Source organism: Cygnus atratus, chromosome 5, assembly GCF_013377495.2.
Source record: "Cygnus atratus isolate AKBS03 ecotype Queensland, Australia chromosome 5, CAtr_DNAZoo_HiC_assembly, whole genome shotgun sequence".
Classification (NCBI taxonomy): domain Eukaryota; kingdom Metazoa; phylum Chordata; class Aves; order Anseriformes; family Anatidae; genus Cygnus; species Cygnus atratus.
In genome coordinates this window covers 42,630,246-42,878,057 of record NC_066366.1, presented here as the reverse complement: position 1 = coordinate 42,878,057, position 247,812 = coordinate 42,630,246, and the positions used below count along the sequence as shown (strand labels likewise).

At 47.3% G+C, this 247,812-nt stretch overlaps 12 protein-coding genes across 24 annotated transcripts; 8 read left to right on the top strand and 4 right to left on the bottom strand.

The window, feature by feature from the left end:
* The first annotated feature begins 5,607 nt into the window (after positions 1-5,607).
* Positions 5,608-74,947, top strand: SPTLC2 (serine palmitoyltransferase long chain base subunit 2). Of its 2 annotated transcripts, none has more exons than XM_035539697.2 (12): positions 5,608-5,748; positions 16,066-16,260; positions 24,577-24,731; positions 25,786-25,934; positions 26,260-26,384; positions 30,803-30,896; positions 33,352-33,457; positions 34,332-34,551; positions 36,288-36,414; positions 67,543-67,678; positions 69,686-69,815; positions 74,223-74,947. In XM_035539697.2, exons 1-12 carry the CDS (start codon positions 5,638-5,640, stop codon positions 74,340-74,342), a joined length of 1,668 nt encoding a protein of 555 aa, XP_035395590.1. In that variant the 5' UTR covers positions 5,608-5,637; the 3' UTR covers positions 74,343-74,947. The 2 variants fall into 2 exon arrangements, with proteins under 2 accessions (XP_035395590.1, XP_035395591.1); XM_035539698.2 differs by lacking the exon at positions 74,223-74,947 and adding an exon at positions 72,009-72,394 and having other exon boundaries at positions 5,630-5,748.
* Positions 74,948-81,854: 6,907 nt separating this feature from the next.
* Positions 81,855-97,079, top strand: ISM2 (isthmin 2). The gene is made up of 5 exons (XM_050711137.1): positions 81,855-81,992; positions 93,493-93,753; positions 94,058-94,436; positions 95,245-95,385; positions 96,562-97,079. Exons 1-5 carry the CDS (start codon positions 81,855-81,857, stop codon positions 97,077-97,079), a joined length of 1,437 nt encoding a protein of 478 aa, XP_050567094.1.
* A 10,020-nt stretch (positions 97,080-107,099) lies between these two features.
* On the bottom strand, positions 107,100-112,880 carry AHSA1 (activator of HSP90 ATPase activity 1). 2 transcript variants are annotated; one of them, XM_035539933.2, is made up of 9 exons: positions 112,684-112,880; positions 112,369-112,559; positions 112,114-112,196; positions 111,641-111,758; positions 109,938-110,026; positions 109,502-109,633; positions 108,634-108,735; positions 107,911-107,962; positions 107,100-107,516 (listed from the first exon to the last, which is right to left on the bottom strand). In XM_035539933.2, exons 1-9 carry the CDS (start codon positions 112,761-112,763, stop codon positions 107,344-107,346), a joined length of 1,020 nt encoding a protein of 339 aa, XP_035395826.1. In that variant the 5' UTR covers positions 112,764-112,880; the 3' UTR covers positions 107,100-107,343. The 2 variants fall into 2 exon arrangements, with proteins under 2 accessions (XP_035395826.1, XP_035395825.1); XM_035539932.2 differs by having other exon boundaries at positions 107,103-107,516; positions 109,502-109,636; positions 112,684-112,877.
* Positions 112,881-113,015: 135 nt separating this feature from the next.
* VIPAS39 (VPS33B interacting protein, apical-basolateral polarity regulator, spe-39 homolog) lies at positions 113,016-124,141 on the top strand. The gene is made up of 20 exons (XM_035539143.2): positions 113,016-113,091; positions 113,176-113,268; positions 113,347-113,446; positions 114,316-114,459; positions 115,451-115,489; positions 115,796-115,860; positions 116,776-116,832; positions 117,784-117,876; positions 118,536-118,569; positions 119,006-119,108; positions 119,202-119,229; positions 119,422-119,495; positions 120,046-120,121; positions 120,419-120,553; positions 121,122-121,163; positions 121,586-121,675; positions 122,095-122,181; positions 122,570-122,659; positions 122,842-122,946; positions 123,222-124,141. The coding sequence occupies exons 2-20, from the start codon at positions 113,176-113,178 to the stop codon at positions 123,240-123,242; spliced, it is 1,476 nt and encodes a 491-aa protein (XP_035395036.1). The 5' UTR covers positions 113,016-113,091; the 3' UTR covers positions 123,243-124,141.
* Positions 124,142-126,547: 2,406 nt separating this feature from the next.
* On the top strand, positions 126,548-129,967 carry NOXRED1 (NADP dependent oxidoreductase domain containing 1; the record flags this gene model as incomplete). Its single annotated transcript, XM_050711136.1, has 6 exons — positions 126,548-126,681; positions 127,121-127,293; positions 127,689-127,869; positions 128,502-128,656; positions 128,851-129,073; positions 129,806-129,967. Coding segments are annotated over 6 exons (906 nt in total), but the record flags the coding sequence as incomplete, so codon positions are not given.
* A 343-nt stretch (positions 129,968-130,310) lies between these two features.
* Positions 130,311-136,583, bottom strand: SAMD15 (sterile alpha motif domain containing 15). Its single transcript, XM_050711135.1, has 2 exons — positions 136,353-136,583; positions 130,311-132,106 (listed from the first exon to the last, which is right to left on the bottom strand). Exons 1-2 carry the CDS (start codon positions 136,581-136,583, stop codon positions 131,840-131,842), a joined length of 498 nt encoding a protein of 165 aa, XP_050567092.1. The 3' UTR covers positions 130,311-131,839.
* Positions 136,581-148,416, top strand: TMED8 (transmembrane p24 trafficking protein family member 8). The gene is made up of 6 exons (XM_035539141.2): positions 136,581-136,702; positions 137,164-137,242; positions 139,372-139,501; positions 140,443-140,584; positions 140,867-141,166; positions 142,172-148,416. The coding sequence occupies exons 1-6, from the start codon at positions 136,582-136,584 to the stop codon at positions 142,387-142,389; spliced, it is 990 nt and encodes a 329-aa protein (XP_035395034.2). The 5' UTR covers position 136,581; the 3' UTR covers positions 142,390-148,416.
* On the top strand, positions 143,905-159,076 carry LOC118244350 (RING finger protein B-like). The gene is made up of 11 exons (XM_035539259.2): positions 143,905-144,093; positions 152,475-152,597; positions 153,124-153,343; positions 154,359-154,382; positions 155,156-155,278; positions 155,986-156,173; positions 156,911-157,110; positions 157,427-157,518; positions 157,852-157,906; positions 158,606-158,703; positions 158,862-159,076. Exons 1-11 carry the CDS (start codon positions 143,905-143,907, stop codon positions 159,074-159,076), a joined length of 1,527 nt encoding a protein of 508 aa, XP_035395152.1.
* A 1,037-nt stretch (positions 159,077-160,113) lies between these two features.
* Positions 160,114-167,419, bottom strand: GSTZ1 (glutathione S-transferase zeta 1). 5 transcript variants are annotated; one of them, XM_035539473.2, is made up of 10 exons: positions 167,310-167,419; positions 166,226-166,277; positions 165,241-165,308; positions 164,350-164,430; positions 163,750-163,875; positions 163,183-163,258; positions 162,320-162,372; positions 161,037-161,086; positions 160,369-160,518; positions 160,114-160,270 (listed from the first exon to the last, which is right to left on the bottom strand). In XM_035539473.2, the coding sequence occupies exons 1-9, from the start codon at positions 167,391-167,393 to the stop codon at positions 160,392-160,394; spliced, it is 717 nt and encodes a 238-aa protein (XP_035395366.2). In that variant the 5' UTR covers positions 167,394-167,419; the 3' UTR covers positions 160,114-160,270; positions 160,369-160,391. The 5 variants fall into 5 exon arrangements, 4 of the variants coding, with proteins under 4 accessions (XP_035395366.2, XP_035395369.1, XP_035395367.1 ...); XR_004777541.2 differs by lacking the exon at positions 163,183-163,258; XM_035539476.2 differs by lacking the exon at positions 167,310-167,419 and adding an exon at positions 167,051-167,197 and having other exon boundaries at positions 160,114-160,518.
* Positions 167,420-167,446: 27 nt separating this feature from the next.
* POMT2 (protein O-mannosyltransferase 2) lies at positions 167,447-196,658 on the top strand. 2 transcript variants are annotated; one of them, XM_050711249.1, is made up of 21 exons: positions 167,447-167,673; positions 167,962-168,046; positions 168,869-168,973; positions 170,120-170,228; positions 170,416-170,524; positions 172,215-172,374; positions 175,092-175,198; positions 176,176-176,258; positions 177,389-177,498; positions 179,596-179,662; positions 180,558-180,627; positions 182,228-182,306; positions 183,048-183,199; positions 184,756-184,847; positions 186,169-186,245; positions 187,839-187,910; positions 188,097-188,156; positions 188,368-188,473; positions 189,962-190,102; positions 190,726-190,840; positions 191,412-196,658. In XM_050711249.1, exons 1-21 carry the CDS (start codon positions 167,447-167,449, stop codon positions 191,515-191,517), a joined length of 2,232 nt encoding a protein of 743 aa, XP_050567206.1. In that variant the 3' UTR covers positions 191,518-196,658. The 2 variants fall into 2 exon arrangements, with proteins under 2 accessions (XP_050567206.1, XP_050567207.1); XM_050711250.1 differs by lacking the exon at positions 167,447-167,673 and having other exon boundaries at positions 167,982-168,128; positions 180,555-180,627; positions 195,505-196,658.
* Positions 196,659-204,200: 7,542 nt separating this feature from the next.
* On the top strand, positions 204,201-207,339 carry NGB (neuroglobin). Its single transcript, XM_035539716.1, has 4 exons — positions 204,201-204,304; positions 205,044-205,155; positions 206,299-206,418; positions 207,193-207,339. The coding sequence occupies exons 1-4, from the start codon at positions 204,201-204,203 to the stop codon at positions 207,337-207,339; spliced, it is 483 nt and encodes a 160-aa protein (XP_035395609.1).
* A 3,412-nt stretch (positions 207,340-210,751) lies between these two features.
* TMEM63C (transmembrane protein 63C) lies at positions 210,752-237,457 on the bottom strand. 6 transcript variants are annotated; one of them, XM_050711244.1, is made up of 24 exons: positions 237,383-237,457; positions 236,472-236,534; positions 223,542-223,762; positions 223,085-223,164; positions 221,693-221,780; positions 220,153-220,190; positions 219,598-219,740; positions 219,285-219,336; positions 218,926-219,034; positions 218,284-218,357; positions 218,066-218,146; positions 217,846-217,966; positions 217,608-217,741; positions 217,237-217,359; positions 216,641-216,794; positions 215,967-216,073; positions 215,195-215,281; positions 214,713-214,778; positions 214,455-214,617; positions 214,131-214,236; positions 213,844-214,011; positions 213,440-213,555; positions 213,010-213,081; positions 210,752-212,898 (listed from the first exon to the last, which is right to left on the bottom strand). In XM_050711244.1, the coding sequence occupies exons 3-24, from the start codon at positions 223,737-223,739 to the stop codon at positions 212,686-212,688; spliced, it is 2,493 nt and encodes an 830-aa protein (XP_050567201.1). In that variant the 5' UTR covers positions 223,740-223,762; positions 236,472-236,534; positions 237,383-237,457; the 3' UTR covers positions 210,752-212,685. The 6 variants fall into 6 exon arrangements, with proteins under 6 accessions (XP_050567201.1, XP_050567202.1, XP_050567203.1 ...); XM_050711245.1 differs by having other exon boundaries at positions 236,472-236,567; positions 237,383-237,456; XM_050711246.1 differs by lacking the exon at positions 236,472-236,534 and adding an exon at positions 223,971-224,723 and having other exon boundaries at positions 237,383-237,453.
* Between the last annotated feature and the right edge of the window lie 10,355 nt (positions 237,458-247,812).

The window sequence follows — 247,812 nt, the reverse complement described above, 5'->3', positions numbered from 1 at the left end:
TCACTGCTGGAGCTGGGGAGACAAGTGTCATTAAATAAGAGCCCCCAACACACCAAGTACGCAGGGTCAAACCCCTGATGTGTTGGAGCTGGGGGAGGCAATAGTGAACTCTCCAGAGAGCCCTGAACCCGACGGGAGACTGAGGCCTGTTTAGATGCAGGAAGCACTGTCGACAAGGAAATGAATCTGAGACCTAAGGAAAGTTTCTGCTACAGCTCTTCACCACTCACCAAACTGAGCAGCAACAGGCGCGAGTGGCAATGAAAGTCCACGGAGGAGGAACATGAAAGCTGAAGCAGTACAAGTGGTTAACAGCATGTCACAGGAACCACATATGAGACCAGAAGCTGCTGAAATTACCTTGCTTCCAACCGCTATTTCCCAAGTGTATGTGCACTTAAATCACCTCCATTCTGCCACTGCTCCCGTATCTTGGCCACAGACTCTCTCAGGCTACATTTCCTTTAACAAAAGCCAACAAAAGCCAAGAATGATGATAAAGTAGTAGATTCCATCTCAGCCATTCATTCCCAAAGCTGCCTCTCCTGCTCAGTTAAACCACAGAACTCACCAATTTTGCTAGGATAGTTTTAACCCATAGCAACTTCTCTCGGTGGTGAATCCAGGGGCTCCTGGAGCTGCAGCCTTAGTCGGCCCTACAATGCCAGTAAGCGACCTGAGAGAAGACACGTCACCACACATCTCCACTGTGTTGGCATAAGAAAAGATTCAGAGCTAAGCCTCCAGAAAAAGCAGGTGTTGCCAAGGGTTGGGTGAAATGTAGTGAAAGTGGGTGGATGCTGCTGCTGGCCTCAAGTTAGCTGTGACAAACAGCCCGGCTCTGTTATGGAGAAACGTCAGTCTCCACTCCAAAACACTACCCAAGTCACTGCCCAAAGGAAAGGTAAACGTTCAGAAAGTTGAACTGTGTAGATGGAGGAATTTTCTGTATACTATTTTTTACAGAGTCTTGAGGATAGGGACACAAGGAAAAACAGATAAAGCATAGACAAGAAGGCTGCAAAAATGGCTAGGACAATCTTGGCAGTCAGCCTCGATTGAAGCCTAGAAGCTAAACAAGTTTGGTACAGTTATCTACTTCTTTCTTAACTGAAGGATTAAAGCTGTACGTATCAGAAGGAATAATAACTGCAGGTGGTTAAGTTAGTCTGTCACTAATCCCTGCTAACTCACTGGATTCCCTCCCATGCCCTGTTTTGCTGGCCAACACCCTGATCCTCCATCCCACCCCCTCCTACATCTCTGTTTTCCTCTGGCTCATCAGACCAGCCTTTATACACATCTTTCAGTACCTACATCCTCTCAGGCCTCTTGCACCTCCGATCACCAATCTCCCACTCCGACACCTTTCCCGTTTCACCACAAGAACATTGTACAAGCCTGGCTGGTTTCTCCAGGCAAAGACACTGAGCAGCAAACACTTCACCATGTTTACAAACTCTGGTCCAAATCAGTGTGCCCAAATCACCCGAATCAGAGAACCCTTGAACGGGTTCAATCAAGGCTTCAATACAAAAATAAATAAATAAATAAAAAAGAGAGAGAGAGAAAAGAATAGCCTGGGCAGGGTCTTTTTTTAGCACTACATAGATTTAGAGCTTACTTTATTTCCAGATAATATTATTTATTTTAATAATATTATTCTCTCAGAGCCAGTGAGGTAAAACACAAGCTGTGGTGGGCCTGGAACTGCGTCATTCTCTGCAGAAGGCATTAAGGACCGGGAGGGTCTCTCCTAGAACGGAATCATAACTCTCAGCTTAGCTAAATTTAAACCAATCCCCTACATTGTTCAAAAAGAGCTGTACCTCTCTGCCCTTGCCTCCAACCACAGGAAGCAATCTGCCGTGGGTATTCAACGTTTACTTAAGCTGAGGACAGAAGATGGTTACTCGAACACCAGACCAGCCAACCTTCCAAACGAGCATCATTTCCTCCTATGAGCTGCTCCAAGGCCTCTCCAGCTTTCCCTGAAGTTTAGCTAAGGGCTGGACAAATTCTCCTGGGACACCGTTAGAGCTTTGTGTTTTCTTCAAGGGCTATTTAATTAGCTAGGAGCTCCTCAAACAGCTTTCTGCATTTCTGCTACGTCTTCGGTGGGTCAGGCAGGCATTCTGCCATTCAGACCCAAGCTAAAATTCAGAGCTCTCCTAGAGTTATTTCCCTGCGCAGTCCCTGAAGTTTCGGTGCTACGTTACTGTAACTGTGGGGGAAAAAAAAAAGGAAACAATACTCACCTCACAGCACTGCGTAGGTCTGCCCAAACTGTAGCTTTTTCAATTATACCTTCAACAATCAGTTGGTGCTCACTTGAGCCTGTACCTGGAGACTGAAGATGAAGAAGAGGAGAGGCACCTGGAGACTGCAGACTGGTCCCTCTCAGAGCAGCCCACCTGCTATTAACTGCCTCAAATGCAAGGGCTGAGTCACTGCTTATTCTGTCTGTGTGGCAACTGTAAAAGTCAAAGATTTAGGCTTATTTCTGACTACAGCCACCTTGAGATGTTCCATCGAGATTCCCTGCGCAGCTAGCATTGTTCACATGCCCAGCTTTTTCTCAGTTGTCAACTCTCTCCATTCTCAGAAGAAATTATTCCCCTCGGTCACAAGCTCTGATTGTCTCTAATCGCTGTAGAAGGCCCATGCTCTGTCTGTTTCAGACACTGGCACAGAAAATTTCCCTGCCACCCCTCTCTGTCCCACTGGTCACTCAACTGCTCCTTCCTGAGTTTGCCTTCTGCTGTCTCCAAAGTTCACGACTCTACTCAGTGATCCCCAAACCTGCAGTCGGTTAGCAACGGTACGCATTGACTCATGTCAGTGATGCAAGCTCTCTGTCGGTATGAGCCTGATGTGCAGCAATCCCTGCCTGTCTGACTTGTTACTTACGTTCTGCTCTTCCCTTCGACTCATTTCATTTTTTGATACAATTCCTTGCTTCATTCAGTTGGCTGAGTAAAGCTGTTTGCTCTGCCAGCTCAGGGAAATAGTATTGTTGAGACCTAGAAGGAAAATTAGACCTTGAATTTGTTGCTCTGAGTTTATTTGGACCCTCCGTTGTGTAGCCACGTAGTTCGAGAGAGACAAGCTGCAGCCACCTGCGTACACAGGTATCTTGTGTGTCCTGCTGAGCCACGTCAGAGCTGCCCAGGTGACACCAGGAGCTCTGTGGGATGTGCTTGGTGCTGCTTGTGGCAGCCCCAGGCTGGGACCTGTCTCCATGGGTATCCGGCCTCTCCTCTCACTACAACCCCAGGGTGAGAGCAACCTTCCTCTGTGCCGGGGGGGCAGGTGTCCCTCAAGCACCTACATGTGGAAGGGGTCTGGGCTCTAACTGAACAAACAACGGGGCGGTGAGATCCAGTGCCGGGCAGGTGAAGCAGTTTATCCACTCTAGAAACAGGACGTAAGTAGATGAAGCTCCTGCACATACAGGTGGGCAGGGGCACCCTGAGAGCCTCGGCCTGCGGGCCATCTGCCCCCCGTAGAGCAAGCTGCTCAGTACAATTCAATCTGCTCCAAAAGGAGAGGTGCCATGAAGAAAATACCAGCAGCCGACTATGGCATCAGGGGAAAAATCCTTCAAAAAAGTTCTGTAGTATGTAGTTCTCCTGTACACTTGTCTCTCATATGCTCACTTATTTTCGTTTTTCATTCACTATCTTCTTTTAATTTTCTCAGAAGCCATTTTGACTCCGCAGAAACTCTCCCCTCCTTGTCCAGAAAAAGCTCAGCAGCAAGAGCAGTCCATGCGCACCTTCTCCACCAGCACTAGTAACTGCACCTGCACTGAAGCAAGTCCACTTGCACAAGCACCCAAACGCTGAGCACAGGCAATTGCTCCTTTGATCCCCAGGTCCTCCCTAGCAGCTCCAGTCTTCCCCATGTTCCTGCCTTGTAACACAAGAGGGGACACGGCCCATCCCATCTCAGCCGACAGCTCTGGCTGGCTGCACACCGAAACCAGGTGAAGAAAGAATGTTTCTCAGGCAAGTCCAAACCTGCTTTCGTGGCAGTCAAGATATGGGAGTGGCCGCAGACAGCACGACAAGGAGTGGGGCCTCACACAGCTCTAACCCTACCTGGTCCCACACCCCGCCTGGACTTGTTACTCCGAGCCTGCATTTGTACCCTCATTACAAAAAGATCTCTTCTCCACAGGTGACTTGGAGATATGAAGCGTATTGGACACGTGCTGCTGAAGCCAGCCATAAAGCTCGCCCAAGTCTTCTAAGGGAAGGAAAAATGACTGGCTCCTTCATGGAAGTTACTTCACTTGTCCTAGTAGCCCTACATTCATTTTGAATTTGCAGTGAGATTCATGAGAGAGGCCCCAAGATGTGACTACATCATGCAGAAATATAACTATCAATAAAAGCAAGTTAGAAAGGATGAGAATATTCTCTCGAATTCACCTGGCTGTCATTGTGTTAACCGAGATTTGTTCCAAGCGACATTCTAGGAAGCACCACGGCCCTTCCCAGTCAATTACACCCCAGGAACCAAAGGTCGAACCGCCACCTCTTCAGTGGGTGGGTACATGCCTTGTGCTCGCTTCCTCTTCCTCAGTGTTGGGGGAAAAGAAGGGTAAAGATCTCCCCCTCGCCTCTCCCTGCGCTGCACAGAGCCTGTTCGGGCTGTACAAATGGCAGGGCACACAGACGCTTTGGGGTTTCCTCCCTGTGGTGTGCTCTGCAGGGCGTTGCTAACCCAGACTTTACTAAAAAGGGCATTATTTACCCCAAACTAAACGTGGCATTTAGGATACCCAGCGCTGGCCTCCCCAGCCACACGGGGGCCGTCTCCAAGCTCCCGGGGGTGCCGGCGGAGCAGGGCCGGCCCTCAAGCCCAGGGCCAACCCCGCTGCCTGCAGCCGTGCCCGCAGCTCGGCCGCTGGGGCCGCTAACGGCCGACAGCCGGACCTCAACGGGCCCGGACCCTGGGCCTGGGCCTCAGCCCGAACCCTGAGGGCCCAGAGCGGCCCCGGCCCCTTGACGGCAGGCAGCGGGCGGGCGGGCGGCCGGCCTGACGGACACCCGGCCTGACTGACAGACACACGGACCGACAGACGCCCCTCCGGCCGCGCCCGGCCCCGCGGCCGTTGTGGCACCTCACGCGCCGCCGCCACCGCCCAACGCCCAGCCCCGCCCCGCCCTGCCGCCCGCCCATTGGCTGCCGCCCCGCTCCTCCCTCCTCCCATTGGACGGAGCCCTCTGCCCGCTCCCGCCCCCTTCCCTCCGCCGCCGTGCCGCGATTGGCTAGCTCGTCCCCTTCCCTCCGTTCCCGGTTCCGTCTCCGCCAGCTGATTGGGCAGCGCTCTCCCTCCGGCTCCGCCTCCCCTCCGAGGCGGGGCGAGCCCCTTCCCCCCTCCCCACCTGAAGGGCGCACGGCTCCTCATTGGCCCGCTCCCCGCCGGCCCCGCCCCCCCCCGCGGCGAGCCCCGCCTCCCTCTCCCCGCTCGCTCCCCCGCCTCCCCGCGAGGCCCCGCCCCTCACGTGACGCCCCCGCCGCTGATTGGCCGAGGCGGCGGGCGCTCGCGCTTCCGGTGCGGCGCGGCGCGGCGGGGCCGGCCGGGGCGCGGCGGCTGCGGGAGCTCCGCGGGAGGCGGCGGCGGGCATGGAGCGGCCCGGGCGGGCGGCAGCGGGCGCCCAGCCCCGCGCTAACGGCTGCGGCGCGGGGCACGGGGCGCTCCGCAACGGCTTCGTGCGAGGCCTGCCCGGCACGCAGGTGGGTGCGGCACCGGGCACCGGAGGAGGGAGCGGGTTTGGGAGGCACCGGGGGGGGAAGGGAGCGGGCGGGGGAAGGCGGCCCCGCCACGGCGAGGGAGCCCCGCCGGGGGCTTCCGTGGTGGTGGGGGGCGTCCTGCGAGGGCACGGCGCTTCTGCGGCGCTGTCGCACAGCGCTGGGAGCGGGGGGCTGCCGAGCGGACGGTCGTTAAGTGCCTCGGGGGCAGCTCGCGCGTGTGGGCGCCGTCCCGAATGGGTGGGGAAAAGAGAGAAAAGTAAGGACCGAGGGGGACGTGATGCTTGTGCAAGAACGCCTGTGCCTGGGCTCCTGAGAGAGGCGAGAAGAGATGGGAGATGGAGATAACGCGAGCGGGTTGGTGGGAAGGGGAAGGGAAGGCACTGGTACAAGGAAGTGTTGCAAACGCGGGTGATGTGTCCCGAAAAGCCTGGAGCCTGTGAGAGTGTAGCTGAGATAGGGGACAGTACCTCACTGTGTCCGCCTGGAGGGCTTCGTGGGGCGGGGAGGCTTTGCCTGTTTTAAACAATGTGAAAAAATGTGCTTAACCCTACCTAGGGCATCTCTGCTGTAAGTCACTAGAGTAAGTCTTACTAGATTTTTTTTCTCTATATATAAAAGTTTAGGTGCCAGTGAATTATTCTTACGCCACAGGTTTCAGGTTGTCCTCACAGTTCCCGCTGTGGTGAGAGACTCCACTGGCCCTTTACCGCTATTCTGGCGTGAACGGAAGAGGGTGAAAATGTTCACCTTAATGTAGGCTGCGTTACTTTGTCCCCTGCTGGGGTCTGAAGTGCTGCTCATTTCCCTTGGTAAGAGGAGAGGGGAACCTGCCGCCTACCAAAACCGCGCAGGAGCTGACTTTGGCTGCCTTGGAGATTAATGAAATACCAGCAGTGGCTGGGAGAGGAACAATTTGAAGTTAGGGTTTCAGCATATAGAAACCCTTCTGTTGAAATGCTGAGCTAAACAACAGCTCTTTCTCCTCCTTTCCTGGGAAGTCCTGCGTTCCGATTACTTTGATTCTGCAAACAGTTCATCTCTGTAGAAATTCAAATGCAGCGAGCGCAACAACCTCACTGTAGGCACCTTTGTTAGAGCAGGTCAAAGAACTACCTAGCGGTTAAAAATTGTGGGACGCTCAAAAAAAGTGAGTAACTTGTTTCTGACTCTGTGTACAGTTAAGGAAGTGCATAATTAGGAAAAGTAGTAACTTATGAGTGGGTTCAAAACTGTTGTAGTGCCATGTGACACCTACCACACCGTGTGAGATGGGGGCCTGACATCCCAAAGGGCATTGTCCTGACAGGAGGAAATGAACTCAGCCAAGAGAAGGAAAGTCAAGTAGAAGAACAATGAAGTTACCTCTCCAAGCTGCGCGTGATTCTGCTTCTTCTGTCCTTTGGTCTGTTGGAGAAATGCTATTTGGGATCTATTGAGGCACTTGTGGGAATAATAGAGTGAAGGCAAAATTGCTGTTTCTTCCTGCAATACAATTTGGGACTGGAATGTGTTTCTCCAATGCAGTGTTTTGCTCTGAAGCAAACAGATAATATTTTTTTAAGACTTCGTTGAATAAATAAGTTCCTGTTGGAATAGGGAGATTGGGGCATGTTGAACAGGACAAGGTGCCCTTATTTTCCATGATAACTTACAGCAATCTGCCTGTTACTGTGAACAGAATTTCAGTAATATGTTTTTTTAGGCGTCTTAATTGAGCTTCTCTTGTTAGAATGGCTTCTATTATACTTGTAGAACTTGGAGAAGAAATAATCTTAAACTAAACAAATAGTTGGAACGTAGGGTTTAGTTCTCAAGTTCTTATTTTCTGTTGTGCACGCTATCTTCAAGTCAGTCACATAGGAGCTGGAGTGATACAAACAACTTGTAAATTCCTTGATGATTCTGGAAGGTCTTCGAGTGCTCTGCTGGAGCAATCTCCAGATACTTATTGTACACGTCCTTTAGTAAACAGAGTTTCATACTACTTCCTCAGGAAGGGAAGGAATAGTTTGGTTTAAAGAGAGGAGGAGGACGGAGTTGCTTTCCTTTAAAGCTGTTACACATCCTGAATTTTCACAGCTATTAAAAACAGCAGCATGGATTTTTTTCTGAAAATGTTGTTGTGTACGTGCTGAAAATAGCTTTCGCTGTCCTGCGATCTGTGTGTGTGCTTTTTAAGAGAACAGGCTGATTACTTGTAGGCTCGTCTCCTGAGATGATTCAGGGGGCAGTGGGATGCTGGCTTCGTCCTGGTTTTATAGACACTTTTGGCTGGTGTCAGACTGAGCGTGACTTCTTTGGGAGAACGTGCTTATGAAGCTGCGTGCAACAAATACAGGAAGTTTTTCTCATTACAGGGAGTTAATGACGGCAGCGATGTGAATAAACCTTACTTCAGATGAAGGCTATGATAAGATAACGATTTTGATTAACTGCCCTGTGCACTAATATAGAAAGGAATTGGAGTACAGAATTCTGTTTTTTTTCCAAGTGTCTGTGCAAGTATAAATTGCAAGTACTTATGACAGACAGGAAAAAAAAAAGCCTTGTATCTTAACTAAATTTCATAAACTTATTCACAAGGAAGTGAAACCGCATTGAGTACTGTGACCAGTTTTAAGCTCCCTAGAAAGGCAGTGACATATCTGCATGAACCTCTGAATCCACTGGGGGACTGCCAAGAAGCTGAGGAGGCTGGAGCACATGAATAGAGGCTGAGAGAGGCAGGCTTTGCTCGGCCTCAAGGTTCCCTGCTGCCCATTTAGGCCTATTTAGGTCAAGGATGTAGAGAAGATGGTGCTAGACTTCCTTGGAATTGCGTGGCAATGGGATGAGAACCAACGGATGTCTTTTGGAAGAATGGGAAACTTTTACTAGACAGGAGAACAAATATTATTTCCATGAAAGCAGGAAAATAGGAGGAGGAGTGTAGCAGAGAGGTGGTAGACTGTCCATCCTTGGAGGAGTTCAAGTCTAGGTTGGACATGGCTCTCAGCAACCTGCTTGGAGCTGGGGGTTGGACGAGGTGGCCCCTGGAGGCTCTTTCCAACCTGGGTTATTCCGTGACAGCACAGATAGATGGATTGCAGGAGAGTATGCCGAAGTTTAGACATAGCATTTAATCCTTGAACCCCTGTAAAAATGTATGCCTTAGGGATTTTAGCCTAAGGCTAAAGGCTGAGGCTTGCGTCAGGCCCGAAGAAAGAAATTACTACTTTCTGCCTCCTGCTTGGCTTTTTGATTGACTGCGAGTAGTGCATCAGTAACAGAAAACTGAACTGAGTGGAAAATTGGCTGACCTAGAAAAAACTGGGATCTCCTTCACATGGTTTTAATTGATAAAACTGTGTTTCTGAAAAAGCCTATCTGTACATGAGGATACTTCTCTAATACCAAATTTAATTATAAAAGGCTGAGCCTTTGTGAAAGGAATAGCTGCACAATATTTAGCTGGTTAAATGAAAATTAGAAGCCATCATATTAAATTAGTAGATGTAGTGTCATTGTCAAATGTGTTTGAAAATTTGTGTATCTGTCCTGGTATAGGAACCAACACTTGTGGTAGCTGCTGGTGTGGCTGGTTTCTCCTACATTTGAGTGTGTGTTACTGGAAAACCAGTTTGGATAAAATGTTAAGATCGTTCAATTATATTGGGACTGTCATTTCAAATTAGGCTAGTGATAAGTCTTAAATGCTAAAATAAATTGTAAATATATGCAAGTTCACTTTTTGTTAGTGTACCTACTTTAGTGATGTCATCATGTAATACATTGTATTTTCCTAATTGTACAGCAAAAGCTATTTATGTGTTCCTAAATGTCATGCTTTCCAATTGTTGACAAAAAAAAAAAAAAACAAAGCTTTATCTCAATTATCTACTGACTTTTCTCTAGTAGGGGCATGAAACATTGAAGGCCTTGTTGAAGCTGGGGATGTAACTACTGACCTTCATTAAGAAATCACTTCTAGGAAAAACAAAACAAAACTATGTTTAGTTGAAAAGTGCAACCTTGAAGTCGTCTTATAGTTGAAGAAGCAGGAGTTTAAAACCCACCACTTCCTGAACTTCTCATGTTTGGAGAAAGGAAAAAAAGAAAAACAAAAACGAAAAACCCACCACCAACAAAAAAACGAGAGTATGTTTTAATGAACTTTAAGAACGCTTTCAGAGGTACCTGAGAGCCTATGGCTTGGTCTGTTAGTGAACCACTGGACTTCTGTCTTTGAAAGTCTTCATTGTAAACTGCACTCTTAAAAAAAAAAAAATATATATATATATATACATTCAGTCATTATCAACATGCTGTACACCTCAAATCAATTGAACATACCAGCTGAGGTAATGTTCCAGATTTAAGGTAATTAAGGTACCTGTATCATATGCTCAGTTACGAAGATTGTTCCTGTTTGTGTGGATGTGGCAAGTACATCTTAGTTATCAAAGGAGTGAGGAATTCATTGGGAATCAATACTTGCAAGCCAAAATACTTGATAATACCTACTAACAAGAACAAATATTTAATTAGGAATACGTTAGAGTGCTAAAGTCTGTTCTGTAAAACAAGTTTCCCTCCTGGGACTTTTTTTGAAGGGTTAAATGTGTTTCAGAGCAGTGCCTTCTAATTTTGGTAGCGAACACATTTTAGTGTTTTTACCCTTGCAGCAGTTTGAGATCTGAAATCAAAGAACAAAGCAGCACAAGAAAAGGGACTGGAGGTGACAGGAAGAAGTTACCACGGAATACAGTAATACCTTAGATGTAGCTGCCTATGGGGAGCGATCGCTTAATGCTGTAGTTCCTTTAGTGATTGATTCTCGTAATTCTTTTTAATCAACGTGACTGCTTGTGACAGCAGAGATGCATCCTAGAGGAGAGGTGCATTCAGTGTTTTTCCGTGTGTTCCCTGTAGTTGGCAGGAATCTTTGACAAAAAAGCAATCAACACTTGGAAGCAGTATTCCAGATCATGCACCTAAAAACAGAAGGTGTAAGCCTGCTAGTAAAATTCCTGCAGTATGTGTTGTGTGTGTTAATGAGAAGCTACTAAATTTTAATTAGAGCTGTGCTAAGTTGTGTTCCAGCATAAATATACCTTCTAAGGTATTTACATCAAGTCTACCAGGTTCATCAGACTGTTTTTCCTTGCAGCGAGAAATAGAAGAGTCTCCTTAACACAGCACATTGTGGTTTGCCCAGGTTAGCAGCATAACCATCACTCTTCCTGCGTGTTGCACTGGTGACATCTGCTCTCCCTGAAGTACGTGCCTGCTCTACGAGATATTTAGCTTGGCAGATGCTTTTAATAAGCAACTTCATGTAAAAGATTCCTAGATCAAATCCTGTTTCTGTTGTCTGCCGTAGTGTCCACATGTGTTGCCGTGTTTACGCAAGGCTTTTGTCTTCTGACAAAGCTGCTGCAATGCTGCTGGAGGTTCAGCACGGTGACCTGCCCTCGGTCTGAGTGCTTGCCTTCTGGGCGCTCCCGTGCATCTGCCCACTGGTACTGTGCGGGCTTTGTTTAGAGTTAGCTCTCAGCCGAGCTGGCTGCTGACGCAGGTATAACAAATACACTGAAACCCCTTTTTCCTATCGGCTTTCAGAAAGGCGCTTTTAACAAGCAGAAAGTCAGGCTCAGAATAACGCCAGCTTTGTGTGGGACCTGTCGTGGCTGCTGGCAGTGGGAGTATAATGCTGAAGTCTGTATCTGTTCGCTGGATTCCTTATACCCACTTCGTAAATCCATGACATGTGGTACGGTGCTCCTTCTCTGAAGATCTAACTGAATCTGGGCGAAGGAAACTAGTGCAAGGCACAAGTAAAAACAAGCTTTCTGTTAACTGCTTTTTATTGTTTGCATTTTTCTCATAACCCCGATAACAGTTAGAGTTGTCTGCACATCTGGTAAGATAGCAGAGGTTGTAATTGGTTAAGCTTGTGATTAGCTACATATCTAGTTGTGAATTTATGCTTGGTGGGGTGGCTAAATGGGAACTGTTTTGTGTAGGTGACACCGTTCTGTCCCTGATGTCAGATGGCCTGTAATCATGCTAAGGTAACTGTAAGAGATAGCGCAGTAAGATTATTACACGTGATATTTTTATACTTGTCATAAAATAATTTGAATAACTTGAGACAGGCAGAAAATGCTTTTCTGTCTGTGTGGAGCTGGAATCTGATTCCCAGCTTGATCCCCTGGCTGAAGGCACTGCAAGATCTGATGCTGTCTGGAGGCTGTTTAACGTACAGCTTTGTGCAGTAGTTGGGCAAGAACGTGAGTTTAGGTGTACTTGCGCCGCGTGTGCACAGCCACAATCCCACCCTTTGTACCAGAGATACTATCCCGCTACTTGTAGGGATTCTCATTTATAGGATGAACCAGATCTGAAGTGAGTTTTGTAGTGCCTTGTGAGTTGGAGCTGTTTGTCAGCAGGCTGGGGAGATGATTATTATTAGGTGCACTGATGTGTTCAGCTTAGACCACAAACGCAATTCTTTCTGGCTGTAGCTATGTGATGCTGCTCCTCAGTAATTGTTGGCAATAATATTGTTTCCTGGGGTTTGTTTTCCCCCAAAGCTTGGAGCAGCACAGGCATTACCTGCAGCTGATTTGGGATGCCCTTTCTTTGCTGCGTTCCGTGACCAGCTGCCTGGTGCTCTGATTTTTCTCTTGCAGCTGAGTTACTTAATGGGATGGTGCTCTTTGGTGTACGTATGTCTGGGCAGTGTTACCCCAGGAAACATACATTTATGTGAGCATATACCTGCTTTTTTGAACCACACGCATAGATGAACACTGACTTTGTCGTCTCCACTTAAATGTGCAGTAAATTCTTGCTCAAAGGTCGTGGTTTGCTTTGCTATGATAAGGTTTATTTGCTGAAGCCATAAAAGTCTTAATCTTGCAACTCTTTTTTTTCTGAAACTAATCTGTACCTGTCTTTTTTCTTGGTCTCTGAAACTGAATGTGCTTCATCTTTGCAGCACACTTGGAGCTCGTAGCATGTAAGCTTTTGAAGGCTAACATGGACTTCTAAAGCATTCTTGAACAAATAGGCTTGTACCTAAAAGGTGGCTATGAACATCTCTTCTACAGGCAGTTCCACAGTGTATGTACAGTCATTATATGCTTCATGAAGAGTCCACATAATTGTATTCAGAGTATTTCTTTAACATTTAATTCAGATATGATAGCACAGATGTTTCCCAGCTTATCTTGTAGCTGATACAAGAGTATAAGGATGTACAAGCACACTGGTGGAAGAATACCAAGAGGTGAAATAGATTTGAGTATGTGTTGAATCAACAGAGATATTCCCAAAAGGATATTTCTCAGTGAAATGTTACTTTTGGCAATGTAAAGCTTGTTTAGTTTTAGCATTTTCCACAAGCAGAGGCACCTCTAAAGAACTGGAAAAAATAATATTTACGTACTTTTTTCTGATTAAAACTGCGTTTTATATACGTTATTTTTATAGTAGCTAATTTTTGGTAGTAATTAACCTCAGGTGCATACCCTTAGGTTATAACCTTTCATCTCTTCCAGGTGAACTTCCACTTACCTGTGAAAGACATTAAAAGCCTTGATGTGATCTCTATTAGATGCTAAGTAATTTGAGAAGTAGTCACTACCATTTGTCTGTCTGCACATCCAGAAATCAGCTCCTCGTAGACATGTCATATGTCTCCTCCAAGTAGCTGCTGTTCGCAGGCTAGTCTGGCAATGCGAGGAATCAAAATTCGTCTGTAATTCATCAAGCTGTGAGACTGTAGTAACGTGGAGCTTTGCTGCATGATCTTTCTCAGGTCTGGATGTGGTAAAATTCTACAGCTTCATGAATTGGAGCTGTAGCGATACAGTTGAGGGATCTCGAGAGTAATAGTGAAGAGAGAGCTTTCATCAGTTTTCCTTTGCAGTGTTGCGTCACCAAGTCTGTTGGTTGTCATGCTGCTTCTGCCCTTCCTGTTCCCTTAACAGCTGTTGATTCTTGTATGTTGAGAGCTGTTGAATGAGTTTGTGGCCTGAAGGTTGCTTGGATCTAATAAATAGCCCTCTGCAAATCATTGTATATCCAGCCTGGATCAGTTCAGTACTGAAGGGATGCTACGCTGAAAATCAGATTAGCCTTAGTTGTGCAAGATGAGCAATGCAGATGGCTCAAGGTGGAAGCGAGTGGGACAGGGGAGATCCTTTTGGTTGGCACTGTTCCCGAGGAAGGCATATTATGAAGCTGTGGCCTTGATTAAAGACCTTTAAACTGCCTTCGTCTTAGCTGAAATGTGGTAAGCTTGGTGGTTCCTACACCTGTTCGAAAGTTTTGAACTTAAGCCACCACTGTAGGCAGTATGGTTTTAAAGATACTTCAGTATTAAACCCTGCCTCAAAGCACATCAGTTATTTTTAGTTTAGCTATTTACATCTGGCACGAGTGCTGCTGCTAAAAGATGCTCCCGTGGTGTCTTTGCTGTATTGTTTCCGTGCATGCCCCAATTCCAAACCTGCACAACCCCAGTGACTGAACTGGGACTGAAACTTGATTTTGCTCTGCTGCTATCTCGATGTGTATTGGCAAAGGGGAAGAGGCAGAAATGACTACTGGGGGAAAGGTGGCATTGCAGTTTGTTGCTCAATTCTTGACTGCATAGCTATAGCATAATTGTGTCTTAAGAGCAGACCCTGGCTTCTGGAAAACTATGTTCGAGATAGTAATACCAGGCTTGAAATGCAGACTTGCTTCAGCATCTGGGATGAACAGTTGCTGGTTTTCAAATAATGTGGTGTGTGGTTAGGCAAACAAGTGTGTGCACTTTCATTGGTTCCTAGCTGTTAGAGAGGCTAGTACAACTCTGGCTTCCTTTCCCATGTGATAATAGTGTGGATGCGGTGGGAGAGTAACTTAGGTTGTTCTGCTGGCCCCCACCCCTCACTCTGCTGTTGTCCTTTCCTGATGTATTTAAGACTATCCTCTTCCATAGGTGTTGATGTTTCTTTGGCTGGAATATTTAAAAAATACATTTCTTCTTACATTTGGCTATAAACTGCATTTTGAGTACAGTCCAGAGAAATTCAAGTGGCGTCCGATGTAAATCCTTGTCCCAGCCATCTTCTCAGCATGCTGTTAATATAGGCATTTATTGAAGCTGATCTTGGCTTCCAGCTATTCCTATCCACATCTGGCAACACCCTTCATAATGTATTTGGACACCGTAAAGTTACAGAATTATATGCCAGTAAGTAGTCTTAATCTGTCTAGATTCCTAGGCTTAGGGAAATGGCTATGACTTCTGCCAGGTAGTACTGGCAAAAATAAATAAATCTGTTCTGCAAGGAGTAAGACTTCCCAGCTTTGCTGGAAGTAGGGGATTTATATCTTGGACTGTGTTGTTTCACACACAGCTGTTCTATGATAGGGTGGTTGTTCTGTAACTTCGAAATACACGTAGCAATGTGCATCTAGGGCAAGGTTTCTTGGTTTTGATCCACTTAGTAGATCTGGATTTTTAATTTGTTTCTTTGAATGAGTTAACACTATGACATTTTTTCCCACCCCAACGTTATGTCGAGTGAGCCTTGTAGCTGCAGAGATTTTTCTGGAATAGTCTCAAATAAGATACATTGCAGTGATCGTACTTGAGATGCCCATGTATTATACAACAGGTCAAGTTCTTATTTTCAGGAGGTAGTATTGAAGTAACAAGATGACTTGTGGTCATACACACTTGTAGTGTGTACTTGGCACAGAAAGCCTTTCTTTGTTCTGGGTGCTGACATATATGCAATGTGGAGCCTGTACACAATGACATTTTGTCTGACATGTCCGCCACATGGATGAGGGCAGCATTTACGTCAGCATCTTTAGGCTAAGGCTATGGAGACACACAGATGATACTTGTTTTCTTGCAGTAATGTAGGTTTCTCAAGTAGAGTCTCGTTTGATACTGTCCAGTTAGTTTTTCAGTTTTCATAATCCTGAGAATGCATTGTTTAGCTTAATAAAACTGTTCATTACTATTTCTGGATTTTTTGATTGTGTTTTCTCTGCAGTATGTCTGGGAAGTCTCACCCTTCTGTGACTTTGGTTATATCAAAACTTGGTGGACGAGGAGGCTTTGTCACAGCAACCTTGTGTATGGGGGCTGATAGTGTTTGTTAATAACAACTGGACCTAGCTGGAAGGGCTTTGAGACGGGCAGGGGGAATGCACAACTTGGAACCCATCAGAGTGACTACTCAGAAATGCCTGCCGGATGTTTCGTTAATGAGTATCTCACAAGTACCTCTCTTTGCATTCTTGCTTTAGGTAAATCATGTTGTGCACAATGGAGGATTATACAAAAGGCCTTTCAATGAAGCTTTTGAAGAAACACCGATGTTGGTTGCTGTGCTGACCTACGTAGGCTATGGTGTTCTCACTCTCTTTGGGTATCTGCGAGACTTCATGCGGCAATGGAAGATCGAGAAGTGTCAAAACGCAATAGAAAGAGAAGAACAAAAGGTAACCACTGGGAAATATCAATGTTTAGTGGGACATTGTGTGGCTGAGGCTACAGTTCAAGTATTTCTTTGTAGAGCAGTATTGCTCTGTTTTCTGCTGTTTTCCTTATCTTCTAAATACCCAATATGTTATGCTACTAGTGGTGTGTTGTTATACAAAAATGTGTTTGAGTTGGGTTATTTTTTGGTGGACCAGTTACGTTGTCTGCTTCACTGCAAAGCTGTATCAACAGTTACATCAGCATACTGAGAGCAGCAGAAACAAGGGTTTGAGGAAGAGAGAGACTTGATCTGCCAGCACCAGCAGCTACAGAAGTGCTATTTGAAGGATCTTCCAACCTAGACGATTCTGTGATCTGGTTTGAGTTTCACAGCAGTGGGAGGCTTTCTAATGCTGCTCTGGTAGCCATCTGTTTTGATTTGGAAACATGCTATTAATTCTCTTTAGCTTGAGTAGTTGCAAAGAAAATCTTGTGTGTAAGAACCTGAGCACAAGCTGGGTGATCTTAAACTCACATGAGGTCCAAGACACTACTAGTGGGTTAGCTAATAAGTAATTAGAGGTACTGACTCTTGGTTTAATGATAGCATTTAAAAAAAAAAAAAACTATTAATGAGAGCTGCTGTTACCAGGTAAAAGGTCTTGCCAGCTCCAGCAGTTAGTCTGAGATAAATAATTTTATGTTGTTTAAAATCATTTTTAGAGTCCCCACTCTAGTCCCCACTGAGGTTACAGTTAAAAAGCTGCCATTTAAACTTGCAGTTCACAAGGCATTTCCTGCTAACTCTGTGTGAGCCCTCTTAGCATAGTGTGAATACCAGTGAGCTTTGTTCCTGAAGTGGAGTGGATAGGCTTACTCTAGCTCATTGGGGTTCTGGTTTTCTCAGCCTCTTTGGGGAACTGATCTGGCTTATAAACTTTAAGGCAGTCCGATTTTCGCTTGCTGGTTTCTGGTTCTCTGGGTGGCCACGCGAGCAGTTGGCTATCAGAAAATAAGGGTGGGGGGAGGCAGGTCAGGAATGCAAACAAATAACTATGGATGGGAGGGTGGAGGAGAAAAGACAAGACTCCTTTTGGAGGCAGCACTGGGGTGAAGTTGACATTATATTATGGTAGATCAGCTAAGATACAGTAAAGCAACCAATGCCTAAAATCGTTTCACAGCTTCTTTGTGTAAGTACTGTGAGGTGGAATTAAGCTGACTCATAGTAAGGCACTTAATTCCAAAACAGAAACATCCTTATAGGAATTTAATGAAGAATAGATACTACATGTTCATTAACAGTACAGGAAGTTAAATTGACACTATTTCCAAAACTGACTTCTGGAATCAGGAAGTAAAATCTTGATCTGTTATAGCAGTTACAGTATCTGAATAAGCATTGCTAGCTAAATCTCTGTAACTTGATGTGTTCTTTAAATTCGTTTCAGCTACTTTGTTTTATATCACCTGAGACACTGTATTTTTGTATGTGTAAGCTAGAAATAGAAACAGAAAAGAGTAAACAGCTGTAGAAATATACCAAGGCTAGATATCAGAATAAAAGTTGAAATGTTGGCTCATACTCATGGTACCTGAGGATTTGAAAGGGCCAGCTGAGGGTGTTGGTGCAAATTAGATCAGTTACTCTATACGGTAGTTATTGTATTTTGGTTAAATGCTTGTTGTGTTACAAACACGTATGGTGCAATCCTGCTTACAGTAGCCCTTTTCTGTGAGAGCAGTCATGAGGAGGAGACCTCGGGCAGCAGTTGTAATTTGGGGGTATATTATTGATGTGAGGCTCTCCATAAAGACTGTCACACATGACACAAGCAAAGAGTTTGTTAGCAACTGATTTTCCTAGTTCTAAAAGAAATATAGTCTTAACCTTTTTTTCCTTTGTAAAGAAATCTTAGTATTGCTTCCTCACCTGAAAGATTTGTTTAACAAGCATACCTCCTGGACAGATGAATTGAAACCCTTTGTCTGTGGATCATGGCTTGCAGGGAAGAGCTACGTGTGTTCTGTTCTTGTTTTGTCCGTAGGATCTCCATGGACGGATCTAGTGAGAAGAGCTTTTTATCTGAAGAATCTGTTTGCTGTGTGGTATGTCATGAGTAGCTCAGTGAATACTGCAGCAGAGTGAAAAATGGGAAATCCTGTACAGAAGAGTTTTGGTGTTGAAGAAATCCCAGTGTAGTGTACTTCCCTAACTCAAGCTTCTAGTGCTTAGGTAGGAACAGCTGTTTCCAATATTGGACAAACAGCAAATTGATCATGTGAGATCCAGAACCTGCAGCACTTAACCTCACACTTCGGTGCTTTGAGCTTTGTTTGCCTGCATATGAATTGTTGCAGTGTATCTAGTGTGGGAGCCAGGTTTTATTTTGGTATAGGAGGGTGCTCAATGACTTCTTTTGAAACAGTTTGTCCTGATTTTCAAATATTTGAATCTATCAAGCTGCTGGCTGACAGCCCAATCATCTTTTAGTAAGGAAATAGATACCAATGTGCATAAAATTACTTAAAAAACTTTTTTTTAAATACATGTAGTTCAGAGGAGCCCTGCAGTTGTTCTGAAGTAGTGTCTGGCAGATTTGTAACCTCTGTGTGGAAAGCAACATTTTTCGTACATAAATTTTAAAGAGCTAGCTAATTGTTTTTCCTAAGTATCAGGCAAAAGGGTTAGCTTTAGCTTTCTGAAATAATTCTTAAATTACTTTGTAGTTGAAGAGTTCAAAGCAAAGCCATTGAGAGTAACTGTAAATGAACAGTGTGCAAAGATGTTTTGTGTGAGCAGAACTAAATTACGTAGTGTGAGGATGGATTTCATACGGGGCTGAATGAACTGGTCCTGAAAGTTATGGAACTGAAGTATGTCGGTGTTCTGTGGTGTATTCCTGAAAGTGATTGCAGTGTACAGCATAGAGTAAGCTTAGGTGTAAAATGTGGTGTTAAAAAAAAAAACACAAACATTTAAAAAAAAAACACCCTTCAGTTTTTGTATGTTTTGGAGGGTGCTTCGTTTCAGTAGAGCAAATCCTTCCTTAAACAGTCACTTAACAGCATGTGTACCAGAACTAAAAAATGAAAGTGGATGGGACTAACTTAAAGAATAGGCTTTCTAACAGGTTTATATTGGGACTGTCTCTGACAGTGGGTAAATTCCTTGTTATTTATTAGACAGCAGTGCATTGCAATGAGTGATTCTAGAAAAACTAATATTCACTCACCAACGATACACAAAAATGTAGAAAGGAACAGGCTTTGCTAGTACGGATTTCCAGGAATTAGTCTTTGATGGGTTTTGGCTTCATTTAAAACCTATCCAGCTGGGCTTTTCCTGGAACCCCCTGTTATGTAGCACATCCTGTCAGAAACATTATCAGCCTCTTTTAGGCACGGGTGAGTGGAAAGATTAACAGTTCTCAATTACCCTGGAGTCTGTTTATGCATATCCAGTTTAACCTAATGCTTAGTCATAACCTTCTCACTTGCTGTGCTCGTAGTGTTTACAGGTAGGATGAAAGCCGCTTTTACATTTATCCCAGTCTGATTTCCTTACTGATTACATTGTATATGTTGTATATGGGAGCAAATATCTAAATGAGAGTGCTAACTCTGAGCGTGGAGAGGTTTCTTGCCAATGTAGAACGTACTTCTAGCATTCTGTGATTCATTTGGGGTCTTCAGCGGGATTCCTGTGAACAAGTATCTTAGGGGCAGTAAGCTGGAGTCCTTTGCCTCAGTGTTGTCTTAGCATCTGTACAGCTCGTTGTAGGCCCACTGAGGATACAAAGGCTACCCACAGTTGTTGCTCCACGTTTTCCTGACTCACGTAGCAGGAGATAGAACTAGTATTTCTGCTTCCTTTCAGAAGTCTGAAGTTTGTTGTAAGTGTTGACTTGACTTCCATTCAGAGCTCGTTTTGTATTATCAGGGAATGCTTTATGTGAATTGCAGATAAGCCTTGCTGGTGCTCATAGCACCATTTGTTAGCTTAGGTGCAATGCCGAGAGAACTTGGCTATAAAAGCAACATAATCGCTGCATTTGCATGTTGCCATGCCCCAAGCTAATGGTTACAAAGCCCTCATTATGACCTTCATTTGTAGTATTAATTTACAATATGATGAAATCTTGGGTTTACAAATCACCTGTGCTAAGGTGCTACATCCTCAAGGGAGAACTTTTGTATTTCCCTTGTTTCACTCTTTTTTTTTTTTTTTTTGAAATTGCTGTATCTTTCAGGCTTCTGGGAGATTGCTAATACTTAGGTTTCTGCATCTGGCGTCACTTTACTAAGTGGGATGTGTTCTAGGCTTCAACTGACAGGAACAGAACTGTTTAGGATTTCTTAGCTCCGTGTTAGTATCATTTCAGATGGAAGAACATGTTCCTTTTGCTCCCTAATTTGGGAACAGTATATCCTTTGCAGTTGTTTGAGTGGATGGTTACTCGGAAGATTACTCAAAGAATCAGCTTACTCCTAGAACGTTTTTCCTCCAAATAAAGCAGTTCCACCTAAGGTCGATATCTCTTTTTGGCTACAAAGACTGGTGGATTGGGAATAGGATGAGAACTTGATGGAATAAATAACAATAAGCTCCGAAGATCATTTAAATGGAGCAGTGATTGCTTCCAGCAGAGCAGCTAGCACCTAGTTGCAATAAAGCACTGTGGTTACAAATGCCAAACATTTGAAACAGTATGGATTGAGAGATTTTTGCCTTCCCAAAATGTTTTTTTTCGTAGTTGAAAGATTTGAAAATATTTGATTTCCATGAGGAACTCAGCTGGCCTTTTTTCTATTCTCCTTGCTGCTCTCTCTCAGGAATGCCCCACCAAAACAAACAAACAGCAGGCAAACCATCTGACCCTGTGTGCCAGCTCTGAAAGAGGGTTCTCAAACTCCAAACTTGTTTCTGAAAAGTAGTTGTAGAAGCATACAGACAGTTAGTCGCTGCTTGTTTGCTGTAGTTGAAAGCCTGTAGTGGTTTACAAAGGTACAGTATCCCTACCATCTCCCGTTTTTGTGTTCTCAACTGCGTGGGTCAAGAAAACCTCTCGGTGGGATTAGGATTATTGAGGGAACAGGTAGTTCAGTTTTTCTTCATGCCAAGATGGCACTACCTGTTTATCCTATTTCAAGGAACCCTCTTATAAGAGCTAGCTGGGAGTGGCTTATTGCTGGGGGTGAAGGGGAGGATGTACGGAGGGGCAGACATTAAGCTGATGCGTCACGTAAAGCACATTGCTATAATCTTGGTGCTTCCCTGGTACCCCCAGAAAGTAAGGCTAGTATCCTGTATTAGACATTGGTTCCCTTACCCATAACTTGCTCCTTGAATTTCTGTTGAGTTTTAAGACACTTTTTTCCTTAGGATAATCTGAGATTTAGAGAACTCTTACTTCACAGTTAAATCAGTTTCAAGTTATGCTGTTGGCTTGTAAGATCCTACTTGCATTATATCTCTCGGTGGTGTCAACCTGTTGTGGGTGATCATCTTTATCTCACCAGCTGAGCTTGTTACTCTTCCTGCTTTGTCAGCCTGGCTTTCAAAATAAAGCATACTTTATCTGATCAGAAATCTGAGGTGAGATTGGACTGTATCAGCCCAGGCGTACCTGCTGGAGTTAGTACAATGACTCACTTCCAGCCTCCACTCCTAGCCAAGAACCTGGGATGAAGTTTCAGTTGATTTCCTGGGTCACATAGTGTGCTTGAATAACTGCTGCAAAGCTGAATTGTCAAGCAAGGGTGGTTAAGAAAAGCTGAAAATGGTTTAAAATGTTTCAGTAGCTTATAAGTAGATGTAATACGTTCAAATCCCTCAAGTATTGTTCTTCTAATGTGCCAATTTTTATTTAACCTCTTTGCTTCCCCTAGCCCTATAAAATGCTCTAACGGAGTTGGATGCTTTTGGATAACTATTTGGATTCTGTGTCACGAGTCAGGATTTCACTCTATTGCCTCAAATACTGTCATGCATATCAGGACTGTGTATCAGAGTACAGTAGCAATGTAACTTTTCATATATGCAGATTTCGAATGTGTTTTTCGATACCCAGGTGTTTTTCTCCATTGTAGCAGTGGCCAAGTTTTTTAGTGGTTCAGGCTTGAAACTAACCTTCTACCTGAGACAGTGAGATGCTGAAGGTGAGGAAGGATAGAACTGTGTAGCTACTTCAGGAAATTAATGGCTTTCTGTAGGATTACAACTTTATCACCTGACTAGCTACCCCTGTTAAGCTCATTTGACAGAGGACTTTCAGAGAAGACATGACATGCGTGAAATGATGCCAAACTGTAAAGTAAAGGAATATGGAAGAAATAATTGCCCTTTGGTGTATCTTAGCTCATAGAAATGCTGCCTGCCTTTGAGGAAGAATATACTTGTGATTCCCTGGAGGAGACAACACTGGCTAAATTTGGTTTGTTTTTCCATAATTGAAATGATGGAAACGAGTATCTTTGTGCCTTTTGGGCATGTCATTATGCACAGGCAAAGCAGAGGGGGAGTTAGGTGCAGCTATGTCTACTTGGGAGTTAGTTCTTTGGGGCTTTGTCTTTCCTGTGCAGCTTCTGGTAGGAGGATGCTAAGAGGTGGACCTAAATGCTGCTTTTACTCTAAGCTGAAAGTTGTGAAATCATGAAATGTGGAAGGTAAAGGGAAAAAAAGTCCTCTTCCTTCAGTTGAGCATTGCACATAAAAGCTTGTCAGTGCTCATTTGTTTGAGATTATTTAAAAAACTGGCGTAAATACTCCCGGTTTTGCTTCAGTAGTATAAATGTCAGGCTAGTACTAGCATTTGGTCAGACAGATATTCTATCTTGCCTATCCTGTCACCTAAAATAAAACGCCTCTCTCCATGTTTTCATTCCTATTGTGAAAAACAGGAAGAAATGTGATGCTGGCTCTTACCCTTGTCATGAAGTCTACTTTTTCCTTTTGTAGATTTTTACAAAGGCATGTTTTTGTGACAGTAGGAAATTAATTATGCATTCTTACTGTCACTGGATGTCAAACTTCCCTTTAATTGAAAAGTAATAATGGAATCTTATGACTTTGGTGCGTTTTAAGTAGGCCAGAAAAACATGTTCTTGAATGCTCAGATGTCCTTGCACTTGTCACACTTAGTTTGACGTTTTTGTGTGTTATCCATTCAAGACAGCCACTTAGTTTTCCTGAAAAATGTTGGAAGGGAAGCTAGAATTCAGGAAATGCTCATGCAAAGAAATCCTGTTGGACTTGCTTGATGGATGATAAGCTGTGATGAACAGAGGTGCCATAATGTAGCTTAAGAGTTTGGATTCTGTGCTAAAAAAAAAATGTGGTAAGCTCTAAGAATGAACTCTCTGATAATAGTAATGCTGCTATATTAAATGCATTTCTTACGTATGAAATAAAATATAGCAGAGTACCTCAGTTTTAAGTCTTTGTATATTCAGGAAAGCAATGCATACTGTCTGGTGCAAAAAAAAACGATTGCATATTCCCTTGCTCTGCATAATTCTGAAGACTGAATCCAAGTCTGTTGTAAAGATTATACACCCATGCATCCCACAAAGTGGGTTTTTGCTAGTTTCCAGGTAGATTGTCTCCTTGACTAGCCAATGAAGTCGGCCATCAGGTTGATAATGGAGCTGGAACAAGAGCCAAGGGATTTCAAGTCGCAGTCAAGTTCAGAGAACAAGACCTCGTTGCATCATTAGGACTTTCCAAGTCAGTTTCTGTATTGCTTTTAGCACACTCTCACCCATACATCAGAATTTTTGAGGCTTTACAACTTGAAGCATGACCTAATGCTGTGACTGTTTTTTTTCTAGTTGTGATTGATGGCTTCTAGATGATATGAGCTACTTAAGGTTTGATGAAAAGTAACTAGAAAAAGCATGCCTGTTCTTTACTAAGCTTTTTATTTGTTATACACAAATAGGCACCGACTGTTGAGGAAACCTTTGGGGCAGAATCCTTGGGGAATCTTTGGGGATTTGCAGATTGAAAAAATTTGAAAATCACATTTAGCAGGTAGACTTTGCACCACTACTTGAACCTCTTCAGTTGCTGTCTTTGTTTTGCTGCTGTTATCACCTTCAAGTAATTTTGTGCTGGTATGTACTTGCAGAAGTAATAATACTGTATTTAAAATGCTTTGGGTGGAATTGGTTTCAGGAGTTGAGTGAAGAGCTCTTACCTTTCTCCTGTGTTTTCTTGACCTTTCATTTTACAAATTGCACTTGTTGTTTCAGAAAACAATTTATTCCTCTTATTTCCGATTTGCTGTGATACATTCTTTCCTCTTACTTGGAGTGCTTTTGATGTGTTTCAGGACTTTGTCCCATTGTACCAAGACTTTGAAAATTTCTACACCAGAAACCTCTACATGCGCATTCGAGACAGCTGGAACCGTCCAATCTGCAGTGTGCCAGCGGCCAAAGTGGACATGATGGAGAGAGTTTCCCATGACTATAACTGGACATTCACGTGAGTCAAAATTGAAGGAAAGGCTTCCAACCATTATTTTTAGTTAGGGAGTCTATGAGAGCAAGTTAGAGGCTGTGAGGTTAAAGGAGCGACGAATTATGTTTGAGTTGTCCACTGGCTTGAATTAAATAATTTTGTTGTTTTGAACCACATCTGGCCACCAACATTATTTTTATATAATCTTTTGGTATTAACACCTACTGATGCCTCTGACTATGCTAAGATTTAATTGGCCTGCTCCTATAGTAAAATTAATGTCTTTGTGTGTGATGATCAGAAGCTGGGGTAGGTAGTTACTTCAGATTGCATTACTACTTGTGACTTTTTGTGCTGGTTTAGAATTAGTCCAGATACTTGATTTAAATGTTGATGCTGAAACTGAATTTAGCATGATTGATTTGAGTCAGAACTGAAATAGACTGAGGAAACAAAACGAGAAGTTTAAGGAGAGGGTTTTTTACAAATTGGAAATGACATACCACAAGTTTGTGTGAAGAGGTTTGCAGCATAGCATTTGGTGAAACTAGTCGTGTCTCTCCTTAGCTTTCAGGAGGAAAATAATTAAAACTTTTTTCCAGTAAACTTCTTCCTTAATCTCCTTGTCACGTAGCATTAGCACAGCAGTGCCAGATGTGTTTCCTTTCTGCAGTTAAAGGATATCCTGCTTGAGGGGCTGCCAAGTTAATTGATCTAGAGTCCGTATTTTGTAATCGGGAAGAAAGTTGTATGTTCCTGGGATGGTGAAGGGGGACATGTCACAGAAACAACAAATAGATTGAGAAGCCTCAAGCAATGCTAGATACAATAGCATAAATGCTTCTTAATGTGTAAACTGTTGTGGGAACTTCCACTTTTAGTTTGAGACCACAAGAGAGGGAGAACATCTTTTTTACTGATAATTTCAGTTTCATAATGAGGGTCGACACTGGAAAAAAATGCTGTTGGTTCTATTGACTTTTTAATGTTTAATTCTAGGAAACAGAAATAAGAATCTTCTGGTGTAGTTAGTTTTACAATTGTATATGTGCTAACTTGTGATGTTTTTAAAACACAGGTATACAGGGAAAGTGATAAAGGGCATTATTAATATGGGTTCCTACAACTACCTTGGATTTGCACAGAACAATGGGACTTGCCAACAAGCAGCAGCTAAAGTTCTGTCCCAGTATGGAGCTGGGGTGTGCAGCACTAGGCAGGAGATGGGTAAGTTGGAGTAAGATAGGATGCTTCCTGACTGTATGTTTCAAAGTCTTTAAATTTGATCTCAGGTCTTTTAAGCATTACTTGTTCCAGCTCTTGAACTTCAGACTAAGCAATAAAAGAGTCATTACTTTAGTGGAGACGACTTGCTGGGTGTAGTTTATACAGGACTGCTGTTTATTTGCTTTTTTTTCTGGTGTGTGTGTGTGTAGTTTTTTTAGTGTTGCTTACAGTCTTTATTCGAAACCACATACTGGTTGATGGAAATACTTCTTGCAGAATACAGCAGTAGTGAAAGCTTCTCACTCTGAATTTGTTTTATGTGCAGGAAACTTGGACAAACATGAGGAGCTGGAAAAGCTAGTTGCCAGATTTCTAGGTGTGGAATCTGCAATGGCATATGGAATGGGCTTTGCAACCAACTCTATGAACATTCCTGCTTTAGTTGGCAAGGTATGGCTCACGTTACTAGTAAAAGCATGGCTAACAAAGACCATGATGGTCCAGTTTTCTAAAAGCTATTTATTTTTTCTTCAGTGACAGCCCTTGCAGATATTTTCTGTGGAAACTATAGGTTGCAGTATGCATCACTGACCTTTGCCAAAATCTTTTGGGCAACAGCATTCTAGGAAATGATAGCACTCGATCTCGTCCTCTTTCTGGGAGAAAGCATAGCATGTTATGGCTTGCTTCCTCAGGCTAGTCATTAGTATATGAAGTGGTGGCTGATTGACTGAAGGTATTTTGATGCTCTTCAGACACTTCAGAAGTGACTGTTGTGAGGCACACAGATGAGCTGAACTGCATGTTGGTACATAAAGGATTTATTGTTCGAGTGACATCTGGAAAATCCTTACTTTGAAGGAGCTAAGTTCTCCTAGAAAAGCTATTCAAGAGAAGTAAGGTGAAATGGAAACACTGATTATATCTACTGCATGCCCCTTAAAACAGTACGCAATGCAGCCTGCGTGTATTGCATCTCAAACTAGTTTCAAAGTTATTGGAAAATGAAATGGAACAGAGTTCTTTGTATCTTCTGGTGCAAAATATATGTTCCCTTAGCTGCTATCTTGAGCAAAATAATACAAGTACTGGAACTATTTATTCTTTTTGAAGATGGTTCACTGTTAGCCTAGCATTACAAACCTATTTGTCCCTGTGTAGTGAATTATTTCTTCCTTTATTCCACTTATTTTTCTCTTTTCTGAAATCACTTTCAGATTATGAATTTGCTGCACTTGTTCTTCACAGCAACTTTTCCTCCTGGTGATTCTGTTTTTGACTAGCTTTAGTGTCTTCCTACTCTTCATGTTATCTGTAACTCTGAAGCAACAGTGTCTACTTAACACACCAAGAGAGAAGAGGCATTATGTTTGAAATACCAGATTTCCACTTTTTTTTTAATTTATTTTGAATATGATGCCTGAGAAATGCAGTGTTTCACATCTAGTCTTTTCTGGAGTCAAATGTCTCTACAAAAGCTATGTTTTTAATGATGTATCCTTATGTCTTTTACTCGGTTTTCGCTGCTTCTTGTCTTCCCACATCTCCCTGATTTCTCTTGGATAGAAAAATGATACATAATTTCTGAGAGAACTTTTGGATTTAGAAGTCTACTTAAACATACCTTTGACTGTCTGTGTGTTCTGTTGTAAGTCAGAAATTGCCTATTATCACAGTCAACCTTTCTTTTTGTGTATGCGGATCCCACTATATCTTTAATAGCTTATCAGAACATCCTTGAGACACCTCACGCAGCTCCTTAGCTGTCACATTTGAACTTTAACTGTTTTTTACAATCACTGAAAGAATCTGAACAGTAAATACCAAGGTATGTATTGTAGCTGTTTTCATGCAGGACTTGCACGTTTAATAGTCCAGCTCTTTTCATGTTCAGATGGATACAACAATCTGCACTGTGTTAGTAATAAGCCTACTTAGTTTTTGCGCACTTTATTTGAAGTAGTAAGAAGTTTTTGCCTCATAACCTTAGAAATGCCCTAATACTCAAGTGAATACTCCAAACAGAAAATGTTCTCTTCAGAAGAAAAGAGTTCCTGTCAAATGAACCATTTAATGGTTTGGAACATTCACTAAATGCGTTTTCATTTGGCTGCCCAACATTGCTCCTTGCTGCAATTTTGATTTCTTCATTGTCTGCAAATAAAAACTCACATAAATCAAATCTTGAGTTCTGGCACCACCCAGTACATGATTGGCTGGGTGTGCATAGCCTGTTTTTTCAATGCTTTGTTAGTCTTCAGTGAAGCCGAGGGACTCCTGTGCTTGATTAAACTTTTGGGCTCTCATCTCACGACTGTTTGTGTTTTTCTGCATGTCCTAGATAGATTTTTGGGGTACAGAATTTCTTGGAACATGAGTTCTTGGAGGTTTATTACATATTACTTATTACAAACATAATCAGTAATGACAATATCATTTGGCCAGGAGTTGTTTCTTTGGCAGTCACTAATACAACTTGAAACTAATTATTTACATTATATCTGGGCAATTATATTACAACTTACTAATTAGCTTAAAACACAAGCCATTGCAATAAAGTTATTTGTGTATGTATTACTGGACTACCAGTTCTGTTTTTGCTCTGCAGAATCCTTATATACGTGACTTACACTGCTATGTAATCCACTCTTAATAGCAACAAATATGACCCGACAATTCTAGGATTTTACTCTACCCCTGTAATGTGGTCAACCAAAAGAATCCAAAAGCTTCAGCATCACCCAGGCTTTGTGCACTGTGCCTTGTCAACAGTAACTTCTACTAAGCAAATGTTGAAAAGAGGTACAGCTAGGTATACGTTGGAAGTTGTATTTTAGCACTGTTAAAGCATCACTAAAACCAGGTCTTTCTGCACCTGGTGGTCTTCAACAGGAGACCCACTGTTAAACAGACAAGTGGTCAGCTGCTTCGTACAGTCACTGCCAAGTATGGTGACCGTGGACAACAGGTAATGTGGGACTTAAGGATTATATAGTCAGAAGTCATTGGACTGAGAGAATGCTAGGCTACAAAACTTGCCTAATTTGAAGTAAGTGTCATTAATCTTGTTACAGTAACTAGCTAATAATAGCATACTGTACTGCCTTTAGCACAGAGCTTTGCATCATAGCTTTGGACTGACAGAGGCTAGATAGTGGAGTTAAAGCAATGGTGCTCGAAGGATCTTACTTTGGTTGTTAGGAAACCAACCAAATTAACTTCCGTGTATAGTCAGTTTGAAATTAAGTGCTCAGGTCTGAATTCCACAAGTCATTTATATAGCACTTTGTGGTAAAATGTGGCTTTCACTTAAGTTTTCATTTCTGCTTTGTAGGACACAAATTGTGGGATCTTTACTGGCATATATTGCTCTTGATACCTGTAGTGTGATCCCCAATTAGTGTTAGTCACCTAGCTACTCTCTCAAATGTAAGTTGGCTGATAAATGCAACCAAAGCCTTATTGTGGTAGCATCACTCCTCCGTTTTAAATACATTACTGTACCTACATTACTATTGCTGTACCGAACCAGTGATTTCTTTGATACTTTGTCCTTTCTTGAGAAGCATGAATTATTAGATTCTTTACTTCTGCTTCAGTTTTATTTATTTATTTTTGGTCTAATTGAATGTCCTTCTGCTACAGAGGGCCAAATAAAGGGCTACTCAACAATTTGTTGTATCTTCTTTCTCTACCAACCACTCATATGGGTACTTATGGAGAAGCCTGTTCTAGACTATTAATCTCATCATCTTTTTTTAATCTATCATTTTTTTTTCCTACTTCTTACCATTTAAGAAGGATGCTAGTACTGGTTTATTCAGCTGTTATAGTTGTGTTTAACAGCAATACCCTGTGACATAGTATACATGCTCATGTCCTGTTCCAAATAGCAAATACTAGTTGGAGACTTCCATGCTGCTTATGTTAGTCTCCAAAATATGCAGGGTGAACCTTTCTTGTAACAGTAGTTGGAACACTTAAGATTTAGTGCCGTTCATGGGGAAGACCAGTCTCAGGTTTTCCAAGAATGTAGAATGCTTCTAGATACATTGCAATTCAAGTGCAAAATTTCCCTTATTGTGGAGAAAATACTCCTATTGTCTGTGCTACCACATTTCGTAACTGTAGGCATTGATCAGCTGTAATTGTAGGCACTATCAGCTATTGATGTGTAATTGTTGCTGCTTTCAAAACAGTCATGTCCAATTAAGGTATCTTTTCAAGAATATATATATTTCCTTTTTTGGAAAAATAATAAATGTAATGGTTAAGGGCTTCAGAAAACTTTGGAATTTCTCTTTACTTCTGCTTTCCTGTTACTGTCTCTTGCACGTTACCTCAATCTACAAAGCACTTGATGATAATTCTGGTCGTTAAAGAAAATTAGGCTTTTTGTAACCACTCTGAACACAGGTTTAGTCAGTGATTACCTTTGAATGTAAGAAACAATGCAGCTTAGTGATAAAGTCATTAATCTAGGAACTCAGTGCCCTGGATTTTATTTCTTAGCACCGCTGTTGGCTTGCCAAGTGAACTGTGGCAAGCTGCTATGCTCTGTTTTACCTGGCTGTATAGGAAGATGAGTGCTGATAGTCATCATGAAGCATTCAGGCATGCTCAGCTGCAGGTTTTCTAGATAGTGAAATTTAAGAAATTCTTTAATAACAACAGTGTATTTTCATTTGCCATACTAAGGCTGCAAATTGTTTCTTTGCCAGTCTTGCCTGAACCAGCTACATTTATGTTGGAGTTCTTTTTTTTTTGTTCTTAAATGATTTATGTGCAGTTCAGATCTGAATGGTGTTGTATGTTTGACTACAAAACATAACCTTTCCAATATCTTCCTTTTTCTTCTTCTAATTCAGGGCTGTCTAATTTTGAGTGATGAACTGAATCATGCATCACTAGTGCTTGGAGCAAGACTGTCAGGAGCAACTATTAGAATCTTTAAGCACAACAGTAAGTATAAAATGGTGGACTCTGCCTTTCTGCAGGGGCTATGGGTCAGATCCGTCTTATCTTCTAATAGTTGGAAATCAAATTTCATGCAAGGAAATCAATTGCTGGTTACCTGAAAGGTCAGAAGACTGCTGCTACTTACTGTTTAATCATGGTGGATTGGAAATCCCTCATGTATTCAGTCTCAACTAGTATCACTTTTATCATGAAGCTGTGCTGGCTTACATCTCTGCATGTGAAAAGGAACATTTTGCTCTTTGGCAGTCAGGGGCAGTAGAGTTCTAACATGGCTTCTTGTTACTTTGATAGCTCAGCACAGTTAGACTCATCTAACAGTCAAAGTCATATAGTAATGTGGTCTTGTAGTGGTCTAAATTACAATTTGGGAAACAAGTAAAGTTTTTAGCCAAAGGGTAAAACGTTAAGAATACAAATGCTAAGCTTGAGAGCTATGTGTTCGTACAATGTAATTACAAAGGGTGTTTCAGGACGTGAGGCATAGATTAATTTAACTGGATTACTTGTTTTGTGTGTTTTGGAAACAAATACTTAGTTATCGTTTTGCTACTTTCAGCCTCCTCCAAAGGAGAGATTTAGAATAATTCTCAGATTTAAAAATAATTTTCTTTCTATTCTCAGTGAAAGAAGTACTGGCTTCTCCTTAATTCATAAAGCCACTACCTTCATTCTTTAGCTTCTCTTTTAATATTATCATTCTCTGAGATCATGATGACTTGCTTTGAAACCTCTGGTGGAGATAGCAAAGCTTGGGTTTCTGTAATTCTTTTTTTCTTTGTCCTACCTGATAGTGAATCTTCTACTGTTTTTCTTGTTTCTCTTGTTCTCTGTTGTTTGAAGAGTTTTCCTTAAAGTGTAGAGTGTACTGGTAATGCTTGATATTTTTTTTGGTTTATCATTAGCCTTGATTGCAGCATTGCTTAATTGCTGGGCAAGATCATAAAAACTTTGCGTTCAGCTTCTGCATTTGTGTAGGCATACTTCTGAATGTCGTGTCCAGTTCCAGCAATTTAGAGAACACCTGTGACAAATGCATTCTGTGAGGGATTTAGAGGCTCCGTTATTATATGGAGGGATAGATAATCTGTGGGCGTGGGGTACAAACTAGTAATGGTGAGGTTATGGGATATTTTAGAAGCTTTATAGATGGTGTGGATCTTTGGAAGAGAATGGAGTAACACATCAGAATCAGAAGGCAAAATGCAAGCAATAAACTGCATGTGTTCTCAGTACTACTCCTGTTATATTCTATCCTGCTTTAATTCATTTCATTTTGCTGAGATGTTATTGGCTTCATTCATACAGTTTTTAGAAATTTTCATTTTTTTTCTTACCTCGTTCTGCAGTTTGTCCTGTTTATTAAGGTCAGACCTAGTTCTCAGACCTCCCTTCTTTGAGAGATTAGAGCAGAAGTATTTTATTCTAGTGTGCTCCGTAACTGCACTAAACTCATCCTTTCTTTCATCCTTTCTTCTTTGAGAGATATGTTGGAGACAGTTGACTTCATCTTTTCCTGAACACTATCTTCCAACAGTAACTTGAACTATTTTTCGAATTTCTAGTCTAGTTCTAGTTCATAAGCTGCTCTTGCTGCTACACCTGCTCTAGTTTACCAATCATCTTTTCATGATTGCTTGTGCTCTTTTTCATGTCCTAGTGTTTCTATCTATTACTCAACATTTTAACTACTGTAGTTGGATTACTCCCATCTCCATTTCTTCCTCAGTGCTTCCCCTGCCCCTCTCCTTTCCAGGATTGATTTCAGGTGTATGTGTTTGCTCACATTACTCTGTCAGATCTCCTTGGATTATATGAAGTTTTTAGCTGAGGTTAATAAGGTTTCAGATTACATGGCAACTAACAGTACCTTCTGTCTAGCTTCTGATATGCTGAGCATTGTCATCATCCCCACCCTGGCTCTTCCTTTTTTCTCCCTTTCCGTTTGTTTTTAGTAGCTTCCTGTTCCACATGTGTAGTCTCTTCAGCTTCTAAACAGAAGTGACGTAGAAGTACACTTGCTTTCCTTGTTCTGCACTTTGGTCTGTCTTCTATTTATCTTCTTTGATTATCCTTGAACTTGTTGTTCTTTGACTTATTTCTATCTGCAAGGACACTCTTGCTCCATAAATTGCTTTCTCTCTTCCTAACAACTAAATGCCTTTTTTTCCTTTTTTCCCCTCACCCCTCCCCTCACTTGCTGCTTTGTACTTTTAACTTGGGATGGTCAAATTCTTCTTTGCAGTTCATAGTCACCCATTCCCTTTAATCTCACCTATAGGCCCGCAGCTAGATGAAGTTCATGCTTATTGACTTATGTATGGTCCGTCCTCCCCACTGGACCGATTTATGTGTTTCTGTGGTATTGCTGTCTTTAGTCATTGTCAAAGTTCAAGCCAGTAGCTGTTTTGGTACCATTTAACAGTAATTTCTGGTGCAGATATGCAAAGCCTGGAGAAGCTGCTCAAAGATGCTATTGTGCATGGGCAACCTCGTACACGGAGGCCCTGGAAAAAAATCCTTATCTTGGTGGAAGGAATATACAGGTACAAACTATTCTTTATATTCCTGAGACCCTGCACGTGAGATCTAGCTGCTTAGTATTTGAGTTCCGTTGTCAAATTTGTCAAAACAATGTTAACCACTTATATAGTTATTTCATGAATCTCATGTGTGAGATTTAAGCTGAGGTATGTATATTTCACATCCTGGACATTGTGTTGCTAGTATTGTAGCTGCACATGGTGTTGTCACAGTGTTGCCCACATCTTGATCAGACTGTAGAAGCTGATCTAAGTTGATTATTTATATCAGTGATCTAAATTGATTATTTATATCAGAGCTGAGGTCTTAATTCGCTTGTCTATTCCATTATTTCTGTGCTCACTAGATGATGCTAGTGCATGGAATTACGCAAATAGAATATTTTTTTTTTTTCTGAGTGAGTAGGAGTATGTAGTAGGCTTAGTCGTGTTAAGTGTTTAAATCACGGTGAGTTTCAGCACAAAATGGGGTGTTTTGGAGTGTTGTTTCTGAAAACCTAGTCAGCTCTTAAATCTAAAAACAATAGGTAAATAAGATGGCAGATCAGAATACTGACATGAGGGTGGAAGTAAAAAGGTTATCTTTGTAAAATAATCACTGAACACATTCCTTTGCCTCTAACTTACTGTTGCTGCTACTATTTATTCAGTATGTCAACATCCCAGAGAGGTTAAACAAGTAGAATATAGTTACCTGGACATTAGGTGCAAAGAGGATGTATTTTTCATTTCTCTGCAGAATATAAACGTGTATAGCTATTCTTATGTGATCACAGTTAATGAGAGTGGGGGGAAAATGCAAGTTTAGTGATCTGGGGCTCTAGAAAGAGGTCCCAACCATTAAATCAACTTAAAATAAATTTCTGTTTCTCAACAGTATGGAGGGATCCATTGTCCGTTTACCTGAAGTGATTGCCCTTAAGAAGAAGTACAAATCCTATCTGTACCTTGATGAGGCTCACAGTATAGGTGCCCTGGGTCCCAGTGGCCGGGGTGTAGTGGAGTATTTTGGACTTAATCCTGAAGATGTGGATGTTATGATGGGAACATTCACCAAAAGCTTTGGAGCTGCTGGAGGATACATTGGGGGCAAGAAGGTAAAACGCTGGAAACGTCATGGCTGTTTCAGGCTGATGGTGGATTGCTTCACTAAGCATTTCAATATTGATTCGTTTCTCAAGTTGCCCTGATCGTCCATTTGCTTCATAATTTTACATGCTGTCTAGTACGGTGAAAGACTGCAATGCGGAAGAGCCTAGTCTAATAAAATACCTCAATTTTATAGATCCCACGTGGTCAGTGATGAGCTCAGTTTGCAGAATGTACAGTCAGGGTGTAAAATCTTTTTAGGAAGTGTTAGGAACCAGGAAGCAGGAATTTTTCAATGTTACTTCTAATGAGAGTAGCAGGAAGAATGCCAAAAACTAAAGTTCTTTAGCTCATCTGGTGGAAAATCCCCTTCTTAGCTTAGCCTGGTGGATTTGATTCCCTCTGGACTTGAACAGTTTTCCTTTGAAAAAGACACTTTTTTTTTTGAGCCTTCTCTGTAGTAATGTTCTGCTAGAAAGTGTTGCCAGTTGTCAAACTCCTCCTTTTGAGAGGGGTGGTGTAGACAGTTACATGTGTCCCCTTCCTTATATCCTTGCCATTTCTTATCCTCTACCATTTCCCTTTCAGGACAATAATTCCTTAGATGCTAATAGTGACAATTACTTCATCCAAATAGATATGGGACTTGCAGATGCTCCTCTTTAATAGTTTACTCCAGTTGGACAAAAATGACTCTGACATCTTCCCCAGAACAAAGCACCATATTATTCTTTTTCCAAGGCAGTGAGCCAGTGGGATTAACTCCCTTGGCATAAGGTGGAGCAGCCAGGAGTCCTTCATGGCTGTATTTTAGCAACTGTGTTTAAGAGAGAGCTTCAGAAATAAGAGGCCTTAAATCTTCCTACCTGGTTTATTTCAAAATCCCTTTACAACTTACTTTTATTTAACTCTGATTCCATGCAGACAGCAATATAAAATTGAGCACTTCCACATTTTTATAATACGTTCAGAGTTTATGCTATCAACAGGGTGATCTTATTAATTTTATGACAGCAGAATCTGTCCTGGCATTTGTACTGTTTTTTATGGTATTTTACTGGAGTGGTCTAGCTATTATAGAGGGTTTTGTTACAGTTAAACCACAAGCAGCCTAGATCTGTGGTATGTTTGTACTTTGTTCCCATACGACCTGTGTTTATCCTCCAACAAATCTAGAAGGTACATTTATCTGGGAAGTGCAGGACTGGTAGTCTGAGGTTCTTGCACTCTTAAATAAAGCAGCAGATGTAATTTATATTGTGCTGGTAAATAGGAGAAAGTATTTTGTGACCTGTGCCCTGTTTGGTGACTTTTGTGGGGAAACAATTATATTGAGCATGATACATAAGTACTCATAGATCCTGCTCCCTACTATTTCACTTGTTTTATATTCCCACTGTTACAATAAACACTCTTGAAACATGGCCTTGCGCACAGCTTGAGTAATGCAAACACCTTCTTGCAATCTAATGCCGGTATTGTTAGCTAAACAAGTCTGTCATAGTCATTTGTCCTTGATCAATGGATATTCTTGCCCTGTGACATAATTATGGATTGTCATGTCCCTGTCTGCACTTCAGCTGCTTATTACTTATAATATAAAATAAATCCTTGAGCTACCTGTTCTCTTCTAAGATGTTCTGGGAGAGGTTCGTTGTAGTAGTGGCCCACTTTACTGTGTGGTTAAAGCATTTCTCTTGCATGCTGGGAAAGCAATGTCTTATGGCGTCTTTTGTTTTACTAGGAGCTGATTGATTACCTCAGGACGTACTCTCACAGTGCTGTGTATGCAACATCATTGTCACCTCCTGTTGTGGAGCAAATCATCACCTCCATGAAGTGCATTATGGGTGAAGATGGTACAACTTTTGGTGAGTCTTTCGAACACTAAGCATGTGGAAGGGGGACACCAAACAGAACCCCTACCTCGCTTTGACAGATAACTCATTCAGTGTACACATTCATAATTATCTGTTAGTTCACGTAGACTTTGAGTCTTCGGAGCGACAAAACAATTTAAGATCTTGCTTGGCAGATCAACTTAATAAAGGTATAAAGAACTAACATTTAAAGGTAAGTCATCTTAGTGTTACACGAGACAGTATTGTCTCCAATTGATTTTTTGTTCTGTCTAGCTTTTCTAGGTCTCCCTCTTGCTCTTCCTATTCTTCTGTCCTTTGTTATTTGCCTATCCTTTTAGATTGCTTTCAGAGTATTTTGTTGTGTATTTCACAGTCGTAGTTACTGTAGGGGGCGATGGTTTTGATTTTCATTTCTAGTATAACTTGATGCTTGCACATTGGTTAAAGTAAATATGAGGATGTTTTTGAAACTGCTTTTCACTTGAGCTATAGGCAGTTTTCAAGATCGGTAGACAATACACTGGAGAAGGCACATTCAGATTTCTTGATTCAGTTTTACTTTCTCAGGATGGAAATAAGAAAGGGGAGATCTGTGTAAGTCTTGAGTTTCAAAGTCGGTAGTTTGCCGAGGATTTCTCCATGGCTTTTTGTTTCAGATGCTTTTAGAATTCAAGTGCCTTAATATATTCAATTATAGGAGTTTCAGGCATCTGGCCACGAGGTGGTGGTGTACACTGAAGAACTGTATTTGCTTTTGAACATGGGTCACCTGACCAACTAACCTGACAGATAACTCCAACAGTGAAAAAGTTTGCTGCACAAGTAATTACGAACTCTTCTGTTATAACAGGTTTCATTTCATTTGCTTGCATTATCTGAGAAGAGGCTTAGTGCCAGCAATAGGTGTTGGTTGCTCAATAGAGAAGTCATTCATGAGGCAAGTACAACCAGGCAGCAGCTTGTATCTGTGTTACAATTTAGTTGATGTGGGTTACCTGTACCTGCCAAGGGTTGTCCCCAGTAGTGCCTTCAGAACAGATATTAACCAAGCTTCAAACTACATGAAAAATTATGCCAAAGAGCTGGGACTTGCCATCTTCTTACAAATGACAGAGCTCTTTCTAGCTAAAGATTTGCCAAGAGTTTGTGGTCTACTCAAGCATTGCTTGTTTTGGGTTTCTTCCAATATCTGTTTTGCTTAATGAAGTGGGAAGCAAGGAATGTGAATATTCCAAACAGAAACCAGTTACAAACTAAGGCATTTTTGCCCCTTTCTGAGGCTACAATGTAATGCTCATTCAAGCTGTGAGAATGGAAGCAACTTCTGCTCTAGGCTTTTCTCCTGCTGTTCTGCCATCAAAATCCATCTGAGCTGAAAACAGAACTAGATCCGGAACCAATCTGGCAAAAAACGCCTTAAACTCAAAAGGCCTTTTTCTTGTTGTCATGTTCTCAATATGCATGTCAACCTATATACTAGCTTGGTGCTAAGGAGTACCAGAAGTCCTAGCCACTTTCTATTGGAAAAAAAAAAAAGTGGTTTTAGCGTTTGAAAGCTGTGTCATTTCAAGGAAGCCTCTGTGTTTCACATTTGTGTGAGTTTTATTGTTTTTTGTTGTTTTTTCCACAAGAAAGCGAAAATGGGAAGCCAAAGTCCCATCTACTCATACTCAGGGTTTCTCAGCTACAGCTATCATCAAAGTCTTATGGTCTGTCTTAATTATCTAACAGCCTTCAGGTAATCTAGGCACCTCCTAGGATGATCCCTGCCTGAAAGTGTTTTTCTGTTCCTTTTTTGTGCTGTTCTGTTTCCCAGTGATGTTTTTTTTAATTTCTTAGAGACTTTAAAGATAGTAATACTTCATAAGCGTTTTCTTCAGATGAAGTTGGCTGAGGTGTAATTGTGTGAATTGAACAGCTGCTTAGTGACAGCGTGACGAAATCTTTTCCTTGTTTAAGAGCTTTGGCTGAAAAAAATCTCTTGATTCTGTGGAATTATGGGGTGGGGCTTTGAAGGACTGCTGTCTGCAATCTGTTTGACCACAAGTAAGTCTAAAGTAGAGTAGTGCTGATGAGAGGTGTTAAATGTGGAAGGCAAACAAGCAGAGAAATAGTGTTAAGCTGGGTCACTGGTAAGCAGCTCTGAATCAACCAAGTATTACAAAAAATTTACTGCTTTCGAATTAGTCAAGCTGAACTAATGGATCCACGTAAACTAAGAAAGGACAATTATTTTCCAATGGCACAGGAGTTGGAGCTGGAATCAGAACAGTAGACTGTTAGCTAGCTCCCAACCCTGTGTTGATTCACAGCTAACTCTTTTAATGACCTCAGGAATGCCTGCTTGAAAACAGTCTTTGTTGCTACTTTGTCTACCTGTTTCTTTTCACCACATACTACTCATAAAAGTAACCTTTCTCCATGACATCAAGCCTTTGGAAATTGTGGTATCAGATTGAGATGGTCTGTAGATGAGGAATAAGTAACAGGAAGTAATTAGTTTGAGGACAAAAGATTTTTTTATTTATTAATTTGCAATAATAAAGTAATTTTCTTCTTTATTTTACACTATTTCTGAATCTAGTAAAATATGTGGAGGCTCTGAGCTTACAGTGTAAAGCACTGTAGTTACTAAAACTTTACATAACTATAAAAGAAAAATATCTACTTTCAGATCTTTCTAGCAAGCTGCCAGTGACTAAGTAAGGCATTTGTAAGAGGCAGCACAGACAAAATACAGATGCTATGAAAAGCTAAGTGGCTGTTCTCAGAGAACATAGGACTGATAGCATGCCAGAGTGCCACCTGGATTAGGACAGTGGCCTCTTGTGTCTTGATTTCTGTTCAAACTGCTCTGGTAATTCTAGGTACTGTTGATGAATGTAAGTGACTAGCAAACCTCAGTCTCTCTGAAGACAGATATGGGAACGTTTTTATACATGAATACAAGTATATTGCTTGCCCCTTCATCCAGACTACAAAAAACACTTCAACAGCTGACGTGATGGCAGAGCCATGTCATGGGTTCTTGGTAATGATACTTCCAGTACTGCTTCTGAAAGTCCTTTACACTATTAGATCAATGTCGTATGTTTCTCCTGTTCTGCTTGGCATTAGTTCTCTTACACTTACTTGGCTTGAAGACCATTGTACGGTCTTGAACAAAGCATACTTGATTTGTGATCGCTTTGAGAACTTCTTCAGCAGAACCATCCTTGAGTGTGTTGAATGTCTTGGGCACACAGCATGTCTTCAGGGAACTCTCCAGTGATAATATACATGGATATTTCACATATCATCGCGTTTGACTTTGATATATAGTAGACTAGAGTGAAGAGAAGAGATGGAGAAAACTTCTTTGAGGGCACTTCTTTACTGTGAGGGTGACAGAGCACTGGAACAGGTTGCCCAAAGAGGTTGTGGAGTCTCCTTCTCTAGAGATACTCAAAACCTGCCCTGGATGTCATCCTGAGTAATGTACTCTGGGTGATCCTGCTCAGCAGGGGGGTTGGACTGGATGATCTTCAGAGGTCCCTGCCAACCTCAGCTGTTCTGCTATTCATTCTTTCAACAAGAGTGAATTTTTTGAGCTGGTTCTCCACTTCAAAGTCAATATAGCTGAACTATAGACAGGCAAGTGTTGCAGAAGCTTGTCAGCAGTTCTGTGAATGCTTCTCTTTCTCTGTTTTCAGTCACAAACTGTAGATGGTTTTATAGATGAATGAGCTTTCTTAACAATAATAGCAATTAAAAAAAGACTTAATAAGCAGCTTTTTGGGGGTCACAGTCAGTATACACAAGGATGACAAAATTGATTGCTGGAATGGGGCTCTGGAAATGCATAGCGGAGGGCTGCTTGATTGTTACCATTCATGTGCTGTTTGGGTTATTTAAATTGACTGTGGGGAAAATGACCCAGCTCGATGCTTGTCCTGATAAATTAGACATTGTTAGGTTTTATGATATTAAGTACTTAATTTGCCTTGATGAATTTTTCAGCCTCAGTTGTTTGATTTGAGTTGAAAGCTGGATTTTTCACTGTTACAAACGCAGTAGGACAGGCAGTCTGGTCGGCTCCTTTCTGCCACTTGTGTAAGAGCTAGCAATATCTCCTGTGCAACTGGGGTTCTGCTTCTATTGTTGGTGTTCAGGACCCAGCCTGTTTGTTGCCCTGATAACATTGCTGGGGGCAAATAGGAAAAAATCATAAAGTAACCAGACTGAGACATGGGCAAATCAAAACATGCAAGATGAAACCGGTCTAGGGACTGGTTAACCTCCTTCAGAGATGAAACTTAGTTTACTTTCCTGTGTATTGAAAAATGAAGGTAAGCATTAAATCTAGGAGTGCTTTAAGTTTGAACTAAAGCTGTCTCTGTTAATAGCTTGTAAAAAAGGTGATCTACTTCCTTGCATGTCCATGGGCATTAACTTAGTAATAGTAAATATGTACATTGATGCTTATAACAAGCTTACTGTCGACTGTCTCATTTTCAGGAGGCAAATATCCCGCACTCAATCCATGCAATACTAAAATAGCATGTATAGAATTAGTAGTGGAGAGACTTTGCACAAGGTGACACTTCAAATTTGTTTGAACGTTGGCTGCAGCACTGTATAGAATGTAAGGTTTATTATCCTGCATAGCTCTAATGTTGCAGGCAATGGAGGTGGAAGTTGCATATTCATCCCAGCTGCTAAACTGTCAGAAACAATTGATTTTTGAAGGCTAGGCGGTTAACTGCACATAGCTGGACAGGGATTTGACATCTTAGCACCTCAGATATGAAAAGCTTGTAGTACATCTGCTCAGTTATAAGTTTAAAAAAAAAAGTTGGTTTCTAATCTTGCCATTGCTGCATGGAACAAACTTGAGTGAGTTAAATCAGAAGAGGTAGTTAAATTATAGCCAACAGGAATAAGGATGCATAGCTGTGTTTGCAGAGAACTGAGCATAACTCACCAGTTCAGAGGTCTGGGTCATTGTTACACTGTTAATATGCACTGGGAGAAGCATCTTGGAAACAGAACTAAGCCTGGTCTGTGTAAGTTCTAGGGGAGAAGAGACTGCAATTAGTGTTTTAACCTCTGTGTGGTTAATCAGGCCCTCAAGTGAACATATGACCTCTATAGTTAACTCAGCTGCCTCATCAGTAGGTTTCCTCAAGCCAGGTGTTCTGTGAAAATAAATAAATAAATAATCTTCTTTTCCTTCTGAAGATCAGCCATAAGTATATGCAAATATAAAATGTAAACAGTAATGAAGGAATAGCTGACACTATACTACTTGGTATAGAATTTTACATGGTTTACAGGATATTTGTAAATGAAGTTTGTCCTTTGTCGTTGTTAGCAGTAGATGTGCAAATAGAAGCAGTGGCTGCTGTTCTACTTGAAAGGGGAATAGAAAGGGAAATAAATACTCCTTGTGCAGGCTGAGGTTGAAAACATTCAATTAGCATTAAAGTCGGTTCATTTGAATTTCCTCCAATAATGCACTTGTTAATGAGGTGTTAAATTATCACCTTGGGAACCCGGGGACCAGTCAAAACTAATTTGAGCAAAGTGAAAACTTTTTTTGTTGCTGCCCTTGAGAATCTCAAGCTGAGCTGGGAAACTGTTGGAAAAACAAATACTCTGGGGGTCATAAAGAGAGTTTCCTGCTTCTCTCCAGGGGACTGACAGTTTTAAACATCACTCTCTGTATTTGTGCTTCCAGCTGGGGATCTTTTAAATCCAGCTTGTTGCTGCATCCCTTGCTCCCTCCCACAATGCATGGCAAGCCTCCAGAAAAATTGCTGTAACCTGGGCTAGGAAGGAGAAATCCTTCAGCCTTGGTGCTTTGAAGACTGTTTACAGACATTAACAGAGCTGTACCCTTTGTGTTTTGCATTGGAATGTGAGAATTCTTCAGTGCCTCTTCTTCTGGACTTCAATCAACATTGTGGGTGGTGTTTGTACAAGAGCTCATAAAGCTTTATAACTGTACACCTGCTTTGTTCTAATAATGTTCCAGTTCATGCTATTTCTGTTCAGGTGCAAGCTGTCATTCTCTATCTGCGTAGCCTAAACACTGATCTGTCACAGCAGAAATACAACTAGGAAAGTGGTTTTGCTGAAGTAATTCCACTTTGCTTTATTTTGTACACTACATTCGACATGAAATGGATGGGTATCTTTTTCCTCTCTAACACTTGAGGTGCCACACTTCTACAGTATGTTTCTAGTATACTGCTCATACTGGGAAAGGAGAAAATACTGGGCAGCAGCTCACTAGCATATATTGTCAACAGCAGTGTGACTAAAATGTATCTTAGCATGAATGTCAAAATAAAGCATTTGAACAGAAGTAAGCATGTATGAGGTGATGTGCACTCTTAGGGCTAGTGCAAAATTGAGTTTGTGGTTCACAGTATGACACATAATTTAGTGTTTTTTAGAAGTTTTTTGTTTTTAAATACCTGAATGACCTGCATAAGCACCACTTTCTATCAACAGTCCTTGCAACTGCAGCGGTTTTCTACATAGAAAAGTGTGTATGTATATATAAATAAATAAAATACTACTCTTACAGTGTCTGTAATGTATAGACATGTGGAAAAACTTGGATCTGTGAAGTGCATGTGATGTAAATGTTACTATCTTCTTTGGAAACATACCTGGAACTGAAAGCCTTTCCGTGAGCAGGTATATTAGGCTATGGTGGGTCTCGTAGACCAGTTGAAATGCCGTCTTCACCTATTTTCTTATGGTGCCAGTCGCATTTTACATCAAAACCTGTCAACTCATGCCATTTCACTTCATTGTAGTTGATCTACTGCAGATTGCCAAACATGAACAATCTGGACAATCTAAGATGTGTACTTAAACTCCTACTGGTGTGCAGATGTTTGCTCATGTCCCAGAATTAATAAATTTTATTAGATAGTACAGATTTAATCTTTGAAGGGAGGAGCTGGCTGGAAAACATTTATGCCAATTAATGTGTTTTAAGAGCCAATGAAGTGATTTGAGACCATGTGAAGATCATTCAGGTTCTGTTGTAGTATAACTTCAACAGTAGGGTTCAGGTAAGGATGAATTGGCTTGTGAAGAACAAGATAAACCTGTAGAGTTTCTTGCTGCCATGGATAAGCTTGTATTAATGAGCAGGTTGTTACCCAACTGTTGCTTAGTGAAAAAGTTGCAGGTGCAAGGCTGTTTGCGTGGGGGAAATACATTACAGAACATGAGCACTTCTCATGCTCATGTTGGCTAGCAGTTCCTGAGGGTTCTTAGCTGTTCATTTATGGCTACTATTTGGGATTTAAAAACAACAACGATAGTAAAATTGTTGTGAAGCTTTTTCAGACTTCCAAGTTTGCCTTCCTACTAGTCAACTTTGTATTGTATAAACGTGTTACACAAATCAGGCCCTGAACGGGTAGTGGAGAACTCATTTGCCCTGTTACTAACATCTGGTAGTGGAGAACTCATTTGCCCTGTTACTAACATCTTCAGAACTAAGGTAATCTGTGCAAACAGATTTGATACATTCGCAGAGTAACTGTACTAAAAGCTGGAAGCAGAATACTGAGTACCTTCGATCTTTACTGAGTAAATTGTCTTTTCTAGGGTCGTTGCTATATTACTGACAAGTTTTTTTTGTTCAGGACCTGGCATTGCAGAGACAGTTGTGGGTTTTATATACAGAGCTTTGATCTCTCTAGGATCCTTGGAAAATATAGCAGCACAGGAAAAGCAAGTCTATAAAAGTCACAGCAGAGACGAGGCCTCCAGGGTTTGGGCCTTTTCAGGCACAAAGCCTACTCTTCCACCACTGTGCAGTTCCCGGTGGCAGGCTACCAGGAGCTGCTTGCCAAATACAACTTTCTAACATGGGAATGCTCACCACTGTTCCTGTTGAAAGTGTTGCAGACTTTTAGAGTAAATCTGAGTGCCCTGGAGTAGGACAATTATGGCTGCTGTAACAGGCACATAAGCAGACATGGCTCTGGCGTGGTGGCAGATTTGCAGGCCATAGCTTTGATTATGAGATGAACTTCTCAGCTATATGCATCTACTGTGCTCCATTGCATGGTGTCCCATCTAGTACCACTGAGAAAAAGTGTGTATTTAGGATGGTATTTAGGACTCTTCTGTTCACTCTCCTTATACCTTGATGGATCCTTCTACCAAGAGATTATCAGTAGAAGTGATCCATCCACCAGTTTTTCCTGGATTTTCAGCGTAAGTGCTAACACAAAATGTTCTTCTTGTAGTATTTTACGTTATCAGTTACTGGTAAGAGCTTACTTTGTGTAGGGCGGAACAACTTCATGTTGTTATTATCTCAAGCACATGGAACCTGTTTCATAGTGCTCCTGATATCATTTCTTTGTGGAGCTGACTTCTGTTCAGCTTGGCCAGAAGACAGTATTCCAGTGTTTATGGTTGCCTTAGATCTGCCTTAATGACCGGATAAGTATATTTTCAGACTAAATGTTAATACTGTTGATAAATAATGCACTCTCCCTAAAACTCTACAAACTGTATTCCACTGGGAGTCTTTTCCCTGAAGACTGTTCTTGTACTTTATAATTCAAGATGAGAAGAATTGCTTTGCTGTTTATCTGGACACAGTAAAGCTTGATTCTTCTTTTACAAGTACAGTTTTGTGAAAGTCAAAACCACGTTCGAGATTGTCTACTCTGCTAAATCTCGGCAAAGAAAATAGCCCTTGGCAGCCACATGGTACAGAGTATGCTTACTGTGCAACTTCACTGCTAGAACTGTTAAACAAAACAAAGTCTTTGATTCATTTGTTCATTTTACATTGTCATTGTATCTCTTGTTTTTTCATTTTTCTCAAACTTTACAAAATCTTAGTTCAACAGGCCCATTTGAGATGCCCTCAGTATTAGCAGTGGTCTTACTGCTTACAGAAGGAAAAAGTACATTTGAAAGATGAGAGGTACTGAAATTATTTGCAAAAGGAGCAGTTCGGGTTAAGTTTGTAAAAGGATAGATGAGCCACTTCAGTTATCTGTATAAATTCTTCCTAGTGTAAAGTTTTATTACCTCCTAGAAGTGTCACACAGGTGTACTTTGAATAGCAAAATTTATGTATTGAATGGTGGCCAGCTCTTTCAGATGAAGCAGTGTTTTAAAGTTGTGTCCTGCAGGTCTGAAAAAGGTCAGAAGCTGACGAACTGAGTTCTGCTGAAGCAGTAACAGAGACGCTGAGGGGAAGCAGGTAGAACAGCATCTGTACAAAGAGGTGGGAGACAACAGGGAAAACACGTAGATTATCAAAGTTCTTGATGTACTCAGTGAGATTAAAAGGTTGTTCAAAGGCTGGTATAGGTGAATTTGGGGAGATCCTATCACAGAAAGATTTTTTTCTAAATTAGGTTGTAAATGACTCAATGACTTCCCTTTAGGTTCGAGTGTAGGTTAACGTGTGGCAATGAGGCCTGTACAATGCGTGCACGTTTGTGTTTTTCCTATAATGATATCTGATGTGGAGTGTTTCTAGTGCCTTTTTCTTTACATCATTGTCCGTGTAGATCAGACCTGTTAAACTTCAGTACTGCGCCTTTACTTGGAAAAGGTGGTGTGCAGTACAGCTTTTTTCTATACTTTTGGGTGAAAAATAATGTAGTTTACACTATTTCTAGTGCTGTAATATAAGTAGAGAACATCTATGCTACACGATGTAGAATAAGCTCCAGCATGACAGTAGCAAGGCAGCAATACCACTAACAATATACAGCAGTACAGTAGCTTTTGTTCTCTCTGAGGTGTACAGTTCAGAAGAAATTTTATACTGCCCCACTGTAAGTGAGCTTTGGAGATAAAAGGATTTCTTAGAATGCTCTTTTGTTCTTCTAACACTTAAGCTAAAATTGAATACATGTTCCTTACTGAATGTATCTTTCATTTTGATTATAGATGTCATGCAATGTGGAAGTGGGTTGACTGGCTGTTCTTATGGCAGATATTCAGCCAGAGGTGATAGTCCATCTGGTTCTGTATGGTATTTCATGTCTTTGTGATATTTTACAATGAGTAAAGGCAGTTAGTGATGTTAGTTTAACCTAGGTGACTACCAATTTATTTGCAACGCATCCTCCTGGTTGAAAAGCATGAAGAGGCCATACCCTTGATCATCTTCTCTTGTACTATAAAGGCAAAGAGCATTTCTCATCCTGCTTGTGTTGCTGTTTAAAATCCCAAAGAAAAATTAGTTTTGATACTGGCTTCCATTGTACAAAACAGTCTGCACAAAACAGATGGTAAATATAGTTAGCACTCGTTGTTGCTACGTTGTAAAGCTACTGAACTGTCTCCATGGATGTCAATTATAAACATCCTTTATATAACATGCTTTGTCAAAGCTTGCACATTCTTTAGCTTGTAAAGAAATGTGGTGTTTGTATGTGTTCCTGATGTTCTTTCTCTTGGCGACTTCAGCCATAAAGGCCTGCCAACCTATTTGTGTTCTACAAAGGTTTGATTCTGTTTCCTTCTGCCTCTTCCTCACTGATGCTTTGTCTTATTCATGAGGTTTTAAGAGCAGAGATGTGCGTTTTAAGTTCTGGTGTCCAAGGTACCAAAAGAAAGTTTTAAAATGCTTTCTTTTCTCTAGAATCCCATTAGTCTGGCAAGTTAATTTTTACTGAAACTGTAGGTTTCTTCTGTGTTTTTCTCCTCTTTACCATAGAGGCTTCATGACTAGTTTAGAAGAACAGTCTGATCAGCAAACATTTCTCTTCCCTTTTGTCTCAGCAAGGCACGAGAATAGGTGTCAAGCAGGATATTTACAGCTGTCTTTGTGATGACCGAATGTTATTTTCATGACTATGCATTTCATATGCAACTTGTTTGTAAGTAGTGTTAATACTAGTCCCACAAATCCTTGCAGCAGTTAATATACAGAGTTAGATAATTACATGTACCCAGGCAACACAAACTTAATTTCTTTGCTCTGGAGTGATAGCCCTATCTGCATTCTTTACAGTTATGGATCCATCTGAACCAATGCTTTTTGTATTCAAAATAAAGATGTCTGTAAATCATAACTATTAGGATGCAGTGAATTGCAGCTGTGTAACGAGTTGGTTAACAAAGTGTAATTAAATGTGAATGAACAGCTAAACATAACACAATCATGGAAAAATGCTACTCTTGTGAATTATTTCACTGAGATTCACAAATTGCTTTTTAGATTCACCTGTGCAAATAAATTTACTTGCTTCAGGCAATACTGCTGTTCCTTAGTTTCATTCTGACACTAGCTGAAGGATCTGCTGAGCTAGTAGTGTGATTTTTTTTGTTGTTGTTCTCAATTTCTCTTATAGGACAGTTACTTGATGCTGTCTGCATAGCTACTCTATTTAGTTATAATATTCTAGAAATAAGCTGTTTTCAGTAGAAATTAAGCTCCTGGAAAAGTTCTTTGTGAAAAAACATGTGATGACTTACAGAGATGGAATTAGGGTGACCCTTGACTGCCACTGGTTCCCTTCAGGAGCCCAGTCTGTCACTACAGCATGTTATGTACAGGACTTAAAAAAAACATCAGCAAAGGAGATGTGGCCGTGCAACCGAGTTGTTCTTCCCATGCAGTCCTTTGTATGTGAAATAGCTTTGTGTTTGGTCTTATTTATTTAGACACCCAGACACATGCTGTCACTTTCTTGCTCTTTTTTATGCTACAATACAGTTGATGGATAACTTTTGATCAGTTCTATCAGACCAGGCATTATCTTGAATTTTCCTTTATGTGGAATGAGGCTTGTGTGTTTCTGACAGACATTCACAGCAGGTGATAGGATTTTTATCTTTTGTTTTTCTTTGCCTTGGACAAGATCTATCCTTCACCAAAGACATTCTCCTGCTTCAATCTAGATGGATTTCCTGTGAGGAGTTCACACTGAACATAAGCGAAAAACATAGGGTATTTTTCTCCATTGTGTGAACTTAAAAAGAAAAAGTTGAAAAACACTATGCAAAAGTAGACATCTTCTATTTCTAGAGTGATTTTTGACCTGATATAACATTGTAGTTACTACTGAAAAATAAAAAATAAAAAATTAAGCATATACAGGCTAAACTTGGTTTTTGTATTCTTGCAATCTTTAAGGAACCTGGTGGCACCAGCAACCTTGTCAGCAGAAAGTACTTTCACAAGTCTTTAAAAAACATTTGTTTAATATGCATAGAAATGTCAAGATTATATTATACTCTCCCATCTCTTGAGACTGAGTTCTTGGAATAAATACAAGTTTGTTGGCATTATGTTTGAGGATGTTTCTCTTACATGGTTAACTCAGATTACTTATGGCAATATGTATCTAGTATTTGGTAATTTATGTACCTTTAAAATTTGTGTGCTGCTGATAATAAGCAATGTGAGCAATTCATTTTAGTTTGCATCCTATTTTACGTAAAATAAAAGTTAGTGTAAATGTGAATGGGATCATGCTGAGTTTTTTAAACAGATCTATAGGGTTTTTTAGTGTTAATTCAGGCTTCTGCAAAGCAATTAGGATAAGATAAAACACTGATATGTAAACTCTTCTTCTCTGCAGTCCTTGAACACTGCCTATAACTTCACATTTTTTGGCAGCCCAGGTATTTCTAGGTTTTGACAGAAGAATCTGTGCAGCAGAGCTTTTTGCAGAGGCAGACCTAAGGGATGGTATATTGTGCTGAATAATCCTTCCCTTTTCTTTGGCTACTCCTTTGGCAGACTTCAAAGACTGCTTGAGGTCAGCAAATCATTTCCTCTAATTATCACACAGGGAGTCTGAGATGCTAATGGCTCCGCATCCCTGGTGTGTGTCTCTATCTATATAGAAGTAAAGGGCAGCTTTTCAAATCAAGAAAAAAAGCAGCACTGTAGCCCAAGTATAAAACCTTGTGAAGGTTACTGCTCCAAACCCAATGGTTCTTACTATCTTTTTTTTAAAGGCTTACAAATGTAAACATATATTTTTTCTGAATTGTTCACAGCCAGAATAGGCTGTTGGAGTCCCTTTAGCTGTGAACTCCAGAGGACTGTATGGTGCCTTGTGGAAAGAAATGGTCTGACTTACAAGCTCTAGATTCAGAGGGCCAGTAATCTCTTTGGTAATGTGAGAGCAAATGCGTGGGAGGGGGGTACTGTTCTGGGCAGCATATCATCCAATGGTCCACATATAAGGGCAAAAAAAATGCACTTGCTTCAGTGACAAATATATGGCATGTCTTGAATGCCAGGCTTACGTAGGAATTATCCTGGTATTATGACAGCTGAAATGTTTCCATATTAAATTACAAATAATCCTGTCTTTTGGCTGTACCAAAGAATTGTGGTGTTCCTATTTTGGAATAATATTTTGAATGAGAGAGATTTGAAAGAATACATTGACAAATTTTGAGAATGAGTTATCGGCTGTTCGTTGTCACAATGCTGAAAATCTCTTTTTTTTGAAAATTTATTTTTATACCCATGATTTCATAAACCAGTGTGGAGCCTTTAGAAGTCTGAACTCCCCAGAGCTCTAGTAAAGTTCACTGGACTTAGCTCAGCAAAATTGCATTGTGTTATGTTTTCCTTGTTTAATTTAGTGACATCTCAATACAAATATCATTCCAACTGTGTGGCAAGAAGGACCGGGGAGTTTCAATTAATAAAATTGATTAATTCAGTTGCTGGCTTTAGAAGATTCAGATTAATTAGGAAATATACAGTGCAAACTGAAAGGAAGTCATAGCAAAACCTACAGCAAGATTGTTCAGACACATTTGTTGTTAATTATTTAATATAGTGTTAATTAGAAACTGGTATCACTTCTTTAATCACTTATAGTCTTATATATAGTCATATATTTATGCAGTTCTGCCCTGGTGTAAGTGATGGCATAATTAGCAGCTGATCATCTGCATAGCCTGTGCTTCTTTGCGTCTTTTTGTAACTAACATGCACTAATTAATATTGATAGTTCTGAAAATGTTTTCTTTGTATAACAATACACTGCTTCACTTACCTTTAGCTTGATTGACTGGATTGCTTTGTTTCTGACAATGCAGTATGTACTTAACTTTTCATTACTTTCTCATTAAAATAGCTTTAATAGCAGTGGCACCACCAATGCTTTATAGCTGGCAGGGATCTCAGAAGATTTTTTTTAGTAGACTGTGTGTAATACAGCAGAGCTTGAGAGAACACTATAGTACAAAACAAGAACAGTATAAATGATTCATTATCAAGGTAAGACTACTTAGCTGGCATGTGTTGGAAAATGAACAGTGGCCCTTACCTTGTGAGCATCTGTGCATTCCCAGTATGGGTTGGCACACAACGTTGAGTGGTCTTTGGGATAGCCTGCAAAATTATCGTTGAAAGCTAATGCACAGATACAAGTAATGCTCAAACTCCGAGAAGAGTTAGTCTTCATAGAAATAGTTCTATCTCTCTGTCTCTATGGAAGCTTATTACTGGTTGCCTCTGTATTATGCCCCCACTGAACGTATTCATTGATAAAGACCACTGAAGACCCTACTATCCTAGGGTAAAATCACCCCTTGCCTATTCATATAGAGAAGGATACAACTTTTTTCCTTGTAGAGCTTTTTGTTCATGCACATAACTGCTTCTTAGAGGAGTGAGAAATCTTGTGTTATTATCTTTTTCCCCCCTTTTTTGAGGAGTTATAGTCTTCTGGGTGGTAAGCCATCAGCCACAGACTACAGTTACTGAAGTAAGTTACATCACGTACAGAAATGCGAGTCAGTTGAGATGTGCGGAAAGTCATCAGTGTTTTTCAGTTTTGGTATTCTTTTTCTTCTTTTTCCTCTCTTTTTTGTCTTTTTCTTCTAAGGCTGTAATTCATATGTAAAGTAAAACAGAATCTGAGTAGCATCCTTTAGCCAACTGCTGTAAGAAGATAAAAATACGTTGATTTGATTTTGGTTAGAGGATTGCTCAAGAGTGAGTTGGGCTAAGGCATCTTTCAATAACACTTTCAAGATATTTTGTTTGCCATCCTAGAATTAAAACTACGTGAACATATCCATTCTGTTCTGTTACATGCAGTTCCTAGAAATGGTCAAACTTGGGCTTGCAGTTCACCTTTCATTTCCCAGGCCTGATACTTACTCTAGCTTTCCAAGATGAACAAAATGTTCTGCTCTTGTGAAAAGAGGATGTGTTTCTTAACCACTTCATTAAATATGTACCGTTGAAAGAAGGGGAAGCCAAAAGTCAAAATTTGGCTTGGAAGCAGACTGCTTTGAGTGTTCAGATAATTGCTGCTTTTCATTTGGCAGAGTTTGACGCTCTAGGGGCAATTTAGTACGTAATGAAATTCATCCAGTCTCTTGCATTGCTCAAAGTCAAGGTACTGTTTGGTTGTACTATAACTTGCTTAATTACACTGCAAGGTCCAGATCTCTGAGTTACTCAAGTAGAGTTGGGGTGTGTTTCCAGATGTGTCCAGTGGTGTGTTGGTCTAGAAGAGAGGGAAAGCTGTTGGTCCTTCTAGCTTTTACTAGCTGGCCTTTAGTTTTGTGTTTCAGGACCCTTACTAGTCTTCCTCAAAGAATAAATGTTGCTATTCCTGCTTTAGAGATGTAATAATGCAGGGTCAGAAGGGACTGCACACCAGAGCAGTGATGATCTACTACGGTTTACTTAAATTGCTGTCTAAGTCATTGACCGCTTAATGCAGAACAGCTAACTTCCTTGTAAAACTTGTGATGGATGAAGTCTTTGTGAACAGCTTTTAAAGATTACTCAAAATGCCTCTTTAGTTAAAAATAAAAAAGTTTATTTTTAATTGTATGCCATCAATGTCTTCCACGAGAGAATTGTGCTATGTTTTTAGCAAGTGTTCTCCTTCACTTCTGTGAGTCTAATGAATCCTGGAGCTGCACAGTAGGAGTCTGACAGACTGGAAGTTGCATTAAACAGCTTTGGGTTTTTATTGAAAACATTGTCCTTGGTTCAAAGGGAAGGTAATTATTCTGCCCTGGAATGATAGCAGCCCCTCCTTTATTGACAGCACACCATCTGGTTGTGATAAATCACATGGCCCTGGCAGGCAGCAGCTTTTTGGTAGCGATGGTGACTTAAATGTTTCATGTCCAGATTCTTAGAAAATAAGAGATATATATTGTTTATGAAAATGACGTATTTCCCTGTCATTGGTCAAAAAGCCTTTGCTTCTTTTTAAGTCTCTTAAATGTACCTCTAAGGGAAAACTTCAGAAAGCAAGATAGTGCATGGGATTTTTCAGCAGCTAATTCTTGCTGCAGGTTCAATTCCTTTAATCTCTTGAGGGAGAGCTGGAATAACTGGTGATGAAAATCTTGTGTACTTCAAGTGTAATTGGCACCATTTACTGTACTTTACCACCCAAGGACTGTTACTGTAGTTCTCACCCAGCAGTAAGGAAAGTGCAGATTATTAAAGGGTTTTTCCTCAAGGAGTGGTAGTACTTAAGCTTGTTGGTTGCTGTAGCTTCAGGGAGGTAGGTTCCTTTCCTGATAACTTGCCAAGTAGTCAGTTTGCATCTATAAGTAAAAGTTCAGAGTGATATTAGGCAGCTTGCTAGCTAATTGGTCCTCCTGGCAGCTATTTCTGTTTCTTGCTGTCCCAGCCAAAGTGTTATTTCTTCTAACCTGCCTAATTATGTGATACATTCAGGCTCAGTTCTGTGCTCTGGCCAAAAAATATGTCTGAGCCAATGATGATTGTTAAACAGGAATGTCTGCAAGGGTCTTGGAGAGGAGAGGCAGTTTTGGTTCTCATAATATCTAAATTATAGCCCTACTCTAAGATGGGGTTAAACACTTACGAGTGGAACATATTGAATGTGAGACTTACTGTAGTGTCTGATGTGTTGAGAATGTTGGCTGCTCTCCACTTCCATGTTTCTTTTACTTCAGAATGTGATGCTCAATTCTTTTGCCACAAATTCTCTCCATTTGCTGTATGTGCTTTAAGTAATAATCACAGCAACACCACGTTGAAGTTTTTTTCTTGCTGGGTTCTGTTGATACCTTTTATGAGGCTAATTGCTGCAGAGGAAAGTGTCATCATCTAGCTTTGCAAAGCATTTTAGTATTTTTTTTTTTTGCTTGGGCAAAGGTAACAGTAATAACACTCATTACTAGTTCTTACTTTCCTACCACTTCTATTTTTAGAGCTGAAGTCCTTGCAGATATATTTGCACAGTGTGGCATGAATAACATTTATCTTAGATTTAGATGTGAAGAGAAAACACTCTGAACCTGACTTTGCTATGCTTGTTATTTCTGTGGCTAAGCAGTTTGGACATTCATGTGGGGATTGGCCACAGGTTAAAATAACTGAAGCCATGTTGAGCAGTAACTAAAACTCAGTCAAGCATTTTATGCATAATGAGGAAAGTGCCCTGGCAAATTTGACTCACTCTTTGGCTGCCAGGATATATAAGAAGCGGATGTGTATTATTTTGGGGTTTGGCAGCTTGGGCCTTCACCTTTTGCAGGCAAAATACCTCAGCAGCTTCAAGCCATTTGGGCTTGATGCCTCATCTCTTATGTGCAGCACGTTGACGAGCAAAAGCTCTGCGGAGTGCTCATTATTACTAGTCTGTCAAAATCATAGGCTTGAAATTTTAACACCTATTGTGGGAGGTGACTTAAAGTACAAGCCACAAGTACATGGAAATGAATTAACATGGGTGATTTTAGCTGTTTTCTGTGTCTAATAAATGATAACTTTCAGATAATTTTAGGTTTTATTAAAGAGAATGAGGCAGAGTTTCTGAAAACTGAAATTTGAGGGTGGTCAAACACTGGAACTAGACTGGTTGTAGAGGTTTTAGAGTCTCCATCCAGGAACGTAGTCAAAACACAACTGGGTATTGTCCTGGGCAACCTGATATAGCTGACCCTCCTTGAGCAGGGGAGGATTGGACTAGATAAGTTCAAGACATCTCTTCCAAATCAAGGAATTCTGTGAAAAGTGAAAGTGATACCTCGCACAACGATAACACCCGTTTTTCAGCACCTTGGGGCACTTATTCTTTTATATAGGATATGATAGACCTGTAGTGCTCTTTTTATATTCTACAAATACCTTTTCCAGTGCTGTTGGTCCATGAAGGAAAACTGCAGCGCGGATGGTTCCAGAGTAATTGTCCTTGCAATTTGCAATGACGCTTCTTAATGATATCAATTCCTGCTGCTTCATGGCTGTTTTATGTCTGTGTTTGCTTGCACATGCTTCCAAACTGTGGTGAGGGAAGATGACTTGTCCTTTGACCAGATTTCTTCTGATGGTTTTTGAGAAGTCAATACTATGTGGCAGTAGCCATCTTACTAGACATAGGCTGGCAAGAATAATTCTGCATTTCATTTCTTGCATAGGCTGTAGATATATTAGATGTATCTACATATAGCTATATAGATATATTAGATACTCACAGATCTGATTGCAAATAACTCAGTTTTTGCTCATCAAAATACAAGGAACGTCTGTTTGGAGTTGGGTGATATTCCTGTCTAGTACACTTCTGTTATGCTTACGAAGGATGTGTTAATTAGCAGGCAGGATTCAGTGGGACAACCTTATTCTGCCAAGTCTGTTTTGTGCCTGGACTAGGCCAGGTTATTACATGTCCCTAGATCAGCACATCTGGAGAAGCTGTTTGGTTACTGTCTTCCAAATCTACCCATTGTCTAGACAGGTTTCTTGCATCTGCCTTAGCCACTTATGTCTTCAAGATGCTCTCCTTTGTGTTCTGTCACCCTGTAACTCTGAAGTACCAAAAGCAATCCACTGAAAATATTTCCTTTAGTGGGAAAAAAAATATCTAAGGCAAGTTCTAATTCTCATTCCTACTGTGCTTAGATAGGTGTCTCTTCAGTGTAAGTTTGTTTTTATGCACTTCTATGAGGATTTCAATGCAAAGCATTCTGTGATTCATTTTCTGGTCAACTTCCTGTAGCTGAACAACTCACAGCTTTTGGTAATAGTTTCTTTCTTCCTGATGATTACAGAGTCATAGAATGGGTTGGGTTGGGTTGTGTTGGAAGGGACCTTAGAGACCATCTAGTTCCAACCTCCCTGCCATGGGCAGGGATACCTCCCACTAGGCCCAAAGCCCCATCCAGCCTGGCACTGAACACCTCCAGGGATGGGGCATCCACAGCTTCTCTGGGCAGCCTGTGCCAGTGCCTCACCACCCTCAGAGTGAAGAATTTCTTCCTAATGTCTAATCTCAATCTACCCTCTTTAACTTTAAAGCCATTACCCCTTGTCCTATCAATGCATGCCCTTGTAAAAAGTCTCTCTCCATCTACCTTACAAGCCTGCTTTATTAAAGTTTTGTCCAAGACAGTTTATCAGTGGCTCTGGTCTATCCACAGACTGTTGGGATTAGCTACAGAAGATTCTCTTCTAGTAGCAGAAGCATAATTGGGTAAAATATTCTGACATATCCTGAGCTAACTAAAACTGTCTTTCTAATGCCTGTAGGTCAGTCACCTCATGTTTGTTGCAACTTCATCAAAATCACTGCCACTGATGCAGCATCTGGTAACGATGCTACACTTGATAAAGCAGCCCTATGTTCACATCTTAATGACTCAGACCCACTGCTGGCTAATTGTAATGGCAGGGAGTGCTTAGTCTTCTACATTGTAGATTTGTAGACATACTGTTTTTGAGGAATGTAAATGCTTGAGGATGTGTTGTTCTCATGCATAACTTCCCTTTGAGTCCTTAACTGTAGAATTTGATAAGATATTAAAAGATTATAGAGAACATGTGTTAGACTGAACATTAACTTCCTTTCAGTTACACTGGGAAGATGCAGGTTGCTATATAGCTGTGCTTACTGCAAAGACAAAGTATAACAGTTGATTACCAATAATGTTGGTGTACCCAGAAGATTAAATATACATGCAGACTGAATAAAGAACTTGGTTATTAGTAAAACATTTTCCTTCTTCTAACTTAACAAATTTCAGCATGCAAAACCTTTTCAGCCTCTTGCTTCAGGTAGAGCCTTGGTATATGAGATGCCTTCCACTGCCATGGAAAGGAGCTATGAAGTAGATGGGATATACTTTTAAACACTGGCGTATCTAGTTCATCTTATGTGCAGAAATGATATGTACTGTGGGGGCTGGTAGACAGCCCATAAGTGGTTAATAAGTGTGAATCCTGATCTGCCACATGGTAGTGGTAGAAATTCACAGCTGGAGTTCATGCCCATGTTACTTTTCTAGCCCAAAAGCCCTATTAGTCATTGCTGCTTTTTGTTGGCTGTTCATTTGTATAAAAATGGTACTGAGTTGAGTCTAGGCAAAAAGATTTTTAATCTCACTTTAATGACTAAAGGTTAATAATTTTCAAGTTTTGTGTTTCTAATGGAACTTATTCCTTTTGTGTCTATTACTGAATGTTTTGTTTATGCTGTTCTTAAGCTGGTGGTTTGAGGAGCCAGCTCTGGCCAGGTTTGAGGCAGGATGGTCTGTTAACCCATCTTGTTTTTGTGGGTCTGACATCAGTCATGTTGTACTGACTTACTCTCCGTTGCTTAAAGCCTGAATTTTCAGGCTCTTACAAAAGGGATTTTCTTGTAGAAAAGTGCTCCCCTCTAGTTTGGCAAACGTTGCCTAATTAAATCAATTGCTTTTTAATACTGCTGTTACTTAACTCCTTAAAGTGTTTATTCATGCTGGCCTCTTTTAAGTGTATATCTTGCTTCAAAGTGTCTCTGCTCAGATAAAAAAGCCTGCTGTTTGAGGCAAAAGATGAAAAATAATCGTCAAAATAGACATAATATTGTCATGGCTGTACATGGACGAGTGGCCACTTTAGCTGATTTTATTGGCATGTTGTTTTGTAGCATCTTTTTTGTCATATCTCTGAAAACCTTGCACATGAGCTAAGACCACGTAGTTGCTGCTGTACAGAGATAGACTGTTCTAAAGAACTTACAGTTTAAGTGATACACAGATCAGGGAAGTATGAAGAAATCAGACTTAAGAAAATGAATAGAAACACTATCTGATTGGCTAAAAAAAATAACCAAACAGACAATACTTCCTTATGATGTTTTGAGTGCATGTGCAACCTGCTCAGTCAGGCTCCTTTGTGATAACCATTGTAGAGTTTCTGGCAAACTGGGGAAGTGCCTCCATTACACATCACCAAAGTTCTTTTAAAATGTGTTTGTCTGTGTATTTTAAATTGAAGTTCTTTAGCGGATCAAATTTTTCCATTCTCATTAACAGACATGATCTGTTCATGGTGAGAACTGCATCTCTTTATGATGAAGTTTGTGGTGTGAACAGGCTGCCTTGGAGTTCTCTGAATGCAGCCGGGAGCTACAGGCGAAATTGGAAAGTGCAAATATAAAAATATTCCTCTGGGCTTTGGAATATGCCAAAGGCTTCAATCTCACCAGTATATGTAAACTCAATGAGTACACAATACATGCACCCAGCTGTTTTTTGTCATGCATTTAAACTCCACTGGAACTGTTTAGCTTAATAGCAAATGCAGTGACAGATACTTAGCATTAGCATAAATTTTGTTTTTCAGAGACCTTTCAATGCCAAGAACATCAACCATCATTTTTTTCTCCTTTTTCCATTTCTTAATCTCTTTGTCTTCACCAATGTGTTTTTTTTCTTTTAAATCTGATTTAACTGTTTTCTCCTCTCCTTTAAAGGACAGAGCGTTTCGCTCACCTCTGCATTGGCTCCATACTCGGCGCACTCATGTAATCCAGGCAAATCCCCTGCATACAATCTTGTTACAAAACCATAGGCATGGGGTTAACTTGGAATGGTCACGAGCCAAGCCCTTCGCTGCTTCTCCTAAAATAAATTGCTGCTAATGCTGCTGCCATGTGGCCAACAAACATGAGCTCACAGCAGTCTTTTGATTTCCTATTTCATGCTTTCAAGTGTGTTGGCTCTTAAACAAGGCTTCTCCTCCCACATTATTTGTAGTTTATCTCCTGAGTGGTGAACTTGGGAAGCATGTAAATGTGTCAGAAGAATAAATAACTTGACTCAGCTGTCCACCCCAGTTAGCGGTTCCCTAGTGCTCGCATCGTCTCCTGGCTGCATTAAGCGTGGCTCTACCGTGATGTGCTGGAGATGTGGTGGAGGTTTGGGGGAGTGCTTCCTGACAGGCTGCTCAGGACACAGCTGCAGGACCTGAGCGTGGCTCCAGGCTCCCTTTGTGTAGCAGTGGCCCCTAGTGGAGGCTGCTCAGGCTCTTCCCGTAAAGCACAGTTCCCATTTCCAAGTTGCTTTTAAACCTGGATCACCCAGCAGAGCTGTGGAAAAATCCAGTGAGTTGCTTCTCTCTTCTGGCTTTGTTCGCTAAAAACTAGAGTTTGAGCTATTAAACAGTAATGCACATTGTAGCACTGGATTAAAGGATGATGCTAATTATTTCCTTTTCAAAGTTCCTCGTAGTTTTCCCAGGTTCTCTTGGCATTTGCCTGTGCGAACCGATGCTTTATAAAGCAAATCTGTGGGAATATAGCATTGTGACTACCCCGTTTTAATGCGTCTCTGTGCGATCTCAGATTGCATAGTATAATTGTGTATAATACTTCCTGTAGATCTGTAATGAAAATCTTCAGACATCGTCTGAAGCGAAGGATGTGGACTTCTTATTGCAAATATTGGCAGCATGCAGTGTTTGAGTGCGAATTCAGAGGAAACAGGTTGATACGTGTGGAGCCACCATGTCCCTAGAACTTAAACAGCGAGATAGGAAAAGTATGTTGAAAGATATGAAACCTGTGTGTATGTATAATGAAGTTTTCACTCTAACTCCTTTTCATTAGCTTTTATAGTATAATCTCTCAGTAGAAACCAGCGAAAATGTTGGTTTCAGGAGGCTGAAAAACAGACTAGATTGCTGTAGGGGGGCGACCTTTCTGGCTCTGTGTAGGTGAGGGTCTCTGGCGGGATTGTCCATGTGAATCGGTCTTGGTTTCCCACTTTCTGCCCTGGGATGTGAGTGCATGTTACAAGTCATCTTCCTGACAGGTTATGTTACAAGTCTTTTAAAATCAATTCTAGCAGATACTGTGATCACAGGTCCTTAAACATCTATTACAGCATTTTAACAACATCACATTTCGTGCAACTTTTGCTTGGAAGATAAAAGTGGCATTTAATCAGTATTGAACTGGATTTTTGCTCAGTGTTCCAGTGTTCTTTACTTTAAAATCTCACTCTCCTTCCTCTAGTTTTCACCTTACTGGCTGTAGCACTCCAGTAGGTACTACCTTGTTTTGCATCTAACCCACATTCCCAGTCAGATGTTCTTAACTCACGCTTGTCTGTTCTACCATTTGGCAAATCTAAAAACATTTTGCTCTTTGTTTCATTTTGCAAATGTTACCTCAAGTCATGCTTGACTTGCATTTTTCAGAAGCATTAAAGAGGGAGTTTTCTATACCTTCCATGAAAAATATGTTCATTGCAGGGAAAAAAAAATGCTCTTATGCCTACTTAAAAAGTTGTCTGTTGTGTGTTATAATGATGAGGTATTTACAACTACAGTGTCCAGAAAACAGCTTGAATTATTATGTTGACGTTGCAAAAGATCTTCATAAGCCCTTGGGAAGCAACTTAGCTTCTGAAAGCTTAGTGGAGAATCTGTTAAATCAGCAGAGGAATATTGAATTCCTGGTTGAGATTTGAAAAATGCTTGTTTCCAAAACAGAGTATACTGAATTATGTCTTCCACTGCAACAGCCAACCAAAAGACAGAAATGTAGGAATAATAAACAGAATGGAAGTATAAGCCTTTGTAAAAACACGGGGATTTTAATGTGGAAAAATTTACAGGCTTGAATATATTATAGCATCACTCTGATTTGAAGAAACAAACTTCTGGAGAATGATATATGTAACCAAGTTTTCATCACCAGCTTACTTTGGTTTAAATAGTTCCAAATGTCAGAAGCCACAGGCTTTCTGAATTAGAAATTATCATTTTTTCTTCTCTCTGGCCCGTTGATAGAAGCATATAAGGAGAAGAGCCTCTGTGCTAATGAAATAATGCTCAATCTTCAGTCATTGATGCTGACGCTCCCAGGAAAACAAACCAGGAACGTTGCAACCTGATCCATGTTGTTTCCACGTAGCATGTTTGGCCACCTTATCTCTTGTTTGGGGAGCAGGACATGATGGCATCGCTTTGTTCTGTCTTTATAGGGGATTGTGGCTTTTTTCTGTTTTCAGCAGTAGCTGGACATCCTACTATTTTTTGTGATCTTTAAATGTACAGGTCTGGTAAAAATGTTAGTAAGCTGCGTAGTCAAAGATTTCCATAAAACTGGGCTGTAGGTTAGCCATGTCATTTTGGAGTGATGGTGGGTGCTGCAGAACGTACCCTTTCTGCTAGTTCTTTTTATTCCATGCAAGGACATGGAGGCTCTGTTGTAACTAACAACAGTCAGTAAACATTACTGCTCGGGTTATAAAATGCTTTCCAGTGGTGTTTCTTGAAGGAGGTTGAGATCTGCTTCTTTGATGTTTTTTGACACGTGTACACACACGTTTCCCCTCCCCAGCTACCATAATCTGCACAAGCACTGTTATTGGACTGAGTGCTTCCTTTTAGTTAGCTTATTTTATTTTTGTTAAGAGATCCCAAAATTAAATTGTTTAATCTTGGGAAAACATTTATACATGGGAGCAAAGTTTTATTAAATTCCCTAGCTTGTGGCCACCAGGAGAAGAGGAGGATAAGAAGCCAGCCCAGGTAGAGTCCTGCAGAATCAGTAGACCTCCTAGCAAAGTTCTCCTGCTGAGGTCATCCTTACATAAGTAAAGCTGTGGTATTTTTGTCAGGGTAAACTTACCCTGGGGTAAACCCCTTCCTTGACTGAAATAAGCTATATGAAGAGAAGTGATTGGGCTGCAAATCAGGGATGGAAAATCTGTCAGGGATGCAAATCTGTCAGTATGTGGCTTAGTGCTTCTCACCTCCAACACCTCTGCACTAGCAAGAGTTTATAAGGTGGGACGAGCTTGAAAAATATGAAACAAATTACAGTAGAGATTGAAAGTAACTCCTGTGCTAAGAATTAATGGAGTATTTCCATCTCAGAGACCTTATGGATTTGATATCAAGATTAATGTGCCCTAACCTTTACTTCTAGCTGGTAACTTAAAAGTTGTCCTTAATATGCTGCAGCCAATCTTCTTAATAAAACATATTTCTTGTTAGACACATACTGATTCTTATTAGAGGCAGTGTGCTATTATCAGAGTTGTATCATCACAGGTTTTCACAGAAATCTTAGAAATATCTGCTAGTAAATGTTTGAATTTTGTTGCTCACATAATAGAAACTGGAACTGAGAACGTTCCGTTATATTACAGCTTGAGTAGTTACAGCAAAACTGAGTACTTGGGGCAATAAATATCACAAGTGGGATGATTATGCGTGTAATGAATAGCAGTCTGTTCATATCAAGAGTTTTCTTTTATTCCAAGTTTTCCATTAAATCATTAAAACTGAAGATGTTAGCTGTCACCGGTATGTAAGATAAAGGCATGAAACTGCTCATCTTAACCTCGACAGTGTCGGCAACAAAAAAAATGGGTCAAATTAAAACTGCAAGATGAAGACTGCGTTGAAGAGCTATAAAATTAGTTAATGAACAAGTGTATAGTAATTTTGTGATAGCTATCTAATGTGACACTTTCCATTGAACAGGTATCTGTTCACTAACTAGCACTGTACTGCAGCTTGAGCATACAAATGCATTTCACTGCTCAGGAACCATTTTTAAAGATGACCTACTATGTTGCTTTGAAGCCTCTGTAAATAGAGTTGATTCAAGATTTAAACATTTAGCTTCTCATGTATTCCTCCAAGTATCTGTGTTTTAGATCCAGGTGACAGCGATCCCTAGTGTGTCAAGAGAATAAAATCCCACTTGTGGGTTTTTTGTTTATTTTTCCCCAATTGAAGTTGGTTTGCCCCTCTAAGAGTTCCGTGTCAGTTGGTAGGCAGTTTGTGTACAATGCAACATGCCTTTTTATTTCTCAAGAAGCCTTGCTGATGAAGTGTTGCATTGTCTAGAAGGACAGATTTGTGATTGCTTTCCCATTACTGCTTTGAGATCACGAGAAGGGGGAAAAACAAATACATCCTAATTGAACTAAATTTTCTCTCAAGTCCAATACCATCTATGATAGCTGATTCGTCAGCCTTAATAGATGACAGGAACAATACAAATAGTAGATCTTTGTTAGCAGAGTCTTTTCCACAAACGCTAGGGCAGCTTTGTTCTTTGTAGAGACGATTTTTAGTGTGAAATACAGAAGTTGCTCCGATCTAAGAGATCCCCGCCAAGAATATATTCATCCTGGCCATGCAAAAAAAAAAAAATAGTTTCTGGGCAATTTTCATTGAACTGAATTTTGCTAAATAAGAGCTGTCTTGTATACTTGTACAAATCTTTGCAGTATTTGGCTGTCTAGTGTAAGCATGAATTTCTATGTGAAGAGCATTGTGGCTGAATGAATATTTAGCCATCTCTGTTCATCTGTCTCACTGGTAAAGCACCCATTGCAAGAACAGTTTAGGTTTGGTGTGGGGGAATGTGCAACCATCTTTTTTTATTCTGCAGATAACTAAGGTAAGTATCAATTTAATTTCTGCTTTAAAATTCTTGAAAAAATCCTTTCTTAAATCTCTCCTAGATTCTGTTTCCACTGTAACTTATGTTTGAGTGATATGACCTTTAAAGCAGAGGCAGTCACAAGTGATGATGTATCATTCTTCTCACCTGTAGGACTCTGTCCTGGCAAAGGTCCTGATTTACTTCCCATGTGCCTTTAGATTCATAATTGAGTGCTTTCTCTAGAGTGGATTTTTTCCCCTGGAAGACACTAGCTGTATTGTTTTAATATTATTGCTTGTCTCCTTATGTATTTGTAAGATGTAATATGCTGCTCTTCATTTATTGTAAAATACCCGAAAAGAGTAGATAAACTGTCCTTCAGCACAAATCCAGAAACACCGTCATTTGAAGCTTGCTTAGAAGTGGGCAAAAATTGCTATTCATATTGGAGGTATGTGCTAAATATTTGAAGAATGATGAAAATGCTACAGTCATTAAGCCATTACCCACTGTATTGGTCCAGCTTGGAGTATTGAACGCTTCTGCTGCAGAAACTCTAAAAGCCTGAGGTAACTGCGCTTGACAGAATGGGCAAGTAATTTGCTTAGAGTTTATAAATGCAAAAGCATCTATCTGGCATTCTTGGCCACGCAGAGTTGATAACCATGGTGTTATGGGCAGTGCAAAGGTCTGAGAGGAGTTCTTGGTAGCTTTCTCCGCAAAGCTGCTGCTGATACCGGAGTTGATGCTTGGTTACTAGCACTTGGGATAGGAGGGCTGCAACTCTACACCGTGTCTTCTGTGCTTCTGCACTTATGTGTGGGGCAAAATGTTGGTATGGAGGTGAGCCAAATCAGTTTAAAGTGACTGTTGTCATAGTGGACTGGTATAAGGCTGTGTCAAGTAAAAACACATTCTTCTTCTGTCAGCTATAAATACTGAGCTCATCTTAGCTACCCAAGCAGAGGCAATTACTGCATTTCTTTTCTCTGTTCTTGCTTCGTTCTCTGCTGAATCCGCACAACTACAGCTCTGAGCTGAGGGCTGTAAAGGGAGAGTTTCTCCCCGTTAGCTGGCGTGTGACCGTTACTTCTGATACCACGGCAGCACGTGCTTTAGGGGATAAATGTGGGCTTTAGATTAAATGATGTCCCGACTGCTACAAGCAAGAAAGTGTTTTACTCGATTGTAAGAGCAATCTTGTTATGACTGCAGTAAACTTGTAAAAGGGTACAGAAGCAGAGGATAAGTTATTAGTTAATACTCCAATTCCAGCAAAGGTCTGTCAGTAGCTGGTTTAAGCTATTTACGGGGCCTATAAGGGACTTCAGATCAGTTGCTGTGATAAGGGGTTCTAGTTTTCTAGCCTTTTGAAGAATTCAGTTCCAGTAATCCTCCCTGAAGGTCATCACATTCCTGGATTAAAGGATGTTACCGGAATTGTTGCACAACTCCTATTTGAGAACAATTGGCAGGGTGGTGTCTGAGCAAGCCTTCTTTGAGTGGTCTTAAAATGAAGCTGCGTGCTGCCAAGAAAGCCAGATGCTGGAAGAGTGTTGCAGTCCTGGCAGTCTCTCTAGGCCTTCAGTTGAGCAGACGTGGACAGAGCTCTGAGCTTCAGAAAATACTTGGGCTGGGAAGGGATTTTGAAGTCCTGTTTGAATGCTTGAACATGGTTTGGGTAGGAGGGGGATTAGTGGTACTGGTTACCTGGTCACTGCTGTCTCAGAGCACTGCTTGCTTCAACTTTGTGGTCACAGACCCACAGCTAAAATTGTAGTAGCACTGAACAGCTTGCTCCACCTTTGTGCATCAGTGAGGCTGAACCAGCACATCTTAACAGATCTTAAGACTGGGTGCATGCTTTTTGCCTAATATTGTAAATCCTACTTGAATAGCATGTGGCATCACTCTTCAAGTGCAGGATTTTATATTGGATTAGGAGACGAAATACACTGGCATGCAGAGGAGAGAGGAGCTGAATGCAGTACAGGGAGAAAGGAAAGTGCAGGGGAAGGAACCTTTGCCAGGTTCTTGTTCGATACCTGGGTGCTGTGCTTACCTACAGCTCTTTTTCAGAAGGTGGTAGTGAGAAGACACCACTAAATACACTTTCAAGTTCTCAGTAATACTGCTGTAGCCGTGGTGGCAAGTTTTTAGAGAGGTAATTATTTCATTAAACTGACAGATGATTCTGGAGCAGAGTAAACGCTGACAAGCTTTTGAGACCACAAACCTGAAGTTTGTAAGCATCTTCCACATCTATTGGTTGCTGTAATAGGTGCTTGTGTGTGTAGGGAACTGAGAGATTTGCACATGAAACTTGTTTACATCTCAAAGCACCCTTCAATCTGTAAGGACAAATCTAGAATCATAAACTCTTTTTATGGGAAAAAGTTTACGGAAGACTGTGAAGCAGTTGCCAACTACAAATTAAGGTTGCTCTTTAATCTTTAGCCTGGAAGGCTCCCAGCAATTTGGAAAATGGTGTGAGTATATAGAGGGGAAAACTATAAAGGTGCAGAAGTTTCTTCTCCTGCTTGATACACTGTAAACTTCCTGCTGTGTGGTATGGGAGGATCTGCATCCCTAGCTGTGGGAGAGGGGCAGATCACAGCAGTGATACCCAGCCGTGTTCATTACCTTACCACTCCTGCAGCGGTGAAATTTCATGTTTATTTTGATGGGATTATAAATCACTGACCTGAAATGTTGTCAAAAGTTGTGCATTTTTGTGTAGGAACAAGTGGATGCAGCTTTCTCAGAAGGTACCATGGTACCTTTTTATTCCCCCTGATTGTAGATAGCTCTTTCCAGCTGTTCTTGGACATCTGTGTTTTTATTGATTGCCTGAATGTTAGAAATGCAAGAAGTGACATTTGGTCTACTATCTCTGGTTTCCTGGAGTAGGTTGAAGATTTTTGTTTGTTTTTTCACCTCGTTTTGCAGGTTGGCGTATTTAAATAACCAAGTAATTGGTTTGAAAACATAGAGAAAAAGCTGGGTCTCAGCTAGAGGATCTGATCTAATGTGAGCCAGATACAAAATAAGTTTTGTAAGCACAAAATGCATTTGTGTTTTACTGAAATCTTGCTGTTTTGGGGGGAAGAGGAATTAAGATTCTGCAGAAACTCTGGGGGATAAAAGATTAAGAAATAAAGCTGTTAATGGAGGAGAAGAGATGTTTCAAATGGCAGTGAGTACAATTAAAAATACCAGTTCCTGCCCACTAATGACGGGCCAAGTTTTGCAAACAGGTTTCATTCTTTTTTTTCTTATGCTTTGCCTTTGATGGGATTTTGCCTTTGATTGCATGGTTGTGGGTGGAATGTCTGATACTTTTGGCTACAAAAACCGTATAGGTTCTTAAAACTACATTTGTTCTGGCCTGGAGCATAGCTATGTGGGTGTGGATGTCTCTTTGAGGCCTGGCGTTCCTTTTGGGTAATCACCTTATGTTAGCTATGACTTTAAAGGGAGACTATTAATATCTAGCAGCCAACTTCACTATGTGGCATATATCAGCACTGGAAGACTTAGTGCTTTGGTATATGAATTACTCATTTAGTGAAGGCTGTGTCTGGATGATCAGTTATCCAAAAATATACTCTGTGGACCAGAGACAAGCAATTATAAATGTTACCTACCTATCATAGTCTTATGGCAGTGTTTTATCTCTTAAACACATTAGAATATTAGTTAATCAGAAATGCATCATTGCATTCATCTACTTAGGTGAGAATATGTGGATCTTTTAAAATTTAACTGATAGATAGGTTGCCCAATGCGTATCTGGGTAGCTGGAGTATTTAAAGTATACCAGCAATCCAATGTTCTGTGTACTAATTTTGCCAAATGTCAAAAAAAAGAAAAATAGGCTGAACACATGATAAATTGACTGCTGTTGCTTGTGCAAAGTGATCTGGATTATCAGAGGTAATCTGTTTAAATTAAACCCAGCTCACTTTCAGTGAGAAAGGGTAGAGAGCAGCCACATGATCAGTTCAAGCAGATTCAGGAGGAAAATGGTAAATTCCATCAGTACAGGCAGGCAGGATAATATGTAGTGAAGAGCTTGAGCTGATACTTGTTCAGTAACTATTCCAAGTGTAAGCAAACTCTTCTTCAACATGCAGTTATCAGTGAATTTTGAGCAAACTTTGCAGCTTGCTTAAAAGCAGGCTTCTATATCATTTTGTCAGATTTGTATCTCTTGATACAATTCTGATGCAAACAAACTAGGGAGTTCTTGGATTTGACAGTTATGCTTGTCCATTACGCATGTCTTAGTCCATTCAGCTACAGCATTATCTGAAAATGAGTAATTAATCTTGATTACATGAGAAAAATACAGATTAGAATTCAGTTTGTTCTAACTTTAACACTTCCATAAGCACAAATGATACATTCATAGTCTGTACTGTAGCTAGAGGTCTTGTGCTGCAATTACACATGTGATTTAGGACTGTTGTGTTCATGGTCTTAATTTCTTTTCTAGGGAAAGAGTGTGTGCAGCAGCTAGCAGAGAACACAAGGTATTTCAGGAGACGACTGAAAGAGATGGGCTTTATCATCTACGGAAATGAAGATTCCCCTGTTGTGCCTCTGATGCTGTACATGCCAGCAAAAATTGGGTAGGTTTAACAAGGTAACTTCTCATCTATCTACTTTAAATCTAGGATGCTAAAAGAATATTAAGACTTGTGTAAATGTAAGGAAAGACTGTTCTGTTTTTTACTTCTGTGACCATTACTAAGTTTTGTAAAACGTAGGAACTTCCTATAAGTGATCTGGATAAAACTGGGGCTTGTAGCTTGGGGCTGCAGGAGAGCACTTCAGAGAAGCAATTTTTAAAACGTGACATGCAGTAGTAAAGCTTTCGTCTTATTTATGTATGAAGTGCATATATGCACTAAAGAGAAGTCAGAATTGATTGGAAATTCATATAAGAATGTTACTGGAAGAACTTCTCAACAGTTCATGGATCAGAAGCAGCGAACATTTCCATAGCTGAACTTTGGAAAATTAAAAAATAATAACAGTGATAAAATAAAAAAGAGAAGGGGGAACACACTACTACTGTAGTGATAAATCCTCAGTATTTTAAGTAGTCTGGATTTAATAGCTAAGGCATAATTATTGTAAGTGCAAATAGAATGCTAATACATGTTTTTTTAGAAATGCTTGTGGGCTGCTGTGTGGATACTTAAGTCTAAAATTCTGCAAACAGGATATAACTTGTATATTAAAATATTTTGCAATGTAAACATCCTGATTTCAATGACAACTTGGCTTTGACAGCTGCTTTTTAGTCTCCATGTATAATGCAGTGCTCAACCAACACTTTCAGATTTGGAAAAGCATAGCCTCGTTTTAAGCAGTACAGAATACCTTTAGTGCTCTTCTAGCTCAGCTAGTCTTTGGTCTGGCTAAGCTGTGATTCCATGAGGGAACAAACATCTAGCTCTCTTCATGAAGCTAGATATGGTAGTCTTCCACCCTCCTCAGTGCAACCAAATTTAAAAGGCCCCATAATCTTTATGGGTGCTGTGGAGCCTGCGATATGTGCTGTCCAGCACATAGTACGTACTGTGTCTACCTTCCAGCTGTTCTACTAATCAGTGCAATCTTTTCCCTGGAAATGTTCATGGCAATGTCTGCTAGCTGAGCATTTGGGCCAGTAGCTTGGTTAAAAATAGGCAAGAGCACAGAGCTCTGACAGTTGGCCATTGGGGTCTACATTGGATCTACCTCATCCTTTCTCTCTTGAAGTCTGTTTTAAATTTGAGAGTACTAACTGGATACAAAATAAAGTATACCAGAATATACTTATAAATAAGAAAAATTGTTGCAGCAGAAGGCAGAAAACATTAAAAAAAATAAAAGTGCATTATTGTTGTAGATACTCATAAATCTTAGCTCGTTGCTACTTCTAAAGACAAGAAGGTCAGTTTAAAAGGGCTGAACCATTTCCTGTGGCCTCTAGAAACACCCACAATTGCACTGCCATTACGGAAAGAATCTAGATACTCATTCCTCTCATCGCATACGTCACAGCCACTAACTTCTTTAATCATTGTAATCATTAGTTTTGTGAATGTATTCTGTGACTGTTGGTTGAGATTTTTGCACCTTCCTTAAAAACGTTTGGTATTACATTAGATGACCTTGACTTATGGTGGCAATTTGAATGTTCCCATGATAAGCACTTAAAAAGTCATACATTCTGTGACTCCGTAATGTACCTGAATTTAATTTAATTGGTAGAAACAAACCATTTAGAAATAGCAGTATCATCTGCAGCAGGGGTGAATTCCTTGTGTAGTCAAACTTCGGAGCCTAAGTCTCGGTTTCCTATCAGAAATATTTTCAAGTTTAGGTTACAAATCCATTTGGAAACAGCCTGCTAAAAGACCAGCCTCTGCCACATATGGTCATCCCTGGCTTACCACCTGGGGATTGAAGTAGAGGGCCTTGTGACTGGACATTCTACCTCCACAAGAAAGCACCAGAAGCTCTGAGTTTCAGTGTTCCTGGCTTGTTTAATAAAGGCCAGTATGGGTTAACATACTGAGACCTTTATGCTGACGTTCTATCTCCTCCGGTATCATTCTGACAATTTTCCTTGTTCTTTCTGGTAGTGCATTTGGGCGTGAGATGCTAAAGCGGAACATCGGTGTTGTGGTTGTAGGCTTCCCTGCAACCCCAATCATCGAGTCCAGAGCCAGATTCTGTTTGTCTGCAGCTCATACCAAAGAGATGCTCGATACGGTAAGTGTCTCATCTTGTCTTCCTCTTGCTTATGCCTTCTATAAACAGAGATAACAATTGTTGTGTTGTTTTTTTTGTAGACTGGTTTGATGTTTGGTATGCAAATTAGTTGAACCTAATGTTCAAAGCCTTGTGTAGTAGAGCTGGCAATAACACAACACCATCTCTTTCCTTTCCCCAACAAAGCAGAATGGCTGCCTTCAGTAAATTTCAGAAACTTTTTTCCCATTTCAAATATGCAAGAGGGACAGTCTTGTTCCCTTGAGGCACTGCTTTTTTCCCTTCTCTAGAGGCTCTGCCCTCAGTTCTTGGGCTTGTGAAACTGAATCTTTTAAAAGGAAGGAAATCTGCTGCTTCTGATACTAGACACAAGTTGATTTAAAAAAAAAAAAAGTCTAAGGTCCCACAGAACATCCGCGTTCTTTTCAAGAGCAACTGCAAACCCCTTCATGTGGCTTACCATTGAGCACATTTATTCCAAACATTACTATTCCAGTTCTTGTTTATGGCTTCAGAGCATTGTATCATGCATGATCCCCTCCTGAATGAGGCTGTGCCATGTGCAATGCCTTGCTGGCTCCTGCCCACACTAGGCATGTTCCAGCAGGAGCAGCAACTCTCTTAAAGGAGGTCTGTATTTCAGTTAGGAGATGCTACTTTAAAAATTAAGGATGGGAGTTACTCTCTGACTAATATAATTGACAGGGGATTTATGAATAAACCTGACTATCCTCTATACATTTCGAATATGGTAACTACATTCATTTTTGAGTCTTCTAAATAAGATAGACATATACATAGTCTGTCCTAGGCTCAGTCAAAGTTCTCCATTGTGATTTTTCCAGTTCTGCTGTTCTCTGACTCAGAGCCTAAGTTAGTCTGAGTCACAACCTTGAATTTAAGGAGGGTAGACTTTGCCCTTTACAGAGGTTGCATGGAATAATCACGTAGGATACAGTCCTGAAAAGAGGAGAGGGTGAGGAGAACTGGTTGATTTTCCTCCCCCACCACTCCTCCAAGTGATTATCTCCAGGCTGTAGAATGGTCTATCCTGACATGCACAAAAGCAAAAGCAGTGGGAGTTCTGTATGGATGAACAAAACGACAAAACTGAAACATGAAATGAAAGCATATAAGAGGTGCAAGCAGGACCCGAAAGGAATACAGAGGCATTGTCCTGAGCATGCAAAGATGAGGTCAGGAAAGCCAAAGCCCACTTGGAGCTGAATGTGTTGAAGTACATGAAATACAGCAAGAAGGGCTTTTTTAGGGATATTTGTAGCAAAAGGGAGACTAAGGGAAATGTGGGGCTGCTGATGAATGGCATAGGAACCTAGTGACAAAGTACATGGAAAAAGTCAAGTTACGTGCTACCTTTATTGCCTTAGTCCTTACTGATAAGACTTGCATTGAAGAATCTGAAGGCCCATGAGGTCAGTGAGAAATCTTTGAAAGTATTTCCAAATATATTATGGACAAGAAGGTGGCTGGGAATAGTCATCATGGAATTATCAAGGGGAAATCATGGCCAGTGTCCAAGTATGATCAGGCAGTAACATTTTGTAGCATGAACAGCGAGTAGGAGCTGTAATATAAACAGACTTTTACCAGCAAGTCAAAAAAAGGTTTCAAACTTTTCATCCTTTGCTGCCAGAGAACTTCTTGCTGTCAGCTAGTCTTTGTCTTCTCTGTTAGCGACTAGCTGGAGTCTTAACCTTAACAAGCTGTTTTCACAGAATGTTTACAAGTACTACACTTGCTCTTTTCCAAAAACAATCTGCAACTTTTATTAGCCTGCTTAGGAAAAGAGTTTTTTGTTTTTAATCTATCTACTTACAAGTCTTTCAACTTTCCAGAAAATATTTCAAGTTTTGTGCATTTAGCTCTGAAGACTCATTTCTGCAGTACCCATGTAGGTGCTAAATGCAGTAAACTAAAAGAAATACTTGTTTAATATATTAGGGCTTGTGTGTCTAAGAAAATTAATCAAGGAGAAAATGAGGTGTGAATTTTGAAGTGAATGAAGAAATCTTGATTTAATTCAGTATGTGGAGGCTTTGTTCCAAGTTGGCGTAAACCACTTCAAAGTTCAAAACAACTGAATGCTCTGAACCCAGAACACTGGCAAGGGGAGTTAATAAGGAGCAAGTCTTTGTGTCGGTGACTTTGTGTTGTGTTTTTCTTGTGTTGTAGTGAAAGGGAGTTGATTTCAGGCAGCTTGTAATTAAGGCAGCATCAGATCTGATTCCTCTGCTGAACTGTGGCAACAATATCCAAGAGGAAAAAAACTGAAATGAGTACAAGTGGAAAGAGCTGGCAGAGAGCTTCTACAAGTCTGAGACAGGAGAACTGGGTAGCCCATCCACGTGTGCATGGATGCTAACTAGTGCTGTTACCGTGGCATTTTTTCTAAACAAAATTAATCCAGGTTTGGACTATGGGGAAGAGAAGCTTGTCTTGTAAATGCTGGTATTTGTAACGCTTCCTTGTTCTTATTAAATAAACCCACGTGATGGGGAACAGTTCTCAGTTACAATTTTAACTGTTTTATGTAAATAAAACTTCCTTGCCTGAAAATATTTGGCTCAGGATCAGAGTGAAGTCCTTCATAACCTGCATCCCTGTGGGCTGGTGCTTTCTTTTCAGTGATGAAAAATATATTACACTCTCCTGAAGTCAGAGTTCACCAATGCCATTTCCTTTGTACTTTTTGCTAGTCACATGGACCTTTTTGTTTTAAATTAATAAAATCCTAAATCTGTGTTCAAGAATAACAGTTAACAGACTCTTTCAACAGAAATTCAACCTTAAATGGTTTCCATATGGGGTCTTTACTTTAAGCTCTGGCAAACTATGCCCATGCCCTTGGTGTTTTGTTGTGCTTTTTTTTTTTTTTAACTGAGGTCCAACTTCTGGGCTTGTCATTCCCCCAGATTTTAGAGTGGAGAAGTTCTTGCTGCCAGATATAACAAGCATGAGGGGCCATTGTTTAAAGAAACAAAAACTTGGACTGTTCATCCAGGAAGGAAAAGTATGTAGGGATATTAACCCCCGTCTGCCAACTATTCTCAGGAGACAGGCATCTGACCCAAAACATGTTAAAATTAGAGCGTTACTGTTGAATCAATAACATTCTAAAGGAATGTTGAATGTACCGATCTGAACACATTTAAAATTCAAGGGAGTGCAGAATACCAACATTTGAGTTCAAAATTCACACTGAACTTGAAAGTCATCTTCTGCGCACATCTTTGCCACTTGCCAGGTATTAGATAATTAGCATCACATACTGTTAGAAATTCGTCTGCAGCACTTGACTTATTTTTGGACGTTGTTCCAGGAATGATCTGTAGAGAAATAAATCGAAGCTTAGACTTTTAACAAATCCTGTTGTGAGACTCTCTTATCAAAGAGATTGCACGATTAAATGAGTATTGACTTTCCTTATTATGCTTGCAGATGCTTGATCTCTGGTAAACTTCATATGATTTGCATGCGTATCATATGGTAAAAGGTTTTGTTAGCTCACTAGCAGTGTTCTGGGCCATCAGTTGCTGAGGTGGTGTCTTTGTGGCAACAGTCAGGGAGGGTTGCTTTCCAGGGAGTTAAAAACAATAAAAAAAAATACTTGGGGTCCTACCTTGAATGACTTCTCCTTGGAAAAAAAATCTCCCATACAATATTATTTATGATGTAGAGCTTGCATCTCTAGTTGCATATGAGCAACTCAAATTAGTCAAATGCAGATATAGCAAATACATCAACAGAAGCTGTTAGCATAATATCACAAGCTGCTTTTCACTGCCTTGTAGTTTAAAAACAATAGTATTTCAGGCACAGTATATTAGCATGCACAATGATTTCATACTGAATGGTACAAAAAGAGGAGTCAAACTTCCAGGTACGTTTTTTTCTGATTCAGCTTTATTAACCCCTTAGGAAGGGAGTGTTATTTGTAGGTTTGTGCCTGGTGCATCCCACCAATAAGCACACAGTTGGAATCCACACAAAGGTCTTTTAATAAATAATTGATTGCTGGGACTTGGGACTACAGGAGGAACACTGTTCCCAGTTGACCTGTCTATGAATAGACATGGCTTTATTTTGGCTGACAGTGAAGTTTGGGGTAATATTGATGGGTTTTATGTTCTTGCCTTGGAGTTGGAGTAGTCAGGTAGGTAGGTGTAAGGTCACTCTCAGTTAAATGACTAGTGCTGCTCACTTGGTCTAGAGGCTTCCAAATACAAAAATAAAAAACAAATCCTGCACACCTCCAAACCTACAGACTTACAGCCTGGTGAAATCCTACTTTGCTGTCAGTGGTCTGTTGGCATGCAAAAATGAAGATGTGCTGATAGCTTTCTTGCATCTGTTTCCTCTGCTGATATACTGTGGTCTCTTTCTCAGGCTTTAAAAGAAATCAGTGAAGTTGGGGACCTTTTGCAACTGAAATATTCCCGTCACCGTTTGGTACCTCTCTTGGACCGGCCATTTGATGAGACTACATATGAAGAAACAGAAGACTGAACTCCCTCCATGTGCCTTGGTGGGAGGGACACACCCTGTGGGACACTGCCACGCAGCCTGCAGAGTCTGTGAACAACACACTTATGACTGCTTAGCATAAAAGACATTTCCTCACAGTACTGAAGTGGCCACATCAGCTCTAAATGGCATTTTGTAAATAGGGAGAGGAGAGGAAAAAAAAGAAAGCTTTGATTCCTGTGTCTTCAGGGTCTGGCCCTAGAGGTGCTTGGCTTTATTTTTTCATGTTGCTTTTTTTATTTATTTGTCTCAATAAGTTCACAGCAACCCGAGTTGGCTGTGGCTGATCAGCTCAGACTTTGTATGCACCATTAGCCTCCCAAATGCTGGCTGAGATGTTGTGAGCATGTGTGATGCTGGCATGGCAGCATTTCCAGTGTCACTGCTAGATGTCTGACCTTCCCAGTAAGGAGTGAGCCAACCTGTCTGTTCATTGGAAACTTCCTAGAGAAACTGTTGATTGCTAACTTTGGCGTATTTGACAAGATGGATAATCAACCAAAGCTTTTTCCTTTTGCAGTTACTTGTGTTTAAAACTTGAATTTAGCTTTTTTTAAAATAAATGTGTTGCTGACATGTCACTGACAGGACCATTGTTCCAAATATTATTTAGTTCTGTAAGCCGCAGGCAGAAAGACTTCGGGGACTCTAGCCTCTTTTCCTTCCCAGTATGGATATCAGATTGTCTCCTGGTTTTGACAGTAATTGTCCTCTTGATATAGGGTAAGTGATGGAGAGATTTTTGTGTTAGTTATTTTTAAAATGGGATGATTTGTCTTCCTTCTGACATACTTCTGTTTTTTTAAAAAATGTTTTTTGTGTGTATTCATTGTGTATTCTCATCTTCAGATTATTTTTTCTTTTGCTTTAGAACTATTATAAAACCATGAACAAGTATATCTGGTAGCGGATAGGTTCTAGAAGGGTGCTTTTGGACTTAAGTAAACCATAGCAAGCCTTGTGCTTCCTGTTAAGACCAGAACCTCTGAATAAGCAGGCCTGTACAATGAATGGCTATTAGAGAACCACTTATTTCATGCAGACCTGTGAAAGAATGATTGCTGCCCTTTGCCACGCTGATCTTTTCTTGTCACGTATGAGATGTTCTTCTTTGTCCTTGTTGTCCAAGGCTCTTATGCAATGAGTATAGACAGCTTGTATCTTGTATGTTATGTTTCAGTTAGCCAACAAATTCTCCTAACTGGCAGCTGTATGTCTATATAGGCCTTCCCCAAACAGAAGCTGTCCTCACAACTGCATTTGGTTTGAGGCCTTTGTTTTTCCATTTCTGTTACTGTGAGATCAAATTAATATTCACTGAGCCAGTTGCTGTTTGGAATCTTTATTTTTCAAGTTCCACGCTGTCTTACTCTGATCAAAGTTTAAAATAGACACCTTTCCTTTAGTGCACCTTAGAGGTGGTCTGCTCCGCATCTTGAATTCTCTCAGTGAACAGAACAGATCATTGAAGAGATACCAAAAAAGTTACAACAGGAGTCAGTTGCAGTATAGTTCTTGGTGTGTTTTTGTTTCCCTGGACTTGTAGGTTATTTGCAAAAATAGTAATGCTTTAACATTGTGTCAGTTGGGTTTGGGCCAGCTCTTGAGTTTGGGTTAGCATGATGCCCTTTGCAGGTGACAGTGGAGTTTCTTAAACAGATTCTTCATCTTAAAGCTAGAGCAGAATGCAGCTTAAAGCAATTTGGTGCTGCTATATATATACACACACATATATTTACTTATATATTTATAAATTATAAATAAATATATGTTACTTTATGTTCACTCTTTGGCTAATGGGGAAGGAGCTTTTCAGTCACTGGAACCAAGCAGTTCTGCAAATACATCTAGTGAATTAAAGCAGAATTGGTTTCTATTTTATATAATATCTATCTTCACATCTTTATAGATCTTACTACGTTTTAATGTAACGGCACTACAAAACATGGTTTCAGTTTTTCACTATTGCATTTCAGAAACTTAATTACTTTAGAAGAACTATAAAACTGACTGTTTTCAAACTAGGCCTGGGTAAGTGTTTCTGTTTTAGTCCCCCTAATGTTGTTTGCTAGCCTTCTGGAGCGCAGTGTGTACACAGTCCAAGAAGTTTGTAACCTGCATGTGCAGCCTTGATGGCTATGGTGTAATCTCATTTGTTCAGCCACAGAGTGAGTAAACTGCACTTACATAAGCTTACTTTATCAGTTCGACCTTTCTCACCTGCATTCTGCCCAGGACTAGCTCTAACATTCCAGCAGGTGACCTGCTTTCTGACTTGAGAAGTCTTACCTCAAAGAACTATTCTTTTTTTCTTTCTTGATTGTGGCAGGGAACCAGAGGAAGTTGGTTGACTCGATCATGAAACAGTTTAAGAGCTGACAAAACCAACCAACTCCAAGGCATAGGCATGGGTCAGCGGAGAGCTCTTTTGAGCCTTCCCAGATGTACAGCGTGCTGGTACCCACTGCATAGTCAGTCAGTTTGAAACTTGTGATGTGTTAAGTCAGAGATGGGTTGTCACAGATTCTACAAGTCTCTAGTCTTAGTCTTGTCTCTGGGATTCAGTTTTAGGGCAGATTATTTTTAGAAGGGAGGAGAAAAGGCTGGATAAATATCAATAAATCAGATAACTCCTGTGTAATGCTTCTGGAACTGTCAGTGTTCTAAAATTATCTGTCTCCATACTGGGATTCCATTTGTACTTGTTTAAAGGAGATAGTGCTCATGCTAAACTTTGGCCCTTTAGTATCTTATTGCTGTGTTATGCTGTCTGCGTGACTTTGAATTCTGGGTTGCAAAGACATTTCAGAAATCGTTCAGGCAGTTAGTAGCATTTGCAAACTGCTTGGTTACATTTCAGCACTCCTAAATCCTTTCTGAGAAGCAACATTTCCCCATACACACCCAAGGAGGTCTCTTATTTGGGGGAACCTGTTCTGCCATGGTCTGGTACCTGTTGAAACTACTTCTGAAAATTAAGCAGTCTAACATTTAGCACTTTCATGTTCAGTGAATTGTTAACTTAAAAGCCAGGAAAATCTTTTCACACCTACTGAAAAACTCCGCTCCCACAACCTAAGAAGCAAACCACTACTGGTTTGGTGCTAGGTAAGCCTACAGCATGTATGCTGTCACAGTTATGTGTAGGGTGGATTGCTGATTTTGATATTATGTACTGACCCAAAATCTGTCTCCTTTTTGTCCTGGCAGTAGAAGTGAATGAAAGAACCAATCTTGAGACATCACAAAGGAAGAAAAGCTGCTTAAGAAATAGACTTCAGTCCCTGCCAACTTCTCTGAGACATTGTAATTGAAAGTGACTCCTGGTATTTCTTAAGAGATGCAAAATTCAAAAGAAAATGAAGGCTGCTTTTGAACAAAGGATTTTTGCCCTGTACTGTACATTGGCTAAACTTGCCTGTAAATATACAATAGTTATCTTCCCAGTACCGCTCTGAAGACCTTAGCAAGCAAGATTTTCACTCTGCTGAGCTGAGTGAAGAGTTCAGAAACATCATAGTTTTCAAGGCTGATGGCCATATTCTTTTAAGAAAGTAGAGAATCTCCTGTTACCCAGCGAAGAGTAAGAGATCTGCTTCTTGTTAGAATCTGGCCTTGCCAAGTAGGAGACCTTTGTCTTAAGGAGCCTGATTCATAATTTCTCTTTAGTTCTTTGGAAGAGAGGAAAACCAAGTTTTTTTAATTGTTTGTTGTTTGTTTATTTGTTTGCTTGTTTTGTAATGAAGTGTTTGTTTTTGTTTCTACAGAAAACACAAACTCTTGTATAGCATCTGTGTATATGGTGTATTTAATTCTGTTCAGTTTCTATATTTTTTTTTCCTTCTAAGTAGCATCCTTAGAGAGCTGTTCTGGTTCTTGGATTATTGGTGTAGCATGCTTCTGCTTTAGGCAAAGAGTCAGGAGTGAACCAACCAAACATCTTACCATGATGAAGTCATTCAGTGAAGGAATTGCTTCATCATTCCTCTCTTGGTGTTTCCTCTGAGAGTGCAGAAGTGGTACCCAGTGTCAGAGCTGCACCTTCGCACAGAGCAGGAAAGGGGAGTGTTCCAGTGAAATCAGTGATCTGGCCCTGTGCTATGTGGATGAAGGAAATCTGACTTCCTGATACAGCAGAGATGGAGGAATGGGGCAGTCAGTCACCAGTTACTCTCAGCTGTACAGGGATCTTCCATGTGTACTGGAACAAGGATCCTTAAGATAGGAATGCAACTTTCAGTGGCCAGAGGGACACTTCTCTAAAACTTCTCCACACCAAGTAAATGTTTCCTTCTGTGCAAATTGTCATTTCTTTACCTCTGAAAAATACTCAGCTTATGGCAGTGTTCTCATGCAGAAGCCATATTATCTATTCAGACAGATGATAGGAAAGGTTGGAGGAAAGCTGTGAGCATGAGATGCCCATTTCATCTAAGAGTCATCTAAGAGAAATCTAGCACCATTGTATCTGGAGTGCTATGCATAAGCTCCCTCAATTCATCACGGAATGAAACTTGTGGAGATTTACCCCAGTGTAAAATGCTCTGTCTGAAACCCTACGGCTTGTGCTCGCTCTGTGAAAGAGCCAAGCATGCTGGGATCTGTGTGGGTTGCACCTTCTGTACGGAGAGCTGAGGTGCCTGCGGTCTGTTCTGTTCTAACCCTAGTGAAGCACAGAACTGTCTGTGAATGCCCGGGATTGACCCCTCATCAGGTGAATTGTTGGCTTCAGCTCTGGAGCTGGCACCCAAGTGGTATCGGACCACCATTTGGGAAGAAACACCGGTCATATGACCTGTGTAACTTGAACGTGGTTTCAAAAAGAAAACAAAACAACAAAAAACAACTCAGATGTCATTGTGATGGCTTGTATTCCTGTAAACATTCCCGGTCTTGCAAGTTGTTTACCTGTGAAAGACTTGGATGTGAATTTAAAGCACAGACAAAGTGTTTGTGTGACGAGGTACTGTGCATTATCTTTGAAGAGAAGTGTTTAGTGCAGGCATTGGAGCTGTTGTGTTTACATCCCCGAAAGGGGCTGGGTGAAGGAGATGAGTGTGGTGTGTGTCGAAGGCCTTAAACTGTGACTTTTGGTATGAAGAATTGAAATTAAAACTGACCTTGAAGAATGCAGTGGATTTTAGCCCACGGAAGAATACTCTGTGCTCTTAGTTAAGCAATACGTACTGCTGTTTTCTTGGGGAGGGAGGGAGAGGTTCGACTCTATTTGTGTTTGAGCCTGGCGAGCAGCTGTTTAAGGAGCAGGAGAGGTGTTTGTATGTGAAGGCCAAAAATAGTGCAGTTCTGCACTGATGTTCCTGTGTAGCAAACATTGGTAACTGGTCCCTGGGCTGCTGAAAGCAGAATTACTGAGAGGGTCAGGGACTTCAAAAGCAGTGGCAGCTAGCAAATTAATTTTCTCAACGTTAGGTGAACAGGTCTCACTTGAATACGCCAGGGGTTGGTGCAGTTCCAGAAATACCCTTGGCTAAGTGAAATGTGCACCAAAGCATCTGGACATTGTAAAGCATTAACTTTTTTTGCCAAATCTCATGCTGTCCAGACAGTATTTCTGCTACCCCCTAACGGTATATTAAGCTAAATGCATCTCCAGCCTTCTGCTGCTAACTTCAGGACAGTTTGAGAGAGATGAGAGTAACGTTGGAGCCTGAGGCTTTAGGTTTGCAGTCCCAAAGCCAATGGTGGCCCACATTTCCACAAGCCCTGGGCAGAATTACCAAGTCACAGCACTTAGTCTTGAATTGCACTGTATTCCTATGCCTCTGTGTTGCTATAATGTACATAATATATTGGATTTTTTTGTAGATAAGACATTTTAGATAAAATTTTTAAATGGGCTCCCCCCAAAATATTTTATGCCAGATGTCTAATTTTTTTTACACTTGGGATTAACATGAAGTCGGATGCTCTATGGGCAGGGAAAAGATAAAACAGATGGTACATTGGCTTTAAAAAGGTAACAATGCATGTAAAGAAAAAAAAACACTGGAGAAAAAAAAACTGCTTGGGGAAAAAAAATCCATTCAAATATATTCTATGTTCTGCATAATAAAGAATTTAAAAATAAAAGTTCTGTTGTGATTTTTCTTAAAGCTGTACCAATGGGGCTGAGAAAAGCTATAGCCTGTTTGAGAGCTCAGATAGATCAGTGTCCCTCTCTGTCCTGGGACTCCCAAGTCAGGAACCCTTGTAGGTGAGATGCATGCTTGGCTATTTCTTATTGTATTTCTTATCACTCTCTGGTACAGCATGGCCTGGGATGCTGCTGTGGAGAGGTGGGTCTGCAGAGATGACTGATCTGGGCATACAGCACCCAGGGGAGCTCTGCAAGCTGCCTGCTGCCCTTGGGTGCCGTTGGAGGGGATTCCCTCTGCCAGTGCGTACAGTGGCTGTCAGACTTATCAGCTGTCATGCTGCTAATGAAATGTTTGAAAGGGCTCCTTGATCCATCTCGCATGGGACGCTTGACCTCACATCTGTCTTGCGGTCTGGGGCTTGTTTTAAACACTTCCTTCCATTTGCCTCGGCCCCAAGTTTGCACGAACCAGATGTCAGCGCTGGAGAAGTTTGGGGTCCTGCTTTGGGCTGTGGGTGCGGGCAGGGCCCCGGGTGCTGTGTGGGGCTGTGCTCGCGTCCCCTCCCCACGGCCCTTTTTCCCTCCTCGCGGTGCCTTTCCCCGGAGGGCTGCTGCCAGCCTGGGCCCCCAGAACGCAGCCCCCCACCCTTCCGCGGGGCCGGGACCGACGCTGGGAGCTCCGGGCAGCGCCCGAAGCCTCCTTTCGCGAGCCCCGGGGCACGCAGAGCCGCGGTGCCGCCAGGCCGGGCCCTGCCCGGGGGAGGCTGCGGGAGGCCCGGGCCTGCCCCGGCCGCTTCCCGCCCCTCCGGGCGCCGCTCCCGTCCCGCCTCAGGGGGCCGGACCGGGATCCCCCCGGTGCCGCGGGGGGGCCGAGCCGGGGGGAGCGGAACAAAGAGCCCCGGGCCCGGCCCGGCCCGGCGGGGGGGCAGAGGCTGGCGGCGGCCCCGGCCACGCAGCCCCCGGGAGGAGCGGAGCGGAGGGGAGCGAGGGGGCGGTCTGGCACCGCCGGCAGCCCCTCGAGCGGGGCCGGGGTCGGCGGCGGCCCCGGGGAGTGACTCCGGTGGGGGAGGAGGAAAGGCAATGAGATTGCCGGCGGGATTAGCACGGGGGGTGGGGAGGCGAAGCCCTCTCCTCCCCCCGGCCCCCCCGCCCGCACACGCTCGCGGGGCGCTGCAGTTATCCCGCAGCATCAGTGGCACCGGCAGGCGAGCCCGAAACGTGCTCGGCCAGCGGCGGGAGGGAGCGGGCCCCAGCCCCTGCCCCACCGGCGGGACCTCGTGCTCTTTTGGGGGTTATTTTCTGCCTTTTGCCCCCTTCCCGCGAAGGGACGGCCTCGGCGGCGGCCGGCCGTGCCCGGCGGGGTGCGTGCCGAGCCGAGCCGTGCCGAGCCGGGCGGGATGCCGCTGGTCAGGGGGAAAGTGGTGCTGCTCCTCGGCTTTGTCTTCCTGACAACCCTCCTGGCCGCCGTCAGGGGGCTGCCCGTGAGGAGGCAGCGCGGCAGCAGCCCGAGGGAGAGAAGCTCCAAGCTGGCCGAGGTGAGGCGGCGGCGCCGGGGGGGGCGGGGGGGTCCCTCCGGGCTCTCACCTGGGCTCGCCGCGGGGCACAGCCCGCTCCCGGCCGCACGGGGCCGCGGGAGGGGAGCCCGGGGCTGACGGGGCTTGCGGCTTGCCGGGGCTCGGAGCCGCTCCGCGGGAGTAAGAGGCGGCGGAGCTCAGCCTGGCCGGGCCCGGAGCAGGTCCCGCCGCCATCCCGCTGCCCCCTCGGTCCCCCCGGGCCGGCCGCCCCGCCAGAGCCCGGGGTGGTTGGGGCGAGCCGCACCGTCCTGGCGCCCTTCTCTGGAAAGCTCGGGAGGCAGGGCTGTGCTCGAAATGCCCCCTTAGGAATGCAACCGCTGGAAGGGGTGAAAGGGCTGGCTCGGAAAAGTGGCACTCGCTATATGGCTAAGTGAGAGCGGCTCGGCTCTTGCCGGTGATGCGCAGAGGTGCGCGGAGCTGCAGGTTTGGTCTGCAGCGCAGAGCGCTGGGGACGTACCCTACTGCATTGAACCACGGTGCTGATCCCCAGGGAGCGATGCAGGCAGCTCCCGCCGGGCGCACTGCGGTCCTGACAGCATGGCACGAAAGCAACAAGTGTGAAAACGCATCTGCGGCACGGGGAGCCTGAGAGCGAGCAGGAGGGGGCACGGGCTGCATCCTGCCGAGTGCCGCCAGCTGAGCCTGCTGTGGTCCCGACTGGTGTGGGGACCGAGCGGATGCATGCAGGACCGCTGGGGATGTTGCATGCCATAGCACTGGTAAGGACACGTCGGTGCTTCTTGTGAAACTTCAAGCTTAAGTGTAGTCACCACCAGGGAAATGCCAGGCTGAACGTGCTCAGGCTGTTTGGCTGCAGAGAGTAGGGATGTACGTGTGAAATCTACAAAATGATCGTGGCCACGTTGCAGAAGGGGCCATGAGCAAAGGGCAGGGACAACCAGCACGTTACGGAGTTGTGCAGGTCCCCGGGGCAGGGCTGCCTCAGGCTGGTGTTTATCTGACATCTGCAGCAGCGTGGAAAGAAGGGAGAGCTGCTCTCAGTACCAGTTTGTAAATGGTTCTGAATGGGGAGCGTTGTGCGGCGGGCCAAAGATCACATCGGTACGTACACAGCAGAGCCTCTGTCCCCAGGACCTGCGCTTCCTGCAGAAATACAAACATCAAACGAGTTTGTAGGCACAGGCTGGAGGGCGGCGGTTCAGCCGAGGAACAAGGAGGACGGGGAGAGGGAGGACTCCTCCCAGGGTCTGTCACTGCTCCGTTCCTCCTCATGCCATGCACCCCTTGCACCCCTCCGTGCTCGGGGCATTTGGCTCACACAGTGGGCAGAAAGCAGTAGGCATCATCGCATGCATTGGCCACGTTTTGGGAGGAAATCCTCTGTTTCTGGTGCATGTGGGGACGAATTTGGAGTAGCCAAGCGGGCAGCACAAGCGCAGCAGTATGGTGGTTAGAAAAAAAGCCGGAGTGATTTTGGGTCATATGCACAGATGGTTCATGTTGCAAAGCTGATAGGTCCTGTCTCTATGGCAGCAGGGCAACCACATCTGGAGTATTGGTTACATTATGGGTAATGCCCTGCAGATGTGGGCAGAGTGAAGGGGGCCTGGGGAAGCAAAGAAGTGATGGCGCAGAGCAGATAGACGATCAAAACTATTAAACAATTACCTAACATTGACTTACTCTAATTTAGCATCTTTATTTAAAGCAAAAAATTTTCCCGTTTAAACTTTAATGGGATTTTTTTATAAGCTGTACTGAGCCTCGCAGTTGCCCTTCCATACTAAAACAATTGAGAAAAATTAAAAACATTAAGGTTATCAACTTTTTGAGTTAGAAAGTCTTCTAATTGCTGGAAGGATGGAGGGAAGCATGCTTTGTCTGTGGGTGATGGCCTTGTGGCTATGTCCCAAAGTGCTGTACTTCGGTAAGGATCTGCCACTTCCAGCCTTTACAAAAGGACCAAGCACTTGCATTTGCATTTCCTCTGCTGTGATACTGTGCAGAAAAGCTTTGCCCTAATTACCCGAGTCCAGCACAAGCAGCAGATGTAGAAAAGTATTTTTTATTTCTTCAGTCTCTTTGGCGGTTGAAAAGACAGCTGAAAGTTGAATACTTTCTCCCCAAACTATGACTGAAATTCTAACGAGAGAAGACATCTATTAATTGTGAGGCTTCTTGACTGCATTTCAGAAGGTTACAGGGGCTCCAAAGAAGCAGATGAGTGTACAGCAGGGCTTTCAGAAGTACTTTTGCAGGCCAGATGCATCCCTCACTGACTTGGACAGAAGTGCAGCAGGTCCAGGCGGTGACACAGGCCAGCGGCTCTTCAGAGCAGGATAGCAGTGCTTGGAAAAGCTTGTGTCCCCTGTGTGACAAGGGACAGCTCTTCACATTGCTTAATGCTTTTTTTATTTATGAAGTCAGGGGGTTTAAATACAAAATATGTTTCGATAAACTCCCTGGATTTCAAAATATTGGCTTTCAGCATTGCTAATAGATGTTTGGCTTCTTTCTGATGATACAAACCAGTTTTCATGCTCTTCCGGTAAATACAAAATAAGTGATGCTCTAGCACACCAGAAAGGCAAGCACTGGAAGGGATTAAAACTGCATTCAGATACACCCACTTAAATAGCTGTGCACAGAAATACCAGTAACAGTGACAGCAGCGGTGCTGGTCCTGGTAGCGAGCGTCCCAGCAGTGACACCGTGCCGCAGTGCCAAACCTGGCTCTGCTGGGCTCGCCGGGGGCTGCCAGCTGTCCCCCATGCTGCTGAGGGGCTGCAAGGTGGAAATCCAGGCCAGGGCTTGCTGTTGGGGTTCCCCTGGTCTGAGGCTGCAAGCCGGCTGCCGGGATAGGAGGTAAGGGACGGCAACAAAAGAAACGCCAGGCTTTGCGTGAGGGCTGCGTTTGGCCGCAGCACCTGGCGGGACTGGCGCCTGGCCCGTGAGAATTAAGGAAGGGAGAACAGCACTTACCATTCACCGGTCGCACGGGCAGTGAGAGTGGCAAAGGGAATAAAGTTTAAAAAACCAAGTGCCGGGGAGGCCACGGGGGGCTGCTGGGCCGGGGAGCCCCCGGGCCGTGCGGTGCGGCTGGGTCAGTAGCAGAGTCGCTCTGCCTGCGGATGTGCTTTTTACCTTTTCATTTCTTCAGCAATTAAGCGTTCTTGTCCCTGGCTTTGTCCTTGGCGGAGGTCGGATTTGCGGGTATAAAACGTGCACTGAAGCATCCTTCCGCTCTGAAAGGGCCTCTTTGTGCGCGGGGAGGTACTTTACCCTTTGTAGCAAATTTCCTTTTGAGAAGTGCCAAATTATCTTAGTCAACACAGTTGAAAACCCTCCCGCCCTGGGGCTGAGTCAGGAGCACAAACAATGGGGAGCGGGTGTAGGGAAGCTACTCAACGAGGGGGCTCCTTCCCCCTTCACCGCACACATGGGTCTGCTGCGGTCCCATTGTGGGAATCAAAGGGGCTCCTGTAAAAGGCACATGTAAGGGAAGGGATTAGGCAGAAATCGCTCCACAGGGCATTGCCCGGCCCTCTGGCTTCCCAGCTGGAGCAGCCGTTCCCAGTCAGCCAGGCACCCCTTGGGCAGCACTCCCCTTTCTTTTGCTCCCAGTCAGCAGTGGCCAAAAGCTCCCCAGCAGCTGAAACCGGGGCTGAGCACCAGCCAGGATAGGGGAAGGGTGTCGGGCTCTTGCAGACCTTCTCCTTAAAGACAGATAAGGTGGGAGATTGTGCCTCAGCCACGGTCCCTTCAAGCCCAGCTGCAAACAGAAGCGAGGCAGCGTGGTGCGTGCGCCAGGGAGTAACAGCTCCTGTGCTCGTGTCAGTGTCTTGGGCAGGGAGTGGGAAACAGAGCCTTCTGCTTCCCATGGTATTGATAAATATTCTTCCACTGAGGATAATTCCCAGGCCAGACACCCGGACACTTCCCATAGGGAAGCCTGCAGGCATGACAGCAAGGTGCATCATGCCACTCGGTCCTCCTGAGCACGCATCAGACACAGCCTCAGTTCTCATTGAAAATGCTGGAGCTCATGGCCAAGAAGCAGGGAAGAGATGGCAGCAGTGATTCTGTGTAAAACTGTTTCCGTTTCAGACAGAAGCTTGTAAAAATGCAAGGACTTTTTTATTAATAGAACATTTTTTGCAGGGAACCTTCATTAGGCTATCGGATGCTTTGACATGGCCAGCCGTAACCATCAGGCTGCACGGTGTTTCAGAGCTGCTCAGTTTTTGTGCCTTCCTTGTGCATTGGGACTCCTGGGGCTCATTTGGGAAGCTGTTTGGGGCTTATCTGAGAAGCTGTTCGGTATTTAAGAGATGAAGATGCCAAGAGGACAGTGACCCACCTGCCTGGGAGTCCCAGGTGGCTTTGGTGTGAAGGGCACTGGCTGTGGATTGCTTTAGTCTCCAGGGGAAGGACACAGCTTCAAAGGGAACAAAATGCAGTAAATTCCTCCCGGTTATTGCCACCTTCCGCTGGTCTCCGCTGGATGGACACGAGGCCGGGACCCAGCTGCACGCAGCCTGGCCACTGTGGTAGGGTTGTCTCACTGGGGACTAGAAGCTGCTGGCTGGCCCGGTCTGGGCTGCAAACACGTCCCAAGCTGGGCAGCCTTCATTGCATGACGAAGGGCGTAATGGGATCCTGGCAGGGGGATGCTGCCCTACAGGTGCTCCTCCATCCTGCCCCGTGGTGGTGCGCACTTTGGGACAAGCGCCAGTGGGTTTGGGGATGAAGCAGGGTGATGGCTGGGGTCTCCCCTTGCAGCGGGTGGCTGGCTTTGAGCTGGTTCCTCCAATTTCTCTCTTTGGGGAAAAGAAACCCAGGCAGCTTGGCAGGAACCATGGCGCATTGGCTGGGGGGAGGGAGGCACCGGGGGCACTGGCTTCGCTGCGTTTGGGGGGTTTTGGTTTCACGGCTTTGCCCAGGCTGCGGTGGTGGCGGAGGCAGCAGCTGGAGCAGTTGGAGGGCTGCGGTGTGCAGGCTGACAAATGTATATCATTAGCTGGAACAAGTTAATGGTTACTGGAGCACATGGGTTTTAGAGCTGGAACAAGTTAACGGCAACTCAGTCAGATGCATTAAGAGCTTACGCATATTACAGCTCAACTATGTTAACAGAAAACATGTGCCTGAGCAAGGGGCTTTGCCTGAGAGCACCAGAGGCTGTGTGTCTGTCCCCCCCTCTGCCTGGTCTCCATGGGGGCCCTGGTCCCACACCCACCGCCGCACTGTGTCGCAGCAGCTCCAGCCCTTGGGCACCGTGTCCCGGAGCGAGGAAAGCCAGGTGCCGTGCTGGGACACCTCAGCAGTGCCGACTAGACGTCCTGCAATGTGGTGTGGTTTGTTTGCATCCCTCCTGAGATTCCCTCAGGAGAAGCTGAGCTGTGGTAGCTTTTACGGGGACCTTCCTCAGGGGCATCCCTGAGTATGCCACAGGAGCTGAAAAGCCACCAGGCTCCTACTTGTCTTCTTCATGTCACAAGAGGCCTGGGAAATTGGCTGAGGCCACTGTGGGCACGTTTCAGGTCCAGGTGCCCGCAGAAGAGCCTGCTGCAAGGGTCCGGGCCGTGCGGCTGTGGACGTGTGGTGAGGAGCGCTGAGGGCACCCTGCCCGCCCTGATCTGGGCCTTGCACACAACCACGCTGTGTCCCTGCTCCTCGCAGTGCTGCGTGCTGTTGGTTCTCCATGCTGTGGTGTCTTCCACGCCGGGGCTGGCTGTGCCTCCGAGACAGCACGGTCCCAGAGCTTGGAAAGAGTTTTGAGATTGCAGCTGTCACAATCGTGAAAATAACTGAGAGACACGAGGAAGCCTTTGATGCTGCCTCCTGCAGCTCCCTGCTGGGGACGATTGGGTTGCGGCCATTTAGATGAGAGTGTTTCCTCATGATCTGAAGTATTTTGATAACTGCGTGAAAACTATAAACGTGGGGGCGTAACAATGATCCGCACAGCCCACAGTTTGCTGCCAGCTCCTACTGTCATAAACAGGATCTGCCCACAGCAGAACGGTAACCAAGTGGCTTATCTATTCCACAAGCACTTGCAGAGCTCTCCCAAAACGTGACCGGAGCTGCTCGTGTCTTTATTTAAAAAATACAAACAAAACAAAAACAAACAAAAAAGAAAGAACTTGTGTGAGTTGGTGGATGAGTGAGGGGAGCAGCAGGGAGATGCCGGTCCTGTGCTTTACCTGCACCACAGCCCTTTGCTGGCAGCGGTGTCTGTCACCTGGGGCAGAAGAAGAGGAGGAGCTGGAGGTGTCCACTGCCTTACATTGCAGGGACGGAGTGGCACACTGAATTTGTTCCTGTTGATGACCCCACTGTTAAATGTTAGACTTTTCCTTTATTTTAAGGAGACCTAACAGCGTTAGGTCTCCAGTCAGCATGGGTTTATGAAAGGCAGGTCCTGCTTGACGAACCTGATCTCCTTCTATGACAAAGTGACGCGCTTGGTGGATGAGGGAAGGGCTGTGGATGTGGTTTACCTTGACCTCAGTAAGGCTTTTGACACCGTTCCCCACAACATTCTCCTCAAGAAACTGGCTGCTCGGGGCTTGGACTGGCGTACGCTTCGCTGGGTTAGAAACTGGCTGGATAGCCGGGCCCAGAGAGTTGTGGTGAATGGAGTCAAATCTGGTTGGAGGCTGGTCACAAGTGGTGTCCCCCAGGGCTCGGTACTGGGGCTGGTCCTCTTTAATATCTTTATCGATGATCTGGATGAGGGCGTCCAGTGCACCCTCAGTAAGTTTGCAGATGACACCAAGTTAGGTGCGTGTGTCGATCTGCTCGAGGGAACGAAGGCTCTGCAGGAGGATCTGGATAGGCTGGAGCGATGGGCTGAGGTCAACTGGATGAAGTTCAACAAGGCCAAGTGCCGGGTCCTGCACCTGGGGCGCAACAACCCCAAGCAGAGCTACAGGCTGGGAGATGAGTGGTTGGAAAACTGCCTGGCCGAGAAGGACCTGGGAGTATTGGTTGATAGTCGGCTGAATATGAGCCAGCAGTGTGCTCAGGTGGCCAAGAAGGCCAACAGCATCCTGGCCTGTATAAGAAGCAGTGTGGCCAGCAGGTCTAGGGAAGTGATTGTCCCCCTGTACTCGGCTCTGGTGAGGCTGCACCTCGAGTACTGTGTTCAGTTTTGGGCCCCTCGCTACAGGAAGGACATGGACGTGCTCGAGCGAGTCCAGAGAAGGGCGACCAAGCTGGTGAGGGGTCTGGAGAACAAGTCTTACGAGGAGCGGCTGAGGGAGCTGGGCTTGTTCAGCCTGGAGAAGAGGAGGCTCAGGGGCGACCTTATCGCTCTCTACAGTTACCTTAAAGGAGGCTGTAGCGAGGTGGGGGTTGGTCTGTTCTCCCACGTGCCTGGTGACAGGACGAGGGGGAATGGGCGAAAGTTGCGACAGGGGAGTTTTAGGTTGGATGTTAGGAAGTACTTCTTTACCGAAAGGGTTATTAAGCATTGGAACGGGCTGCCCAGGGAGGTGGTGGAGTCGCCATCCCTGGAGGTCTTTAAAAGACGTTTAGATGTAGAGCTTAGCGATATGGTTTAGTGGAGTACTTAGTGTTAGGTCGGAGGTTGGACTCGATGATCTTGAGGTCTCTTCCAACCTAGAAATCTGTGTCTGTGTCTGTGTCTGTGTCAAATCTGTGTCTGTGTTACTAGTTAGTACTGTAATAACATCCCCTTTCACCCACTCCGGCCGGCAAAAGCTGTTCTGAGCCTTTCTACAGATGCCCTGACTGAAGCCTGGGAGCTGCTGCAGCCAGGATGGGCTTCCCTCTGAATCCATCAGCCTGCACCCCTGTGCACACAAGGAAGACACTTGTGTAGACTCAGCTCTGTTCAGGAAATGATAAATACTTCTGGTCGGGTTCTTGTTTCAGTAAAGCCATTCAAAAGAAACAATACAAGCAGTAATGATTAAGCAAGAAAAAACCACATTCCTTATAATTATAGCCCACAGTGCAACACCAGCCTTTAGCAAATATGTCATTTTCTTCACTGCAGTGTTAACGAGCCCAAAGCACAACCTGGACATTGCCTCCGATTTGACTCCCATGTGCACAGGTTTCAAGGTAAACGAGTTTATGTTCCTGCTAATTGGCTCAGGATAGATGTGGGTGGAAGCGATGCACAGTCTGCGGCGATGCTTTGCTCCCCAGAGAGCTGATTCACGCGTGCTTGGCTTGGGCTTAGCCCTGTAACGAAGAGCAGCTCTGCTCGGCGATGTGTGGAGCTGCAAAGAGCGCTGCCAGTGGGTTAACGTGCTGAGCGCTGGCAGCTTTCAGTGCCTACAGAGATGCTGAAGAACACGTGGGGAGAACAAGTATCGGCGATTATTGGTGGCAGCAAAGTTGTGTCCCTGGTTGTCATAGGACAGCCCAGCACAGGGACTGATCTGTTGACGCTTTCAGGTTTTAAAGTGCTGTAGGGTCTGAGATCTCACATCTCTAATCATTTTTATGTCAGAGCTGCGGTGTGTGAATGTCATTCTTGTGGTTTCTTAACACAGGCTTAGTTCAGAGTCTCAGAGAAGTTTATAGCCAAGTTGCATATTTTAAGACCAGAGGAAATAATCAGATCTCCAAGTTTCTTCCACAGCACAGATGCTGTACATATGTGTTGAGATCATACCTTGTGTTGGACTGTCTCCACAAGAGATATTGCCACTTTCCTTGTTAGCTTGTTCCTGTGGTTAGTCACCTACAGTGCTAAAAGCATGGTCCTTATTTTTCAGTTGAATTTGTCTGGCTTTGACTCACAAATGTTGGTTCCTATTATGCGTTTCTGTTCTAGATTAAAGAGTCCCTGGTGCCTGATGGATTATTTCCTTAAAGAACCAGGAAATCAAGTCATCGCTTTATCTTTTTAACCTGACAAACAAATTGAATTGGACAAGTCTTTCACTGGAAAAATCTCTCCATCCCTTGGAATGGTTTTGCAGCTATTCTCTTTGTCATCTTCAGATTTCCAAGCAACTTTAATAGAGGTGTTCAGACTAGAAATGGGAAAATATCAGCCTTTAGTCTCTGTAGAAAAGATGCGTGGCCTTGCCCTATACCTTTTCCATACACCTCTTTACCCCTTTCATGTACAAAACAGGCCTGGCACCGGGTAAATTGCTGATGAGTTCCTTCCACTTCCTAACATCTTTGCTGAGTTTGTGCCCTGAAGTGTTTAGGTGGCCCTACATGCGGGAGAGCCTGGACTATTCGGGAAGGGCTCCAGGCAACGTGCTCTCTGCTTCTGGTGTAAGGTGGCAAATGTGCTTTCCTGGTGGTGGAAGGAGAGGGGAGCTGCTGAACGTGCAGTGGTTTACTGATGGCCAGGTTTGGCCCAGAGGGGAGAAGCTGTGTGTGACCTCATGCACACAAACCCCATGCAAAGCCTCAACAGAGCCTTAAGATCACTTTCACTCCAGACAGGCAAGCTCTTATTTTTTGTGAGCTAATGCACCATAATAGCTCAGCTCCAGACCTGACAGCCTTATCCAGCTGTTGCTTGGGCAGGGCTGAGGAGAGGGTGGGTGTCGTGGGGGGCTGCAACCCTCGAGGACAGCTGCCCGTGGCCCTGATAGGAGCCCCGCAGTGGCACGGGGAAGATGCACCCACGCAGCAGGATGGAGGCGCACTGGGCTGCGCAAGACCTGGCTAAAATCCACAGCTTGATCAGCTAGGGCAGAGACCTTGGTCAGGAGGGACATCTTCTGATGTAGGGCCAACTTTTAACCCAGCAAAGCCTCAGAGCGATGCACGTGTTGGGATGAGGGAAAGGTTGGATACATGGTGCAGTGACTGTCACCGAAGGAGTTACTCCCGTGACACCCTGCACAGCAGAGCCCGCGCGGGTGGTGGCAGCCCTTCAGCAGCTGTGGGGCCAGGAAGCTCTTTGTGGAGGAGCTGGAGGCAGGCTTGGGGGCTGCTGGAAGCAAAATGGAGAACAAATTGCTCCTTGCCAGGGGTGCAGCTCAGTGGGGGTCACCCATGGGGGCCAGAGGATCTGGGAGCAAAGGGAGCTCTGCCCGCTCGGTAACGCTCTCACAGCCAGTTCCCCTGTGGCAGTTTTACATTTTCCCTGTGGGAACAGCACTCTGAATTTCTTGAGCTTGTTTGGGCGTAAAATCTGAATTAGGCACTGAGGGTAAGTTTGGAGACTTGGAGTCTGTTCCTGGCTCGGTCACTGTGACGTCCTTGGGTGAGCTCAGATCTCATTGCTAGAGGAGACCGCAGTTTCCATGTGTATTAAATTTGGGTCATCTGTGAAATGAACTTACCCAGCCCCATTAAGCTCGTTGCAAACTACGCACCGGTGTCTGTTGGCTGAGTGTGCTGTTGGCCGTGCTTGCACAGGGGCTGCGTTAGGCACACGCAGCTGGGAGCAAACCCAGTGCCAGCGAGCAGTGCCCTGTGGCCAGTGCTCACCGAGCACACCCAGGACATGGCCAGCTGTCCCCCTGTGTCCCTGGAAGGGCCTGCATCGGGATGCTTCTCTCCCTGAGGAGGCGCAGCTCTGTGCTGTGGCCAGGAGCAGCACGGGGAAGGTTTGGGGTGTCCTACCGCAGCATGCCCCACTGTAGGGTGACGGAGGGCCTGACACAAGAGGAGAGATGGCAAGGAGCTGGGGCAGAGCCAAGTATCCTTCCCATGAGTTGTTCCCCAAAAACACATGGACAGGAGGGCAGAGGGCTCTGTCTCTGCCCCATTTGCCTTGCACCCTGCGGTGCTGGATGAGAGGAGGGAGCCCCGAAGGCTCCTCCCGGGCGGGTGGCACAACCTCCCTGCTTCCCGCAGCCCTCTCTCCTCAGGGCCCATCTGGTGAAGTCTGTCACAGGCTCTGCCCTGCATCCAGCCTGCTCTGGTCAGCAGCCAAGGGACCAGCAGTGTCCCTGCTGCTCTTTTCCCTCCCCCAGGGACAGGGGGGCGCAGGCTTTGATGTGCGGGCACAAGGCTGGGGACAGGCTGTGTGTGCTCATGAGAGCCTGGCCGGGCTCCAGCTGCCTTTGAAGTGCTCCAGTGATCAGGATGAAAGGGAGGAGAGTCCTTCCCCAAACCATCTGGCTCTAATTGCAGGTAGAAATGCCTCCCCACATCCCCCGTGGGGAGGGGCATGCCGCTCTCTTCGTTAATCTCGCCGCTCTCGTCTTGGCTGGTGCAGAGGGCGAGAGCTTGGGAACAAAAGGGGGTTTCAGCTGGGCAGCCAGAAATAGACGCTGCTGGCGGAGATGCCGGGGCTTCAGGCACCTCTGTGCCCCGTGTGGAGCCACAGGGCCCCAGGGGCCTTCCTAGAGACACCCGTGCCACGGGGGGCTTTGCCAGTTGTTCCCATCTCCGGTTTCCATCCCTCTGACTCACGCCCTTCTGTGCCAGCATGGAGGTGAGGGACGTAGGGACATGAGGCCAGCCCAGCCGTTCGTAGCCAAGGGTCCCTGCCAGATCCCCCTTCGCTCGGCAGCCGCCTCACAGCCTCTTCCCTCTGCAGGTCTCTGCCTCGTCCGACCCCCATGCCGCCAGGGATGAGGAGCTGCCACCGTTGGGCAAGGCGCGGGGCCTGCGGCGGAGCGGGCAGGCAGGACCACGGCGGCACCGGCGCCGTGGGGCGGCTCAGCAGGCAGCGAGGAGCCCGGCGGTGCCCCAGCCCAGCGGTGCTGGCCAGGAGGAGAGCCTGCCCTTCGTGCTGGACCTGCAGAGCTTGCCCGGGCTGGCCAACGTCGACCTGAGTGCCCAGAACCCCAACATCCAGGTGGGGAGCGGGGCTGGGCGGGATGGGTTGGGCTCTCCAGCCTGATTTGATTCCCTGACAGGAAAACTTTTGAAAGCAGGGTCTGTTTCTGTGGCTCTGCTGTTTGGGTGACCACCAGACCCCCAGGTCAGCATGCTGAGCTGCCACAAACAGCGCCTCCCACTTTGCCCCTGCTCAGCCCCTCCAGATGAGATGACCTCTTGTGCTTGTGTTCGTGGAGTCAGAGCACAGGCGGTCCCTGTGCCAGGGGACATCCTGTGGCCAGGCCGTTGTCTCACTGCTCTGCCTTGTGTCTGGCTTCCAGGTGACCATTGAAGTAGTGGACGATCCTCAGGCTGAGATGGAGATGGACTTGTTGAAGGAGACGAGCAATGACTGGTCCTTGACATCCTCTGAGTGGCTGTCCCACAAGGACCTCTTCTGGCCTCTTTTCTGGGAATACACTGACCCCACTGAGGAAGAAGAGGAGGAGGAGGAGGAGGAAGAGGATGACAATCTGGATGTAGGGGACAGGGAGGAGGAGGAAGAGGAGGATGAGGAAGAAGAGGAGGAAGAGGAGGAGGAAGATTACACAACAGCAGACTATGAGGAGGAGGAGTCCATGCTCAGTGGAGTAGGAGGTGACTGGGATCAGCGGTGGCCTGGGCAGAAGAACTGGATCTTTAAGGAAAAATATAATTACGGTGAGTCCTCTCAAGCATGAGCAGCAGCACCTGGCCTGCAAACCACCACTGTCCTCCCCTGCCTGGCCTGACTGCAGCCCTATCTCACTGTAGGATGAGCACCCTTGCACCAAGGACCAATGTGTACTTGTGCTCAGCTCCTGTTAGAAAATAAGCAGGGACACCAGGGAGCATGGGCAGCACCTGGCTGGGGTTGCCAGCAGCCTGGCACACCAGCTTCACAGCAGGAGTTTCCCTTGTGTGTCATCAGACAAAGCGTGGGCTCCAGCATACAGGTTCAGACTAGAAATATGGTGCAAATGTTTAGCTGCAAGTGCTGCTGCCCTTGTAACAGTTCTCTGAGGTGACACCAGAGCCAGAAACCTCTGCTGCAGGCCTGAGCATCTCCCAGGAGAGGTACTGCAGAGGTTAGATGTGGGTACCAGCAGGGTGGCAGGCCAGGGGAGCACAGCACAACTCCTCCTGGAGCTTCCCATCCATGAGTGTGTAACCAGACAGCGTTTTTCGGCAGTTTTGTGGCTGGTGTGTCGGGCAGGTCTGGTGAGGACGGGAATGGGCAGTGGTGCCCAGCTGGGTCACTACGGCCATGCGCAAGGCTGTAAGAATGCGAGCCTTTGCCTGGGGGCTGCCAGCAAGGGAAGGGTTGGCCCTTGGCACCATGTGGCCAGACACCTCCGGGTAGCCCTGTGTAAATGGCATCTTGGGGGCAGGACAGAGCTGGGGGATGTCTGGGGTGGCTGCTGGCTCCCTTCCTGTCGAGGCTTTCTGCAAGGTTCATCCCTCTCTGCCTGTCCCATGCCATGTGCAGACTATGAAGATGAGGAGGAGTGGAGCCCATGGTCCCCTTGCAGCGTCACCTGTGGCAGCGGCAACCAGAAGAGGACCCGGTCCTGTGGCTATGCCTGCACAGCAACAGAGTCAAGAACCTGTGACCTGCTGCGCTGCCCTGGTGAGCCCCCGGCCACCCCGGTGCTTGAGCACCCTTGGGGCATTGTCCCACCCCAGCACGGGTTTGTTCCCCTGCTGCTGCAGCTGGGCTTGGGGCACCATGGGGAGGGAGAGGGGCACGGGGAGTGGGCTGTGCCCAGGGCAGGGACATTCATGGCAAACAGGTCAGCCAGAGGACCCTTGTTCCCAAAAATGTTGTGCACAGGCCCAGGTTTCAAGTACCAAGTCCTTCTTCTCCAGGGTGTTGCTCATGGTTCAAGAGCTAGTTGAGCTGGATATGCTCTGGGTTAATGTGGGTGCTTGTTTCTAGGAAGAAGCTCTGGTGGGGCCTCATCACTCCACAGGCAGTTGTGTGAAGCCCAGGGATAGTGGAGCTGGAGCCCAGCTCCACATGCAGCTCCTTGCACCTCTCTCACAGGGAGTTTGAAATCTAGTCCCGAGGCTTACAGAAAGCCAGCTCCATCCGCTGGGATTTGCATAAGCCCTGGGCCTGGGCCCTCTTGGCCCAGTCTGTCCTGCGTGTCTTCCTCATGGACCCTCCTTGCAGGCACAGGGCCGTGTCACCAAAGCAGTGGAGGGAGAGGTGCCCTTTGGAAGGAAACATGATATTCAGTCCATCTCTTTGCTTTCCTTTTTTTTTTTTTTTTTTCCTTTTTTTTCCCTCTCAAGGAGCAGAGGGGGAAATGGTCTTCCCCACAGAGGAGACTCCTTTCAGAAGTGACAACACCACGGAGCTGTTCAACTCAGGTCAGCCTCTGCCTCATCCTCACACCAGGGCCTGGGTGCTTTCACGCAAAACCCTGTGGGGACATGCAGCTGGTAGGCAGGGCAGTGCCAAGGGCTTCTGCATCCGGTGTCCAAACCTCAGTCCTGTCACTGCCGTGTGCAGGCTGGTGCTAGAAGGCAGCAATGCTGGGACACCCAGTGACTCCCACAGCCTGCTAGGATGTGGTGGACACAGTCCTACTCCATGGCACACTGGTTGAAGCCAGCCTGTGGCCCACACTCCTGCAGCTGCCTCATGGTGGGATGCTGCTGTCCTTCCCCTCCAAGGGAGCTTGGTGGCTCTGCCAAGGGTTTGAGGGCTCTCCTGGTGGGACTGGCAAGGCTGTGGGCAAGCGGTGGTGGGGCAAAGAGGCGTGCTCATGCCCTCACCCTCTCACTGCCTCTCCCCCAGACGTGGACAGCTGCGAGAAGTGGTTGAACTGCAAGAGCGATTTCCTCACCAAGTACCTCAGCAAGGTGCTGACGGACCTGCCCAGCTGCCCCTGCTCCTACCCGCTGGAGGCCGTTTACAGCGCCGTCAACCTGCGGGACGAGCGGCAGGGCAAGAGCTTCCGCTGGCGGGATGCCAGCGGCCCCAAGGAGCGCCTGGACATCTACAAGCCGACGGCGCGCTTCTGCCTGCGCTCCATGCTGTCGCTGGACAGCACGACGCTGGCGGCCCAGCACTGCTGCTATGACGAGCACACCCGCCTCATCACCCGGGGCAAGGGCGCTGGCGTCCCCAACCTCATCAGCACTGAGTTCTCCCCAGAGCTGCACTACAAGGTGGACATGCTGCCCTGGATCCTCTGCAAGGGCGACTGGAGCCGGTACCACGCCGTGCGGCCGCCCAACAACGGGCAGCGGTGTGCTGACAACCCGGCCGAGGAAGAGTACCTCTCTCAGCTGCAGGAGGCCAAGGAGTACTAGCCACAGCCATGCTGGGAGGAGACACGAGGCCACGGGGCCACCGTGCACCCGGCTGCCGACAGGTCCTGCCCTGGCCCATGCTGCGAGGGCTGGAGCCATCCCTCGTGCATCCTTTCCGAGCCCCAGCCCTGCTGGCGGGCTCCTTGTGGGGCTGCATGGAGCAGGGTCTCGTCTCAATTTGTGAGGGTGCAGGAGTGTCACTGTGTCACCCCTGCCGTGCCACCTGGGGCAGGTTCCCCCACCACTACTCACTTGTGGGCAGCGCAGAGATGGGGGCAGGAGGTGGTGGCCAGTGTCAGGGGAAAAGGGAAAGGGCCTGCTCACGAGTAGGGCTTGGGAGTATGCAGGGCAAAAGGATGGCTGCGCGGGCTTCCATGGCAAGATCACCTTGCCTCTGTGGTTTTAGCTGTGAAAGAGAGCACTCATTGCCAAAGCTTGAAAGATGTGGACCTCAGAAGGAGATCGTCATGGGGAAACACCACAGGTCCACATTGTAGCCCCTCTGCCTCAGTGCTCAGGCAGGCAGGGTGGCAGGACTTGTACAAGTCCCATCGCCAGCTCTGCTCTGCACCTCAGCTCCCCAGCAGGTTTCAGTGCTTGGGAGCAACTGTAATATGGCTCAGCAGAAAGTCCTACATTTTCCTCCCACAGCAGCCAAGCCACCGCTCATGCCATTGCTGGAGAGGAGCAAAAATCACTGAGCCAAGTTCCCCATGGCAAATGGGGACAAGTCACCACTGGGAGCACCCAGCATTGCCCCCTTTCTAGTCTGCTGCTCACCTTTCATCCTTCTCCATGCTGTTTGCCCAAACCCTCCACAAGAGGCAGCCCAGAGAAAGCAAGTCCTGGTCACATCCTGCTGCTCTCCAGGCTTGCCAGGCAAGCAAACGTGGCTCCAAATGAGGAAGAAACACAATGGTTAATATCAATACACGGTGTCTACAGACTGTGACACTCTCCGTTGCCACTTTGGTGTTGCCTGTTTTTTTTCCAGCTTTTCATAGGTCCTTGGCAGTTTCTCCTATCCTATTTTGGGGAGCTCTCAAGCTCCCAAACTTCCCACAGAGAAATGGGGCTGAGCACCTTTATCTCTGGACATTCGGTAGTTGAACATGGCTGAAGCTGTTCACTACTTTCATTTAGCAAGTTTTATGAATCAGGAAATAAAAGAGTAAGTCAAGCAAATGAATGGAGTCATTTCTAGACTAGAGATTTCAACAAAGGCAGTTGTTTATTCCACGCCTTTTGTGCAGAACACTGTTAGACCAAAAAGTGTCTGTGTAGGTTCAGATGGCCTTGGGTTTACTGTCCTGTGCTAATTCTGTTCTTATTTCAGGAGCCTTCTCCAGCACGAGTGAGCATTCATAGGGAGCTCCTTGGGCAATCTTTCTAGGACTATCTTATATACATTGAGTATCCGTTGATCCTTTTGCTTTGGTTACTAATAGAATATTGCATCTATGGTCATCAGTATGTAGGACTTCATTACTAGTACAACAAAAGTATTAATGAAGTTATTGCTGAACTACTCTTGTTTAGCTATTATTCCATACTTGTATCCACCGAACTCAGTTATGGATACTATCAAAACATAAGCAGGTACAGCCCCTTTTCCAAAACGCATGCAATCAAAAATGACAAGTATTATGTAAAAAAACAAGAAGGAAGATAGAACCAAACAGGCATGGATGGTGACCCAGACCCTGGTAAATATTCACTACCATTACTTACATGCTCCCTAGACGAAGTGGTCTTTTGCTTCCTAGCTTCTTATAAAGAGTTCACAAGGAGGTGGATAAGAAGGGTTGGCAGTGATATGGTGGGTTGGTTCTGGGAGCCTGGGACTTGTGCAAGGAGGCTCACCAGAAGACACAGAGGTGTTTGTACTGGAAGTGAACAAATCAGGTGGCTGAGGCTGTGGAAGGATGAGCTTGTTGCCTTCTGTCATCCAGCAGAGCATCTCCATATCTCCTCCCATACCATACATCATCAGTACCAACAGAGGACTCTCAAAAGTGTTTATTTACCATCAGACCTTTTTGGTAAAACAACCAACTGTATGTTCTTAGTGACCAGTACTAGACCCACACATGGAAGCAGGCCCTCTGCAAATAGTCTTTCTTCAAAGAGGTTTTCAATAGCTCAGCCAATTCGTTAGACTGGCTGGTTGCTGAGGAAGTGCTCTTATAATAAGGACTGTTACCCAGGAATTGCATCCTCCCCCTTTTAATACTGGGGACGTCAACCAGTCTAACCCCCCAAAAATTAACCTATAATTTCTGTAATAAATGTAGTTCCTGTCCAAGGGCAAGTAGAAACATATCTTGCATTAAGTCCCCACTAAAATCTGTTTGAAAGCCAAATGGCTACTCTGCCTGGCTGCCCTCATGGTCTGGAAGATACACGCATGAACTGGAGCATGAGAAACAAGAAGCAGTGTTGTTCCTCACACAAGCACCTTACACACCAGGAGGCTTTGCGGAGCACCATAAGAAAAGTAGACATTAAGTAAGCCTTTATTTTTATATGCCATCAAAGATTCTGTCCAGCTCACTGCTATTTAAATGATGAATCTCTTAGCTTCCCTTCCCTAAATTTATTGTGTTTTTAATATAATATATATATATAATTTTTAAATTTCTACAAAATTTGATAGAGAATTCTTTATTCTGACTGCAATAAAGCACTTTATATATAAACGTGTTGCTGATGTCATTCAGTTAGGACAGAAGTTTATGTTGCCAGAACATTTGTTTTGTTTGAGCAGGATGACACTTCACTGAGTGCTGCATGCTGTGGGTCCCTGGCCACAGCTCTATTGCAAGGAACCTGGTGACTTTGCTTCCTTGACTTGAATTTGATGGTGTCAGGCACACTTGGAAGAGCAGAGATGCATGCAGCCTCTTCGGAATGTTGCAGACAGCGATTTCCAGTTGGTCACAAATGCTCAAAGGAATCTGATTTTCCTGACCTGATGGCATTCTGATGCTCCCATTTCCAATAAGAAGGCATGGCAGCAGAGGGATGCAAAGCAGGACACCTTCACATACTTTCATAACTGTGATTCAAATCCCAACTCTTGAACTGTGAGGTGGTGCAGAAAGTTCAGAGCTCCTGTTTTTCACGAGCTTTGTCCATCCCCAGGGTGTTATATTATGTGGTTCCTTTATATGCAGTATTTATTGTCTGTGACAATTGTGGCAGCTGAAGAACAGGGGTGAGTGATGCTGGTGGACAGGGACCATGTGTTTGTGCATGCATATGTGCGTAACTGAATGTAGAGGCTTTGTCCATCCATCTCTTCCCCTATCCCCCCCCCAAAAATAACAACCAACCAAACAAAAAACAACCCAATGTATTATAGACATCTTTTGCAAATAAAGATTGCTGTTGCCAGTTTGGTCTATGATGCTTGGAAACAACAGGGCTCCCAACTTGGCAGCCGCAGGCAGCACTACATACATGAGTGTGCGGGTCTGGTGCAAAACATCCATGTTTCATTCAAACAGATTTAAGCATTTTGCCTTAGGGCTGTGCTTCTGCAGCCTCTGGTTTCCCTGTGTTCCTGGGTCATCCCAAGGCTTCGTACCCTGGAAGTGGCAGTGGAGAGATGCAGATGTAGCTCATGTACTAGCCAGAGGCCTGGGGTCAGTATAGCCCATCCTGTAGATGAAGCCACAGCATAAGAAGCAGGAGGAATATTTTCTTTGCCTTGCCAGTACCTTACTGCGTGACTCACCAAGTCACATCACTTTTCCACATGTCTATTAACTTACCTCTCTTTCCCCATTTCCTGGCTTGGTTGGTGTCAAAGGTTGGTGGGACACGGCCTTTGTCTACTGTGCCATGAGCACGGAAGAGCTGTAAGGTGCTGATGAAGTTCAACTAATAGCAACGACAGGAACTGCCATCCTGGGAATGGGAGGCAGAGGGGTGCAGAAGAGGGCTGCCAGAACTGCAGCCAACAGACACTGTCCTGAGCCTGCCACTGCAGCGACTGGGTGTGTGAAGCCCTGCTCAGAGGGATGGAAACCCACCATGAGATTATCAGGGTCTGCTGAGAAGGAAGTGCACTACTTGTGCCTCAGCCCTGATGTCAGGTTTTATTCCACGCTCAGACCTTACACAAACACACTGCTGAAAACAGGTGTTGAGCATGAGAGCAGATTTAAAAAAAAAAAAAAAAAGCATCACCCCAGCTGGAAAACTGATTTGGCAAACAACCTCCACAGTCTGAAGCTAATGATAGCAGAGGGATTAGCAAAGCTTCCCAGGGATCACAGCTTTTTGTGGCTGTTAATTTGCTGCATAAATTGTGACCACTTCCAAGCTCTCGCTATTTCCAGCTGTTTCCCCTCCTTTGCTCTTGCTTCCTTTGCTGTGTGCTGGCTGCACATCTGACAAGGTTTATCTGGGACTCCGGCACATGGCTCTGCTCCACAGCTGCCTGGCACCTTCACTGGCCCCTGCTTGGGAGCAGCAGATGTCTCCTCTAGAAGAAGGCTCCTCCGTCACGGTGAGTTCCCCTCTGGTTTTCTGAAGCACCAAAACTTGCTTGGAGCCCAAGCCGGGGGCAGTGGGCTGAGCTCAGCTCTGCAGGAGAAGCAGCACAAAGTCACTCTTCCCCTGGTGTGGTGGTCAGTAGTTACTGCTGCCTGTAACATGGCTGTTGCTTTATCCCTCAAGACAAGGTCCCTGCAGTGCTGGATGCTGAGCCCTGTTCCAAAACCCCTGTGCTATAGAAATCCCACGGGGAAAGGATGTGAAAACAAGAAAGGCCACCACAGTTCTGCAGGTGAGGGAAAGAGGCACCAGAGCTGCAGGTGCCACCCAAGATCAGAGCAAGTCTGTGGCAAAGTCTCAAGCTGCATCTTTGCTCGCTGCTTTACACACGAGACTTCTTGACGGGTTGAGTTGTCTTGTTCTGGTTTGCCAGCCTGGTGCAGAGCTTCAGGTGGCTCAGCTGTGCCACCTCCCTGGTATCTGACTTGAACCTGAGAGGAGCAGACCTGGTGCACAAGGCCTGGCCTTGGGCTGGAAAACAGCAACACGTGTTTGTGACAGTCCTTGGGTCCTAACTTAAAACTGAAGAGTTTTTTTTTTTTTTTTTTAAAAAAAAAAAAATTCCATTGGCTGCATTTTTTCAGCAGTTGCCTTGCTGCCCATGGCACAAACAGTGGATAAGCAGCTTGCAGCATGACCTGGTGCCTTGGGCTTTGCTCTGCCCCTGAGCCCAGAGGTGGGCCCTGCTCGGTGCCCAGCCTGGTGCTGCCTCTGCTCCGCCTGCACCAACACCATGCCGAGAGATGCTGAGCTGCAGCCCCAGGGATGCGAAGCCAGGCCACGGAGACCCTGCCAAACGTGTCCATGGGCTGGGATGTGCTCCTTCTCTTCCTGCAGAGGATAGGCCCACACGTTCGCAATCATGAAAGGAATTTCTCACCCTCCTTCCCCTGCCCCGCAGTGGCCAGCTGCCCCTTGGAAATGCTGGAGAGGAGCCCAGCTGGTGAGGCCCATCCCCTGCTTTGTTCCAGGTCCCTGAAAGCACATCAGCTACTCCTCTCACCCCGCAAGGGGGCTTGGCCATAGGGACCACAGCCCTGCTTTGCCAGGCCCCACGCAGGCCTTCGGCCTGCATCCCCCTGCCACAGTGGGCCCCACAGGCTTGTCCTGCAGGGGCTTGCTCTGGGAGGGCCGCCTCAGGGCTTCAGAAGTGCCAGGAGAAAGTCCTCCCCCTGCCATCACGATCTTTGCACCTTGGGTGGAGGACCACAGAAAAAGGAATTAGATGGGCCCACCAGAAATCACATAGTCCCACCATGGGGACATGAGCAAATCATGCCTCACCAACAGGTCTCACTCACTCCTGGTCTTAAAGTGCTGCACTGACAGAGGTGCCACCGTATCCCTCAGCTTTACTGGTCTTGCAGGGAGACATAAATTTCCTAGCAGCCAACCGCAGTCTTTCCTGCTTTATTTTAAGCCTACTGCATCTTATCTGCAGTGGTCAAGGAGAGCATATTATTTCCTTATTTGCTCCTACCTCTCACATATTTGCAGATTTTTATCACTGCACTCCTTATTTCCCCACGTTCCTCCCTCCCTACCCCCCCCCCACCCCATCTTCTCATCTTTAGACTAAACAAATGCAAGTCTGTCAGGCTTTCCCTAGAAGCTGTGCCTCTGGACCTCAGATCATTCTCATTGCCCAGCAGTGGACTTTCTCCAGGTAAGTCACAGCTTTCTTGAAGTGCTGAGCTCCAAACCAAAGCCACAGGGTCTCATTTGGAGCTTTCTTAATGCTATGTGAAAAGATTTATTCACAATACCTACAGAGACCAGCCTGTTCAGGCAGCTTTTGTTCTCTCCCATCGCAATTTAAATTTATGCTCATTCGAAAGGTCTCCATAATCCACTCAGCCTAAACATCTTTTACAGATGTGCTTCCAAGCCTGTCATTGCCCCCTTGTACACATACACATATTACTGGTTGTTTCTGCACCAGTGTAAAACTTTGCAGTTCAGTAAGGCCAAGTACGTTTTTTCTTTTTTTTCTTCTTTTTTTCCTTTTCTGTTGGATCGCTTTTCCATTTGCTCAAGAACATTTTCAATTCTACACTTGTCTTGTAAGGGTTTTACAGCACTGGTGGTGGTGTAAATTGTTTTAAACTTTTGTCAATCATATTATCTTCTATACTGAAACATACTGGCTTCATTAAAACTCTATTAGGCCTTCCCTTATTTACTAACAAAAATATCATATAAAGCAGTGCCCCAGGTCTTAATAAAGACCAGATACTCTACCTAAGACAGGAATTAGATACAAGCTGTGCTTCATTTAGAAGATACAGGTGTGCTGGTTGTTACTTTTTACCCCAAGTCTTCTAGGGTAAACCGCATCAGACCTTGTCATGCTGGAAACATCCAACTACTTTTAACTTTTTGCCGTTGTTTTGTTTTTGTTTGGTTTTTAACTTATGTTCTTATAGTACTGGTATTGAAGTAGGTTTGGGATGATGTTTCAAAGCAGTTTCAGTAGCAACCTAAACTAGGGGATTTCACCCTCTTTGATTTGTGGCTTGACTTTCCTTTAGAAGTTTCACAAAAACAAATGATTAAAACACACCAGCAAGGGACAAATGGGTCATAACATAGATCCACCTAAATCAGCAGATGCTTACAGTAGTCAACAGTTGATGACTAGAAAGAAGGAGTAAAGAGAAGGACAAGCATATTGCTACTTTCCTGAAATGTTTTCCTCGTTGCAAGCAGCTGGTGGCCAGGAGATGTCCTGAGTCAAATGTGGTGGTCGTTTTGCTTAATAGCTCTTGGTTGTTTTTTTCTTCCATGGATTTGTCCACTCCTGTTCGGAATCCCCATAAACTTTTAGTGGCACCCTATCACCAGCTGTTAGAAATTCAGAGACCAACTCCCCTTGGTTGGGACCCCACATTCTTTTGCTTGATTTGTAAGGCTATGCCTTACTCATCATCTCCATGTGCCTCATAACTGTGTAGCCATTTAGCATTCACCTCTGACCTCTTATCACTGAAAAATTCACTGTTTACTTCTGATGTCTTTTTTCTTTTTTTAAACAAAAAGAAACCAACAACTTTTTCTCAAATTCTCATGACTTTCCCTCTTAGCCCATGTCATGTTAGATTCTTGAAGAGCCTCTGAGCACGGGAATGTGAACTTGCTTTTCTTCCTCATCTTACATAGTCATCCCTCCCCCAGATAGTTGAGAGACTGCAAACTGTGTCCGGATCTCCTTACACTTCCAAGTAAAGCAGAGGTCTAGGGCATCTCATTAGCATCTGTATAGCCACAGCAGATGTCAGCTTTAGGTGAACAAGCAGGGTGCTTGGCTGAGAACACGCAGGCTTTCAGCAGCATGCAGTAAAGTGAGGCTCAGATCACCTTCACCAAGTGAACAGCAGGAGTACTGTGAGGCATTACAGCTGCTGTGCTCCGTTATAGCGTTAGCGTATCCTAATTCACTGTGCCTCAGGCTAAGTGCTAGCTCATAACCTGATGTTTGAGCGCATGCTTTCCTTCAGCCGTGGTTTAATCCCATACATTGTGTTGAGAACAGCAGCCAAGGCATGGCTACACATCCTGCGGGGACGGCAGTTGCCAGCCGGAGGGGCAGGGAGCCAGCTGGTGCAGCACCAGCACAACCTACGGCTGTCGGTTTTGCTGGAAGAGCCCTCAGGCAGCCTCTGAGCAAACCCCGAGCCCGTGAGCCCCATGCCTGTGAGCTGCTGGCTGAGGCCAAAGCGTCTCCTATTAGAGTAGCAGCAGGACACCCGAAGTAAACCCTGTTTGTGATGAAAGGAAGGCAATTAAAATTCCACTTCGGCTGCCTTCCTGTCCCACTTCCTAACCTTCCAGCAGCAGGTGATTAGCGCAGCCTGCCTTCTGCCGCCCTGCCTCAGCTGCGCCAGCGGGGCCCTGCAGCACGGGAACGCTGCTGCCACAGCGTGGCCGGCCGACCGAGCACCGCAAGGACAAGGGGATTCAGGCAGGCTTGCCTCGAGCTAACTCCGAGTGCGCTCGTCTTCTCAATTTTAAATGATTTTGCTCTTAGCAAAGCTCTTGTCTTGTCGGTGAGCAGACTTGCGGGCCCTGCTGTTTAGTTTCCCATAATTCTGCCCAGGAATTTCCAAACACAGCACATAGGCATGCTGGGCAGTGACAGCGGGTGTGCGCGTCATGTCAGACTCCTGCAGCCCACCAGACGCATACCAATAGCTCACCTGTGCACAAGAACCCCAGGAAAATATCTCCATCCCCTTTCCCAGCCAGACAGTGCTTTAAGGAAGATAGCCCTGCAGGACATGTCCAGGAAAACATGACACAGGGAAGCCCTCCCGTAAGTACAGGTTCCTGTGCTTTCTACAATTTCCTTTTCTGTCGTATAGAACTGTTTCATACCACTTTCTTGATGTTCATAAGCACTATATCACAAATAATCACTCCAGAATAGTGGGAGGAAAAAGGCTAGAAATGCTCTCCATGTTCTAAAAGGCAACTCAAACCGTGTCTGTTTACAAAAACAGATAGATATATTTTTCCTGCCTTCTGTTTCCCACATTCCTCCTGCTATGTTTTTTCCTGTCTTCTACAGATGAGGATGGCTACGTGTTAGTGATTTAAAAGACAAAAAAACAACCCAACAAAAAAGCACAGTAATTCTCATGCAGCAACACTACTTCTGGTTTGCTGGTGCTGCTCTGCAGATCACCACTAGCAATAACCATAATACGCAAGAGAAGCTGATGCCTAAAATGTAAAATCTAGCAGCACTTCAGTCACCCTAGTCAGGTTAGGCAGAGTGACACTTCCAAGTGGAACTCACCTCTCCCCTCCCTCCCCCCAAATAACCAGTTTATGTTATATTGTGTGTTGTGTTATATTGGAAGATACCTCAGAGAACAGGCTGTACTAGCAGAAGAGAACAAGCTAATGGCTCTTCCTCACCCACAGAGGCGACACCTGAAGTGGGGTCAGCCAGAAGTACTGCACCTTGTTTATCTTAGAGGACTAAATCCCACCCCCATTGAGTCTAGTTTGTTTTGGCCTGAAGCTCTTAGCGGTAGCTGACCCTTGCTAGAACCATCTTGTAGGTGAGTTTGCCCAGCAGTGGTTTGCTGATTTCCTTGGACACTGAGTGACAAAATAATCATCATTCTTGCAGAGCAGGCTAGTATGAGTGCATGAAAGGATTGGGTTAGAGAGCGATATGCAAGGGAGGAGAGGGATAGCTTTAACATGATCTTAGATCCCTTCAAAAATGGGAAGGGTTTGAAACATTTACTAGCAGATCAAAAGCAGAGAGAAAGCAAGCAGCTGCTCAAACTAAAAACTGCATCAGGCTCATGCTCTCCACTCACCCAGAAGTGAGGAGTAAATCACATTGGGATCAACACTCCTCACTGATCAGTGTTTTTCCAGACAGATCCCTCCCTCAGCCTGGCCACCGAACCTTTGAACTTAAGCCGATCTGAACACGCAAGTACCGTGGTGTTTTTTTAAGTTAGGTTTATTTAGCAATAGAAGTATGTACATGTAAGAGAATCCCCTGCAGCACGAGACATGCACAAAGCAGTGAGGGACTGAAAGTGGTGCTGCTCAATGGCCTTCCTCATCACCTGTCATCCCACTCTACCCAGCAGCAGGGCCAAGATTAGAAAGGGAGAGGTGAGAAATGTATCAGTCCACGTGGCAGAGTCTTCAGGGAGAGCCTTTCCAACAACCATTATTAAAACAAGCGGGCGCCATAGCCAAATGTCTGTTTAATGCCCTCGAAGTAGTAGCGCTGCCAGCCTTGCTTTGTTCTTTCCTCCTCGCTGGCAGGAATGCCCTTGCCTTCCAAGCACACCTCCGTCTCACCACCTTTGTCGGTGAAGTTCAAGGTAATTGTTGCAAAGTGCCCTAGGAGGAACCAAAACAAATCTGTCAGCAGCATGCAGTACGCTCTACTCCTCTCAGACAGCACTGCTTGAAGACTCCCCCAGGATCCTCCCCAGTAGGATCTATTTATGACAGCTGCAGGCCTTCCTTAGAAAGAGAGGGAGGAGAGAGCTCTATTTTCATAGGGTTCAAAGCAGTTGCAGCCACAGCCAAGCAAGCTGAAGCTGCTGCTTCCTTGTTCCCGATCCCCGGCTGGTGCTAACCAGTGGATCACGACTCTGACCCCGCTGTGCGGGATACGAACCTGGGCTAAGGCACCCTGGTCGCTAGCCGGAGCGCTGTGTGGGAAGTGGGGCCAGAATCCTTCCAACACTGGCTCGAGTTGTAATACCAGAGTCCATTTTGGACTACTTACCAGCTGGCCAAGATTTAAATCTCCATTTCATAACAAGTTGCTTCTCAGGGACCTTGGAAAGAGACAGAGAGAGACACTGAGGCGTAGTAGTTTTTGCACATCCCACAGTCTAACTGAAAGCAACAACTGTGCTGGATCTTAAGAAGTCCCTCAGGAACACCACGAACTGATTTTAAGTGGCACTTTCTTTCCACCCCTCTTCTAGGAAGGCAGACCAGGCTAAACCTGAAGCAGGCATGGGCAAGAACATGGGAAAAAGTAATTCTGGAAGCCTTAGAGATTCAGACTCCAACAGCAGCCCACAGAACATGGGTGCACGTTCTGAACACTGTACGTCACGTTCAGGTACTATGTATCACTGGAAGAAAGTCACTAAGACAGATTCCCTGTCCACAAGACTTTAATGGCACAAGGGCTGAAGAGGAAAAGGGTCAGCTGCTATCTTTAATACCTCTCCCACCCTCAATAACTAATTAAAATCACACAAAGACAGGGCAGACGAAGGACTAGATGCCAGATTTTCTCCCCAGGCTACAGTCCCATGCATTTACTTATCCTATAGGGAACCCTTCAATACCCACAGCAATTATACGTAACTACCAGACGCAAGCTAGGGATTCCTGACTAGTGAATTACAACTCAATTGCAGTATTACAAAACTGCTGCTTCAAAAACAAAAGGGCTGCCCCAAAGCAAGATGCACCTGCACTAGTTAGTACTTACTAGGTCAACAAACTCTCCTGTGACGCTGCCATCCAGCAACTGGAACTTGCCTCCTTTATCAGCCTCCAGGGCTGCTTGTGCGTGGGTGAAAGCTTGGACCATCTGAAAAGAATTCAGGAGACCAGGATTACTTGACATTACCCACTTGCAAAATTATTGCCTAATAGCTCCCACCTAGCTACAAAACTTCTGGAAGAGGAGGTGAGTTAACAGTATAAGGTCCTCAACAAGACAAGACAAAAACCCTGCCCTGGCCAGAAAAGCACAGCTATAGCCACTACAGCAGCATCTTGCTTACCAAGGGAAAAGAACCCCCAGCTTTCACTGTGTGCTCTGCGCACTTGTTCTCTAAACCATGCTTTGATTTACCCTGAGGAATTCCTTAACGAAACCTGGTCCGATGAAAAGATGGTATTTTGATGTTTTTATTTATTTATTTTTTATTTAAGCAAAAGCTAAGGCCATGTTTAGATAATGATACAATGCTGCTGTCTGTACCAACACTATGTGAAAGTATGCAGGGAGAGGATCTATTCCCTAAGAAGGCTAACAGCACCGAAACTTAAAAGGAAAAAACAAAATCCAAAAGCACGCAACTGTAAACCCCAAGAGATGCGATCACATGCAGTAAGGGACACACCTACAGCCAGGTGCTGACAGCAGTCTGGAGCTGGCTGCTGGCTGGCATTAACAGTCTCTTGTCAGCTGCAGGAAAAATGCACGCACGAGCTTTAGGCAACTGTTCTGCAGACCAGCTTTCTTGTTGCATCCTCACGTATTGTGAGTGTCCTACAGAATGCCTTAAAAAGCTTCTTACAAACAACCTCCTATGTGCAACAAACAGCTCCCAGAACGAGCCCGGAATTACCTCTTGAGTAACGAATACCCGGTAGAGCTCCTCAGGAGATGTTAAGAACGTGTCCTTCAAGCTGATCTTACACGTAGGGATCTTGACTCCTATGGACTTGGACTGCGACGTGGCAGAACCGCTGCTGGCAGCCTTCTAACAAAACAACAAACACAACTGAAACACACACCTACCTTTTCTCAATCATCTCAGTAAACAGTCATGTATCCAAGGGAAAAACAAAGGCCTTGGGGAAACATGCAACACCGTGTTTGAGTATAAAAGATGGATTTATTGGTCTGCTTGAATTAAGAAATAATTTCTGCCACAAATGGAAACAGGCCTGAACCACGGATTGACAGTTACTGCACACACATCCTACAACATTGTTCCTGTAAGCCCCAGAATCTAATACACTTCTTCAGAGATCCAAAAGCACGTTTGCAGTTTTATTTACCTTGCGGTCTTCTGCTTTAGGTGCCACCTGAGGTGTTGTTTCCATGTGTTCACCATTCACTGTGGGCAGTATCATGCCCTGGGTGAATTCTGGAAAGACAGGAACGTGCCCATGAAACCAACAATAGATCCAATAGACCTTTAATCTCTTCTTTGAAACGTACAATCAAAAGGGTCTTCCTGGTTTCTCCCCTGCTCTTGCTGGCAGCCCCATCTTGAAACCAGTTAAACAAACAAAAAAAGGTCAACAGGTCTCATTTTGCACTCACTGCTCCCCACCGAAGGCCATACGAAAACCTGTCTACAGCAAGAGTTAGGAACTTCCTTCCTGTTCTTAGCCTAAACACACACCATGGTACACATCACTTTTCTACCAACTTCAGCCTTGCACTTACGCTGCTTATTTCCCCTCTCAATCCCCAATACAAACAGCAGTCAGGTTTCAGATACTTTTATCTTGATGATCTAAACAGATCAAACTTTAAGTTGCTTTTCAGACTGGCTCCCCATTTCTCAGATGGCTGTAGTACAGAATAAAGTTACTTCTAACTCCATCTTCAATTTATCCTTTTGGGCAGCAGATGCCAGGGCAACACACAGAAACCCGGAGGAGGTCTCTCTGGTGCCCTGCCCAGCAGCACCGGTACTTCTGTAACTCCACTAGAAGCTTCAGCCCGTTTCGTCATCGCGTTTGCTTTTCCTAAAGCTCTGTCACTTCTGCCTTTACCTCTCACAGAACGGTTTCATCTCACCTTCCTCTTTGTCTGTTCCAACTGGCAAAATTCCATCGTATAACAGAACTTTATGAAAAATTCTGTAATCCCAAATGCTGCAATACTCATTTCCCACCAGCTACTCTTTATTCCACCCCACAAGATCATATGGCTCTTTCCGAACATCATTCTCATCTTCCTCTGGGTGACGGCACCTCCCTCCCGGTTTGAACAGTGAAATTTAAAAACCCAAGGGCGCAGAAACTTGATCCAGCGACCTGTGGTGGTTTATACCGAAAGAAACTTGAACGTCGAGCGTTTGTGGTGGCATGTAGTAAAATAGATACAAAAAGCAACTTCAGTGTTTCCAGCCTGTACTAGAGAGCAGAGCTGAACTCTACCAAAGCACACTGCTGGAATCCGAGATTTATTTTTCTAAAAAAGTGTTTTTGTTCCAGACGCCGAGACCGCTCACTCAGGGACACCAGCAAAACCTGCGGAGTAACTTCAAGTTGTCAGCTATTCTCAAATCCAAATAGCCCCAGACGCCTTTTCAGTGCGCTGCTTTTCTCTTTTGCCACACTAGTAGAGAAAAAAACCACCTTTGAATGGAGCGAGCTCGTTAAAGGCCAGATCGTGCCACACGCAGCGGCTGACACTCTGCATCACCATGGTAGCAAACACACGTTACCAGGTTCGTTTTCCCTATAGCTGACCTTCAGCAGGTGAAGAACAGTCCCAGTTTTAAAAAACACCCATCAGAAAATACTCTTTATTAATGGATTCCCACCAAAGTCAACCTGGGCTGCGCTACAGTGTCTACAGACAAAAGTGCTTCTTGCCAGACACTAACCATTTCCTAAAGAGCTAAAAAGATAACGGTTGTTTCTTAAACACCTTCCTGAGGAGGGGAACATCCCCTCTCCTCTACCCCTAACCCTTATTTAGCACTACCCATAAGGGTCCCACAACACCTCTCCTTCTCACGTACCTGTTTTGAGAGTGCTGATGTAAGTTTTTATTGCATCTCTGATCTTTTCTGCACCCTCTTGCTTCATCAGGGTCTTCAAGTTAGTGTCAGGCTCATCTTTAGCAAGGCTGACAAGGATCTAAACAAGAAGAACAAGTGCTGGTTAACAAACCCGTGCTTCCACGGTCCTTTTGTTACTTGATCCAACATCACAGCTGGACTTCAGCTACGTTTTCACAAGCAGCAGTGCAGTTTTACAAAGCCTTTCACTTCATCTACTGCCGGCCTACAGCAACATACACATCTACCTAACACCCTCCACGTGCTCCAGACGGATCCCATATATATGAAAGGCAAAAATTAATTTGACAAAGGACACAACAAGAACTTAGCAGTCTCTAACACAGGAAATTTCTACGCAAAGGAAACATGCCCTGAGGACTCTCCCTAGAACAGCAGGGCATCCAGCAGCACCAGCCTCTAGCCGGGCTTACCTCCACTTCATCGACGTCGTTCTCATCCGAGAGATTGGGAATCTCCACGTAGCCTTTGTACTTCACTCCCGTCTTCGAGGTGCCTGCAATGACAGCGATTTTGTCCAGGCCAACGTTTCTTACTGTGCTTGTTCTGCGAGCAACGTGACGGCGCATCACAACGCGGCGCTTCTCGTTACTGCTATTCCCAGCGAGGCGGGCACCCTTAATCTCCCCCTTAAACCCGGCCTGGAAGCAGGAGAAGCCGTCACTCACCGGTCCACGCCAGCTTGATCGCCCACTCGTAGAAGAAGATGAGCTTCCCCTTGCGGTTGTTGATGGAGGCCTCCCCGTCGAGCTTGCTCACTTCGGTCACCTCGCAGGCCCCCTCCTCGCCCTCCACCCGCACGGGCAGCAGCAGGGCTTTCAGCCGCTCCGTGGACCAGTTGGAGGCATCCCGCTCCGTCCTGGGGGGAAGCGGGGCGCTCCGTGACAGGCCCTCACGGGCCGGGGGGGGCCCCTCACGGGCCGCCCCGTCCCCCCCCAGCCCCGGGGGCGCCTCCCGCGGCCCGGCCGGGCCCCGCCGCTCACCAGTGCCAGTTGTTGACGTTGGTGGCGTCCGCCCGCTGCTCCACGATCCACCGCGGGTCGCCCTCGCCCCACTTGGCCATCGGGACCGCCGCCGCCGCCGCCGCCTCCTCCTCCCTCCCGTGGAAGCTGCTAGAACCGCCGGCCGCCCGCCTTCCGCCGCCGGCACGCTCCCTTCCGCCGCCCTCCCCCCGCCGCGCCCCGCCCCGGCTCCGGGGTTCCGCCGCGAGTTTTCGTTCCGCCCGGCTCTCCTCAGGCGCCTCCCGCGCGGGGCACGCCGGGACTCGTAGTCCGCGTGCGGGGGAGGGGAAGGGCGGGAGGGCGGCGGGCGGACTACGAGTCCCGGCGTGCCCCGCGCGGGAGGCGGCTGTACCTCAGCGGCCGGTGCCGGTGCCTGGGGCGTGAGGGGAGGTGAGCGGGGACCGGGCGGGGGCCGGGGCCGGGACCGGGACCCGGGGGCTGGGGTCCTGAGGCCGCCGCCCGTTGCCGTTGCAGATGAGCCGGTCGCGGGCGGACGAGGAGGAGTACTGGCACAGCTCCAAGTGCCGGGCCTTCACCTTCGACGACGAGGACGACGAGCTGTGCCAGGTAGGGGCCGGCTGCCCCGCGGGGCCCCCCGGGGCTCCCCGGCAGGCGGCCTGAGGCGAGCCCCGTGTCTGTCCGCAGCTGAAGGAGTCCAAACGGGCGGTGAACAGCCTGCGGGACATCGTTGACGACGATGAGGATGAGCTGGAGAAGGTCAGCTGGAGCGGGGAGCCCGTGGGAAGTGAGTGCAGGCCCCGTGGTCTCCCGAGGCCCCTTCCCACCCCTGCGGTTCTGTGATTTTGTCAAATGTACTTCTGGTGGTGGTGGGCGTAACCTCAGGACCCACGCACGATGCTATCTGCTTTTTTTTGGAGCTCATTACCCACAGAAAATGTGGCGCTTGCTAGCCAGTGAGCGTCATCCAAGCGGTGACATTTTAAATACAGATCACCCAGGGGGCCTTCAAAGAGCCCGTTCTTGGCCTGTGCTGCAGCTCCTCCCACCAGTGCAGACTTTTTCTTTTCCCATCCAACGTCTCTACCCATCAGCTATTCTGTTGTACCGCCTTGTCCTAAAACATGTGAAAAATGCATGAAAAAAAGGGAAAACTGTCTTGAACAAACAAACAAAAAAAAAAGGGATGAATGCATATGAACATTGACAGCTGTTTTGTCTGTGTGAGGAGGAAAACTATCTTAGTTTTCCAGTGTCCAGGGAGGTATGCTCTTATTTGTCTGTAATCTGAGGTAAGACAGGGATTCTCTGTCTTGCTTTGTACCTCTGGAGTGCGGATGATGCTTTACCCCATAAAAGACACACAAATGTTGGGTGGCGTATGCTTTTTTAAGATAATCCATAACAAGTTGTACAGCATTGCTGAAATGCAACCGTTTCTGGAGGGCAACGAGCAGCTGTTTGACAAGCACTGTTACATGAGATTGGGATTCTGCACAGTGCATCCGGTCAGCGCTGGGCTGTCAAACTTAGCAGGACATGTTAGTGCAGAACTGACCGGGACACGCTTGGTAATATTCCTGCCCTGCCGTAAGAGCTTTGTTTACAGAGCGGTTTTCTCTTTCTCTGTTCTGAATAACCTCTGTCTGTGCACAGGCATCTCCTGGTCAATCAAAGAGACCGCCTCCAGCAGCACTAGCTCCCTGGAAGGCCGAGACTCCAGCCTACAGAAGGGCTCTTCCTCCAATGCCGCTTTACCCAAGCAAGTTTCCTCCTACTCCCTAAGCAGCCTATTCAAAGGTGAGGTTCCTCGTACACAATGTGAGCAAATGGCTTTTCCCTCAACAATATCAAGGGGGAAATCAAGTTACCTTATGTAAATAGGTTGTATTAAGTGTATTACAAAACAGGGGAGCTCCGGTCCCTCTTCACTGTGAGAGTGTCTCTGTCACTGGTCAGAAATTGGTGGCTGTGCCTGCCTTGTGCAGAAGATAGGCGGCTCTCCCATTGTGGGAGGTGGCTTTGGGGATTTGGCTTCTTGTAAGCTAGGTTCCACAGAATAGCAAGGTAGAGCACAGCACTTTACCACAATCTGTTTGCACGGTGGAAAAGAGCAGGCTACAAAAGGACTGGTTTGATCCACGTGGGCCTCATCTGACCCTCACTACTGTCGGGAGAACAAGTTGGGTGCTCTTCAGTTGGAGCTCAGCTGACTGCTGTTGATGGGTTCAGTGCTGCTGGTAGCAGCAGTGGTAGCGTAGCTGGCTGGTGGGGGAATTGTGCAGCAGGGCATGGGGGGACATAAACGGCTCGTACGAGTTCAGCTCTGTTGTCTCTCAGTTGGACAACACGCCAGCTTTTGCTTCGTCGCTTTCTCTGGGGTGTTTTTCTACTAACAACTTTGATAATAGAGTGATAAAAAGGCATCAGAGTTGCAGCCCTGGTGAGCAGAGCTGTGTTGTGGTGGCCTAAGCAGTGCTGCATGCTGGAGCCTCCGCTCTGCAGGTAGATGAGCAAACTCAGCCTCTCTAACCTCTCCCAGCTTTGGCAAAGAGAAGGCAGGTGGGGCTAGGGTGCAGCATGGTTTGTGATGGCACAGGCCATTTCAAAGCCTTAGATCACAAACAGGTGATCCCCGGCTGTGCCAATGTGGCATGTATCTGTGTGGAGTGGCCTGTTCTGCACTGGCATGGCTGCAGCTCACCGGGTTGCAGTCTAGACCCGTGTTCCCTCTGCAAGAGATGTTACCAGAGAAGAGACAAGTCTTTCATGAGTTTTGTTTTGATTGCAGGACGAAACAAACTTCCCAGTTTACAGTCCCTTTCAGATGGTAAGTTCTGAACCCCTGCCTCATTTTGGGATGGGTGCAGGTTTACATGAACCACAGCATTTCCAAAAAAGGGCAGTGTCGTCTTCCTAGTATCGCAGAAATGGGTTGCCTGGAAGTTCTTCAGCAAACCGGCAAAAGGGTTGGCGTGATGATTTGAGGGAATCTATTTATGTACAACTGATGACTGGTGGGTTTAAAGCAACTTTGGATTGCCGTTTGATGCCTGAAACCAAGGAAAGGGCAGTTTTGGAAGTAGATATGAGCCAGGATTTTGATGTGCTCCTCAGTTTTGTCCTTCCTTTTCAGCCCTCTCAGACACAGGAGTTAAAAACTATGCCCCAGAGCTGCGCAGACCGAAAGCTGAGTACAAGGTGAGCAGCCCACGTTTGTAGTGCTGAGATGAGAGCTTTTTGTGCTCTGAAGGTTTTATGGGAATTGATTAATTGCTATTTCAAACAGCAGAGGGCAATGCAGGGATTAGGACAGGGAGCTGCCAACTGCAGACCCAGCCTCACAGCTGATTTAGGCGTTCCCTGTTTTAACGCAGAAGTAGGGAGCTTTGCTGAGGATATTAGTTATTCCTGCTCCTGCTGAAGGCCCAGCGGTCTCTGTGAAAAGGATTTCTAAATAGTGCTTTGCCAATAAACCGCTTTCCTGTTTGGTCGGATGAACTGTGTGCTCCTTAAAAGAAACCTTAAGGTTTCTAAACTTCTTGTTCGTGAATCACTGGCACAGGGAGGGCACAGACGTGGGGTACCAGCTGGCAGGAGTGTTCTCCTCCCATAGAGGCAGCGCTAGGTGTTGCAGAATCCAGGGGTTTTGGGGACTGGGTGAAGTCCTCTTGTCCCAGCCTAGCAGGTGTGAGGCTGTGGTTCCATGTCCACAGGTCCAGACTGTAACAAGGCTGAGCACACGTTCCCAACAGATGCAGACAGGCACAGTGCTAGCACAGCTGGCCACACAGATTAACACAGACAGAAGCCAGTGCCTTTACCAGCAGACATAAACACACAGCGTTCAAACCAGACCCTGAGCCTCCTTTCTCTCTGACCAGTATTGAATTCTGCTAGTGGAATATAAAAGCACTCTGTGAGCCTTTCCAGCAGCTGTTCTGTGCCCTTGTGCTCAGAACATCTGACCTCCACTTATATATTGACTTGAGACACTCGTGTGCAGCGGTTCCCTGGTAGGGAGGAACTGGATCAGCTGGTTTTTTTTCCCTCTTGTATTTGGGTTTTCAGTAATTCATTGTTCTCTTGAGTTGCTCTTTGTTTCTCTTGTGGCAGGATTACAGCAGTGACTGGAGCCCCAAAGATACAGTCAGGCGAATGCAGAGGGGCAAGGTAAGAATATTCCTCTTTCGTCTGCTTGTGAGAGAAGGAGGGGGTCTGCTCCCAAAATGCTTTACGTTTCTCCATGCTTCTGGCTGTTCCAGGAGCAGGAAGGGGATCCATGCTGCTTGCAGCATCTGGCAGGGATGGTGCTGTGCCTGTCTGTTGCTTTGCCAGGTGGCAGTGCAGAGATCGCTGTGGAGATCACTGTAGCTCAGGAGCAGCAGAAGACCTGCAGGGTTTTGTTGGGTTGTTAACTGAGTCATCTGCTCAGCTAGTCTTTGGCAGGAGGTACCTGAACTGCTACACCCCCCTCTACCCTTTCCACTCCCTGGTTTTTGGAAAAGATCCAAGGGTTTGGGGCTTTGTTTCACTTCTTAGTTGGTGGCAAACAGAGGGATGAAGATGGAATCTTAGTGTCAGCTGCCTCAGTTTGCAGAGAGTGCACAGGAGCTGTGTGCAGCCCTTAAGAACTGCCTTCGAAGCTACCTGTCCTTAATAGTTGCTGTGCTGAGGCGTGCTGGACAGAGGGCAGGTGGACCAAAGGCTGAGAGAGGCCACAATTACAGGATAAGAAGAAGGGGGCAGTCGTGCAGTTCTAATTTTCCGTTCTCCTCCATGGGAAGAACGCTACGGAGTTCCCTCCTCCTGTCAGGACTGGTGGTTTGTGGCATGCAGGGAAGTTTGGCCCTGTTGCGAGAGTGTTTGTGCTAAATGTATGGTGTCTGCTGTCCTAACCCAGGCAGTAACGAGGGCTAACTCTACAACCTCAGCTGACAGACTCCCAGGGATCGCACAGCACGTGGCTTCAGCTGAATGGAAAGTTCTCCAGCGGTTGGTGGGGCAGTTATTTGTGTTACTGAAGGGCTCATGTGGAAAGACTGGGTAACACCTTAGGGCTTGGTTCAGCGTGGGGACTTGCCTGATGTCGTGTATGCCTACTTGTACCTCTTCTCTCTCCAGGTCTGCTCTCTAGAGAGATTTCGCTCCCTGCAGGACAAGCTGGTGCTCTTGGATGAAGCTGTGGCAGGGCACGATGGGAATGTCATTACAGCTGTGAGTCCTGCTGGGGCCACGCAGGGCTGGGACCTCCTGGGTGACCCCGCAGAGGGTGCTTGTGTGAACAGTCAGTTGGCCACCTCATCTTGCAAGATGGGGTTTCTTTAGTTCAGGTGAAGAAGTTACTGAAAATTGGCAAAGCTTTAGGCTGGAAAGTTCCATATTCCTGCTGGCTTTCCTGCCAGTCTGCAGAATTTGTATCAGGTAATAACAAGGAACCCGATCCTTCAGCCCTCTCAAAGGGCTCTTTGCAGCAACTTCTCAAAGGCCAAGGTTTAATCTGCTCACTGCAGCAGAGAAGATTTGAGGGACTTCTCCAGTTTTTCTGGTTTCCACAGCATCAGGCAGCAAGTGGAGCTGTGTCAAAGCTGTCCCCATCCAGGTATTTTAAGTCCTCGGATGCTTCAGGGAAAGGTTTTTCTTGGTCTTGCTAAGCTAAGCTCCAGAGAAGCCGGGCAGCTGTGGCCCTGGCTCACTGCTTGCCCTGTGTCCAGTGGGTTGCAGAATTCAGCTGAGCACTGTAAGAGCTGTGCCTTCAGACACCCTTGCAAAAGTTTCCCCAGACCTTGGCCAAACTTGACAGTTTGCTGTCTCTCTGTCTTAATTCTGGTGAAGACTGGTATGTTCAGCTGAGAGCTGCCTCTCTGTGCTCACAGGTCCTGATATTCCTGAAACGGACGCTCAGGAGAGGTAAGTGTGACTGGGACGAGGGTTTCAGTTAAGGACAGAGAGGCTAGTTCTTTCACCAGCTGCACGTCACAGAGAGGCAGCAGCTGAGGTATTGCCGCTTTACTGAGCGTGAAATATTCTTGCAGTGAGTGTAACGTGGGAGGGGGGTGGTGGTGCCCGTCAAGGTCCCAGAGGGGAGCTTTAAACGCTGGGAGGTGGTGGTGGTGATGGGGTAAATGAGAATGAATCTGTAGGAGTAGCACTCCGCTGGGAATTCACCCAACAGGCTAGTGAGTGTGCCTCTTCTGCGCCATAGCCCTGCAGACCAGGCTTTGAGGTGGGGGGAGGTTGCTGAATCCTGCTGACTGCTTGCAGCTCCACGCGCCGTGTGTAACCCCCTCTGGCTTGGTCATGCTAACTTCTTTTACCCACATGTGCACATCCCTCTCTCCTGTAGAAATCTTGTTTCGGGAGCTGGAAGTGCGGCAGGTGGCCTTGTGTCATCTGATCCATTTCCTCAAGGAGACTGGTGAGCAGAAGATGCTTCTGGATCTGCTCAGGTGAGGCTTTGCCCAGCCCCGTGGCAGATCTGAGCACAGGTACTGCTAGGTATCTGCCTCCATTTAATGCTTGCTTTTGCAACCCTTTTGCAGGTTCCTAGACAGGACTGAGGAAGTTGCTGTGAGTATTCCCAGGAGCAGAAGCTCCTTTTACGTGGTGAAGAGGGCGCACTGAGCATGAAAAGGGCAGGGAGAGGTGGCCGCAGGGTGTCTCGTCGTCAGGCGAGAGCTTTGCATCCCTGTTTGACCCCCTGGAGTCCTGGACGTCCTAAATTCACGAGACAGACTGTGCTTCTTTTCCCTCTCCCTCCAGCTCTCTCAGTATCGGGAGCATTTGAACATCCAGGATGTAGAAAAGAGGAGGGAATTTCTGAAAGGATGCATTGGGTAAGGAAAAACGAAAAAGGGTGGGACGGATATGGGTGCTCCACAGAAGCTGGTAATAAAGAAAATCAGACCCCTGTCCAAGTACTGCAGCTTAAGTAGTTCCAAAACTGATGCTGGCTTTGCCTTGGTGGCAGCGAGGTATTGTGGACATAATGCAGACAGAGGAATTTGTGTTGATCACTAGTCCAGCATCTTTTGCTGCTTAATTGGGGACAGAAATGCTTTGTGGACCTTCTGATCGGGTTGTGAAGGGTAAAAGCTTGGGTGCCTGAGCGCTTAAGGAAATTGGTAACATCAGCTTTAGGTTTTTCTATAAGGGACGCCACATAATTTTTCCTTCTGTGGAGCTTGTCGAGGAGGAAGCCAGCTGGAGAGGGCAATGAGGCAGGGTTGATGGGGCAAGAGCTTGAGTTACCTACTCTCAGGCTGGGAAGAGCAGGGGGTGTTCCCCACATCCCTGTATGTGGAGAGCGTGGTCAGCAGAGAAAAGCTTCCCTCCAAGTGTGCTGCATTAAGAGCTGCTGACTTTTCTTCCCACGTGTCTGGCCAGGCTGCCATTTTCACCTGAGGATATCTCCCACATCCAAGACCATTATACGCTGCTGGAGAGACAGATCATAATTGAGGTATGAAATCTTTCTTTTGCTGGTCAGGAGGTGACTGCGACTATCTGTGAGATCCCCATCTGTCCCTAACTCATACCACACTGCATCTAAACAGCCTGCCTGGCTAGCGTAGTTTAACTGCTCTGCAAGCTGCTGTGCCAGACCCACGTGTGAAATAGCAGACGTCAGACTGCGTGGCGTGTTGAGGCTGTGCTTGGGCTTTGCTATCACAACACTCTGCCCAGGTCTATACCCCATAACTAGGTCAGGCAGCTGCCCTGAGTCATGCTCACCCTCTCTGTCTGTTTGTTTCCTCAGGCCAATGATCGACACTTGGAGACGGCTGGGCAGTCGGAGATATTTCGGAAATACCCTCGCAAGGCCTCAATTCTCAACATGCCACTAGTGACCACTCTCTTCTATTCCTGTTTCTACCACTACACAGAGGCTGAGGTGAGGATGATGCGGTAGAGGACCAAGGTTACATCTCATCCCTGTAGCCCTCAACATGAGAGGTGGTTAAGCTGGGCATGTTCAGGAAAGAAGGGGGGGTTCATATTTCATCCGTAAGAGAGACCAGAGAAATGAAGCTACCTCAGCCATCCGGGACCAGGTTGGAGATTTCTTATGTGCTCTAAGAAAGGACATTCAACCTGGGGTGGCCTATCACTGAGTTGCACCCTAAAAGAAATCACTGTCTTATGCTGCCTCCAAGCAGACAGAATTAGTCCTTAAAATTAGTCCTTAATACCATGAGGCTGAGGTGTATGATTCTGGTCTCTGAAGTGCTGGAGGTGCAACAGCTTGAGAATGTAGGGAAACCAAACCAGAGACCTAACGGAGTAGGTTAGTTGCTCTTTTCTGTCAGTTTTTCCTTTGTCACTGTAATGAGCAAAAAGCTCATGAAGACTATGATAGCAGGGAGATTCGTCATGTGCAGGGCAAATGCCTTACAACGAAAGGTGTTTGAACCTCTGTCTTGGCCTCTGGTGAGTTTGCACTGACTGTCTGCTCTCTCTAGGGAACATTCAGCAGCCCGACCAATCTGAAGAAAACATTTAAGGTACGTGAGCTTCCTGCTGGTGTTGCAGCACCGGCTGAAAATGTGGGCAACCGAATTGTGTTTAGTGAGGAGGCAGGGCAGGAGTTTGAGAGGCTCAGCACGGAGGCGGGGGTTCAGGGGAGGCACTGTATTCTCCTTCAGCAGGCCTATTCTGGAAGCTCAGAAATGCAAGTGGGAGTCATGCGGAGGCTTTCGCTGTCCCGCTGAGCAGAGGCCAATGCATACTGACTGCAACAGCACTTGCAAATCCCTGCCTCCTGCCCTCTGCAGTGCTGACAGTGGTCTCAGGCAGTATCTCACTTCCTTGCCTGGGTTTTGGTGTGATTTCTGACAAGGCTCTGGGGGCAGGTGCCATTCCTCTGCATCCCACACAGGCCTTCTGAGCAGTGCCAGTGCTCTGAGTGCAGCTCTCTGCCTTGCAGATTCCTGATAAGCAGTATGTGCTGACTGCCCTGGCTGCCCGTGCCAAGCTGCGAGCCTGGGAGGATGTGGATGCCCTCTTTACCACCAAGGTGATTTGGGGAAAGCCTTGCTAGGAATTCAGTTCCAAGTGCTGATATCTGCTGCTGATAGCTGGCTTGTTCCGGAGTTACCAGACAGACTGGTTTCATTTCAGCAGGGCCCAGCAGGGTGTTATAATATATTCCTCCTCTCCCTGAGCTCTGCTGGGCCTGGACTGGCTGCAGCGACTGGGCCAGAGACAGAGGCTGCCCTTATGCCCTTTCCCCAAATGGTTCGCAGCCAGCCTGAGCCCAGCCACTGGTGAAGGGCTCTGCCAGTGGTGCATGTGGTGGCTGATGGGGTACGTTGCTGGCAGCTGGAGAGAGGTTATTTCTTCCTTCACCAGCGGAGAACCAGTTTCTTGCTTCCTCTTGCAGTGGCTGGAGGGGTTGCCCGTTAGGATTAACAAAAAGTTTGGCTGTCATTTCAGAACTGGCTGGGCTACACCAAGAAGAAGGCACCTATTGGCTTCCACCGGGTGGTGGAGATCTTGCAGAGGAACAATGCACCTGTCCAGGTGAGCAAGGAACCACTGCCTGTGTCCTCTTGGTCTTCACTGGGATTTGAGACGTGACTGATTTCCCCAGGTGAGCTGCCCACAGAGCAAGCTCTCCACAGTGCATTGCCAGCTTTGTTTGCTACGGTTACTTTCCATATGCTTCATCTATCTGGCAATGGCTAACCTGATCCATAGAAATGAGGTAGCACAGGACTTGGAGCTTTGTGAGCAAAGTTTTACTGCCCTTGGAGTCCTTAGCAGGCTTGTCCCAGCCACTTGTTGCCTTAGGATGGACGGAGTCAAGTCTGTGTGACCAGTGACCTTGAAAGAATTTGTGACTGGAGTGAAAGAATGAGGCAGGAGGTACCTGCAGAAGGGAGCTGACACACTCTTCCTTCCCTTGCAGGTGCTGCAGGAATACGTGCGCTTGGTAGAGGATGTGGAGACACGGTTGAACCTCGCCACAAAATACAAGTGCCACGATGTTGTCATAGATGTGAGTCCTTGCTGTGTGTCTGAAGAGAGGGGACAAAAGCCTGCTTTTTCTCCCCAGCTTTCCCATGCCAATTTGCTGCCGTGTGCCTGGTGGGGTTTGCTTATTCCTGAGTCTTGGGAAAACTTCCAGCTGTGGAAGCGTCCCCTTTGCTCAGATGTGTGCTGGTTTTGCTGTTTATCTAGACGTACAGGGATCTAAAGGATCGCATCCAGCTGATGGCATATAAATGCAAGGTGGAGAGAGGCTCTGCAGAAGAAGAGAAGATAAACAGCGTACTCAACAACGCAGTAAGAAACACCTACCTTTTATTATAGAAACTCTCATCATAGATGGCTCTTGGTTAGGTGTGCAGAAAGGGCATGGCTCTCCTACATTCTTTTCTCCCTTCTGGGAAGCTACTATTATGTTTGGGGTTGCATTCAGTGTAGGAATGAAGGGTGAAGCTGATAGAAGTAGCACCTTACGGCTATAGTTCCCCTTTTCAGGGACTGGGCCTCAGCAGCTTGGCCTGAGGGATCTGCGGTCAGCACTGATGTTAGTCATGCCGCCTTCTCTCTTTTAGCAAATCCGATGGAAGAACTGAGCACCTGCGAGCAGCCTGCTTGGACGTTGCCTTGCCAGCGAGAGAGGAAACTGCAAAACCTGGTCCAGCGCCAACAGAGCAACTCTGTTACTACTCATTGCATGATCAGTGTTCGTCAGTGACAGCGGGTGCCCGCGGCTCGTGGGACAGAAGCGTTCAGGCTGGTTGAAGGCAGCGGCTCTGATGCAGCCAGTGAAACCATGGAACTGATCCACCAGGGTTGATTCCTTTTGGAATCTGATTCTCTTTGACCTGGCTGTAAGCCGGGCATGGCTTTTGTTTACAGAGGGAAGTTGCTGGGCAAGGCAAGGTTACATTTGCTCTGTGTGGTGTCTGAGTTTATAACTAGCAAGAGGAAGAGGTCAGCCACGCTCGTGGGTCTCCAACAGAATGCTGACCAGTCCCTGTAACATTCAAGCTGGCTTCGGCATCACCAGTCATGGCTGTGGAGAGAGTAAAGCCAACTGGGCTGTGTTCTCCCCGCATCAGAGCGGGATGGGGGAAAGGGCCAGCTGCACCTTAAAGTCCATTTCTTTGTTTTGTTGTGGCTCACCCTAGGAAAAGAGGTGTTTTATGAACTCCTGCAGAGCCAGGGCAGCAGCCTCTGCCTGTATCCCCATGCTGGCACTCTGCAGCTCTCGGCAGATACCTTCATCAGGGAAGAGTGGGCACGTCGTGTGGAGCTGGTCAGAACCCTGCTGGGTTGGATGGAGAGCAAGGAGCGACCCTTCTCAGTCAGCGCAAACCTGCTGGCCCCAGCAACTCTTTTTTTTTTTCTCAGAGTGTTATGCCAGAAAGGATTGAATTGCACTTTCTCAGAAAAACAACTCCTCAGGCAACTGCTGGCTTCATCCTTCCAGACTTCACTTCCACTCCTTAAATAAAGCTGTCTCTTTCTCCTTGGGCTTTTTATTTCCTTCCCACATTGAGCACTTTGCCACTCTGTGTAGATCCTGAGCACTTTCTCACACCTTCTGCAAAGTGAGTGTGCGGGGTGTTTTCTCATGTCCTGAAAAGCACGCTGAGTGTCACTATGAAGAGGCTTTGCTTGCAGCAGTACCTTATTTCACACCTTCCATGCCATCAGCACAAATAAATTCATTTGAATGTTGCAGGAGCATCTGCTGCCCTGGGGATGATCACAGAGAGGTGAAGGTTATGTACAGCAACGTACCGACTGGTTTGAGGGCAAGTTTGGGCTCCAGGACCCCTGCTGCACTGTGCACTAAGTGCAATCTCAGTTTCTGTGGTCACTGTTGTTTTGTTTTACTTTATTTTTCCCACAGAATCGTAGGACTGATTAGGGTTGGAAGGGACTGCATGATCATCTCATCCAATCCCCCTGCTCAACCAGGGTTACCTACAGCAGGTGGACCAGGACCGTCTCCAGTTGGGTTTTCAGTTAACTCCACAGCTGAAGCCTTCCCAGCCTGTCTGGGCAACTGTTCCTGTATTTGACCACCCCCGTTTAACAAACAGACGAACAAAAAAGTGTTCAAAAAGTGTTTTCTTGTGTTCAGATGGCATCTCCCCTGTTCCAATTTGTACCCGCTGCCCCTCATCCTGTCCCTGGGCACCGGTACCACAAATAGTCTGGTTATTTTCATTCCCTCCCATCAGATATTTATACACATTGATAAGACTTTCCCTCAGCCTTCTCTTCAGAGTGAGCAGTCCCAGCTCTCGGCCTGTCATGAAAAATGCTCTAGTCCCGTAGCCTTCTTAGCTCTTTGCTGGACTCTCCAGTATGTCCACGTCTCCTGTACTGAAGAGCCCAGAATGAGGCAGCACCCTGGATGTAGAGGCAGGATTGCCTCTGACCCGCTTCCTAATGCAGCCCAGGGTGCTGCTGGCTAGGGTAAGGTTTGCTGCCGGGCTTACCCATGTATCCCAGGCCAGGACGTTGCTTGGTTGTAGGATTTCTGAATGGAGCTGCTGGGCTCTGGAAGAGGCGATGCTCCCGGCTCCTTGTAGGAAGGGCGAGAGTCCCCTGAGGCAGCCGGTAACCAGGCACTCGTCATGGCAGCAGGGACACAAACCGGGACAGACCCTGAGCGGGTGGAACCTTGGCAGGCTGCAGGTGAGGGACGGTGCAGGTCAGGACCCCAACCACATGTGGTGTGGCAGGCATGGGCCATCTTTGTCCCTGGCTCAGGCTTGGCTGAGGGTGTTTCCGTCCTGGTGGTGCCTCTTACCCCGTGGGAGCCGTGCTGCTGAAAGCCCTCAGTGTCTCTCCATCTCTGGTGTGGTTTGTGGTACACAGAGCGGTGCTGCAGCCTCCCTGGGCAGGAGGCAATCGGCACAAATTGGTTTTCAGAGCTTTTTGGGCTGCTCCTAGCCACTCCTGTGACAAGTGCCTCATGCCCCCAAAAGCATCCATGTGGCTCTCTTCAAGAAATACTGCAGGTACCCAGCAGGGCTCCCACACCTGCATACTGCTGCTGAGCTGCATCCATTTGGGACTTAAGAGAACTGTAGCCTCAGGGAAAGCACAGGTTCATTTTTTGTTCCCAGCACCTGCATTGCACATGGGGACCAGCCACTTCTGCAAGTCCCGTGTCTGCAAGGAGAAGCCCTGAGAAGAGCCGGGGTCCGTATGTTGCCTCCACCTCCTCTCTAGCAGGTGCTGGGACGGGCTGCAGCGCTGTGTGGATGGAGGCCATGCCCCTCTTCTGAATCCTCGCTGCTGATGCTTGTCCTGGGCTAAGATGTGCGACATTGCAGAGCCTTTCACGTCTATCCTGGTTTTAGGTAGGACAGAGTTAATTTCCCTCCTAGTAGCTGGCAGGGTGCTATGTTTTGGATTAGAATGAGAAGAGCGCTGATAACATGCTGATGTTTTAATTGTTGTAGAGCAGTGCTTACACCAAGCCAAGGACTTTTCAGCTTCTCGCTCTGTCCTGCTAGCGAGCAGGCTGGGGGTGCAGCAGGAGCTGGGAGGGGACAGACCCAGGACAGCTGACCCAAACTGGCCAAAGGGGTATTCCATACCATCTGACGTCATGCTGAACAATATATAGGGGTGGCTAGCCGGGGTGGGGGGGCGGCTGCTCGGGGATAGGCTGGGCATCGGTCAACGGGTGGTGAGCAATTGCATTGTGCATCACATATTTCGTACACATTATTACTATTAATACTATTATTATTATTATTATTATTGTTATTATTTTCCCTGTCTTAATAAACTGTCCTTATCTCAACTCACAGACTTCACTTTCCCGTTTCTCTCCCCCATCCCAGAGAGGGATGGAGGAGGGTGAGCGAACGGCTGTGTGGTGTTCGGCTGCCAGCCGGGCTAAACCACAACAACGTCCTTCCAGGCTGATGAAACCATAGAAGGCGAGGAGGGGTTGCTGTACCTGACAAGGCGCCACAAGGGGCTGGCAGTGAACGCTTGTGCCTATGCCATCTTCTTCTGCAGACTTCTCCAGGCCCTCAGGTACGGTGAAGTGAGCTCCCACTGTTGGTAAAGCATGCTGCTTTGGTGGTGTAGTCATGTCAGGGGGGACCTCAAAGCACCGAGCTCTTCCCAAACTACTGCATTGTTACTGAGCTAAAGCATGACACAGGCACATCACTAGTCGGTCTGGTGTAGGTCCAGATAGCACCAATGTGTCCCTGGGAGAACCAGGGAAAGTACAGAGCTGGGGAAAGTAATGTCAGCCCTGAGCCCCATGGGTGCTGCACACACCAGGCTGTAGCCAGCAGCCTCTGCCTCTCTTGTAACCCTGCTGAGCACCAGGGCTGGATGTGAGGAGCAGGGCTGGGACGAGCTGTCTGGACTCGTGGCATGGGACCCTTCCTGGAGGGCAGGACTGCAGGTGGTCTGGGCAAACATGGCTCCCGCTGGGCTGACACCAGGTCCTCTGCTTCCCCAGACCAAGCGGGACCGAGGAGGCCTTGCCGACTTCCCTGGTGGGCAGCCACCGCCTGAAGGTTGGCATTATCGGCGGGGGCCACCTCGGGAAGCAGCTGGCCCGAGTGCTGCTGGCGCTGGGCCGGGCTCCGCGCCCTTCTATCCGCATTTCCACCTGGCGCCCCGAGAGCCTGGGTAAGTGCTCCCCAGCCAGGGCCCGGCAGTGGGACTCAATGAAAAAATTCCTCCTCCTAATCATATCAGGGCAGAGAGGAAGCAGGGGTTATTAAGTGGCTTTTTATAGATGCTGAAAACTAGCCAGATCCCAGGGCTCGGCTCTATGGCTTTAGATCAGCCTGCATGAACTGGGCTGAGCTCTCTGCATGTTAATTCCTGGCCGGGAGGCTGCCTGCTCCGTCACGCAGGTGCCCTTTGCCATGCAGGAGCAGTGATGGCAGCCAACGACCCCCTGCACCATTTTGGGTGGGCAGCCAGCCTGGGAGGGGTGGTCGTGCATCACCCGCACGTGGGTGCTTCTTCCCTGCGCTGGGTCCGTGGGCTCTGAGCCCCGTGCACCTCGCTTGCTGCAGCAGACCCGCAGGAGCAGGGCCTCGCCTGCCTCTACGACAACGCGCAGCTGGCGGCCTGGGCAGACGTCCTGTTCCTCTGCTGCCTGCCGTCACACGTGGCGTCCGTCTGCTCCGCTGTGCGGACGGCCATCCGGAAACCCTGCGTGGTGTACAGCCTCGTCACTGCGGTCCCTCTGCCCAGGTAAAACGGCCCACGCCATTTTTGCATCCCGAAGCTCGAGGGGTGAGGACAGTGTGTGTGCTCTGGCCCAGCCAGAGCTGCATGGGAGCACAGCTTTTACCGTGCCTCACGATTTTCCTGCAAAGCGTTGCTGCGAACCTGGTCATGGTCAGTCACTCCCCTAGGCCCCCAGCTGCTGGGTTCATGGGACCACTTCAGAATTTCAGCTCTCTGTTTTTCTAAAGGAAGCCCTAGGCTTTGTGGCTATGAACTCAGACACAGTCAGGAGGTGTCAAAGCAGGTCCAGCTCAAACACAGCACCGGTACTGAAACCCCGCTCCTGCCAGGGCCTCTGGTTACTGCTGTAAGATAACTGTGAGGTAACGCAGCGAAAAACTTGCAAGGCAGCAGTCTGCTTTTTCCTCAGGCAAAAAAGCAAACCCAGTGCACCGCATTTCCTTTCAGTTTGCAGATCCCACACAGGACAGCTGCTTCCTCCTCCCCACCCTGCTTCTCCCCCATCAGCCAAAGCAGGGCAATGCTGATGCTGATTGCAAGGCCGACGGAAGGGGCCAGGGGCTCTGGGACGAGGTGGGCTCTGAGATATCCTGCTCTTCTGGCACACTCGGTTCTTCGTGTGCATTTGTTTTCAGGTTGAAGCAACTCCTTTGCTACAATGCCATCGTGAGGCCACAGTACCAATGCTCTGGCAAGGAGCCTACGAAGGAGTGGGGGATGAAGGGGACAGTCACAGCAGCGCTGCAAGACCTTGCTGTTGTGCAGGCAACATGCCCCCTCAGCTCCCAGGGTAAAACCTCTCGCTTTGTTTAAACTCAATAGCAAAGATTAATTTTAATATCCTCACCTGAAATGATCCTAAATCAGAGGTTTCAAATAAACCAGCTCTGATTGCTAACGCAATTCTTTGCAGGCCTGTGAGTCGAGAATCTCTCTTCACACCTGTGTGCATATTGGTTGTTGACATTTGATTTTGTTTTGCAGGGAAAATTAGAGTCAATGGCAAATGGCTGGTGGGCATTTTCTATGCAGCCCTGAACAGCAGCATGTGGCAGAGCCTGCCTCACCAGAAGGCATTGAAATTGCTCAATGACCTCTGTTTTCCTGCACACTGCCCCATCTGTGCCGAGCAGAAAGCTTCCTGCCCACGGTTTGAGTGCGAGAGTTTTGTCAGCAAAAAATTTGCCTCTTCAATGACTCAAGAGGAGTAAGTAAAAGGTTGAATGCTGAGATGCTGCTTGTCCAGGTTTTCTCTTTGCTCTGAAACTTGCCACATCCCACAGCTGAAGCACGGGGCTGTCTTGTTGGGTTGGAAGGTGCTGAAATGTGTGCTGCTCTTAGGACCACACACCTGCCAGGAAAAGATTGCTTTAGGTATGTTAGCAATAAAAGACCAGGACTATCATCCCTGAGTTATTTTGTCCTGGTCCGTGGTTTCTGTTTGGCTAGTAGTTGGGATTGTCTGAAGCCGCTGGTCAGGACTGGGACACTGGATGCCAAAGAAAAGAAAAAAGAAAAGAAAAGAAAAGAAAAGAAAAGAAAAGAAAAGAAAAGAAAAGAAAAGAAAAGAAAAGAAAAGAAAAGAAGTCCTATTGGAATACCTGGAGAGGATGGTTTTTATGAGTAATGAACTTACATTAGTTCAAGACTGGGTTACTGAGGATGCAAAGTCAGGGGAACACTATTTGAGGGAAAAGGCTCCTACTGGTACAGGATCTCCACAGAGTCGTTATGTTTAGTTCTGCTATGCCTGGCACAGTAATGCCTGGAACACTTCAGCTTCACATCTCAGAGTCTGATTGTTTCTCAAAGACCAAAAAAAAAAAAAAAAGACAAAAGACTAGTAGACACTGAAGAAAGACGTTATTTGTTAAGTTATTAGCAAGCTGCAACAGACTGGTGTTGCCCATAAAAGATTCTGCTTGGTCTCTCTTCCCAGAACCTTCCCCTGGTTTGACCTGACAGATGCACAGCTGTGAGAGTCTCCCTTTAGCCAGCTGCTAGAAAAGAGTGAGTTTCTTCAGCAGCATCTTGCTCTGCTATACCAGGCATCTTTTGGAGACTGGCCTACAAAGCAGTGTGGGCTGATCAGCACCAAGACATCTCTTATATCAGCTGTGGCGGAGCCTGGCGTGGTGCTGGATCACAAAACCTCACTGTCCACAACTGCTTCCAATATTTTCTCAGAAATCCCAGAGGAAACTGCTGACTATGATTCTAAATCCTTGTAAGCTATAATGAAGCCCATGGCAGAATGATTTGCTGAGATCTCATCCCAAAGGGATAAAAGACCAGAGATACTGATAAACCTCTTCCATCATTTCCCCTTCCTGGACTCATGCAGTTTTATGTGGTAGAGGAAGAGACTGTAAGGACTTTGTATTGCTGGGAAAAAAATAATGCCAAAAAGCTAATAAACATTTATTTATCCGTTGCTCAGTTGTAATACAAACTATTGATGGAGATTTTCTCTTATAAATGATTATACACTAGAATTACATTCTTTTCCTTCTTTTTCCTCTGTTCTGAAACACCATTTTGCATCAATCTGCAGCTTTGCCAAGCATAAAAACAGCATTTTTACTAATGTGTCAGCACTGAGATCTCTTGATTTTCACCTTTTGAGAGAAGAACCACCTCTCCATGTGCTTGAAGCCTAAGCCTGTTTGCGAATAAATTGCTAAGGACGGCTTTGCTCATGAACAAAGGTCTTGTTGGACAGCTGTGGAATACGACAATGACTGCTGCCTCAGACAGGACTGAGGATTGAGAGAAGCAGCACTATTTGTTCTTGAACTCCTTAAAAGATGTTCCAGCCAACAACGTTATCTATGCATTTGCTTTTACAAGTTTTATACACCAGACTGCTTGGTAAACTTGTTTTTTTCCTGACTGCCCAAATCTTGCCTTATTTTAGTCTTAACTTACTTATCACACAGTCATCTCGGACTATGACCTGATACAGCTTCACTGGTTTCTGTTGCAGTTCCAGCGGAAAACTGAATTACAGTTGCTTTGTACTGGCTACAGCTTTGGTCTAAGTAACTAATCAGGATTGGGCCCTGTCCTTTTCTTTTTTCTTCCCCATGGGGGATCTCAAGCAAGGCTTTGACACCAAACAAAATAGTGATGATTTAGTCAGAAGCACTCTTTCTGCTGAGCCAGGCTTTAATCGACACTTACTCGTACTTCCTTGCTGGTGACAGTACATGTTCTAGATATGTTGTAAAATTAAAGCCCCCCCACCATTACAGACTCTGTGGTACTTCAGGGAAAAAACATTTAACTAGGTATTCTGTCTAGATCCACCCAGGACAAATCATTTTTCATTCCCTAACTTCTCTAGTTTAGCTTTCAGTACTCTCTCATACTTCCTGCCTCGTGTGGCAGTACTGTTCACTACGACAAACCACTGCTGGGTTCTGTCTCACAGGAAATCACTTCTGTGGTGAGGACAGGGATTGGTTGTTTATGTTCTAACTAAGCCCCTTCAGATCACTGACAGCAGCAGGCACCACAAATGTATACCAGTTATTGTATAGGCTATTTGTCTTACATCTGGGTCTAACAGCGAGCTCAGTCTGCAGACCCTAAAGCCTGCGAGAGATCTATTCACTTGCGCTTTAGTGAAATTGTTATCGATCACTGATAATTAAAATACATCTATGATTGAGTTTTTTGTGTTTTATTTAATCAACTATAAAACAGAAATGAAAGACAGTGGTAAAGTCATGCCTGATTTATGGGTTCTGCTTCTCTTAGTTCCTGGAAGCAAATGAAGGGCTGCAGAAAATCCTTGTGGAAAAGAGGCGATGTAGGGATGCGTTTGTTGTAATCAAACAGCTAAGAGCTACACTGGCCTTTTGCTTTATGGGGAGAATGTGGAACTGTACCTCCCTACTGCAAGGTAATAAAGGTATATACTGCTGTCCCAGCTGGGCTTCTTACAAAGGTGGAACTGCTGTGTGACTCTCTAATCCTGCCTCTGGGTGTCCTGCGATAAAGGGACAGCATCTGCCTCTAACCCAGTCTGGGCTTGTTGCAAAGGAGGAACTGTGCAGTAGGGCTCCAGGCCTGCTTCTTGGACAAACTGTGAGAAAGTGAGGGCATCTGCTTTCTCTCCTGATCGGGACTTTTGCTGCAGGAAGAGGCCCATGTTGTCTCTGTATGGGAGGGCAATGGATCTGCTGAAGACAGGCTCTTCGATCCCCAGCAACTCCCTCACATGTCGTGAAATCACCTGAAATACAAGACAAAAACATCAGAAATTCTCACTTCATAGGGCAATATCTCGTATTATACACTGAGCAGAAAAATGAACCGAGTTTCTTAATTTTGGAACATTTTCACTCTTGAATTTGCAACTCAGAAGGGCCATGATCTTGGCGTGACATTGTAAAAGGAAAGCAGACCACTCATTCTCCAGATTTGCTGTGGGTGATAGCATCAGAGCTGCTCTCTTTAGTGGCACAAACAGCTTGGCCTTCCTGTTTGCGCTCGCAGAACAAACAAGTTATGGGTGACTGAGCTGGAGCCTATACTGCTTAATGCAAAAACATTGCTGTTTGCTAAGTTATATTGTCAACAACAGTCTATACACAGAAGAAGAGGTGGAAAAACTAATTAAACCAATAAACCGTATTGCTCAAATCATGGGTGAGTGGCTGTAAGAGCCAGCTGGACCTGGCACTGTCAGTGAAGAGACTTGCCGTTATTTTTGAGTCACCTCTCAGAACGTAACCTTCCGATCTGCCTGAGGCTTTGAAATGCAGTTCTCAAGGTTTTACTCATCTTTCACAGCGTTTCCTCAACACCTTCCCCCAACCTTGGCTTGACTCTCAAGAACCTTGTCTGAAATCAAAAGAACGCCGGAGTGATATTTTCAGTGGTTTTGATATCATTCAAAATACCAATACAGTGGAATTAAAACCAGCAGTAACTTCACCTGTCCATGCTGAGTAGCCTTCACAAAACGTAATGTGGAGTTCTGTATCAAACTGCCATTTCCCCTAAATTGCAAAATGTTTCTGTGTCACTGAACCGACGCTATCACGCTAATTTCTATGGTAACTATCTGGGTTTTGACTATTTACAGCCTTTTGTTGATATTTCTTACTGGGAAGCTGGTGTGCCCCTGCGCACAGGTTTATGGCCTCACCTTTGCACCTGCTCCAGTCCACCCTTACTGACAGACCCAGGTGGGCCACGGTTTGCTCGGAGCTCTGCAAACCTGGATTCCAGCCAAGCAGGGCAGAGGTAGAAAACACAAACAGCGGGGTAGAGCATGGTCTTCAAGAACATCTAGGTTCCACTGAAGTCTGTCAGATGTGCCCAATTCACTTACAAGCTTCAGAAAACATTACTGAAAGAGACTCATTTCCCAGCTTGCTAAATTATGCCAGCTATCGCTTATTCTAGCTCTGATTAATTTCTTCTTAAGTTTCTGCAGGAGAAATAACAGGTTTTGCAGTTGATTTCTCTAGCCTGTGGCTTAGTGTTTCTCAGCTGTTAAACAACCACCATACAAAATCCCTGTATCCCAATGTGAGGGTGAGGATTAAAAAGCATATAAAATACTTGCCACCTTTGGCAAGTGCAAATGACTGACTACAAAGGTTGTGTCTGCTTGTACTAGAAATACTCTTTAAGGTGGCTGTCCGGAAAAAATCACCACTGCGATTTGATGCCTTCAACTCTGACCAACAGGCAAACTTGTGGTGCTGATCAATGTTTTTGGTGGCATATTCTATTTCAAACAAAGACTGAAGATTGTTCAGCGTAGTGGTGAAACTGCTTTTTGGTGCTCTAGAATAAAAAAGCAGCGCTCATACTCTATTCATTGGAGCATAAAGATTTTCTCTCTCCCTGGTTATTTGAATTTCTACCTTGTGTCCTCTGGGGAAAGCAACTGTAAATCACAATGCGAAACAAATGACTTGGCTCAGTAAATGCAGCCTCCAGTCCCTCTGTGGTTTCCATTACGGAGGAGGAGAAGGAAGAAAACGAAATTTAAGTCAACTTGCACTGATAAAGAATGGCATTAATGAATCAATTCTAGCAGAATCAAACCGCTTTGTCAAAGTACTACAACTTGGTAAATTATCCCTTCTAACCCCTGAAAAAAATGCAGTTGGATACTGCCTTTCTTTTAAAACCAGATAACTTTTCCCATCTGTGACCCAGAGTCTTGTCCTTATTCTGTGAAGAGCTTTGCTCTTCCAGGAAACATCTGTAAGGATTTTGGACCTGTTTTATCTGTTGAACTTTCCATTACATTTTCCCTTTTAGGATTACTTGTGTGGTCAGTTTCAATTTCTCAGCCGATATTGAAAACAGGAACAAAAGACAGGCCTGCAACTAAAGCAAAGTTAGTTTGCAGCTGAAGCAAAACCTCAGTTTTATTCCTGGGCTTGTCTTAGTTCCATTACATGATTTTGAGTTGCTATTTTTCTCTTTGCTCCTATTTTCATAGAGCTCTGAGGACCTCACAGGGATGCTGATGCTCACTGCAGTCACACTGTTGCAGTCTGAGCTCACACCTCACGCCAGGTCTCTGTGTTTATGCTCTGTAGGCTCGGAAGGCTCTGACCACCAGGTGTATGCATACCTGCTTTGAACTGAGACTCCTGCTCAAACCTAGTACCTTTTGATCCCATATCAGATTTCCTGCTGATCCTTCTGTATTAGCTGCATCTCTGCTAATATCAACAACATAAATCAGCCTAAAGTGGTTTTATCTAGGTTTCCTTCTACATTTCTTATTTTAAAGTGCTTTTTGGTATATAAATAGATTTCTTCAGTGACAAAGGCCTATGTTACCCTCTGTTTGGATTCAAGGTAGAGCTGTTTGACTTTGCAAGAGACCAGATTACAGCTTGATGTCAAAGGGAAGAACGCATTTAAAGAGAAGCATGAGATCAGCACAACCAAAACCACAGCCAACAGCAGATGACTGTGATTCTGACACTGGATCCATCCCTGCACGACTGAAGACTCTGAAACATCTCTCAGAACCGTTCAAACAAACCTAAACTCGCACTTCTCTGTTGATGATTACTGCTTTGTAGGGCACATGCTAATTGTTAGATACCTCTTTGCTAGTATTTATCTTCAGCTGTTGTGTTTACTGACTTTAAGGGTGTGGTAACTGCAAGCCACAGCAGTCAAACCACAGATCCCAGGAAAGAGAAAGACAAATTGTTATTAATTTCTCCATTTTACACTCTAAAACATAGGCAACACCTGTGCTGCTTCCACAGTTTAGTCACGTGCACGCCCTCTTTCAAAAATCCACATCTCCTTTGGCTAAAGCCTGCTTTGGCTGAAGTTTGGAGCTTTAATGGGAAGTAGACCAAAACATAATAATCACAAAAGCTAGAAGTTTTAGTGGGTCCTTTACCGTTTTGGTGTTAACCCAAACTTCATAACCAGCATCTCCAATATCTTATACCACTACACTTCTGCTGATTTTAATATAATTACACGATTCTGTAGAAAAGCAGTGTGATTTAATGAAGAGTAAACTTCAGCGTGTTTCAAATACTGAGCTGTAATACTTAGGCAATGAGCTGTTTAGGTAAGGTGTCTTGCTTCCTATTATCACCCCTAAATGAGGCAATAAAAGATCCAAGAATACGCTCCTCCATCATGGTTCTAGTGAAAACTCAATGAATTTAAAAGGATAGAAAAATGTCATACATATATTTTAGATGTGAAATGATTCTTTTCTAAACCTTCGGGAATCTGGAAGGCCAAACTATAGCTAAGAGCTTAACCATTGTTGTTTGTTAAAGAAAAGATGGCTTGAAAGGAAAATTACATGTTTATAAAACAGGGAAGAGGCAGAGATGTTGTTTGTGTTCAGCAGGGCATAAAACAAGGAAGCAATAATGAATTGACCCGCTGCTGCTTGAGAGCTGTGCTTCAATCGCTGCATGTTAAAGCTGACCAGATTTACAGATGCTCCACAAATCAAGTCAGATCAGCAAGTGGAAAGTTACTGAAAAGAAATTCTGAGGGAGTTTCTAGGAAAGCCATGTGCACCTCGCTAGGGATTTTTGTGGGGTCAGAGGACGAATGCAGGCTAACAGCAAGGCCAAGCACTCCTGAGGTACTTGTGGCATGCTGGAGAGGCAGCACGCCGTCTCCACGGATTTACACCCGAGGACTCGTCAAGCCCCCGCTTGCCCGAGGGATTTGTTTGCCCAGTTTCGGGCCCGCTCTCTGAGCACCCCGCCGAGGCGGCCGGGAAGGCGGCGAGCGTAGGCCGGGGCACCCGCACGTGGCCGAAGGCGGTGAGGCCCATGGCGGGCAGGCTGCTGCAGTTCACCAGGGCGAGGCGGCAGCCGGTGATGCCGTTGGCTCTGAAGCACTCCTGGGGGGAAGCGGAGCGGGTCAGCCGCGGAGCGGGTCAGCCGCGGAGCGGGTCAGCCGCGGGCTCACCCCCCCCACCCCCCCGCCGCGCGGCAGGCCCCGCGGCCCCGCACCTCGTACGGGGGGAAGCGGAGCCGCGCCACCCACTCGGCCACCTCCACGGCGCTCCGGGCCGGGCCGGGCAGGGCGGGCCCCGCCGCGGGCTCCAGGGCTCCACGTTCCCGTGACAACCCGCACTTCCTGCGGCCGCCCCGCGCCGTCCCTGCCCCGGCGCCGCTCGGGTGTTTCCGGCAGGGCGCTTCGGCTCCGCTCGGCCGTTTCCGCGCCGGGCCGCCCGCGCCCATGTCGGCCGTGCCGCCCGCCGCCGCCTCAGGACCCCGGTTCGAGCCCCCGGCCGCCGGGGCGCCGGGCGGCATCAGCGGCCCCCACGGCGGGGAGCGGCGGCGGCCCCGGGGCCCCTCAGGTACGGGGCGGGGGCGGCGAGCTGGGGCCGGGGGCCGCCCGCCTCCCGCAGGAGGGGCTGGGGGCGCGCAGGGGGCCCTCCGGGAGGGTGCTGGGCGGGGGGTTGGGGCTCGGGGCAGCGCAGGAGGCGCCAGGGAGGCTTCGGCTTCGTGGCGGCGGCCCGGGGGCTCCCAGCTGCGCGGCCAACTCCCGCCCTGGCTCCTTCTGCGTTACCCCGGCTTCGGAGAGCGGTTCTGCGCCGGGACCGCCTCAGTCCTGGTGCTCCCTTTTTCACGGTCGAGGCGCTTAAAAGCGTTCGTGCTGCAGGATGCCGGGTGCAGCCTGCAGCGCGGCAGGCTGGTGCAGCTTTCCGTCCCGCAGCCACGCCACCTCGCCAGCGTTTGGGTGTCGTTTCCCTCCTGCCTGAGCGTCTGTAAGTACCGCGAGTTATCTCACCTTCCCGCGTGTTCTGTTTGTCGTTAGAAAACGAAGATGCAGCCCGAGAGACAGAGCTTGCGGATCAGCCGGCGGAGTCCTCGGAGTCCAGCGCCTCGCAGCGCGGGTAGGAAACGTTCCTGTGCGGTGTGGCCCACGTGCGTGACAGCCCCTTTCACCCCCGCCGCCTCCTCTGTCCGAGAGCTGGCTCCGTGAAGGTGGAGAGAGGAGATGGGAGACAGTTGTCGGCTGTCGGACAGTATATACTGGAATCAGTGTAGGAGGAGTTGTTCCCGTAGGCTTAAGGTTGTTTTAAAGCCCATGAAATAGCGAAGTGCAGTTCATGGCTCACCTTTTTGGATCACAGAATCAGTCAGGCTGGGGAGAACGCTGGTAGGTTTTGTAGTCAACAAGAACTAATGAGCATTCGGCAGGAAGTTTTCTCTGTTCTCTCTGAAGGACGGCTTAATAATTAAGCATTTCCACCATGTATAGTTCTGGTGAAAGCTGAGCTAGAAAATGCATTTTACTGTTTTTTGGCAGCGTTGTTTGTTTTTTATTCTTCACCCATTGTCTTTCACATCACGCTTCCCTTAATGCTGCTGATCAACCGCCTTATCAGATGTGGCTTGTTATTACCTGTTGGGCAGATGGTGCTTGTGGTCAATCTGCTGGCTGCAAGCACAAACGCTGCATGCAGTGGAGTTTTCATTTACTAGCACGCATGTGTTGCATGCGACACAATTTTAGAAATTTGCAAGTTAAATTTGTCAGATGGAAGATCGCACTATTCATTAAATAACGACCTCATTAAGAAAATTAAAAAAAAAATCAACCAATGACCCTAGTTACTAGAATAGCAGTTTGATGTCATCTTGGCTTGATGCAAATGACATTGATATTAACTTTCTTGACCCCAAATGTGTTTTTATATCACTCTTTACTATGTCCTCTAATTTTCTTTAAAGAATGAATGTAGGCTGTGAGCAGAATGGCCAAAGTAGATGCTGGATGCTCATGTATGTTACCTGATAAATTGTATAAGTTGAATCTCCTTTGAAAGGAAGGGGGACAGTCCAAAAGGGTTACTTGAAGAGGAATTGGCTGAACATTTTATTTGTAGATCTGCTTACAGAGCTTGTACATTCTTCCAGTCGGAGTACAGATCTGGAAACAAAAGCCACATTTGCCCTGTTCTGGTCACCTGTATAGATGCAGCACGGAACGTCTCTGAGTTGAGCTGCGATTAAAAAATAAATCAATTAACTGTTCCAGGCTACACTGATAGTCTGATCTCTTGTTAATGAGAATATTTGTCCTTTGTGAAAGGAGAAATTTGAGGAAATATGTATGTAGTTTTCATTACTTCTGTGTTCTCACACTTAACGATCCTTCAGACCGAGGCAGTTTACATTAGTCTTGTAGTGCTGAGAGAAGGCTTCACTTTTCAAAAAAGATACTGTTACTAAAGACTAGGTTGCTTCTCATGGAGGTTTCGCATAGTGTCTAACAGTATGTCAGAGAAGACTTGTTCGGGCATCCATTTGAGTTCATTTGGGATGACAACTCTTTCCAGTTATATACAACATGCAGGAGGTTGTTTTTTAAACAGTAATTTAGAAAAATCTTCACGAGAGAAAGAATGTCAAGGTTATTGTTTCCTTTCCTGCTTATTCTTTTACTTCTTTGTACATTTCTTTTTGTTCTGACATGTCCATCTCCTCTTGTCACAGTGCAGATCTTGGACCTCTTTACTCTTGTGCTGCCACTGTATGTCTTACAGCTTGCTTGTCTGTGTAGCATATTTGGACACAGCAGAGAGGGATCTGTGTGTTCTCTGTATTTCTTGGGATTGCTAACGGGAAAGCTGTGATGGACCACTTAAACTGAGGGCGTTTTCAGGATGGCTGTCCAAACTGTTTCGAATCCTTTCATTGATCCAGCTGGCCTGTGATGGAATATACGGGTGTCATGTACTAGCTGGCATAGCAGAAGTTGTCCTTTCTTGAGCAGAAAAAGTTACTGCTGATTTCTGTGCTTCGTACGGTGTTATGAGTTCCTCCTGGGGAAATGAGGGCAGAAGTGGGGTGTTGGAGGGCTCTTTGCACAGGTGGTGGGTGCTGACCGCAGGAAGCTGGTTGCCTCCTGTCCCCTTGAATTCCAGTTGCAGAGCGGAGTGAGCCCTGTCATGGCTGAGCTCTGCCACTTGTACCCTGGGTGTAAGTGCTAAATTGTAGTGCTCTCTTCCTCCGAGAGGTCGCAGATTAGGTCGCCTGTGAGTGTCGGAGTGACAGAGGATTCGAAGGAAGAAGGTTGCACTTTGAAGGACCAGGAAGCGGCTGAACTAGAAGAGAAGCTGCCTGACCAAACCCAGCCCACCAAAGAGGTAAGTGGGTGTTTCTTAACTTTAAAAGAAAGGAAAAGAGGTGCAGCGACATTTCTTCCACCCTGCTGCTGTGCTTAATGACTGTGAGACTGAGGCTTTAAGGACTGTGTTAATATGAAAATAATATTAACGTAGATTCAGTTATATTTCTTCTATATGTTAGTGGGAAGTAAAAGTTATCAATCAGCCGTGTGAAATCCCTTGTGTCTTTGGCTAGTCCTTACTTCCCTGCAGTTTTTGGCTTGTTAAGGCTTCAAGGTTATTTTCACCTTCTGCGTCTTGTCTGGGTCTTTTGGGGATTCCCTTCTTGCGGATTTACGGGAGAGGGAGCTGAAGGGAATCTGCCATCTTTCGTTTCTTTTGGTGAGCAGCCAATTTGGTTGCACTACAAATACATTTGGGAAATGCTTTGCAAGTAGCATGCAGCTCAGGAGCTGTGCATTTTTATACATTAGGAGAGAGGGCTGGCCCTAATAAACCAGATGGACCCTTACCCAGGATGCAGTGAATGTCGGTGTGATCGTGGTGCAGTCTAAATGCAGACAGAGCTGAAAAGCTCACCCTAGAGAGACAGTGCCTTGGGAGTGCTTTCCAAGAGTAGTCCTCTAAATCTGCAAGGCTGTTTGTTGCTTTGCTGAAGGATGACAGTTAGCTCCGAGGCAGATGCAAACATGTGCCTGCCCAGCCTCCTGGGGAGGCTGAGGGGTCTGTAATTTGTGACATTAATGCAGCATTTTTCTCCAGAGTTTATGAATTTGGTGCTGTGGCGGGGAATAATGCAGAGGTGCCTCAGAACCAGCTGTTTCTTTTCAGCTGTAACAGAAGCTTCTGCAGGATCCGACTTGACTTCAGAAAGATTCTTAGATTATTACTGATTTGTTTTAAGTCCAGCTGAGGACTTTCTTATTTTGATAGTCTGTGTGACTCTGTGCTTTGTGCAGGAAGCTGTTGTTCGAATGACCAACTACCACATACATCAAGGAGGAGGGGATATAGTCATGATTCAGTCGGATCACACTGGTGCTGTGGATATCCTTTCTGCTGAGCTGGAGACTGCAGACCTCCTTGGGGAGCAGAGGAAAGGTGAGGCCTGAAAGGGCAACACTTATCAATGACTCTGTGGGCACTTTTAAAGTGCCAGTGCCTGCCTTGGCCAGAGAAGAGCAGAGGCTGTGTCAGGGGCACTGCTGACTCCTGCTGGAAGTGTGGGTTCTTGGCTAGTGTTGTGCGAAAACTTCACATCTGCTTCTGGGAGCAGGCTCCAGGATAAGAGAGTCTTATCAGAAATAGCTTCGCTGTTTTCATGTAACAGTTTGTCGGTAGTGAAAAGTAAGATGAGCTGCTGATCTTTCTCCCTTGTCTCAGCTCAGCCTCCCCCTCTGGCTCCACCCACTACGTGGACCATGGGGAAGATGAAGGAATTCAAAACCAAGGTGGGAAAGGAGAAGAATGCTAGGATGGTGGTGAAGCGAGGTGAGGTGGTGACGGTCCGTGTGCCAACCCATCCTGATGGGAAACGTCTTTGCTGGGAGTTCGCTACAGATGACTACGACATTGGATTTGGAGTCTATTTTGACTGGACCACTGTTACTAGCACTGCCATTACTGTTCAGGTCAGCGAATCCAGTGATGAGGAGGATGAAGAGGAGGAAGAAGAAATTGAAGGTTGGTGCAAAGCTCATGAAGGTTAATTTGTGGTGCTTCTTGCCATGCTGCTGCATGTCTGTCAGATGCTGTAATTTCCATCTACTTTGCTTACCCAGACTGCTTATCTCTGCAGCCTTTTGAGTTTTGGTTAGGCTGTAATGAGAAAGCATTTAACCCTTCCTGCTCTAGCATATGTCAGTGGCTGTTATTCTCCAAGAACATTCCTGAAATTCAGCACACCGAAAAATAAATCAGAAATCACTTGTTCAGCTTCCAGCCGATAATGAGATTAGGGTCTGAAACTTTAACTTGAGTGTTTTGCTCAGCCTCTGAGGCTGAGAAATATCTGGTGGCAGGTGGGAGCAAAAAGGTTCTTTTTTTGTGTGTGTGTGTTTTGTTGTTTGTTTGTGTCTTTTTTCCTAGTATATCAGGCGCTCCTGTTGACTGCATTTGGGAGGACTGCGGCCTGTGTCCTTGTAGCTGTGAGAAGCATGTTACCTGTTCTTTGTCTTAAGTGTATTTGTGACTAGTGCAGCTGGGGGATTGTTGTCTGAAATTATTCTTGCAAGTTCTCCAAAGTATATAAGTTCCTATGTGAGGAGTTTATTCTTGGAGAAGTGAATCTAAGCTGTACAAAAACAGTGAGGTTATAGCTAAGACCTTTCCTGCCTTTCCTTTGCTCCACATCCATATCAGTGGAGCGCTTTATGGAGTCCCTGTTGTGGCGCGTATAAAAGGAGTGAGCTGGCTAGAAGGTAAGTCCAGGGAGAGGAGACCAGTCTGGCAGGCCGGTGTACACTGTCTTCCCAAGAGAACTGTTTCTCAGCACGCCCTTTGCCATGGTAAGGGAAGTGGGTCTTTGTTAGTAGTATTGGCAGAGAGCTCAGGGCAGACACTATGAGTAATGCTATTGTAGTTAGCCCTCCATGTATTCGTGGGTCTCTGTAATCTGGTCTTATCTTTTTCTGGACTGTCTAGCAGATTAACAGGCTCTGTCCTACTTCTCTGCTCTCTCCCATTCAGGACTCGCCCCTGTGGGTGATGTGGAAAGGGGCTCCAAAAGCTACCTGCGGAACCGCTACGGAGAGATCATGCCTGTGTATCGAAGGGACAGCCATCGGGAGGTGCAGGCAGGCAGCCACGACTACCCAGGCGAGGGCATCTACCTGCTGAAATTTGATAACTCCTACTCTCTCCTCCGCAATAAGACTCTCTTCTTTCATGTCTATTACACTAGCTGAAGGGATGGGAAGGGGCAGGGATGGCAGGCAGGCAGTACTGAGCGTGGCAGGCTGCCGCCCTGCCCTGGTACTCCCCGATGGGCACTGCTGTGTGACAGAACCAAGGCACAACTCTGCCACCTCCTCTTCAGACACAACCTGGTTTCTCCTCGCATCCTCCTTCCCAGCTGTCCCAGTGGAGAAAGGTGGCTGTGACTCTCTGGTTGTCCATGGGCAGCTGTTCTTTCTGTAAAACTTCACAAGTCCTGCTCTGTGCGGGCATCCGGCTGGGCCTTTGTTGTAGCCAGTAAATGCCCGGAGGCCAGGTTCAGGTGGTCACGGTTTCGTTCTGTTGCACTGGTACGAAATGAAGTCAAAATATTCTTGATATGTTACTGTTTTGTAAATAGGTCTTTAGACTCTTCTGCTGCATCTGGATCACTAGAGGGCAGCTGTCAGCTGCAGTGAGCCAAAAGCATGGCTGGCTTGTCTCCTAACCACTGATAATGTTATCACCTACCGCCGCTAATGTCACCAGCAGCCAGCGCTTCCTTCATTCTCATGGGAGGGGATGCAGCATGGCCAGTGGCAGCCAGGTCATGCTAACAACAGCCAGCCCCAACCTACGGTAGGGTTAGGATAGGGTGTGGGAGCTGTGGAGGAAGGCGCACACCTAGAAGTTCATAGGAGGATTTTCCTATGGATTAAGATTTGGATGTTGCATCTGTTGATTATAGGGATATAAAAGTTATGATTAAAGCTCTGGTGACCACCAAAAGATTTTTATTTTTTTTCCCCTTCTGTCATCCAGATGTAAAACAGAAGAAATGATTTACTGCTGTGTTGAATAAGTACAAAACGGCTAGGATACAACCAATAAATATACAGGAAATGTTTCTCAGTAGCAGCATGTTTGTTCACTGGTATTGCTGCCAGCTGGATAATAGCATATGTAGCAAGGAAAATGCTCCCCAGGGAAGTGTAGTTTGTCAGCTGCTATTTCTATTACAAAGGTATTGTTGCAAAAGAGTATCTCTGCTCAGAAAATCAAAAGGGATGGAATTTAACCAATCCTTTCTGTAAACCAGAATCAGCTAGGCCATTGCAAACCCTGGCCACGTGGCAAAGGATGGAGTTCCTTGCCTGTTTTGGTGGCTAGCGATGGCATTAGTAATCACTTTCTGCTCGAGTATTGGCAGAGTTGAACAAGGATTAAGTTAATCCTTTGGAGATTAATTTTAAATCACATTTATCTGTAAGTGGTGTTTATTTTACTACTTTTAACTTAAAATCGTGCTCTTTTTAAGAATACTGCTGTATTTACATTTTGATACCTCTTTGCAGGGACACAAAATGGCTGTTTGCATGGTGATTCTAGTAGAGTTCTGAGTTTTATTTTTAAATCCTCCAGGTAAAGCACCTCTACTTGGTCCATTCCTTCTATTGAGAGGGAACGATGGACAAAATGATTTTTGGGTAGTTAAAGCCAAAGATTTAACTCTCCTAGGAGGGCTGCATATTTCCTATTGAGGCTATATGGTAATGCTGTGCAATTTGCTCTATATTCAAGCTCTTCTTTTTACTATCTCTGCGTACTTTTTCACTACCCCAGAGCACTTAGGAGGTCAAGAAGGTGTGAGAGAGAAGTTTACAGTGGAGCAGCCGGAGCTGGGAGCACAGGAGAATGGAAACCAGAAGACTGGTTGGATCACGATTACTTTCAGGGTGAGCAGGCAGGGAGCAGAGCTGATCAGGGTAAGCAGCAGAGCTGCTGCCACTCTGGGCCCTGTGATGGAGGGAAAAGCAGTCACCTTTCTCAAAGGAGAGAGAACCTGGCACGAGGGGAACTGCAAAGCTGCATTATTCAAGTAGAGGGAAGCATAGGACAATCTTACAGGGAGGTAGAACAGTAGGATTCGGTATGTGCCAGAGTAAGGTGATCTTTCATTTAGCAGCCTGGGGAGGACTATTCCTTCCTTTAGCCCCTCTTGGGGAGACAAAGGACCATGCTACAGCCTTTGTACAGCACTTGAATCAGGCCTGAGCAACTTGCATAAGGTTCTCCCCTTTTTTCTTCTGTTGCCTATCAAGTTCTTAGACACTAAGCAGAAGATGACAGAAAAGGCCTTTTGGTCTGTCTGACCAAAAATGTCAGTGTCACCCCGCTTGATGACTGCCTTTGGTCCTTTCTGATATGATCTGCAGGGTGCTGTGTGCACTTGCTGCTTAATGTATGAGGCACAGTCTGGCACCTGGTCCACTTTCTAATTAGGATTTTTTTTTATCACAAAGGGAATTTTGACCTGTACACACATTAGATTTTCTAGAATTATCGACCCTCAGTTATACAACTTACTCTGTACTAGTGTGTTATTACCACTAAAGAACTGTTGCCCCTATAATGTGGCCTCCATATTGCTAATTCACAGCCACTTTCCCCCCCCACCCCCATCTATATTTTGCTTATATCACGATTCAAAATACATTTTGTCATGTTGTAAGAGGTTAATAAGGCCTGCCTCGCTACCAGTTCTGGCTCCTTCCCGAACCAAATACTATGTGCAAGTTACCAAGGTATTAGTGGTTTTAGTGAAGATATAAGTTGCCTTGTAGATGGTGATCCGATTGCTCAGTTCTAGCTTTCTGAAGCATGGGACAACCTTTTAATGAGGCTCAGGTCACTCGTTTGGAACTGTCCCCATCTCCTAGTCCCACTGACCTAAGCTTAACAGTAGCATTGAATATGGTACGTCATCCCAATCCGTATGTGCCTGTCCTGCAAACACACTGTGCCCATAAATAGGCCTGCTGCAGTGGAACTGAAAGTGTTTGCTGTGTGTTATTTTGATACTTCGGTTTCCCAGATGTATCTGGTATCTCTTAAGAACACAAAATAGTTTTAGACATGGAATATTTCATCTGCAGGAAACAGAAGCTTCACAGTTGTACAGGATAATTGTTCTTTGTTTATTCTTTAATTTCCACATTACGTGAATATGTTGTTTCTCAGGTATTCAAATACCATTCATTATCCAAGTGACAACTTCTCTTTGGAAGGATATGTAGTCTTTATTCATTTTCTGATAAATTCACTAGCTTGGCTGCATGGCTAGTGATTAACAGCAGCCATTCTTATTCAAAATTGAACCCACAGTTGGTTCAAAGAAGTAATCTTATTTCTCATGTGTCTTTTTTTCTGCCTTCTGTGTCTCCTGGACTTGTATCTAATCCTGCTATCTGCTGAGGCAGCGATGGAAGCCCTTCTTATTTTAATTGGAGGCCTATGGAACTAGACCTTGGGTCTAGAAAGAAAAATGAATTTAAAAGGCAGTTGCACTTCAGAGAGGGAAATTAATCTTCAAGAAAGGAAAATTTCTTATTTTTCTCCTGAAGGAAGATTTCAGATCAGTTTTAAAAAATGTGTTTCTTCTTCCAGTAGATTGTGTCTAGAAATTCAAAAAGCTCAATTAAGGGATAAGCTTCTTTTGCATTTTGCAAACAGTCTTTTTTTTTTTTTTTTAAATTGGGTTTGCTTTTGTAAAAGCACGAAATTGTTTTCCATTTTGTTTCGAATATAATTTAGATCTAAAAATAAGATATCAGTGTTCAGCCAGAGACATTAGACAGTCCTGTAGCATAGGACTTGCATAAAAATTAGGTTGTATAATTGTTTATTTATAATAATTGTTACAATCTGTTGGACATTTTTTGATGTCAAAGAAGGTCATAAGCTACCCATTGTTTTCTCTTATTTTCCCCCTTAGCAGTAGTGTAGCAGCAGGAGTTTAAAATGTATGCACTTCACTGAGGAGTTAAAATTGCTTAATCAAGGACCACGTTACTGATTGAATTTACTCACAAACTCTTTGGAGGCCTGCAATATGGATTCATGTGAAAGATTATTGGTGGCAGGCATAGGCTAGTTGCAAATTAAGGTTTGGGACCCATTTAATAGTTATGTAAATTAATATTGCTAACGAGCCGTTTACACAAACAGATAAGATGAAAATGTGTGTTTAAATCTAAGGAGAGAAAGAGCTTAGTTGACTGACTTAAGGTGCTAAGATGAAAGTTGAGTTACTATGCAACTCGGTCTAAAAGGTAGCCACGCTCTTTTCTTTTTGGCTCCCTCCTGTGCGCTTGTCTCCTTGTAACTGTGTGCACGTAACCGCGTACGGCCTGCAGTGGGGCCAGTTGTGCTGCTGGACCTGGTAGGGTGGGCTACAGGTGACCCTTGTCACACGTCCAGTTGCTGAAAGTAGTACTCATTCTTGTGAGCTGAGAATTGGGGTAGAGAATGAATCCCTAAATGAATTCACTTTTTTTTTTTTAACCCCACTGCTTATACCCTTCTTCCTTGTCTCACTACCCCAACTAAAACAGCTCTATAGAGGAGGATTTATCACAAGGTGCCTTAGGAGCAGGGAGCATGTCTGAAATAAGAGCCATAGATGTCATTAAGCGAAGGGGTTTCTTCTCCCTGTTTCTCTGCCCGTTCAAGTACACGGGAAGCACTAACTAAGGTCAAGCAAGGAGAGCCCCAGTAGGCTGTTCCTGGAGATTTAAGCTGTTTGTTAGACTGCCTTGTTGCTGTAAGATGAGTAGTAAAATTGTGTTTGAGTTTTCTGGCACCATAGGATCTTTGCCTTTGGAAATCATATGCTGCTGTCAGATATTGGGGAACACCAGAGGACAACTCCTTTTGATATGCTGATGCTAAGCCTGAGGACCAGAAAAACACTAGATAGATAGACATAGATAGCATTCCTTGTGGCCATTCACCATTTTCCCTAAGAAGCATCTGAATCCAGTGCTGAGGGGTGTGTGCTTATGTGTATTGAGACCAGGTGAGAGACCAAAGCAACAAAGTTTTTATGATCTCCAAATGGGAGAGAAATTTCTCCAATTCTCATATCTGGGAAAAATATTGGATGTGATGATTAATGTCATGTAGATGTAGCAGAACATCTGAATTGGTAGAATGGAAAACTGTTAACCGATCTTGTTAAATATGTTAGCTAATTGGACTGTGAAAGAAGCCAGGAGTTGAGCTGGAGTCAAAGTGCTAAGTCATCTAAATAAGTGCATTTGCAGTAAATACAAACTAACTATAAGGTTTTAGAGCATACATCAAACTGCAGAGTTCAAACACATCTTGCTAGGAGGAGAATTTTCTGTGGGACTATTCCATATTTGCCTCCAAAGAGTCTCTGGCATCTTATTCTGAAACACTTGTGCTGTTGCAGCTGAAGACAGATCATCGAGCTGAGTGAACCTGACTCCACTTGACATTTCTGTATTCTGTTCTGAATTTTACATGTTGCTTTCTCAGAAGCACCATCACAAGAAATACGTACCCTTTATCAGGCAGGGCGAGGAAGACTTCTGTGATTTGTTGGTTAGGGTTATCTAGTTTAAGCCCATCTGGACTGGTGAGTCAAGTCCCTTACACAAGAAGCTGGATGCCAAACCACTAAGTTCAGAGCTAAAGAGACTTTGCCAAGCAAAATCCTTGAAGTTTAGGAACTGTTCTCAGAAACTAAATAGTTGGTGATGATCTCTGTGCAACCTCCAGGATGCCCAAGTGACTAACTGCTCACCTCAGGGTGAAACGATCTGCTCTCAACTCGCTGCTCCAGGCTGATAGCATAGTCTTGCAATGGAGAGTGTCTTGTAGCTGGTCATGCTTTTTTTTTGCCTTTTTTTTTCCCCCAGATGTATATTCTTGTGAACTGTAATGGTTGTCTGTAAGTCCTTATTTATGTGATATATTTATGATGTCCTGTAATCTCAAAACTGAGTTCTCTGCAGCAACCTGTTGCTTTTCATCTCCTCCCAAGAGATGATTTTTAAGTGGAGAACAGGATATTTTAACGAGAGGTGGCACTGACTCTCTCTTGCTGAAGGGCACATGTGAAGATATATTTATAGCGTGCTTGCATTCCTTCTGGGCTTGGTTTGTATTGTTTATATTTAATGTGTTGTGGCTGATTTGTAATAGTATATTGGAACTTATTCCCTTTAAATAAACTTTTCACTATGCAATCACTCCCTTTGTCTTCTGTTTAAAGCAAGTGAATGTCTTCATATGAGAAACCAAACTACAGACTTTCCAACAAAACATGAATGCAATAAAGCTTCTATGAGCAAAGAAGCAGTAGCTATTAAAGATGTACTTTGGAGTGTACCAAACATTCTAGTTGCAAATGGATAGGAAAATGCTCTGTTGTCAGCTAGTGATTATGGCTTTAGCCAGGAATTTTTCTGTCTGTTAAAATGAGTGTCAGGGATTTTTTATTCTTCATATTCTCTGCAGCACTTGAGATTATACTGAATATTTGAAGAACTCAAGGGGAACAAGCTAGTAGCCAAGCTCATATAATTTTAACCAAGTAGAATTTGAATGGTCTTCTTCCCAGTGCTTAATACTGGTACTTTTCACCTCCATTTGCAGAGATCCTCTATGGCTAACTAATCTGTTACTAAAGCTTTCAATTTGAAGGTTTAAAAACATCCTTTCAGTTATCACATACTGATGAAATTATCTAAAGAAAAGTGCCCTTCACAATTTCCTCATAGCTGCTTGACCGTCAGCTTCATCTTGCTATGAAGACTGTATTTACACAGCCTGAAGGAAATATCTTCAGAGAACACCTCCTGGTCAAAACGGGAACTGAGCTTTAGCCATCCCTTCTCTTTTGTCTTGTTTCAAAACCCCATGGGACAAGTACTGCAGAAGTTCACAGGTCTTTGTTCTCATCCTGTGTTTGCCTGGAACTTTTCTACAAAATAATTGATGGGCAGGAGCAATCATACAGAAAGACGATCAAAGGGATAGATGACTGCCAAGTTACACATTTCATCTGTTTTATTTATTTATTTAAGAGCACATAAAAGAAACAGTGCTACAGCTATTTGATAACCATTAGCTCACTATGAATCTCTGTCCTCTGTCATGGCTCAGGCATTTGGCCAAGAGGACAATAAAGCAAGTTGGTAGGGATGCAGAGAAGTGATGTGAAATTTCACAAGGTTAGTCATTTCCTACCCTTTCCATATTTTTTGTGGTTGGACTGCAGCAGGAATGGTCTGATCTCATGCAGCTCAGCAAAGGTCTCACTTGAGTGGGCTGGGTTGGCCCTGCATGGGAGGCCACTCTTCTTTCCAGTTGTGTGTGGGCAACGTTGTTCCTTTGGCCACTGAAGCCCTGTCACTGATTTCAGTGTTGTCTGGTTATCGACAGCAGTTTTAAACTTAGTGGTATTCACTGTTGTAGTAGTAGGGTTGGATACGCAATGGAATACACGCTCTGTAGTAAAGAATATGCTTTTTTATTATTTACTCCCGTCTTGTCTTCTTTTGGTGGTAGTCCCGATTGCTGAATACAAGCTCCTCTTTTTGCAAGCTACAAGAAATATTCACTGATAACATTACTGAGGAATCAGAAAACTATTCCTCCCCAGAAGGGGATGCGTGGCTCGGGTTCTAGAAATGTGTATAATTCGCTACAGAGACAAGGACGGGGCCTGGTTTAGGATGTGAGAGCACTTTGCTGTCCCTCCTCCTTGCCATCAGGTCACAGCCACAGAAGCACGAGCAGGGAAACGCAGGCACGGCGGTGCTTGGCGCCCTTCTTCCTGCTCGCAGGAGCGGAGCCTGAGGGCAGCGGGGCCGGTTCCCCGTCCCCCAGTTCTGTCTCCGGGCCTTCTCCCCGCAGTGCCGGAGGCGGGGGGGCGGCTGATGGCCGGCTGCCGCCCGCAGCTGCGCCGCCGTTCAGCGCCTTAATGGCGGCACCCCACAGCCCCTCACTCCTCTCCCCCCACCCCGCCGCCATGCTGCCCGCCTGCCGCCGCCCCGCCGCCTGGGGCGGGTTGGGGCTGGGTCCGGGCCCGGGCCCGGGCCCGTCAGCGGGCGGCGGTGCCCGTCAGGGCGGCCTCGCCTTCTACGCGCTGTGGGGGCTGCGGGAGCCGCCGCGGCGGCTGGGCAGGTGCGGCCGGGCTGGGCTCCCCTCGGGCCCGGGGGCTCTCTGCGGCCATGCTCCCTTCTCGGGCCATCTGTTTGCTTTGTCATGACCCTGTGCAACCTCCTCTTAAACCAAAGCAAACCCTCTCCTTCTCTTCTCCCCCGGTATAAAGATGTTTCCACACCTTTTCATGCATTTCTGAGCCTTCTGTGTACTTCTCTATGATTTTCTCCCTTGTTTTTTTCTCCCAGCCAATCCAGCAAGATGGGCTACCAGGCTTGGCTGCCCCTGCCGCTGCCCAAGCAGCTGGTAGTGTTTGGGCTGGGGGACTGGAGTTCATACTCCCTGGACACGAGCATCGCCGTGGATGTGCTGGTGGCGCCGGGTGTCGGAGCGCAGCGGCTCGGCACGCTGGGGCCCACCCGCAGGTAGTGGCAGGACTGGGTGCTGTTGGGTGTCACTGGGGTGCCCTAAAAACATGGGGTGCTGCTGGCACCTTCCCCGGGCCGCTCAGCCCTGCCAGTCCTCCCAGCCTGCTGTGAGTCTTCTCTGCAGCTCAGAGGGAAAGTGGCCAGAGGGGCTTTGGTAAGGGCTGAGGGTGGGTATGGGTCAGGAAGCAGCTGTCCTGTCCCACCAGGGGGTGGTGAGACCTTGACTTTGGTGCCGTCAAGATGCTTTTCTGGATGGAGACGTAAATTACTAGTCTTTCAGCAGTGAAGTTGTGATGGGTGTCTTCTGAGCAGTATCAGCATCTAGGGGTAAGAGATGACAAGGACAGGAGGTGAGGTGCCAAATCATGCTCCTCAGCATTCCCCTTGTCCCCAGAGACAGCTGATGGGGCTACAGGGAGCTCCTTGCTGTAAACAATGCTGTGCTAATGAAAGTAGGTGCAGCCTTGTGGTCAGCAGTATACAGCCTCTGTCTTTGGGAACCACTTGGATGATGGCAGGATTTGTGCAAGCAGAGCTGGTCCTAGACGAGGTGGACCTGAGGAACATGATTTCTGCCTTCCTTATTTTCCTTTCCCTTGGCTTTATACAGACGAGACCAGAGACTCTTGGGGTGATTTGGGGGAGGGTAAATGCAGCAGGACTGTGGGACGCAACCAAATGTCACAGGTGCATTGTTTATATTAAAGGTATCATGGATCCTGTGAAACAATCTGTTTAGGATAGGAAGTCTTTTTTTAACTGTCTACTGTGAAGACTAGTTGGATAGGAGAGAGTACAGAACATTTCCCCTTTGCCTCTTATAGGCTGTATGAGTTCCCAGACCAGCTTGCGTCTTGGTAATGGAGTGAAATAAAATCAGAGACAGCTCCTACTTTGTTCTGTTTCGTGAGGTTATATTTGTACATCTAAACGTAAGCTAGTCTCTATAGCTTCTTGTGATGTTTTCAATTTCTTTTCAGCTGCTTTGAGGGCTGGGTCTTTTTTCACTTTGGGGTGTTATTTGTGAGTACAGGAGCAAGAATTCTTCACTGGTTGGTGTCGGTTGTGGGCTGAAAACCCATGGTCCCCTGTGCAGGTCTCTGGTGTGGGAAGGTGACTGGAGGACGGATATTTTTATGGCCTCCTTGAAAGAGATGGACAAAGGCAACTCTGTGAAACTTGTCCTGACTGTTGATGGACAGGTAAAAGAAACAAGAACCTCTTCTCTTCCTGTACTGGGTCACAAACTACTTCAGCTTTGCCAGCTTGGAACTACAGACTTCCTTTTCTATCCACTTATTTTTCTTCTCTTTACTACTTCAAGGCAGAGGCATGTCACACAGATCTATTAATACATGTCTGTACTGAACCTCAACTCTCTTGATATTCTAGTACTTTTCCCTAAACACAACTTTACTAAAATGCCCCATGTATTGCAGCAGGTATGCCACAGAGTATGGGTTCAGTTCCAATTCTCCTCTCTCTTGGATTTGTGGTACATAAACCATTGCTTTACCATGCTAAAGTTCTTGGATTTAGTATCTTTTAGTGTCTGGCTTTGATTTTCTTTTTTCCCCAAAAAAACATGGGCTATTCCATTGCAGGGAGCCTGTCCCTTGCAGTACTTATTTTTGCTCACCCTTTGTGGCTGACAGCTAGTAAACTAACTTGTTCTTTTATTTTTACACTGCCCATCACTGGTCCTGTTGCAGCTGCTCCGAGGAATCTCCAGCAGCACGCCTGCCCGCCCGTTTCTGGTCCCGGAGATGACCCCGTCCCCCGTGCTCCCAGCTGATGATGTGCCCTTCAGTCAGGACCTGGAGGATCCTTGTGCTGTATGTGTTCTCTGGATACTTCCTCTCATTATTTCACCCCTCCTTAGTATATGCTCCCTCCCTTGAAGCTGCTCAGTTCACATCTAGCAGCAGCACTTGCTGCCATTCTCTTACTGAAGGCCTGGTTAAGCAGGTTTTGGAGTTAAAGATTCACTTAGGCTACAGAAATTGGTTAATTGCACTCTCAGGTGAAATGCCTTTGGATGGGTTGAATTTAACAGCCTTTGATGGGATCAGTTCACTTGGCTACTCCTAGCACAGATGGCCTTCCTGCCTTTCCAATTGCCTCTGTGCGAGCTGTGCCCATGGCAGCCAGCAGTCTGAAAGCAGACCGCTGGCTGGGCACCTAGCAGCAGGAGGCTGTGTGGTTTGGCATATGTTTGGCAGCTGAAGGCTGTTGGCCCTTAACAGGAAAGCAAGCCTGAAAATGTGAAACTAATCTCTGGCCCAGTAACAGACAAATGTGAAGTAGCCTCAGATCTTTCTCTTTGGAGCTGCTTTGACTAGCTAGGACTTTTTTTCACAGGTCAAGAGTCAGAGCTCAGAGATGGCTGCTAGAGCTCCCAGGCCTGGGAAGAAGGATTTCCGCCCACTGCTGAGGACCCTGGTGGTACCCTGTGCCCTGGAGTCACCATCTGGCAAGATGGAACCCAGTGAGGCCTGGAGGAAGAGCCCTGTCTGCCCTAAGAAGCCCAGGAAAGTTTTATTTGAACCCAGAGCATCTGAGAAAGATCTGGATGCAGAAGGTAACTCTGGCACCTTCCAGGTGTATTTTACAGGTCTTGTCTGCACTCTCTCCCAGTACTGCTGGCAATAACTTCCCAGTGCATTTCTCAGTGTACTACCAAGGCAAGGTGGGCTTGTCCGTGCCTTGTGAAGTACTGAGAACTGCTTCTTAGTCCTGATTAAACTGCCTAATAATTTTTTACCTGTTGGGAAGAAGACAAATAGAACGTGGGGTACTCTTAGTGCCAATGCTCTGTACAATAACTTAATATCTTTTATCTCTTCATATGAGTAAAAGCTTTATAAATGAGGGCAAGTATTGTTAGCCTTGTTTTACAAAAGAGTAAACTGAGGCACAAGAAAGTAACCTACCACAGTGTTCTGGGACCTATCCATTAGTCTTTTTGTTCCCCTGCTAACAGCATACCACTACTTGTTCTGTAGAAAACATTGGTTATTATTCATGTTATAACAACTACAAGAAGCAATATATATATTCATATATATAAATAGTATAATTGTACTGACTTTTCAGTAGTGGGAAGGTAGCTGCCAAGGGGTTTGGAAATGAAACCTTTAGGTTCTGGAGTGTGGATTTCGAGTCAGCTCCAAGGTGTGACCAAGTTTGTGCGTAACTGTTTGACAATAGTTTAGTGCTTCCCATGTGAAATCACTTACTGGGACTTGATTCTTACAAAGACAAACGTAACTTCATCATAAAGATGCTTCTGCTGTAGGTGGTGTGGGAAGAGGGGGGTGGAATGAGCCTTTATCAGAGGAGTAAAATGCAACACTGACAGCATGACGGCAGTCAAAGGAAATGTGCCTTGCTCTTATCAGAAGAAATGCAGAAGACAGGTGAGACTTTCTTCAGGACTCTTGGTCTTGCACCTTCTTTGTTGCTATGAGGTAGCTTTGCTGGGGGATGGAGGAAGGAAGGCAGGCCAAAGGGCTTTTAGACCAGAGAGCTGAGCACTTGTGGTCTATGTCTGCTGGCTGCTTTCCTTATGGGACATCTCTGTGTTTCCTTTGCAGATCTGGCAGTGGAGGAGTTGCAAGGTGAGAATCTGTCTCCTAGACCCTGGTTTGTCTTTCCAGCTTTGGTGATGGCATTCCCTTTAATGTCACAGGCCTCTCATGCTTGATTCTTTATCTCCCCAGTGATTTGGAACAGCAAACAGGTTGTGTGTATATGTTGTGTCCTCGATACCGTTGTGTAGGTGCTTCCAATACTGTCAGGCGCTCCAATGTGTGTCTGTAGCCCCTTTGAACCTCAGGCACACCTCTGGGTGCATAAGGCCTTTGAGACAGAGGGTAAGCTCAGCAAACTACAGGGGTTGGGATGGGAAAAGAGGAGAAACAGGGCGATAGGAGGAATATCTCTGGAAGCAGATCTAGGCTTCTGGTTGCTGTGTCTCAGGCACTGACAAGCTGTTCCTCAGTAGCCCTACTACATGCTCTCGTGAACAGTAATGCAAGGGCACAGCACAAACGAGATATCCTTCTGGGGACAGGTTCTCAGTGGGATCTAAGTCTGCCTGTGCCTGCCTGTCTCTGAAGTGGCAGCCTGTTTGTGTCCTGTATCCAGCCAGACTCCTCTCTGCAGGCTCCCTCTGCTACAGATGACTCTCCTAGTAGAGCAGATTTTCCCCAAAGCCAACAGAAAATCTTCCACAGGGAGCTGTGCCTCTTGCCACCCCAACGAGAAGGGAACTGAAGCCTTTCCCTTTTCATTTCCCCCTCTGAGCCCTCAGCTGCCTTGTTCTCCCCAGTGAAGGGAGCTGGAGGCGCCTCTTCAGCCTGCTCCCAGCACGGTGCTCTCCCCTCCCCAGGCAGCCCCAGCCCGCGGTGGCGCCATGCCATGTGCCTCAGTGACCCAGCAATGGCTGTTCTGGTTGGTGGAGAAGGCGTCGATCAGCGGTCCTGCAAGGATGCGCTCTGGAAACTGGAAACTGGTAAGGAGCTTAGGGCTATCGGAGGCAATGGGATGTTAATGGGTGGATGGGAATCCAGGACGACTTGGGTGGGAGGGTGTCCTCTGGGATCTTTGCTAAGGCAGGTGCTGGGTGGATTTGTCTTGACTGCGAGTCACTCGGCTGGAGCATGCATTCCTTACCACCTCTCAGGTACTGTTTCTCTTTGCCACACCCACCCTCTGTTACTTTTCCATATTTCTTTTTTTTTTAAATCCCATTCTTCACTAATGTCCCTTGTCCTTGGGCATCCACTGGTGCTGCACCAGGCTAAGCTGACAACTCAGTGCCCTCGGAGGCAGTGGGGCTATATGTGAGAGCTCTCCAGGAGCTTACATTTGAATTCTGAATGCAGCTGGGTGATTTTTAAAGGGCAAAAGCAATAGCACTGTTTGCAGTGTGTGTGATGACAGGTGGAGAAGCGTGAGAGACAATTGCAGTACCTTATAGCTTTCTGCACTTCATCGATCCTCTCGGCCACCTTTCTACTTCCCACCTAGTTAGTATTCCCCTGCACTCCTTACACAGAAACATTGCTGTGTAAATATTCTCTAGCCCTGCGTGAAAGGAGAGGAGGAGATAAAAGGAACAAGACCTTGAGTAAAGATTTTACGACATACTCTTTAAATGTAGAAAAACTGAGAGCATGTTCAAACTCTCATACCACCTGCCTGGTGTTGCTTCCACAGACAGTAATTTCTGGTTTCCAGTGGGTCTCCAGCGAGAAAATGCTATGCCATCATGCTTGCGTGGTCACACTGCTACGTATGACCCAGACACCAAGCGTATCTACGTCTTTGGGGGTATAAAGGAGGACAAAGACTACAGCAGCATCTACATTTTGGACACAGTCACCTGGAAATGGCTTCCTGTGGCTGTAAGTACTGCAGCTCTTCTAAGATAAAAGCAGAGGAAGGGTGTCAGGTCCTGCCTGAATGTGGCAATTGGTGTGCCCGTATCTGTACTCCAGCAGACTTGGTCCACTGTTGCTGCAGGCTGTCTGAGCTGCTTAGTCTTCTTGTATCTGTCAATCCCAACCGTGCTGAAAGGCCACAGGCTTGGCAGAAACCAGAGGCTGTGCCTACAGTGAATAAAGCAAGGTGAAAAAACGGTTGCTGCGGAGTGCTGTGTCTGACGAAGGTGGTGTGTGGGAGGTACTGTGCAAGTAGCGGAGGGAAATGGCCTCTCGTTTTATATGGTGCTATTCAGAGCTGCGTTGGATACTGAGGAACTGGTCTTTCCAAATCAGAGAGCTGCTGTGAGCACAGCAGATCTCTGAGCAATTTAGATTCTGTCATGTCCTTGCAGAGCACCATGTCAGCTAAGGACTGTCTCTTTCCTGGCACAAGATGGCTTTTTACAGAATAATCCTGGGATGAGGTCTTTCTGTTCCCTGTCTTGTTCTGAGGCAGCTGGGGTAGGAGGCCGATTTCCTGCTCTCATCAGAGCATTCTGGTGATGCAGAGTATGCCTGTGTGGCAAAGATCTGATTGGGAGCCAATAAAGTGAAAATCGAGACTTGCAGAACTCATGGCATGTTGTGGGCCCCTTTCCTATGGGCCATGCAGCAAATAATGCACTTCTCCTAACAAACATGTGCTGAACTTTTCCCAGGCTAAAGGGCGGATGCCAATGCTGACTTACCACAGTGCAACTATCTACCGCAAGGAGCTCTTTGTTTTTGGAGGGACTTTCCATCAAACGGCATCACAGGCAGTTGGACCCTGCAGCAATGTGCTCTACGTCTTCAATCCAGAGCATGAAATTTGGTACCAGCCCATCTCAGAAGGGGAGAAGCCTCTGCCTAGGTTTGGGTGAGAGTGCTCTTCTTCCAGCCCTCCAGAACAGAGCAGGAAGCCTCTTCCCACCTTCCGTCCCATCCCAGTGTAGTTTCCTAAAAATTAGGTGATCTTCACTGTTTGCTCCCTTAAAATGGCCCTGTGTTTTGAGTAATGTGCTGTCATGAATCCTGATGGGGTTCTGTGGGTTGCAATAGCTGGGGGTAGGGGCAGGTGCAGATGGAGGGAGCTATTGCAGCTCATTAGGAGAAGCCAAGGCAGTGTGAACTAAGACTAACACTTCTGGGAACTTGCTGAAGACACTTTGCTCGCTTGTTTCTCCTTTGTTCAGGCATTCTGCTACTCTGCTGAAGAACAAGCTGCTGATTTTTGGCGGTCAGAGGACTTCTCTCTACCTCAGTGACATGCACATCCTGGATCTGGGTAAGAAAGTCTGTTCCAGGTAGCCACATTTGGAGGGTCTGTTCTAAGGCAAGGACTGGGAAATGAGGCAAGCAGGATGGGAAGGCAGCATTAGCACTGTAAAAATCCTTACTTATCAGTGGAGATGGAGAATTACAGGCTAAAGAAACCCTTTGTGGGATAAGAGGGGAGGGAACAGGGAAAAATAAGAAACTCCTTTTTTGGAAGACAGGTAACAGAAAAGGTAGGCTGCTGATGTGACAGACTTTGGAAGCTATTGTCTAGTTGTGAGGCTGAGAAATGCTACTAGGAGTGATTTTTAGACATTTTGTCTGCCTTTTCCCTGGCTTTCAGGTTTCATGGAGTACACACCAGTCCCTCTCCTTGCAGGACAGCCTTCTGCACGTTGGTAAGATCCTGTTGCAGACCCAGGAGCTCTGTTCTTCCTCTGTCCTTTCTCTGTGATGCCAGGCTTAAAAGGTGTTTGTGATCAGACCCAGTTACGTATCTGTGCCCCACTAGTCAAAATACAGTGGGTGGTTCCTCTATGGTGGGACCAGAAATTCCTGTGCTGTACTACTTGGTGCTTGTAAGGTGTTGGGGTGCAGATCACTTAGGGTCCCTGGGAGTCTGCCTTTCAGGCTAAGGGAAGTTTTCTTCTGTGTTTTAATGGGACTGTATTGCCTGCTGTTTGGTCTCCATGGTACCTGGAGTATAAGAGATCCCCAGAAAGGAAGAAACGCTTATAAAGGAATGTGCTGTTCCTTAAGAGACTCTATCACCCACTAAAATACTGACTTAAATCAGACCAAAGCCCATCTAGCCTCTCATCTCGTTTTGTACAGCAAAACACAGAAGTTTTGATGGATTCTTCTGGGGTAATGAGGTGCTTTTCAGGCCTGATAGATTCCTTGACTGGTAGAGGGAAACAAACAGCTTTTTCAGGGTTATTCAGCAAATCAGGGCAGAAGAGGACAAGAAGAAAACTTCATTCTTCTGTTTAAGCCCCCAGCCTGATGTTCAAGTCTGCCCACCTCTGCCCATTCCTGATTGAGGCAACCCCAGCAGGTTTTGTGATAGTCACCTTTAGGTTTCGCTCTGGTCCCAGTTTTCATGCAGCTCTGGCTGTGTCGGACTGGAAGGTTCTGATCAGCGGAGGCTGCAATGCCAGGGGAGCCCTGCAGGACGCCTTTGTTTTTCACTTAGGTAAGTGAATCTCCCTCCCTATTTCCATAGTTGACAGTGACTGTTGGACTGCAGTGCCATCTCTGAACACCTAGTCTGATCTGTTTGTTTCGCCCTGTGCATTAGGAATATTTTTGTTTGTTTGTTTTTCCTGTATTGATAGACCCTTTCTACTTCAGATACTCTTTCATGGAGTACAGTGAGCCACCATGGCCTCTGCTCTGTGCCCCGAGCTGGCCACACATTGCTTCATCTGACTTCCCCCCACGTGATGGCTGTAGGCAAGGAGAACAAAGATGAGCATAACCTGCACACAGTGTTGGTCTTTGGGGGCTCCAACTGCGCCGGGACCTTTTACAACAGCACAATCAAGATCCAGCTGGACCTAGAATAATGCAGGATAATCAGAATGAGTCTGGAACTGCAAGGACTCTTCACCAGCATAAAGACAAGGGTGGCAATAAATGAGTCCAAGCACCGTGGCAGTCCAAGTTTCTATATGCAGGTGAATGCTGCCTTGGCACATATCACTGATTCCTGAAGTCTTTCTGAATGCTGTGGGTATTGCCCTCTTAGGGCAGCTGATACACAGCATTAGATTGGCAGAAATGCCCTCCCGTATCACTGGCTTGGTAGCTGAAATTTCAGTGGGATCTGAGCGAAGCCTGCACAGAAACACAGTCACAGGCTTCTGGTTTTCCTTCTTGACCTACAGGTTTCTGGGCTGGAATTTCTGGGGTGCTCTGAAGATCACTCAGCTGTGTGGTTTCATTTGGGATGGGTGGGATGGGACTTAATGCTGCAGGCTGGAAGTTCCTCAGTGTCAAAGTACCAGCAAGTTTCTGGCTTGGTGGGAAAGAATAAAGTTTGGATTCCCTTGGGAAACAGTTTGCAGCTGAGAACTAGGAGAAAGCCTAGAGCAGTGTCTAAGGATAGGAAAAGGAAAAGAATGCCATCCTTTTCAACACATGGGAGTGAGCTGTAGTCTTGCTGACTACAGCACAACTGCTTTGCTTTGCTCTAGACAGACCTTTATTAATTCTGCAAGATTTCTTGTGGATATGTGGAAGAGGTACAAATCAGTTGTGCCAGGTAGTACTTTTCTTGCAGGGAGTGACAGAGTTGCTGACTGTTGGCTCTCAAGACTAGAGGGACCCATCGTGGGTTAGGAATAAGCTCTCTGCTCTCAGGTATTAGCCCTTACTGTTCATATCCATGGCATTGAGGATTGTGCCATAGCTCTGAGGCAGCTGCAAGGACAAGAGGCCTGCTGCATTAGTAGTGCACTATGTATGCTGGTTCCTTTATGTCCTTTCTGTAGACAGTGGAAAGGAGAAGCCCCTGTGTGGAGTCTGGAATTGGCTTAATGCCCCTTAGATGTCTACGGCTACATAGCACAGTACAAAGTTATACAAAGAGGGCTTCTGATAATTACATTCTGATATTTCTGCTTTAATCTGTTTCATGGACATACAGAAGTTAGAAAAACATATTCAGAAGTAGCTGCAAGCTTTCCAGCACAGGCACAGCTTCTGTAATTCCTCGAGGCTACTTCTGCAGCAGTAAGGCTTTCCCTCTCTCCTCCTTCCTATCAAAGTGACAGTGAGACATTAGTACAGGGCTTCTGGCTGGCACCAAAGTCCTACTTGAGCTGTGGCTGTTGTTCCCTTAGCCATTCCAGCTTACGTGATTTAAAGGGTAGAAGGGCTTCAAGCTCGCAACTCTGCAGGAGTGTCTGGTTGCCGGGATGGGTGGCTTACTTTGAATGCCTCTAACTCCAGGAGCGCTTTGTTTATTCTAGTTATTGTGGGATATGGACCCAGATCCACATTGAATCTGCAAAAGGAAGAGGATTTGTGAGGCACAGTCAGCCAGCCAGTGCAGCATTGAGCAGAAGGATAGAGCAGTGTGCTGTGCCTGCCCAGTGTGGGTGAATCTCATGGGCTGCGGTGCATTTACCTTAAGAGAAAAGATTAATTCCTGTAGGTTTAAAAATAAATGCTAGAGGAAAGTTAGGCTACTTATTTCTTCCAAGTTCAGTATGTTTTTACATAGTGTTCAGCTTATGGTAAGAAGGCACTATGGCTTGCCAGGGAATCACGCAGCCACTACTTGCATAGGTTTAGGCTTTTCAACAAATATAGCCAGATTACTCTCCCCCACCCCCTACCTCACATGCAGAGTAAACATAGGGCAAAGAGGGAGAGAGGATGTGGGGTGCAAGCAGCCTTAGCTTTTCTAAGGACCTAGATCAGGTTTCCTTCAGGGGCCTCTGAGAAGACAGCCCAGCTCCTTACTTCCAAGATTAGGTGTCCTTAAAGAGTACCTAAGGCTAACAGCTTAGCATTAATTACCTTTCAGCATTGGCAACTTGAGGCACCAAGCACAGATCAGCCATGGAAACCTGCAAATGGAGCACAGAGAAAAGGGGTCAGAGTAATTACGCTATCAGCCAGTAGCATCTGATAAGATTTCATAAATTGTTGTGTAGAGAGGAGTTGTTGCAATAATCCCATTATTTAAATGAGCATTAATACTACAACAGTACAAGGACGGGAAACTTACAGAAATCACTAATACAAGAAGTTACCAGCCTTTAGGGATCTTTGTATTTACCAGCTGATCATGACGACCTCAAGCACACACTGCTTCTATAGCAACCACCAGTGAGCAAACAAGTCTGCTGGCAAGCTGCAGAGGGAGGAGGCTGGGTTGTGTGTGTTGCATGGCTGGGAAAAGATGTGTAAATTTCGCTTGCTTGCATTGCAGGAGCATCAAAAAACTCCCAACAAGATCAAGACCAGCTGAATGATAGGACTTTTGCACACAAGCTCAGGGATTCATTCTGAAAAGATGACTCGAGGATAATACATCTAGCTGCCTATCTGCACAAAAGATGCCCACACCATTCCCCAGGTCATGAAACTCCGGGCATCTTTTTGGGAACACATTTTTCAGCCTAAGATCTCATTAACTAGTCTTTGCCCATCAAGAGCTCCATAATGCTCCTGCTATACAATCCTCTGCATCACAGCATATTGCAGGAGCCTTCCTTTTCTGTCAGACTTTTATAGGAATGATCTGATTGCCCACTAAACAGGACTGCTAAATTGAAAAGACCTAAGTGTCTCTTGCTTGGGAAGGGTCAGAACAGCTTGTATGCAATTTCTTTCTGAAATCTGTCCATGATAAAATTGAAGAAAGAGCAGGAAAATTATACAACTTGGTTAAAGCTCACACAGGACAAAGTTAAAAAAATGAATCTGTTTCTTAAGCCAAGCTTTGTCCCTACCACAGGATACTTTGAACTCCAAATCTACTAAGGATGAAAGATATTTAAACTGTTCCCACATCATCTAGTGGCAGCCAGTTCCCAGATCCTAGATAGAGCTGCAAATCTGGCTATGAGTATGTTATAGGCAGGAACAAATAAACGTCTTTATAACTATTTGCAAGTCAGTAATGGCCAAAGTAGGATCCATGCAGCTGTTTTGCCTGTGGTGTAGGCACAGTATGTAACTTCAGACATAGGATGTGGTTGTGCTGTCTCTCCACAACTAATTCCCTTTCCTAGTTTATGCAATATGCTGGGGCTTCCAGTTCTCCAGTGATACATAACACTTTCTCAGGTACTTACCTCATCTCCCACACAGTAGCGTCCAGCAGTCTGCTGCAGAACCTGTTCCAGTGCTGTCAAGAGAGGGTACATTGGAGTAAGGCATTGAAAACTCATTTGGAAGGAACCCCAAAGACCTTTTAGACTGGGAGTTATGAACAAGAGCATTTCAACTCTGAGCTGAGGATGAAAAAAGGAGCAATTTGGGGCAGAATCTAGAAAGAACGGAAATCCTACAACAGTATAGTTATGAGAGTCTTTAGTGTCCTTCAGTATTTTAGTATCCAGGGTGGTTTCAGCTGTTTCAGGCAATGCAGCTGAGATACTAAGAGCACAATGTGGAGATATGTGAGAGTGGGAAGGAGAAAAATTACAAAGACTCTAGCTAGAAGTGAAGATAGGCCTGTCATTCTAGCGTATGGGCGAAAGGGTTCTGAGGAAACAAAAAACTCCGTATTTCTCATTGGGAAGTAAAGAAATACTCTTCTACTTGCTAAATTCTGTGGGAGTTTGCCGTCAGATGTCTTTTATATACAGAAAAAATCATACCAATATTGGTTGATAGAATTTCAAAGCAAAAGCCACTAGTTTGGGAGCAGCTGGGTGAAAAGAAGTGCTGTCAGCCCTCGTGCTTCAGGGTGAATCAACTGCTGCAGTGTAGAGAATGGTCCCGAGCTTTTTCTCCAAGACCCTGGAGAGCTAGCAGTCCTCGACATGGGACTCCGGGTAGGAAGAGCGTTTTGCCTCCCAGCAGGGCAGCACCCAGCACAAGAGCCTAAGGCAATCTGTTGCTCTGGTTGAGGAAAAAGTAGGGCCCCTGTATGCTGACCCACAGAGTTTTGAAAGGTACTCAAAGTGTGGATCATTTTGGAGACAGGATGCACCTTGGAAGCCAGACGCGATGCACTTCTGAGCCCATTCCGTTTTTCTCTCCCCCATTTGTTTCAGGACTCTCAAGTTCTGTGAAGGTAAGCAATCTCCAGGTTAGATTGACTGCAGTTGGCAGGGAGGAGGGATGAGGAGGTGCCAAACCTGAGTGCCCTGCCTGAGCTCAGCCTGCTGAGTCAGCCCTGACCTCACCCTCAGTGAACAATGCACCCTGCTCGCTCTCTCTCCTGGGTCTGTTCTGTAACAGCAGCTGCCAGGGTATCCTTTTGCCTGTGCCTCTGGGGTCACTCCTTCTTCCTAAAACATTGTAGACCCTGCAGTGAAACCATATGGGTTCAGTTCTTTCTGGAAAGAACCCTGGGGTGCTGTGGGATTTTCTTTGTATGAAATTCTGTTGCTATTCACAGATTAGGCAGAGGCTAAGTACAGATTTCATCTGCTAACACACAGCCTTCAGGTCTGTCACTCTACTGGCCAGTAGCAGAGACTGAGCTTTGAAGAGGTACAGACTCCTGGAAATCCATCCTGTTTTTCTCATTTGTATGGATATGAAAAGGCAATACCTGGAGCGGCTGAATGCCAGAGGCAATGTGATCCGAGATCATTCTGACTTGGGCTCTCTTCTTTGGATCTTGGGGCAGGAGTCTGGGGTTAGGACGAGTGTCTTCTAAATAATGAATTATAGCTAGCTGCAATGAACAAAGAGATAAGGGGAGGTTATTGGGGAGCGGAGGAAAAGTATGCATCCTCAACACCTAGGAAAGGGGAATTTCTAGCTGGTCCAACATAATAAAACAGCTTTTGAAGTTTGTTACTAATCCAAGCAACTGCATATCCCCTTGGATGTTTTGTTGAGACCTTCTGATTTAGTCTTGCTGTAATTTCATGCAAACCCTAGCACAGCCTTCTAAATCAGACTACAAACTGTTCACTAAAAGGTGGGATTTTGAACCAAAGCCAAGTTGAGTTTAAATAGGAGTTTCCTAGTAGGGACTACATGCTATTTCTACCCCCAAGTGGTATTCTTTTATTTATCACAAATGCTGTGTGTTTTGTAATGCACAAATGAAAGCTCTGGGGTAAGATACAAAGAAAAGCCTTCCTCTCTAGTCTGGGTAGCAGGCTAGGGTGAATGATTAGCAAGAAAGTGGCTGTTAACTCACCGACTGAGAAAGGGTGATGCCATCAATTTTCAAGGCTGGGACTTGCTGCATTGGATTCACTGCTTTAAATTCATCAGAAAGCTGTGGAAATGAACCTGAGATTACTGCAACCAGAAATTATCATTCTTTTCTTCCCCTAGAACCCAGTTAGCACTTTTTTTTCCTTGTTTTAACCTGGCTTTTCCTTCTACCTCAGTACTAATATTCACAGTACATTACGCTATACTGTTAGCCTACAGCAAGTTCTTGCTGGGGCTCAGGGATCACTGCATCCACAGCCAGACTGCCTTACCTCTTTATAAACCATCAATACGAAGCTCAGGATGGGTGGTACTACAGCAGCTTTACTATTACCGTTCTAGTTCTCCAACTCCATCTCAGCTTATACTGGCACATCAAGCTGCTGGTACTGCTAGGCACATGACTCCCAGTTGCATCCCCCTTGAGTAAGTTTTCTGTGGACATCTCTTCCGGCAACCCACCCCTTCCTTTGGCAGCTCCTTTGCAGCACCGTGCTATATTATTTAGCATCTTTTGGACACCCCTTCTGGTAGCGAGTGAGGTGAAGCCTGTGCTTATGTTACAGTGCAGCTTCTCTCAAGTCTGCGTGCTAGATATGTTTGGTTATATCATGCTAAGCAGGAACAAAAGATCCTCAGCCTTATGAAATTCAGTCACCAATGTTTAAGACAGAGAAGAAAACCTTTGGTCTCCTGCAGTCACCTTCTTCTGTCTTGCATGCCAGGGAACGCTGTTTGAAAGCAACTATTGCAGAGAAGCAGTGTGGAATGCAGTGACTTTCCCTGTGAACTTTCTAGTGCTGATCCCAATTCTCCTAATGATCCCCAAGTTCAGTACCCCTGGAGGGACCAATAGTAGCTGTATCCTTACCTGCTGCCCCTCATCCTTCAGGAGGTTCACTGGCACCTGGTCATAGGCAATCCCTTTCAGGGCCAGTGCTAGGGAAAACAGAGTATACAGCTTCAGAAGACACACTGAGGCAAGTTTCATTGGTAATGGCCTCAAGGGAATGTTACCATCTCCATTTGGGAAAAAAGAGGGCTTTAAAACTAGAAAAGACCCTATCTCTCCAGAACGGCAGCCTGAATCCCATGAGAAGATAGTGATCTGTGAAAGGCCAAATGCAAATGAAGGACCAAAGCACTAAAGATCAGTCCTGGCAAGAACACTGCATTATTCAAAACAAGCTCTGTCACTCCTTGCAGCATAGCCTTTCCTGATGGGGGCTTAGGCAGGGCAGGGGATCCTGTATTCACCTCCCAAACCCTTTTCCAGGCTGCCTCAGTCTAAACGGCGTCAATTCCCAGCCCTGCTTAGCTCTCAGGATCAAGGCAGATCACAGTCTGATGTGTCCACACAGAGTGTAGGATCCCACTAAATAATGTGACAGAAACAGCCATCTGCATCACGTTAGCTTTACAAAAAGAGTAATTCTCTCTAACTAGCTGCACAGACAAATCTCCAAAAAATACCAAGTGAAGGGAAAGATCTTCCAAAGCCCGTCAAGCAGGGCTTGTCCACAGGCAAGGAACTGCTGCTGCTTCTGCCCTCTGGTTCGGAAAGCTGGGGAGAAGTTTGCACAAACCATGTACTCCCATCCCACTTCCCACTGCCTCTTGAATGTCAGATGGCTACAGGAGATATTCTCAATTCTCTGCTAAGTGGAAATCCTCCTGTCTGCTCCTATCCCTTCCCCCAGCTCCAGGTACGCTGTGGTGTCCCCTCCCACTCTAGAGAAGGTGGAGAAAATGCAATGTCACTGTCCCAGGTTCATGTTTGCTGATCTCTTTCTTAATAAGTGACCGATTAATTCAGTTAGTGAAGGGGAGGATGCTGCAGTAAAACTGGAACTTACCAATTCTCACTCTCCATGAACAGGAACTTCGGAAATAACCATAAAGTATCGGCTGATAAGAGAAAGATAAAGTAGTTATATGGTGGGAATAAAATAGTATTTTAAGAAGGACAGTGCATTTCAGGAAGTTTAAGATACAGCAGAGCAAGTTTTGCTGGAGGAGAGGGTGCCTTTCTAGAAGCGAGTGTTCCTGTTCTGGGTGTACAGGTAGTGCCACTGTTTTTCACGCTGGCTCTCTAATTAGTTTTATCTGTTTTCAAGAACGCACAAGCAATCTTAAAATTATCCTCTACAAAGTTTCCCTCTTTGCACCTACCAGATGCTGCTGACTTCTATGCTGTCATGGATTCTTGAAGCAAATTCCCCACTGATTTTGCCAAGCACCTGCACTGGGTATTTGAGTGGCATAAAACAGCTTTTCCAGCCAAGGAGGGCAGGGCCAGACCAATTTCCAAACGAGAGGAGCTCCTGCTGTTCGAGATGAACGCTAAGAGGGCAGACAACTCATCTTCACCTGAATTCCAGCACCAAGGCAGCCCTCCCTGATGCTTTCACCCCACCCAAGCTCTTACCTTTTCTGATGCCATGGTCACTGCGTGCAATCTACTCCAGGAAATAAAAATCACCTCTTGCCTTTCCCTTTTAACTCAGCTGGGGTGGGGGAAGGCTTATCTCCTAAAGCCAATGAGAAAAGGACCATGCCCCCAAATCTGTGCCCCGGACACAGAAACACAGCCAGGCAGGTTCAAGCCTTTGAATTGTAGCCAGCTGTATGTGCGTCCCCATGGGCCCTGCTGCAGCTCCAGCCCTGGTGTCAGAACTTACCAACGCGCTTTGAGGTCAGGAAGACATTTAGGAACCTGGCTTCTGTCTCTAGCTTTTTGTTCGGAATAAATAAGATAGCTAGAGAGACCGTCAGGCCCTCAGCAGTTACCAACGCGAAAATGCAGCCCTGGGAATCAGACTTGAGGAAACTGAAGCCACGTGCAGAATTTCTGCAGAAAAGACGAGAAAGAGAAGAGAACCGCCCGCCCCCCGCCTCCCATCGCGCCGGGGCCGGTCCCCGCGCCCTGAGGCCCGGTACCTTGGCTGCTGCCGCCGAGCTCATCGCTGCGGGCCCGAGGACTACAACTCCCGGCGTGCCCCGCGCCGCCCCGCCCGCCTCCATTTGCCGTGCCGCCGTGGGGCCGCCCCGCCGCTGCGTCCCGCCGAGCCCCCGCCATGCCGCCGGCGGGGGGCGGCCGGGCCGGGCCGGGCCCGCTGCGCTCCCGGGGCTCCCGCCGGCCGCCGGGGCCCTCCCCGCGGGCCGCCTCCCCCCCTCCCGCTCCGCCCGCGGCTCGGGCTCGGCCGCCGGCCGCCCCGGCGGGGTCGCGGGCAGCGCTGGCCCTCGTCACCCTCCTCAGCTTCGCCTCCCGCTTCCACCGCCTGCCGGAGCCGCCGCACGTCTGGTACGGGCGCGGCCGGTGCGGAGCGGTGCCCGGGCTGGCGGCGGGGTCTGGCGGCCACAGAGCGCCCTGCACGGCTCCACGGGCCCCTGCGGGGGCGGGGAGGGGACAGAGTGCCGGGGCGCGGCGGGTTGGGGGTCCCCGAGGTACGGGGACCTCGAATGAATTGTCCCACATAGACTGCATGGCAATAACCCCTTGTAAGATAAAAAATATGAGGAAAAACACCTTCCTGGATTTTTACCATCCTCAGCGTTGTAGTAGGTTGTGCTTTGTGTTTATCTTTTCCAGTTGGGATGAAACCCATTTTGGGAAGATGGGAAGTTACTACATTAATCGGACCTTCTTCTTTGATGTCCATCCTCCTCTGGGGAAGGTAAACTGCTCTGCTGTTGTGTTTCAGAAGTCACGGGAATGGGCCAACAGAAGTCTTCCCTTCCTTCTGGTCAAATGATGTGGTAAACATCAATACCTCTCCTAGCTGTTGTTGGCATCATGGTAGTTGCATTTTGTATTCAGAGTTTCAGCTTGCAGCTTTTCTTCTCTGTGAAAATGCTTTGAGCATGGGAAAGCAAAACAGCGTTGCCCGTTGGGTATTTGAAAGGCTTGAGCAGATGGAAGTTAAAAAATGAATGTGAGACCTATGTGGTCTAGAGGGTGTGTCTAATCAGAGCTTACAGATCAGAGGAACCAACCAGTTTCTGACAGCTTGTGTGCAAATCAGATGCCTGCCACAAAGGACTTCGAGAGCCTTGAGTTGCTATTTGGCAATGGAAGAACTTGTTCTAGCAGTAAAGGAAGTTTTGTGTAGTGATGTTGATGTATCACTTCTACCTCAGGTTGTCTTTCTTTCAGTCTGAGCCCCCTTAAACTGTGGGAATAGGGAGCTAGGGGAGAATCTACAGAGACAGAATTCTCTCTGATAAATCCCATGCTTGGTTACTTCTCTTGAGCCTGCAGTTGTACTTACAGTCAGCTAAAGTTCTTATGATCCCTTCTGATGTTGCTTTTAGATAAGGGCAATATGGATGCATATGAATTCTGTACAGAAGCTGTTGTTCAGAGGTGTGTCAGAATTAAGTTGTTATCCTGTGAATCAGACTGGCCTTGTATCAAAATCTTACCAGCTGCTGGCTTGGATTCTCCCTCCAGTGTGATTTCCCTGACCATTTTTTCCACTTTTTTCTTTTCTCTTCAGATGCTGATTGGACTTGCTGGCTACCTTAGTGGATATGATGGCACATTTCCATTCCAAAAGCCAGGGGACAGATACGAGCAGCACAACTACATGGGAATGAGAGGGGTAAGGCGTTACAGGCTAGTATCAAGCTTTTTAGCTCTCCTGTGCTTTTCAGTAAGAGCATTATGTCTTAAGAGCAGCTTTAGTGGATTAGGTCAGAGGTCTCTTTAGCCTTGTGCCTTGTTTCTAAGCTCCTTAGAGAAGTGTTGGTGGTTGTATTGTGAATAAGTCCTGATGTCTGGCTGTGAGAGGCCAGGTAAAAAAGAGAGGTGATTCTTGAGGGAATCTCTTGCTTCTAATTAGAGGGACTAGACTCCTGAGTGGGAGGGATATGTTGCCTGTCCTACAGGCTGAGCTTGTTGCTGAGCTTGGGCTTCTGCTCACCCTGTCGTGGCTGGCTGTTCTGCTGGAGTCCCTGCTGGCTGAGAGCCAAGGACTTCAAGAAAGCCAGGATCATTTGCTGCCGCCGCCACTGACGATGAGCTGAATGAGCTGATGGGAGGAATTACTATTAAGTGATATTCTACCTGAAACCATGGCTGTGCTGTTATCTGGGAAGACCTAGAGCCATAAACCTGGCAGCAGATAACACAAGTCAAAAGAAGAAAGTTACCAGTTGCTGGTGCCTAGAAAGAAGGATGAAAACGGGAAGGTGTATTTTCTTGGTTTACTTTCCAAGTCTCCAGCAATTCGTAGTTCTATGTTTCCCTGAGTCTAAAGTGGGAGAAGTGCTAAAGAGGGAGAATTTTATTGCGATGCTACTTTCTTTTGGGTTGCTTTGTTCTTCCTCCTCCAACTACCCTCGCTCTCATTTGAGAAGAGGAGGTGATGTTGGTCTGCTATAGATATAAGAAACAATATATTCTATTCTTAGATTTCGTATGGTAATATCTTGTTAAAATGAGTTGAGTATGATGGATGCGTAATGGGTCTACTTGACATGTTTTTATGGATACCTGGTGCAGTCTGGAAAGAGGATGGCTATTGTTACTGACACCTCTAGAGACAGAGCAGAGTAAGCAGCTGTTGTTCTCTGAATGATATATCTTTGATCATTCGGCTTTTTCTGATGATCTCAGTCGATTCAGTAACTGCAGCACCCCCTGTAATTGGTAGGTATATAGCATGAAGGAAGGGAAAGGGTTTGTGTGTGTTTGTGTTCACCTTGGAGAGGGGTATAACTTCTCCCATCATCTTCTTCTCTTGCAGTTCTGTGCGTTCCTTGGCTCCTGCCTGGTTCCCTTCGCCTACCTCACAGTGCTGGAACTGTCCAAGTCGCTGCCAGCAGCCTTACTCACAGCTTGCATCCTTATTTTTGGTAGGTGTTCCTGCTACAGCAAAATTGAACTGGTTAATTGTTCAGAGGGTTTCATTTCCGGATTATCATGAGGTACCTTGCAGGGTACTGTGCTTAATGAGGGAGGCTTCCAAAAGCCAAGTTACTCTGTTTTATATGACGATTTTTAATGGGCAGTCCCATTTCTGACATCTGCGTCTGTCTGCAGATACGGGCTGTATTACTTTGTCCCAGTATATTCTGCTGGACCCCATTCTGATGTTCTTCCTGATGGGAGCTGTTCTGAGTATGGTGAAATGTAATGCCTGTGCAGATAGGTAAGATAAAGAAGTGTTTTTTTGTTTTTAAACTATTGGTACTCAGCTTTCGCATGAATAAAGTCTTAGAGCCTGTCTGACACTTGATAGTCTGGGTGAATGGCTGAGATCAGATTGTTTCAGGAAACTTGGAGGTGAAAATGGCTTATGGTAGGGGAGATAAACTGTGAAACAAAGGTTTGTGAAACAAGGGAGAAGGTATCATGGCTAGGGTAGACCAGGAGGGAAGCTTAAATAGATTTTTACATGGGAAGGAAATTTCAGCAGAAATGGTTTATGGAACTGCAAATCTTGAAAATGAATGCCAAAGCTTTTTAAAACTTCTTGACAGGAAAGAATGTGGTATAGGGCGTTGTAGGTTGGAAGCATAGGAATGAAAGATGTTTATAGCCTGTTTAAAGCTTTGCTCCTTAATGGCAAAAATATTAATACACCATTTTGACATAGTCACTTTGTCTGCAGAACAGAGAAACGCAGCTTAACAGTGACTGTAATCCTGTGAGCATTTATAAAATCCTGCTAGTCAAGGTAAAGAGTGTCATTTGTTGGGTTTAAAGAAATTGGTACCAAAAATTTAAGGGAAATACAGCCAGGATGTTTCTGAATAAAGCAGTTGAATTGCTCAGGATATTTGCTATAGACTTACTGAGAGGGGAATGTTTGTTTATAGGTGTTTGGATATGTCAGAGGGCTTCTTTGTGTTTGGGCTGTACAGAGTAGTTACTGCACAATACATCCAGAATTTGAAGGCATAAAAGCTTAGAATATTGTGTTATATATGAGCATTTTTTGCTTCATGCAATATTCAAGTACTGCTCATATAAGTCTTAGCATGATTGCAGCACACATGGCTGAAGCACAGCCTGCAGCGTCATGTAAGGCCATCTAAGGCTGTTCCCATCTACAACACATCCCCCAGGGAGCGCAGGCACTGAGGTATAGGGCAGGCTTTGATCAGCTCGTGATGTAGCTCTGTGTGCCTTGACCTGAACTTGTCTCTCATGTCTTAGAAAACAGGATTAGCTCTAACTAGTTCATCTTATGTAAATTAAAAGCCAGCTCTCTCTCGTATTGTTTAGCAGGGCACAAGGATTTTTAGTTAAAATGCAACTCTGAAGTTGATACTTGCCTGTGCAGTGAAAGCTTTTAAATTTCCGGTCGTCTTTTCTCATCGTTTCTCTACGGTTCGGTTTTAGTTTAGTTTGTAATTTTATTGCTTTTTGCTGCAACTTTTGTTTGTTCTTTGGATAGATGTTCTCCACTGTGGCCTTTCTGCTTTACCAAAAGTGGTTGCTCTATTTGTTCCGTCCTCCGCTGTGTCCTTAACTTTCTGAGTGATGTAAGCTTGCATCTTTATGTAGCAAAAGTCCTAATCTTCAGACTTTCCACGTGTGGGATTTTCTTTGTACTAGTAGTTCAGTTTATGCCTGTATCTGTGTTCCCTTCCTTAAAGGGGAGATACAGGGCTGCCTAGGCTTAAGTGATGGGCTTGTCTGAGCTGTGTATCGAGTGTATCCTTGCATCGTTCTGAAATTAAAGAAAAAACATTTCTTTCTATTCCTCATGGGCTCCTGAGAAGAAGATGGAATGTAACTTTGCAGGATAGTGATTTGGTGTTTGTTTTCCTGATCACAGCTTCCCATTCCTGTAGCCACCATTTGTTCTCTGACCTGCTCTGTCTGTCCCGCAGGCCATTTTCTGCCTCCTGGTGGTTCTGGCTGAGCCTGACTGGGGTGAACCTTGCTGGAGCAATGGGGGTAAAGTTCGTTGGCCTTTTTGTAGTCCTCTTGGTTGGTCTGAACACAATCTATGATCTGTGGGACTTGCTGGGGAACCTCAGCCTGTCACTGGTGAGTGTCAAAAACTTTTCTTTTATGCTAAGGGTTTCTTTGTTTTGCTTTCTTTTGCCTTTATAAGTCTCCTAGTTTTTGACAACCACGGAAGCAAACAGCGATGCTCTGTCTGCAGCAAACAGGCACCTGAGGTAGATGGCAAAGATTAAAGGTGAAAGTTACAATGGGAAAATTATTGCCATATGTTTTTAAGAAACACATACTACAACAGGATATATCTCTGTATCCTGTATCTCATAGGAGCACAAAAAGAGGTTGTGGCTTTTTCCTGAGAGAAACTATTACCTTTCCAGTTGGATGAGTTTTATTTCAGGCTAGGCTGAAAATGCTCATCGGCAATGGCTGTACAACGGCCCAGAGCAAGATGTCCAACACTGTTCTGTGACCTTCTGAGGAGTACGTGCTACCTGGCAGACAGGCATGTCGTGCAGCGCCTGGTTTACATGAGCAGAGCAAGCTCAGGCTGTGCTTGATGGGAGTGCGGTGGCCTAGGCTGCATGGCAGTGGTGTGCTGTAGGTGGGTCGTAGGCAAGCTCTGTAACACGCAGTCTCTGTAGCTCGTCCTGAGGATGGAGGGAGCTGTAGACTGCTTGATTTCACACACATCTAGTTCTTGTAAGCTCTAAGAAATTCACTAGTGTATTTGGGTGCCCTGTTCTAATCTATTGCATTTTGTGTTTGTGGGCAATGAAATCTGATATTTGGAGAAATATCCTGATATCCCATCTGCTATCTGGCAACCAGCAGGAAAAAAAATGTAATTCTTCAAGCACACCTTTTAAGAGGTGTTCAGTTCGCCTCTTGTCTCAGCCTCTTCTGAAACTTAAAAATCCTGTTTCTTTCACTTACTACTTCTGTCCTGTCTCATAAACAGTGGGGGATTTGGGGGACTTTTTCTATTCCTGCTGTGTGATCTGTTTTCTCTGATTAATGTGAATCAACATGGGCTGCAAAGATGCAGTGTTCCGGCTCCGGAGAAGCACTTCTTGAGCAGAGTCAGTTAATTGCATTTGAAATGGAACAAATCCATCATGTCTAAGCTTTCTGCCAGCAGACGGCTGCACAGTGATTTCATTTGTGCTGCTGGCAGCAAAGGCAGCAAGCTCCTGAGTGTTAGAATATGTAAAGAAATTTACTCCAGAAGGTAGATGCTTTCTGAATAACAAAATATTTGGCAATTGTAGCGCTTGAGAAGGGGGGGGGGGAAGCAAGGATCAAACCCACAAAGCCTGAATAATTTCTCTCTGCATATGTTAGGAAACTTCATGATTATTTACATGCAGGGTTTTGGGGATTAATTTGATTTCTAGAATTCTCAGCTTAACTTGGACCGCTCTTCTGTTTTGCTTGATGTTGTCCTTCATGTGCATTTTCTTTTTGGACTTTGCATTGAAGTCTGTAGTTAGAGAAATCTTTTTCACGCAGATTAAAGCATGTTTCAGTCATTTTGACTAGGGAACTGGAGGTTAGCTCATATGGTGCTGTGCTACAGAAATGTGGTTATGTGCCATCAGTCAGCGTTTTTTCCAAGTGTCCAGTGGTTATCAAATGTTCTGCTCAAGCACCTGGGCTGAGCAACTGCTTCTTTTGTTGGCTTCAGTAGGTTCTTTGTTTTGTAAAATACTCAGCTCTTAGAATCATAGAATATCCCGAGTTGGAAGGGACCCATAAGGATCATCAGGTCCAACTCCTGGCACCGCACAGGTCTGCCCAAAATTTTAGACCATTTCTCTTTCCCCATTACTTCTGAAATCTTTGGATCTGGTATTAATGGATGGAAAATGATTAGCTTAATGATTGTGTGATAGGTATCACAAAAAAAAAAGATAGTAAGTGCGTTTGCCTTTATCAGCTTTGTAGTTAGATGTGGACATTTAGCAAACAATTTTTGCTGTTCAAGGTATTTTCTTCTCCCACAGCTATTTATTACCCATTGTGTACTTTAGATTATGAGCTCTGTTACCTGCAGTGTCAGTAGGATGTGATGTGCAATCACATATTGGCCACCTGTGTACAAGCGACCTCTCCCAGTGATTTAAATCAAGTGCTCTGCTTTTGTGTTGAGGCAGCTGAAATGCTTGTAGGATTTGCTACTGACTTTTCTATAACTTCTGGCTGAGGAGCAGCAAAACATGTTGCAGTATGAAAGTATCCTTGCTAAATGAGCTGGTTTCTGTGAACGAAGCATATTTAGCCCGTGTTATATTCACATCTTTGTTTGGTGGGAGTAGTGCATGTAGCAGCTTGTGTGCTCATGTTTTCATTTTCCCTTTTGCTTACCTTTAAGAATTGCTATTCTAGAAGTCCTCTCCTTGCTGTGATTTTATGTCAAGATGTGTACCACTGGTGAACAGGTTTTTCCTTTTCAAAGGAATCAAGGACCAAACAGGTCCTTGTTTTCAAAGTTTTGTCAATGGGAGCTGCCCAACCTCCTTCCCTAAAGTTAGGGATATTCAGTATTTTGGGAAATTAAAATATCCCATTGTCTTTTTTGTCGTCCCTCCAAGAGCCTGAAATTTCAAGGTTACCACAGCTCCGCGTTTTTGAGATGCACAGCAAACTGCCCAAACTTTTACCTTTCTCTAGGCCTCTTTGAGGTAATTCTCTAGCCTGCTGTGCATGTGTGCGTGGCAGACTGCTACTCAGAGTCCTGCAAAGTATGGAGTGGAGTTGTCTGTAGCTACACTGTTTGATCCTGGTTGTGTTTATTACAGGTCATGTTTGGGAAGCATTTACTGGCTCGTGTACTCTGCCTCATCCTGCTCCCGCTTGCCCTCTACACGGCCATGTTTGCTGTTCATTTTACAGTGTTAAATAAAAGGTATTTTATAATTCTTTTTTTTTTCCAGTAGAAAAATCATCTGTCTATGCTTTGAATTAAAGACCATTGATTATGGATTTCTCCATTTTCAGCATCAGAAGCACAGCCACAAGCTGTGTCTTTGTTTAGTTCCCTTCCCAGACTCCCGCATTGCTCTTAAAGAGAGGCTCTGGTCAAGCTGGCAGTGAAACAGAGTTTGAGCTTGAGACTTTGATGTGCCAAGGAAGTATCCTAACCAAACTCTCTGTATTCTTTTTTTCTTCCTTCCCTTTCTTTCCTGGACCTGAAAATGTCTCAACTCCATTCCTTTTTGTAACTATTAAAAAAAAAAAAAAAAAAAAAGGCATTGCATTCCTGAAAAAAGCTTTGACTGTGATTAAAAACGTCTAGTAAGTGTGCCCAAAGACTCTATTCTGAATGTCTGCCACTAAGGAATGCTTTTTACGTGGAAGGGGCACAACAGCAGTAAAATCATCAAGTAATGTTTTCCCACATGCTAATGTTAAGAGATGAGATTAATAAAGCATTAAAAAGAATATAAACTTAAATCTCTTATTTTTCAGTGTAAGTCAGCTGGTTTTACCTCTAACCTATTAGTGGATACGAGACTTCTGGAGCCACAGGGACAGGCTGTGTTATATCTGACCTGACAATGGGTCAATTTATTTGTTAGAAGAACACCTCGAAAGATGGTTGATGGTGCCAGAAGGCATACATCGTTGTCTTCTCAAGTCCTTCCAACTCTGGGCAATTTCGTGCAAGAGTGTGTGTATCATGTATCTGTTGTGATTCACAGCATTAGAGGTGCATCTAAGGCAAATCCAGGCAGTCTTCTCCTGAGGCCATCTGGTTTTGTCTTTTTTTGTCTTTTTTTCTTTTTCATTTTCCTTTGTAAAAACAAATTGGTAGTGCAGGATAGTTTTGTATGCTTGTTTTGCCAGATTTCAAATTGTCATATTCTTTGCTCTATTTTGTAGTGGTCCTGGCGACGGTTTCTTCAGTTCTGCCTTTCAGTCCCAGCTGATCGGGAACAATCTTCATAATGTCTCCATTCCAGAGCGTGAGTGTCCCAGGGAGTAAACTGCTCTGAGTATTGTCGATGTACTTGGGAGTTTAAGTAAAAACAACATCTTCTGTGAGTCAGTGCAGGACAGTGCAGATCATGCCTTTGTGGTCATGGTCAGGTCCATGCTGTTCCTCTGTATGGTTTTATTAACAGATTTATCAGCAGAAAAGAAAAAGGCTGAAAATTAGATTGCGCTTAACGCGCGGTCACTAGCTGCCTCTTCATATTACTTCTTGAGGGAAAGGCACCATTTTGAGGGGTTTGACAGTGTTGTGTGCATGCAGCTGCTCTTCTTTTGTTGGCCTTCAGTGTTGCTTGAGACAACAAAAAGATTTGTCCTGTTCAGCTTAGATTTGTAGGTGTTCGGATATGAGATTTCTTGCCAAAAGAAGAGTGTAAATTCAAACTACCTACTCCTTTGTGTCACAGCATGCCCCTGGTCCTGCTGTTTTGTAGTCAGCATGCATATGGACTTAAGAGAGTGGTGGCTCTGTGGTTGCTCCCTAATCCTCTGGTTCACTAGGGACTATTGAGTCTTTGCTATGCATTTGCTGTCTGATTACTATAGCTTTTCTCTGTCTGCTCCTTGCTCCAGAGCTGCTACTGGAAGAGCATCAGGTCCTTTCTCCCAGATGATCCACTTGTGTTGGGAGGTTGTGAAGGAAGAAGGTGTCTTAAGGCAGAGTACCAGCTGATAGCTGCCTGAGCTTGCCTCCCTTCCCTCTTGTGTTGCTGTAGGGGTTGGAGGATGGAGTGCTTCAAACTAGTCATGTGCTTTTCAAAATTGATTGTGTTTTAATTTGACCAGCTACGCTTATGGAAAGGTATCTCAAGCCTCTCTCTATGGAAATTGCATACAATTAACCTATCGCTTCTGTTTATGGGAGAATAGATGGAGAATTTTAAAAGGTTCATATATTATGTAACAGTTTTACTGAATAGTGGATGGTGTTGGAAGGTAAGCTTGCAATGAGCTGTTTGGAGTAATATGTCAAACAGGAAGCGAGCTTTCATCAAAACAAAGCAGGAACATACATGCCTAATCAGAGCACAGCAGGCTGGCTGCGGGAGATATTTATAGGAGAGCTGCCTTATGCTTTTTTCTCTTGTTCCTTCCCGTTTAGATTTGGCATACGGATCTGTGATCACGATGAAGAACCTTCGGATGGCAGGGGGATACCTTCACTCCCACTGGCACCTCTACCCAGAGGGCGTAGGGGCTCGCCAGCAGCAGGTTAGTGCCCTGCCTCTGACTGCAACCATCTTACTCCCATTGCACTTAACATTATTTGCCATTGTGACAGGAGCTGTGTATTTACTCAGCACCTGTTATCCTCTCGGTGCCACGGCTGTGCACTTGGCTTGGAATCCTGAGTAAAAAGGATGCTTGAGAGCCCACCAGCTTGTACCAAAGAGGTGACTTACAGTAACAAAACTTTATTGCAGTAGCAAGACCACTCTCTGTAGACGGTGGCCTTGAGGACTTAAAAATAATGTTCTGTAATGAAAGTGCTGTTGTTACCTCAACGAAGGCAGTAAAACTTAGGTTTAAAACAAATATATTACTTTCCCTTATAGGTTTTGTTGCTGTATGTTAAAGTCAACAGAATAGGAGTGCTGGGTGTTGTTTTCATTCCTGCCACGGGCTCTGTGGCCTTATGTGAATTACTTCCTCTTGTGCCTTGCTTTCCTCATCTGTCAGCAGGGAATTTGTAAGGCTTTGTTCATTAAATTGGTTATCTGTATACTTGTAAGCCATTCATTAACCATAAAGAAAAGTGCTTAGCTGAGCTCTTTAGGGGCTTACGTTTAAGTGACAAACCAGTAAATCAAAGTGTAAATCAGAAACCATATTACTATTGCTAATTAAGTCTTAGAGAAATTAAGTGCATTTCTTATTTTTGTCTGTCTTCATCGGGCTTCACAAATCTTTGCAGCTTCTGTGGCTTTCCCAAGATACACTCTGCAGTTTGCATGTTAGTGTCTAAAAATTGTTCTGAACTCTTTGAAAGAAAGTTTCCAGAGAAAAACAGGTGTTTGTTTTTAACTCCATGAAGCCTCTGTTATGAGGAGGAGGTTTTGAAAAACATTTTTTTATTAAGCATGTTTTCCTGCTGTTCTTGCCAACCAAAAATTCTAATACTGTCATGCAACATTGATGTTTATTACTGTAGATGGAGATATAATACCAAAACTTGCTCAAGGATAGGCCAAATTAAAGTGCAGAGCATGCTTCCTGACAGTAAAAGCAAGCGAGGGGGATTTGGAGGATGCTGATGAGAGTTTCTTTGAGAGTGAGTAAATGGGACAAGGTAGAGACTTCCCCGCCACCGCCACCCTGTGATCCCTACCCTGACAGTGGGATCAGTTAGGGGACTCGGAGAGTTTTTGGGGTATGGAGAGGGGAAAGGAGTTCAGAGCTTGGAGGAGATTTGGGGGAGGAAAAGATGGAGACTGTGATCTCTCTTTGCTTCCTCCATCACCTCCTCTGATGATGATACGACCTCAAAGTAAGAGATTTTGTCTCCAACTCCCCCTTTTTCCCACACGAAGATACTCCTGTATGCTCTGCCTCAGTCACCCACCTGCTGGGCTGTCTGCTTGCATCTGAGTGGGAGGCACAGGTGTGGGATTGGGACTGGGTCCTGGAGAGTAGGGCTTGCTGCTTCTGTGGCTGGAAGGGGAGAGTGAGTGAAGAGGGCACAGTTCCTCCTGCTGGGAAGGTAGCCTCCCATAGCAGCACCCTGGGGCCGAAAGGTCTCCCCTGCTCTTGGTAGCAATAAGAGCAGTTACTCTATGTGAGGCTGAGCAGGCTGGTGAAGATAGCTGGGTTATAATACTGCTTTAACAGCTGATCCCTGAATTCTTCTGACTTTGGATCTTTTGGCAGAAGTATTATGATTGTCATAAGCAGTCTGTTGTCATAAATATCTACCAACGATGCCTGTCTGTAAAGCCAGTGCTGTTTCCATCTACTCATACTGGTCAGTGATTATTCACAAACTTCAGATTTCGATATCCTGTTGTTGTAGAAGGAACCTCTAAAGGCAAGCTGTATGGTTGGAAGATGTTAACTCATGATGCATGTGAACCGCCTTTAAGTGTAGTGCTCTAGTGCTCCGGAGTGGATGTGCTGAACCCTGAGTAACGGGTGGGATCTTGGTTAACTTGGGTCAGTAACCAGCTTTCTGAAGTGAAATACTGTAGAAGTCTTCCTAGGTTTTCTCTGTTAGTAGTGCATTTGTTTGGGACTTTGATTTGCTGGCAGATGCATCTTTGCTATCACCGACTTTATTCTTGTTTGGTAAAATAATTTATCCTGTGCTTTTAGGTCACTGCCTACTTACATAAAGATTTGAATAACCTGTGGATTATAAAGAAACATGATTCAGATGCAGGTAACAAATACCAGTAAAGAGCCTTTCATAACTGCTGCTTCAGTTTTTAACATAAATATGCTATGCCCCTCCAGGGCAAAGTATCCTTCATAGATAAGAGGAGGGGAGGAGGAAGAACAAAGGGAATCTGACTCCATCTTCGTCAACCCTATTTGTGTCTACCATTTTTTTATTTTATTTTTTCTCCAGGATGTACAGTAAAAGTAAATTAAGCTTTTTTTGGCTGAAGGTTGCATTGACAACTTTTCAGTCAGGTAGGGTTGCCAATAACGGAGAGGAAATTAATCTGAGCTCAGTTAATATTTTGTGGAGTCTGTTATTATGGCTATGAGTCCTGGAGAAGTTGGTTCCTGGTATGTTCTGATACATGGTGTTCAAGTGATTTGCATGGATGCTTGCTTGGGATAACATAGATTATTGAAGGTGATATTCTCTTGATTTAGAATATCAGTTAGTGTAGCTGAGGCATGTTTGGTCTAGGATAGTTTCCTTTCTACACCTGCAGCACACATATATAAAAATTGACAAGGAACACTCTAAACAACAAAGAAATGCAAGTACCCTATCTATTACAAAATTATAAACAGTCCTACAAGTGTCATTTTATAGTCCATGAAATTGAAATGTAGATATCTAGTTTTGATGTTCAGTTAGCCTAGCCAGGCATCCTCTTTATTTAAGGGCACTACGTGCTGCTTCGGGTCATATTACTCTATAGAGTAACCCTCAGGGTTGTTCTTTAAACTCGAGTAGACTAGAGTAGTGATTTACAATAAGCTTACACAAACTAGTTTGCCTTGTATTGTCTGCTTGAGGCATGAATGTTCCCAAAAAACCTTGAGATCCTGATTTGTTTGTCAGTGCTTTGGTATGATTAGTTTTCTTCCTCCAGCAGATCCGTCAGACCCCTCCAGCCCTGTGGAGTTTGTGAGGCATGGAGATATTATTCGCCTGGAACATAAAGAGTAAGGACGATTTCTGGGGTGTGAAGAGACTGAGTGATTGAATAGAACTGGAGGGAGATTTGGCCTGCCAAAGACTACATGGTTAGGCCAGCACAAGCTGGTTCTGGGGCAGAGGTGTCTGTATGTCTGCATTGGCAATGTGGGCTTTGTGGAGGTTTTCTTCTTTGGTTTATGTTTTGGTGTGTGTCTGTAAAATGGGAAACCTTTAACAGAAGCACACAACTTCATTAGCAGTACCTACCTAAGCGGCACAGGGATGTGTTCAGCTACGCGAGGTGCAATAGTAAAGGTAACTCTTCTGCAAAGAAGCAATTCAAAACCCACGTTCTGTCATTTTTGTCCACTCTCTGAGTTTGTTAGGCAAATTGAGTGTGGTGTTCTGCCAGTGTATTGCAAGTGGCTTGTTCTTGTGTGTATAGGCAGTATCCACTGCAAAAGCAGCACTGAGATCACGGCGCTGAGACATTTTGAACGAAAATGTTGGCTTTTGCCTTCGTGATGAATAAATGAGGGGGAAGTAGGGGAGCCCTAGCGACTTGATATTTAATCTTCATCTCATCTAATGTCGCAGTGCCGTAATGCTCTGTGCTCTCATGGCTTTTATTTCTTAACAGAAGTTCTATATTTGTGAGCCTGGAAATCATGTCTTACTGCGTGCAGTATTGCACATTGACAAATCATTGCGTAAGTCTTCCAAAAAGATTTCAAGACTAAAAAAAAAAAAAGGTACATTGAACTTTGGGTTTTACTGCTAAGTATACGATAATGAAAGTGGTAAAATCTTGGTTTGGCAATACTGGGCTCGCTTAACTTACATGCTGGAGGGGAATTCTGCAGAACGGGAGGTAAAACTGCAGCGTTAGGGAGAAGATCCAGCAGGTGGCTCTCCTCTCTTTGCAGACAGATCTCATCAAGTGTGGGCAGAGGCTTTGTGTGCAGATAAGGCAGAGCTAGATGCTGCTTTATTGTTGGTGAGGGAGGCTCATAATGAGTAGATTTAGTAAGAACTGACCAGGATATGGCCAGGCTTTTCTGGTTGCCTCATCTAGCAGTCCCTGCTGGAGTGAGAGGCTGGTCTAATGGGGGCCATGATCCCCCACCTCATTAAATCTGACCAAAAGGTACAGTCTTTCCCCTCAACAGTAAAACTGATAATCTAGAGAGGTCAGGATCTTGTTCTGCTTCTCGCAAGAGCAGGACTGGCAGTTCCACCTTTCTCCTTTCATAAGAAGAAAAAAAGCACGTGTGTATGTGGGTGGACGTCAGTGCAGTTTCACCTAAATGTTTTTGATTTACGAGCTGTGGTAAATTACCACTTGGAGGTGGTGGTTTGTAGCCTGAGGGCTGGATTTATTCATGGTGTCCTTCTTTGCCAGCACTGCCCAGTGTGGCATAAACTCAGAGTTACATGGTGGGGAGTGGCTGTTTCACTCTGTGGCCCCATTGCTATTGAAGCTGCATCTTGCTCTGCCCTTCGATGGAATTTGGTGGTCAAAGTGCTGGTGGCTGTCTCTGAATGCCTCAAACCAAAGATCTTATCGCAAATCTATTGAGACATTTTAAACAAACAAACAAGTTTTAACTTTTAATTTCATTCCAGAACTTCTAGAAATCTTCACAGTCACCAGCACGAGGCTCCCCTGACGAGGAAGCATTTTCAGGTCACTGGCTATGGAATAGTAAGTGAATGGCAAGAGGAAGCAAAAGCTGTTTGTTGGGGGGAGGAGGGGGAGTTCATACCGTGCCAGGGGGATTTATTTCTGCTCTTAGTTTGTTTGCCAGGGTGGTATGTGTAGATGTAGATCTACCGGCTTGGAGGAGAAGTTGGTCTAGTATAAAATAGCTTTTCTTATTTAAGGTCTGTTTAATATGAACACAGACAAGAAAATAACTTAAGCTTTAATGTCAGTCTAGCTTTGGCAGCGTTCAACTCCATAAATGCCAAACTGAGCAACCTTGAAGTTGCTCTGACAAGTATTATTTTATGTATTTGGCCTTGTCACGTAGACAACTGGCTTCTGTTGACAGAATGATGACAGAATTTTGAATCATGAAAATGAAATCTGCTTTGAGGGCTGAATTTCCAAAGGCTGTTGCCTAAACCCTTTCTATGAAGCAGCCAAGTTGCCCCCTTTTTGAAACATAACTCTGAGCCACAGTCAAGTATGAATTTGAAGAAAAAAAAAAAAAAAAGGTTGGCAAGATAAAAATGTGTCTGTGGTGGTTGCTCATGTCTAGAATCCTCCGTTTCTTATGGGGAATCTCTTCTGTGAAGTCTGAGTGATGGTAGTGTGGGCTCTTTTGTTTAGCTTTGTCATCACTGGAATTTCAGAAGTTCGTATTTGCAGTACTTCAATTGCGTGTGTCTTTTGGTTAGGTTTGTTTGTTTGTTTCTCTCCTATGGTGTTTTTCCATGATAGAATGGAACAGGAGACTCCAATGATTTCTGGCGGATTGAAGTGGTGGGCAGAAAGCCCGGGAAGCTTATCAAAGTCCTGCGGAGTCAGGTCCGGCTAACCCATGTGGCCACAGGTTGTATACTGGGCTCTTCTGGAAAGACTCTGCCGAAATGGTAAGTAGCTTGCATTCCTTGCCTGCCCCGCCCCACACGGCCTGGAGCTACCATGTTCATTTGCTTATTGGTACTTCTAAATTTAAACTAAGCAGTAACCATGTTTCCTCCATTTCTTTATCTTTAAAAGAATAATAATAATAAAAAAAACCTTTAAAATAACTTAAAAGGTACTTAAAATACAACCAGATGATCAGGGTTAGGGTTATGCAGCTTGTTATGGTGAAGGTGCGTGCTGGGCAGCGGCTCTGAAAAATCATATCCCCTACCAAGAGATCCAAGATTGGCATGGGCATAATTTTGTCATGCGTTAAGATCAGGAGGGGATGACAGCCGTGTTCTTCAAGGCCTGTTTTAGCCTTAACGTTCACCAAAATTGCTAGAAGCTGGGGCAGTTCATGCTGCTCCATACCATAATCCTCCAAACCTATTGTTATCGGTGTTAACTTCTTTTGTTGCTGGAAGTTCTTCTGCCATTTTTATGTGAGGCATTTGAAGTGTGAGGGCAGTGGTAACAATCTGATGTTAACAGGGCATGGGTTTTAATATGTTCACGGGTTATATATCTTCATCACAAAATGAGGTGCATGCAGAGACATCCAGACTAATGCCAAACAAGCTGCTGTATCTGCACAGCTCTGCTGTGTGGGATGCTAACACAGATCCTGAAGCAGCAGGCTTCTGCTTCGAGCTGCCTCTGTTACTGATAGCTTAGGTTTCCCTTCACTGTTTTATGGTTTAAAAAAAAAAAAAAAAAGCTACTAAGAAATCCAGTGGATGCTGAATCATGGTGAGTGCAGGCAGATACCTCTGCTGGTGACTGCCTGGTCAGGAATGCAAATGGCATTTATATCTTTTCAGCAAGACTGGGTTCATGGGTAAATAATGTGTTTGGTTTAAAAAAAATAAATCACTGTCTCTGACAACAGCATTCAGGAAGGGAGCTATTTTTTTTTTTTTGTACTAACACAAACTTACCCCGTGAGTGAAAGTCACTGCTGCAAAATATTTATGACATTAAGAGCTGAGGGGGAAGAAAACCCAGGTAACTGCAAATAAAGATTTTTTTTTAAGAGTTTGAAGGGGAATAATCACTGTCCTTCAGAGAGTTAAGTGATGGTTAATTAATGTAATTAATTAATTAGTGGAAGTAAGCTTGCTGTGTGGCAGTAGGGAGAAACTTCCTTATTAATCTGTCAGATTACTGCAGGGTCTGATGCACTTTTAACCAAAGTATTTGGTGTGACTTGTTAGAGATAGGGCGACAGAGCAAGTGAACTGTTGGTGGGATCCTCTAAAGTTGATCCTTTGTTTCTGTAAAAGTTTCCGTACGCATGGATTGACTTAATGATGGTGATTTCTTTTTTTTCTGGAGAGACTGTAAGGGTTGACTTGAAGTTGTCAACACGCAGCTTCTTTGTGCTTAGTGTTTTGATGTTAGGCACCCAAATTTAGAAATGTGGCCCATATATTTTGTGGAATTTTTATGTAGGCTTCCTTTCAAATCCGTTTTGGTTTCTACATGGTGGGATAGTGTCTGACCTGTTGTTCCTCAGGGGCTGGGAACAAGTGGAAGTCACCTGCACACCATACCTGAAGGACACTCCCAATTCCCTCTGGAACTTCGAAGATCATATCAACCCAAAGTGTGAGTCATTTATTTTCCTTTACTTTGAGGGTCCATTTTGGCTTGCTGTTAAGGGAAAGGATGAGCTATCAGATGGCAAGAACTGGCAGTCAGCGTTTTGGATTTGTCTGTTCTTCCACAGCTCAGGAGCAAACTTGCTAAACTTGGGCCAGTTGTTCAGAGATGCGTAGCCAAGGGGAGGTTCACATCGGATAGCAGGAAAAGGTTCTTCACTGAGGGGGTGGTCAGGCACTGGAACAGGCTTCCTAGGGAAGTGGTCGCAGCACCAAGCCTGCTGGAGTTCCAGAAGCATTTGGGCAAATGCTCTCAGACACGTGGTTTAATTTTTAGGTAGTGCTGTGTGGAGCTTGGACTTGGATGGGACAGTCCCTTCCAGCTCATATTATTTTATGATTATGTGACTTCACTGTTTGGACATTAAGCCGGTGATAATGTTTCAAGCGTAGTGGAAAATAAAAACACATTTTAAGGATTTTGAGATTGTCCTGGATAACAAAAGTATGAAGCCTTATAGGCACTGTGGTGCAAGCTGTTATTTTTAACATCGTTGGTTCAATTGGGAATCATTGCTCTTAATATGAGTATGTTGTGTATATTTTAAAGATTTTTTTTTAAGATCTACCCTGCTCTGGTATATTTTCTTCCTTCTCTTATGGGGTATGTAAATAATGACTTTGCAGTGCCATCAAGTAATAGATAGTAGAAGTATGACAAAGACTGGGAAGAGAACTGTGTGCCAGTAACGACAGATGGGCCTTGCAGCCTCATCCAGGAGTTAGATATGTGTCACAGCCTCATTTGGCCTGGATTGTTTGGTATCATTTTCCTCCCATGAATTGCAGATGACTTGGGCTGAGTTCCGAGTTACCAAAGAAGTAGTGCTCCTCACCTTTTCAGAGCAACTGTGCAAATTGGAGGAAAGGAATCCTGGGCTTGTTGACTTGGTAGAGTTTCCTCTTCTGTTGTACTGCATTTTGTATTCCCACACTCATGGCTCATTTACAGATAAACAGCAGCATATGAGCAATATGTCTCTAATTTCATCTAGAAATAGAGATCTGTTTATTTCAGGGACACTTACATATTTCTCTTGCTCCTGGAAGTAAAGGAGGAAATCTAGGAGTGCATCAGATGTGAAATTCACTGGGGGATACTTTGACTTCAAGCCTCTGCATTTAGAATATGAATGAATTGCATAGGGAATTAAAAGAGGTGCTAGAAGCAGATTTGTCACAGGAGGAGAGAGTTTAGTTTTATTATGCAACAGGCAAATAAAAATAAAACATACAGATTTCTAATCTATTTTTCTCTCTTTCTGTAGTGCCCAATATCAGCCTGGATGTTTTGAAGCCTTCTTTTGCAGAAATTCTGCTAGAATCCCACATGGTTATGATCCGGGTAAGATACCATTAATTCCAGATGATCATTTTCTCTTCCTTTATCTCTCATTTTAAAAAAGAAAGAAAGAAAAAAAGCATTTTCTGAGATATCTGGGTGATGGCTGTAAGCTAGGGCAGAATTTATGTGCCCCAGCAACCTACTTGCCTTTTTGCTTAGAAAAAGAGGTGGTCTTGAGGCTAATTTTTCCAAAAGTTTGCAGGCCTTGGGCTTGATGCCTAGCTCTGCTGTTAAGGTGATTTAGCTACAGCCTAGTTCTGTAATCTCTTTGCTGCTGAAATTCTGTTCTGTAAAGGAGAGCTTAGGATATTTTCCTAACTTACCAGAAGGTTTTGAAGTTAAATTAGTATTTGTGGGGCAGGAGGGTACTACTATGGTCAGCTACTGTGGTCACACTCAGGAAAATTAGGTAAACAGACACTTAAAAGCACAATAAATGTTTGAATTGAAAATGGAAAACTCCTGTTACTTTTTTAAAGCTCATTGAGATGTTGCATTTTCAGCTTTCCTCTTTATGCCTAAAGATATGTGCAAAAGAGAGAGATGGATTTAATATTTTCAGGGTGGATTGGTCGTGTGGTCTTTCCCTGTGTTTGTTCTTTGATCTTAGCCACAGCCCTTCTGCTTCTAGCTTCTCACTCCATCTGAAAATAATAGAATAGTTCAGTTGGAAGGGACCTCCCAAGATCATCTAGTCCAACTGCCTGACCTCTGCAGGGCTAACCAAAAGTTAAGCATATTAATGAGGGCATTATCCAAATGCCTCTTAAAGACTGACAGGCATGGGGCATAAACCACTTCTCTAGGAAGTCTGTTACAGTGTTTAACCACACTCACAGTAAAGAATTTTTTCCTAATGTCCAGTCTGAATCTTCCCTAGCACAGCTTTGTGCTGTTCCCACGTGTCCTGACATCAGTTACCAGGGAAAAGAGACCAGCACCTCCCTCTCCACTTCCCCTTCTCAGGAAACTGTAGAGAACAATGAGCCTTCTCTTCTCCTGTCTAGACAACACAAGTACCCTCAGCCTCTCATAGGACATGCCTTCCTAACCCTTTTACCAGCTCTGTTGCCCTGAAGAATGGGAATGTACCACTTTGATTTGGGAGTCTAAGGTTTAATTTGTTTGTTTGTAAAGGTGATCTCAAATCTGCAAAAGAAAGAAGGTAGTCAAACAACTTATTACTAATGTTAAGTATTTCCATGGCAACCAGTGATAATGTTGTCTCAGGTAAGAAAGCACCTGCATGAGTTTCTATGGAAATAATCTTTCTGAGGTTTTCCTTTGAGTGAAAGGAAGCCTGTTGAAGCAGTCTCTTACTGAACAGACATCTTACTTATGCAACATGTATCCTTAGTGATAGAAAATACTGCCTTTAATCATACCCAAAGAATGTTTTCACTTGCTCAATAGTATTAAGACGTTCTTTGTCCTCATTGTAACTATCTTCAGAAGATGATGTGTGCATGTGGTCAGAAAACAGTCTTTACTCAGGAAGAGTATTCTTGTATATTTGTAAACTCAGGTGTTTCTGAGCAGTCTCTGCAGCACAGCTGCCCACTCATTTCATTTTTTTTCTTGATTTATTTGTAGGGGAACAGCGGCCTGAAACCAAAGGACAATGAAGTTACATCCAAACCCTGGCACTGGCCTATCAACTACCAGGTGTGTTGATCAGTCCACCTTCCTTTCTGTTCTCAGGTACTTTACAATGCTTCTCAAAGCACAGGACCTCTTAATCACATTGAAGCTGCATTGAAGGGAAGTTGTCTCACCTTTGACACTGTAGAAAATAAGAATAAGCTGCATTGATTCAAACCCATTTTGCTTACTTCTGGTTTGTTTCTTCAGGGTCTACGTTTTTCTGGTGTCAACGAGACAGATTATCGGGTTTATTTGCTGGGAAACCCGGTAAGTTGGAACAGGAGATTCCAAGACAGCGTCCTTAGCAAATTTTAGCTTACTCGTGCTTTTTCCAGTGACAATGATTCTCTTACTCTTCTTTCTTTTGGACTGTCTCTCTCATTTTATTCTTATGCTTGCATGTAGCTTTTCATTTCCTTTCACGTGTTCATTCCTGTTTCCAGCCTTAAGTCCTAAATCTTTCTCTTTTCCTACATAGGTGGTTTGGTGGCTAAATCTGTTCACTATTGGGTTGTATCTTCTGACAGCGATTTCCACTGCAGTGGCACTGAAGAGAGGTGTCCAGCTGTCATCTGAACTCAAAGGTGAGGTCAGTTCTCCTATGCATCCTACGTTATAGAATCTCTATTGTAACACCCTGGTTTCCTGGCATAGAAAAGCTGACGTTAGGATTTCTGTGTTAAAAACTTTCTCATAAGTCATATTAAAGCCTCTGGAAGTTGAACATAATACTGGGGTAGAGCATCAGAAAGGTTAAAGTGTGAAAATTCACGGGCTGAGATAAAGACAGGTGAAGCAAAAGCTGCATGTGCAAGCAAAGCTAGTCAAGGAATTCGTTTGCTGCTTCTCATTGGCAGGCAATTTCAAGACAGCAGGGCTCATCACACACAGTGGTTTCTTGGGAAGACAAATACCATCACTCTGAATGTCCCCTTCTCCTTCTTTTCCCCCAGCTTTTATTACTGAGCGTGACATCATATGGCATGGGATGTCCCTTTGGTCAATCTGGGCCAGCCGTCCTTGCTGTGTCCTTTCCTAGATCCTTGTGCACCCCCGGCCTCCCCACTTGCAGGGGAGCACGGGAAGCAGAAAAGTCCTTGACTCTGTGAGCACTGCTCAGCACCGCTGGTGTGTTATCACCACTATTTTCATCAAAAATATGAAACGCAGCATTGTACAAGCCTCTATAAAGAAAATTAACTCTATCCCAGCCAAAACCATGACATTACTGCCTTTTGGAAACGACCAGATGCATATCTGTTGGAAAGGCTGTTTTTGATCTGGCATACCAGTATGAAAAGGTGATAAAATCTGATGTTTTTTCTAACAGAGCTACTGACCGCAGCCAGGGTAATACAGCTTTTTGCAAATCCTAAGAAGTCATACATTGCAGTTTACATCGATGGCTACTTATTTTTGTAGATCTCTGTGTTGGTAGGGAAATCTCAAAGGTGATGTGACACTATTAAGTCAAATAATAAGTTGTTAGCTAATCTGCATGCAGACATCAGAGCTCTCAGTCCTTTCCCCATGCTGTGAAAGCTAAGCAGCATTTCTTTCCAGGAAAGGCTGGCAAAGTGATCATCTAGATGGCTTGTAGTCTCATTGCAGAGAACATAAAACATCGGAAACTGGAATGACCTCATTAGTCTAATGTGCATCCTGAGAAACTGCAAATCTGTTCTTAACGTAGAGCCTCTAGGGCAACCTCCTGCCAGTCCACTGAGACTTGTGTCTTAATATATCTTTTTTGATAATTCTTATGTAAAATGTAATACAACATACAAAATGCTATATAATAATAAAATGCAATAATAGAAACATAGATGTAGTATATAATATCTAATGCTCATTTTTCTCCTGGAAAATGTTTGTGTATATATATAAAGAACGTAGTAGCTAGGATAGTGCAGAGGCTTGGACCAGTTTCAGACCAATGCATGACTTACTCCAAAGATCATTCCTGTTTGTTTTGCTGTGATTCACATGCTACTTACTGTGACAAGGCTTGTAAACAGGATCTGTTGTTGTGGTTTTTTTTTTCTGCTGAAGCGTGTTTGTTTGTGTTCCAGAACTGTCCCGAGTTGTGCTTCGTGGTGGAGGGCAGATTGCTCTGGGCTGGCTCCTTCATTACCTCCCCTTCTTTACGATGGGCCGAGTTCTCTACTTTCACCACTACTTTCCTGCCATGCTTTTTTCCAGCATGTTGACAGGTAAATACAGAAGATTGAAAGAAGATGAGGCAGGGAAACAGGTGAAATTCTGTTAAATGGAAATTTTTCAGACTAAACAGTATATTTTCATATTTTTTTTTCTGCTTGTGTAAAGTGCTTGAAAGCACTGACTAGCTGAAAATGTTTTTCACAAAGCAGCTTGCAGTGCCAAACTCTCTCTCTTTCACTGCCACACTGAAGAGGCAGTCATGCCTAGTGGTTAGGGCATTTGAACTGAGATGTGATTCCTATTCTCTGTTGTCTCATTGTTATTTTATGTGCTTTTATACGTGTTACTTCCTTTTTTTTTTGCTGTCCTTAGATTTCTGTCATGTCCATTTGTAATTCAATCTTGGTAGTTTTTACTGTGATTTTTGTGCCACCTTAGTTAGCAGGCTGGGGCCCAGATCTCTTTTGCATTTATTCAAGTGGGAAGGAAGGAAAAATAACTTCCTGCTGATAGAAAACCATTTCTGTATTTCTGAAGGTTAACAAGGTAAATGAATTTAAAAACTGACAAGGTTTTTTGGTGTTAATAGAGCTTGGTCAGCTCAGTCTGACTGAATGTAGCAACTTGTTTGGCCTCTGCATTGCTCCTGATTTTTGCCTCATTCTTCTCCTAGGAATCACCTGGGACACACTACTGAAGTTCTTTGCTGGGTTCTTGTCCCCCAGCACTGCAGCTAGAAGAGTATATGGAGGTGGGATCCTGGCACTGGTTCTGCTCATCATGTACAGGTGAGTGCTGAAAGCTCAACTTTTGCTGAATGTGTAACAACCACAGTCTCAGTGGAACCTTTGTGCCTGTTAACTGCCCTTAGCATTTGTCTCTGCCTCTCATCTCTGCTGAACATCAAGCCCAAACCTAAACTCTCAAATTTGATTAGATTCAGCATCTGTGTCCCAGCGACATGTTTTAAAACATCTTTCCATTGCAGGGAATCTTTTCTTTTATTCTACCACTCAGTACGAATGCTCCATTCTCTTCTGAACTCCAAGTTCAGTGATCTCTGATTCTAATCCCCATGCTAGATGGTGGCAGATCCCTCAAACACAGGCAAATTCTTCATTGCTGTAGGCTTTCTCAGCTGGCTGTTCTTCAAAGCTACTGTTTTCTGAAAGAAAATAATACCTGTGAAGAAACTGGGTATTATGTGTATATTGTGCTCAGCAGAGATTAGGATGTCACCAGTGAAGTTCAGAGCATCCAAAAAACAAAGGTCCCATAGGACATCTGTATGGACTAACACGCTGCATTGTTCTTGAGACAGAACACTGTGCTGTTTCTGATTTTGGATTCTTTCCACAGCTTCTACCTCTTTCATCCTCTGTCCTACGGGATGATAGGACCCATGGCCTCCGACCCCAGCAGCCCCATGGCAGGGCTCCGATGGATGGACTCCTGGGAGTTCTAGAGCCAGCAAAGGGAGCCTGGAACAGAGAATAAGAAGCACGAGGACTGCTGGGTGTCGAACTGATTCTGGCACTTTGGAGATGTGACTGTAAAATGCCCTCTCTTTGGCGTACTCTGGGTCTAGTAGCCCTGTTATTTTGGCATTTGTTTGCACTGCCTGCATTGGGGGATGCAAAAGCTGACCATGAGAAGGTTCTCTTAGAAAGACTTGTGTCATGAATCCTTAAGTTATATTCCTGGCCAGTGGGCTGCTTAACTCTCAGTTCTTCTGAGCAGCGTATCAGAACTCTTGACAGGCAAACAGCAGTGGCATTCCAGCAGTCAGAGCAGGACAAGTTGGAGTGTGTGCAGTTGCATGTTCACGTGTGTATGTCTGTCTTCCTCCTTGCAATGTAAGTACCATTGCAGTGTGAGAGCCAGGTAGTGTCCAAGGCATTGGGATTTAAACTGTATTTAATGACCTTTCTTACGGCAAGGTTTTTCTTCCTAAAGCTTCAAATAAGCATGCGGGGATCTCCATGCTGCTCAGCCCTGGCTGTTGGAATTTTTTGTTCTGACCCTGAATTTTTATAATGTGACTGAAAGGGGTCTGCTTGAAATCTCCTGAGCCACTGTGCCTTGTCTGTCTCCCAGGCCCTCTGCTGACAGAGGAGATGGAGATTGTTTATCCTTTTATACTGCCTTGCTTTCTGGTCACCTTTAATCATTTAGAGCAATCACCTAGTAGGCCTGCGCTCAGAGCCAGACTGTTCCAGCTCAGCACTTTGTAGCTGCTTTGCAGTTCTTTCTGAAACTGCTAAGGAAATTACAGTGGAAACAGCAGGTGATTTATTTTCTGCCCCAGTACACTGTGAAGATGAGCCTTTTGGGTGTGTGATTGTGACTGAAATGATAGCTTGAAGATTTTAGACAGCTGTCATTTGTCTTCTGATCCAAGCTATTCCAGTGCCAGTACCTATGGCATTTAGGAAAAAAGCTTCATCTTAATGAATGTGGCAGCTACAGAACTGGCCATTGGTATCTGCACTCCATATTCCAATACTGAGCAAGTTCCCTCTCATAGATGGCTGTCCAGCTAATTAATCACTGCACTGAAGGAAATGTGAGGCCAGGCAAAACTTCTTTAAGTGTCAACAGCTCTTGAATGTTGAATCCACCCCTTCCAAGAAAGTGGAAGATTGAGGTGCCTTTCTCCTCTATTAGGTCTACTTGTGTGAATTGTTCCTTTTAGTCCATCTGTGCTCTGCCCAGTTTCAATTTCCTGTCACAGTTCATGGTCACTACTTAGACCCCAGCTGTGTTCCTGTCTCAAGAACTAATATTTGCAAAACTCTTTTGTGTATGCTTCAAGGAACTCAAGCCTATCATTTCAGATTTCTTGCTCTGCTTTTCAGCCGTGCATCAAAACTGTGGGTACTGAAAGAGCAGCGTGTGTGTCTGTGTTTAGATGTACATTCATTTCTCTTATCAAACCTTGAATTCTGATGTAACTCCTACAGCACAGAAGGGCTGCATTAACATCCCCAGGATAGTTGTTCTCTGTGGGGGACTGAGACTCCATCACACTGGCTTTCATTCCTTTTTAATAGAGGAGTCATAGGATTGTTCAGTAAGGCAGCTGCTCGCTATTGTAAGGTTCTGGTGTGAAGTGCCACGTCTCTCCCCAGAATTTGGCTCTTATAGAAACTAACTCAGATGGTAGAGGTCTATGCTTTTGATTCTAAAGGTTTTGAGTTAATTACCTGCTGATAATTCTTAGTGGGAAGTCATTGCACTAATTAGCTACTGGGTTTGATGATTCTCTTCCACTTGGCTGTTGCAGGAAGTGCCCCCACCTGCATGAGCCAGGGGTTCACAAAGGTGGTATCTACGAAAGAAAGATGGGGGAGAAGGCTGCAAAGTTCTTCAGATCCAGCTCTGTGTTAGGAGCTGTGAATCGTTAACTGCTGGCAGCATGGCAGACAGACTGTGCAGTGCTGCCTCTGTGGCAATGTGATTCAGCATCTGTTTTTGGTGAGATTATCAGCCCAATGCTTTGCTATCCTGATCCGGAGTTTTTCTTACAGTAGTTCCATTGCCATGGGGAGGAATTTCCACAAGAACTGATAAAAGCTGTGATTTGAAGTGAAGTTTTTTTTCCAGCCTTTAACTTGTCTTTAACACTAATGGCAAAAAAAATAAAAAATAAAAATAAAAAACAAGAAACTTGTGTTACGCAATAGCACAATGCATCTGAGTCTGGGGCTTAGCTGGCTGAAGGGTGGTAGTTGTCCTACTCCCATCCCCCCGGCTTCTGTTTCAGTATAGACACAGGATTTTTTTTTCTTTAGGATTGCCAGTTCAGAAATTCTCTGAGAACACTTGATTGGCATTGAGACTACCCTATTTCTTAGGTCTTGTGTGCTGGTAATGGGATGGAGGCATACAGTGGAAAAAATCCAGATATTCCACCAGAGGGAGCAATGTCCAGCTGAATCTCTTTTGTCTGTACTTAATAGTATTGAAAGGTCTACATTTGAAGACTAGAGGGTAGACATTAAAAAAGCACACATTTCACCTGCAACCACTGGACTCCAAGGCTTGGGTTTTCAAGTAAGTGTAAGTGGATGTTGCTGCTTTCTTACAGTAGAACAACACTGGAAAAATAGTGTTTGATCCTCAATATTTGCTTCTCAAAAACAAACATACAGACAAAAAAACAACTTGTCAGGCCATAGCTAGAACAGAATAGTAACCATTATCTTGCTAGATCATTAAAATATAACAGGATTCCATTAACTGACTCTGATACAAAAGGTCTCAGAGTGGTGCAGGAATGAGGTAAGGGGTACAGGGCACTCTTTGCATTCTGAATGGAATTTGGGCTGCCTTAGTTCAGCTTTTCCATAAATGTTTGTGGAATGAGTTCAGGTTCATCCTTAGGGTTGCTTATTAGTCCTCTTCCCAAGTCATGTGGAAAATAGCTAGCGGTGCTTTTCAGGGCCAGAAGGTGCTGCTCTCTGGAGCAGCTGCTTGCTTTGAAGTTTGTTTGACAGGGCTCCTTTTATCACTAGTGAAGTGTTCCATCAAACTGCGTGTGTAGATTCAGAACACACAAAGCTGCAAGCCTCCAGGTTCCCTGTTTCAAATTTTTTTGTGCGTGTGTGTAAAAAATATTTTCACCTCTTCAGTCTTTGGAGGATAGATAGATGGTCTCTAGGCTCACCTGGCTTATCCTAGACAAGCCATTCATCTTAAAAAGGTTGTGTTAACAGCTGCGTCAGGATACCTCTGCGCGCACACGTATTCTGGCAGCAGGGACTGGCCTGTGTCCAGGAGGTGGACTATACATGCTCAGAGTTGTGACTGTGAGGAAGATTTGACTGGAGATTCCTTTGTCAGTATTACCCTTAGTCCAGGTGGAGGATTGCATGTCATGCATTGCTTGCCAGCCTCATTCACAGTCCTGTGAACAGGACAACCAGCACCACTCTCCTCTGTGGAGAGTTTTCTTTTTGTATTGATTGGGTGGCCTTGGTGGTGCACAGAGAGCATTGATATGTTCTACCTCTTTATATCTCTCTCCTCCCTTCTTCTTTTTCAAGTGCTTCCCACAGTACAGGACATGTAATTGGTTTTCCTCCAAGTTTTTAGGTTGTGCATCTGTTTCTTAGGGGAGTCAGAACAAGGGGTGGGACAGGACACCACATAGTATCCTGAGTGAACCTATCACTTGCAGTGAGAGTAAAACCAGAACCAAATTATGGAAAGGTAAAGAAATGTTTAATAGGGTAGGATTTTTCTGCCAACTGTCCCTCTGTATACCTCTGAGAATCTTTATCAAGGGACTTGAGAGTGAACCAGCTGTTAATGTGGAAACACAGGCATTTACCTGAAATTCTCCATTGTTGCACTTAGATGTTTCCCTTCCAGAGGCCATGCCTGTGTGATTTAGTCTGAGTTGGCACTCTGCATAAGTACCATTGTAACACCGTTTCCTCCTCTCAAGATACTGCAGCAATGTGAAAATCTCCTTGGCTGTGGTCCTGCATCTCCAGCAGCTGAGGAATGTAGGTAAGATTTTTTTTTTCCCCTTTACAGCAAGTGACCACTCCTTGGGTGGTGGAGTGACCTTCGACCCCACTTAACTGGTCAAGTAACTGCTATGAAGGTGGAAACCTGTGGACAGTTAGAATATCATAAGGCTCTTTCCAGCTGGAAAAGGGAAGATGAGGAGAAGACCACCTCCATCGCGTATTTGCTGTCTTCATGGTGCTGTGGGCTGCAAGCAGTCAGGACTGAAAATTGTCTGTTTTAAGGCACTAAGACCTGAGTTGCATGGTTGGTTGTGAGTTGCTTAACTTCTTTAATTCACTTGCGCTCTTCTCTTTGAATGTCAAGGGCTATGATTGTCACTGGTAACAGCTGTGGTAGGGGAGGTACTAGCTCTGAAACCACTCCTGCTGAATTTGTGTTTGGTCCTAAAACCTCAGCAAATGAGTTTGTGTTTTACAAGAGGAACTGTTTAGAACCATCCTGGAGAACTTGCCCCCCTCGGACCAAGAGTTTGGAGCAGCAGTGAGAGGGGCTCATTTGTAGTTGTCTTACAATCCGAGCCTTTCTTACTAATGCTGCTGGTGTGTGTGTGTGTGTGCATGTGTCCATCTGTCCATGTTCTAAAAGTGGGATTACTGCACCGTATGATGTGAAAGGGAAAATGGTCCCTTGAGCTATAGATGTATTTTGTACAGGGAATCATGGAAAATGTGGTAGAATTTTGAATTCAACTTTGTAATAAATACCTCTCAATACCTATTCTTTCTAGCATTCTCTTTTGGGCTATATCTTGTTTCAGCTCCCCCACCCCAGTCCCTTCTCTTCCTCACATGCACAACTGAAGTTCTCCAATGGCGAATCTGACTTAGGACAGCAGTGATCTACAAACCAGAAGTCGTTGCCAGCATCAGCTTTTAGCATGCAAATGTTGCTGGACTGCAATTCCCGGAGGTCGGGTCTTGCTGCAGTCCAAGCGATGCGCTGATGAGCACAGCAGGAAGCGAAACTGGTACATTTGGCTGAAGATGAAGTACTGTCTGTTGACATGGATTTATTTCTCTATGGTAAAACTGTGTTAAATTGTAAGTACGTGTAATACGTCCTGTTTAATGGGTGTATTCATCAGACTTCTGGTAGGTTGCCTTTAGACATTTAACTTGACAGATCGAGTAATTTTTTCAAGGAACCAACATTTTTCTATGAGTCATTCTTAGAGTGTGTAGTGTCCGTAACATCAGACTGATGACAGTTTTGTACAAATGAGGCCCTTGCTGTGAACTAAATGCAAAAATCTAATAAAACAGTGCAAGAACGTAATAAAACTGGAATGTTGTAAATCTGAGTCAGGCTGTACGCCAGGCTGTAGTAACAGGGAAGTGTTTACTTTTGAGTACAGGATAGCAAGGGGTTTCCATTACTAACGTAAAACTAGAAGGGGAAAAAAAATACAGCCACCTTATTTGTGGCTACACACTGATGCCTAAACCATTGCTGGAGGAGAGCCAACCGGTCTGTTTAGACATGGTCCAAGGGCTGTTGAAGTAAAGTCAGGACAGCTGGAAACTGGACTATGACCTGCACAAGGTGATAAAATAGGTTGACAGATGGCTACTGGAAAGCCCATGGATACTTTTGTACTGTTTCAGAAAGTGCAAGTTGGTCTCTGGGTATTGCCTGATTCGGGCTATTATTCTGGAAGGAAGGACTCCTGGTACAGAAGCTGTTCTAGGGTGTAGGGAGATGACTGTAAGGAAGAGGAATGAAATACTGTTCAGCGTATGCTGATTACAGCTGAAATAAAACTTCACACTGCCCTCTAAAAGAATAGCTTCTTTCTTCAGGTGACTGAGCTCACAGAGGTGATGACTGATGCCATTTGCATAATGCCCCGTACGTGGTTTTCATTATATCTTGTTCTGAATCTGCCAGGTTTCTGTGTCTCTAAATTACAGCCATTTTCCTTTTCATGTTACTCAACAAGAATGAGGTTTTTATATAACTTGATATTTTCTCTTCGCATAGATTTTGTGCTCTGTCTTCAAGCTGCTGCTTAATCTTTTTGCTAACCAAATGTAGAAACATTTACTGCAAATTTCTAACTTGCGTTCTCTGTCCCTCTGATCTCTGTGCCTCTTTTCTCATTTTCTTCAGTTTACCTCTGTGGTTTCCCAAACTGTTCTGTCTTCCAACATCAGTCTCCCCAGTTCCATATGCTGAAATAAATTTTCATCACTCCTACCACTACTTCCTGGTTTACATGTGATTGTCTTAGACTTCGGAGTCGTTTTCTCTAAACTGTAGTTCTGTCCCATGTAATGCATGATTTGGAAATACAAAGGTTGTGCTTTTACCTGAATGGGCATAGCCTACCAAGCATTATAGTTACTGGAAAATGCTTTTTCCATATCTATCATTCCTGCAGTCATTCTTTTATCTCCAGATTTCATCCAAAGCTTGTTATCCTGCTGTCTTGCAGCTGACACCCTTGCAGTTGATAAAGGGTAGTTCCTGAGCTTCATTCATCCAACTTTTATTCACCATTTAGTTTCGGATGAGGTAGTTCTGGAGCGCCCATGTTTCTCCATTGACCAGAAAGGGAGTTTATGTTCCTCGCCCAGATGAATGTGTCTGTGCTGGGCCAGCTGAGTCCCACCCTGGCTGTGTGCTGATCCCTTAAAATACTTTAGAGACAATAATTGTTTGGTTACAAGGTGGAGAAGGAAACTGGCTGACAAATGGGGAGGAGATGGTTGAGATGAGATTGTGAAGGTACATGAAATGGTACGTCCCTTAGTAAAATTTATGAACTATGTGGTAACAACCCAAAAAAAGCCAGTGCAGCTGAAGAAAGTGAATTTAAGCAATATGATAACTTCCAGGCAAAATCCCATGGGAAGCAAGTCTGATGAGAGAGATTTAAATAAAGGATAACAAGAGCACAAACAGCGACTGTCCAAGTGCAAAGCAAGGTCAGGAAGAGCTAAAGATCAGAAGTTAAGTAGCACATTCTTAACTGATTTCAAACGCAAAAGAGAGAAGCATATAAAGTGAAAACTGTTGAGTTACTAAGGGCTGCTGTGAAAGAGCCATGTGGAGGGGGAAAGCAAAATAGGCTGCTTCACAAAAGGAGGATGCAGTGAGGAATATCAAAGATAGCAAAGAACCATCAGGACATCCATGGTATGAGATGGATCAAGAATTAGACCACTACTTGGCAGAGAGGGAAAGGTACGGATTAACAGATCACTGAGAAGTTGCACACCCATCATCAAACGCTTTTATTATAAATGCCCTCCTGGGTTTCTTATTATTTTGTCTACACTGTTTTTTGTCAGGCTCGTTGGTTTCTTCCTTACTTAATCATCCTGTTTGGCCTTTTTGTGCATTAGTGCATTTTTACACTCAGTAAGTCTCCTGAAGGTTCTGTTTATTCCAAGGATTATTTAAAAAAAAAAAAAAAAACAAAAAAAAACACAACAACAATGTAAGTAGGCTGGAGATATCCTCAGGCAGCTCTTGTAGGACTCATGGGTGCAAGCTATCTGTGCCTGCTGATTTCAAGTCTTTGTTGCTAATGATTGCTGTTTAATATCCTATTTAGTTACTAATGGATTGGAAAGTGCTTTATGATGTAGCATAAGTATGTCGATCTCTTCAAGACAGAGCCAAAATATTATTCAACACAACACATTTTGACCGGGGATCAGCAAAATTGTTCAGCAAAATTTCTTGCTGAACTGGAGGAATATTTTTGACAGGGACAAAAAACTGTGATGGCTTAGGTGAAGAGAAGGCCTGAAGCCTCAAGAAAAGGATCGTACATGTAGAAGGAATAACACGGGGTTTGCTTTGAAAGCAGATGGCGGAGTGCAAAGCCGAAAGGTGGTGATGCTAGCACAGCCTTGCTGTGAAGAAAGGGATGCAATTAAAGGCAGAATGTCTGCTTTAATAAATCATGGCAAAGGCACTGCTCTCAGAGAAAACTGCTGTAGGACAAATGATTGTAGGAGAGGCGCTGGTCAATAGTATCCATTTGGATTGCAAGGAAGAAGGAAAGAACAGAGTTGAGATCAGAGGAAAGGCGATCAATGAGCATTTCAGAGACTGGCATCAACTGCTTCTGATACAAGGCAAGACCAGTGGGGGAACTTCAGAGGAAGCTTCTCGGGGGGATAAAGCATTCTTCCACCAAGCTTTTGCTGTGACGTGTCAGGAGCTGAAGATGATCCAGGCCAGTGTAAGGACAGCTGGGGGAAGATCCAAGCCTGCGGGAGCCAGGTAACCATGCTGACACTGTGCTTGCTGAGGGGCCAGGCGTGCTGGCAGAGGTTGCTTCTTGCAAGATCACGGCCTGGTGGTCGGGTAGCAACTGGTGGGTTACCAACAGTGCTAAAGAGGGCACGAGGTGAATGACAACCAAGGTAAGGGCCATGCATCTGTAGCTGCCAGACCTGGTCTGGCATCCTCTCTCTAAAGGCAGGAATACTCAGGCTGGCAGCAATGTGTGGCCTCCTTTGGATTCTCTCCCAGCTTCGTGCCTTGTCAGCCCTTGGTTTGTTTTCACCTATCTGCAAAAAATTTTCCCCATCTGAGCCCTGGGAGGCCTAGGATGAACCTGTGGATGCCTAGTACCAAAAGGACATCAAAAAACACATTTTCATTTTGTTCTGCTTTCGAATTCTCTCTCATATGCTGTGCCTCCTCCCCCCTTACCCCAAATCTTCAAGGTCGGTGGTGCTGCCCTGCTCTCCCTGCAGGCACCATGGCAGTCAGCGAGCTCTGCGGCTGTTGCCTTAATTATTTTATGGGTAAGATTATTCCCTCCTGCATCTCTTTTGCTTCTTGTTATGCAACAGCATTTTGTGATTTGCTTTGCCACTGAGCTGTGCCGCATTGTGGCCTGAGGGGGTAGCTTCAGAAGACTGCTGCAAACGTGGCAGGGCTCCTGCTCCCACCTGAGGATGGGGACGGGGGGCTGGGGCAAGGAAGAGACGACATGGCCTGTGCTTTTGAGGTGGGGGAGAAGGGTGGAAAAGGGGCATTAGTCAAGCCCAGGAATCTGGCTCCAAGGTGAGCAGGGAGCCTGAAGCAACTAGATCAGAGGGGCATTATTCGTGAGGACTCGCGGATGTAGAATTGGAAATGAGCAGGAGTCCAAAGGGGGATTTGGTTTTGTTCGAACAGCAGCTGGAACAAAACCTGACAGCGTCACGGCAGCACACGCACAGCCGTCACCCCTTGGCTAGGCCTAAGTGGCCTCCCTGGGGAGGGAGGTTTGTTCTCCAAGTGCCCTGGGCCTTGAGGGCAGGGCTGGGGGTTGGTGGTTGGAGCTTATTCCCTGTCCTGTTGTACTGTTTTATGAGATTTGGAAGTTTCTTTCCACATGGGTAAACTGAGGCACCGAACAAGTAAAGCAGGCACTTGGCAAGGGAAGTTGTGAATGTCAGTACTGTAATTTGGAGGGGCTGTAGATTAGATTAATGAGACACACCACGAATTTAAAACGTAGTCATGTGGTTTCTGAAGCACAGTAGGGCTTTATTGGAGACTGGTATGTTTCACTGGAAATCTACCTCCCCTTTCTTCAGGTGGCCTAGAGATGATTTTGGAGCAGTCTGTGCTGCTGACCTGGTGGCTCTTCACTCATGACAGCTTCAGGGAACGTCTTGCAGAAATCCAAGGACATTTCAGAAAGCAGCTGAGCTGCCCTGGTGAGGTGCATGGAGCCAAAGGAGCTGGGGATCAGCCATGGCAGGAAACCCACAGGCTGTGGAAATGTTTGCAGTGCTCAACCTCTTGATGCGTCCTGGGGCTTCCGTATGCCTGAAGGCTCACTAAATACTTGAACCAGGGGGATGTTTGTTTGTTCTTCCTTGTACCTCAGATCCTCCCTGGACTTCACTCTTGCTGTCAGCAGCTCAGCGCTGTGGTAGCAGGAGGAGCTCCCCTGACAGCCACGCAGCTGTGAGGGAGAAGCTCCCCTGCACACAAGGAGAAGCACCGTGCCTCTCCAGTCCTGAGCCCTCGCTCTTTTAAGCCATGCAAATGGCTTCTGGGTGTTTCTTACCCTTGAGTTCTTCCAGTCTCCCACCTCAGATCCCTCCTTCAGCTCCCTCCTCCTGTGCTGGAAGACATAGGCTGTCATAGGGGAAAAAATGCTCTTGAGAGCCCCCTTAGCAGTGGGAGAAGGCAGCAGGGGAACGGCTTCTCTGTGGTGTTTCCCTGCCCCTGGATGTGCCCACATCCTGCCCAGAAGGAGCTGGTGCTGTGGGGGGAAGGAAGGAATTCCTTTTGGTTCTTAGCCTCTGCTGGGTTTAGTACTGGAGTGGGCTTTGGGTGCCCGCAGGTGGGCAGGGTATTGCCACCTCACTGCCCCTGCTCCACATCTTCTACAGGAGAAGGCTCAGCGGGTGTCACTGCCGGTGTGGTCCTGTCTGCACCCACAGTGAGCGCTCGGCCTGCAGCCACCATCTGTGGCACGGAGGGGAAGCTGGATGCAAGCCACCATTTCCTATTGCCATCGTGGCTTCAGTGCTGCTGCCCGAGATGTCCTTTCCACCAGGAAGAGCAGCTCGGCCTGCGTTTCCTTGTCACCCTGGGCACGGCAGCTGGTGTGGTGCCCGCACAGAGCTGAGGAAAGGTGTCCCGTATCGCAGCCAAACTGCAGGAAGCCTCGCTGCGCTGTCTCCCTGTTCCAGCCATCTTCCCCTCCTGCCTGTGCACCCTCTGTATCCATGCCGCTCGCATTCAGGAGCTGATCACTCTTAACTTCAATAGCCTGTTTTTTGGGTGCTTCTCTTCCTCTCTTGTCACCCAGCTCTGACTGTATCCAAAATGGTGCTAGGCAAATACTCAGCCCAGGCTGTGCTCTGACTGCACACACATCCTTCCAGATGGGATGACATTTCATGCTTCTTGCTGGTGTGCTCGATCAGCAGCAAGATAGCTAAAGGTTAACGTTTGTGTTGCCACTGCTGGGTTCATGTTCGCAGCTCTGCTCAGATTAACCTGGTATTCCTGCTTCTGTCCTAGCCCCTCTTTCTGACTCCTTGCAGCTCCAGCAGTTGCAGTGATTTATCACTGGTCCCCAGCATGTGTTCCCTTTGCAACCAGATGGCCAAGACGTGGCTTTTAGCATTAGCTTGGAGACCAGAAGATGGTGCCAGCAGTGGGAAGCACTGAGGGTTGTATGTTCCAGAAGCCCAGCCATGATAAGTTGTGGCTTTTCCTCAGTATTGTATGGTTCTTATTTAGCCTCCCTTCTACAAGAATTTAGAGGTGCAGAGATTGTGTTTTTCAGGCATTTCTTAATGATCATGAAAGATAAAATGATGTATTTTCAACAGAGAAAACTATTCTTGCATGTGTGTCTTGCTGGGACCTGAGACCTTTGACATCAATGAAGGCTTTTCTAGCAATGACATTCAAAGCACAGAGAACCTGGAACCACATTTTCCTCTGGCTCAGTAGCCAGAGATCTGGAAGTATTTGTGGGGCTCTATAGTTCCATCTAATGGCTCAATTTCTTTGTGAGTTTGTGGGACTCTTCAAGAGCCTGAATTTAGGTAGAGATCTCTAGCTTCCTCTAACATACACGGAGCTTTTCCCATACAGCATCTTGCCTGGTCTACAGTGAGAACGTGGGGTCTCAGAAGTCTGAGAAAACAGGTAATTTGTGCTGGAATATATTATAAATAAATTTCCAGAGATGTCTCCTGTGGCTTCTTGCTGCTGCTGCAGTCCGTGCTGTCAGGCTGGGTCTTTTGGAGAAAGACCCCTGGGAGGGGAGATGTGGCTGGGGCTGAGGATGTTGCATTGTGCCACTGAACCTGCCTCCTTCCGGGGCTGGATTTCAGTACTCTCAGGCAAAGAGCCTCCTTTCTGTATCCATTGAGTCAACATGCTCCTGTTTTGGTCCCAGGCTGCCGTCTTCTCTCCTAATGACAAGAAATAAGCCTGACGGGTAGTAGCAGAACTTGTAATAAGATCAGCACAATTGTTATTCCAGAGCAGACTGCTGGTTTCAGTACCATTTGCGCTTTGTCTTGCTTGCATCCTTCTGATACCCTCAGTTTGCGTGACTGCTGTGGCTGTCTGCTTTCTGGTGTGCTGCTCTGCTTTCCCTCGTGCTGCTTCAGCCCTCGACTGCTCGCTCTAAGTTTCCTTTGTGCTGCCTCCATCCCTGGGCCAAATTAAACGCCGCCTTTCCCTCTGAGCAACAGAGGGAAGAAGTTGGGTGTCCTGGAGGCAGAGGGAAGAAGTTGGGTGTCCGGGAGGTGTGTGACAGAGCTGCTTTCTCTCGGTTAGCAGCGTTGCCTGTCCGGCTGCCTCAGTCACCCCTCTCCCAGCGGAGGCAGGGGGCGAGGGGGGGTCCCCGAGTGTGGGAGCAGCGCCCCCAGCCCCAATTCTCCTCTGGGGGGGGCCGGGGTCGCCCCCTTTGTCCCCCCCTTGCCCTACCCGTGAGGTGCGAGCCGGGGGGTTCCTGGGGGGCTCTAAGGGGGACGGTGTCGGGGCCTGTCCCCCGGGGGGGCTCCGGGGCGGGGGGACCCGAGGTGAAGGGGGCCGGGGGGGCGGTGGGGAGGTGGCGGCGGAGCGAGGGGCGGGCGGAAAGGGGCAGCTCCCCCCGGCGGGCCCTTCCCCGCCCCCGCCATGGCGAGCGGGATGCTGTCAGGCGCGCAGCGGGCGCTGATCCGGGAGAGCTGGCGGCGGGTGAGCGGCAGCCCGGTGCAGCACGGCCTCGTCCTCTTCTCCAGGTGAGTGCCCAAGGGCGGGGGGCAACCAAGCGACGGGTCGTGGCCTCCCCGTGCAGGTGGTGGTGGTGGTGGTCGTGGTGGTCCTGGTGGTGGTCGCCCGAGTGGCCCCCCCCGGTCCCGGAGCAGAGGACGCGCCATGTGGGGGTCCCCGGTGAGCCCCTCGCCTGAGGAGATCAACGCCTCGGCTGTGGGGAAAGAAAAGGGAAAAAACCTGTGAGAAGTCGCCCCGAAAGCCCGGCGGAGAGTTGGTGACCGCCAGGAAAGGGCAGCGGGGGGCCAGGGTCAAGCCTTGTGGATGGGGGACCCTGCAGTTCAGCGTGCGGGGTGGGGAGAAGGGAGGCTGGTGGTGCACCTGAGCTCCCCTCAGCACCGAGGCTTCCCCCGGTTTTGGCAGCTTTGAAGCTCAAGGGGATCGTGGGGTGGGAAGGGGAAGGCACTGAGCAGCATTTGGGGGAGCGGGGCCGGGCTGGGAGGAACCGCAGCAGGCTGGGACGGATCCACAGGTGCCAAAGCCACAGGTCTGAGAGCTGGGACCTTGGGCTAGGGAAAGGAGGGCTGCTTTTGCCAGTAGATAATCTGGATTTCCCCAGACTAAGACTCTGGGACTTCCACGTCCTTCGCAGGTGGGGAACGAGCAGCAGGAGGAAAGGGGGCGGCGGGGTGCTGCTGGTGGGGTGAGCGGGACTCTGCACCACGTTAAGGACGTGAGGAGATGGGGGCTTCTCTCTCGCTGTTGCAGGTTGTTTGATCTGGACCCTGACCTGTTGCCCCTTTTCCAGTACAACTGCAAGCAGTTTGCCAGCCCCCAGGAGTGCCTGTCCGCCCCCGAGTTCCTGGATCACGTTAGGAAGGTGAGAGCGGGGCAGGAGGAAGCCTCCGGGCAGTGTTTTGGGTTTTGGGACTGGCTGGGAGCACACGGCAGTCTCCTCTCCCCCCAGAACTGGGAGAGGAGCGATGCCGATGTCGCCTGGCGGGAGCTCATGCACAGAGGGAGCCAGACCCAGCACAGCAGGAGCCCTTTGAGCCCTGAGGAGCAGCCAGGCAGAGGAAGAGCGCAGCCGTGGCTTGCAGATGCCTTCGTAACCCCGTAACCTCCATCTTCAGAGCGGTTTTCATAGCCTCCATCTTTAAACCAGCGCAGTGCCTCGCGTGCCTGTCTTGCTCCTTGTGAGAGGCTGCTTCAGGACTGCTCTCCTCTGATAGCAGCAAGCTTTTTGCTATTTTCCAGCCTCTGCTTATTGGGCAAGTTATGTCCGTTTTTACTTCTGCTATTACTGCCTTAAGCTGAAATAGCTCTTTGCTCTTGTTGGAGATAATTTCCCTGTTGAAATTGTACAGCGCAATTCTATCACCTCTTGGTTTTGCCAAGCCAACCATGCCCCGGCTTTAATCTCTTCTTCTAATTTGGTCTGTCTGTTCCCTTCATCCCTTATTAACCCTTCTCTGTTCTGTCTCCATTTGGCTCTTCCTGCCCCTGGCAGATCACTGTGGTACGTGCTCTGCCAGACCAGGTCTCTTGGCTGTGCTAGCCATCCCCTTGTCTCAAAATACCTTGGCTGACCTTAGATTTGCAGTTGACTTCTACACAGTTGCACCATCTTAGTAACTTCTAGCTGGCAGCTCTAGTCCTGGCAACTTCCAGGGCTCCTCTGCAGTTATCCTGGGCTCCTAAGACCACATCAGCATTAGATCTTGGCCCATAAATACTCTGCTACAGGGCTCTCCTCCCTCCTCTGGGGCAGGGAGGCCAGCAGTGCTGCTTGCTGTAGCACCTCTGGCAGCATCCTGCGGAAGGATGTGGGGTGTGCTACAGCCAGTGTGCCCTGCAAATGTGACAGGTCACAGTAGAGCAAAGGAAAGCTCAGAGGGCACCTGCTGTGCTGGGAGGTGGTGGTGGCCATCAGGCTGAGAAGGGTGAAGCAGAGGGGTCAGCCCCTTCCTCCAGAAGGGCAGCAGAGCCTTATTAGTGCTGTTCTACCTGTGTGCTCCTGTAGGTGATGCTGGTGATTGATGCGGCCGTGAGCCACCTGGAGAACTTGCCCTGCCTGGAAGAATATCTCTGCAACCTTGGCAAGAAGCATCAGGCAATCGGTGTGAAGGTTGAGTCTTTCTCGGTGAGGCATCCTCTTTCAGCCCACTGTGGCTGTGTTTGTGCAGCGCTGCCTGCAGCTCTCAGCTGTCCCTATTCTCCTGTGCCCACCTGCTGGGTTCAGCTGGCTGGAGAGAAAGCTGGAGGCTCAGTGCAGCTCCCGAGCTGTGTGGTGGTGTTGGCTTGGTCAGGGAAACCCTTGAGCTCCCCTCGTTTCCTGCCCATGGAGTGAGGACAGAGGGCAGCAAGGCATTTCCCCAGGGAAATGCTCAGGGGATGCTGAACCTCAGCCCCCTCCGTGTTTCCAGACATAAACCCACCTTGCTCGGGGTGGTGACACCGGCCAGCCCAGGCAAGGCATGACACCATGCAGCCCAGGATGGGGAGCGCCCTGCAGGGAGGGTGGTGCACAGGCAAGGCCCTAAGCCCCCATCTGCTGCTCCCAACCTGTCTCCTGGCACGTTGGCATGGCTCAGCTCTGCTGGTCCACTGCTGTGCCAGGGGACAGCTCTCCACTGGTGATACCCACACCGTGTCAGCCCTTTCTCCCTGCCTGCACTTCCTAATGAGCTGGTGGGGAGGTGAGACCCAGTGCAGGGCAAGGCAGGGGGATGGTGTGGGTCAGCACCCGAGCAGGATCCAGGCTGCCTCTGGGGCTCCTCTGAACAGCCAGGGATGGGGCTGGCTGCCTCCGCAAGTGCCCTGCAATGGGAGAAGCCCTAAGCGGTGGTGGAGCAAGAGGAGGGGCTGCCTGTTGCACCCTGCTGCTGAGCTTGTTGCCTCTCTGTTTGGTCTGCAGACCGTCGGCGAGTCCTTGCTGTACATGCTGGAGAAATGCCTCGGCGCTGCCTTCAGCCCGGATGTGCGGGAGGCTTGGACCAAACTCTATGGTGCTGTGGTGAAAGCCATGCGGCGCGGCTGGGAGCCCCTCCCGGAGGGGGACTAGCCCAGCCAGCCTTCCCCGCCGCTGCCCTCGCAGCAGCCCTGTGTGGGGCAGGCGCTCACCTTTTCTCTGCCTCTTTCCGTCTTTCTCTGTGCACCAGCCCATCTCCATCTCCTCCAGCCACGTGTGCTTCAGGTCTCTCTCGGTAATCCTGCCTTGCTTTGACACGACCACATCTCTGCCTTTGCTGATGGCCAGTAGGGTATTTCTCCACAGGGAAGCATGGGAGTGACGCGGCACAGGTCCTCTGCCCTGCCCCAGGTTCCTCGGGGCCAGCTGGAGCACCAGCGCTGGTGTCTGTGCCCTGGTCTTCAGCTGGCTCCCCTCCCCTCCTCTCGCTGCCCACCCTAGTTAGATGACAGCTGGAGGTGTCCTCAGAGGCTCATTTGCCTGAGATCCTCTTTGCTGTGCTCGAGACCTGCCGAGGCTGTCACCGCTCGCTTCTTGTGCACGGCTGTGCCCGCTTCAGCTGTGCAGGCGGCGGCTGGCTCGGCTCGCTGCAGGGACAGGGGTGGGTGCGGCCGTGTTGGGCAGCAGAGGCAGGAGCTGGCCGTGCAGTGCTGCCATCCTTCCCCGTCCCTGCGGCGAGCTTTTACCTGCTCTCCTCACCCAGGTGTTGCTCCTGGTCCATCCTGGTGCTCTCCCCGCTGGGTGGCACCCAGGGTCTTTCCCTGTGTAAGGTTGGTCACAGCTTACTGTGTCTCCTAGGGATGTTTCAAGCAGTGGGGTCACGTTAATGCCAAGGTAGGGCTGCTCTTAGCAGGTGTGGGCTGCTGTCTGGAAAGATTTCTGTCTGCTTGGCTGGTTGGTTTTAACCCGAGAGCCCGCTGAAATGCAGCAGCAGTGGTGGCTATTTAATGCTTTGTATTGAGGAGAATAAAGTAAATACAAGAAACAATGTCTTAGAATAAAAATGAAGGTTGCAATCATGTCATGGCAACGGCTTCCAGAAATGATTCTGGCTCTCGGCCAGAGGAAGCATAGCTGGAATTTCTCTGCTGATGCTGTCGGGACCTGGAGTGCTTCCCAGCTGCACACAATGCCCATCTGCAGAGCTTCCTCACCCTTCGGAAATAACTCCCGCCGTACTTGAGACACAGCCACTTCAGGGTGGAGAAGGTGCCCCGTTAGCCGTGTGCAGCAGAGCTGCGTTAGGGCAGGAGCAAGAATAAAGCACCTGCTGGAAGAAATCCAAGGAAACGGCTGAGAGGCAGCGCCTGATGGCTCTGCTGGGAGCTGAACTTGAGTGCTTTGGAGAAGAGGCCACCTTTATGGGCAAGCTGCTGTGGAACTGGCAGAGCTGTGTTTCCAGCTGTCACTAGCCCCCAGGATATGGAGCAAGTCTTCATCTACAGGCAGCTCCCTTTGCTGCTCCTTCAGGGCCGGAGGAGCTTGGCATTCAGGGCTGCGCCGTCCTGCTCTAGTGACATGTTTTGTCTGCACTGAAGTGTCTCTCCCGGGGGCAAGATGGGGGAGCAGAGAGGTGTCTCAGCACAGCCACCCGTGCCATCTTTGCTGTCCTCCCCCTGGTAGCAGGCTGTGCTCCTGCAGGCCCATGGCATGGTGTTGCGCATCCTCCCCCATGGCCCTCTGTCACCTGGCCCCGGTGGGGCCTGCAGCTACCTCCCCGCTCTGGTCCGGGAACCAGGGATGGAGGAGCTGGGGGGGAAGCGCTGGTACGGGGCAGCAGGGACTGGGGATGGGGACGTCCCCTCTGCAGCCCTCAGCATCACAGGGAGGATCCTTCTGGCTCCACGTGGCACGTAGGCAGGTGGGTGATGGATGGGGTGCGTGCCACTGCACTAAGCGATCCCCTCTTCCTCTAGCTTTCCCAGCTCCTTGACTTCTCTTCTGTACCACGTTTTGTGTAACGCCTAGGAGAAATAAACTAGTCCGTGTGCCTCTTATACCCAGCTGTACTGTTTAATAAAGAACAACAGTGAGCCTCTGCCCTTTTGGCTGCCTGATGTTTATTTTAATATAAGGGCCTGAGCAAGCTAAAAAAAAGGATGACGGGGGGAGCTTGCTGATTTCTTGTCAGCAATAGCCTTGGAGATGTTGGATGCTGGAAGTGCTCACATAGTCCAGCTGGGCTGTGCCATGAGCAGGCATCCGGCATTGAAAGGCTTTTGGTGATTTTGTGCACTGTGGTCGAAGGGGTGGGCTGCAGGACGGGCAGCTGAGGCTGCTGACCACTCTCTCTGCCTGCCAGATCTAACAGTCTCAGCCAGGATTACACGTTTAAGCAACCAACCAGCCTCAGACCCCCTTCTGCGCTGTCTGGCTGCTGCTTTTGTTCTGGGAGGCGGCAGCAGCTGTGCTCTGCCACAGCCCCGTGGCCGAGGGCGATGGGCGGCCTGCAGGGCGACGGGCTGCGCGGGCCCAGCGGAGCGGCAGCAGCCTGGGCACAAAGTCCTGTCCTATCCCCCTCCTGCCATGGCTGGCCGCTCAAATCAAGTCTGCAGGGCCCGAGCTGTGAAGGCGCAGGATAACGGGGCTTGTGGGGCCTCGTTCGGCTGGGATGAGCTTCCCCAGCACCAGGGCCGAGGGAGCGGTGACAGGCCTCACTCGCAGCAAGGGCTCCTCCTGCCAGGTGCCAGCCCTGTTTTCAGCCCAGTCTGCCGCTAATTACAGACTGACTGCCCTCTGGGTGGGGGTGTGGTGTGGGGGGGTCGACTTGTTGTTTTCCAGTTTTCACACAAATGGACGCCTCCTGCCCCATGCTGTAAGCCAGGCTGGCCAGGGCAGTGCTCTTCCCTGTGCTGATGAAACCAGAGGGCATGGTTCCAGAGGGAATTTGGGTATGAAGAATGTTTTGGGAGGGAGGAGTGGAGCAGAAGAGCACTGCCTGCTGAAACCAAGAGAAAGGTGCCCAAAATGGCTTTTGTCACCTCCCCAGGGCTCCCTGGCAGACAGGGCATAGGATCGTAGAAGCACAGAGTGGTTTGGGCTGGGAGGGACCTTAAAGCCCATCCAGTTCCAACCCCCTGCCATGGGCAGGGACACCTCCCACCAGAGCAGGTTGCCCAAGGCCCCATCCAGCCTGGCCTTGAGCACCTCCAGGGATGGGGCAGCCACAGCTTCTCTGGGCAGCCTGTGCCAGGTCAGCTTTGGGACTGTCTGCTGGTGGTGCCCTGGGCTGCCCCTCACTCGGGGAGTGACCAGCAAAGATGGGCAGGGGACGGGTGCTAAGGGCTGTGCCCTTCTGAGGTGACGCTGTGGGGTGCTCCTCTGCCCCTGGGCCTTTACTGCTTCTGTGCCTTCCCCTTTACCTCCAAAAATCCTTCCCAGCCCAGACAGCTCCTCTGGGCACCTACTATTCACCACAGTCCCAGCCCCTCCCTGGCTGAGCCGAGGGTGCCAACGCATCTGTCACCAGGTGGGATGCACGGGGTGATGACACCAGGCAGCGGCTGGGTGAAGTCATTTTATTCAAGGCACGGTCATAGCAATAAATAACGAGAAGGTACAGACCTCTGGCACATTCCTACAGCGTGGCAGCCAAGGGCAGCCGGAGCCCGAGCTCCCCAGGACACGGTGCTGCTCACAGGTACCTGCTGACCCTCGGAGAGAGGCCACCGAGTCGCCAGACGGGGCCACCAGCATCTTGCCATCCAGGGCAGCCCTGGGACGAGCAGTGGTGAGGATGTCTGGGCAGGGAGCCAGGAGCCCCGCCGGGTGGTTTTTGGGTGCCACAGCCACTGCCTGGGCATGCAGGGGCAAGGGGTCAGTGGGGCTGCCAGTCCAGGGAGCTCAGGCCCACGGCTCACTGCTGGGCTGCCTGTACCCTCCCCAGGGATTTGTGCACTTTGCCCCCGTACCTGACAGCTTCTGTAATGCTGGGCAGGGGAAGTGGCACAGGATGTCCCCGCAGTGCTGTCCCCTGCACGTGTCCCCTGTGCCACCCCTGGGGATGGGCAGGGGTGGGGGACAGGGCACACCCCCCCCCCAGCAGTGCGATGCAAACATGAGTCTCCCTTGCAGGAGGAAGACCCAAATCACTCTCCCACATCCCAGGCGAGCTCCTGGGCATCACCCACAGACAGACGCCAGCTTGTTCCCCCCCCCCCCCCACCATCACAGCAGCAGAGTGGGGAGAAACTGCCCCGGCACTGCCCCACTCCTGGGCAGACGGCAACACAGGAGGTGGCTGACTCATGGCAAGGGATGGGATTTCAAGGGCTCCTCTCTGCGTTTCCAGGAGGCAGTGGTGGGAGCTCCCGGGCACTGGCACCGCTCTGCTCATTGCCTACCTGCTGGGGCTCTGCCCCGAGCAGGGAACCACCTGGGGCTAAGTGGGGCTGAGCACACCCACCCTGAGGGCCAGCACCTGCCCCTGCTCCCTGGGGCCTCTGTGGCTGCTGAGCAAGACCCCAGAAGGCCCAGGGATGCTGCTGGGGCAGGAGCAGGCGTGCATACATCCAGCAGAGCAGGATTCGTGCTCCAGGGGCTCCTGGGCAAGCTGGGGGTGCTGCCAGCACCCCTGTCTCTGTTGCAATGGGATGGAGCCGTGCAGATCCCCATAGCCTGTCCCAGGGGGAGCACGGGCAGCAGGAGTAGGAAGATGGGAGCTACCGTCAAAAGGCAGCTGCTGTCATGGCCACGAAACACACTCATCCCTGAAGACCCGAGGGCACAAGCACGTTGCAGCAGCAGAGGGAGGGCATAGGGCAGGGTGAACCCTGCCAGGATGGGGGTCTTGGCGCCACGGGAGAGCGGGGTGTGCGTTTTGATGCTGCCCCCAGGAAGGGCGGCCAGTGCTCAGGCAGGCGTGGGAGCAGGAGGAGCTGCTCCAGCCCCGTGCACTCACGCAGGCCAAAGCACGAGCATCTCAGCAGCCCCCGCTTTAATCAATGAAGCCCTGGGGGTGGTGTTGGGGGCTGGAGCCAGCACCCAGGGCCACGGGAAGGAGCAAAACAGCCGTCATGGGTAGCAGCAGCAGCGGGTGGGCAAGCAAAGGTTTGGCGTGGCCGAGAGGACATGCAGCTGCAGGCAGGGCCTCCCTCCTTTCCTTGCAGTAAGGTCTTTCAGGAGACCTCACCCCACGGGGCTGCACCTCCTCTTCCCCACCCTGGGCTGGAAGAGGCAGACAGGGACAGAGGGGTACAGGGTGGCCGAGCTGCTCCAGAACAGCAGGGCCACGCCGCCTTGCAATGGGCTGGGGACCCCCCTCGCATCAGTCCTGCTGTCCCCCTGTCCGGCATCACCCGTGCGTGGGTCCGTCAGCGAAGTGGACACCCGTCGGTGCTGGCAGCAGGGGCGGTGCGAGGCGCTGGGGGCCGCAGGTGGGCTCCTTCCTGCCCCCTGCACATCCTCTGCTCTCGGCTCTCACCCTGGCAGCGGGGCTGCTCACTGGTAGCGGGGCTGGCTCTCCAGCACGGGGCCCGTCCTGTACTCGCCCTCCACCGTCTCCAGCTCCGTCTCGAAGCTCTGCAGGCCCCCGTCCTCCCCATCCTCTGCCGGCTCCAGGTGGTTGCCCATGGTGCCGTAGGACTGGTGTGCTGGGGAGGCCGCCGGCGTCAGGCTCAGCTCAGGCTCCTGCAGGACCGTGGCCACGAAGAGCTGCCCCGGGGGACAGGGAGGGGTCAGGGACCAGGGGCTGCGCCCAAGGGAACGCATGCCCCGGGCTGGGAGTGAGCTGGGGGCTGCATCGGGCTGGGGAGAGGTACTCACGTTGGAGTTGGGGGTGGAGGAGACGCTGCTCCGCTCGGCATCGTTGAAGGCGCCCTCGGACTGATCGGACATCTGGGGAAGGGAGGCTGGGAGGAAGCCGCCGCACGGGGGCAAGGGGAAAAGCCTGGGGCAGCTCCGGCTGCGGGCCACCACGCGGGGTGCCCTCCACAGCAGGACCAGGCCCAATCTCAACCAAACCAGGATTTAACCAAGCGGGCCAGGAATGCTGCCTGCGTCCCTAATCACAGCACCACCCAGTGCTGGCGTGTCCAGGGATGGGGAGCTACCATGTGGATGGCCCAGAAATGCGGGTACCTGAGCCCTTGCTCTGATCCGGGTGCAGCCAAACCCTCAGCCCCCTCACTGCAAACACACCCCAGGGCAGTGAGGGGGCACAGGGCAGGAGGAGGGAAGGGCTGCCCATGCTCACCTGGTAGCTGGATGGTTTCCGTGGCTGCAGCTTTTTCAGGCAGAGCCCAAAGAAGGAGAAGATGATGCAGGAGAGGAGGCCCACAAAGGTGAAGAGGGTGACAGGGCGGGTGGGACCTAGGGCAGAGAGACACAGGGTCAGGATGTGAGCCTCCAAGGACATGTTGAGCCCCAGGCTGGAGCATGCTGGGGGTGTTGTGAGCTCTGACAGCCCCCTCTCCCCAAACAGTAGCTGATACCCCTGCATCTCCTGCACCTCCCTCACCTTCCCACCCCCCTTCCTGTCCTTCAGCTGTGCCCAACTCAGGCGTGACACCATCACCCTTCAGGAGTGAAGCTCGTCCCCCAGAGCTTCAGACTGGTGACCCTGAGAAGCGGCAGGGGGCAGCCCCGAGCTCTCCCTACCGAGGCGCAGGACGGAGAAGAAGAGCAGCCAGAACATGCAGAGGATGGGGGCCACCACGACCTGGCTGATGGCAGCGATGTGGAGGCGCTGGTTCAGCTTGGTGGGGATGTATACGTAGTAGATGTTGTACCGGTCAACCATGTGCTTGAGCAGCATGTAGAGCAAACCTAGCAGGAGGACAGGGGACGTTGGTTGGCTGTGCCTCCCATTGGAAGCCCCCACATCGCTCCTGAAGGCTGGGACAAGCCATTCTCAGCACGGATGGGGACAGCAGGGCTGTACTCACCAAAGGGGACAATGATGGGGCAGGTGATGCTGTAGGTCATGACGACGGAGAAGATGCAGCAGGTCCAGGCATACTCCAGCCCAAACTGGAACTGGTAGGCTTGGCTCTGAGGCACAACCAGCAGCGCTGTTACTGCCTTTGCCTCCCCAGGAGCACAGGATTGCCTCACCCTGGTTAGCCCCATACGGCCAGGGCCAGCAGCACACCTTGCGTGGTGGCTCGCCACACAAACCTCCCACAGGACCGGGACAACCTGAGCTTCCCCAAAGCGTCCCTGCCATGCCCAGGAGCTGTGTGCGCCTGGAGGTGCCCGGGGCCACGCACCCGCTTGATGTGGAGCCGCTCGGGCTCGGACTTGGCGAGGCAGAGGCGGGCGGTGTAGACGAGGAGTCCGGGGATGCGCAGCAGCTCCATGGCCGTCCCGATCAGGCTGGAGGTGACGACGTAGTTGACAAAGAAAGCGCCGTTGTCTGGGAGGAAAACGCACCTGCCCCGGGGACAAGGAGGGTGAGAGGACAGTGGGGATGGTGCCAGGCTCTGCCCTGCAGCTCCCCGTGTTTCAGGGAGCAGCCCGGTACTCACTGGAACTTGATGTCGGCCTCGTCCAGGAAGTGGGTGTCGAAGAGCCAGCGGAAGAAGAGGTCCAAGCTGGGGGGAGCAGAGGGGAAGCTCAGAAAGAAGGGACACAGAGCAATGTGGGGAGCATCCAGCCTCCATGTGCACTGCCCTGCCCCGGGATCAGCTCACACTCGCTGGAGCTGGGGCTGTGCCGGTACCTGACCTGGTCCTTCTGGGGTCTGCTGAAGGATTCACCCCAAGCCAGGCACCAACACCACCTCAGGCTATGTTGTGACCCAGCACAGCTCCCCACCTCCTCTGTAGGGTATTTTATGTCTGCGTCCATCTGGGAGCAGCTCAGCACCACTAAAGCATGAGCATTTTCCTCCCCAGAGACAGCCATGTGTCATCGGTGGCTGAAGCAGCTCCTGTCCCTCAACCACTTGGGCTGACTTGCAGAGAGGAGAGGAGCCCAGTGTGACTCCAGGCTGCCCATTGGCCCCTACCTGGTCAGCCCCAGCGAGGGCAGGATGATGACCATGAACACCAGGAAGAAGAAACACTTGTGCATGGTGAGCTGATTCTCACTTGACCTGGGGAAAGGGGGGAAAAGAGAACTTTGCACTCCTCAGCGGCAAGGCAGCAAGCAGGGTGAGAGAGGGCTGGGCTTGATCTAGGTCTTCATCAGGGAGCTACAACCAGCTCAAGGATGCCACGTGCCCTTGAGCTGTGCACCTACTGGGGTGCTGCAAAACTTCTCCCAGACTGTGTGGGAGTCAGGGATGGACCTCCTGTCCCTCAGAGAAGGATGGCAGGTGGTGGTGATGCTCCTGCAAGGACTCAGCAGAGCAGGCACAGGGGTTTGGGCTGGCAGAGGGTCAAGACAGAGAGCAAATTGTAGAAACTGGGCAATGCTTCCTCTGCTATGAGACCCTGAGCATCCTAAATCTGCATGTCCACCATGGAGAGCTGGGATGTGCCTCCCAAGTCAGGGCGAGGGCCCTGCTGCAGCCAGTCTACCATCACGCCATCCCTTCTGCAAACTTCTTCAGACCCATGTTAAAACCAGCTCCACCTGTACTTGTTTGAAGGTGTTCAGCAAGGAAATGGCTCCTTTGGGTACAAACTGGATTTTCGCCAGGGCAATGTCCATGGGGCTCTGTGTGGTCTGCCACACCACAGCCTGCCTCCCTGCAGGTTGGGCCTGGCGGGTCCCACTGAGGTTCCTCCCATCCAACGCAGCCCTGGGCAGCCCTGGGCAGCGAGGGGACCCGTTACCTTGTCCAGTGCGACTCGAAGAAGGCCGAGTAGTAGACAAGGAACGGCAGGAAGACAGAGAAGGCCCAGAGCAGCAGCGTGGGGAAGAACTGGGTGATGATGGGGTTCTGCAGTAGGAAAGATGGGGGACAACCTCTTAGGACCCTGACAGCTCCAGGGAGCACAAGCTGAGCACACCCACGCTGCCACTGCTCCACCGTGCTGGAGGCAGCTCCCTGGGCAGTTGCACGTGGAGCATCCCCTCCCCAAGCAGGGACATTGGTTCCAGGAGACAAGAGCTCAAGAACAACCAAGTGCACCATGGGCACGCACCAAGACCCAGAGCCCCCCCACCAGCTCACAGGTCAATGAGCAGGAAGGCAATGTGCTGCTGGCAGCATCTGACAGCTCCTGAGCTCTCCCTGACCCTCTCCTGCATGAACACCAACCTGCCCTTCCCCACGGACACAGGCACCAAAGCTCAGGTATGCCCAGGGGGGCAGGACTCTGCCACTAGAACCACACACAAGAACAGGACAGCCAGGGGTATGAGCTCTCCTTGCCCCTCATCAACGCCCATCTCACTGATGGCTCATAACCAAGGGCCCACACCGAGCTGGGGCTCTGTCCCGGCCATGGACAAGTGTTGAAATGCAGACCCTTTAGGAAAGCTGGCACGGGGCCCCAGGAACTACCTTGAGGCTCTCCACAGGCCGTGTGACATTGAACATGTCCATGGTATTGACGATGATGGCCGGTGTGGTGAGGAAGAAAAGGAGGATGAAGAGGCAGATATTAAGGAAGATGAATCGCAGCCACCAGGATGTTCCACGGACCGACAAGTTCTCCCTGTGAGAAGAAAAGATGACTTGGATGTGGTGTGGAGGAAAAAACATGTGTCTAGGCTCTCCCAGCCCAGCCCTCCAGCGCTGTGTCCTGCTCCCCATGCTGATCACCCCACAGCCCTTGCTCTGAGCCCTCCCTCTCCCTTCTCCCCGCACTGCTGCATCACCACTGCAGAGCCCCCAGGGCTGTGTATGACCACAGTCGGGTCTGTGCCACCCTCTGAGGAGGCTTTGGAGTCAGGCCAGAAAAATCAAAGCCTGGCACTCACCCCGAACCGTGTCTGGCTGAGCCCTGCCACCCTTGGGGTGATCACCCCGGTCACAACTGGTGACTTCTGCTACAGCTCTGGGCATGGGTGGCTTTCCTATAGCTACTGGCATGGGTTCCCCTTCCTGGCTGCTTGCCCTCCTTTCCTCCCTCCGTCCCTCCCACCACGGGGGTTCACCAGATGATATCGTTGGGTGCAGGGGCGTAGCGCACGCCCCAGTGGTGCGACTTGACCACGGTGGTCACAGAGGACTGCTGGGGGTGCTTGCGGCAGTGGATGTGGCTGTAGTCCTTCAAAATCCTGCAGGAGGGAGCCCGGGGTCAGGTCTGAACCGACAGCTCAGGACCCCCCTGCTTCTCATGAGCCTCCCCCTGCAGCCCCTGGCAGGCAGCAGAGGCACAGCGGAGACAGACCCGTCACCTGGATTTGGCTGGGGGAGCCAACAATGTGTCCCGGCTCCCCTGCATTCCCCAGCAGTGGTGGCCCCATCCCACACCACCGCCATGCTGGGGACCGTGCTCATGCCAGCAGGCCCGACGGGCACTCACACAGCCGTCATCCGCTCGTCCTGGAAGGTGACGAAGGCCATGTCGAGCCGCTTCAGCGTGATGCGGTTGCGCTCGGCGTTGAACTCATCCGTGAGCTTCTCCTCCAGCTCCCCGTAGTACTGCTCGGCGTCCACCTGCAGGAGCAGCCAGGGCTGGGGCACGGGCAAGCCACCACGCTGCCCGCAGCCCTGCCCGCACTGGGGACACGCTGCCCGCAGCCCTGCCTGCACCATCCTACCTGCTCAAAGCCACAGAAGCGGCAGCAGAAGATGCGGGCACAAGGGTGGGTTTTGATCATGATCTTCCCCTCTTTCTGTGCCTTGGTGGTGAAGTAAAGCCTCCCCTTCATTGCCTTGCGCCTGCCGGGAAGCAGATAGAGAGGAGGGTTGTTCAGGGAGCTGCCTGCATCACACAGGCAGACAGACTGACAGAGAGCTGCAGGGTCCCCACGCACTCACCTCTCCACATCCAGCTTCATCAGCTTACGTACGTCGAAGCAGAACTGGACGTTGGTGACAGTACAGCTGGGATAGGCCTCGCTGCGGGCACACGGACACAGTGGCACTGGGGGACATGGCCAGGGACAGCTTCTCCTCCCAGGCCTGGGGCAGCTCGTGGCCAGCCTCCAGGCAGCCCAGGTAGGACAGGGACATCCTGCCGAGTCACAGCTACTCACTGGAAATGCTTGACGATAAGGGAAGGGTCTGTGATCTCCTTGGGGATGTGGGTAACCATCAATGTCCGGGCGACCTGGGGGAGGAGAAGGGGCAGAGGATGGGGCTGGGGCCCACAGGCCATCTTGCATCCTGCTCACACCGTATCATGCTTCATGGCCACATCTTCTGCGGTACAGATAGGAAAGCGATGTGCGCAAAGGGAAAGGGCTCAGGCGCCATCCTGCACTCAGGTGGGGGCAGAGGGAAACGCAGAACCTGCAGCCTTGGTCCCCTGGTGGATGTCCCACCCACCAGGAGGCAGAGGAGAGCTTGAGGGTGCTGACTGCCAGCCCTGGAGCCTGGGTCACTGCAGAGCTCCTCAGCTGTGGGGACACAGCTGGACACAGCCACCTCACAGACAGCCAGATGCAGCCAAGCTTCCGTCTCCGTGACAAGGCAGCAGTGGAGATTTGCCTCCAGGCTGCCAGGCTTTTTCCAGAAGCAGGAGAAAAACAACCTTATCTTTCCCTGTCTGCCCAGGCCCTGGCTGTTTCTAAAGCTCTCCATATGTACTTGGACCATCCTTTCTTCAAAGCATGCCCCAAGTTGTCCGTTTGAGCTGAGAAAGGCGGGCTGGTGGCTGTGGGGAGAATATCACTCACCTTCTCGTTCTCTCTGTATTCCAGATGGATGGAGTGGTGAGCCATGCAGAGGATGGTGAGGATGAAATAGATGAGGGCGAAGATGCTGTGCAGCCACAGGAGACGGTCCCTGGAGGAGGAGACGACAGGATCAGCTCACGCTGCAGCACAGGGACCAGCCTGGTACTCAGCACCTCACCCGTGGCCATCCCAGCCACCCAGCAAGGCCTCCCTGAGCCAGCTGCCAGGGCTGGAGACCAGGCAGCACACTCAGGATGAGGGCAGCGCAGACAGACACACGGTCTCCCATGCGTGCCCTGCTGCTCACACAGACCATTCCCCGTCACGGGGCGGTACTCCCTAACACAGGAGCCACGTACTGTGTCGGGATGTTGGCGATGGTTGTCCGGCCGAAGTGGGTGGGGTTGTGTCCTGCAGGGGAAGAAGACAAGCAGGAGGTTACGGGAAGCCAGTGCACAACGCATCTCCGTGCTTGCAGGGCAAACAGTGCCAGTGGCCCCTCTTCACTCCTCTCCTCCCATCTTCCTAGGACCCCAGCAAGCCCTGCCACCCTGCAGCTTGCTGCCTTTTCCTCTGCCCTACAAATGACAGAGGGGTCCTTCTGTCCCCTGTCCCCCCAACACTGTACTTGTGCCACACTCCCGAGCCACCCCAAGACTCGGGTGCACCTACCCAGGAGGTCCCCCGAGAAGTTGACAGGCAGGATGACGGCCACGGACAGCACGCAGACCAGCATCAGCAGGACCAGGAGGTGCCGCTGGAAGGAGAGGTAGGTGGTGGCATCGATCCCACACTTGCTCTGAATCTCCTCATCCCTGGGGGAGAGGGGTGGGGGTGAGTGCTGGTGGTGCCTCCCCACTGCTGCAAGAACCACCATCTCCTCTCGCCCCTGGGACACTGGGGCACGCCATGGGGCTGCTCCAGCCCCACAACACCCATATAAACTCATGGCATCCTGCCTGTGGTATGTGGGATTCAGGCACAGAGGGAATGGGGGAAGCAAACAGCCCTCAGGCTGCCATCCCGTTGCAGGACTGGCTCGTACCAGGAGAGGCTGAAGCCCTTTCCTTTGGGGCAGGAGCCTGGGGTCAGCAGAGCCACGGGGGGCAGGCAGAGGGGAGCCCCTGCCCTCTCTCCTTGGGGCATGTTTTAGCAGGGCTGTTGGGCCACCACCCGCAGGCAGCAGCTCCCTGGGGCACAGCCCCAAGACCGACGGCACACACTTACTTCATCTGGTAGATGGAAATGAGCCAGGAGCAGAAGCCCTGGAAGGGAAGAGAGTCAGGATGAGCAGGACACGGAGACAGACCTCGGGTGCGGGTCTGAGGGGGCTCCGCTCTGGGCTGAGCAGAGGCAGTGCCCGGGGCTGCCCAGCGGCCTGGCTGCAGCACTGGCCAGAGGCAGGTGCCCGGGGAGGAGCAGGACACATGGGCCGTTTCTGCAAAGCAGTCTCCGGGCTGTTTTAATGTCCAGCCCAGAAGTGCCCTTCTCTGCACCTTTGCTATCAGTGCCCACCAAGCAATATGCTTTTTGGACCACTACCGAGCACCAAGCCAGCACTGCCATACAGCAACACAGGAGAACGCCAGTATCTTGTGTAATAGCTCCCTCCCTCTCTCTGCACATGTAACATCAGGCCTTTTATCCCCTAGCTGTTACTTTACACTTCACCTACACTACAAGCTCAAGGTCTTTCTGCAGTCCTCCCTGTCATGGCTGTGTCCAACAGCACACAGCTCTGTCCCCTCCTCTCGCCCCCTTTCTGGGGGTTTTATGATGACCTTGAACGCAAAGGGCCTCAGGGAGAGCCCTGTGGGGTGCCCTCACCCTCCTGTGAGAGCTGACACCCTGTTCCTCCTCTCCTTTCCCCAGCTTTACCTGGGGGTGAAGCTGCTCCTCACCGAATGCAGGCACAGAGGCTTAACGCAGAGCTCCTGCCACACTCCGCTTCTCAAGCAATCGTTTTCTGTCTTCAACATCTGTTAGCCCCACAAGCCCTCTGGCACGTTTCCTGTTCCTGATGTGTCTGAAGAATTTAAGTACTTGTTTTTAAGCCTTCTACAAATGTCTCCTCAAACTCCTCTGCCCGCTCCTCTGAGCGCATTTTACACCTAACTTGGCAGAGTTCAGATTTTTCTCATTTGGGAACAGCTTAACTTTTAAAAGGGTGCCTTCTTACATCTATTAATCTCCCTTAATCTGCTCTTTAGCCATGCTGGCTTTCCTTTTGGTCTTTCTCAGTTATTTTTGATGAGCAATATACATTTACCCAGAGCACCCAGTACCGTGCCTTTAAATAGTCCTCTTGCCACCTTCAGGGATTTTGCTTCTTTGAATTCCCTGCCTAGTTGTTTTTTTTGTTTTGTTTTGTTTTGTTTTTTTAAATAAATTCTGTCATTTTTTTTTCATAGCCACAACAGTGATCGATTCTTGAACTTTTGTTGCCCAAAGAGAGAAAGAAACAAACAGCAGAATGCGTCGGTCTGTGCTTGTTTCTAGCAACACCTGTTTTGTGCCTAATGCTGCAGAGAGGAAAAAAGACACACCAACACAGCGATGTACTTGTGTGGAGAGAGGGGAGATGCAGGATGCAGGGGGCTCTTGGTGCTCGTGGCATTGGCAGGGAGGTGCTGGGGGGCAGCTCAGGGCTGCCTGTGCGGTGTCACTGGCAGTGAGTGCCCTGGGAACACCCCACAGTGGGACGAAGTGACCCAGGAATGCCAAGAGCAGCTCCAGGCTGTCCCTGCCGTGGTCGCTGTGAGCTCACCACGTCCTTGTTGTCGACATCCAGGGGGCTGCTCTCCGACGGGGACTTCTCCTTCTCGCTCTGCTCCCCGTAGAAAAGCGACGTCAAGCTTTGGAGGGAGGAGAGGAGAGGAGGGAGTGAGGCAGGGAGAGGCAGCAGAAAGGAGAGGGAGGGCGCCCACGGGAAGCCATGCACTGAGCTTTTCCTCGGGGAGCAGCCAGGCTGCTGTGGGGCCGTGCAGACCCAAATGCAAGGTGTGTTTAGGTCAAGTGACAGAGGAGGGCAGCCGGTGGGAGGCAGGATGCTACAACGGCACCCGCACCCCAGGAACTGCCCCTCACCATGCATCCTGCACTGGGGCTGCAGATGTGGTACCCCAGTGAACAGAAGCACCCCTGTCCACCTCCAGGCTTGGCTCCAGAGCCCGAGCCCAGGAGAAGCTGGCAGAGTGAGACAGGAGCAGGGCTTTTGCCAGGCTTGCTCCCAGCCTCGCAGAGACCCTGCGTGTACCCGCCTGCCAAAAGGATGATGTGCTGTTGCCTGGGGCAAGCCCTGCTCAAGCAGCACATCCTACTCAGAAACCTAGTCCAGGTGCTGCTTTCACCATGGCAACAGTATTTTTTTTGTGGGATTCTGCACGTAGCCTGATGGATGGGCCAGGGGAGGGCCACCTCAGTGACATGAACCTGTGTTACTGCTGCTTATCTCCCCTGTCCCCTCCTCTGGCCAGCTCTGCACAGTCCTGAGGTGGCAAGGAGGGGGGGGATGCATCTTGGTGCTACCCAAATGCAGCTCTGAGGCCTCTTTCTTTTCCAGGACAGGGCACTTGCTGGCACCAAGAGCCCTGTCACCAGACTCCCTGTGTCATTACTCACAGGAACTCTATGTGCTGGGAGCGATTTGGCTGCTGTGGACACGGGGGGCAAAGGAGAGGATTAGAGGTGCTGCTGGCCACCACCACTGCCTGGATTAGGACAAACCACTGATGGGATTAGGATGGAGTCCAGGACCCAGGTCAGGACTTTTGGGCAAAGGATGCTCATATTGAGCAGCTGCCCCCAGAGAAGTAGGCAGTGGGGCTCGGCAGCCATGGCTTTAACTCAGTCCTTGTCTGGAGGTGCACTGCCTAACCTGTTTGGGTAACAGTCCCTATTTCCTCCTCTTTTCCCTTAAAAAGCTGCCCCTAAGCAAAGCCTCAGCTCTGAACCTTCAGGAGGGGGTCAAAGCTGGCCTGCGCATTCCCTCGCCTGCAGGAGACGGCGCCCTTGACCCCTGGCCGGGAAGGCTGGACCCTCCAGGACCAAGCTGCCAGGCCATTGCCCCTGGCCCAGGGGGACAGCAGCACCCTCCGGGCTCCTCCAGGGGCCGCCCTGTCACTTGGTCTCACCCACAGTGGCCTCGTGTCCTCCTCACCTATCGTTGTCCATCAGCAGCGCCAGGCGCCCATAGTCCCAAGCTGCTTTCCGAAGGCAGGAGAAGATCAGGAGGAGAAGCTGCAGGAGGAGGGAAGAGGGATGGTGAAGGGTTTTTATCACAGGGTCTTGCCGCCTCCCTCCTTCCTGTTTTCATGCTCTCACACAACTCTCTCCTCAAGCCAAACTGCTCCTGCTCCACGATCTCACCGCTGCTGCCGGGGGCTGACAGCACACACAACACAGCACAGGTGAATCCCCATGGCCCCACACATCTCAAGTGTACCTCCACCACCTGCTATTCCTGGTCTCCCAGGGGTGCCTCCTCTGAGAGGCTGGGACACGGGGAACTGGGTTTACTGGCTAAGGAGGCCGTTCCGGCCCTGACCCCACGTTCTCCAGGAGGTCCATGGGCAGTGTTGCCCATGAACACGGCACCCTGTTCACGGCCTGCTCACCAGCCAGAGGATGAAGTTGATGGCGAGCACGGTGGGCACGCCACCGAACGGCAGCCCTTGCAGGACGGTGCTGCGGGAGCGGGCGCTGAAGCATTGCTCCTCCGTGCTGTTCACCAGGGTGTCTAGGAAGCTGAGCACGTCCAGCGAGGTGGGGCCGGCACCATCCGGCGCTGGGTCCACCGAGTACACGCTCTCCATTGGTGCCGTCACAGGGCCTCGGTCTGCAACACAGGGGCAGGGGTAAGGATGGGGCAGCTTTTGCTTGAAAAGGGCTGGCTGGTGACCTTGGTGCTTTCCTAATCCCAGTCCCTCCCAGGGAAGGGCTGTGGGACAGAAGGCAGAGGGTGTTGCTGCACAAATCTCACAGCTACCTTGTGTCCTTTCCCCACTCTCATTAAACCCGACGCTATTTGGATGTCTCCATCATACCTGAGACAGGTCTCTCTCCACCTCTCCCCCTCACTCCTGGAAGCTGGGTTGAGTCATGGCTACCCTGGTGTGGTCAGCAGGCAGGAACGAGGAGCCAGAGTATTTGCTTGAGTTTCTCAGAACGAGAGAAACGACGACGTTAACAAACAGGCAGCTGGGGCTCTGCTTGCTTCACTGCCCTTAGCCAGAGCTCCTCTTTGTGGGATGTCCTCCAGGCCTCAGCATTGCGGTCTGTGTGATTCGAGAGTCGTGGGGCCTCCCTTCTGCCTTTCCACCAGAGCAAGATCGCTCCCTCCAAGACATCCTGAAGTCTTCAGACTTCCCCCACTTCCCCTGGGAGCTGATAGCGCAGGCTACAGTCGTCACTGGTAGGAAACGCTTAAGGGCCATTAATGGCCAAGGTTGTGGCTTGCTTCCAAAACATTTCCGACCACCATGCTGTGGGGGAAAGGATCCTCTCCAAAGCCGCAGTACCTGGGGCCCCTGGGAACAACCACCCTACAGGAGCCAGTTAGGTCCCTCATGTCTCTTCCAAAAAGGCCCTGAGGTAGTATGTCTCGTACTTTTTAGGTAAATAAAGCCAGAGGGTTGAAGGCTCTGATTAGGAAGGGAACCAAACGCAATTTTGAAGTTGATCCTGTCCTGAGCAGGGGCTTTCAGAGCTGACCTCCAAGGGGTCCCTTCCAACCTCAGTTATTCTGTGTTTCTGTTCCTGGGCACCTGTGCTGCTGACAACACCACCTTCTGGCCTGTCTGGAATGCGTAAGGAGTTATATGAGTGCCCTGCCCTGTAGACCTGCTGAGCTGTGATGTTGTGACCACAGCCTGTGCAAAGGCCACATGAAACCCCACTTGTGCCCATTAGCATGGACTCCTGTGAGCTTTGTATTTTTATCTAAATTCCAGACAACAGAGACTCTGCTGCAGCCCCTGCAGTCACCCAGGCACAGCTGATCGCTGCTGCAGGATGCTCATTGTCCACACGGACAGGACAGATGAAGAACAAGAGGCACGGTCTGTTTGAGCAGCGACGGAGGATGCAAGCACAGCCAGCCAGCACCTCAAGGGACCTGGATATGCAAAGTGTTTATGGTGTTTTTTCCCATCAAAACCAAACAGGATCAACTGTGCTTCAACACCAAAGGAAACCTGATTGAGAGGTCCTTGGGGAGTACAAAAAGAGCACACACAGAATGTCTCAGCTCGGAAAGGGGATATTCCTGAGCTCGACATGGATTTGCTTTTGTTGGGAAACATTTACTTCCGATGTGTCAGTGTGACAGATGGGAGACTACAATAGCACATGGTTTTATGTGCGCTGCTGTAGCCTCAGCCTCTCTCTCTTAGACCACGCAGCTTCCTAGCTGAGGAGATTACAGTCCTCTCCTAGAGCTCTTGAGGGGACCAAAGACCCCCATCCCTCTGCTGAGCAGAGCGGGTAGGAAGGGGTGCTGGGGCAGGAGCTGACACAGGTACAGGCCTGACACACTGACTGGCTCTGACCTTCTCATCCAGGGAAAGGAAAGACTGAGGAAGAGAGAGGTTTTCAAACACAGAGCTGACAAAAAAAAAAGGCTCTGACAGCCTGACAAATGCAAGCAGGTGGACACCAAGAACTCCCAAGGGATTCTCAACCAAATCTCTTGAGAGCTCAGGGATGAAGAGCTTAAGAACTGGTCTCGGTGCTGGCAGTTTCTGAATTAAACAGAGATGTCAGCCGGCTCTGAAACCACGGGGGCCACTGGGGCCTGTGGCCAGGGTCGTCCCTTTCCTACAGGGTGCTCTCAATCTGTTCTTCCCATGTGCACATCTCCCTCCCTCCACTCCTCGTGTAAACAGCCGAGCCATCACCATCTGGCATTTTCAGCTGCTAAATAATTCATTGCCTTTTTGTTAACACCAAGAGCGTGTCTCTGACCGAGGGAGCTGTTGGACCTTCAGCAAATAATCAAGGAGACTCCTAGCAACCTCTGGGTCCCTTCTCTGTTACCACCACTCCACCACCCAGCGGGAGGATCCTGCTGCTTGTTTCTTGGCACCGTGTTCACTCTCCTAGGAGGAACATCCTGCCACAGGATGGCAGGTGAGGGGAATTGACATGGAAATTGGCCCAGGTTGGCTTTTCCTATGAAGTCCTTGCTGCTGCCCTCTTTCCCCGGTAGCTGATTATATTTTGCTCCTGGTGGCCAGAAGCAAATGGGTTCCTCCTGGAGATGCTGCTGGTCAATCCACTCCAAGTTCTCCTGTCCACAAGCCTCTTAAATGCAAACCTTCACCCACCCAGCCCAGCTGGTCCCTGTCTCCCCAACCAGCATTGTTCTTTCAATGCCAGAATCTTCCTGCACAGAGAAATTTCAGGAGCAGGAGAGGCCTGAAGCCTCCAGGCACCCCCATCCCCATTGCCCAAAAGAGCCATCACATCATGCTCAGTCCTGTAACACAGCCCTCGTGGCAACTCACAGCTCCTCTGAAGCTGATCTCAAGCTCATTTTCCTGCCTTTTCCCTGGTCCCTTCACCCCCAGGTACCCAAACCGGTACCTTTCTGGACCTTTTGTTGCAGCTAATCTCACCTTTTATGGTGCTGTTCTTCGACAAGCTTAGGCAAGTTGCATAGCTGCAGCACTACCATTAAAATAACCATTGGGAACAAACAAATAAGTAAATCACGTAAATGTCCTAGGAACGGTGCATGCAGCAAAAATGGCAAGAGGAGATTTCTGCTCCTGTGCACCAGTGACAGCCTGAAGTCAGACCTGTAGGACGTGGTCAACCTCCCTGCAACTGCAGGTGACACCTTAAAAAGCAGTGGTCCACACGGTGAGAGGTCACCTGGGCGCTGTAGGTCAGATTAAAGCTGCTGTCAAAACACCTGAGCTAAATTTATGAGATAATCCAGCATTTTGCAGCACTCTGGTAACAGCACTGAGAGGTCCAGCCAAGCCCCCAGAATGAGCAGAGCAGCCCCTAGTGCCAGCTATGCCGCTGGCAGGGCACCTTCCTGCCACTGGGATTTTCCTGACCTTTACGGGGCAATGGAGGAGATTTGGTTGTGAACGACAGAGAGGGATGAGTGTATTCACATCTGGGGGTGCTGCGAGAGGTCCCCGTTGGCTGTGCATGGGCCAGTGCCTTCATGTGCCAGCCGCAGGCAGGCGTCCCCCCGGGCAGGCGCTGTCCCCAGGCAGTGACAGTGACAGCCATGTGAGGAAACACAGGAGCAGGCAGGGCTGCAGCCGGAAAAATGAAGCAGTAACAGAGAAGCAGAAAGCAGAATACGTGGCCTAATCCGTCAAGGTCTGAGTTAAAGGAGAAATAGGGTCAGGAAACATGCAGAATAACAGGGAAAGGCAACCCTTGCTTCTCCTCTTTGCAGCGGTTGTGAATGGGCAGTGGATTTATCAGATTGGCCATTCAAAGTGATTTGCTGGATGATTTCTGTGAACCATTTGCAGCGCACAAGGTTTGCCTTGAATATTCACTGTCCTGATTGCTTTGTTTATACACCAGCATCTGCTTCTCCTCTGCGGTTGGGTGGGCACTAATCCAGAGAATCAGATTTCCAATTAAAAATAAAGCATTTCTTCCATGTGGATGCAATTTTTTAAAAATTTGTCTTTCCCTTTAAGCACCCTGCCAGCAAATTCATTTGCTAGGGTATTCATGGAAAGCTGGAGTAGCAAAACACCAAAACAAAGCCTTGGGAGAGCCCAGATGATTAAGCCAGGTTTCTCCGTATGCCTGTGCTCATTCAGCCTCTGTGTCCTGCTTGGGCAGGACGGGGACCACCCACTTCTGCTGGTGGATGGGAAGCTGAGGCACGCCTCCAGCACCCAACCTCGCGTGCCAGCAGAGCCCAGAGCAGGAAACCCGACTCAGCATGACTTGGGGCCTCGGGCTGGGAAGTCTCATCCAGACCCTGTGCTGAGCTCGGCACAGCCTGGCAGAGGCAGCTTTGGCACCGAAGGGCACGGTGACCTCCCCGTCCCTGTAGCTCAGTGCACACGCTGCGGGCCACATCCAGCGCTGACCAGGATGAGCACAGAGGGAACGGGAACACAGGCACAGCCCTCCAAAACCCGGTGCATGTCCACAGTACCCCTCAGTGCCTCTCCCTTTTCCCTCTTCTGATCATGGCCTCCATGTCCCAAAGACTGTGGGACCCAGGAGCTGCTCTGCTCCCTCAGTTTCTACCACAACCCCCAAGCCATAAGGACCCTTGGTCCACCTCCAAGCACGTCCATGTTTCCCTATCGGTGGTCACCCTCCCCTCAGCCCAGGCCCTCTCCTCCACCAGGAGCTGCGTCCGGTACCTCCACGGCCCTTTCTCCAGGCCTCAGCGGGGCCTCGCTCTCCTGCCACCACTGCCACACACACTGCGGCTCCTCTGAGCCAAGGATGCTGCTGGCATGGCACAGCTCACCCCGCCACACCGTGTCCCTTGCCTTTGGAAACCCACTGAGCATGGCTGCTGGGACGGTGTTGGCTGGCACCGGCCCTCTGGCAATGCTCCTGTCGAGGCAGGATCCTACACGGGTGCCGCTGCCTCTGCCACCAGCAGCATCTGTCTGCACCACACTAGCCAGCACCCTGTGAGCTGCTCCTTTCCCCAGCCCCAGGGGACAAGGTGTCCCTCCACCAGCCAGTCTCACACTGCCTGCTGTCCCTCCTGAAATCACTCTGGAAAGCCCCAAGAAATGATCTTTTCCCTTCCCTCCCAACATTTGCAGCAGCCTCCAGCCCCTCCAGGCCCTGGGGAGGTTCAGGAAGGCTCTGCTGAGGCCACAGCACAATTTTTCAGCAGAAGACTCTGTCCCATCAGCAGCAGGACGGCCGCTGTGTCACAGAGAACAGGCACAGGCCCTGTCCCAGGGAGGTCCCTTGTCCCCATATCTCCCCTGGGTGGCGGTCACCTCCTCTCCCACCGCTCCCAAACTGTCCCACCAACACCCATCACCTCAGCTCTGTGACCCGCCAGGAGGGGAGGATCGCTGCTCTGTTCTGGGGAGCCAGGTGAGTCCCTGCTCTCAGGAGCGGCGGGTTGCCACCGCATTCAGGAACCCTGTGCAGGGACACATTGCCCCAGGGGCAGAGCAGCTCTTTTCCCACTCCTCCTCCACGTGCGTGTGATCGAGCAGCGGTGAGCGGGAAGGAGCGACAACCTGTGTTTGCTTTACGCCCCGATGCCCTGCTGTGCACACTGTGCTTCCCCAGTAACGATGCTCAGCCCCACGCACCACACCCGGGATGTGCAAAGCACCGAGCAAACCCAAGGCTGTGCTGACAGAGCTGCCACAGGAAAGGGTCCTCCTCGAGTATTTATCACCTGTGAACCTGGTAACAACAGCATGTTGTGTTTGGGCAGAGCCAAACCACCGCGTGCTGCTCTCGTTTGGCATCAAAAGCGGAGGGAGACCTCTCAGGAAGGTTGCTGTGGGAGGTCGGGCACTCGGAGGCAGATCGCTGCTTCCCCCGCCAAGGTAACCATGCTCAAAGAGACGAGGGTGTCACGGCAGGCATGGATAAAAGTGCCACCTCCTCCGGAAAAAACACTCCCTCATGTGACATGACAGTGGCTGTGTCCAGGCCCACAGCAGGTCACAGCTGCTGTTCTCACCACCAAAGGGTACCAGGAGCACTGCGGTCTCTGGAGATGCGGAAAAGGAAAAGGCAGGAGAGCAGCTCCTCCCTCCCCAGGTCCCTTTTGCTGCTTGGAGAGCGGTGGGAGGTGGCGAGGAGAGTGGGAGTTTCATGTGCTGCCTTTTATAAAGCCACCTGCTGCCCAGAGACTTCTCTCCATCTGGAGCCGCCAGCTCAGCCCCAGGCAGCACCAGGGAGGGCAGGGAGCCTGCCCGGGGCAGAGGCCAGGCGAGGACTGTGCCTGCGGCTGCACAGTCCCCAACAACAGGAGGCTGGGGAGCCAACTGAGCCCCTGCCTGAATGCCCAGATCTCACCACAGCTCGCTGTAGCTGAGCACCAGAGGAGCACCCCCCCAGGGCCACCAAGCACAGCCGTCACAGCTCCCCCAACACTGCCTGGGCTCACCCTGCCCCTAACACCTGCAGCCAGCCCTGAGCATCCTCACCCCACATCCACACAGGGCTGGTCTCGGGTGGGCAGCATCGCACTGGTCCCGTTCATCCCTCCGGGGAGGCCTCCACCACCGGCTGCTGCCAGCTGCCCCCCCTGGGCTTTTCTCCTGAGGTTCAAGCATCTGCAATGTCCCCTGCAGCCGATTCTGCTCCCGGAGCAAAGAAACCCTCCTGCCCTGCTCAGCTCACCTCTTTGCAAGCACAAAAGCTTCTTCCCGAGAGCAGTGGCTTACAGCACTATACACACACTCACATAAGATGTAATTTTAGAGCATTTGCAGAGCTAGAACACTTTCTATCGCCTGTGCTCGCTGCCAGGAACAAAGAGTGAGATTTGGGCTGCAGCGGGAGCCCACAGCCACACCGCTTGCCAAACCTGGCCCCGCCGAGGCTTTTCTCCCACCTCTGCCCAGCTCCCAAGCAGATTTGGGTAACACCAGACACCGGGATGAATCACGCCGCCCCGAGCGCGTGGGAGCTGGCAGCTCGGCTGAGGCTGCGCCCCAGCGGGTTACACAACGGGGACGGCCCCGCGGTCGCTGCATCCAGCCTCGCCCGCGATGCAGGGATTAGCTCTCAGCCTACAGGTTTGGGTCAATAGAGCTGCAAAGGGAAGGGGAAGCCTTTGATGGTGAACACAGCAGCCTGGGAGGAGAGGGCAAGGAGAGAAAATGCTCCCCAAGGCCACCTCCATCCCCTGGGGACCCATCCGTAGGAAAGGGCGCAGGACCCACCAGATGGCCACCTTCCTCCAGTGCAGGAGTGAATTTGGTCCTCGAGCAGGGAGAAGGGAGGAGGCTGAGCCAGTCCCCCAGCCTCCCGCAGCCCCCGGGGCAGATGAGATGAGCGGGAAGCAGCTGCTGCGGAGGGAGGCAGCTCTCCAGCAAGCTGCAGCCGCGACTCTGCAAGGCACACACTGTTCCAGCCTCCTCCCGCTGCGCCGGGTGCTCCGGCAAGACAGCTTGTCCCCATCACTGCTGTGCCCCCCTTCCCCAGGGGAATCCCCCAGCCACCCAGCATTGCCACAGCCGTGTGCCCACCCAGCACCCAGGGGGAACGTGGGGCGCCGTGCAGCCCTGGAGCACCAGAGATCAGAGGGGGATCCGGGGGCTGTTGGGATGGGAATGTCAGCGCACCCCCAGGCAGCGGGAAGGGGACGAGATGTGTGCTCCGGCCATGCCCGCTGCCCAGCTGCGGCACGCAGCCAGCACAGGGGCCTCGGGAGTAACGGATGTGACAGAGGAAAACACAAGAAATGGCTTATTTCCCGTTGGGCTGAGAAGGAAGTGGCACATAGAGTGGCTGGGCTGGAAAAGGGACTTGGCGTCGGGAGGAAGAGAAGCCGTGGGCCAGGAGGTGCAGCATTGCCCAGAGCCAGCAGTGGGGAGGCTCTGTGGACAAGTCACCCTTGGGCTGTCTGGGACCAGGGAGAAGACCAAGATGGCCAGTTTTAGGGGCAGGGAGGCACAGCTGCCTGCAGTTTCTCCACACAAGGCTGCCTTTCCCCATGGGCAGAACCGCCTTGCAAAGCGGGCACTGGGGAAGGCTGGCAGCCCCTCGCCCTGCTCAGCAGCACCTGCACCAGGAATGCAGCCAGCCAAAGAGATCTGGGGGTCCAGGCAGGGAGCAGCAGCCCAGGCACAGTCACGACAAATTTCTGCAAAGCTCAGAGGCAATTGGAGGCCAAGCAGGGGTCAGACAGGCTCTGCATTTGTTTTGGGAGAGATGCTCAGGGATGCAGTGCTGATACAAAGGGGTGTTCACAGTAGCTGGGGTGTCCTGGCCCAGCCCAAGCTCCCACTTTGGGGTGGTGGTACCAGGCAGTTTGCGCATGCTGTGCTGCCATCCCCGCTCTGGGAAGCATCTCCCCACCTGCAAACACAAAGAGCCCGCAGCCGGCTTGAGCAAACCTGAGCTGAGCGTACAGGATAGCTGAGGGTGAGGCAGCATGATAGCAGCCTGCTGACACAATTGATCTCCCCTCAAGATCCAGCTGAGCCATGGGGATCAGAGAGCTTTCCTTCGTGCGTGGGCTCCTGTTCAGGGAGCAGGCACTGAGCAATGAGAGCAGGATCAGACCCCAAGTCCAGCTCACAGCGCCTACCACCCTTTAAAGGCTGCAGGCAATGGGCATATGGAAACTTCTGTCCCCTGCCATCAGGCTGTCCCCAAAAATACCAGGCCCCATCACATGTACGATGAAATCCTCTCCCTGCCGAAACCAGCAGCAACACTTCTTTCACCGGGACCAGAAATTCACCTCATTTTAGATGGAAAGAAACCTCAGAAATTTGGCTGCAGGGGCCTGTCTGAATAAACTGGGAGGCAGTCAGAGGAATTCCTCTCACGTGTAGCTGCTGGGATGATTAATCCTGAACCCTAATGACTACCCTGGAACACAAGTACAGTTGTAGTCAATAGTAGTACATTCACAAGACATGGCATAGCAATTATGGCATGGCAATATTCAGCAATATTTTTATTATAAGTCCCATTACTAGAGTTTTGTATAACTTGGCTTAACCGTATGTGTGGAAGCATTCATCCCCTGACTTCCCTGCAATGACTGAACTACCCTAAAAGTCTTTAAAATGTGACTTTCTCAGGAGGCGGCACGACTGCCGCAGCTTTTATTAGTATTATTCACTTTGTTGCTGTTTTTGTTCTGTTTCTGAACGAGGAAGAGTTTGATGAAATTTCATGGAAGGAAACACAAGAAATTAAAAACTTGGATGAAAGAAAATTAAACTCAACGGAAAGCTCCCCAAAGAAAAACCCAATGAAGCTGCCTGATCAGAAGATTAGTAGCAGTGTAATATGAAAGGAAAAAGCAATAAAGAGGATTTGAAACCAGAACAAATAAAAGAGCCATGGCTCTTTGAAACATATACCTGACATAAAAGTAATCACATTTTGTCTGAGCTAAAAACTTTTTAAATTAAAATACAGCCAATTCAAAACTTGAAATTACAACAACCTACATGCTAAGACTTCAGATCACTCTAATCTGTGAAAAATAAGTAGAAATTTGTGCATTATGTCCTTGTTGCCAGAGAGATGCTCACTGCCTAAGCACCTGGAATTAAAACCTGACGAACTCCAAAATCAGCTCTGACAGCAGCAACCTTTTTAAAGGAAAAAAAAAAGAAAGCTTAAATTAATTAATACAGTGATTAGTTTATTCAAAGTTCAGAAAATTACTGCAAGTTAAAGCGGGAGAGGCTCATTGCCTTTCCAATCCCAACAAAAATGAAGTGTGAGAGGAGAACCTCTGCTAGTTCTGAATTCTTAAAAGCCAGAAATGATCAGATCATATCACCAGTTCTATTTTATATCTCCTAAATTCTAATTAAATTCTGTTCCTATAATGGAGTCATTATTGTTAAATCATTACATATACAAATAATGCTTTCATAAACTTTTTTTTAATGGACACATACATTTTAAGCTGTTTTATTTAACCAGCTAGGAACCATTTTCAAATGCTTGTTTTCTGCGTTTTGAATACGATTTCATTTTCCACTGAAATATAGTGGGACCAATTTTATAATAAAGAACGAAGTGAAATCTAATAGTGACATGTGTCACCATTTTCTAACACAAGAACCACAGACATTAAGAATCCTTGGGGATCACACTGCGGTGACCGAATCACAGACGTGCTGAGGCAGGAGGGCACCTCTGGAGACCTTCCAGTCCAACCTCCCTGCTCAAAGCAGGGTCAGATAGAGCAGGTTGCTCAGGGCCATGTCCAAGCAGGCTTTGAATATCTTCAATGATGAAGACTCGGGATCCCAGCTGCCCAGGTATCCTGTGACCTGCTGTCAGCCACTTCCAAGCCCCACGAGTCACCCCCTCAGCTTGCCAGCCCTCGCACAACGTCTCCACACCTCAGCCTCCGCCACCTCCAATGGAGGATTGGCCAACATAGGGTCCCCAGGCCTCAGCTGAGGTACCACCACCCAGATACCCTTCCAAAACTGTGGTTCCCCCAATTGCATCACCTCTACCTTCTCTGAATTTCGCTCTCCCCCACACCATCCAATGTGGCACATCCAGGGGCTTCTTGTCCCAATCTCCATCACCTCCTGCCCCAGCTGCCTCCTACCACCACCTCCCAGCTAACAATCAAATGAGCCCCGGTGGAGCCCTTTGCACTGTCTCTTAGGAGGAACTCAGAAGTACATGAAGATACATCTTCCCACCTCTCACACCCTGCCTTTTAGCACTTGGGGGTGCAGTGGAGCTTGGCTCACTCAGACCCTGCCCTCCTCTCAGCTCACCCACAAACTATCTACAAATAACGAGACACCGATGCTGAGCAATCATGAGGAAGCATGCAGGGGACTCAGGTCACCCAAAGCTTTCACGTGCTCCCAGTTTGCTCTGGTACTCCATTTTAAACACATCTTTACCTGAGATCAAACTAGAACAGCTTTAGAAACTCCTCCTTGGCCTAAGTGGTGCCCGCAGCCTCTCGTGGAGACAGTGCTGAGAGCTGCACAAATGACCCTGGTGCTGAAAGGCTTCCTTACAGTGGCATTTAAGCTCCCCAGAGGCTGAGCAACATTACAGTAATTTCAATTAGCAATGTGATTTCTCAGCCAAAGAGGTTTGCTCTGCAGCCCTTAGCATGGATGAAGCTCTTCCACCCATACAGCCATCCGCTGAGAGGGCCGCACTGGGACAGGCAATGCAGGATCAGGCGGGGGCTCGGGCTTAGGTAACCACCAGGGGAACCAAACCCAGCGAGGAGGTGCAGGAACCACCACAGAAGGAAGGAGAAGCTGGGTGGGGGCAGCAGGATGGGCGAGGGGTGCTCAGGCTTCTCCATCCCACCTCCTCCTACCTCTGCAGAGAAGCTGTGCAGGACCCGCCCTGCCCCGTCGCACCCATTAGCCACCAACAATCGTGCCCTGGGCTGTGGGAACGGCAGTGCACAGCTACCTGGCCCCGGTTGTTCGCATTGTTATAATGGTGTGAGTAAACTCAGGCTATTGTTGCCACCTAATAACGGGTGATCGCAAACAAATTACCAGCCCCAGTGGCAGTAACTTCAAGGCAGTTTTTAAAAGGCACCTTAAAGTGCAGGGAGATGCCACCTGGGATCTTCAGAAGTGCTGAGACACCTCCTTGCTGGGGGGCCTTACAGCTGTTTAGGGACTGAATGCAATAACGAAGAGCTGAAGCAAATTGAGGCTGGAGCTGCTGCGCTGAAACCAACCCAGAGAGAACAAACACACTCCGCTGCTTCTCCTGAAACCATCTCACAGCGAAACTGCTCCCGATCTGAGCACAGCACATAAGCAATGCAATGTTTTCTTCAAACTTAGGCCTAAGTACGCTAAATATATTTACAGCAATTAAACTAGGTAAGGAGAGCTGTTTCACCAGACACAGAAGTGATGACTGCAGAAGGCTTCGGTGTTTATAGGACTCATCGAGGAGTCAGCATTTTCACAGCAAGCACAGTGATGTTTTCGTAAGAGTTTATGTGATTGACTGATTAGTTTAATATCAATTGAATTCACTGGTGGGTGTTAGAAACATCTCTCCCTCTCATTGCCGCTTTGGTAAAGCTATCACAGTCTGTTAAGACGGGGGTATTTCCTACAAGGAATATTTCAAGGCAGTAACACTCCTCCCTCTACAACTCTTCAGATTTCAGCTCTGAAACCCGTTCCCTCTACCTCGGGCCACCAGTCCACGTGGCAGAAGGACTGCGTCTGCCTGTGAGGGCCTAGGGACCATGGCCGCGCTGACGGGCAGCAGTGCTGTGTGCCCCCCGCAGCACCTGAACCGGGGATGTGCTGGTTAACCTGGAGGGGTGCCTTGGAGAGCAGATACAGAGGGATCCGAGTGTTAACATGGAAAAAATAAAAAAGGGGGCTGAAGGGCGTTCAGATGCACTTGCAGGAAGACAGGAGCCAAGATGCTGCCGTGGCAAGCAGGCAGAGGTTTAAGCTTACAGGGAAGCCGGAAAAGCCCATATGTGCTATGGAGTCAGAGGCTGCAGGGGTCGGGCGGCCTCCACGCTTTTATTTATTACTCGTTTGTTTGCAAAGGGCTGTTTGCCAGGCTGCTGGAGACAAATCCTTCCTGCAAGAGCTGCCCCTGCCTCCCTCTCCATCTGCCGCCCAGCCCCAGGCACCGCTTCCCAGGTGGCCAGGGGGAAACACCTGCCCCTCTGGCTGCCGGTCCGGCCTCAGGGCCTCTCCTCCTGCCTCCTGCTTCTTCCACACCTTCCCCCATCTCTCCTCTGGACAAACACCGCTAGCCACTTCGGCAGCCAAAACGGCACAGGGTGCCTCCCCTCCACCGCTCAGACAGGCTGCCGGACTTGTCACAGCATCGTAAAACCCCAGCGCGAGGCAGGGCAGGTTGCCACAGCGCGAGGTGCTCGCTCCTACCTCGTCTGCCCAGCCGGTGTTCCCCTCACCTCCTGCCTCCGCGTCCTCTCCCCAGTGAACTCTCTGAAAGGGGAGAAGCAGGCATGCAGATCAGCCCTGGGGATGGCGGATAAACGGTTAAAAGGAAAAAGATGCTCATGCAGAAAAAAAAAAATCCCTCGGCCAGACAAAGGTCTCTCTTTCTCCTGGATAACACGCATTGTGTCTGGGAGGTTTCTGAATTACACCCGGGGGGGGGGAGTGCAGCACCACGGCCACGCGAGATGGGGGATGGCAAGGCCTTGATCTGTGGGCAAATCTGGATGTGGTCGTGAACCGGGGGGACAGCAGCTCGGCCAGAGACCGACCCTACAGCCCTTCCAGCTGGGGTCAAAAGCCGGGGGGCGAGATGGGGAGAGGAGGGGGAGCCGCTGCTCCCCTGCTAGCACGGAGCATCTCCGTCACCGTCAGGTGTGGCGACTGGCCTGGGTGGCCAGGATGACGCGGGCACCGAGCAGGAGCCGTGGCATGACACAGCGGCGGATGACATCTTATCGCACCAGGGGCCAGCAGCACGGGCGCTCGGAGGGGCTGCCGAGGGGCTGCGGCTCGCTCCTTGCGGGTGCCCCCAACTTGCTCCGGAGGTTCAGGGAAGCCCCCGCAGCCGGCTGGGCCGCGGCCACCCATCGCCCGGGCGGGGACAGGCGTTACTTAAGGCCACCTGGGTGTGCTCCCCCCAATGCTGGCTGCAGATCAGCACCCCCGGTGCCCGGACACCTCCCGCAGCAGCACCCCCGGCCCGCAGCCACCCCGCAGGGTGCCTGGGAGCGCTCCGGAGGGGTCCCACGGGCGGGTCCCCAGCAAGTCTCAGCCCCCCCCGGCTCCGAGCATCCCCCCAGCCCCCCGGCGGCCGCCCCACGCCCGGCACTGACCTGCCCGGGGCCCGGCCCCGCTCCCGCTGGCTCCGCTGGGGGCCCCGCAGCGCCGCCTTCCTTCCCTCCCTCCCTCCCCGCCCGGCCGCGGGGTGCCCGGCCCGGCACGGGCAGGGGAAGGGGAAGGGGAAAGGGAAGGGGCCGGGGCCGCCGCTCCGCTCCGCCCCGCCGCCCGCCCCGCTGCGGCGCCCGCACCCCTCCGCCTCCTTCCCCGCCGCCTCGCCGGGGCCTGCGCCGCGGGGCCTGCGGGGGAGCCGCCCCCGGCCCGAAGCGGGCCCGGTGCCGCGGAGCCTCTGCCGGTGCCGCGGTGTGCGGCGGCTGGGGCACGGCCCGGGGCCCGGGGCCCGGGGGACGAACGCCCCTGCCTCCCTGGCGAGCCTGTGGTGGAGGTGCCTGCCAGAGCGGGGGCACCGGGAACCAAGTGTGTGATGGGCTGCCGGCCTCCCCTCGTACTGCAAGGGATGTAGGGTGGCACGGCTCGTCATCCACGGGGAACCACAGGGCCCCCACAGGGGCCAAGGGGAGAGAAGAAGCCAGGTGTGTCCCATAGCATCTCCCCTTCTTTTAAACCTCCTCAGGGCTGAGACCCTGAGATGGCACTCTGCTGATTTTGGCTCTGCTGGAGCCATGTGGAGCGAAGGCGGGCTACAGTGCAATGCCTTCGGATAAAACTTTACCATAAATGAGACCTTTGTCCCCGAGCGGTGACTCCAAGGAGCTACCACAGCCCAAACAACATGACTAACGCTTCAGGGACCAGCCAAAAAACACAAGCTGCCATCTCTCTCTGTCTCCTTCAGCTCCAGCAACACGCACGATGTGAAGTCACTCAGCTCGCCCGCTCACCCTGACAAGCCAGCGCCGGTCCTACAGCGTCACCGGGGCTCTGTGACCTCGGCAGCTGCCTCGCAGCGGGTGACACTGGCTGTGTCAGGAGCCACCGAGCGGACAGGACTGTGCCGGCTGAGCAGGACACATGCTCTGCAAACCCTGAGCCACAGGGGGAGAGACAAAGTTATGGGGATTTTCTAACATGACCTGTGATTGGGGGTTGCCTCTGGGTCCCCAGGGCTAGACCCCCTACTTCTCAGTGCATGCAGGCTGCACTGTTCATAACCCACGGCTTCTCTGACCCACTGAGCTGGCAACCAATGTGCTCCAGCACTTAAACTGGCAAAAGCTATGGTGAAATCCTGAGCAGAGCTGACAAACCTGAGCAGAGATGGTGAGGTGCCCTGCTCCCGAATGAACGATCGCCAGCTCCCCTCCCTTGGTCCACCAGGGGGACCATGGGCAGAGGTGACCGTCACCCATGTGGCACCCCATGTGTGTGCATTACAGCACGGTTTCTCACCACACTGTGGGTCAGGCAGAGGAGCCCTGCACACAGTGCTGGGTTAGCACGCCCTCTGCACAGCCCTGGATGTGGCCCCAGGCTTCCTTGCCTGCAGACTGTTTCGAGGACAGAATTACCTGTTTCCTGGGAGGATTTTTTTTTCTCATTACATTATGTTCATGCTTTGAAAGCAGGAACGAGTTTATTCTCATCCCTGTGACCAGTGGGGGGTCATCCCGCAGGTAGAGAGGGAAGCTCACACCTGAGGAGATTAAACCTGCGATGACACAGAGATGCTGGGTGGTTCTCCTGCATGGCTGGCACGGCGCAGCACCACAGCCCTTCAGCATTCACCTCTGTCACAGCCACGAGTGCTTAGCTGGGCCCCAGGGCATCGAGCAGACACCCAGAAAATGATGTCTGAGCAGTTTAGTAACCACACAAGGGAAGAGCTGGCAACCCCCTGCCTAGGGCAGCCCCTGGGATGGAGGCAGGAGGGAGGCTGCTCCCCAGACTCTCCCAGCCTTTTCCCTTCCTAGCTGCTTGCCACCTCCCGAAACACCTCCTGGCTGCGGTAGCTAAGGAAACAAGGCTCCTGCAGGCAGCAGCTTCTTTTATTGGGTACCAGCACTGCAGCCCTGGAGCACTCCCAGGGAGCTGTGACAGCCACCCCAGGGCTGTGGCAGTGCCACCCCCATGCACAGCCTGGGTGGGGGCCTCCGGGCTGCCCCACACTGCACCCAGAGCCTAAACACAGCTCAGCATCCCACATCTGTACCCCCCGGCAGTCACACCAGCCACCTCCGCTGCGTTAATTAAGAAAGTTAATTTCTTAATTTTCAAGTGTTCACCCTGGGCCTTGGCAGGGCTGTTTGAAGGCAGTTTTCTGTGGGTAATAGCAGAGAAATAGGGGCCACAGCTGCTAAGATGGGAAATCATCTCTCCCACTGCTGGCTCCCTCGCGGTTTGCCGTGTGCATGCTTGTAATTTCAAATCTGCCTCAAACATCACCCGCCACCCAGGCTGCGTGACCAGGCACTAATCAGTTACATTAAAATATGCTAATTGGCTCTTCACAATTGCTGGCCTGGCGGGACAGAGTGGCTCGATGCTCACAGGCATGGCATTTCTCCACTGCTCCAGACCTCCGTTTTTTGGCTGGCTGGGGGAAGCAAGGTGTTCCCAAGGTGCTGCCCACCACCCCGAACCCCATGCCAACAGGCAGCGTGGCTCATGACGGGCAGCTCAAGTTGTCCAAGCCACTGCTGCAGTTTAAACACAACTGCTTGTCTTGACGAATGTCACCCAGCCCCCTGCTCCCAGCTAGTACTGCCTCCAGCAGTGCCTCTCAGGGGTCTCCACCTGCTCCCGTGTCCATGCAAGCAGCTGGTGCAGCTTCTTGCCCAGGGTCTTCCCCTCCCCACCCCAGCATCCTGCCCCTCACCAAATGTTCCTCCGCTTTCCTCCCCAAATCCTGCCTTTTGCAACACTGAGCACTTGAGCAATGGGTCAAGGGAGACCCATTGGAGATTTTCACCTAGACCTGCAGGCTTGCACTTGGCAACCCAAGCCACCTTTTGTACATCAGACATCCTTGCATTACCTGCAAACAGCCAGCACGCACTTTCCCAGAGGTCAGGCCCACTGCCCACCTACCCTGTCAGCAACAGATGCACTGACCTGGCCCAGAGTCTGCTCTGAAAGCCCGGGGTGTGTGTACTGCCTGCTTGCGGCTCCATCGATGTGTGCAGATGGGAAGCTGGGTCCATTCATGCTATGGAAAATAAATCTCTCTCTCTTATGCATGTGTGTGGAAGAGAGAAATAAAATGCATACTTAGCTATATGGAGCTTGCAGAGAGGTAAGCAGTATTTCCTGAAATGAAGGTCATAGATCAGAGTCAAATCTTTCCTGCAAATGTAAGGGAAACAACCCCACTGCGTCAGGAGGTGCTGCTGGTAATTTCTGGTGGACAAGAAGAAGATCCACTCTGAGTACTTGACCTTCTTAATCAGGAAATGGCATTTGCAATGATGCTTCAAGCAACAAGAGATTGATTGCAAAGATACCAGGGAAAAGCGGTGGTAGTTTTAATGAGAATGTCAATGGATTATGGGGGAAAGATGTGAGCTGACAGCCCGAGCTGGGAAAGCCAGCGAGGAAGATGCACATCACGTAATGAACCATATTAGCACTCGGGCCGAAGGCAGAGCTCTGCATGCAGGATGTGTCCCTGTGCACGTGCCTGGCTTGCCCAGGAGCACGTGGCAGACACAGCACGCTGATGTTCTCCCTGGCTACACCAAGTTGCCAGCCACACATCTAGCTAATGCACAACAGCACGGTCCTTTCTGAGAGTCATTGACTCTAAACAGGCTGTCTCATACATTAAACACTCCACAAAACCATCTTTACTAACTGTCTTGTGGGCCTTTTCCTCCATGTATAGAATAGAATCAGAATGAAAGAAGAGCACAAGAAAATACAAAGGAAGGGCTAGCCAAGGTCAAGAAGGGGATTGTGAAGACTGGTATTCTGGTTCTGGAGGTAGCTGGCTGCAAATGCCCTGAGAAGAGCCTAAGAAGAGAGCAGCAGTATGGCACTCCTGAAGTGTCCTGTCCTGCTCAAGCCTCCCTGCACCAGCAAACACCCAGTTCTGGAAAGAGATTGGGAAGCCCTGTAAAATTTAGGCACCCTTGCAGTTCCCCTGCGTGCTGTTTGGAGAGCACCACATCTCCTCCCAGCCGTGCCGACCCAGCCACCAGCCATGTCCGCCCTCTTCTCAGCCTGGAGCATGCAGTGAGTGCTTAAGCCCTATTCATCAACTAGTAGTTATTGGTTAATTTCCCTGCTCATACTGGTTTTACTGTGTGTATAATTTATCATCTTCAACTTAATTCCTAATGATCCTTACACCTCCTTTCTCTCCGTGCTGCTTCCCATGGGCACTGAAATGAAGCCACCACCAGGAAGAGGAAATGTGGTGTCTATCAGGCTGCAGTTACACCAGGAAAGCACGGGGATGTCTCTACATAACTGAAACTAGAAGGGAAACGTGGGTGGGTGACATGCTATTAATGGCTAGCAATGCCACCCCGTGATAAAAACACTGCCACTGCTGGTGGACACAGCCTGGTGATAAAAACACAGCCCTGCTTCTGGACTCTTGCAGGTCAAACAGGCTGGGAGATGTTCTGCTCCCAAACCACTTCCTTGGAGAGGCTTAAAAATGCCAGGAGCCGATTGAATTGGCTCGAGGTCTCCACCCCTGCCTCGCCCAGGGAATCTCCCCCAAGCTCTCCAGCTTGGCGCAAGGGCTGTGTAAGGGGCCAAGAGAAGCCGTGAAGCGAAGCAAAAGCTTGGGAAGCTCCTGGATGGAGCAGATTTAGCCGTGTTGCGACAGAGGGCAAGTGCTGCAGCCAGTGCTGTGGGTAAGACTCTCATCTGCTGCAGCTTCTGTCCTCCTGCAGGCAGGATGGCGAGGTCCTCATCAGTGGCGACCTGGGGAGGCGGGGTGGGGGGGCTTGCTTATAGCCACCGACCAAATCTGCTGCCCAGCTGACTTGTCCCCCTCCCAGCACTGTGCCCAGCCTGTGCCAGTCCCCGAGGAGGTGGCGTTTTGCCGAGAGCTGGCTGCGGGGGCTCCACAGGCCCCCAGCACCACCTACCGGCGTCCCCGAGCCCCTGCGCGGAGCAGGGGGCTCCGTTTTGGACGCCTGGGTGCCGGCCGTGCTCGCCCCAAATCCGCCGGGCACGAGCCTGGGAGAAGCAAATGGGACATCTCCAAGCGTCACTGCCGTGGGGACTGCTTCCTCGTATTTCTTCCTCGTTTTTCTTAGCGCCATCCCGCAGCTCCTCACTGCCTCGTTGGACGCGAATCCTTCCCGTCCTTGCTGCTCCCCTGTGAGGAGGAGGAGGAGGAGGCAGGGGAGGCTGAAGGTGCCGTGCACAGAGCAGGCACTAGGCCACCTCCGCAGGCCCTGGGCTGCTGCTGGCCTTGGGACATCCTCGGAAGCGTGGGATAAGGCAGGTTGTCACCTGGCAGGAGCGTGCCCTCTCTTCAGGCAGCCCGAGGCGTGGTTGCCCTTGAAACGTGGCTGCCAGCCTGACCTTGAGCTTTGTTGAAGCAGCACTAAGGTCTTCCTTTGATACCAGATACATCAGGTGGTTCCCGCTATCAAGGCAGATCTCCAGGAAAAGATGCTGTTGATCCCAGGGACAGAGAGGTGCCCAGAGGAAGCCTGGCCAGAGGTGGGGATGGACAGAGGCCTAACACCTCAACCCGCTCAGGGGGTGCTGCAGGAACCCCTCCCAGTGGGCACTGGGCTGGGGGGGATAACAGCCCTTCTTCTGCACCACATCCAGTGTTTAAATGTGTGCTCAGAAAGCCAAGTGCCCGGGCTATAACTGCTCCTGCACCCACCAGAGTTTGGGCCCGGAGCCTTTCATACAAAGCCGTCAGTGGCCTGGGGCGGCAGCGGCCCCTTCACAGGACGCGGGCAGCTGGGCACCGTGGCACATGGGGACAGAGCAGGGCAGTGGGCGAGATGGCGTTTGACTTGGTCAGCAGGTGGCTGGAGGCCTGGCCTCGGCTCCCAGTGCTGTGAGTGCATTTTACGCAATGAATCCCAAGTGGAAAAGGCACACACACTGGAGTGGGCAGAAATTAAGCAGGGAGAACCTGGCCCTCCATATAGCAAGTATTCACTGAAAATCATCGCCACCTGCACTGTAGCTGGGGTAGTGGTTAGAAATAAGACTGCAATTATATACAGGGCATGCAGTGCACTAGTTGACAGCTAGCATTTTTGCAGAGCCAAAGTCATTTAGGGACTGCTCTCACAGACCTGCTGGAGGAGCATCTTCATGGGCGGGCAGCAGCCATGTGGCAGCAGGGAGGGAGATCACTTCTCCCAGAACACCGCTGCGGCAGGCAGGAGGATTAATCCAAGTCTATTTTCTGGAATTGATTTAACACTGTGTTCATTTATCTGCAGCTCTTGCTGAAACATTTCATATTTCAGATCTGATTTCACTGTTTCCAAGGCTGAAAGGCTTGCTTCTCCAGGGAGCAGCAGTTCTGCAAGAGAACAACAAGTAGGAGCCCTAGGGAAGCAGCAACAAGGAAGGAATATTTTATCTTTAGTAACTGGTCATTTCCATTTTGGAGGCAGTGAAAGAAGAACCATCTGGTGGGTGCTGAATATTCACTATGTAAACAGTGACTTGGTTATGAATATGTGCATGTGTTATTGTTATTTATTATTTATAGGATTCCCTAGGTGTGCCTGACACTTCACAAGCAGAAATGAAGACAAGGGCTCCTGCACCTTGATGTGCACAATGCAGATGTGACACAGTGCGCAGCAGCAACAGACCGTGGCACAGGAGGGCCAGGCAGCCGGCTGCAGGTGGGGGAGAAAGATGCCGCCCCTGCAAAGGGCAGAGCACAACTTCTGGAGCAGCAACTGCTCCTGCTGACAGCAGATTGCTCAAGATGGCCACCAAATTCATGCCAGTTAATTTGGGTTTGAATCCTCTCCCGCAATTAACTCCATTTATGGGTGTATTTTTGTTTGTTTGCTTGCTTGCTTTTTGTTATTAATTCACTATTTTTTACGAGCTGTGCTCCTAGGTCTGGGAATGACCCAGCACAAAGGCAGCTTGGCCAGCCACCTCTCGTTGCTGCAGTACTCACCTGGGGATGAGGGGACCGCCAACTAGGCTTGAGCTTTGTTGCTCAGGAGCTTCAAATCAGTCAGCTTAAACAAAAGGAGACATTTTATTGTGCATTTTTCCTGCTGTCCTGCTAGACAAAGTATCTCGAAAGCAACAAAAAGATTCATGTGTAGGTCCAGGGTGACACCTTGTTGTCAGGGTATAACGTCCGGTACTGAACAGCGCTGGGATGATGGGGATTCAAAAGCGCCTGACACTTGCAGAGGATGCTCAGAGCTTTGCAGGAAAAAATTCCCACAGTACTGCCCCCTTCTCTTGTCTTTCCTTTTGCCTGCCCCATCCCCCCCCCCTTTTTTTGTTTTCACTGCCCAAGCTTTTTTCTACATTTTCTTCCCTTTATTAAAGCATTCAGCCATTTACCTGGTGCTGAGCAGCATTGTGTGCAGGGTTTTATGAGGGGGTCAGTTGCAGGCACCTGCAGGGAAGGATCTTGAGTCTCTTACGGGGCACTCGCTGGTCCATTATGGGGATAAGGCTTGGGGGCACCTGCAGGGCCAGTGGGATGGAGGCGTGGGTGCACCACCACCAGGCTCTATGGCAAGTCAGTGCCTATTCCTTCCCCTGGGGCATCATCCCTGAGCTCACGCCTAAAAGTGTTCTCCCTCATGCAGTGCCTGCTGCCCACCTATCACCAATGTTTTCTCTGCCTGCTGGCATACTGAACTTTACTGGACTGCAAAAGTTTGTTTCCCAACACCACCAGCGAGCAGCAAATAAATCAAACGATGATTTTTGCACTAGCTTTCCTTACACATCAGGATGTATCATACATCGTGACAGTACCCTTGTTTCAAAGGGGCCAGGTACCATTGCCTGGGCCAGCTAGAGCAGCCAAGAGCCCAGATTATCATCAATAACACAGTATTACAACCCATCAGAACCTCACTGGCTGCACATTCTTTCTCCTCTGCTCCCCTGGGAAAGATATTTAGATATTTATATGACTCCAGGAATGAGGGAGATAGTCCAGGAACAGCAGGGAGACGTGTAAGGACTTTCACACGGGATGAGACAATGTCAGTGAATGCTCTGATTTTTTCTGGCAAGAGCTCTGTATTCCTCGCTGAGTGTGAGGTTGTCACCGCTAGCACCAGAGGAATGAGACCATTGTGGCAGTTCCTTGATTGCAGGAGGAGAAACAGTCTCAGGTAGCCAGCACCAACTCATGCAGAGCATAAAGAAGCAAAGGAGCTAATGTTTTGAAGAATGGCTTGTCCTTGTACCTTCAGCACCAAGACCTGTTTAAAACCTGTGGGTTAGAAGACAACAGCTGACAGATCTCAGAAAGCAGTCATTTTTTTTCCTTGCCTAAATATATCCTTGGTGCTCACACTGCTCAGGCTGCCTGAGCCGTGGAGTTTGTGGCACAAGTGACAAATGAGCTGTGGGTTGCCGTTCAGACATTCAGAAGGTGGGGTTTGCGCAACAGACATAAAACTTCTATTACAGTCTATTCAACAGCACATTCTTCATTTGGAGGCAATTGACCCTTTGTCAATAACCCTTTTACTCTGTCTTCTTAAGTGCTGGGAATCCATTTGCTGTAGGGTGTTGTCTCAGGAGAAGGTGGTGATCAAGCACTTTTGAAAGACTGGGGATCCAGATGCATTTTTTCCTCCTTTTCCTTTCTCTTCCTTCACATGGATTATTGACCTGAAAATGTCTCTTTCAAATACAAAGATACAGCAAGCCATGGATATGTCTTTAGGTGACAGATTATTTACTCATTTACTTTAGAAACATCTGGATTAGTTCTCAGTGTATGGCACTATCTGAATCATAAGATATCTCTGCCTAAATGCCTTGCACAATCAGGCATTACCTCCTAGCTTACTTTTACACTGAATCATAAGCTGGGAGGTTTGTAGTGAGAAAACAGCAGCTGAATTAACCTGGGGAAAGCTTGGCACACTGAGGCAGGAAGCATGGCTGTATGAAAACCCCTCTCTTTCTCAACGTTGTCCTTGAAGGAAGGAGAAGGGGAGGGCAGGTGAAGATTGGCCAGATGGGAGCTGAAAAAAGAGGTTCAGCAGAAGTGCTCAAGTCGTCATTTCAGATACAGCATGTGCTTGACAGGGTGTTAAAGTCATGACCATCTGTCAGCTGTTTATTTACCATCTCTTCCCTTGTTAATAAGTGTCCTCCTCACTGAAACCCCAGCACAACTGATGCAGCACAACTGGCAATCTAGATCAAAGTGATTAAAACCCGGCTACGGAAACCTATACTGTCAAGCTGCCTGACTTCAGGGCTGGATGCCCCCCCAGCTCCCAGGACAACAGACACAATACACCAGGTCCTTCAGGCTCTTTCAGAGTTTTCCAAAACACAACCCAACAGGGAAGACTGAGGGAATAAGGTAGCTTCTTCTGGAGAAGGCAGAGTAGCCATTTTCATGTAAGCATCACAGAGAGAAAAATAATTGTCTATTTTCTGTATCCACTGGGCATAGGATAAGGACTATGGCCTTAAATTCCTGCAAGGGAGTTTTGAGTTAGGTAGGCAGAAAATCTGAAAGGATAACAATGAACTGGATGGATTGCCTGGGGGTGATGGAGGATCCCCATCACAGACATCTTCAGGACCTGGTGAGACCCTCTTCCACAAAGGACATGTATACCTGGGGCAAGGAGACTGTGGCACTGGGACAGATGGTTGAGGTGGCCTCTGAAGGACATTTCTCACTGTGAGAAGGAGCTTGGTATTAGCTTCTTGATTCAGGAAGTTCAGGTCCGTCCTGACACCTTCAGCAGTATTGCCAGGAGCTGAGTGAGGGAAGGACTGAGCCCCCTCTTCCTCTCAGTGTTCAAGTCACCACCTAGGCAGATCCGAAGCTGGTCAGCATAAAAGCATTCAGCTCTGCTGCCAACCATGCTGTATTTGTTTTATTGCTAGATTGCAAAAAAGCAGGCCTCGCCTGCTGCATTTCATGGCCATTCAACTTTACCTAACGAAAGAGGAAACCTCTCCAGACATTGCAGGCATTCAAATTTTGAAAGTTAACTAACTGGAAAAGAAAAAAAAAAGAAAAAAGAAAAAGAAAAAAGAAAAAAAAGCCCACAAGAACTTCAAAAGGTTTATATTTAAATGATAATTTAAAGCAGGCACCATTGGGTTCACCACAGAGAGCATTCATTTCTTCCAAACTATCACAGCAAATAGCAGATATTAACTTGCTCATTTTAGAGAAAAATCACCATCAGGCTGTAACTTGAATGCTAAACTAATGGGGCTGTCTGAAGCAATGCACTTTTTGAGATGGAAGAAATGATACATAATTTGGGATGCAATTTAAAGCGAGACCTTGAAAGACGTTGAGCAGGGTGTATCAGAGCACGGAACTGACTGGAACTGC

What these genes read in the sequence shown, in the direction of transcription:
- NGB (XM_035539716.1), top strand. Translation starts at nt 204,201, where the DNA reads ATGGCGAGCGGGATGCTGTCAGGCGCGCAGCGGGCGCTGATCCGGGAG. An exon ending in GGCCTCGTCCTCTTCTCCAG is followed by an intron (nt 204,305 to 205,043) that starts GTGAGTGCCCAA and finishes TCGCTGTTGCAG; the next exon opens with GTTGTTTGATCTGGACCCTG. An exon ending in TGAAGGTTGAGTCTTTCTCG is followed by an intron (nt 206,419 to 207,192) that starts GTGAGGCATCCT and finishes TTTGGTCTGCAG; the next exon opens with ACCGTCGGCGAGTCCTTGCT.
- SAMD15 (XM_050711135.1), bottom strand. Translation starts at nt 136,583, where the DNA reads ATGGGCGCGGGCGGCCCGGCGCGGAAACGGCCGAGCGGAGCCGAAGCG. An exon ending in TCCGCTTCCCCCCGTACGAG is followed by an intron (nt 132,107 to 136,352) that starts GTGCGGGGCCGC and finishes CTTGTATTTCAG; the next exon opens with GTGATTTCACGACATGTGAG.
- LOC118244350 (XM_035539259.2), top strand. Translation starts at nt 143,905, where the DNA reads ATGGTAATGCTGTGCAATTTGCTCTATATTCAAGCTCTTCTTTTTACT. An exon ending in GGATCACGATTACTTTCAGG is followed by an intron (nt 144,094 to 152,474) that starts GTGAGCAGGCAG and finishes GTCCTGTTGCAG; the next exon opens with CTGCTCCGAGGAATCTCCAG. An exon ending in GGAAATGGCTTCCTGTGGCT is followed by an intron (nt 156,174 to 156,910) that starts GTAAGTACTGCA and finishes AACTTTTCCCAG; the next exon opens with GCTAAAGGGCGGATGCCAAT.
- POMT2 (XM_050711249.1), top strand. Translation starts at nt 167,447, where the DNA reads ATGCCGCCGGCGGGGGGCGGCCGGGCCGGGCCGGGCCCGCTGCGCTCC. An exon ending in AGGTCACTGGCTATGGAATA is followed by an intron (nt 182,307 to 183,047) that starts GTAAGTGAATGG and finishes TTTCCATGATAG; the next exon opens with AATGGAACAGGAGACTCCAA. An exon ending in ACTGGCCTATCAACTACCAG is followed by an intron (nt 187,911 to 188,096) that starts GTGTGTTGATCA and finishes TTGTTTCTTCAG; the next exon opens with GGTCTACGTTTTTCTGGTGT.
- TMED8 (XM_035539141.2), top strand. Translation starts at nt 136,582, where the DNA reads ATGTCGGCCGTGCCGCCCGCCGCCGCCTCAGGACCCCGGTTCGAGCCC. An exon ending in GCGGCCCCGGGGCCCCTCAG is followed by an intron (nt 136,703 to 137,163) that starts GTACGGGGCGGG and finishes GTTTGTCGTTAG; the next exon opens with AAAACGAAGATGCAGCCCGA. An exon ending in AAACCCAGCCCACCAAAGAG is followed by an intron (nt 139,502 to 140,442) that starts GTAAGTGGGTGT and finishes TGCTTTGTGCAG; the next exon opens with GAAGCTGTTGTTCGAATGAC.
- TMEM63C (XM_050711244.1), bottom strand. Translation starts at nt 223,739, where the DNA reads ATGGAGAGCGTGTACTCGGTGGACCCAGCGCCGGATGGTGCCGGCCCC. An exon ending in ATCGCCAACATCCCGACACA is followed by an intron (nt 219,035 to 219,284) that starts GTACGTGGCTCC and finishes CTCCTCCTCCAG; the next exon opens with GGACCGTCTCCTGTGGCTGC. An exon ending in AATACAGAGAGAACGAGAAG is followed by an intron (nt 218,358 to 218,925) that starts GTGAGTGATATT and finishes CTCCTCCCCCAG; the next exon opens with GTCGCCCGGACATTGATGGT.
- GSTZ1 (XM_035539473.2), bottom strand. Translation starts at nt 167,393, where the DNA reads ATGGAGGCGGGCGGGGCGGCGCGGGGCACGCCGGGAGTTGTAGTCCTC. An exon ending in TTCATGGAGAGTGAGAATTG is followed by an intron (nt 165,309 to 166,225) that starts GTAAGTTCCAGT and finishes TGTTTTCCCTAG; the next exon opens with CACTGGCCCTGAAAGGGATT. An exon ending in TGAAGGATGAGGGGCAGCAG is followed by an intron (nt 164,431 to 165,240) that starts GTAAGGATACAG and finishes TCATTTCCACAG; the next exon opens with CTTTCTGATGAATTTAAAGC.
- AHSA1 (XM_035539932.2), bottom strand. Translation starts at nt 112,763, where the DNA reads ATGGCCAAGTGGGGCGAGGGCGACCCGCGGTGGATCGTGGAGCAGCGG. An exon ending in CATCAGCACTCTCAAAACAG is followed by an intron (nt 110,027 to 111,640) that starts GTACGTGAGAAG and finishes CTGTCTTTCCAG; the next exon opens with AATTCACCCAGGGCATGATA. An exon ending in GGGTATTCGTTACTCAAGAG is followed by an intron (nt 108,736 to 109,501) that starts GTAATTCCGGGC and finishes AATTCTTTTCAG; the next exon opens with ATGGTCCAAGCTTTCACCCA.
- VIPAS39 (XM_035539143.2), top strand. Translation starts at nt 113,176, where the DNA reads ATGAGCCGGTCGCGGGCGGACGAGGAGGAGTACTGGCACAGCTCCAAG. An exon ending in AGAGACAGATCATAATTGAG is followed by an intron (nt 120,122 to 120,418) that starts GTATGAAATCTT and finishes TTGTTTCCTCAG; the next exon opens with GCCAATGATCGACACTTGGA. An exon ending in ATCTGAAGAAAACATTTAAG is followed by an intron (nt 121,164 to 121,585) that starts GTACGTGAGCTT and finishes TCTGCCTTGCAG; the next exon opens with ATTCCTGATAAGCAGTATGT.
- ISM2 (XM_050711137.1), top strand. Translation starts at nt 81,855, where the DNA reads ATGCCGCTGGTCAGGGGGAAAGTGGTGCTGCTCCTCGGCTTTGTCTTC. An exon ending in TAAGGAAAAATATAATTACG is followed by an intron (nt 94,437 to 95,244) that starts GTGAGTCCTCTC and finishes TGCCATGTGCAG; the next exon opens with ACTATGAAGATGAGGAGGAG. An exon ending in TGACCTGCTGCGCTGCCCTG is followed by an intron (nt 95,386 to 96,561) that starts GTGAGCCCCCGG and finishes CCTCTCCCCCAG; the next exon opens with ACGTGGACAGCTGCGAGAAG.
- SPTLC2 (XM_035539697.2), top strand. Translation starts at nt 5,638, where the DNA reads ATGGAGCGGCCCGGGCGGGCGGCAGCGGGCGCCCAGCCCCGCGCTAAC. An exon ending in TAGAAAGAGAAGAACAAAAG is followed by an intron (nt 16,261 to 24,576) that starts GTAACCACTGGG and finishes GATGTGTTTCAG; the next exon opens with GACTTTGTCCCATTGTACCA. An exon ending in TTGGTGGAAGGAATATACAG is followed by an intron (nt 33,458 to 34,331) that starts GTACAAACTATT and finishes GTTTCTCAACAG; the next exon opens with TATGGAGGGATCCATTGTCC.